At 41.7% G+C, this 288,358-nt stretch overlaps 3 protein-coding genes and 2 long non-coding RNA genes across 34 annotated transcripts; 2 read left to right on the top strand and 3 right to left on the bottom strand.

Annotated features, from left to right (window-relative positions):
* Positions 1–45,411: 45,411 nt before the first annotated feature.
* On the bottom strand, positions 45,412–61,529 carry CLRN3 (clarin 3). Its single transcript, XM_079977161.1, has 3 exons — positions 61,165–61,529; positions 56,717–56,896; positions 45,412–50,742 (listed from the first exon to the last, which is right to left on the bottom strand). The coding sequence occupies exons 1-3, from the start codon at positions 61,391–61,393 to the stop codon at positions 50,474–50,476; spliced, it is 678 nt and encodes a 225-aa protein (XP_079833287.1). The 5' UTR covers positions 61,394–61,529; the 3' UTR covers positions 45,412–50,473.
* An 11,208-nt stretch (positions 61,530–72,737) lies between these two features.
* Positions 72,738–192,842, top strand: PTPRE (protein tyrosine phosphatase receptor type E). 9 transcript variants are annotated; one of them, XM_079977147.1, is made up of 23 exons: positions 83,598–83,642; positions 84,408–84,445; positions 95,753–95,808; positions 97,071–97,093; positions 143,729–143,835; positions 155,304–155,406; positions 155,722–155,795; positions 160,340–160,473; positions 163,572–163,662; positions 166,219–166,295; positions 166,424–166,460; positions 167,643–167,740; positions 169,446–169,565; positions 170,251–170,414; positions 173,127–173,262; positions 176,635–176,784; positions 178,254–178,347; positions 178,581–178,657; positions 180,326–180,460; positions 187,334–187,459; positions 187,733–187,884; positions 189,319–189,454; positions 190,322–192,842. In XM_079977147.1, the coding sequence occupies exons 5-23, from the start codon at positions 143,733–143,735 to the stop codon at positions 190,394–190,396; spliced, it is 2,082 nt and encodes a 693-aa protein (XP_079833273.1). In that variant the 5' UTR covers positions 83,598–83,642; positions 84,408–84,445; positions 95,753–95,808; positions 97,071–97,093; positions 143,729–143,732; the 3' UTR covers positions 190,397–192,842. The 9 variants fall into 9 exon arrangements, with proteins under 9 accessions (XP_079833272.1, XP_079833273.1, XP_079833271.1 ...); XM_079977146.1 differs by lacking the exons at positions 83,598–83,642; positions 84,408–84,445; positions 95,753–95,808 and adding an exon at positions 72,738–72,949; XM_079977145.1 differs by lacking the exons at positions 83,598–83,642; positions 84,408–84,445; positions 95,753–95,808; positions 97,071–97,093 and adding an exon at positions 99,330–99,444 and having other exon boundaries at positions 160,343–160,473; positions 170,254–170,414.
* On the bottom strand, positions 180,484–205,455 carry LOC307216682. Of its 3 annotated transcripts, none has more exons than XR_013839262.1 (4): positions 205,377–205,455; positions 200,614–200,674; positions 187,485–187,532; positions 180,484–180,558 (listed from the first exon to the last, which is right to left on the bottom strand). It is a non-coding gene; the product is annotated as an uncharacterized lncRNA (long non-coding RNA). The 3 variants fall into 3 exon arrangements; XR_013839263.1 differs by lacking the exon at positions 205,377–205,455 and adding an exon at positions 204,936–205,099; XR_013839264.1 differs by lacking the exon at positions 205,377–205,455 and adding an exon at positions 203,910–204,011.
* Positions 195,512–199,050, bottom strand: LOC307216689. Its single transcript, XR_013839273.1, has 2 exons — positions 197,942–199,050; positions 195,512–197,202 (listed from the first exon to the last, which is right to left on the bottom strand). It is a non-coding gene; the product is annotated as an uncharacterized lncRNA (long non-coding RNA).
* Positions 205,444–240,816, top strand: MKI67 (marker of proliferation Ki-67). 20 transcript variants are annotated; one of them, XM_079977109.1, is made up of 19 exons: positions 205,444–205,562; positions 210,179–210,291; positions 211,908–211,989; positions 212,082–212,197; positions 213,853–213,922; positions 214,490–214,568; positions 215,408–216,850; positions 218,592–218,821; positions 221,288–221,355; positions 221,386–221,415; positions 221,566–221,595; positions 221,626–222,053; positions 222,808–222,935; positions 225,287–225,479; positions 228,747–228,857; positions 231,214–232,076; positions 232,938–233,001; positions 234,656–238,132; positions 240,613–240,816. In XM_079977109.1, the coding sequence occupies exons 2-19, from the start codon at positions 210,200–210,202 to the stop codon at positions 240,747–240,749; spliced, it is 7,641 nt and encodes a 2,546-aa protein (XP_079833235.1). In that variant the 5' UTR covers positions 205,444–205,562; positions 210,179–210,199; the 3' UTR covers positions 240,750–240,816. The 20 variants fall into 20 exon arrangements, with proteins under 20 accessions (XP_079833235.1, XP_079833231.1, XP_079833239.1 ...); XM_079977105.1 differs by adding an exon at positions 221,476–221,505 and having other exon boundaries at positions 221,566–222,053; XM_079977113.1 differs by lacking the exon at positions 221,386–221,415.
* Positions 240,817–288,358: the final 47,542 nt, after the last annotated feature.

The raw sequence follows: 288,358 nt of genomic DNA, 5'->3' as shown, positions 1-288,358 counted from the left end.
GCATCCCCGCTGAGGAGCCCTTTAATTGCTCGCTTCCTGAATGCTAACCTCTTTTGTGGGAGAGAAATGTAGAGAACAAGCCCTTGGCCGTCCAAGTGGCGAAACCGCATCGGAGGTGGGGCCCTTCAAAGTCGGTCTCACGCAAAGAAGCGCTCTGTCGCGAAAGGAGGACGAGGAGAATTGGCAGCGAGGGGGCAGGGAGGTGTCCCCTGCCTGCCTTGCGCCCCCTTCCTTGGGCGATCCGCGGAAAGCCAATGTTTCCAAGTAAATGGATGTGTTGATCCATCCTGACCCTGTCTGCTCAGAAGTACACCCCGAGGAGGTCCATGGGACGTAATTCACCGTGTAGAATAAGACAGCAGCCTTATTCAGCCCCACTGAGTGCTATTTAGCTACAACCCTTACAAGCCAACAAGAGCAGCCATGGCTTCTCTGTCCCAGAATCCTCAGAATCCTTTGTGGCATTTTGGTTGGCTGTAATAAAGTTATTGCTCAACTGGGTTGTTGCCATTTTCCCCCGTATAGGCCAACATGGCTGCCTTTGCGCCTTAGTCAGTGCGCATCGTAGGAAAGAAGGCTGCCTTTCTTTCACTGAGTACTTACTCCCCGCATTTATTCCTGTGGCATTTCTACCGGGCAAAGCAGACCGAGCATTGGAGCAACACCGGCCTATTGAACCAAAAGTAAATTCAAGCTTTTAAAATGGGACTTGCTGCGTCCCGTTGGTTTGAAGCGGACTTTTGGAAATGCGCTCACTTCAGGTCTTGTTTTTTAAAGCCGCAAAGGCGGCATGAATGATCCCTTTCAAGTGGAGGGTTGGCTAGGGTGGAATTCCCGTCGATTTAAAGGCAGCTACCTCGGCTTAATAGACGGCGATTGGTATTAGAAGGAAGCCGTCTGGACTCTGGAGCGAAGCAAGGAGTTAAGGCGCGTTCAGCCGGCACCGAGGTGATTCTAGATTCTTTTTTGATAACTTACGGAGAGGTGCCTAAGCTTCCTTGTTTACTCGGAAACAAGTTCTGCCGAGTTCAAATCCAATCCTAAGTCATGTCTACTCAAGTCAGAAGTACGTTCTACTGAGTTGAAAGGGACTTATTTCCTCCGTAGAGTCTGAATTAGACACTTAGCTTTTTAATTGCAAGTCACCCTGGTAATGCGTTTTGAGATAGAAAAATATTATTAATGTGTCTGAGATGGAAAAATATAAACAAATGAAATTCTGTTTTGTTTGTGGTGTGTTAGGAATTGGGCGGTTTAGGTTCTGGAATTTAGACTGCAAATGCTATCACGCTTTCCCCCAAAAGCAGTCCCGTTGATCTCGATTATATTTGCGATCAGACATTTATACGACTGCACTGCCTACCACGGTCGCTGTTTCCAAACTTACATGTTCGGGTGCGAAGAAATCCGCCTACCCTCCTATTTTCCGCTTTCAAGACTGGGCCTTCTCTCCCCTCGGTCGCCTGTCACTTCCATAACCGTGGCTCGCAACAATGGCCCTAATTAAGGCAGGGCTGGGGAGAGAGAGAAAAGGGGTGGGGGGGGGGGGACAAGAGTTCAGGTTAAGGCTGTTCTTTTGATGATGGCGCCTGGCCAGGAAGGCGGCTGACTTGGCGAGCGAAGGAGCCGGGCGCTCTCTTGGCATCGCGCAATGCTAAACCCGTTTACTCGGAAGTAAGGCCCGCGGATGTCTGTGCGACCGACTTCCCTGACAGCGTAAATATAGAACTGCAGTCTAGGTAGTTGTGCCACATGTTGGCGCGTCGCTTGAAGTGGAATTTTTAAAGGACGGGTTTGTTTGCTTTTTTTTTAAGATTTCTTGCATAATCTGTTCAAGTGACCTGGACGCGTCGAGTTTCTAAAAATATCTTCTGTTTTGTAACACCTTCGTTGAAAGGGGGGGCTTCAATACACAAGCCTTTTCTGTGCCACTGATTTCCACCTGGGATGTTATGCGTTAGGATGCCAAGAGGAAAATGCCTGAACTCCAGTTTTTCACATTGCTGGAGTACATCAAGCTCTAGCAATATAAAGGCCGGACACCAGTATAGTAGTAGTAGTAAACAAGCCTCATTTAATTCAGCGGTGCTTAGTTCTGAGTAGAGATCTGCAGTACACTGCAATGTACATTTACCTAGACTCCCATTTAAATCTATGGGATATATACAGCAATTTCCTGGATGCCTTCATGGAAGCAAGTTCCATTGGGGCTCTCAGGATTTAGGATTACAGCTTTCTTTTGGAGTAGACGTGTATACATTTGGAGTGTGCCGAAGTTGCGCACGTTTGTTGCCTTGGGCTCGCTGTTTGCATTCTTTAATGTTCTAAGTGTGTAATGTATATAGGAGGCTTTTCAGTTACCGTGTGTGTTCCTGTTGCTACGATTGTACATGGGGAGAAAGGCTTTGCAATAAAACTTAAGGCATGCTTTTGCAAAGGCTTCTATGAATACAGGCTTGGCGGGCCGCGTCGTGCGGCAGCCGGGCTATAGGCAGGATTTCTTCCTTTCTTTTTGTTTTAGAAGAGGGAGACAAAACATTTATCCTGAAATCAAAGGAAGTCAATAAAGCGAAACACCTCCTAATTGATTCCCACTGGCCCGCGTTGTCCTCGTCAGCAGGCCGGGGGAAAGCGAAATGGACAAGGAGGCCGCAAACAAGTCCGCCGCTGCCTGCGCAGAGACAATGGGCCCTGCCGGAGAGAGAGGACTCCTCCTGTGACAGGAGCGGGACCCACTGACCCCGGACCCAGAGCCGCATTCTCGCCCTCGCGGAGGTGCCTCTGAGCCAAAGGCAAGCTCGAAGGTGGGGGCGGGAAGTCCCGAGGGACAGACAAGGACAGCGAGAGGGATTATTTCCTGATCAAGGCATGATTGAAACGACACACATGCATCCCTTGAGTTGTAGGAGCTGGCATTATTATTATTATTATTATTATTATTATTATTACACCCTATACCCGGTTCACAAAATAAAATCAAGATATAAAAAACACAAAATACATAATAAAAATAAAAACAACCCAATAGCCCCCCCCCAGCACATTTTGAAAGGGCATAGGGTGCTTCCACATAGCTGTTCATTTTTTGGGGGGGGGGAATCGCGGATCTTTATGTGTGATGATTTTTCACAGCATCGCCATGACGTTTTGGGGGGCCATGCGCCCCCATTTTAACCTGGATTCACCATCTCTGGAAAAAGCCGGTTACTTTTTGTTGCATCGACCCATTTGTAATATATGAATTTCCTGCGTGCAGCATTAAGCCGCCTGCCCCCCCATAACTTTTAAAACACCTTCCTTTGCCACCCCACAGGAACTATAAAGTTCCCTCCTCACAGTTACAATTCCCTGCAACCTTGGCAAACCACAGCTCCCTCGAAATGTGGTGTGTGTGCTTGAAATATGCTTTAACTTGATGGTGGGTAAAGGTAAAGGGTACACAACCTTAAAATACAAAAGATGGCAGGCGTGGCTTAGTGGCTAGATGTGGGAGAGTCCTGACATCAGTTCTTCACTCTGCCATGAAGCTTGCTGAGGAACCCCAAGAGGCTCACACCTCTTATCAGCCTAACCTACCTCACCATGGGGGAGGGGGAGGGGAGATGTACGCTGCCTTTCAGTTCCTTGGAGAAAAGGTAAAATAGAAATGTGATAAAGAATAATGAAATCAAACACTGTGAAGCCTTTCCTAAATTAATAGTAGTTCTCTGGACTGGTTCACTAAGTGGATCTCCTCTCTGCCTGTCATATTCAGCTGAAGTTCCTTCTGTGTCTCTTATGGGGTGGTGGCAAGAACAAATGTTGAGTGTAGCAGTCCTCCGGGAAATACATTGTGTGTGTGTGTTATATAATTTTCATTGATGAACTATTGGGCATGGAGTGTGTTGAGAGAGTGTGCTCCATTGCTTTGAGGGACAAGGTCAAATTCTTTGCAGGGTTGCCAAATTACAAGAATACTGCTATGAATCTTGCTGGCGTGCTTGCTGCCAAACCCCATAGTGCTGACGTCAAGAGGCTCATAAGTGCCAATGTTGTGCTCAGAAGTAAAAGCTGGGCCCAACTATCTGAGAAACAGAAAACGTCTGTCATTACAGCCATTAAAAATTTGCCACCATTCATTGAGTGGGACCCAGAAGAAGAAAATGACGATGACGCATAGGGTGGAGCTTGGACCTGAGGCACAAAAGCAGAAGTACTTTAAGGGTATTTACAAGGATGTGACAAAGTATTACCTGCTCAAAGACGAAGGAGAAGTAGAGGAAGTTCTGGACATAAAAAGCAAGGTGTTTTAATATAGTTTGGGCAATTTAAGTATAGAAACTGAGTGCATTCTACCCATATATATAATTTGTGTTCCTGACATTACCTGTTAAGTGCTTTTTTAAAACACATGTTTTTAATGTGTGTAGTTTTCCATCTATTTTTCCAAGTGTTCATTATCAGCTTTTCATATGCACAATCGGCCAGCCGCCTGCCCTGCACCTGCACACTAAAAAGAAGACTGAATTCAGTTCTGGTACTGAAAACCAGACCTCTTAGGGATGATCACTGATTCCTTTTAATATGTTGCTGCCTCTTTTAATTTTTGTGTTTGTTTATTTTATTTTATTTATTTACAATTTTATTTTTATTTAAATTGTCTTTTAAGTAAACCCCAGGCATGTTGTTGTTTTAAAAATAAGTTTGTGTGATATGTAGGTTGGTCCTCATTCAATTCAATTTCAGTAGTTGAGAGATACAGCCTGACCTGCCAGAGCTATTATGTACCAGTGATGGTGTTGGGTCACAGTGCTATAACCTTTTGCCAAGGACACCATACCAGTCTGCCTGCAGTGGCTCATAGGACTTGATTACAAATCAAATCGGCACTATGCAGGCATTACAATTGGTGGTGGGGAGTAGGAATGTGCATGCTGGTTCTGCTCCATGCTGCAATAGTTGCATTCATTTTCCAGGGTTCTGAAATGTCTCTATATAGACCCACTTGGGACGAGTCACCTTCCATTCAAAGTGCATCCATACCACAGTTTGCACATTATATTTGAGATTTCTCATGACATAAAAGCCACTCCTGGAAAATTAATGGAATGCAATTGAATATAGCTCAGGTTTAGCACTCATTTCCATGTTATTTGATTACGGGGGGGGGGGGGGGGAATCTGTTTGTTAACTTGGAAAATTATGGGGTTTTTGCATGGCACTTTCCCTGCCCTTTTCAAAGGTTCACATCACAGCTGCTCATATGATGAATCACAAGGCAGCATACCAGGATGCACTGCTCTCCTTCGCCCATTTCAAGGTTCCCACTTTTTAAAAAAGTTGGCCTGACTAGAAAGTCTGCTGTTATTTTGGCATAGAAAGCCATGGAGAAAGGTAAAGTCCAGAAAATTGGCCAAATGTAGAGGGTAAGCATGGAGGAGAGATGAATCATGCGGGGACCACAGTGCGCTTGTGCATACAGGGTGTGCAGAACCAACATCTCTGTTGGCATCTGTTCACATTCATGGATAGTTGTTGTTTGAATGACATTTACTGCAACATGGCGCTATAGCGGTTGAGATGTGACGGGGCAGGAGCTAAACTAACACATTAAACCCCACATATGAATGCAGCCAAAGTTAAAGATACGTCGACCATGGGAGAAAGGGCTAAGCAGTGCATCACCACTGCCTCCCACGTGTTTAAACTGCCTTAATTGTCACACCTGCATAAGGCTATTGGGGCGATAAATTCAGGGATGTTTCATTAACTTAGGTAGCAAATCAGTTTGCACTAATGTAGAATAGCAGTTAGGAATTCTGGAGGAGAAGAAAATGGGTTGCTTATTGTGGATGAGAAAACTGAGATAAGACACGTTTGCAAAGAATGATTCTGGGCCACCTCATGTAATTAAATAAATGTTCCCTAAACTAAATCTGGGAAGGAGACGTTCTTCTGTGGAGCTGGTGGTGACACACAATCACAGTTGTTGTTCTTGTGGTAAGCTTTGCCTTGCATTAGGTTTCACTTATGGTAATTTATCACCTTTACTCTGACTTTTCACTCTTGAATGCTCCAGTGCTCTTCACCTGCCTAAGGCGTGCATTAACGCGAGCATCTGAGCCCAAGTATCTCTGGCTGTTTGACTGACTTAACCTTGGGGTGTTGGTGGGAAATGTCTTTGCTGTGATAAGCCTTGGGGCAGAGTTATTTGGATTGCAGTGAAGACAGAAACAACCCTAAGAGGGAGTATATTTAATACTTTAATTGAAGGTTTCAGATTCACAGCAGCAATTTGAAATTAAATTACATAGGCTGGAAGTGTTTCCTTTGCAATCTGCACCTGCTGGAACCAAATCAATATAAGATTGTCTTAATAATAGCAGGTAGGTTAGTTAAGCAGTTTCTGGAATTCCTGGGTAGTAGCACCAACCAGGAAGTAGAAACATCACAGGCAATAGTCCCTCCTTGTAAATATTTGTGGAGGGGATTTCGTCTTTGGGAAGTGAATTTGTAGAGAGTGGTTGGCAGATGGATCACTTCAGAGGCTCCTTGAAACCAAATGCTTTCTTGGAGAAACTGACTGACAGACTAATCCTCAACGAATACAAAGAGTACGAACATAAGAACCCGGCAGGGTGGGAAGAAAGATCTATCTAGCCCTAGCTTTCCTAGTTCAGCCTTTCCCGGCCTTGGGCCCACCAGATGTTGGGGACTACAACACACTGCAGCCCCTGCCAGCACAGCTGTTTCTAAACATGGCCATACAGATGCTTCTGGGTAGCTTCCAAGAGGGGCATAAAGTCCCTTGTTATTTCTCTCAGCTTCTACTACTTGCAGATATTTTGGCTCAGACTTCATTTATTTATTTTATTTTATTGTTACATTTATATCCTGCTTTTCCTCCAAAGAGCTCTGGGCGGCCTACTCTCCTCCCCATTTAATCCTCATTGCAACCCAGCAAAGTAAATTAGGCTTGACAGATTGTGATTAACCCACAGTCGCCCAGCGAGCTTCACGGTTGATCTGGGATTTATTTATTTCATAAAATTTATACACCGCTTGATGTTTTAAAACACCCAACCCTCAAAGTGGTTTACAAAAAGACCAAGAAGAAGAAAAAAATACAATCCTACTTTAAAACATACAAAAGTTAAAATGTGATTACCCTAAGGGTCATTGATAGGGGTTGGCTTCAAATTACAGTGGCCGAAGTGCCCTGAGAAAACAATTTACTGTGATTAAAACCTAGATCTCTTGGTTAAAACATGTCTGCTCCTGCCCCTTGCCACCCACAGTTGAGCTCATAGTGCTTCCTTAGCTTGGTGTTGCATTTTTTTAAATGCATTGGTTGCTTTAAAAATGAAGCATTTGGGGGACTTGTTCAAAAGGGTTGTTTTAGCTGCGACATTTCGGGATGTGCATCTCTGTTGACATGAGATCCTGGCAGCATACTGAAGGTGTGAGCTTCTAGATGGCTGGTGCTGGGAATTTGATAGGCTGCTTTTCTTCCCATCAACCATGAAGGGAAGGGAGCAGAGTTGAGCTGAATAGATGTGCATACTCAGGCATGAATCTTCCTGGCCACTTCACTCCTCTGCGAGGCCTTTTAAAATGCCCAGGGGATTCCCTGTGGAACCTGGCACCTGTGTGGGGGCGCCTGGTTGCCCCCCCGCTCAGAATTTTGCACCCAGGGCCACACCCTACTCCCCCCCCCCAAGCCCACCACTGCGTGATGCATCTAAGATGTGTTGTTTAGAAGCTGAAAGAAGCTTTTTCAATAAATAGCTGGCAACTGTGCAAGCCTGGTACGAACTGTCAGGCACTGGCCATGGGTCTCAGTGGCTTGAAAGGGCCACAGCCCCATTCATCTCCATCCCCTCCTGGATGCTTTTCAGCAGTGGGCAGTCTTGTGGCTTTTCAATGGGGGCTAAGCTCAAGTCCCACCTCTGGTGACAGCCAGTCTTTTTAAGCTTTGCAAAATGTAGTGCCCTGTTCTGTAGATGTATGATATTTATTGGTGTAGTCCAGAGAGAACTTCATGATGAGGGTAACTTAGATGAGGAACAGCTTGGCTTCCATTCAAAAGTTCTGTTGTCTGTTCACCGCAGAAGCATCTTTGCATACACCACAAGTGTCCTGGACATTCAATTTTTTATTGCTAAAGAACAGCGGCCACTTTGGTTGGCATGATCTCACATGATTCCTCTCCCTGGCACTTTTTTTTTGGGGGTGCCATGCTACAGCACAAAATTGTGTGAGATCATGGGAACCAAAAGGGCCACCGCGCTCTCACGATAAAAATGCAGGAAGATGGCATCTGGGAAAATGGCATCCTTGATTTTGGCTTCAAAAAAAGTCTGGCCCTGCAACTATTGCCACCATTTCCTTCAAAGACAAGGTGGGATTTGGAAAGCTAGGTTTTAACTGCTTACCAGCTGCTTAAGCAAAGATGAATCATCATACCTGTGCTGCCTTCAGGTCTTTTCTGCCATTTCAAAAGTTTGTGTTGACGTGTGCAGTTCAAAATAGGCCTTTTGGTTTTTGTGCTGGATTCAGCTGCTGCAGCCATCGATTGCTCACATCTAGTCAAATGCTTGTGTTCTTTCAGGGAGAGAAATTCTACCTGTTGCATCGGCTCGCTCTCATCCTTGCCAGCATGCATCATTCTCAGCCCTGCTGTGACAAGAAGAAACAGCTGCTATAAGCAGAACTTCCATATTTAGTGTTAAATGGGCCGTATCCAGCAGACATACTCACATTGCCTTAATGTTACACTCTCGTCTAGCTTTGTAATCCAAGAGTGCTGCAATGTTTTGACAGCTTGCTCTGAGATTAACACTTAGAGTTCCTATGCAGGCATAACATTATAGCTACTGTACTTGGATGCAGGAAGAATGTCTACACTTAGCCCTATTGTGAAGGGAAGAGTTATGACTATAATATGAGACATTTAATGGTCAAAATGGCATTTCCTCTGCCCTTTATGAGTTCTGTTTAAGTGGGTGCATGTGTCTTGCATCCTGTAAATTAGGTATGCTGGAGTGGTCTGCTACAGATAGGTACAATGGCTATGATTTGTATATTGTATTTGTGCAATCTTAAGAAGAAACAAATCTGCTTCCATTTTCCCAGATGGTGATTTTCAACTGAGAGAGACAATTGTGCTGCTTAGACCAGGGTCAAGTTTTTTGAGGTTGTGGGTATCCATCAGAAATAGAGGGAATGATTGTTAGGAAGATATGAAGTGAATGGGAAGCAGGGTTCCCTCCACCCTTTCGGCTTTCCCTTTATCCATAGGAACATCAGCTTCAACAAATCAGTGCTGTTGTCTATAGTTGTTCAGGCAGCTTAAGTACCGGGTAGTTGATTAGGAGCACATGTACTTCCCCATTGGTGAGATGCACGAGGTTTGCTTCAGACATTTTGAACATGTGCAAATACAAAAAGCCCACACATCCGGTTTTCACGCCTCCCACTATTGTCCAAGGCCATTAACTACATAATCCTTGAGTCACTGTCCCAAATAACTGCAGCCTGGCAATGTGGCAAAGTTCCTTGCAATGCTCATATGACCCACATTTGTTCTCAGTGACTACTTAAAGAAGTGCAAAAACATCAAACAGATTAGGTGGCTTTCTCTGCAATGGAAAAATTCAGGAATATATATGTGTGTGTGTGTGTGTGTGTGTGTGTGTGTGTGTGTGTGAATGAACTGTGATTTATCACAATAAGGGAGCCAATTTAATGTCTTTTTAAAAAATATAGCAAAAAAATACTATACTACAAACAGAACTTGGGTCATTTTGCAATTGCGTGAACTTCTGCTTGGTTTTGCAGTCCTGGTGAATGTGGGCCTGTTTCTAATCTCTACGGGCAGTTAATTATTGGATTTTCTTGAATGATGACAGGTAGGGCAAAGCCTTGCTGTTCTATGAAGAATGGGGACTTCATTTCACACCAGTAGTAAAAGAGGTGATATGTACATTTGATAGCTGAGCCTAATGCAGCTCAACAACCGTAAATTGTATCAGTTACATAATTTTGCAAACTGTACCCATAAAAAGCTACTATCTCTGAGAATGTCTGTTTGATGAGAGAATCCTGCTGCCACCCTCTGGGAAATGGTTGATAGTGAATCATCACATATTTCAGGTTGAAAAAAGGGGGGCGGGTAATGTCTACGGTGAACGTAAACTCCATTTTCCTATGTCTCTCATTTATCACCACTGTTTATAACAGTAGGGCATTGTCTTTCAACTTGATTTTCATTGTCTTGAATATTTTTATTTTTAAAATAATGCAATTTAATATGTTAATCAGAGCTAGTAACTTGCCTAGCTATTACACATAGTACAACTCACATAAAATGTAAGTATTTTACATTTCTGATTGGTTATGCAGAAATAACTCTTTCCAAAGGGCTGGCTTGACCATTAGGCAACATGAGCGACTACCTCAGGCAGTAGATTTTATAGGGGCGTGGCAGCATTGACAGCCCTCTGGCTATTCCTTCTAAGACCTCTGGCCATTCCCATCTGCAAAGCCTGCGCTGGCCACCCTGTGCTCCTGTCTTAGGAGTGGTGGGAGGAGTAAGATTCAACTGCCATTCTAGCTGACTTCTTTGCCTAGAATGGGGAACGGCATTATTTTGTCCATCACCTCAGAGTATCTTGGGCCAGCCTTGTTGAAATACAACTTTGGTATGGATCCTTAGGTACTCACTTTTTAATTCAAGGGAGGAGATTTCCCAATGGGCCCCCATCTCCCAGGAGTAGATTTTCTGTGAGGAATGCAGAGGTAAGGGAGACAGAAGCAAAACCTCATTCAGTGAACACCAACTCTGTTCCTTCACAGACAGAAAGTTAGGGTTCAAGCCTTTTTTTCAGACAAGCGTTTTCCACTAGCCCCACCTGGGAGAGGGGCCTGGGAGAGGGACCTTCTACCACAGATCTGTTGAGCTCAGGTCCTGCTTGTGTGCATTGCATAGGCATCTGGTTGACTGCTGTGAGATCTGAATGCTGGACTAGATATATCACAGACCTGATCCAGCAGTGCTGTGCTGATGTTATTCTTTTAGAACACCTGAATGATGTTATTCTTTTAGAACACCTGATTAAGGCTATTCTTTGCATGCAAAGTATTATTTCCATCACTGAGCCATGACCTTTTACTTCAGTGCTAGCCATATTGTTCAAGCTGCAACAGAAGAGCACCAATAAATTACAGTACAGTACCTAAGGATTTTCACATGTGTTTTTCCGCCAGATGTTTCTAGAATTCCTCTGTCACCATCCTAGCATCTGTTGTGTGATTGTTAAAGTATCCTGGTCAGAGTCTCTTCATCCTCCTTACACTGTGTAGAAATATAAATGCTAAACTAGAGGCAGGATCAACTGTGTTAGGTCCTTCCTTTCTAATATTTACAGTTGAAAACAGGTAGCAGAAGTGATGAGAACGGCAAGTATAATACCATATAATGCAAAGGGACCCAGTCGATCCTTTTACTGGGGCTCATCAATTTTCAGGATATGTTCTGACAGCTTTTCCTCCTGCTGGCTGTAAAATAGCCGAGCAAGAGAGTTTGCTAAGGGGTGATATTTCATGCCTCTAAAATTTTCTCACAGTCGAGAAATTCTGAAAGAGCATGTGTTCTGTATTTCTTCTTAAAAGGGGACAGTGGGTTAATTTGTCTCACTGTTATTTATTGGTTTACTTATTTGACTAACAGCTTTGCTGCTTTTGATTGGGAACATTATTATTTTTTGGTAAAAAAAAGAAAAGGGGGGTGGGGAACGAATTTCTGAATTGCAAAAGTTCATAGCCAAAGGAGGATTTGAACCCTGGCCTCACTATAGCACGCATGGTGGTGCTGTGGAGATCAATAACTTTGTGCACAGTTCATCCATTCCCATTGGTGGATAAAGGTATGGTAATTTTTTACTCCTGACTTAAAGTAATAATTTAGGTTTTAAACTTGCTACAAAATATAGGAAGCCCTGCTTTTACCCAAACATCTGATACAGCAAGAAAGTGTGTATGTCTCATGTGATGTTCATTAAATGCACGCACACAAACATGTTTCTATTACTTTGCTTATATAGCATGCTCTTTTGATGATATCACAACCTTATACTTGCCTTCTCAGATGTAAAACACACTGAGTTTAAGGGGACTTGCTCTCAGGTGAATGGGTAGAGGATTGCCATCTTAAGTGCTTATTTCATTGGCCAGAACACACAAATACAGTAAACTCTGTGAATCTGGAGAGGAAGAATCAATAAATCATGTTCTTATGCATTGCTCTTTTCATTGCGATGTACATAAGATTTTAAAAAACCCTTTTTACAGAAATTCCCAGAACAATCAGATGGATTGGCTGTTGCATGTAAAACTTGCCAGGGACTTTTGTAAACTTATAATTTTATTGTTTTATGCCAGAGTGGCTGGGACAACCCAGTTTGATAGACTGGGTACAAGTAGTAGTAGTAATATGGTACAGTTATTAGTAATTTTATTGCCGTGGTTTCCTATTTTGTTTTGTTTGGTACTATTTTATATATTTGAATTAACTTCTTTTTTGAACACTGACCATTGACCATGATAAAGAGATGGATTGACTGAGTAGGCTCCTTACATTAATATATACCTTTATTGTTAAATTGTTTTTTAAATACCTGCTAGTGTGGCGCTGTGGGTTAAAGCCTCAGCGCCTAGGGCTTGCCGATCGAAAAGTCGGCGGTTCGAATCCCTGCGGCGGGGTGCGCTCCCGCTGCTCGGTCCCAGAGCCTGCCAACCTAGCAGTTCGAAAGCACCTCCGGGTGCAAATAGATAAATAGGGACCGCTTACCAGCGGGAAGGTAAACGGCGTTTCCGTGTGCGGCTCTGGCTCGCCAGAGCAGCAATGTCACGCTGGCCACGTGACCCGGAAGTGTCTCCGGACAGCGCTGGCCCCTGGCCTCTTAAGTGAGATGGGCGCACAACCCCAGAGTCTGTCAAGACTGGCCCGTACGGGCAGGGGTACCTTTACCTTTACCTTTACCTGTCCCTGATTAATAGGCAGAAGGCAAATGCTAGCTTAAATATATGCATGTATATTATTCAGTTTTGTGTTAGCCCCAAGCCATGTTTTGATGGATAGCAGGGTGATTATTTCGACATACAGAGCAGGGCTGGACTCCTGGCTGGCCTTTGTTTTAACTTTCTGTTGTCAATTTATTTCTGCCCTTCCCAAACCTAATGTTATCTCATCATAAAGAGCTGGCAGCAGAATGGCTGGAAGCCTGAACTTTAAGCATAGCACTTGTGATGTATTGAGCACTAAGTGCTTAATGTGATCGGGTCTGTTGATCATGGTCTTTCCTACAAAAACTAGATGGATAACAGTTTAATGTAATATGCCTTCACAGGTATTGTTCTAGAGTATTCTTCCATGCGGGGGGGGGGGGGGATGTCCTGGAATTGGCTCGTGCACTTAGTTTGGCTGCAGTCGTCAATGTGCTTAAGTAGAATAAATACCATATCTAACTGCAATTAATGGGGCTTCTAAGTGAGCATGCTAACAAACTTCTGCACTTAAATTAATTACTCAGAATCTTATCACGCCCACAATATATGAAAACTTCTTAAGGTCTTGAAGTTCAGCAAGCAGAAGTTTAATCAAAATTATTTCTCATACTGTATTCTCCTAGGTTATTTGTTTAAAGCAGAGATGAGGAACCTGTGGCTATCCAGATGTTGGTCATGCTGGCTGGAGCTGCTGGAAGTCCAGCAACATCTGGAGGGTTTCAGGTTCCCCATCCCTGATTTAAGACACCAAAACTATACTGTCCTATCCAAGAGTAAGCCCAAGTGACTTGGAGAGCTGGTATGGTGTAGTGGTTAGAGTGTCAGACTGAGCTACCAGGGTTCAAATCCCCACTTAGCCATAAAGCTGACTGGGTGACCTTAGGCCAGTCATAGCCTCTCTGCCTAACCTCCTTCACAGGGTTGTGTGAGGATGAAATGGGGAGGGAGAGAACCATGTCCACAACCTTGAGTTCCTTGGAGAAAGGGTGGGATATAACTGTAAATAAATGAAACTTAATTCTGAGTGGGCCTGATTCCCATAATTTATCCACTTCTTTTTCAAGGTACCGTAACCATGGAAATTGGGCCTACAGACCCGTGTGCATAATACAGACCTGATATAAAAGGCATGAGTAGATAATAATCATAAGCAATAATAACTGAATCAGAACAATGATACTCTTATATAAGGTTTGGACAATATATCTCATTGCTATAATATTTTATCAGGTAGTTCAGAAGTGGTGAGAAGTAGCGTTTTGTCAAAAAAAATTCCTTCAGCCATTCCCAATCAATTCATGAGAAAAGAAATTGCATTCAAGAATTATTAAAGGGAATAGAAAACTTCTGTGAAATTCTTTTGGGTGGGGACAGGGTTTTTGTCACACTCCCCTCACTTTTGAGATGGCCAAAGCGTCTGAGGGTCCCTTCTTTCATTCTACAAGGCATCTCAGCATTCTTCAGCCTCCCCAGTTGTATATACTGAGGTAATTCCTTCCATGGGGAATTTTCAGATCAGGAAGTGCAGGCAGCCAGGGAAGCTGCAGTTTGCTGAAGAAAAGTTTACAAGGAAGAAAAACATCCATACCACTCATGGACAGTGATAAGGTAGACTAAAAAACCTACACCCCATTCTAAATTCAAGGAAATTCTAAAGTGTCCCGAGAATAAAGCAGAAAAAATGGAAACCTCCTTCTCAATATACAGAAATTTGAAGGACAGGTTTTGGCACTAGTAAGAATTGACAAAATCTTGTGATGTGCATTAACATGGACAGACTTTTATTATTATAATGCCCTAAGGTGAAGCCTAATGACAATCTTGTTTTGTTTTTTGTCTTTGAGAATACTTCAGAAAGTAATTAAAAAATCCATTACAGGAAAGACGGACTGGAAATGTAAACAGGGCTTGTCTTTGCACCGGATGGTGTCATGTGTACTGGTCTGTGGCACAAACAATATCTTAGAAATAATTGTACCAGTATTTCCTAAGTACCGTATTTCCTTTAAACCAGCCAGAAACTTTTATTAGGCTCTTCATTTTATCCTTAGAGCTGCAGTTTCTCAGATTGTTCCCTGTTTCACTGGTGCCCTCAATCCTTTGACACCTGTAAATAAATATGTTGCCAGTGCCATTGGGCCAATGCTAGAGTGCAGCTTCCCCTCACACAGATTTGAATGGGTCTTGAGCACTGAAGCACATCCTGCCTCCCACCACTGTTGCATAGCCCAGAGGCTGCAAACAACTAAAGAAAAAGGCAATTAAACGTATCACTTCAGAAAAGCCCGAACAACTTCACCATATTAAAAATAATTACAGAAGGAAAACAAGTGGAGCTTTGACAAGAGTAAGCAACAACCTGAACAAATTAAAGGAGATTTGTAAGAATTATTTATAGCAACAAAAGTTGGTGATTTTTTTTTAATTCTTCAGGAGTGGGGTGATCTGCCAAATTGTTATGCAACAATCACCAAGACCGATGAATGAATCTCAGCTCTGCAGAAGAGTATATTTAATTACTTTAACTTCAGCCCATTTCTACTTACTAGACAAATGAGACAGAGACACCACCCACAAAGTCTTCTAAAATGTCACTGCATCAAGCAGAAGGCAGTTGCAAGAATATTACTGAAATGAATCTGAGGCTTCTCCATAAAGATAATATCCATTGAATAAAGGGGATGTGAACATAGCCAAAGCTGTACCTACAAAGTCTCTTGGATTTTGTCAGAGATACTTAACAGCATACATTTGTTGCAGCTTTCAGGCTGCCAAATTACATTTTAAAGTTTCCATGGAGGAGATGCCAGAACTGACATCTAGGGCTGGGAGGAAAGTGCCAAGGAACTAAAACCTAGGACTCTAGCAAAGGGACCAAACGGCCTTATTCTCTGTGACAGAGAATTCTCATAGTTTCCCAGAAAAGGAAAGTCCTTGCCTCTAATCTCTACTGTGCACCAGGGCCACTTCTATAGATAGCCAAAAAGTATTTTGTAGCTCCTTGTCCTACGGGGGGCATTTGTTGATATTAAAGGCCAATTGGGTCCTTTTGGGTCCATTTTTTAAAAAATACAATTGTCGTTATGAAGTAAGCAAGCTGTCTTACTATTTATTTAGCATTTCTTGCCAAAACAGACTTCTCACTAACCAGTTTCCAAAATAAAAAATCAATCACATCATTAATAAAACAACAACACAGAAATTAAAAATGCAGAATAATTAAAATTCACAACAAAGCAATCATATTGAAACAAAAATGTAAACATCTAGAATTAAGAAATCAAATGGTTTCATTAAAGCAACACAGCCACTCAAACAGGCAACTCAAGTCAAGAAGCAAAAGGAATGTCTGTGCAAACAGGTGCATCTTCAAAATATGGTGGAATGGCAATACTGATAGCACCTCTCATATTTCAGGGGGGAGTGCATTCCACAACATTAGCGCCACCAGTCAAGAAACCACAAGCTCCGTGTCACCATAAGCACTTACCGGTATGTGGTGGTTTTCACCAGAAGGGTAGGAGATCAACAGTTTAATAAAATTAATATAAGGATGCTCACTTTGGCCAGGCCCTTTGGTTTGCAAAAACTGAGCTGTCTGCATGCTGGCTCCATTATCCATTTTATTTATTTCAAAAATATTTCTAGGCTGCTTTTCCAGGCAGTGCCCACCCAGCTCACCATACAAAAAAGGCTACCAAATAGCAACAGTGCAAAACCTAAAACCTCCCGGCATATATAAAAGCCAATTAAAAACATACCCAGCCAACCACTTAAGAATGTTTTCCACAGCAACATCAAGCCACAGCTCAGACAGTGCAGCTAATCTCAAAGCAAAATCAGCACCCCTGAATCTCTTTGTCTTTAAAAAAAGTATTGTTGTCTTTAATGCAACCCTAAACGTACTTACCTGGGAGTGAGACCCATTGAACTCAATCAGACATGTGTCTGAGCAGACATGGATTACACTGTTTGTCTGCCATGTCAGTGTAACATTTACATTAGCAAGATAATGAATTTTCTGCTTTATTCTATCCTCCCTTTAACAACAGCGGGGAGAACACTGGGCCTGGACCCTTCCCTCATACGCGGGTGGGTGTCGCCTTCGACACTGCGCCCAGTCTCCTGGCCCACAGGATGCTTCCAGTGACATCTCAGAGCAAGAAGCCAAACAGAAAGAATCAGAAACGGGGAATAACATTCTGGCTCAACTTTTGGATCAGGCAGCTCGTGCCAGATTAAGTAATTTAGCGCTTGTGAAACCAGAAAAGGCAAAAGCAGTGGAGAATTACCTTATACAGATGGGCAGTTAGGTAGGAAGGTAACTGAACAAGGGTTGATAGAAATACTTGAAAAAGTGAGTCAGCAAACTGACAAGAAAACAGCGGTAAAGTTCAACAGAAGGAAAGTTTTGGATCCTGATGAGGAAGATTAATTGGTGAAATGCAAATCATCTAGATGAAAAGTTTCAAATGATTATATGATTACACACACACATATATGAAAATAGCCGTGAATTGCTCATTCATGCCACAGCAGAGCAGAGCATGAGTCACTGTAACACAGTCGGTATTTGTGTCTTCAATAGTTTGCATTTGTTATTATTTGTTTGCATTGCCAACACTATTGGACTGTAGCATCCCAAACACTTAAGGTAATGTTACATTTCATCACTCGCAAGATGCTGTCAGTATCACCTAAGAAGAAGTATACATGTATCTATTTCACTACTGAGATATATGTTCAAAACATGCCCCTCCTGCATCTCCTGCAAATAAAACCCAGGAAGCATTCATTTTTATATTAAAATAGATGCCATATATGCTTTTCTTAAGCAGCATCAACATGAGCACAACATACCATTGTAAGCAATCCTTAAGGTCAGGCAATAAAAATGTTTTTTTATTATTTAATGTGAGAATGTTTTCGGCAAGGCACAGTGACTTGCTTTTGAAATATTGATTTGCCACTAGCTCATAACATTTTATCTGTTTTTGTGTTTTATGATTCTTATGCTTCAGTTAGTCAGGTGCCCAGAATGCTGTGGTTCATGAACATTATAAAAAATTAATGTATTGTGTTTTTGTTATGAAAACTATTTCCAGACATTCTATAATAGTAGCCAAAAGAGAATAGAATATGTTTCAGCTCATTTGGAGGGGAGACTGCACATGAAACATCCATTACCTTGTCATTGTTGAGAGATTGTCTTCAGTATGCATGACTTACCTGTTGTTTTACAATCAAACAATTCTTTGGCAAGTAATTTCAAAACATCTGTAAATAAGTAGGGCTTCTATTTACCTTAGAGCCAAGCTAGATGAGACACCATGCACAACCTTAGCAATTGTATGAATGATTTTTTTAAAAAGCAAACAGCAGGTGCAGAGGGCCTGAACTGGATTAGCACCCTGGATGGGGATAAAGGGCTTTATTTCATTAGCACCCAATTGGGCGGTCCTAAGCCCAATTGGGGGCCCTGCACTTTCACTGAAGAAAAAGCTCCCATTTGCACCAATGAAAGTTTTTCTTCCAATGCAAGTAGAAGGCAGAGGGCCCCTGTTCTTGACCAGGACCCCAATCTGGATTGGCCCTTCATACCTGCTGTTTACCTTTTTTTTAAGGCATTCATATGATAGCTCACTGACTGAATGGTATCTCCTCTAGTTTGGCTCTGGGTCTATACATTCAGAGAATTAGAAAGCAATGTTTGGAATATTTCCACATAGGAATTTGTCTAATCCTCTTTTAAAACTGTCCAACTTGGTGGTCATCACTATTTATTGGGGGAGAAAATTCCATAATCTAACAATATGCTGTGTGAAATACCCCATGAGCATATACAGTGGTACCTCGGGTTAAGTACTTAATTCGTTCCGGAGGTCCGTACTTAACCTGAAACTGTTTTTAACCTGAAGCACCACTTTAGCTAACGGGGCCTCCTGCTGCTGCTGCGCCGCCGGAGCACGATTTCTGTTCTCATCCTGAAGCAAAGTTCTTAACCTGAAGCACTATTTCTGGGTTAGCGGAGTCTGTAACCTGAAGCGTGTGTAACCTGAAGCATATGTAACCCGAGGTACCACTGTATGTGAAATTAGTACCATGTATCACTTGTTTATGTTGGATTGCATTTGCCATCTTACAGCCTATGCCGTCAGTCTGGAAAGTTCCTTTTGGAACTCTTTGCAATTCCTTTTTTTGTTTTAACCACCCATGAACAGTTTTGTATGATCAGCAAATTCGGCTACCTCACTTTTCTCCCTTAACTCTATAGTAGTTCATTTATGATTTAGTTAAACAAAAAACCAAATGCTAACATAGTTCCATGGTGGACTCCACTTTCTATGTCCCTCCATTGGGAGAACTGTCCATTTATTCCTACTGTGTCCTTCCTGTTACTTAAGCAGTACCTGATCCACCCAGAGGACCTCTCATCTTGTTCCCGGACTGCTCCAAGATTCAGGACTCTTTGGTGAGGTACTTTGTTAAAAGCTTTTTGAAAATCCAAGAACATTATGTCAACTGGGAAAAAGCAGGCACCTGTTTCAAAACTTGTTTGGAAAAAACTACATAGATCTGCCTGCTACCTGCTCAGTATTGCCATAACAAATATATTGAAAAGCCGCTATTGTGTTTGGATCTGGGAGGGTATCCAAGAAAGTCTTGGTAAATAATTTCAGCAACTCTTATATCATGTCTTATACCTTGCCTGAGGTGAATAGCAGTTGTTCCCAGACAGGTTCCAGTCACAGGATGGGCTCTGCTACCCCCTTTCTTTGGGGTTTATGTTCAAATATGATCAGAGAACCATTCCCCTTTCTCATCTTTTGACATAGTGAGGGCACGTGCAGCAAGGCTTGACCTCTTCTTCAGTAGGCTTTCCTGGGCCCAAGGAAGGGAATTACAGTGACTAATTAAACTTGTATCTATCATCCTGTTGTGATAAGAGGATTGGCAGAGGGATCAACTGCTAAACGCTTGCTTTACCTTCTAGGCTTCAAGGGAAGTGCCAGACCAGAGGGGATGTCTGCCAAGAGAGCAGCTGCTTTCGAGCACAATCCCATTCATACCCACTCAGAAGTGAGTCTTGTTGAGTTCAAAGAGTAAGTGTACTTAGGAGTCCTCAAATGCCACGCCCCTCAAATATACAACAACAACACTTTATTACAGTCATAGACCAGCATAAGAAGGGAAGGATACAATCTTTTAAAATCATTTAAAATCTAAAAGCACACACTAAAAGGAGTTAAAACAGAATATCTATCTATTATCTATCTACATCATCTATCTATATCTATCTATCTATCTATCATCTATCTATCATCATCTATCTATCTATCATCTATCTATCTATCATCTATCTATATCTATCTATATCTCTATCATCTATCTATATCTATCTATCTATCTATCTATCTATCTATCTATCTCTATCTATCTATCTATCTATCTATCTATCTATCTATCATCTATCTATCTATCTATCTATCTATCTATCTATCTATCTATCTATCTATCTAATCTATCATCTATATCTATCTATCATCTATCTATCTATCTATCTATCTATCTATCTATCTATCTATCATCTATCTCTATCATCTATATCATCTATCTATCATCTATCTATCTATCATCTATCTATCTATCATCTATCTATCTATCTATCATCTATCTATCTATCTATCTATCTATCTATCATCTATCTATAAATCTATCTATATCTATCTATCTATCTATCTATCTATCTATCTATCATCTATCTATCTATCTAAATCTATATCTATCTATCTATCTATCTATCTATCTATCTATCTAAAGAATCCAAAAGAAGCTAAGAAAGTCTAAAAGAAGGGTTAGGAACCTCAGACAAGAGTGAAAGAGCACAAAAGGCTAGTATAAGACCACAGATATCAGTCTACAGAGCACTCCAATACAAGTGCCATTATATCTAGTTTGTGGCACAGGTCATCATCATCCATCAAATCTTGAGCACTGCTGTGCAGAATCTGGCAACATCGTATGTTATAGCATGATTGGCATCTGAAAGCAGCAGGGAGGTATAGAATTGTCCTGTGCACCCTGGGTACCTATGCAGTGATGGTAAGATGAGACTAGTACGAATGTCTCTATAATAAAGACACTGGAGAAGCTCATGCCCTGTTGTTTCTATTTGTCCAGAGTCACAGGGTTACTGCCTCTCCAGATAAGCAATCTTCCTGTATCAGTCTTCAAGGACAGCTGAGGGGAGGGCATGACATCAAGCCAAGGTCAAGGCCCTCCAGTGTTTAGGCACTTCTAGTTTAGCTAGATATGCCATAGGGGACACACAGTACTGGAGGAATCATTGGCAATAAAAGTTGGGGTCCTGGGTAGATCCAGTTGGCACTCAGTGTCTGCAACATGTTGTTTTATGAGAGCTTTGGCTTGATTGTATCTCATGCTGAGTAGAAAACCTGGAGAGAAGCCCAGGGTTGAGATTTTAGTTACTACAGCCTGTTTCCATGTGGATTGAAAATCATCGTTCATAGTTAGTGGGGCAAGGCCAAGGGGAAATAAAGATATTCTGAGCCAGTAGTTGAGTATGGTCACCCACACTCTAGCCTCCACTTTTATGAAACCTGTCTCTAGTCTCATGGTGGCATTAGAGACACATTTTGGGACATGAAGGGCTGATCTTAGAAATTTGGATTGCACTGGTTCTAGAGGTGCAAAATTAGAGAAGGGGCCCAGCTGGAAGAGAGGTTGTGCTATTTGGCTTCAAATAGTTTGAGTGCTGCAGGTATATAGTGGCCACCTCTTATTTTAATAAATTTAAGGCTATAGTTCAGTGCCAACGGTGTGTGCTTATTCTGGTTCTCCATATCTTCTAAGAACTACCCAGTTATTTACTTACCCATTAACTGGAGCTAGAACAAGGCCAAGCGAGGACACATCTTCCTAAGAAATGAGGGAAGATAAGTGGTGGGCAAAGGTGACAGAGGGACATGAGAGCATAGATTGATCCCAGGGAAACGGAGCAGGAAGCAGGCAGGACCAGCTCTACCAGTAAGGTGAGGTGTAAGAACAGGGATGGGGAACTTGTAGCCTTCTGGATGTTGTTGGACTCCTGGGCTCAGCCAGCATGGCCAGTGATCAGGATTAAGGGAGTTGCCATGCAGCAACTTCAGCAGTGGCAGCTGGTGCCCACTGGGACTTGTGGGTTGCCCAACAGTAGGAAGAGCCCCAGTCAGTCACAGGCAGAGCCAACTAATTCTGGTTTTGTCCCCAGCTTCCTCCTCCTAGCCAGCGTGGTGTAGTGGTTAAAGAGCGGTAGACTCGTAATCTGGTGAACCGGGTTTGCGTCTCCGCTCCTCCACATGCAGCTGCTGGGTGACCTTGGGCTAGTCACACTTCTTTGAAGTCTCTCACCTCACAGAGTGTTTGTTGTGGGGGAGGAAGGGAAAGGAGAATGTTAGCCGCTTTGAGACTCCTTCGGGTAGTGATAAAGCGGGATATCAAATCCAAACTCCTCCTCTTCTCCCTGGTGAGTTCTACAAAGACAACAGCCAGCCAGGTTCTAAGTAAGAAGGCAGACGGGTGGAGGCTGGCGAAGGGCAGCCTGAGGTTGGTGGGGCATCAGCCTCCACTGATGTGGTGGGTCACAGGTTCTCTATTCCCATACTAGGCTATAGAACTGCCCTTTATTTGCTAAGTGCCAATGTTAATGAAATATTCGGTTGCTAGCCTGGACAGCTTCTGCAAATGCAAGAACTATCTTATCCAGCAGCAAATTGTATTGAGCTAGCTTTGGAAGGGGACGGCCTCCTGTCCTACTGATTTCCATAATGCAGGTGGGAGGAGAAGAGAAAATGAGTAGCAGTTGAAATCTCAAGGAACACATGAATGCTGAAATTTTCAGGATTCTAGGTAGAACCACAAAACACACACAAGTGCTCAGGAACATAGGAAGCTGCCTTACACTGAGGCAGACTATTGGTCCATCTTCCTCAGTATTGTTTTACACTGTTTGGCAGCAGCTCTCCAGGGTTTCTGATAGAAATATTTCCCTGCCCTATGTAGGGATAGAACCTGGGACGTATTGTATTTAAAGCAGTTTCTCTATCACAGAGTTATGGCTTTCCCCTAGATATTAGGTCTTCATAGATATTCCATAATTTGGTTTCCAACTGCAAGGAGAGGTTATAGCCAGGGGGCAGAAAACCTATATCCCACATGGTTCCAGCACTCCATGTGAGGACAGCAGGACTGAGACCTCTGCTGGAGACTCTAAGAGGGAAGCAGCCAGCTTGATATAACATTGGGCTGAGTAAGGATGAGCTTATTTTTCACATGTGCACTTAATTCTTAAAAATGTAGAAAGGATTGATTTACTGCTTCATCATCTTAGTGATATAATAGAAGCAAGGAATTCTTACACATTGTCACTCTTCCAGCCACCCTTTCCATGTGTGTTGAGGATATTCTGATTTACAGTAAATAATAAGACACACAAATGAGATCAGTAGGGTTCCCACCCCTCTTTCTTTCTTTTGTATCACAGCAGTAAGATTCTGGTGGAGACACCTGTCTTCCTTGTCTACTTAGCAGGTGAAACAGCTCTAGAGCGCATTTACTGTCAACAATGTTCAAAGCAAGTATAAAATGATGTGAAGCCAAACAAGGTCACCTTTGATGACTTAGAGAACCGTTGTGATTGGAAAGAATGCTGCCACATTGGAAAGAAGCTCATCGGATAGGCTTTGTGTATATATGTATTTTGTCTGTGTTTATAGTTTTATTTGCCCATTCATGCCTTTTAAAGGAGAGATCTTTATATTAGAATGCGGCATTCTAATTTCTCTGTATTTCACTTGCCTTAGTGCATGCAGCCTCCTTATATTGAATCAGTAATGGAAATTCCTAAAGAGGCATCATTTGGGGAGGGTCAGGAAGCAATGTTCCTCTCCCCGTGTCTCAGATCACTTGTGATTATTCCCCTGGGGCAGCTATAGCACTGGTTATGATGAGGTATGAAAAGTAATCACAACAAGCTGAAACGTGCTGTTTGGGAACAATTTGCTCTTGTATATCTATGGCCTTTGAACCTTGCTGCGGATTTTGTCTCTGAAATCTCTCTCCAGCCCACAAAATATGAAAGTTGTCCCTGTGCTAAACACTCATTATATTATCTCTTAGTGTCAGTGCTCCCGGCCACAACTTTTCGATTCCTCAATAATGGGCCACATCAGCTCCTCCAGTTTATTTTGTTTCTGTCGCATCGCTTCATAAAATATTAAGGTACCTCTTTACCATTTAGGAAGGGAACTCATTCCTGAACTGAGCTCAACTTGACCTAAATTGCAGATCAGCCATGCAACATTGTCCTTAAAGGCGGGTGATGATATCATCATGAGGGATGTGCCAGATTTTCTGCCTGTGGAAAAAACTGGGGCAGAAAGGAGGCTTGGGGTGGCGGCAGCACAAAAGACTCCCTGGGGGGAAGGGGGGGGGAAAGATCCAAACATACGTTTTTGAACTTTTTAATGTGTGGCATTCTCCCTCTCCTCTGATCCCCCTGCACAGTTTCCTTATCACACACTGCACCCTGTCAGTCAGATGAAACCATGTGATGTAGCCTGATTTGACTCTTTAATGTCATCATCACTGAAGGCGAAATAGTATTGCTTTTTGTGGTAGGTGCACACCTGCACTATCAAGGCAACACAACCCCCCCCCCTTGCAGCATAGTGGGGGGAAGACATGCAGTGATGCCAGGTTATCTCAGCACCATGGACTCCTTTCCACCCTGCCCTATCCCCTTGAAATATAGTCCAATGGGGGGGGGCTTTGTGCAAGTAGGGAAAGATTTTGCCCTAAGGGATTCATTCATTGCCACATATCATAATTCATTGCCACATATCAGCTTTAGATATGAACTGTTGGATAAATGAAGCTATATTGTAAAAAAAAAGTGGGAGATTATATTGAATCTGTTGTGGTTGATGAGCAGCTTTGAATTATGTATGGATTTGGTATACATGTGTGCCCTGACAATTCAGCCTATTTCTAAGGGGTTGGACTCCCAGGGATTTATGAATGCAATGTGAATATGAGCACAGAAGATTTACGGATACTCCAAGCAATTTTGTAATTTATCTCCAAACTGCTTGTTGGCCGAACCTATCGGATGCTTGAGTGGCCAAATAGTATTGACATGGTTTTTGTGCCCATGCTAGTTATTGTGTATTCCTTATCTGGGAGAAAGATTGTATTACGCGCTGCTGAGTTTCTTGTGAGGATTTAGTATAAGCGTTGGCAGCAACCTCCCTTACGTGTTCCTAGTAGTCAGACAATTCAGAGTTTGCTTTTTTGTGTCACACAGTGGGACCATCAGAGTAGCAGTGAAGGTCCCCTTCCTACATACGGACCCTCACTGAACAAGAAGGAGCAGCGGAGGCTGGTCCCATAGCTGTCAACTTACAGATTTGAAAATAAGGGACCAGCAGCCTCAAAAATAAGGGATCAACAGCCAAAATAAGGGTTCAACAATTACTTTGATGAAATACATATTTTGTTGCGTGATGGGCTCTGGCACCACCTACTGATGGTCTCCTCGCCTCCCACCCTGCCAATCTCTGAGCACCAGCTCCCAAGTGGTAAGTAGAGAACATGGGGTTTGTTTATGTAAAGGTTATGCTGTCCCTACATTTGCTCTTGCCCAGCATGCACATTGCAGAGAATTGTGACAGACCTAATGCTACCCCTTGCATTTCATGGCTTTTTGGACCCACTGTTTATAAACTTTCTTCGCTTTCTCGGTGTCCCATGGAGTGGGTGGGTGTGTTAATGCATGGATGTATGCTGACCAATATGTTTGGCAACGGAAGACATTAACATCACATGTATTGAAGTGACAGGTTAGCTGTAAGTGTGCAGTTTTGTAGTACAAAATGGGTGTGCAGTGGGAGGTGCTGAGTCAACTTGCTACCCAGTTCATCCTCCAGGAATATTTCCCCCCAGCTGGGCTGCAATATCGAAAAAGCATCCTATGATGAGCACAGGTGAGCACGATCTGCATCAGGTCACACCGTTGATTCTTGTCCCCCCTCCCCCAATCCATCATGACATTATTTTGTCAACACAATTGGTAAACAGAAGTGGTGAAAGAGTCACCAGAGTGCCCCCCCCCAGCCCAGTTGCCTGAATGTGTATGTAGCTGCAAATGTTTCAAAGATCACCTGCTAAAGCAGGAAATGGGCTTGCGGGTGAAGTGCCGACCTCTTCTCCTTTCTGTGGTTAACAATGTTAATTTGTTGGGGTAGAGTTGCATTATTTATGCTGACAGCAAGCGGGGAAGTGATATGTGCCTTGGCAAGGGGGACAAAGGGTGGGACTCATAAATAAGGACATTTCAAAATCACTCCGCAGTTACCCTACCTAGTTACCCCCTAGCTGAGAACATGTCACAAGGGATAATTTTTATTTTTAAAGAACCAGTTGATATTCTAAGGAAGCCATGTGCTTCGTGAAATGTACATATATATTCACTCAAGGCAGAAACAGTGAGGAGTGCTTGACGTGTTGGCCATCCAACAGGTTTTGGCTAACTTTTACCTACTTACAATGCTGATTTAGGAGCTGAGCTTCTGTCCTTCCATAGCCCATTCCCTGAGGTCAGCTTTCCCCTTAGCTGGAACAGATACTGGAAGGCAGCCTGACCAGAAGATGAGACAGTAGGGCTGCAAAGGCAAAAGTGGCTCTCCCCACACCCATTCCACTTCATGCATTCATGGATTCATAGCCTTGTAGGGTTGGAAGGTACCCCCAAGGGCCATCTAGTCCAACCTCCTGCAATGCATTGATACAGCAGAGTCACATTTCAAGATAGAGACCTGCTCCTGTGACATGCAGTTTGGCTGAAAGTATTTCAGTTGCCAGTGGTGCTTGTAGTAAGAGATGGATTTCCATTCTGAAGTCAATAAATTGTGAGTAGGCACTAAATGCCCTGAGAATGCTGACTTGTTCTTGGTCTTTTGTGGTGTTTAAAGTGCTCTGAAACGTCTGAAAGAGGTCATTTTGAAGATTAAGGACAAATTTCCTGAGGCAAAGCAAATAAGTATCTTAAAATGTTTTCTCTTTAGGCACTGCTCTTCCTTGTGGACAACATGATTTTTGTATCCAAGAGTGAATAAAAAAATACAGCAGATGAAGTAGAAAGATTAGTACTATTATTTATTAAATTTATATTTAATAATACTACTAATACAAAAGAAAAACGAGACATCAAATCGTCTTAGTTCTAGAATACTGCAAGAATTTAAAACTTAGTCTTGTAAATTTTTGTTCTATTTTTTTCAGCAGTTGCATCTTATATCACCTTTCTTCCCTTCCTCCCCCATCTAATTCTTCCTTGGTTTTCACTTTCGGTGTGACTTGCTGTTCATGCAAAACACTTTTAATAACCTAACTATATAATGCAAGCAAAACCAATACCCTTTTGTCAGTCAAGGTTAAAGTGGCTTGATTAGCTCATGTGCGGACACATATGAAAGAGGTAGTCCAGTGTGTTCTTAAAAGCCAGTGTGGTGGTACTTAGAGTGTTGGACTGGGAGATCAAGGTTTAAATCCTGTTCAGCCATGTAGCGTGTTGGGTGATCTTCGGTGAGTTGCTAACTCTCTGCCTAACCTGCTTTACTGGGTTACTGCAAGGATAAGACCATATACACAACCCTTAACTCCTTGGCGGGTGAAATGATAACTAAATCAAATCTAATTCTAGTCATGCCTAGATCACCATTAAACAATAACCCATGATTCTTTGAAATGGCAAATACTGCAGGTCTGAATGCAGGTAGTATCACTGAACTCCTTTTGAGTCTCTGCTTCACCATCTTGCTGATTCTCCACTACACCCCAGAGTTCAAACCCATAATTAACCTACTGAACTCAACAACAAGAGACTGAGGAACAAGAACAAAGTAGATTTCAGAGAAGCAACAGGCATTTGTCCAGATAATGACATTCAGAACACTTCGGTCACCAGGATAAAAGTTTGATATAAACTGAGTCTGAATCAAGACTGAGGGGATGCTTTTGAGAAATGTGGTGTGGGAGAAGTGACATTTAACTTTCACATATTAGACTAAGCTGATCAGTGTGCTTCTGGTGCCTAACCCAGGCTGCTGCCTCCACCAGCCTGTTCTTTATATGGTGGAGGCCTGTAGTAGATCCTGTGGTTTCAAAAGAGCCAAGTTAGAACTGGCACAGGATTATGTGTATCATTTGAAGTTGATTCAGTTGGCTTTCCAACCATCTGAATGGAGCTGGTGTGTCAAATAGAGATGCTGTAGCAAAAAGTACACACACGCCTGCCATCTTTCTGCCCTGGATAACACAAATGAGAAGGACTTCAACTCCCATCAGCCCCAGTGGCCCATGGCCAAGGCTAATGGGACTTGTAGTCCAACAATATCTGGTCCAAATCAAATGTATTTCACGATTCACTAGATAATAAGGTTTAATAACCTTATTAATGGATAGGTCAGTTGGTTAGAGCATGGTGCTGATAATGTCAAGGTTGCAGGTTTGATCCCTGTATGGGACAGCCCCATATTTTTGCACTGCAGGGGGTTGGACTAGATGATCCTCAGGGTCCCTTCCAACTCTACAGTTCTGTGATTCTAATATTAACTGCTTCTGAAATAGCCATAAACACTGAAGCTTGTTAGGCACCAGTTTTTGCCCGAAACCCACCTTGGAAACATCCTGACTTCCAATATTCTTAAAAAAACAAAACCTGCAAGGGATCTAGAAGGCTTATCATTTGTAGAGAAGAGCACCCTAGTAGTGCCCTGACAATGACAAATTGAGTATTTAGGTGTGCTGGATTTGCAAAGTAAGACATGCCCGCCAGGTCTGCAAAAGAATGTGTGTGAGTTAAAGCTTTCACCAGAAAGAAATTTTGAAGAAAGCAAGGTTGCTTTAGGCAAATTCTCCAGCACCGCTTAGGAAAAAAAAAATCTGACTATGGGAATCAGGAAAGACAGCCTCAGGGACTGAAAGAAAGCTGTGGTGTCAGGCTAAAATGGATCACTTCACTCAATTAGATACATTTCAAGAGATATATATATTATTATTTTTTTGAGATCTTTGCAAGATGGCTGATCTTCTGTGCCACCTAATTTTCTGTATGTCTTCTAATGCTTTCATTTCCATAAATTTGATTGTAGAATGCTATCTCATCATGAGTTATGTCTGCCACATAGATACAGTGGGGTAGTACAAACTGACAAGAAAACTAATATGACACAGTGGTATGGTGAAAGAAGTTACAGTGGTACCTTAGGTTACATACGCTTCAGGTTACAGACTCTGCTAACCCAGAAATAGTGCTTCAGGTTAAGAACTTTGCTTCAGGATGAGAACAGAAATCGGGCTCCAGCGGCACAGCAGCAGCAGCAGGAGGAGGCCCCATTAGCTAAAGTGGTGCTTCAGGTTAAGAACAGTTTCAGGTTAAGAACGGACCTCCGGAACGAATTAAGTACTTAACCTGAGGTACCACTGTATTTTCCATAGTGAGCAGCTAGGAAATAATCATTTGCCCTGTGAAGCACCTTCATACCATGTGGGCCTTAGAAAAGCTAAAAATGGTCTTGGGATTGTTTCCTTTGGTAGATTGAAACAATCCCATGACAGGTACCTGATGAGAATTTCAGCTGTTTGTGGTTTGCATAAACTTCCTTCCTTCCTTCCTTCCTTCCTTCCTTCCTTCCTTCCTTCCGTGTGTTTCATATTCAGATCACAAAAAAGGCTTTAAAAAAAACTCCATCTTCTGCAAAACATTTTAGATGGTAGTGCTTTTTTTTTAAAAAAAAAAATCTATCTTATTTTCACGGCATACTCCTGGAGTGATAAAATTGCTAGATGGAGAGCATACATTTTCTTCCCTTAAAGATTGTTTCATAAATAATGAAACATAAATGCCTGAAGTTTCAAGGCTCCAAATTGCCGGGGGAGGAATCAGAATTCAAGGAAATAAGATAAGACCAAAAGATGCTATCACTTATTCATCCTTAGCATGGTGAAAGGGAATCCCCTAATTATTGCTCCCACCCCTTACATTTGTGAAAGACAAATTAAGATGGATAGTGGTGGGTTGTCAAGTTCTTTCAAGTCAAATTGACTTACGGTATGACTACAAGTCTCATAAGTTGCCACCTTGGTTAAACCAGATTTAAAATAAAAATAGATCTCTGATCACAGTGTATTTTTAATATTTCCTTGCAGCTGATATAAATGAACAGAAAAAAGAGCTGTCTTTACAATCAACTCAATTCAAAGGTGAGCATGTAACAGGTATGTTTGTTTCTCTCCCCTGCCTTTTCCTTTCACTACCTTTTCGGGCTCCAGCCCTGTACTTTATGCAGCCCTGACTGTACTTTATGTTAGCAGATTTTTTGTGTGGTGTATTTGGACAGGATTATACTGTTTTATTCTTAAATATTTAATGTGGGTTTTTTGTATATATTTTTCTGCTTCTATGTGTGGAAAGAGACCTTGAAAGATGTGTCAGCTCTAAAAGAAAAAGCGATTCTGGCTGTGAAGCACTCAGAGGCTGTTTGGTTGATTAATCTTCTGCCTTTTAACAAATTAGGCAACAAGTTTAACAAAGTTAGTTCATTTGCATGTTACTAGAACTTCAATACAGATAATTTTTGAGAAACGCCTTATAATTCAATATAGGTAAAGGTAAAGGGACCCCTGACCATTAGGTTCAGTCATGGCAGACTCTGGGGTTGCAGCGCTCATCTCGCTTTATTGGCCGAGGGAACCGGTGTACAGCTTCTGGGTCATGTGACCAGCATGACTAAGCCGCTTCTGGGGAACCAGAGCAGCACACGGAAATGCCGTTTACCTTCCCGCCGGAGCAGTACCTATTTATCTACTTGCACTTTGACATGCTTTCGAACTGCTAGGTTGGCAGGAGCTGGGACTGAGCAACGGGAGCTCACCCCGTCACGGGTATTCGAACCACCGACCTTCTGATCGGCAAGTCCTAGGCTCTGTGGTTTAACCCACAGCGCCACCTGCATCCCTATAATTCAATATAGGCTGTAGTTAATTACCTGCCCTTCACCACAGGGTCCCGGGGCAGGTCACAAAAATGTAAAATGCAACATTAGAAGCATTTAAAAACAAATTACAATCACAACTGCAGTGGATCCTAAAAATATGTATCTCAAAAGTCAAAGGAAAGAGGCGTGTCTTCAGATGAAAGCTGTAAAATGACGATGCCAGATGCACCTCTGTGGAGGGAAATCCACAACTTAGGGCTGCCACAGAGAATGTGCTCTCCTGGGCCACCCACACCCTGAGCTTCTGTGGGTGGTGAAACTATCAAGAGGTTCCCCTCTGCTGAACTTGAGAGGGTCTGCAGGGAAGGAGGCAGTTTTTCAGATATACAGTGGTACCTCGGGTTAAGTACTTAATTCGTTCCAGAGGTCCGTTCTTAACCTGAAACTGTTCTTAACCTGAAGCACCACTTTAGCTAATGGGGCCTCCTGCTGCCGCTGCACCACCAGAGCACGATTTCTGTTCTCATCCTGAAGCAAAGTTCTTAACCCGAGGTACTATTTCTGGGTTAGTGGACTCTGTAACCTGAAGCGTATGTAACTCGAGGTACCACTGTATAGCAATACTGTTTGCATAAGGAAGAGTCATCTTAAATAGTTTCTTTTTAAATTCCCTGTAATTTATTATGCCAAATTAAAAATAGCTTCACATTTACCCTTAATTCGTATGCTATCAATTAAGATTCCCCCTCAATGATTCAAACTGGGCTCCATAGATTAATCAACCAAATGTTAGCTCATTAATCAACTGATTTAATCTTGCAGTACTAAAAAAGATCATTTCCCATGATACAAATTCCACAGCTTGTTAGCCCCAAGTTGAACTGCTTGTTGGGGAGACCATGGCATTTACCAAGCAAGGTGAACATAGGTAGGAAAAGTCCAATAAAGACATCACTTGTAATACAGTCATGGGTCATGGCTATTGTGCGTGTTAATGGTGCCATGTCTCCAGCAGACGAAGGACCAATGAAATCAGGAGGAGGTCCAGTAGCACAGCCCACAGAGGTCTAGAGGCCACCACTGAGCTTGATACCGCAACCAGGAACCTTGTGAACCTGATGCCATCAAACCAAGATTCCCATTGACTGCAGCTCCCATGTCAGATCCCACTAAGGGGCTGCATCCTTGCTGCAAAGGGCCTCATGTGCCACTGAGGCAGCAGGCAGCAGGCCCAACGACAACAGAGAAGTGATAGAGTGGCATCTTGATGCCAGGGGCCTGTCCCTTTAAGAATCTCCAGTAAGAGGGTGCATTGCAGCCTGGGAGAAATAGTCAGTCCAGGGGCAAAGTAAGAGCTCAGTCAACCACCAGCTCTAGGCAAGGCAAGTTGCCTCTTCTCTGGGATTTGTCTAGAGTTCTGAAAAGCCTTGTTTTCTCAGTCTAGGTCAGGCATAGGCAAACTCCAGCCCTCCAGATGTTTGGGACTACAATTCCCATCATCCCTGACCACTTGTCCTGTTAGCTAGGGATGAAGAAGAAGAAGAAGAGTTTGGATTTGATATCCCGCTTTATCACTACCCGAAGGAGTCTCAAAGCGGCTAACATTCTCCTTTCCCTTCCTCCCCCACAACAAACACTCTGTGAGGTGAGTGGGGCTGAGAGACTTCAGAGAAGTGTGACTAGCCCAAGGTCACCCAGCAGCTGCATGTGGAGGAGCGGGGAAGCAAACCCGGTTCACCAGATCACGAGTCCACCACTCTTAACCACTACACCACACTGGCTCTCTACACCACACTGGCACTACACCACACTGGATGATGGGAATTGTAGTCCCAGACACCTGGAGGGCCGGAGTTTGCCTATGCCTGGTCTAGGTCTTGGCCAGCTAATTTGTTACGCTTCCTCTACCAGTTAATCCCTTTCACTTGCTACCTGTTAGGGAAACTAAGGGGAAATGTGAGTGCCTGCAGCAAAGTTGGAAATGAGCCCATTACGTGAAACAGTAAGATGGGTTTACTGCTCGCATGGCGTGCAAGTTAAGGCCTGGTTCCGTAACATGCAATTTCCAAACCTTTGTGTCCATGTGTCAATCATCTGTCGATCTTCACTTAGATCAGGATGGGAATCCTCAGGCTTGGGGTCTGAATGTGGCCCTCCAGGCTGCACTACATGGCCCTCAGGACATGCCCCCCCCTCACCAGGATGCTTCTCTCACCAGCCCTGCTCTGCACCCTCTTCAAGTGCTTTTGCCTGGCTGGAATGTGTCCTGATAAAGGCCTCTTGCTTGTCTGGATGGAGAATGTGTTTGTGGTGTTTTGCAAGCGGAAACCTCCAGCTTTTGTTTGGCTGCAAAAGATAGGCCACATCTGTTGCTCTACCACTCTTGACTTGGGCACAGGCCACCACTAGCATCTGATCCCTGGAAGCTCCCCCACAAAGTAATATGGGTCTTGGGCTGGAAAACATTCCCCACCCCATCTTAAACCAAAGGGTTTTTTTCTTTCTCAAAAAACAACATAGAATAGCTGTCATCAGCCAATACATCATTACTATTTGACATGCCTGCACACAGTCACTTGACGTGTCGTTGCTATTTTGCATGACGATAACGCAGACTTCTATTCCACAAGCAGCTCGACCCTTCAAGTAAAAACTGATAGCATGTGTGACAGGGATGTCATCTGAAGTATTTATTGAGCTCCAAAAATAAGCAGGTAAAATATGTAAACAAGCAGTGACTAGTTGCTTCACTGGAAATGGTACAAGTTGCCCATGATCACTGATTAATCTGCTGCTCTCTCTGTCACGGTTTGTCTGACATTGTCACAGATAACCAAGGTCACGTATCGTTAGCCTGGAAAGGACCAACTTTCTGCTCTTCAGCATCTCTGTTGGGTTCCTTGCTTGTTTCAAGGGGCTGTCTTTACCTGTAGCCTAAAGGAGACGTCATAAAATCGTACTAGCACCTTTCCTTGTAGTGCTCTTAAGGGAAATTGATTTGATTGGGTGAAAGGGCATGGGGGGGAGAGAAGGCTTAATTCCCTTCCCCTACTATGATCCATTGCTTGGAAGTAAAGAAAAAAGCATTGGGAGACCCAGTCAAAGATGTTCTGTGTCACGTATAGTTTGACTCAAATATTTTTCTTCTTTATCTTTATTTAATTAAAATATATTTAAACTGCATTCAGAGAATTCCTGAAACTGAATATAAAATATAATATAGTTCATAAAGCTGTGTTAAAACTTTTTTTAAAAAATGATTGAAAGGGACACAAACAATGTCATGGAATTTCTAGTATAATGCATCGTGAAGGATTGCAGAGTCAAGGCATGAACATTTTCTAACTTAGGAAACAAAAAAATCCATAAAGATTAAAAAAAAAAAACAAATTCATGCTCAGGTTTATTATAGGCCCTTTATGACACTCTTTGACGTCGCTGCAATTAGGATATCGTGCAATTCAGTGAACCTTCTCCAGTGGTTTCTTTAGCACTGGAAATTGCCTTATAGCTAAACACACAGCAGGCATCTGTGCTTTGCTTGAACTTCCATCACAGGCATTGATTGCCTCTTGGTTTCTTTCAAGGAAAATTGGATGGACTGATTTATAAAATTTTGTGGTAGCAGATACCTCACACCTGGCTATGCTCAGCTCGGGTAGGTCTTTGAATGCAGTTGACATTCTGGCAAGATATTTCAGCAGTTTGCAGCTCAGAACTACAGAATATGATCACTGTAATTCAACCACCATGGGAATAAGCCCATTTAATTCAATGAGAGTTATTTCCCAAGTACACATTAATGGTTTGGACCACTGGTTGAAGAACTGTAGGATTCATGGGAATCTACCATACATGGAGTCCATTAGTCCATCTTCCTCAGTATTATCTCCAATGACTGACAGAGGCTCTCCAGGGTTTCAGATATTGGAAATTTCCAGTTCTACCTGGGGATTTCAGAGACTGAACACGGTACCTTTTCCATGTGCAACAGATGCACTGCCACTGAGCTACGACCTTTAAAACTGCTATGTGAGTTCATTCTACGTCCTTAAATTTATGTGTTTGGTTCCTAACCCCTCTGATAACACAATGCTCTCACCATACATTTGGCAGCTGTGGCAGATGACATGGTGGAGCAGGCCTGTCCATCTGACCTAGTTGGCCATGCCACTGCTGTTTATTACTAAAAGGAGCAAGGCAACAATGAGATTGGAATAAGGGGTTGGAAGAGATGATCTCCAAGGTCTCTTCCAACTCAATGATTCTATCAGTTCTGACGGTCAGAACAGAGATAATCACACTGTAACAAGTGTACCAATTATAATTTTTATTTATTATTATTAAAAAAGTGTTATGAAGCAAATGCATGGGCGTACTGTAAAAATTTTCCTAGGGTATTCTTAGTGAAATACCCATTTTGTGCATAATGCTTATAGAAAAAATATTCTGCCCATGCAATTCTATGCATTCTTACTCAGAAATAAGTCCTGTTGAGTTCAGTGGTGCTAAGTAGAAGAAGAAGAAGAAGAAGAAGAAGAAGAAGAAGAAGAAGAAGAAGAAGAAGAAGAGTAGTTTGGATTTGATATCCCGCTTTATCGCTACCCTAAGGAGTCTCAAAGCGGCTAACAATCTCCTTTTCCCTTCCTCCCCCACAACAAACACTCTGTGAGGTTTCTCACAGAAATTCCTCAGTAGGTAGGAGTTTTGCAGCTTAGATGAAGACTGAGCAGAAGAACAGGACGTTTGGTTTTGTAAAGGTTCCTTAAGACAATAATTACTTGAACAAACACAAAGAATGCAACAAATTATAAAGCTCTTCATTCTTTTGCCTGGGATAGTATATTACAGTGTGGCAAGAGTGTGTTCTTCTGTAAACCAAAAGGATTGTGCTGCCCTCTTGTGTTCCTTTGCTTAAATAGCTTTTTTAAAATGTTGAATATTGCAACTCGGTTTGTATAAAGATGGCGAAACCTTGATCACAGTGCAAAAAAGGAAATAAAGAAGTACAAGTGGTTTTGATTAAGCCAGATAAGGTATGTCCCACACCCGAGCCTCTTTCAATGCTATTAAATACCGGCCATGTCACCAGGCACTAAATCCTAATGGTAGAGCTCCTGGCAATAAGCTTGCTAGCTTTATTTCCTGGCACTACTAAACAACAGTTCAGCAAGGAAGCTTTCCCCACCACTAATCTTCATATCAGAAAAAGCTTCACCTGTTAATTTTCTCCATGTGAGGAGATGTGCTCAAAATGGCACAAGAACCCACAAAGAAGGTGACAACCCAAGTTCTGAAGAGTAGACAAAATTATAGGCTCTGCCCTTCCATTCTGCCCCTGACATTGGCACAGGGTGGTGAGGGGCAAAGGAGAAACAGAGTTCCTGCACTTTGAATAGTTGGGGCAGAATTTCAGCAGAACATCAGCGTGGATGGCTTTAAAAGAAGATTAGACTAATTCATATAGAATAAGACTATCAACTGCTACTAGCCACAGTGGCTATGCTTCTGAATGCCAGTTATTGGGAACCTCAGGCGGGCAGAGTGCACTTATTTCCTGTTTACGGGCATCCCACAAGCATCTGGTTGGCCATTTAAGGATGCTGTGGTCCTGTTATAATGTGTGGGTAGTATGCTTGCCAGCAGGACACTTAGAAAGCCAGGCAATAGTTATCTGTCTCAGGTTGATAGTGGCTCACAAGCCAGAGCAGGATGGGGCAATGATGTCCATCTAGCCTCGCAATGCAGAGGTTGCTGCTGGTAACTGAGAAGGGGAGGTAGCAGGGATGTCCGCAACCAGTGGAGCCAATCTGATGTTCCCAGCACTGCACATGCACCATGCCAGCCTCTCTGCTGTCTCACCCCTCTCCTCAATTTCAGAAGCTAGGTGAGCAATGTCACCCCACTCTGCCCTTCCTGGCACAATTGTCTAAGGCGTATCAACAACTTTTGCACTTTACTTGGTCCCTACACTCCACCAGAAACTTCTGGGCATGGTTTCTGTTTATTCATGCATTCAAGATAATAAGAATCTTTTATTTAGCATTGGCAATTCTGTTAACATCTCATCTGTGTTTGAAGCAAACTTGCATCTGAGCTCACATTCTGAACGATAGTAAAATAGCTGGATCTAGCTGGCTGGAAATGCCGACTTATGCAGGTGAAAATAATGAACGTGAATGTCAAGGAGGCTGGTTTCTTACCAACTTCCTCAGGTAATACAGATGCGTGTCTCATGCTCAAGTAAGCAACAACCAATATAAATATCTGTGTGTAAAATTGATCCCATCTTATTTTTTTGTTAAGCACTGTGCTGTAGCATCTGTTGTTTTTTTGTGGGCACCCAGTGAAATAGTTTTACATGCTTCTCTCTTAAGTTATTTAGATTCCAGTTGGTGATGCGAGATATTATTGTAAGACGAAGGTCACTAGAAAATCTCTAGCTAGGAGTGTTCTTTAGCAAATTCAGAAAGGGCACGCAGTGATGCCTGATAAATACAGGCAAATGGTTGCCAAGCAACCACCAGTGTATGCGCTACTCAGAAACAGGATGAAGGGCCTACGTGAGAAGGCACCTCCATTATGATGTCAGACATCAGGCTGAAACCTTGTTGCCACACCCCTTGTCCCCCAATTTCTGCCAATTTCAGCATCAGCGCTGATGGCTGGGCCTTTTTCAATCCTGGCAAGAGCTTCTGCCCAGATACTAGGGCTGCTAACTATTCAGCTGGACTCTGCAGTTGCAACATGCATCAAGACGGCATTAGCAGCTGATAACGTTTGTCTCTCTGCCATGATATACACACAATGATTAGGTACGTGACAACCAATGAATTGCCTGCACACTGGTGTACACATGGTGCAGGAGCAACAATCTGCAGCCTGATCTGTCATCAGTTCCTGAAGCCCTTATCATGGTTGCCTTGTCACCTGGTGGGACAAGAAAGAGACCATTTTTGCCTATAGCTCCTAAATTATTTCTCCCCCCCCCCCCAAGGAAGGGCTCACCTGGCTCCTCCCTTGCCTCTTTCAAATGGGCTCTTCAGAACTTTTTTAGATTCATTCTAGGCTGGTCAATTAGGGGAGATGGGGCAGTGTCCCTCCAACCTCGGTCTGCCCTTAGTTAGCTCCTCACATGATTGCCTTCTTCGTTATAAGCAGGCCAGGAGTTGGCACTATCTGCCAGCTTCCTGCTTCGTAGTCTCACTGTTGGCCTTTGCAGAACTCAGCAGTGAGGAGGATTGTGACAAAGCCAGAATGAAGTGATTCTGCCTGTCTGGTTCTGGCATCACTGGCCATTGGTCTCCTTGCATTCCACCCTACCACTCCCTACAACATGAGACATTGGTGATAGAGGTCTGTCCATATAGTTTTTATTACAGAGATGTAAGAGTTGAGTGTTATCAGTATAGTTATAGAATACAAACCTTCTTTTTGCATTGTATTTCTTGTGTACCATTCAGAGACTATTGTGTTTGCATTAGTATATAAATTGCTTAGATTAAATGCAATGAATGAATGAATGAATGGCAACATTGCACCCCAAATCCCTGGATGTCAGGGCTGGAGTCAGGAATAGGTTAGCAATAAAACAATAAATCACCCGAGGCCAGTGAAGTTAACTCTTTATTCTTGTTTCCTTTATTGTGATCACTCACAATGGTTCCATATAGATGTGAAATGCATGGAGAACATGATGGATGACTGTGGGACAGTCTCTCCAAAGCTATTCTCTGGACTTGGCCCTGGAAGTTTATTTATTTATTATTATTATTTATTAAATTTGTATACTGCCCTATACCTGCAGGTTTCAGGGTGGTTACAGCATAAAAACACAATATAAAAACACAAAATTATATGATAAAAACAAAAACAACCCAATAAAAGGCTACCAGGAGCGACTCCCTTCCCCTCCACACCCCAAACACACACAGTCTTTGCCATCTTCTGGATCCTGTTTCATCCAGCTTGCTAACCTGGATCTGGGTCTTCCAGCTTCTCCTTAAGGTGGGAGAATGCAGGGCACAGGGACTCGGGGCATTTCAAGAACACTTTGTACATGATTAACACTGCCCTCTTCCTGATGTAAAGCTTTGCCTGAGACATCGGGGTCATGATGTCATTGGCCAAGTCTCTGGACAGATCGGGAGTCACAAGGCAGGACAAACCAGTCGGTGCAATGCTGGTGCCATACTGGTTGAGGCTAGCTCAGGTCCTTTCAGATCTGGTTCGGTCCCTTCATGAAGCACTGTGAGGCTGCCAGGTACCCAATCCTTTTGAAGGCGAACTTTGAGGCGCTCATGACTTCGATGATGTTGAAGGCTGCCCAGCTGATGCCGTAGCCCAGCATTTGCAAGTAGGTGGGCTTGCAGACGGCATTCGTTTTCATGGCAATGTTATCCTGCTTCAGATCCTGCTTGATCTCGCCGACGCGCTGAGAGATGTACCTTGCCTCACCCTCCTTGTGGTTGCGGATGCCGTGCACCAGGTCCTGGAGGTTCTTGTTGAACATGCGGTCCATACTGCCTTTCACCATCTTCAGCACCATGGTGGTGGTGGAGGCTGGGAAGAAGAGGTTGCTGCGGTGAGGGGGGAAGCGAGGAGCAGCCAGGAGGGCGGTGCTCCTCTCGGAGGAGAGCAGAGCAGAGGCAGGCCCAGGTGGCGGTGAAGGTGCCTCACATGCTTCCTTCCCACCCCTCATGCTCAGTATCTGCTCAGTAGGATACACTGTAAGAATGCGGCTCCAGCTTCAAACCCACAGAGCCGACCCAAGAAGATACTGTACAATGCACAACTGAAAGCTGCTGAGAGAAGTACTCTAGGCAGCCAGTGTGGTGTAGTGGTTACAACGTCAGTCTAGGGCCTGGGAGATCACGGTTCAAATCCCCATTCAGCCATGAAGCTCACTGGGTGACCTTGGGCCAGTCACAGCCTCTTAATCAGGGGTCAGCAAACTTTTTCAGCAGGGGGCCGGTCCACTGTCCCTCAGACCTTGTGGGGGACTGGACTATATTTTGAAGAAGAAGAAGAAAGAACAAATTCCTATGCCCCACAAATAACCCAGAGATGCATTTTAAATAAAAGCACACATTCTACTCATGTAAAAACACCAGGCAGGCCCCACAAATAACCCAGAGATTCCTAGACCGTCTGCGGGCCAGATTTAGAAGGCGATTGGGCCAGATCAGGCCCCCGGGCCTTAGTTTGCCTACCCATGAATTAAGGACTTGGTTACATTAGTCAAGAAACTGCATTTTGAATGTGTTATAAAAATGCAACACCAGATGGCGCCAGAGAGCAAAAAGAAAATTCTAAGCAATTTTCCATAGTGATTTCCCCCGTTTCTTATAACAATTTAATTTCTGTGTGTAGAGAATTAACAGCACTGCACACCTCCTCTCCCAATAAAAATCATTAACCACGGCAACCAGAACCTTTTCAGTGCCTAAACCAGGTCAGAAGTGAGATTCAAATGGGTCTAGACAATCAGTTTCTTTTACGTATGCCTGGTGCTGGCCAGCTAATATAATCTGACCAAGCACCTTTGCAACTAGGCAAAATCTGTCACACACTTCTGGATTCGGAAACGGCTTCTTGAGGAGGGGGTGCTCCTCTACCTCCTTCACGAACAGTGGGACTCATGCTCCTGACGTCTCCCAGATACTCAGTCAGTGGAGTCTTAACCTCAAAGTTGTGGGTTCAAGCCCCACATAGGGCAAAATATTGCTGTATTGCAGGGCGTAGATGACCCTCGTGGTCCCTTCCAACTCTACAGATCTAAGTGTGCAATGATAGCATCCTTGTGCACACACTGTGGACCCTGGGCCTATCTATGATGCCTTCCACTGTTCATCCCCCTCATGGGAGATGCATGTGTTTCCCCTTCCTCAAGCATTCCTTCAGAAGTGACTTGCTGTTTTCACTTCCTCCTTGTAAAGTGCAAATTGACCTCCTATTATCATATTTGTTAGGTATGATTAATAGTTATTTTGCTTCATTTGGATACTAAACGCTTTAAGAGAAGTGAGTGCATCACCATCCCTATTTATGTAACACCTACTTCAGTCTTGCCTGGGGCCCTGAGAATCTGTGGCAATAAATAGCTCATCCTATTATTGTCAAGCTTCCTGTCTTGCTAGTACATCTTACATTCACTTTAACAGAGGCCATGGCTGATCCTGCATCTGACTTTCTGAGAAGGCTTTTCTCACTTCACACAGCTATCCAGTACCGTACCAACCTGGTGAGGGTATAGAATATACTTCTATTATACAAACATCACACAATATTATCCAGTAAAATAAAGAACCATATTCCTGTATTTTTAAAGTTCTTAGTCTAGTACAAGGTTTCTCAAACTTGGGTCTCCAGCTGTTTTTGGACTACAACTCCCATCATTTCTAGCTAGCAGAACCAGTGGTCGAGGATGATGGGAATTGTAGTCCAACAACAGCTGGAGACCCAAGTTTGGGAAATCCTGGTGTCCTCCAAATATTTTGGATTAAAACTGTCATCAGCCTCGGTTTTTATTTTGCCCTTAAAGGTAAAGGTAAAGGGACCCCTGACCATGGGGTCCAGTCATGACTGATTCTGGGGTTGCAGCACTCATCTCACTTTATTGGCCGAGGGAGCCGGTGAACCAGAGCAGCGCACGGAAATGCCATTTACATTCCCGCTGGAGCGGTACCTATTTATCTACTTGCACTTTGACGTGCTTTCGAACTGCTAGGTGGGCAGGAGCAGGGACCGAGCAACGGGAGCTCACCCTATCATGGGGATTCAAACTGCCGACCTTCTGATCGGCAAGCCCTAGGCTCTGTGGTTTAACCCATAGTGCCACTCTTGGGCCTGCTAAATTCTGTTTCAGCTTTTAACCCTGCTTTGCTGGTTTTTATTCTCTGCTCTCTGTTTCCTTGGTCTGTTCCTCCAGATCTTTCCTGATGTTGTTTTAATGCTGCATTTTATCTCATTGTCATGTATTATAGAATTGTTATTCTGTTATGCTGTTAGCCCCGCAAAGGACTCTGAGTTGTCATGGGGTGGTCTATAAACGTGCCTATCCATTAACCACTATCTTTTTATTTCCTCCAATTCTTTCTGCATCATATTGAAGACCCCTGTCTGACTTAAGCAGCAGGTCAGATCAGCTCTGTTTAAAGCATAACTTTTGTGGATGGTAAAAGCAGGCTCCTCCTAATCTATTTCTAGCATGTCATAGATTAGAACCTGATGCAAAAAGCTTCAGAAATAAAATCAGTTCTTATTTCTAGAATGTAGGTCAGCTTACAGCAAGATGCAAATGACCATCTTCAGAGTGCAATGCTTCCTGATCCTTGGTCTGCAAAATCATCTCATTTTGGTCACAGGATGTGCAGCCCAAGAAAACAACATCATGGGCTTTCCAGACTGGCTCTCATTCCTGACCAGAGCAGACTACTCCTATAATCACGTAGACGGAGCTGTGCTCAAAACTGACAAGCATGCCTCTTCCTTTTACTAAATTACTCCCTCTGCTCTTCAGATAACATAAGCACTTGATTTTATTTCTGCACTGTATCAAGCTGACACTGCAAGCTTTATATATATTTATATATATATTCTATTTCACCTAAGGGAAAACTGTCAGTGCTCATTTTCGCTAAAAGGATGAAACTGCCGTATGCAACTCCATTCATTTTTGGAGCAGGCTGGTTTCCAGGGGCCAGACCAATTTCTTTGTGTGATACCAGGCTTGAAGACATTTGGAGGCTTGTCTTGCTGCTTCCGCTTCTCTGGAAAGAGAATAAGCAAACTTTCTTTGGATAAAGACAGGATGGCGGTATAGTAGTAGCCCAAGAAACTCTCCTAGTTCTGGTCTCTGTTTCGCATAACTATCATAGTGAACTCTGAAAGTACACTGAAATGTTTTTTGTAAATGTCAAGGGCACTTCCTGGCCAAAGGAATGCACACGGCAGAGTGTTAACTCTGTATTGTCAAAGAACACGGTCACTTCTTCAGCTCTGGAGATCTACACACACCAGTCTAGCATCCAGGCAGCTATTCCCAAGTCTGTGCTCTATGTAGCAGTCACAGCAACCGGGGACCACTCCACCAGTTTTATGTCCCTGCACCAAACAGGCGGCATGCATGCATCTGGAGACTACACCGAAATGGAAGTTGCTTCTACTCGTCCCGCTTCAGTTCTCACCTGGTTCTGGGAAACAGTGGGGAAGCACCCAGCCCTTCACTTGCCTGGCCTGCCTCTTCCTCCAGCTCTGAAGCTCCCCCTGTCTCTGATTCTCGCCTCCTGGCTGGTAAGGTAAAGGTAAAGGGACCCCTGACCATTAGGTCCAGTCGCGGATGACTCTGGGGTTGCGGCGCTCATCTCGCTTTATTGGCCGAGGGAGCCGGCGTACAGCTTCCGGGTCATGTGGCCAGCAGGACTAAGCCACTTCTGGTGAACCAGAGCAGCGCACAGAAATGCCGTTTACCTTCCCGCCAGAGCGGTACCTATTTATCTACTTGCACTTTGACGTGCTTTCGAACTGCTAGGTTGGCAGGAGCAGGGTCTGAGCAACGGGAGCTCACTCCGTCGCGGGGATTCGAACCACCGACCTTCTGGTCAGCAAGTCCTAGGCTCTGTGGTTTAACCCACAGCGCCACCTGCTTCTCCTGGCTGGTACAGGTCCCCCAAGACTACTTTTCACCTCTCTGGAGTCAGACTCCAGGCTGGCTTCCCCCGGTGCAGATGAAGCTTTGATAGAGGAGGAAGAAAAATGTTGACTTGTCCACCTGCTCCTTTCTCCAGCCATTCCTGAATTGTGAGTCTCTAGACTGAAAGTTGTTCTGGAAGCTGTACATAGATCTCCCCACATTCCTGAAAGACAGGCGGTGTTGGCAGTTCTGATTGCCAACAATGGTTGATTTTGAACAATATACCGTATTTTTCACTCTATAACACGCACCCAACCATAACACGCACGTAGTTTTTAGAGGAGGAAAATCCGTAGGCATGCCACCCGTAGGCATTTCCTCCATAACACGCACAGACATTTCCCCTTACTTTCTAGGAGGAAAAAAGTGAGTGTTATGGTGCAAAAAATACGGTAAATTCTTTTGTTTCCAAAATCAGTCTCCTGCTGGATTCTCTCCCACTTATGCACTTCCTCATCATTCTTGCATGTTATTTAAAGTGGTGCAGAAGAAAACAGAAAAGATGTCCTTGATTCACCTGTCTCTCCTTTGGAAAGATTTGGAAATGCCTTATTAGGCTTTAAACATCTCATGAATAAGTGAGAATGAAAAAACTTAGATGTACCATAGAGATGGCTATGATGCCCTTTTAGAATGAATGTGAGTTGCGGATAACAGTAGCCCTGCCTAGGAATCTTCTGACCCGGATTAATGCAAACTGAAACCCTTGCTACTTATGTGACAATGAATGCCAGATGGAGAAGAATTCTGATTGTCAAAATCCACAGAAAAATCCTGTGACCAAAAGGTTTATTGGGATGTCATTGTTTGAGCAAAAAGCACTTGCCCCTTTAAACAAAATAGTGTTTGGATTTTCCATACAGTGGTGCTGTGACCATTTGCAAAACAACCAGCATCCTCCACTCATCCAAATTCATTGCATCAATTCAGCAGACTCTGATGGATGTATTTTAGGGAGAATGTCCAAAAAGTGAACTGTCCCTAATGGACCGTGAGGTTCCTGGTTTCATTTTTGCAACATCTCAGTCTTTGGTTCCTATTATATCTACAAGCTGGCTTGTGTACTGTTGAAGCCACAGATTGATTTCACCTTTTAAATTAACTTGACCTTTGCCTGTTCACAGAGGCAGAACATGTGCCATCCTGTGCGATTATGAGTAATGTCCTGCAGTAGCAAATACATGTTTATAAAGTGCTGTGGTTGGCATTCTCTGATATGTATCTTCTCTTTTCGACCCTTGGGAGGCCTTTTGCAATGCGCTCGCAGCAACATTTGGCTCTCTTTACCGTACAATTGCTAAGTGCCTGATGTTTCCTGGTCCCATAAGGTGGTACATATATCATGTAATCTCAGAGAGGGTATACTCAATAATATGGGGATGCTTTGACAAGTGCTTGGTCTCCCAGAAGAATTTTTGTGGTAGGGAAGGAAGGAGGAAGATGTACTTGCAGGTTACGTCAACCAAGGCACTTTAGTGAAAAATATTTACTGTACTTCACAAAATGAAGCTGTAAACATTTGCTATAAACGCTGAATTATGTGTGTGGTGTGTGTGCCTGTACCTCTAAGAGAAATTGCTTTTTAAAAAAGATTCACAATTTTTATTTAACTTATAAGTATCATTGGCACATCATAGTTTTATCAAAGATGATAATCAGTTGTAAATATCACAAGCTTAAACATAGCACACCAAACTGATAAATAGAAGGAAAAAGCATTGCTTTGCTGAAGGAAAATAAAAGTGTTGTTTTGTAATAGAATCAGAGCTGGTTATATTGATTCTTAATACTGTATAAACTGATGTTATGTTGGGCCACAACCATTATTTTGGGGGCTACTCAATAACGCTATATTATCTTGTCATAAAGCTATCGTAACTTTGTCTTTGTTCTCTGAATCTGAGGTAATGACATGGGTGGTCCTGTGGTCTAAACCACTGAGCCTCTTGGGTTTGCTGATCAGAAGGTCAGTGGTTTGAATCCCTGCGACGGGGTGAGCTCCCATTGCTCTGTCCCAGCTTCTGCCAACCTAGCAGTTCGAAAGCACTCCAGTGCAAGTAGATAAATAGGTACCACTGCAGTGGGAAGGTAAACGACGTTTCTGTGCACTCTGGCTTCTGTCACAGAGTCCCGTTGCGCCGGAAGCGGTTTAGTCATGCAGGCCACATGATCTGGAAAGCTGTCTGTGGACAAACGCCCCTCGGCCTGAAAGCAAGATGAACCCTCTACCCCATAGTCACCTTTGACTGGGCTTAACTGTCCAGGGGTTGTTTACCTTTACCTTTTTACCTAATGAATCAATTTAGGCATAGCAGTTTCTCCAGCCATTTCTTAAAAGATGGTGTGTTTGCTGATCTCCATGTTCTGGGCAAAAGGAGTACTCTTGCTGTAGCTAAAGTGTAGGAAGCTAATTCTTTATGTTATGACACTGTCAGAACATAATTTAATAGGAAAACTTTCCACATAATTTAATAGGAAAAATTGGAGGGTGATTTCATACCTTAAGATCTTTTTCATTTGGTTTTTATATTTCCTTCTCCTAACTCGTTCCCACCACATATGGGAAAAGCCCCTCCTCTTTCTTTTTAACACTTCCAACCTGTGGTAATATCTTTTTTATTGATTTCTTTTGTATCTGGTCTGAGTAGATATACCATCTACTCATAATCTAAAAACAGCTTTCCCTTATGCCCATATTTAAGGAGAGCTTATGTGACTTTCATCTCCAAGAGAAATTGTAAGTGCCCAATTGTTGCCCTCATTTAAATCTCTCCTTGCTTCCCTACTCAGTGATCTGTGTTGTAATGCAAGCTGCCTCCAGACTCTCAGTTGTATACATAGTAAAAAAAAAAGGTAAATGAAATATACTCGGAGTCCTGTAGTGATTTCATGCTCTTTATTGCTGCTTGTAAAACAGTGATTTAATTGTCCCCCAAACCTCAGACTTTTATATACATTATTTACACAATGAGTCCCGTCTGATTGGCTGATTCTGCTTTCCTTCTGGAGCCTGATTGGTCTTCTCCTGCAAGCCAATCAGTTGTTGCAATCTAGGATCCTACTTGCCTATTGTTCTAGGGCCCAAGCTTAGTACATAACAGTAAAGGACCCTGGACAGTTAAGTCCAGTCACGAACGACTGGTGTTGTGGCGCTAATCTCGCTTTACTGGCCAAGGGAGACGACGTTTCTCCAAAGACAGTTTTTCTGGGTCATGTGGCCAGCATGACTAAGTCGCTTCTGGCTAGACCAGAGCAGTGCACGGAAACGCTGTTTACCTTCCCGCTGGAGCGGTACCTATTTATCTACTTGCACTTTGACGTGCTTTCGAACTGCTAGGTTGGCAGGAGCTGGGACTGAGCAACGGGAGCTCACCCCATTCAGGGATTCGAACTGCTGACCTTCTGATCGGCAAGCCCTAGGCTCAGTGGTTTAGACCACAATAGCTTTAAGCAAATCATTCTGCCAGTGCAACGTAATGATCTCCCCCTTTCTCCATGCCCCCTAAATCTATTCTGGGGTTTTCCCCAACCCTCTAGAGCAGATTTGAGGATGGGAGGAACGGGGAGAGTGAAAACCTGTGCTTTGCTAGCCCTAATCCTTGCACTAGCACAACAATTTAGTTGAATACCCCTGTCACTATTTTGCAGGAGGAATTCAGGTGCATACCAGGAAATTTAGGTTTGCACAATTAAAGTAGAATAAAATGTCACCCTAGTGCACCAACCTCCCTTTAAAAAAGAAACAGACTCTTTGTAGTTAGAAAAGTAAGAGGGAAATGCACAGAAAAATGTGAGATGAACAAATGTTTAATGGGGAGACTTCTAAATATCCAGCTGGATGAATGCTCATTGTTGTGTAACATCCCTGCAAACTAATCAAAACAAAGACCAGATAGAATTTAACCTCTGCATAAGCTTTGTGCAAGTAAGAAATGATGGATGCTCAGTTGGATGTGGTCTGGAGACAGTCTTACCTAGGCTTATTCCAAACAATAAAGCTAGCTTTCTTTTAGCAGTCCTTATAAGCCTTTCTGGTACCTGGCTTTGAGAACAGCCTTCATGGATGCTAGACTGCCTCCTGAACCCACAAGTAAGTGATTAAGCATCCTACTGTAGCAAGCAGCTTGAGAAAACAGCCACAAACTGTTTTCCTTTCCTCCATTTTTACCCTAGACAAACAACATGGAAACTGATCTTTTTAAATGTACGGTACCCCTCCTAACTGTGCTAATGATTAATAAGCTTTACTGTAGACTTAGGTCTGCGGGAGCAGAATTAATAGAAAATTGCAAAAGATCAATTCTGTAGTCTGTACAGCATAGCAATTCTTCTTCAGCCCTAAATGAAAGCATTCAAATATCTACTCCCATGCACATTCAGGATAGGATCAGGGCCTCCCTGTCAAAGAGCAGACCTATTTGTTTCAAGATGACCATTTGTTTTAAAAATAAAAGCAGTCATGGGTGGAAAATAGGATCTGGGCTGTGATGCAGATGGAAGGGAAGAGAATTAACCCCCTTTCCCTTTGTGTTATTTCCCCAGTCTAAAGATTTTCCCAAGCGGTTGTTTTCCCCAGGGAGGCGGGGTGGCTGAGACAGAAAGGTAACATCTGTATTACTTGCAAATGAGATAAGATTCCAAACAAGAATATCCTAGGGAATTTAGAATCAGTTATGGCTTCTTTTCTGTGGCAGCTATCAAGTGGATGGCACTTCACTCCAACAGCTGACGTCTTTCTAGATCTGGCTTTTGGCACAGATTCACTAATCCAGGCCGACTGAAAACCACGAAGGACAAGAACTGAAGCAGACATGCAAATTGGTTCTTGGCGGGAAATAAAACCACTCTTAGATTAGCGAGCTGGTTGAACTTATCCTAAATGCTCCTTGGAGGGGGTTCCCAAGAATGCAAGCAAAATAGGGGGGCAGGATGGAGTGCTAGATATTTGAAGGGGGAGGGGATTTCTACCACATGCTGAAAAGGCAAACCACTTTTAAATTTATATTGCAAGTTCTGAATTGAAAAGTGGCTTGCCACTTCAGCAGCGCGACTAGTTGCTGTGGAAACATTCAAGAAGCCCTTCTGTGTAGCTAATTCTCCTCCTCCTCCATGTATGCATATAGCTTCATTGCAGCAAGGTCACAGAGGTCAAATGCAGCAGCTGAGTTTGCATTCAGAAGCTTTGGAAGCTTTTTTTTTTTTGCTGCGGTGACTGTAAAGTAAGAAAATGTGGTGCTTTGCGAAGATCAACTGAACTGGAACAGTGGTCATCAAACAATGAAGTTTAAGGGCCACAAGACTGGCTTGTACCCAAACAAGGTAAGTTCCACATGTTCATGCTGAATCAATCCTTTGAGAGATAACTGAAGATTTTATACAGCGTAAAAACTACTTTCTGCCACTGCAGATGTTTAGGCTAAAATAATCAGACATTTGCCCCCACAAGCGAAACTGGCACACAGCCAAGCATTTGCCAGTTCTGCTTGAGCTGCAAAAATTTTCACAGTGAGCTTCAGCGAGCAATTGTCACTGTTTTGCTGAGCCAACATCCATCATGCAATGTGATTAAATCTACAATCAGACCTTATGACAGAAGCAGAGCATTTGTATTATCAGAGAATCCATGTCTTGGTTTTTGAAAATAAGTGGCTCAGCATGGCTCCAGCAATTGTACAGCAGCACGAGACTGTTATCAGTGGTGGACAAGCCTCAGGAGATTTCCCAATTTCATATAATAATCACCACCAGCAGGAAATGCAGATCTCAATCTCCTTTCAGAAAATTATCAGCTTGGGGGTCTCAGGCGCACGAATGTGCTTCATGCCATTGATGTAGAACCTTTACTCTAAAGCAGGTATCTTCAACCTTTTCAGATCCAGGACCTAGTTTTAACCCATGCATGCATTTGGGGACCCATTTCTTAAATTTTTACCATACATTTGCCTGGTGGTAGTGCTCCTGTTGTGACCCACTTTGGATCAGGCCACGACTGGGTACCAAACCACCTGTTGAAGACCAGTGATCTAAAGGACATACAAGAAAGCATGAGAATTTTGAAAGAGTAGTATTGCCAGGAAAGTTGCTCTGTGGTCTTAAGTCCCATAGTCTCCAGCGTTCCTTTGAGTAAGCCACAAATTACTAGGTAACTCAATGGAGCATTGGTCAGCATCCAATTTACATGTAAATGGGACGCTGGGACTAATGGATGTTGTAGTCAAAAATATCTGGGAGTGACCAGGTTGATGAAGGGTCACATACACAAGCTTGGGTTCACAACTATGCCTTTTCATTAAGTAACATATATTATGTAAAAGGAGGAGGTACACTAGAACAGTAGGTCCAACGTAACCTCATAGTAAGTGAAATGTAATTGCAGATTCAATTAGACAGAATAAAATATATAGCAGGTTTGGAGTTACAAGTTGTACAGACCTGTAGAAAGACCTTACTTAGTGAACAGAATCTGAAATAAATTATAGCGTAATTCTGGAAAACACAGAATATCACTTTTCCATTTATCAACCCCAATTGTCCACACTGTTGTTCTATTTTATTCATATAGGTAGCAACCCTGCACTGAATTATCCACCCTACATAAGTCAATGGGCCTGACATACATGTAAATGATGGTGGTTTAGACTGCACACTTGTCCTTGAAATTGAGCAGCAGATTCCATCAAAATAAAATGCCATCTTTGGGTGCAATTTCCATGGGTCTCTCTCGCTCTTTCCTTTTCGAATACCTTGCACGTTGGTAGAAAACAATGATAATGATAGCTGCAGCATTTGAAAGGACTATAAGGAGCATGATCCAGTATGAATATCCATAAGTGTTAGAGAGTGTGGCTTCTTTTGAAGGACCGCAAGGTGCAGCCAGCTCAACGGACAGTTCGTTCACTTCCACATTTGCAGGAAACAGAAACAAGCCCAGGAGGGAACAGATGCCTTAAAAATAAAAAGGAAAGCAAATATTTCTGATATTAGTTTGGGAAAGTGATAGTAGGCAGATGAATATTTTTTTCAAAGTTCTTTTCTGTTGTCAACAAAATTTGCAGAATAAGGCTGTCAGAGGCTTAGGTGGGGTTGGAAGAAAGGGCAAGGCTGGTGGAGCAGTGCTTAAATTATAGGGAAATTCTCTTTTTGCAATTCACAAGTCTTGACCTCTCTCCCCACCCCATTTTATCTAAATCATTGGTAGGGAATGCAATCTAGCCTAGCTCACTCTCTCTTTTTTTTAATCATTGGACATCAGATTATCACAATTCAAAGGAAAAACATGTCCTTTCCAGTCTGAGCTCCAATGCCTGACACTTAACTTTAGTTTTGGAAAGCAGCAGAAAGTTGTGCTCCCACTGAAGCCTGGCATTTGCAGGCTTACCTGTGTAAAAGCTCCACTGAATGCAGTGGGACTTGATGCCAAGTAAATACGCTCAGAATCAGACTGTAATTGGGACTATCCTGAAATACAAGTGATGAATAAACCCTATTTAGGTATTATATAAATCTGGAAATTTCCAAGGCTCTAAAGTCTGGAAAAAGCCTAAAATGGCATAAACTCGGTGCAGGGGTGCTAAATTTAGGACCAACAAATTTAGGACGCAGGTGGCGCTGTGGGTTAAAGCCTCAGCACTTAGGACTTGCCGATCGAAAGGTCGGCGGTTCGAATCCCTGCGGCGGGGTGCGCTCCCGCTGCTCGGTCCCAGCGCCTGCCAACCTAGCAGTTCGAAAGCACCTCCGGGTGCAAGTAGATAAATAGGGACCGCTTACCAGCGAGAAGGTAAACGGCGTTTCTGTGTGCGGCTCTGGCTCGCCAGAGCAGCGATGTCACGCTGGCCACGTGACCTGGAAGTGTCTCCGGACAGCGCTGGCCCCTGGCCTCTTAAGTGAGATGGGCGCACAACCCCAGAGTCTGTCAAGACTGGCCCGTACGGGCAGGGGTACCTTTACCTTTACCTTTATCCTGATTTTCATCTGCTGACACTGGAACCTGACATTTTTACAGTGCTTCAGAAATCTTCCTCTACTGGCATCAAATCACTTTCAATAGGAAGTGTTAAGTTGGAAAGCAGAAAAGTAAAGTACTCTAGTAGTAAGAACCACCTTTCAACAAAAAAGATATTATATGGGAACGATCTAATGCTGGTATGTATATTTTGTAACAGGCTCCCCCATTCCCTGTGAATAAATTCTTTTAGTCCAAGCTTGCCGTTAGAAAAAGCAAGAGCCTCTTGAGACATATTTAGTGTAAGAACTGGAGTTATTTCAGTAGCAAGATCACAAGGATAGCAAAGTACATCAAAAGAAACCAGATGTAAGCCAAATAGGGGAATGAAGGGTTATACCCCCAGGGAAATATTTGATGGAGTTCATCTTACATTCTAACATATCTCAACTTTCTGAAACATCTAGAAATCTGCTCTCTCTGTCTCTCCCCTCCTCTACAGAACCTGATGTATTGCTGATTTTTCTCTCAGCAAAGTTTTGCCCTATTTTTGCAACTCCAGTTCTCATGCCGCCCTCTTCAAGGCTTTACTAACCTCACAACTTTTATTAAAATTCAAAATGTAGCAACGGTCTTGTGGTGATATTTCTTTAGCAGGCTTGTTATGTTTTGGGTGGAAAATGTCTGGGAGGTTTTATGTAGGAGAGTGGAAACTCAGCCTGAGGCAAAGTGCAGATGGGATTTGTGTGGGAGACAGCTAGTACAGAACAGGACCATCATAAAGTAAATGCTAAAACTACCCTCTGATTGTAAAATAAATGACACAATGTTATAGTGAAGAAATCTGATATCTGTATTTACTAGAGCAGTGTGACCCATCAAGTGACAGTTGCGTGTATCATAACTGCCACAGATCAGACATCATAGGTACCTTTGATGGTCAATTAGGAAAAAGACATGCAGAAGTTATAGCAGCATAACACCTTTATTAGGACCAATATCACAAAGGAGCGGTGACAAATCAGCCATCACAGCAGCGTTGGGCAAGCAATTAAGCTTCTCTGTGCCATTTCCATGCTCTAGATTGCCTCCTGGCGGGACACCTGCTTCATGCCTGCATCTTTCTCAGGGGGCTAATAGCTTTGGGATGTGTGGATGATTTAGATTGGGGAAAATTGTGCGGGGAGAAATGACTAATCCCTACTTTTTCTCTGCTCTGATCAAAATAAAGAGTTCCCAACTGCTGCTTCAAAGTCTGAAAACAACGTCAAGAGAGCCACTCACAGATCTTGTGCGGCACTTGAGTTTGGGCCCTTAGATTACCAGATGAAAGCTGCATGAATCATTCACCAGTGCCAAGGCATCATGTTAGTTGCAGTTCCCATACACTTGTTTGAGGGAGTAACACCCACTGCATCTAGGCAGGAGAAATACCTTTCCTCCAGAGGGCATCCTGGGATGTCACATTCTCCCAGAGCTATTTTGGACATTGCTATGTCATCATCGCGGCTGGCCCAATACATTTTGCTGCCTGAGGCAATGGATAAGATGGTACCATCCCATTTCATCCAGGCTTGTATCCAACAGTGTATGTGGAGAGTTCCACTCATGCAACAAGCCTTCCACTTCCCTCCCCAAATGCCCTCAAAATATGCTCCAGAAAGTTCTCCGACCCTCTGAACCAGATTTTCGGAGTACACATGAGGCTACAGGGGAGAGGAGAAGAAAGCTCCATTGCACAACTAGAAATCTGTTACTCTAGTGGAACAGCAGCTTCCATAGAATCCAACTGAACTTGTAGTTGTATCTTATTTAACACTGTTCAAATGACAGCTTTCCTTTCTCCATCAAACCTGAAAACAACAGGCTATCTTTGGGGGTGCAGAGCAAGCTGGCTTACAAGACTCTGGATAATGGTGGGGAGATATTGCACTGCCATTGAACATCTGCCATGAGGCAGCTGCCTCACTCTGCCCAATGGTAGAGCTGGCCCTGATGATCATTTTCTTGTTACGTGTTTATTTGAATAATACCTGCTGACTACTATTATCATATGGTTAGTTAATTTATATCACATATTCCAATTTTGCTGCCATGTAGTGGAAGCAAATGCTCATGATTAATAGTTTTGTTCCAGAAGCCTAATCAAAGAGACTTCTCATTCAAGTGTTGCTAGTTTATATGCAACCTCCACCGTTCATTAAACCCACAAATAAAATGTATAATATTTAAATTTAAGTAGGGAGATGATAAAGCTGATGTATCTTTGTACAAATGGATCCTGCTTATACTTGTATTATGAGTAGAATACTGAGTTTGTTTAAGAAATATTGGCTGCAATCCAAAGGAGCTGTTGAAATTTAAGCACTTCTTACTTCTGCAGCTGTTGGGGCTGCTATTGTAATTTAAAAACTAAAACAAAAGAAAAAAACCCTGACTGCATTCAGTTTCCATGTGCCTAGCCATACACAGCTCATTGAGATTGCAGCTATTGACCGCAATACTCCAACTATTAGTCTTTCTCTGCAGAGAAATTTCAAGGAGATCAAGTACAGATCAAATAATTAGAAGATAGCAATCTACAGTCACAATTCTATTCAATTCTGTTCTGTTTCGAATATGAACTCGGAGGCATCTGAAGAAGCTCTACAGGGGTACCTCTATGAAAAGTTTGAACAACCTTCCTTGAAAGATGGCTTGTCCATCATTACTCAGCTTGTTCTGCAGTGCACAGCTGCAGAAGAAATAGGTGTTATAGATGAATTTTGGAGGCACTCTCAATTTGCAGATATTGGCATACTCTGCAATGCACACACAAAATGGTCTGCTGTTATAAGCCACCAATTTCTATAGTTTATGAGCATGGTCCCTGTTGATCTGATAACTGGAAATTTGATATACATTATCTACCTGATGCGGTTAGTGCTGTGCCAAAATTTTCTCCCAGTTTTTAAACCATTGTGCAATCCCTGGTCCTGTATTTCTGCAGGAAGCATCTGAACCTTACTGTATTGCTAGAATAATCTTCCTGTGACTTAATCCATACCTGTTTTTGTTTCTTGCAAAAGGGGCCTTCTTATGCTGTCTTTCCATGGAGGGTTGTTGTTTTTTTAGTGTGTGACACTACAATGAGACTAAGTGACAAGAGAGTTCAGGTGTCTTAGTCTGGATTTGGAACTTCTTTTTCTGCGATGGCTGCCCACTTGTGGACAGGAGGCTCATTTGGTGCCATTATTACATATCTTTAGGCACCAGGCAAAAACTTTATAACCAGGCCTTTGACCTTTAATTATCAGTGGGCTTTTACTATCTGTGCCTTTAAAAAGAGAGTAGGATGTTACTCATGCATAGGCAAACTAAGGCCTGGGGGCCAGATGCAGCCCAATCGCTTTCTAAATCCGGCCTGCGGATGGTCCAGGAATCATCATGTTTTTACATGAGTAGAAGGTGTCTTTTTATTTAAAATGCATCTCTGGGCTCTTTGTGGGGCATAGGAATTCGTTCATTTCCCCCCAAAAAATATAGCCTGGCCCCCTCACAAAGTCTGAGGGACAATGGACTGGCCCCCTGCTGAAAAAGTTTGCTGACCCCTGATGTTACTAATGTAGTTATTTCCCTCCTTTGCTTTTAATGCATCTATGGAGGTGTTTTGTTTGTTTGTTTGTTTGTTTGTTTGTTTAGTTGGTTGGTTGGTTGGTTGGTTGGTTGGTTGGTTGGTTGTAAGCCTCTTTGGGTTGCCCCGGACAAGATAAAGCAACTAACAAATTTAGTAAATAATAAAAATAACATGATAAAGAAGAGAGAGAAAATATTCATCCACTGTTATGTTGAGATTTGCACTACTGCACCACTTTTTTTTTTTTTTGCTTCAAACTACACTCTCAAAACAGCACTACACAACAGAAAAGATATGTGGGCTAAAGTTTGTGAGCTCACTTGTTTAACATAATAGTCTACATAAGTCTCTTTGAGTGCCTTTTAGAAAGAAAGAAGCATTGGCCCAGAAATATGCTGATATATAAATAATTAAGCAAGCAGTTTCTTCTCAAAATCAGTTCATTCACTACAGCCACACTGCCAAGGCAAAACACTTCTTGTTACCTTTTAAACATCTACGAAATAGGTGAATTGTTTTCTAAACTTGTGCTGGAAAAAAATTTCATTAATGGCATCATCATCAATCACAGGGATGCTAGCAAAAACTGCAAGTCATTAGCAGGAGTACCATTCTGACCCCTACTGCATCAGAGGAAGCCCTCATCTCCCACTGTGTAACTCTTCCTGCCAGCTACGGATGTAAGCAACAAATAAGTACGACCATCTCAGAGGAGGGTTTCTCGGGCCATACAGCAAAATTGACCAGGACAATGTAAGTCATCTTTCCTGGTCCCAGGTATTTCATTCTCCCTATCTGGATTTTGAACTTGAGAGACCAAAGAAAAGTGGGTGTGTGGTCTCACTGGCCTTAAACTGGCAATATATTTTTAAAACCGTATGTCCACACTGGCTTGGTCATGTCCACAGAATGGAAGATGGCAAGATCCCCAGGGACATACTCTGTGAGAAGCTGGTTTAAGGCATCAGGCCCATTGGCAGACCAAATGTTACAAAGATATCTGCAAATGTAGCGTGAAGGTTGGCAACACTGACCCCTCCGTGTGGGAATCCATTGCAGACGACCACAGTGCCTGGAGACAGTCGGGTCACGTATCCACAAGCAGTGACCAGAAGAAATGACAGCTGGGAGGAACACAGAGAGAAGGAAAACCCATAGTGTACCCATAGTAGCAAAACCAGACGCCTTCACCTGCCCCACCTACAATAGAACATGTCTCTCCCATATTGGTCTCTACAGCCACAGCAGGTGCTGTAACTCTCCAATGGTTTGACTTCACCCCAAAGGTGCACCCCTTCATTGTCTCCTGAGACAGAAGGATGCTGCCAACAACAACAACAACAACAATGTATATTACTTACCAGATATAGAATTCCAGGTATAGACCCCAATAGGGCCCAAAAAGGTTTGGTAGGGGTTGCTAACGGCATTGTAGCATGTAAATCCAGAACTGAGGAAGGAGCTGATCAAACTAAGAACTAGCAGAATAATAATCACAGTGTTGAAACCCTTCGTTTTAGTATTTTCCAGCAAATCTACAACTGAAAAATAATACATCATAGTTAATATCAGTAGATACAGTGATTAATACTTCAGATGAAAATCACCTTGTGTCAGCTGGTTTCTATGGATGGAATTTTTTAAAAGCTAACTATATAGTATTGCTAAGAAACAGGAGGGGCTATCAAATATGATCAGACATGTCTGATTCTAGAGAAATTGCCCTTCTACATTGGGATTCGGACAAGTTGACTTATTCTTGTATGTTTAGCTCATTCAGTTTCTCCTCAGTCTTTCAGTATTATTTTTTAATTACTGTTTTTGTAATCTATCCCTGAAGTTCAAACATTTAGACATGAAGGAATACCCTTTTGAAAAACAGCCTAACTGAGCATGTACCATTGTACCTAGTAGAGTATGACAAACTTCTAAGTAGATGGGCAGCTGCAAGTTTACAACTCTTGATGTTGCATAGAAAAAGATTATGGTCATCGCAAAACTGTCTAGGAACTAAATTTCATAGTTATATAGAGGATACCAGAAGCAGTGATTCAGTTGATAAATGAGCCTTCCACACACACCCCTCTCTCTCATGTGGGAATGTCCCCTTCATGGCATTCATATAATTTTATCTGAAACCATGCACCTATTCACATAGAACTGTGCACATTTCCCTGTTCATGGAAGGATTATGTGCATATATTCCAGGTGGCCTGGTGAATGTGCATAATGACCGGTTATTGCAGATATTAACCACTCAATTTATATTCCCCTTAAGATAAAATATCTCATTTGATAATTCCTTGCCCATCCATTTCCCACATTGTAGGAAGCACTTATTGAGAACTAAGGTACATGTGTATGTCTCAAAGAGAGATTATAATTTCCTCACAAAAAACCTTATTCACAAGTATTTATGCAAAAGTAGAAGTGTCCATGTTTCAACAAGATATTTCAAATTAAATCTAATCAAGCCAAGATTGTCAGTGCTGCCTTTTCTGTACCAGCAGAATGAAAACTCAATTCATAGTATGTCAGATAAATATTTCAGAATAAAGCCAGTTCATTCTGCCTATATTTGGAAGAGTCTGAGAAGCCACGTTTGTTTATTGCATCATACAAATCATTAATGGCAGGCTATTAAGAGCCCAGTACTTTGATAGAGCTTTGTATGCCTTGCACTGTTAACTTCCAAGACATAAAAGAGAAGATCAAGTTTACTGTTCAGTGGAGTAGCAGTCACAATAAATTTAGGGGATAATATCAGAGGTCTTTGTTAGTTTGCAGTGAGGCTACTAATTAACTGACCTTATAATATACAAGCAAATTGCTCTTGCCAGCAAATTCCTTGCAGCCCAAGAACTGTGGTATAAAGGCATCGATCTAATTCACACTACAGAATTTTACAGCATGTCTTACATTCAGCTCTCAGGCTCAACCTCCACCATTATCAGCACTGTGCTCTGTATCAACAGAAGTTTTATACAAGAGATCAGTGCCCAATGCAATAGAGAAGTATGTGGCATCAGGGGATGAGGTTTTGCAACTTCCATGGTATGTAAACAAATATATAAATTCATGGGATGTAAGAACTGCCATAGTGGATCAGAACAAGCTCTATCTAGTTTGGTGTATTGTTTCCAACAGTGCCAACCAGATGCTTCTGCACATTCACAAGCAGGAAACAAATAAAAAAAATTCTCCCTGTTGCTTATATTTAATACCATATAATTAAACATATACTCTTGAGAGTCCCATGGACTGCAAAAAGATCAAACCTATCCATTCTTAAGGAAATCAGCCCTGAGTTTTCACTGGAAGGACAGATCCTGAAGCTGAGGCTCCAATACTTTGGCCACTTCATGAGAAGAGAAGACTCCCTGGAAAAGACCCTGATGTTGGGAAAGATTGAGGGCACAAGGAGAAGGGGACGACAGAGGACGAGATGGTTGGACAGTGTTCTCGAAGCTACCAGCATGAGTTTGACCAAACTGCGGGAGGCAGTGGAAGACAGGAATGCCTGGCGTGCTCTGGTCCATGGGGTCACGAAGAGTCGGACACAACTAAATGACTAAACAACAACAATTAAAGGTATAGTGCCATTGAACTTGGAGGCTTTATTTCAACACCCATTGACAGACCTATGCTATTTTGGCACAGGATTTCTACAATTTCTTAAAGCTTACTAGTTTATGGCATTATTACAGAACAACTATGTTGTTCTAGTCTACCTGACACTATAGTTTCACTTACAAACTCTAAAAGACTTGGTACTTAGAAAATAAATCCTTGAATGAAGGAACTCAAAGTTTAGTAAACCAAATTTCTGTGAAAAGCAAACATTTGGGCTTTAAAATGGACTTTCATGGGAAACTGAAACCTACTGAGTGATTTCAAAGGAAAATATCAGATCTCCAAAATTTTGTGGTCTTCATTTTTACAATGTTCAGTAATTTGATGAAACTCTACATCAGGGGTCAGCAAACCTTTTCAGCAGGGGGCTGGTCCACTGTACCTTAGACCTTGTGGGAGGCCAGACTATATTTTGAAGAAGAAAAAAATGAACGAATTCCTATGCCCCACAAATAACCCAGAGATGCATTTTAAATAAAAGGACACATTCTACTCATGTAAAAATACACTGATTCCTGGACCGTCTACAGGCGATTGGGCCGGCTCTGGCCCCCGGGCCTTAGTTTGCCTACCCATGCTCTACATGATATAAAAGGGTGCTCACTGAGAAGTACCTATTAAGATCAAGACATCTGTGGAATATATGCTTGCAGTGGGACTTGTCCTTCTATCCACAAGGCTCCATGATGAAGTAAGTGGATAAGGCAGTTTTTGCCAATCTCTCCTCTCCCCATTGCATTCCCTAGCCCACCTGCCATGCTTTCCTGGAGGGTCCACCAACTCTCCCTTGAGCAGCATTTCATGGGGCACAGAGGAAATTGACCAAAATCCTCCCTTCCCCCTTTTCAAGTGGAAGTATCCCTTTAGCAGAATTCCGCTCATAGCAGATCTGGATTCATCCCTTTATGAATCGTGGCACTACTTGGTGAAAAGCCTAGTGACAAGAGGATGTGAATGGTGGTTTCTCCCAGCCATTTCAGCCTTTGCTTTTCCTTTCTCTCTTTTTATCAATTATTCACTCGGATGCATTTGGTATGCATCCATCTAGCATTTTAGAAACTTTGCCCTTCAGAACTATGAACAATAACTAAATGAACAATTCATAGAATACCAAGGGCACTAGCTAGCATTCAGGAAACAAAGGAGAAAGCTTGCTTGGACTTTGCTGTGGTGTATGAAGTCTAAATATGTAAGGAAGAAGATACAACATTGTTATCAAATGATAAGCGTGAACCAGATCTAATTGTATTCCAATTGGCTCACTTGTGCTTATTACTGATCACACAGGGAAACAGTAGACATGAAACTTTCTTTCTGTGAACTTCCTTAAATTAAATTAAATTAACTTAGGACCCAAGCCAGTGCGTATGAGATGTTTGGCCTATTTAAAAAAAGTCATACTAATATTATGTTTCGTAATTGTCAGTGAATTATATTTAGCCAATGCTTCATTTTATATACAAACTTCTTTTAGTTCTGCTTCTGTGAGCAAGGTTTACCGTGAAAACTGGCATACAAATAAACTGAAGGTGAAAACATGCATTCTAGCAAGACCACTATAGGACCTAATAATGTCTGACATCAAGCATTTGTTCACCTGCTAATCTTCTGATGCAATAATTCTATGATATGCTAGCAATGGCCTTCTGCATTCTACACAGGACAAAATGGCCAGTCCCTGTGCAACAGAATAAATGGACACAAAATTTAACATCCAAAATGGTAATATCTAGTAATCACTAGGACACGTCAGCCTCCCAGGACACCCTGCTGCTGGTGTGAAAGTGGCCATTATTGGGAAGGAAAATTGGTGAATTAACACACGACATGAAATTCTTTCACCTATAGCTTGAATTAAGATAATACAAATACAAACAGAGCTATCTTTCTGGAAACACTTTCTCTGTAACTATCTTTCAGCTTCAGCTAATTCTTATCATTTTCATGCCGTAAGTCATGTACTATTTTGTCAATTTTCTTTTAGAGAGTTTGCTTGTAACAATATTTGCCATTCTTATTTTACAGCTCTTTGCTTCCTGGTGTTACTCTTCTCTTCCATAAAAGTATCCACATGAAGAAATTAAAGCCATGGTTCACAATACCCAAGTAAACAGACAGCATTAAACCAAACAGCTCCCAACAATAACTCTTTATATTTACTTGAGTAGATAGTTACCTTGGAAAGGGGTATCCTCAACACTAAGTCCATTTTGCACGTTCTTTGAACAAGATCCTTCAAAGAGTCCATATGTAATGAATATTGTCTCAGTGGAATTTACATCACCAAATTTAATCTCACTTGAAACCCAATTTTTGGTTGCAAGAACAAGGCAAACTATCACCAAGGAGATAACACTGGTGAAAAAAGCAGAAGCAAACATCAGGGATTTTCTCTTGGATGGCATTTTATCAGAAAAGTGTTTTTCTGAGGTGCAGTAAGATTTCCTTCCTCGATTCTCAGTTCTCTAAATGAGAAATCCAGTGGATAGAAGCTTCCCTTCTGCTGCTGAATAATGGGGACCCTGTTACTGGTATCTGTGTTGGCAGAAAGTCATGCCCATAAACTTTGAACTAACAGCAGTGGTAATAAAGTTGTAAAATCATTGAACTTTGGTCTGCAGTAAAGTGTTGCCATAGTGACAGGAAAATCACTCCAACCATGAACAGTAAAGATCTGAAAGGGCTGTGGCTCAGGGGGAGAACACCTGCTTTGCATGCCAAATATCTCAGGTTAAATCACTGGTGTCTCCATGTAGGTAGACAACACTGAGCTAAATGGACCAATGGCCTGACTCAATATAAAGCAGCTTCCTGTGTTCCTGTGAAAGCTTTGCATAATCAAATAATTCCTTAGAAAGCTCAAATTTTGTAGAATGAGTGTTGTTGTTGTTTTCATTTTGCCCATATAGAATTTTTGGGCAATGTACATTTTGGGGGTGAAACTCAGCTTCTTGTTTGTGTTTGCTTTCTGAAAACATGAAGAAGGAATAGCAAAGGGTTAGCATATACACACATAGGGCCAATTCATGCTGTTGTTATAAATGTGTAAAAGACACAATGGTGACTTGCCTTTGGTCAGAGCTTTCTTCATTTGCTTCCCAAACGGTGGGGGAGATACCTGGTTTGCTCAGCATGGTAAACTATGGCTGAGCCAGATCATGCTGATATGTGGGCTTCCGGAGAAGACCTTGTAGCTGCTTTGTTCCTTCCTGGTCCTTTTCACTGCCATACGTGACTGAGCTAAGCCAAAGTTTGGCTCACTAGTGGGGTAGGAAAGCTGAAAATAATGCCAATATGTTTCACATCTGGCAACCAATGTGCTCCTCTGGTTTCAGATAGTACATGGGTAAAGGTGAAGGTAAAGGGACCCCTGACCATTAGATCCAGTCGTGGCTGACTCTGGGGTTGCGGCGCTCATCTGGCTTTATTGGCCAAGGGAGCCGGCGTACAGCTTCTGGGTCATGTGGCCAGCATGATTAAGCCGCTTCTGGTGAACCAGAGCAGCGCACGGAAATGCTGTTTACCTTCCCACTGGAGCGGTACCTATTTATCTACTTGCTCTTTGACTTGCTTTCAAACTGCTAGGTTGGCAGGAGCAGGGACTGAGCAACGGGAGCTCACCCAGTCACGGGGATTCGAACCGCTGACCTTCTGATTGGCAAGTCCTAGGCTCTGTGGTTTAACATGGGTAAAGGTAAAGGTACCCCTGCCCGTACGGGCCAGTCGTGTCTGACTCTAGGGTTGTGCGCCCATCTCACTTAAGAGGCCGGGGGCCAGCGCTGTCCGAAGACACTTCCGGGTCACGTGGCCAGCGTGACGAAGCTGCTCTGGCGAGCCAGCACCAGCACAGCACACGGAAATGCCGTTTACCTTCCCGCTATAAAGCGGTACCTATTTATCTACTTGCACTTAGGGGTGCTTTCGAACTGCTAGGTGGGCAGGAGCTGGGACCGAAAGACGGGAGCTCACCCCGCCGCAGGGATTCGAACTGCCCACCATGCAATCGGCAAGCCCTAGGCACTGAGGTTTTACCCACAGCGCCAGCCGCGTCCCTTTAACATGGGTAGCTGAGCCTAAAAAGCCCAGGACACAACTTTCCATGGCTCTCTAGCGACTATGGTGGCTCATTTATCAGAAGTAATGTATTTAGCATTAACTTTGGAAGTGTATTCTCTATTCTGACCAAAATAAGCCTTCTTTTGCTCTAGGACAGTGATGGCCAAACTCCGCCCTCCAGCTGTTTTGGGACATCCCTGACCACTGGCCCTGTTAGCTAGGGATGATGGGAGTTGTAGTCCAAAAAACAGCTGGAGGGCCAAGTTTGGCCATCACTGGTCTAGGAGGCTTAGTTTGGTTATGGCCCCAGCAAGTCATTCCCATATTCTGAAAGATACAAATACAGTGGTACCTCGGCTTATATATGCTTCAGGTTACATACGCTTCAGGTTACAGACTCTGCTAACCCAGAAATATTACCTCGGGTTAAGAACTTTGCTTCAGGATGAGAACAGAAATCGTGCAGCGGCGGCACAGTGGCAGCAGGAAGCCCCATTAGCTAAAGTGGTGCTCCAGGTTAAGAACAGTTTCAGGTTAAGAACGGACCTTAAGTACTTAACCCGAGGTACCACTGTAGTATAACACAGTGGCTAAAGGGTGATTGAGACAAATCTCTTCACTTGGCTTTATGACTTGTAAAGTGACTAACAGGAGGTGAAAACAATGACAGATGGAGCCACTGAGACTAAAGAAGAGGAAGTCATCAGGCAGCAACACCCCACAGACTGGCTCTAAGAAAGCAGGAAGGCAGGTGGAGCTCTACTTGTGTCCATTGCTATGTCCATTGGGCATTCTCTAGTGGTTACTTGAATGTGGGGTTGAAAGGGTGGAGCATTAAGAAGGAGTGCTTTCATATTGCAAGGAATTGTGGGAGCTATGGGACATATGTGTTAATGAGAAAATTAATTTTAAAATAAATGTATTTCTTAGCATATAATAAAATTGTAAGGACGTCATTATGCTGCATTTCACATAACCATGGGTTGGTGTTTGGCGAGGTGTAAAGGGAGAAGGTTTGGCAGTGGAGTAGGGAGTTTGGCAGGGGGCGGCTAGGTGGAATTGGCAAGCAATGTGAGCAGCAGCACAACCCCTAGTCTACACATCATGTCAGATAACCTCATGTAGAGCTCTGCATGCATTTTCACACTCACCTCTTTGCCTAAAGGCTATTTTTCACATTATGTGAAAATGACAAAGAGAGTTATTTTTCACTCTCTTTTCACCTTACACTTTTCATAACACTTGTAATTATTATATATGTTTTGAGCCATGCACCTTTCTCTTGTCTGTTCCATTTGCTTCAGGGACTCCTCAGAATTAAGCTTTTCCGTTCTTTGTCTTTCCACACTCATCTAAGTTTGCATCCTAGGGCTTGTGCAAACTGCCAGTTTATGTCAAGTCAGTATTGAACTGGAGTTGATTTAGTGTATCGTTTACCTGCTGTCGCTACTCTGAAAGCATCTCAGTGCTGGTGGCTGTGACGTAGGTTGCATCTCTTGGGAAAGAGAGGGGCCCCACTGTGCAAGTATCTGGGTGTACAACTTGGGCTGCAATCCTATACAGAGTTTCCTGGAGGCTAACCCCATTGAACTCAATGGGGCTTACATTTTTTATGAGACACGAATAAGACTGTGCTATCGGTATTCAGAGAGATTCTCTTTTACTTTTTTAGCTTTTATGCCTTTTTTTTTTTAAGCTAAGCACGGTTCCCAGTGGTAAGAGGATGGTATCATAGCCTATCTCCCTTGAAACCCATTCTGTGTTTCAATACAGTGGTACCTCGGGATGCGAATGGGATCTGTTCCGGAGCCGCGTTCGCATCCCGAACAGAACGCAAGATGCGACGGCATGTCTGCACGTGCGTGGGTCGTGTTTTGCTGCTTTTGCGCATGCGCGTGACGTCATTTTGAGCGTCTGCACATGCGTGAGCTGCGAAACCCGGAAGTAATGCACTCTGTTACTTCCGGGTTGCTGCGGAGTGCAACTCGAACGCGCTCAACCCAAAGTGTATTCAACTCGAGGTATGACTGTATACTTGTCCATCTATTGTGTCCCTCCTAATTTTGGAAATCCAACAAATATTAAAATAGAGGTACATGAATATTTGTATAACTCCAGTTACAAAAAAGAGAAGGTGTTTTAATGGAAAATTTGGATTATATTGATGCAGGTTTTGATGTGTTTGTGTCCAATGTACATATCTGGATCAAGAAATGAAATCTGGTAGATCATAGCATCAAACTATTTCCTTTATACTGTAGTTGTTGTTGTTTTTTAATCTGCTTTTCATGAAGAACAAAATACATGCTTCTTGGAGCAATAGTATTTCATATAGGCTTTGAAAAGTACAGTTCAGTCTCTTTGTTTCATTATTACTTTAGTGGATTTATCCTATTGCCATCCACTATAATTACTGCAAATAACTACTTACAGGTGAAAAGCAGAATAAAGCTTTTTTTTTTTTTTTGCTGTTGGCATGCCTGCTTTTCTGTTCTGAATTCATTCACAATGTAACTCAGCTGCAAGTTAGAAATTTTCACACATGGGGGTGGAATTGACCTATCATTTTAATGTCTTGGTTATTCAAAGGAATAAAAGCGAACTGTTATGCTAAATGAGAAAACTGATATATGTTTAGCCCGACCATCAGATGACACAGCAGGAATCAATGAAATTAATGAACTGACCAAGAATTTATTAGGATCCTGATGAGAAGGGGGCGGGGGAGAGATTAGCCCCTCAGTTTATGTCTGAAAATCACCAGAATTGTGCAGCAGCTGAAACTAACTCTCCAGCATGACAATCCCAAACTTTTCCTCCTTTGTAAGCATTTTTGTGGTATTTCAAGTTTCAGAACAATAGTAAATAAGTCATGTAATTTCACATGCTGATTCAAACCAATTTGGATTTCTTCTTCTTTTTTTTAAAAAAAGCCTTTCTTCATATTCTGTAAGTCAAATTGCACAATACTAATTGACCGCAGCATTAGACAAGTTTTAAAACCTACTGAAATCAACCATGAAAATTAGGTCAGTTATTAACTAGTTGTGATGTCAATTGTGTGATAGCAATTAATATGACTAGTTTTAAAAGTTGAACCAGCATCCACAGGGGAGCCCAGTCAGGACTGGGACTGCAGAGCTGCGACAACTCCTGCCATCCTTTAACTCGTTTGCTTACAAACTTGTCCTGGGAGAAAAGTATCCATTGGTGAAAATAGCAGCCTCCTTCCAGCAACAAATAGCTGGCAGTTGATTTTAATTCTGATTACACATACCCCAGAGCTGCTATTTAAAATGTAAAAACTGTAGGGTAACCAGCTTCATATAACCAACATGCTTGAGGCTAATTAATATATGAAGGGGTTAAAGCAATAGAGTAAGCTGTCCTGCCAGGCTTAATCTATATCACTTTCCCTCACCTTGGGAGGAAATGGGCAACCAAACCTTTTGCAGTACTCAGTGTACATGCAAATTTGATGCATGAGGAACCCTGAGCTGATCCCTCCAGCTGCTTTTGTTTCAGACAGAAATGGAGTCTGAAGGTTGTGTTTTTCTATACCAGTAGTTGAGGATCTTTTGTTATGTTACCAAGCAACTTTTTGCTGTCTGTGCTGTGCAACTTTTTCAGGCTGCTGTATGGAAAAGTACATGAATCTGATATAAGGTGAGTTTGTAAGTACAGTGGTACCTCAGGTTAAGAACTTAATTTGTTCTGCAGGTCCATTCTTAACCTGAAACTGTTCTTAACCTGAGGTACCACTTTAGCTAATGGGGCCTCCCGCTGCCGCTGTGCGATTTCTGCTCTCATCCTGAAGCAAAGTTCTTAACCCGAGATACTATTTTTACATTAGCGGAGTCTGTAACCTGAAGCGTCTGTAACCTGAAGCGTCTGTAACCCGAGGTACCACTGTAGAACAATTATAACTTACTAAATGTGTGGCCTATCTTTGTGCTAGGGAAGTGAGGTACCTTGGAGTTCACGGGAAATGGAATATTTTTAAGGTTTTGTAGCCTATGTTTCAATGATTTTCTTTGCTGCTTGTTTTGCTGTGTTAAATCTATACTGGAGTACTTGCATCAAACTTGAGTCTTTGCTTCTAAGATTTCAAACAAAACACAGGCATGTTCACTTCAATCGCACAAGCCTTCAGGTATTCAGAAGAAGACATGAAGGCTCAAGCTGTAAACTGTGGCCTGGGTTGCGTGCACCACCCCTGCTCTCCACATCTTCATGCATGTCACCAGTGCTGTCCTCTTCCCCTCTGAACCTTCATGTGATGAGCATGAAGGTCTGCAAGCAAATTCTAACTGTGATCAGTTGAATGCAAGTAGATTCCTCCCTTTGACTGGTTAAAAGACCCATTCAGATGTTACCACTAAACGATTAAAGGCCAAGTAATGAGGCAGTGCACATGGGGATACTGGGAACAGAGTTTTTATTAGCTCCATATTCCAGATAGGGGTTGAGGCTGAGACACTGTGGCTTGCCTAAGGCCATCTAGTGACTCCATGGCTAAGGCAAGATTTGAACCACAGACTTACTGGATTGCAGCTCATAGTCTTAGACAGTGCAGAGAACAAACAAACAGCTTATCTGATAGTAACCAAATATTCTGGAATATTTATTGCAAAGTATAATAGTAAGTACTATAACACTGCTGCATTTCAATGATGCAGTCAAGAATTTCATACATGCATAATAAATACAGCTACTCACAGGATATGTGTGGGTGTTGATATTATACATATGGATAGGAAGGAATACCTTGCATAGATTTTATTGGCACGGCAAAATTTTACTGGCATGGCAACAAATGGTTTATTCAGTTCCTCCCACAACCATCATAATAAAAAGTCATTAAAGCTCCAACCCATATTCTGTCCATGACTCATTGCACATGAAAAACTGTTTTCAGAGTGTCTTGAAAAATACTGCTGGTGATGAATTGGACACTTTCCAGTTTGTGTCACAGAAAGATGTAGGTCTCAATGTCTGTTGTTGCCAGACATGCTGTCAGGTGTTAACCATAACACACACAGAGGTCCCAAGATTTTCAAGCCTACAGTAGAATTGAGGATTTTGTGGGAGAAGTGTGATAACTCCTTGTGTTCCTGCTAGTTCTATGTAGTGCTGCAAGCTTGCTCAGCTCTAGCATCGGCCCCCACCCTTCACCCCTTTTTTGTTTTTCTGCTCCAAATTGTCCATGCACCAGGATCTCAGACTGCATTTCAGGATTTGGATGTGTGTATACAGCAAGTTGTAACCCTGACCATTGTAACTGCACCCTACCAGGTATAAGATGAGACACCTGTAGTGGTAATGGCATGCATGAGGTCTTCCTCTGGGGCCCACAAAACCTCAGACAGCCTCACCACCTCATGAGGCAGGAGTGTTCAATCTTTTTCTTCCTTGAAAAGTATTTAGAGCCAAAGGAGGAAGTTGGAAGAGTGGCATACTTTCTCGCTTCCTGTTTTAGCTCTATCTGCTGTTAAAGGCTCATATTAATTTTACTACCATAATCCACAGATGCCAACAACAACAGTAATCCTTGGAAAAGTGAAGTGTGTACACACTAGGATTGCCATATTTCAAGAAGTAAAATCTGGACCCCCCCCCCAAAAAAAACCTGTTCATCTGCAGGGGCAGGGCAATGATCTATTAAGCCAGGGGTCAGCAAGATTTTACCTGCCTGGGCTGGTCAAGTCCTGCGGAGATCTCTCTGTGGGCCGGATTGCACGCATGTGATTTCTGGCGTCTGGGCATGCACAGACGCGATTTCCAGCACTGTGGAAGCGAGTCCCCTTGCTGCGCCAGTTTAGCACAGCGCATGGGGATTTGCCAAGTGGGCGGCTTGGTTCGGGGGCAGTTTGTGGGCCAGTTAAACTGCCCCCATGGGCCGCAGGTTGCTGACCCCTGTATTAAGCTCTATTTATGTTCTTACCATATGCATGGAAGGGGGAAGAATCCAGTGTGCTAAATGCATGTGCAAAGTCTTCCTTGAAGAACAGCAGCATCCTTTAAGTCTGAGGTGAATGCAAGGTTCAGCAATGTTATTCAAATGTTATTCAAACCTAAAGGGGACAAGTCTGTGCATAGAAAAGGCTTGATAAATTGATTGCAGGACAGATGGTACTACGCTGGAGGCTGCACAACTGCAGCATGTAGGTTGGAAAATTGCATCTTTAAATGCCCTCTGCTTCTCCACTCCGTAAACTTTAAACATGGAGAACTAGCAAAATGGGACTTAGAAACTTCTGCATCAGGGTATATATCCTGAGGTCACATGAGGCAACCAAGCTAAACAAGTCACGGTCTAGTGCAGAGTTTGGATGAGAGGCTGCTTGGGGAACTCCATTCATCTTGCTGTGGTGAAAAAAACAGAGTACATATATATCTGTATAAGATAAATGAAATAAAATACAACATTTGGGAACCTGCAAACACTGTGGGGAAGGCCACTAACTGCTGATATGCTAAGAAAGCACAGGAGTGGTCTGAGATGCTTGGTAAGTACTGGGGCTTTACCTGTGGTCAATTTTAATTACAAATTAGGCCTCAGAAGTAGGATATAGCAATCATTCAATATCCTATATCTAAATAGGATAGCCGATCAATTGTTCTCAGTACTTCCCTACCTCTTTAGCAATGTTTGAGCAGGAAAGAATCTACATTTTGCAGAAGCAACCAGATTTCCAGACACCATTTTCTTGGATGCTATAAATATGATGTTTATTTTTAAACCAGCGGATAATAGCCTGTGCATTTAATACACTAATGGATAAAATGTGCTGATTTTTCTTGAACATATTCAGCAGTGTCATTTTAAAATTGCTTAAATAAGAAAAATGCTTTAAATTAAGTAACAATTATTTGCAAATGATTATACCTGTAAGGAATAGGCAGACTCTTGTGTCTAGTCCACAAATGTATGCATTAATTAAAAGCCTTTCCAATACTGTATTCCTTTTACCCACTTGCTGGGGAGTAAATCCTATTGACATCAATGGAACTTGCTTCTGAGTAGACATGTATAGGCTTGCGCTGTTACTGACACACTGTGAATATGGAAGAAAAGTTTTTATTTCATTTTTTATTTGGGTCACAAAGGCAACTCCTGGTTTCTCAACTATTCCTCCTTGTCCAGTAGTAATTGAAGGGTGGAAGTTTGGTTCATGACATACTGCGGGTTGTATCCAACTAAATTATACCCATTAAAATTAATGAGCCTAAGTTAATCATGTCCATTAATTTCAATGGGTCTACTCTGAGTAGGATTAGCATTGGATACAGCACCAAATGCACTATTTTACTTATACTTCATAGTTCAGATTGAGCTTCCTTTTCCAATGTGCCTAAAAAGCACATCCCTTTCCCCCGATATCCTTCTCTATGCAAATGCTTCATACATTTAGTAAAGTTCTGCTGAAGTTTGAGGTGGAGATATATGAGGAAGCAGGACTTTACACAGGATTGCTTTAAACCTTATTTATGGGGTGTACTTCAGGACGAGCCAGATTTGAAAGGGATCATAAATGATTATACAGGATTAAGGCACAAACCTAGAATATATTAAAATAGGCTTCTGAAAGGTTGACTTATACCAAACACTTTTTAAATGGCTGTCCACACACCCAAAGTTCTGGTGTATCACGAGCACAGGGTTATTAGCATCCTTAAACAATTTGAAATGGTAATAGTTGATACTGCACTGGCAGGCTTGAGAGGTGGAGGAGTCAATTCATCTGAACATAAGAGGAATCCTGTTGGATCACGCCAAGGTTCCATCTGGTTCAGCAATCTGTTTCCTCTACTGGCCAACTAGAAGAGTCTGGGAAAGACCACAAGTAGGGTGTCAAGTCAACAGTTCTACCCTATTGCTGTCCTCCAGCACCTAGCATTCAGTGGCGTTTAGCCAGCTGCTAAATTCCATACACCATTTTCACTGGTGAAAGACAGTAGGAATAAGTTGGTAAGGGTGGGGATACCTTGGTGTGGGTGTGTCAATGTGGTCCTCTAGCCCTCTAGAGTGTGTCCTTGAACTATGATAATGCTTCCTGCTTGTCTGAATTAGGCATGTGTGTAGAAACTATCAAAGGTCCATATAGTCAAAGCTATGGTTTTCCCAGTAGTGATGTATGGAAGTGAGAGTGATGTATGGAAGTGAAGGCTGATCGCCAAAGAATTGATGCTTTTGAATTATGGTGCTGGAGGAGATTTTTGAGAGTCCCACGGACTGCAAGAAGATCAAACCTATTCATTCTGAAGGAAATCAGCCCTGAGTGCTCACTGGAAGGACAGATCGTGAAGCTGAGGCTCCAATACTTTGGCCACCTCATGAGAAGAGAAGACTCCCTGGAAAAGACCCTGATGTTGGGAAAGATGGAGGGCACAAGGAGAAGGGGACGACAGAGGATGAGATGGTTGGACAGTGTTCTTGAAGCTACCAGCATGAGTATGACCAAACTGCGGGAGACAGTGGAAGACAGGAGTGCCTGGCGTGCTCTGATCCATGGGGTCACGAAGAGTCGGACACGACTAAACGACTAAACAACAACAACGTAGAAACTAGCCTATTGCGCAAAGGCAATTTTTCATTCATTGATCTACCAACTTTTGCCTCTGGCACAGCCCACTACTGGCATGTGGCCCTTCAAAAGTTGCTTGGAAGGGAATGTGGCTCTTGGGCTGAAAAAGTTCCCCCAGCCCTGGTATAGAGTATGTACAAAACATGGCAAAATATTTGCCCGCAAAATTTATAAGCTTAAACTGTATTACTAGAAGTAGGGCACTTCTGAGCTGTTTACGATCTAGGGACAACCGTACCCTCACATTTTTTGGTTGATCAGCACAGAGTGGGAAATTCACAGCAGAAATTCCACATCTACACTTGTCACATACTATATATTGGCTCCTTATGAATTCCTGCGTGGAGAATTTGGAGCTGTGCAAAGCAAAGCCCAGTGTTACAGGAGATGCAGCAAAACACATAGTTTTAATTGTGGACCTTTGTCCTTAAGCTCCCCATCTTTCTTTACGGTTTCTGCCCCACCCCACTCCTCTCTGGCATTCCTTAGCTGCTAATTCATGCCCTCCATCTTTAGCATGTGGGTTCGCAGTTACAAGTGCATCACTTCCTGCTTTAAGGCAAGTCACACACTGCCAATCCCATTCCAGTCCCAACTTTTTAAAGTGAGGACATCACATGTGAACTCAAAGTCTGCGTACACCATACATTGAATGCACATGATATCTCCCTAATAATCCTGGGAAATGCAGTTTGTTAAGCTTGCTGGGAATTGTAGCTGGGGGGGGGGGGGGGTAAGCGCCAGCTCCCAGAATTCCTGAAGGAAAGTAATGTGCTTTATGGCGGGTACACATGAAGTGGTGACCACAAGCCAAGTGGGACAGAATTCCTTCACTTCATTTCAGCATCTATCCTGCCCAAACTCTTCTTTCCGCGCCACCAATGAAAGTATAGGGGCCGTGTCCTCTTTTGCGCGGGATAAACCACAGCAGCCGCCACTACCCCTTGGTTTTTATTCGAGGTGTGTGTTGGGGGGGGGGATTCCCGCCTCGTGTCTCCAGCGTGACGAAAAGGCCCCCGTTTCCCGCTCCCCTCAGTATCTGCAGCTGCAGTTTTCCTTGTCGGGCAGCAGGCGGCTCCCGCGCTCGGCTGGCGCCGCCTCAGATGCGCGCAGAGCGGCTGGCAGGCAGGCGGGCGGGCGAGGAGAGGGAACGCAGGAAATTTCCTGCTTGGCCGACAGCGGGGTCCCTCCAGCCGAGGCAGGGCGAATGCCAGGGCGTCCCCCGCTCGCCTCCGCCTCAGTCCGCCAGCGACGCTGCGAGGAGGGCATGAGGAGCCGGCGCGCCTGCAGGAGCCGAGCTGGCCGAGTCCCCCGGAGGTAAGACAGCAGGGCACGAGGCCAGCGGCCGGCGGAGCTGCCTTGCTGCTGCTGCTGCTGCTCATTCTCTAGGCATGCCAGTCCCGGCGGCGGGTGTGCTTGCTCGCTTGCTTGCGTGCGTGCGTGCGCGTGGTTTGCCTCAGAGCCACCGGGGCTTTGCACGCAGCAGAGCAGGCGGGCTGCTTCCTCGGTTCCTCCACGCCCAGTCCCGAGCTGCGCCAGGGCATGGAGCGGGCGGGCGGGCAGGCGCCTCCTCTCCGCCGCAGAGGGGCACCGGCTGCCCCCGAGGCTCTCCTGGGCGACAGAGGAGGAGAAGGAGCCGGCTCTTCCCTGGTTGCTGGGGGTGTGAGATGGGGGGGGGGAGAAAAGGAGATGTCTCCTGCCCCACAGTCGCTTTGGCTAGCTGCCGCGGGAGGGGGGGTGTCAGAGGCGGAAACGGCATTTCCCTTTGCATGGAGAGCGCCATGGAGGAGGAGGAGAAGGGGAGGGAGCCCCAGCCGCTCTCGCGCAGGTGGCGGAAAAGTCGTCAGCTGGGCTTGGAACGAAACGCAGGAGAGCCGGTTTCGCGGTGGGGGGGGGGGGGAGGCGAAGAGATTTGGCGAATCAGAACTCCGAGCTCCCCCCCTCCTCGTGCGCCAGGTGTGGCGGGTGGCCGGGAAGGTGTTTGTTTGCCTGGTGTGCTCACTGCAGCCTCCCTCCAAACGTTAAGAAACGTCTCTAACGCGGTCGCACCACATCGCTACACTTCAGTGGCTGTTCTTGCCTGTCGCCGCCGCTGTGGCTGTGAAAAGGGAGAGAGCCCAGTAAATCTGTGTTATATACCCTCTTAAAAGCAGCCCTTGGTGCCAAATGTAGCCGGGACATTGAATAGCACCGAGCATTTTATATAACACCTTGGGGAGTAGTTTTGGGAGAATTTGACGTATGTTTAGTAAAGTCAACTGCACCACAGTCCTGCAAGGTAGACCACTGTTGCTGGTTTGGAATGATGCTGATGTTGAAATGGTGACCGGCCTAAAGCCATTTACAGTACAGCTCATGGCAAGCTTTACCTAGATGCATGCACCACTCTGTTCAGTGGTGTGTGCTTGCTAATAAGTATGTTTGGTATTGCAGTCTTGGTAAGATTTGAATTGGGGGCTTCCTGGCTTAGCCACGGCACTACAGCAGGTTCAAGATGTGGAAAATTTGCAATGGATACCGAGTCTCATGCAATAGGTTTTTGTGATTCTGCATAATATGTATGTATACATTGCTTTGCTTTCAGGGCTACAAACCTAACCAGGAAAAGGCAATTTCTCACCTATCCTATCAGATTTTGGTCATGATGGCATCTGTTGCACTTGGACCACATAGGAAAAAAAGCAATCAAAAATAGTAATCAAATATCTGTAGTAAGGCTTTTGGTGCAACCTTTCCAGCAGTTGGATTTTTTGATTGAAACTAATTAACATAGTTATGCATCTTTTACATAGTAAGAAGCTGTCTTATGCAAATGATGTGGAGCTTAGCTCATGGCAATGGTGGAGTCTGCTATGATGAGCGCCTTTGTGCTTGATATTCTTTGGTTATATTCCCCCCCCCCCCCCGATGGCATTGAGTCAGAAGGTGTTAAAATTGTGTGCAATTTGTTTTCTCGGGCCAGTAACGGTTTGGTTTTTGCCTGAATTTGAGAAACTTGAGGTGTAACCGAGTGCTCGCTGGACCAGAAATTTAGTGCTGCTCGTTCTTCTGTCATCCAGAGAGAGAATTACCGTATTTAGAATGTTTATAGGTTTGCTTTGTTGCAGTTTTCTAGGAATAACATCTGTCCTGCCAACCTTTGTAATAAAGAGACAATTGTGCCGAAGACATTATGGAGATGTTATTACTTTATTTTTTGTTGTGAAATGTTACTGGGTGGATGGATAAATTGCAGTTCACTGAACTTGCAGTGCATCCACATTTACTCTGAAACCACTGTGACTTATTAATGTAAACTTGCTTCCAAATAAGTGTGTTTCTGTTTAACATTCTAGCATACAACACACTTTACGGCAGGAGAAGGAAGACCTTAGGCTTGTAGGAACTAGAACCCCAATATCCATCAACTAGAACGAGGTGCAAAAAGTCATGTAATTCTGAGCCCCAGGAATTTCTGACTCCCATCTCTCAAAGTAGACCTTGCTCTACCTTCTCCCAAGTGCTACTAATTCAGTTTGGAGGCAATCCTCTAAGGATTCAATTGTTTATAATTATTTCCATTTTGCAGATGAGGAACTGACTCTTAAAGCAAGTGTTCTAAAGCCTTGGGTCATATGGTGAGCTAGAAGGAGTATGTGAAACCTATTTCCAGAACCCACACTTCGTTCTCCCTCTATACCATGTAGTAAACTTGCCCCGTGTCCTGACATTACCACCTTGTGGATTTTCCCACCCCTGCTATTGTCAGCTTGTTATGTGGAGCAGGAACAGGAAACACACAATGTGATGTCAGGACAACGGGCAAGTTTACTACATGTCACAGAGTGGGACAGCTTGACTAGGGATAGTTTTCAGAACCATCCATGTGCTTCTCATAATGTGAAGTCCTGCACTGGGGAATTAGTTAGCTCTGACTTCTTCTTTTTGTAAATGACTTCCCAAGTGTTTCCAGGGTCATGACTGTGTGAAGAAAGTGGCATCTGACCAAATCAATCTACAAATATAGCCACAACTTCCCAGTAGTGATCTGTGTGATTGCTTTGACGTGCCTGTTAGCCACAGTGCTCGTATGAATTGCTTCTGCAAATCTGTGGCTGTGTCAGGTCAGACATTACTCCCCCCACCCCGCCTTGTATCCCTAGGGCCACTTAAATATCTCTGTCTACAATCTGAACCACCTCTAGTCTTCAGTAATGTGTGATGGTGGCAGCTGCAGTTGAAGTTAACAAGATTTTCTCCTGATTTATGAGAATTGTGTGTTTGTAATCTCAGCCCAGATAGGACAGTCCAGTCCAAAGTAGAACCTTAGTAGCTGGTTTTGATAGACACCTTGTCATGCATGGTATGAATTTCAATTTGAGAGTGGGATAGGTAAAGAATGTATAATTTTATACCAGCATATTACCTTTTCATCTCTAAAATGTGGTGCCTAATCAATGAATTGTTTATAGAACTATATTTGTTTTTTAAACTTGAGATATGGAGCAGAGTTAAGATTATTGTGATGGCTACTGAAGACAGAAATGGTTTGGTTTTTTTACATTTCATTATTTTCTGGTGTTTAAATTGCCTTAACTCTGCACTGATTCCCCTCCCTCTCTATTGACACGTAGAGATGTCAACGTGACAAATTAATTTAATTAAGGCTAATGTTACCCTTGCTGAGTAAATCTAGTTCATGTATATTTGTTTTTGTGGACAGTGATATTGTCTAGTTACTTTTTCTCTATGGGTCTGTTGTAGAAGGGCAAAATCGAGTGCACCAGATAGCATGTTTGCACAGATTTGCCCAGGATTTTATTTTCATGGGAGCTAATATGTAGCAGCACAATGGCTCTTCTAACTTAAATAAGAGTTCTAAACTAAAAGGGGGATAGAAATAGCACTGAAGGCCAGAGCTGCAAAGTTTACTTCTCTTAGTTCTCTTAGCTAAAGTGCTACTGAAACTGTGTGTGGACCCAGGATCAGGTGTTGAACTCGAGAGTCTATGCCCTAGGTGATTTCAGATCTTTATTTGTGAAACAGGGTCACAGGCATAGACCAAGCCTTAGGTTTAAAGTCCAGTGGTGAGTTTAAAGATGCTCCTGGGGTTTAGTAGAGAGGCGAGAGTAGAGAGGATCTTGTCAGGGGTGCTGAGGGAGGATGGAACAATGGTATTGCCTAGTTTACTCCTGACAAGTGTGTATAGGAATGGCAACATCAATATTGCTATTTGGAGGCAAGGTATATTGACTTGAATTAAGAACCATTTAAATACTGCATGTCCAGGTTACAGATGTGAAATTTGTGTGCTAGTGTTGAAGTCAGGAGAACTAAGCTGCTAGAAATAAGCAGTGATTGTGAAGAAAGTTTTTTGCAGATACAGTAGATACATTCATAGCACATACCCCGCCCCCACAAAGAAGCCCAAGAACTATAGTTTTATATGGGTATTGGGAATTATAGCGCTGTGAGGGGTAAACTACGGATCCCAGGATTCTCTTAAGGTTTAGGAAATGCACTTCTGATGTGCTTTAAAGGTATGAAATGCACACAACCTATCTTTGGCATCATTATACATCTCAGAGACTGCAATTAGGTGATCCTTACATCATGCAGGGCTTATTGCAGATAAGAGATCAAAAATCCCCGTGTCATTTTATGTGGCTCTTAGTGATACTGCTATAATGGCTAGGCCCCATTTTCAATTCTCAGGACTTAGAACATCTGTTCATTTTGAATGAATGAAGCACATCAAATGAAAGAGGAAGCTCATGTTGTATTAGGACAAAACTGAATGTTTGCCTTGACCTTTATGTATTCCATACAATGGCTTTTGTTGTTAAAAAATAGTGGGAAGAATTCAACATTATGATGTTTCTGTTTGCCTAATGGAATTATCTCCTGTCTCCTCCCACATGTTGTTCTGGGTCCCTCCCCCAGCCCTCCAGAGTTAATAATTGGGATGTGTGGCGTTGAAGGAGAGGGGAAAGCCCTGTTGCAATAGCAATTGTCCTTGGATGGGGTTCCATGAGTAGTGAGACCAGTTAGCTGAATTTGTGCCAGTTGCTTGGTTCCTAATAGTCTTCTGCGAAAGGAATGGAATTCATGTTAATATGCAGGGCTTTCCCTGTTCTGCAGACCCTTCATCCTTTGAAAATCTCTTGGGGAATGGAGGGACTTTTGGAAGTGGTGATGGATATAGTCCAATGGGTTACATGATTATGAGCAGCTGTAGTCCTGTCTTCTAAAAACGTATTTATCTTAATTGACTAAAACAGCAGTATTAATTGAATTAATTGATTCATCATTTCTGAAACCTGTTTCTTTTTGGAGCAGGCATTTGAGTATACGTACACATTGATCAAGTGAGGAAGGGCATATTTTTGTTTTGCCAGCAAAGAACCCAAGAGTTATACATAGAATCATAGAATTGTAGAGTTGGAAGTGATCCTTAGGACCATCTGGTCCAACCCCCTGCAATGCAAGAATCTCAGCTAAAGCATCCCTGACAGATGGTCATCCATTCTTTGCTTAAAAACCTCCAGGAGAGTCTGCACCTTCCAAGGGAGTCCATTCCACTACCTGTTCAGTTCATTAAAGCCCTTTACAGGTGTTCAAACAGGGTACAATGGGTATGTGGAGAGAAACATTATAGTGGCAGGGTATACTCTTGACCAATGTGTGTTTTAAACAAATAACTGAAGGGAGTCTTCATGTGCGTACTAGTTAATGTATAGAGATGTCTCCATGTAATTGCTAGCCAATTGGTTAGAATCCTCAGATAGCAGCAGCAGAGGAAAGGATTAATTTTCCTCCACCTATCTTCTGTGATCCAAATGGTATTTGTTCTTTAAAAACATAAATGCAAAGACAAATTTAATGTCCCATCTACTTGAGTGCAAATAGGTGTTGCTCAAAGGAATATACTTGGGGGGGGGGGGGAATTGCTACCCATTGTGCATAAGTATTTTATGTAGGTCTCTTCAATTACTTGCCCACGCGGGTTACATATTGACATAAGATGGTTTGCTTACTTACAGATTCTTGTACTGAGTGTAAAATATGGCCTGTGGGGAATATGGCGATTGCATCCGCTTGTTTCTTGTTGTTCTAGCATACAAAGGACCTTTTGAGTAGAAATTGTAGCTAAATGTGAAAGATTTCATTTTGTGGTGAGCGTGGCATTGTTCTTTGGTCACAATTCTGTTATTGATTTTTAAAAATATATTTATTTATTTTGCAGCCTAGGCTGAAATTGGTTGTCCTTTTAGTCTAAAGCCTCAGAAAAGAATATGCTATTCAAAGCATTTCATTTTACATTCCGTTTGCAATAGGAGTATTATTGCTAAGCTACTTTTAGTGTGGTAATTGCTGTTTTGTCTGAATAACACGTATTATTTAAACTGATATTTCTCTGGGTCAGGCTTCATATACTAACTAGACCCTGGAGTGATGAGTTTGATTGCTACTTATTCACTATGTAAATTATCTGATTTTAAAATAAATATTATTTGCTGTAACATCTTATCACTTCTATAATGTGTTCTGCACAGGAAACAACATGAAACAGATTTAAATGTTATGGTGATTTTATTCCTAGAATTTAACGTTATAGGCTGAACATTAAGATAAGCTTTTGAATGGTAAGAGCAGTTCAGTAGTAGAGTCAATTACCCAGGGGAGGAAATCAATCTCTTGCTGAAGGTCTTCATGCAGATGCTAGGCAGTCTGATATTGGGATGATTTAGCTCAGGATTTCCTGTGTTTGATTGATCTACAAGTCCCCTTCCAACTCTATTATATGAATGACAGGGTTTGGGGGTCAAAAACCCTACGACGTTTGCAGTTTACTGATAAAGTTTGCCAGTAAACAACAGTATCAGCAAAATTTTAACACTGCCAACTTATTCATACTAAAAATAAATAAATAAATCCTGTTAGCATCTACTGCTGTGCTAAAATGCAAATTAAAGGAAGACAAGCAATCAGTATTTTTTAATATTTAAAGAGTGTATTTCTAAAAACCCCAATTCCTTTCCCTGTTGAATCTTTCTGTCTTTCCTTGTTTGACTCAGCAATATTAGGCTGTGTTGTAGATGCACTAAAGGGTTGCTGTCTGTTAAGGCTTTAGTACACCTGGTTGATTCTTGACTCTGAAGATAGACTTTTCTGCAGCTAGTATTCTTTAAAAAGGCCTTCTTTGTGGTACCACCTCATTTATGGAACCCCCTTCCCTACAACAGGCCCTGATTATTAGTTACAGTCCTTATTTTCTGATACTTGTTTGTAGTAAAATATTTCCCCTGTTTTTGCATTTGGGGGATGTGGTAAAACGTTGCTAGTGTGATTTGCTAGCATTATCACGCTTCAGGTTCAGATAATTCCCCAGTGTCTTATCTAGAAGTTAAAAGATCTAAGGTTGTGGTTGGATGCATGAACATCACAACGGCAATTCTATATATGAACTTACCTGGGAATAAACCCCATCGAACTAAATACCACTTACTTCTGAGTAAACATGCATAAGATTATGCAAAAGGGCACTCTGTAGTTCATAGCCTACCATTTTGCACACTGTAGCAGATATGTTGTTTTGAACTCTTCACAACATATTGTTATGACTATTTTGTTTTTCTACATGCATGTGTAGGTTTTTGTTCATTTGGAAAATCACTTTATTGGTGTTTGGTGGAGGGCAGGGCTAATGCAATACAGACAGCAGACAAGAGCCTGAAATAGTGTGTAATAGTGGAGGAGTTCGGATTCACAGGCATGGCAACCTTCACTATTCTTGGGGCTTCTCCATACTCACTATACTGTTGTCTCTGATAAGTCAAGATTGGGTATATTTCTTTTGGACCCAACTGTGCGCAATATTTCTAGGTGGCGATTGTGGCCAGATGAAATTAACATTAAGATTGTATTTATTTAAAAATACCAAATGTCACCACATACTAGTAATTATCAGAATGTTACAAGTTTTCTTTTCACTTCTAAGGAAAACAGAAATTGGGTTATTGCGTCTGATGTTTTATTTAACTCTCTGTGCAGCGTTTCTATGTTCATCCACCTTAGGAGGAATCCTCATGTGACTGTACCGTCCTTCTCACACTCTGTGATGCCATAAAAATATTACATTGACCTGACACAGATACTGAACATCCGTACGTCCTACAGAAAGCAGGAAGAGGACAGCATCTCTGAAAAATTAGACCATGTATCCTGAGAATTCAACATCTAGATGAAATACAGTCTTTATTGATTTTCTTAACAAATGATGTTTCTCTTATGTTCTAAGAGGAATGCATTTCAGACTTTAAAGAGAGTGGAAACATTAACTTTCCTTTGTAACTATGAATGGTATTGTTTATTGCACTATAAAAAGCTGTATTTTTACGAAGTTCAGATATGCTGATGTATGGGTTCCTTTTTAAGGAGGTAATTCTTTTAAGTTAGAATTATCTAGGAATTAATCATGTTTTCTGACACTATTATGCTGTTCAAGTAGATATAGCTCATGTTTTTCAATTTTTCAATTATTGGAAGTTAGCACTGACCAACATAAAATAAATGATTACTTATATTTTACCTTTACTGTTAATTATACAGTATTATTATGCTCTGATAAAATCAATGATTTAGTACAGGATAGATATAGAAAGGTCATTGAACCAAAAAAAAAAAATATCACTGGAGCAAGTATATTGATATATCTCCCAGGACCAGTATGAGGGGCAGACCATGATGGTGTTTTCACTTGGTGATATATCGCTAGTGAAACCGCCACTGCTCAGTGAGGGATAAACAAGCTGCAGCTGGCTGCTGTAGGCAGAGGGGCTCAGAGCCGTGGCAGTTTCACCAGTGATATATGTCACAGGGGTTCCTCCATCTTGGGGAGTGGAGGGCTAGCTTAGCTGGGGGGCGTTGAGCAGCAGATGGGGGCTAGCTGCATTGTCCCTGACCTGCAAGGCGCTGGGGTGAAAGCACCTCAGCTCCCCCATGGTGAGAGCTGAAGCAGTTTCACCTGAGGCCTCGCAGGCTGGGGCCAATGCCTCTCTTTTCAATATCACATTATATTGCCAAACCACAAAGTTTTGCTGGTGATATACCACGGTGTTGAAAACCTAATATTGCCCAGCCCTAAGCAAGAATAGCCATCGATCAAAACTGAAGGGAGGGGAAAAGGAACTCTATTTAATTTTTTAAAATTTTAATATGTATGCATGTTGTCATGCTAAACTTTTTAAGGACTTGTAATTGCAGAACAGGTTAATAGGAAATTGAGTGCTTTCATAATGTAAATACAGTGGTACCTCGGGTTAAGAACTACTGGTGTGGAGGCTGGCTGACATGCTCTAGCAGTAATAACAAACTGTATTTGGGGCGTGAATAAAGTAAATAAGGTGAGAAATTTTTCCACCCTAAAGGCAAACAGAGGTAGTTCATGCTTCCTGTGTGCACTCTATTGATTTAAAAAAAAAACAAACCCAGCCATATTTGATAAAAATGGTCAAGCATGAAGATGCATGAAAAGATATTAACAGATGTTTCATAAATAACAAACCTTGGTTTGATTTTAAGCAGGTAGCATTGCAAAAGTAATTAGCAATGCCTCCTATTTAAATATTATTTGCCAGATGTTTCCCACATAATATTGCTCAAGTTTATCCAGAAAATTTTAGGTTTGCATAAAATTGTATAAACAAGTGCTGGGATATTCAGAGCATTTTCTGTACTTGGAATCCTGAATACTTTTTTTTTTAATAAGATATTTATTGAAGTTTTCAAAAATAGTACATTATAAAACAAAAATAAAAAAATAAAAAAATAAAAAATAAAAAAATAAAAACAACTAAAAACACATAGAGTTTCCATTTACTTATTTTCTTTTAACTTATTTTCCAGACCTCCTCGTACCTCCCTTTCTTTTATTCCAATTCAAATTGTTTGTTCAACAAATCCTCACCATTAATTTTTTTTTACTTATTTCAAAACCTTATTTTCCATATCTCTTAAGCATTACAGCTGGAAACCACTTAATTTCTGTCCAACATCATTCTAACATTCATTCCTGAATACTTTTTCCTGGGGAAAAAAAACTTGCTTATGTTTGTTTCTATGGACTTGAGGATTCATTGAGTCCCCAGCTTTTATATTAATCTTCAGTTGTATATCGAGTTTTATGCTCGTCCTGCTCATTATCTACAGCATAATCCTATTCCCTGTTGTGTAGGGTTTTGCAGTGGTTTAATGGTATGGTGTAATCCTATCTGTGTCGTGTCTACTCAGAATAAGTGGTGTCTTTTATGACATTTCTGGGGCACTTCCGGGTTCAGCGCTGTGCATATGTGTGCAATTATATAACTATCGGTCACACCTAAAAAGGGTTGCTGGTACAATGAAACCAGAGCTCTTGTCTTCCACTGTTACATTGTTATTGGGGTGGTTGTACTTATTTATTTGGTTCTGTTGCAAATTCCTGAAACAATGGCTCTTAAGTGTGCTAGGCAATAACTTCTCCTTTTTGAGGTGGCAGAGGGAGTGACAAGAAATCTAGTGTTTCTGTGTGTCAATACTTTGAGTAAACAAGCTTGTCCGTGAAGCAAAATTGTATAAAGAAACACCTGAAGAATGTTCTAGTTGCAGCAGCAGATGTGGATAACAACCTGGGGTTCAACAAGACAGTGATGGTGTGGCTCCGTAGGAAAGTTAATCCGGGTTTATGAGCACCCTACTCGGGATGAAGTTGCAGTCCACTAGTAGAATCAGAAACTGCCTCCTCAGAATGGTTCAGTTGCGCCCCCTTATTATTTTGCATGACATGTCACACACACACACACACACACACACACACACACACACACAATGTTTTGTCAGGCTTTTGGTTGTTTTCCCCCTGAACATTCTGTTTTTGTTTTAATGAGCTGGATCCTTTGTTTAATATTGCTATGTTTTTGCTCTCTGCTCTCAGACTTAACTGCATTTTAATCATAAGCCACCTTAGGGAGCCCTTGCCTGGGCTAAAAAGGTGAGTGTAAATTATTTTAGAAAAAACATTTTAAAAATCTTGTTGAATGGCCCACTTCGCCTCCACTATAGCTAAGGCTCTTAGTCCGTTGTGTTCTAGCTAGCTGTGTTGCTCTACAGCAACCTTCGCGAACATAGGGCCTTCCAAATGCTTTGAGCTACAACTCCCATCCTCCCCTACCAGCACATCTGGAGGGCACCGTGTTGGCACAGGCAGCACTACAGCTTATGTATCCTAGTGCTAGGCTCTAGCACAATCGACAGTCCCACCCTAATGACAGAACATAGAGTCACCATTTCATGCTATTGCATAAATGTGTCCTAGAAAGCAAAGCCTGACATAGCTCTGGAAAACCTCACTAAGCACAGATCTCATTCCAGTTTTGCATTAAATATATGGGATGATGGAATAGGGTAATGCCAGCTGCATGTGCTAGTGGACTCCCGCCCCCACCCCCAGCTCATAAAGTTGACTTCAGTATTAAATGAGAAAGCAAAACAGCATCAGCACTATCCAGTTGAATGCATGCTGTAAAGAAAATGAAATGGCTTAAGTTGGAATGAGTTGTCATGGAAATATTGGAGGCAGAACTTCAGTCAGACAGCGAAATATGATATATTGCTTGCAAATGAGTAAAATCATTGCAGTTATTATCCATGCAGTGAAGAGTTGGTTTTATAACTACTGAGCAATATTATATATACATAAAAATTATCCCTTCCATTTCTTTTCTTTAATAAAGACTCATTTTGTCATACTTGACAGATGGCCATCCAACCTCTGCTTGAAAATCTCCAAGGAAGGCGAGTCCACCATCTCTAGTTGGAGTCTGTTCCACTGTTAAACAGCTCTTACTGTCAGAAAGTTAACCCTGATGTTTATTTGGAATCTACTTTATGAAGCCATTGGTTTGGGCCCTAGTCTCCAGAGCAGGATCCATCTTCCACATGACAGCCCTTTAGATATTTGAAAATGGCTATCATATCTCTTCTCAGTCTCCCCTTTTCCAGGCTAAACATACCCAATTACCTCAACCATTCCCCATAAGCCTTGGTTTCCAGACCCTTTATCATCTTGGTCACCCACCTTTTCACACTTCCCAGCTTATCAACATCCTCCTTAAATTGTGATGTCCAGAACTGGATACAGTACTCCAGATGTGGTCTGACCAAGGCAGAATAGAGCCTTTCCTTGATCAGAACACAGTACTTCTGTTAATGCAGCCTAGAATAGCATTAGCAATTTTTGTTTGCTGCTGCATCACACTTGTTGACTTGGAGCAATTGCAGGAAGAAACTTAGTATTTCAGTTAAGCAAGCAACCCAAACTGAGGGCTAGAAGAAAAGAGGCATTAATTTATTTGAAAATATATCAGGTTGAGTTGTAAATCCTAGGTAAAAGTGGTTGTAATTTAAATTCTGATGAAATTAAGCTTCCTTAGCATGAATGACATCTCTATTATGACGTAACATCTTCCTAAGGTTTATGTTTCTAATGACCCTGCAATTATCTATAGATGCATAATTAGTTCAAGTATTAGATAATTAATTTTCAGAAGGTATCTTAACTAATTTCACACATTGATACCAAGGGCATTTGGAAGACAGTCCTTCGGTTTAAAATTCCCCTGATGATTTGCCACCTGTCACTTCAATCCTTTCAGTTTACCACTCCTTTCCATCTCTCACTATTTTAAATCTTGTTAAACCTGCAAGTCTGATGTATGAAATCATTCTATAACATTCCATTAGTTGAACTGTAAATACAAAGACCCAAGACTGAAAGATGATTTTAGCCATGAGTGTTGATATTAACGTCTTAACCCTTAAATGTCGTAAGAGTTGCTAACTTTTAAGAATGAAGCGTTCTTGCAACAGAGAGGTGTAAGATGCAAGTCCCATAAGTATTACTCAGCGTTGAAACCAAGCAATATTGCAAAGCCTTTTAAGATACTAATTTAGTTGTGGTAGAAGCACAGCTTTTGCATTTTTATAGCACAGTTGTACCTGCAGTAGAATAAAGGCCACAATGAGACCTAAGGTTAGCTGGTGTAATTGCAAGGTCACATTCCTCCAAATCTTTTTTTTATTTATGGCCACTTTAAACTGGTTGTCATAGTGGTGTATGCAAGTTTGAGGGGCTTTTCCGTATTGTAGAATAAATAGCAGTTTTAGAGGCCTTGGCATGAGTGGAATTGTTAACTCTCCTCTCATGTGCACACTCATGTTAACAGCAGGGGTACCAACTTGAATAAAATATTGTGGGAGCCCAGGCAAGCCCTGCCCTGCATAATCGATCACATGACACAGTGCGCGCACACACCATTTGAATGGGAATGCCCATAACCCCTTCAAATATTTTATTGTGGGGGCTCATAGGAATTGGCTCCTATGGTTAACAGTCTTCAGTGAAGCAGGATGCTGAGCTCATTCTGGGCCAACACAGCTCCTACATGCCACTATAGCCACTACTTGGTCTTGCTTTCTGGTGGCTCCTTTCCTCATTCTGTTGAAAAGGCATGCTCAGATGGCTTGAAAGAAAAGACTCTTAGGCTGAATGATATCCAAGAGATGAACGTGGCCCAGAAACGTGGCTTGATTTCCTAATGCTCCAGGCCAAAGCCTGAGTTCCAGTAACTGTGTGGCAGGCTTTTCCCTCTCAATAGTTCTGAGACATTGACTGAAATAAGACATTAAGGAGAGTGGTATACTTGCACCTACTGCCTATATTCCATATGCACATTTCACCTCTGTGTAGGAAGCGAGCTTATGCTAAACTAATTCCAAACAGGACTATACACAGATAACTACCACAAGGGGACCTAAAAGCCACCTCTTTACAAGAGATAAAAAGTATCGCTGATTACATTTTCATTGACTTGGGATTCTTATGCTTGTTTGATAATCTGGTTGAAGTTTACCTTGGCTGTTTAGCGGGTTCCCACTTTGGGGCCTAGGCTAAGTCAGGGTCCTGTCATCTTGCTGCCATGGGCATTGTTAATTTGCAGTGAGAGTTAAAAAACCATGGAAAGGTTTAGAATATCACATATGTGTTAGAGAATAATTCAGTAAGTGTTTGACCTTTATGGATACCCTAAACGGCATGCCTTCCATTTTTAACATTTACCCCTTTGTTTGACTGATAACACGCCAGAATAGAGAGCAGCATATTTTCCTACAGTGCTGTTTTTGTTTTATAAATGAATACAGCTGTGTTATTTTGTGTGGAGGAAGTATTCATGTTGAGTTCACAGAACTTTCTCAGAAGACAGTCGGGGGGGGGGAGAGAATAGATGGTTATATTTCAGCTGTTGACATGGAAGTAGTCTTATTTGGGCTTTGAAACTTGTCCTGATTTTCAAAGGCACTTGTATATTGAGAGAGGTCCATATGTCCATATCATTGAATGATTGAAGTATACTATTGTACAACATTATATATTTTTAATGGGCACTCTGTAGACATACTTTTTAAAATAAAAAAGTGAAACAAAAGGTACATGTAAATGCAACAAAGTGGATCTTTACAAGAGAGAAAAAGTATCGCTGATTACATTTTCATTGACTTGGGATTCTTATGCTTGTTTGATAATCTGGTTGAAGTTTACCTTTACAAGATCTCTCTTGTAAAGAGGTGGCTTTTAGGTCCCCTTGTGGTAGTTATCTGTGTATAGTCCTGTTTGGAATTAGTTTAGCATAAGCTTGCTTCCTACACAGAGGTGAAATGTGCATAAGGAATATAGGTTATTATATTATTGCATATTAAAATAATTTTTAGTGGGGACATAGGTTTCCGGGCAGGAGTTGATCACGATGAGGGTGTGCCAAGGATGCCTCCCCTTTCAGCACGTTTCTCCTTTTTGTTCTGCGTTCGAGTGTCTTCAAGGCCCATGACACCTTTGGTAAAGGCTGTTCTCCAATTGGAGCACTTGCAGGCCAGTGCTTCCCAGTTGTCGGTGTTTATACTACATTTTTAAAGATTTGCCTTGAGAGAGTCTTTAAACCTCTTTTGTTGACCACCAGCATTACACTTTCCATTTTTAAGTTCGGAATAGAGTAGTTGCTTTGGAAGACGATAATTAGGTGTCCGCACAACATGACCAGTCCAACAAAATTGATGTTGAAGAATCATTGCTTCGAGACTGGTGATCTTTGCTTCTTCCAGTACACTGGCATTAGTTCGCCTGCCTTCCCAAGTGATGTATAATTTTTTTTGGAATCACTGTTGATGGAATCTTTTGCGAAGTTGGAGATGGCGTTTATAAGTTGTCCATGTTTTATAAGTATATAGTAAGGTTGGTAGTATAATAGCTTTTTAAACAAGCATTTTGGTTTCCCTGTGAATGTCCCAGTCCTCAAACACTATGCACTTCAATCAGGAGAAAGCTGCACTCACAGAACTCAGGCGATGCTGGATTTCGGCATCAATGTTGGCCCTTGTGGAAAGATAACTGCCCAGGTAGGAAAAGTGATCGACACTTTCCAACATTATACCATTGAGTTGCATTTGTAGTGCTACCGAGGGGTTGTTTTGTGCTTGTTGGTGCAGCACTTTGGTTTTTTGGGTGTTGAGCAACAGGCCAAGCTTTTTGTAAGCTTCTGCGAAGATATTTAGGATGATTTGGAGGTAATCTTCTGAGTGTGCACATACTACATTGTCATCAGCATACTGAAGCTCTATGACAGAAGTTACGGAAACCTTACTCTTTGCTTTCAGCCTGCCCAAAGAACTTTCCCTCTGTTCAATATATGATTTCTACTCCAGTGGTGAGTTTCCCTTCGACAAAGTGTAGAAGGGAATAGATTCAATAGATGTAAAGGGGGTACTGTTTCAATCTCCCTTCTTCTCTAGATCTACTCCAGAGCCATAGGGTATAATGTCCCATGACTCTGTTACCATGGATGCTTGGTTGCTCAAAGCCATCAGAACAGACTGAACCGATGATACAGTGGTGCCTCGCAAGACGAAAAGAATCCGTTCCGTGAGTCTCTTCGTCTAGCGGTTTTTTCATCTTGCGAAGCAAGCCCATTGACGGCTTAGCGGATTAGCGCTATTAGCGGTTTAGCGGCTTTTAGCGGCTTATCAGCTTAGCGGATAAGCGGATAAGCGGCTTAGAAAAAGGGGGGGAAAGGAACAAAAACCCGCAGGAACTCGCAAGACATTTTCGTCTTGCGAAGCAAGCCCATAGGAAATTCGTTTTGCGAAGCACCTCCAAAACGGAAAACCCTTTTGTCTAGCGGGTTTTTCGTCTTGCGAGGCATTCGTCTTGCGGAGCACCACTGTATCTGTGTATTAGTTGATTATTGCTGCCATGACTGAAGTGCCACTGTGCTTCTGCTTGCTTTGCGGTTCTTGCTCTAGCAGAACACAATGCACTTTTTGGGTTGCCTTCAGTTGGTACAGGCTAGGCTGTTGTTGCTTTGAGCCGGGCAGGATGTAGTAATGTTTCTTAGTTCTTCCCTTTCTCCAGTTCCAGAGCATCTAGTCTTTATAAAAGGCTTTGCAAGATGCCCAGGGATCTACCTTCCTGATCATGTTTTCTCTTTGATTTATCAGAGGGGATATATCAGAGGGGCTTGAAACAGCTTCTGCATGTGTGGCCTGGTTCCTGCTTGCCCACCATGCTCTGATTCATAGAATCGGAAGGGACCCTGAGAATTATCTAATCCAACTCCTTGCAGTGTTGTAATATTAAGCTGTCCCATGCAGAATTCGAACCTACAACCTTGGCATTATCAGCACCATACTGTAACCAACTCAGCTAACCTGTATAGTTTCACTGCCTCTCAATAATTCCCCAGAAAAGCAGTATTCCTAAAGTTTGTCCCATTCACCTTGGGGCCAGGTTCACTGTGAGAGAAACTGCAGGCTGGATTACAACCCCAGATACTGAAATTCTGGTTCAAGCACTGGAATCCCTGACACCATTTCTACTCCTGACAGAAATGTTGTGAGGTTTTTTTTCCAGTACTTTGGGCTCAGCTGCTTAATTGGCTAGGCTGGCAGCAGTAGGGAACCCAAAGTAATCAAAACCCAAAAGATCTGCTACGAAGTTGAGTCAAAACAGACTACAGGCGATTGTAGATTGCAAGCATCTGGGATATGTTCCTTCCAAACTTGCCAGTACGCTAAGAAAACCTTTTAAACTGTACTTAAATAGTAGACACCACTCTCTTCTCTTTGCCATTCATTGCCTGTTTCATACTTCCAAATGTCAAATTAAAACATCTGCTTCCTTCCTGGTCCTGCCTCTCTTCTCTGTTGTTTTTGTTGTTGTTGTTTATACCCCACCCATCTGGCTGGGTTTCCCCAGCCACTCTGGGCAGCTCCCAACAGAATATTAAACAGAATAAAACATCAAACAGTAAAAACTTCCCTAAACAGGGCTGCCTTCAGATGTCTTCTAAAAGTCAGATAGTTGTTTATTTCCTGGACATCTGATGGGAGGGAGTTCCACAGGCTGGGTGCAGCCACCGAGAAGGCCCTCTGCCTGGTTCCCTTTAACCTCACTTCTCGCAGTGAGGGAGCTGCCAGAAGCACCCTTGGTGCTGGACCTCAGTGTCCGGGCTGAACGATGGGGGTGGAGATGCTCCTTCAGGCAGTTGCAACTATTTCCCTTTGAAGGCATGGTTCTAAGCCTCTGAATCTCTTGCTTAATGCAATGCATTTACAATTATTTTCCACAACAAAATGTGTTTGGCCCATGGAGATAAATATATTGCGATATTGCAACACTTATGTTGTACACCTTAATGGTAAATTGCTCAGCTCTGCATTTAATTATTTAATTAAACATTATACATGGTTGATATCCTGAATAAAAGGCTTAGTTTACATTTTTTTTCTTTTTTTAAACTCAGCTACCTTCAAGTCCTATGAAAGGGCTTGAAACAAACTTAAGTACCACTTATCTCAATGGGCCTGTGCTAAGCAAGTTTGGATCCAACCCTTAATTCTCAGAAGTGGGAGTAAAACTTTCATGAAACAGACATGAAATATTCATTTAAAATCATTCTTTTGGTTGAGAAATAAACTAGAAATTTCCTTGATTCACTTATTTGTTTGGAATCCTAGGAAGATGTGTCATTCTTCTAGCCTGTTTATCTGCAAATGAGAACCACACTATCTTTCTGTTTTGAAAGGCTCTGCATCTGCGTGGTTTTCAGCGTGTACCATTACAGCACAGATGCCAAAAAAAATGACAGCATCTACTTTGGTCACAAGCTATGCCAGATGTGTTTATCCTTACAGTTCAGATTGCTGCTGCTGCTTTGTGCTCTTTCCAAAGCAAACTTCAACTGCAATCCAATCTGCACCTACTTGGAAGTAAGCCCTGTTTGAACTCAGTGGAACTTGCTTATATACAAACACACATAGATCAACTGTTTAAGTCTTTAACAGACATCATGAACAATATAAAACATATAAATATATAGTGTGTGTGTATATTTATATAATATTATATAAAAATCAATGCATGTGAACACTTTTTAGAAAACAATTTAATTGAAAATGTTTCAGTATTGAACTATGTCCTAAGCTGATTTTCCTAAACCAAAACATAATATGTCAGATACTTACTTAATTCATTGTGGCTGGAATAATTGAGTCTTCCAAGAATGACATATACTTTTAGATTAAATTTTCACAGAAGAAAGTGATGATAAATGTGTTTTTCATTTTTAAAATTGATATTACAATATTCCTGAGAATCACAGCAACATGACTGATGGGCATTTTATTATTGTTTTAGTAGTAGTGTGGAATAATTCATGGGTATCATGTTTTCAAGCTACACTTTGGGTTACGCTATCCTGTGTTTTTCTTGCTTTGCTATGCTATATTATTATATATCATCTTCTTTTTTGCCAGAACACTTAGAAAGTGTGCAGTTAGCAGTGTTATGCTTACTTAGTTTATAGCTGTCATCCTTCACAGCAGATAATTGCTAGTTTGTTCCTGATTCATTTCCCCTTTCACCTCTCCAGCATATAATGCATTAATGTTGGTAAGCAGTCTTTTCCCAAAACCTGAAAGGCTATTAAATGTGCTTATTCAGTCAAAAGTAGGTATGTTGGGTTTTGGTGCAGTGGTAGAGATGTGAAGGCCTGGAAGGAAACTGGGAAAATGTGGTGCTGGGGTGTTCCCATTTTTCCAGAAACAAATAGGGAGTGCTTTTTGTTTGCTTGCAGGCAGCCCTTCCAAATTTTAATCAAAGTGCAGCAAAAGTTTGCATAGAAGTTAATTTATAAGAAAAAGAACAAGTTTTTGTTTTATCAGAAAAGCCCATGCTTTGATGTTCTATCTCTCTCTGGAAACTATATATAATTCCTTGGGCTTGTTGGGCTGTATTGACTTTAACTGACAGATGGCACCAACTTTATTCTAGAGCCAAACCACCCACAAGGAGTAAGAGTAGCTATCACAGACTCCTATCTCGATAATAGTGTTTCTCTGCATCCATGTTTTATATACAATTGACCCCTTATTTCCATAATAACAATTGATCAATGGAATTCACTGATCATCACATGGCTTTTGAAAGCATGACTCTTTATTGTGTGTGGCCCTCCAGCTGTTATAGTGTCTTAACTTTAAGCTGGAAAGACTTCTGTTTCTGATCCCTCCTCATCCTGGTTTCCCCCCTCTTCTCCCTCTGCTCATTGTTGTACCACCACCACACCCCAGGCTCTTCCCTTGCTGGCTCCCCTGTGCCCAACTAGTCCGTGACAGGTATTAACTGAATGCACCTATAGAAACTGTCAATTCTGCTAATTTTGATACTGTTTTGCCAGTAAAACTTCCTATCTTACAATAAATTACTGTATGCTGTTTTTCTTTACTCAAAGACTAATTACCACATCTCTTGCTGAAATAAAAGTATGTTTTCACATTTCTAACAAGAACATGGGCTGATTTCAGTGCTGTGCTTGCCCCTACAAATGCTGCTCAAAAGGGAAACCCAGCCAGATGGGTGGGGTATAAACAAACAAATAATAATAATAATAAATTATTTATTTCTGGCAGCATTGCAAGTGGCAGGTACTGTGTTTAAAAACACTTAATTTTTGTGTGCCAACCAAAATTTGCACTGCCTTTCTGTGCCATCAGCTGCTTAGTGTGTGTGGTGCTGGCATGGAGATATTACACATTTTCCCTGTCACGAGGCAACAGCTATTCAAGTGATTTATCTATCAAATGGAACATTGCTTTAGTTAAGCACATTTGGCGGTCTCAGGGAGGCGGGGGGCTATCATTTCTTAGAAAATGGTTATGTTTATAATTATGAAAGTTCTGCACCCTGCTTAAAAGTGAGGGGTACTGTGTAGGATGATGATATTATTTAACACTTAAGTTTTTCAACAAAAGTGTGGGACATTGTGTGTACAGTACATTGCAGAGGCACTTGACCACTAGGTTAAATGTCATCACTTTGTCTGTATAGCTACTTACCATGTCATAATGACTCGGTCCACATCCTCTTTCCAGGAAACATCTGTTAGGAACCAGGAAATTCAGTAATAGCTTCCTCCATTTCTTTATGACTAGTGTGTATGTGAGAGAGAGCACACAAACATGCTTCTAGATTTTAGAATATGAGACTGCAGAAGATAATGTACAAAACATTGTATGATGATCATCTGTGAAGAAAAGCACTTTAGAAATGGCAGTTCAAAATAAAGCATATCCTTTTCACTTTAAATATTTAACTATAAATTTTATGGAAAATTCAAAGTATCTTCATCTTGCATTTCAATCAGCTGCAGTTGTGTGATTGCACCTAAATGCTTTGGGCCTACATAATTGTCTGCAAAATTGCCTCTGTAATTGTTTATGTTGGCAGTTTGCACCTCCAAATTGAAGGTCAGTGACTGAGGGATTTGGAAAAGGGAGGAGGGAGTGTTGGGAGTTAGCAAAATACACTCTAACACAGCTGTCCTCATTACCTACTGTAAGGGAAAAACTAATTAGTTTTATTGAATTCAGTTTTCTAGTGGAACTATTTGCAGCTTGTTAATCTTCATAATGCAGAATGACTGTTAAATGAATTTTAGTTCTATGGCTTTTGATGTGCGGTATAATAAACTGAAAGGATTGATTCAGATGCTATGCAGTACAACATCTTCCTCAAAGATGGATGAATTCTCTGTAGAATTCAGGACAGAATAAGTAGATTGCACAGATTATGAAACAACTATGTTAGTATCTCTGCAGTGCATTGTGACCTAATTTCTCATTCTATTTTCTGCATAGGCTGGCTGAAAAGAAGAATTAACACTATTTGGTGTTTTTTTTTAAAAAAAGAATTAAAACAACAATTGCATCTTCATCATATTCTGGTTGGGAGGAAGCATAATTCCATAAGAGGTGGTGGAGAACTGATTCCACCCACCAGGTTAGGGTTTCTCAGATTGAAACTGATTTGAAAATAATATAATTAATTAAAATCAAAACCAAAGTAAGATGGTGAGCGTAAAATAATAATTCGTTTCATATGCTGCAAAAGGCTGGTGTTTCAACTGGCACAGTGAGCACATGGATGAGGGTCTGTGAAAAGTAAAAGGTAAAGGTAAAGGTACCCCTGCCCATACGGGCCAGTCTTGACAGACTCTGGGGTTGTGTGCCCATCTCACTCAAGAGGCCAGGGGCCAGCGCTGTCCAGAGACACTTCCGGGTCACGTGGCCAGCGTGACATCGCTGCTCTGGCGAGCCAGAGCCGCACACGGAAACGCCGTTTACCTTCCCGCTGGTAAGCGGTCCCTATTTATCTACTTGCACCCGGAGGTGCTTTCGAACTGCTAGGTTGGCAGGCGCTGGGACCGAGCAGCGGGAGCGCACCCCGCCGCAGGGATTCGAACCACCGACCTTTCGATCGGCAAGTCCTAGGCGCTGAGGCTTTAACCCACAGCGCCACCTGCGTCTCTCTGTGAAAAGTAGAAGTAGGGAAATAAATCCCCAGGACCTCATCACCACAGACTTCTGTTGGGGGAAACATGCAAGCACTGCTTCATTGCAGTGAGCAAGTGAGTGCATGCGTATCTGCAGGGTTGGCCATGGGAGTGCTTTTTCCCCCATGGATACGCAAGACACAAATTAAGACTTTGATAAAAAGAAGTTATGGACCATTTTGGCCAAGGCTCCAGTGATTGCTTAAAGCAGGGTTCAGCAAACTTTTTCTGCAGGGGGCCGATCCACTGTCCCTCAGACCTTGTGGGGGGGGGGCGGACTATATTTTGAAAATAAAAATCCTCCCCATGAGTCTCCCCTCCCTTCTCCACAGCACCGGATGACACCCGGTGGCTGCTTACCTGTGCCTTGCGAGCGGCAGAGGCTGGCAGCGGTGGAGGGACGATGAGTGGCGTGAAAGGGCTGGCACCGTGAACGGCTGCTTAAAATGGCTCTCAGCCAACCACAGCGCAACAAAGCCCATCCTCCTTCCTCCTCTAGGCAGGGCGGGGAGAAGCTAGGAGGAGAGAGGGAGGAGGCGGTGCCGCGATGTGTGTGAGGGAGGGGGCGGGAAATGGCGCAGCCCGAACGACCAGAATCCCCACACCAATCCATGCGGCGATTCCTGGACCATCCGTGGGCCGGATCCAGTAGGCAATTGGGCCGGATTTGGCCCCCGGGCCTTAGTTTGCCGACCCCCGGCTTAAAGAGTTATCTACTTTGTGTTATATTTTCCTTTATGTTGTGGACAAACAAGCATCATCATCAACAACAAAAAAGCCTGACTGGTTTCAGACCAAATGTCGGACATTCACTGTAGCAAGGTGGGGTCTGTGTAAGAGGTGTGAATTTCAGCATTAGGAGTCTTTAGTTTAGAGTCCTACAGTATTGTTGTTCAGTGGACAAACTGAAAACAAATATAATGAATCAAAATAGTCAACAACCTGTAGTTCCAAGTCATAGACCATGCTCCACCCCATAAATTATTTTTGTGGACACGTGTGTGTTTGTGTGTGTGTGTGAGTGAGAGAGAGAGAGAGAGAGAGAGAGAGAGAGAGAGATTCAGCAAGTATAATCTCACAGAGAAGCAACCAGTGGCATGTTATTTTTTAAACATGTCATAAATTACTGTGAACACATGCTGAGCATTTTATGTGTTTATAGGGCTACTTTTATATGGAGACACCCTGAGGCTGAAATCCTATGTGCACTTACAAGAAGTAAGTCCCAGTGACCACAATAGGGCTTCCTTCTAAGTAACCATGCAAAGGGTTGTGCTATCAAACTTCCTGTGCTAAACTGTGTGCTCATGATATACATCTCAGTTTCAAAGCAGGTTTGTCATGAGTGGCATCAACTGGAAAAAATTGCTTAGGAGCTTAAGTCATTCTGTCCATTAACCTGGAATTAAACTTGGATGTGGTTTAGGTGTTATTTGCACAGGAACATACCAGTGATCTATTTCCAGAATACAAATTGTATTTCTGCGGTCCACATACCTAGGTTCCTGAACAAATGATATTTTGAATGTGTGGCAGATTGGTTCTAAAACATCCAGGCGTCCACATAGGTAGAGCAGACTCCCCACTACAGATGGTTGCCCTTCAACTTATGGACGGCTACCAGGAATGCAGTTTAGGGGGATGTGCAGTGGTGTGCGGTCAGTGGACTAGGCTAGTCCCCTAAATGTTCCCCTGGTGCCTCCTTCCCAAAGCCTGGAAAGCTTTTGCCTGGCAGAGGGAGGGAGGTGCAATACTCCGATGGGTCCAAGAGCCCTTCCGCCACCTTCCCAAAGCCTGCCCAGCTTTGGGAAGGAGGCAAGAGGGCTCCTGAGTCCTGTCAGAGGGCTGGCACCTGCTTCCCAAAGCCCAGGAAGCTTCTGCCAAGCTTAGGGAAGGAGGCACGACGCTCACATGTGTGACATGGGAAATGTCAGGCCCCCTCCATTGCCCTTGCAAGCTGACGCCTTTGGCCCTAACGGTTCCCCCACGAAAAAATTCACCGCATGCCACTGGGGACACATGATTGCTCTGCTCCCTCTTTCCCTTTCCACGTGATTATCATCCTTGAGTTATTTTGAACCGATCTCTAACTTTAGGGGTAGAGGAAGCAGGCTTATTTGTTTAAAGTAGTTTAAAATTAACATTGCATGAAACTCTTCCATAGGGCTTACATGACCCAAATTTCCTTCCTCCAGCCATGTGTTCATTCCTTCCTGAGCAAGGCTTTTGCCAGTTTGAGTTGCAGGTCTTTCAATATATGCAAGTTCTGTTTTTCAGTACTTGCCTTGTGGTTCAAATTCCACAATGAGGTGTCTTGCTACACAAACAACAAAAGAATATTGGATATATATTCTAAGTGATTGCACTGGAGACAAAAGCTTGCATATAAATATAGAAATGTGTCATCAGTTTAGAGCAACAATATGTATATATATTTATATAAACATTTTTAATTCTCTCTTTCTCTTTTTCCTTTGCAGCCTATAGCATCTTCTTCTAGTAGGTGAGTACACTGCATAATCTAACTATTAACAATTATCCACCAGTATATTCAAGTATACTATTCTTTTTAAGAAATTTCACAACATTATGAAGTTAACAGCTTGAAGCTATATAGCAGCCAAACTATATTTAAATTTTATAGGTCAGCATATTTTATAGGGGGTAGCCTTTGCAGTCTCACTTTTTCTTCTCATATTAGTTGTTAGGATATAATTTAGCATGCATTAGTTTGCAGCCTTGAAAATAAAGTGCTTCTTATCACTGACGTACATTTGAAGCCCATTGTCAGATAATGGTGCTGATAATAGTTGCTTGTGACACAGATCTGCTGTTGGGAAAATAGCTGAAAAAGAACTATTCTAGAACCATGTCGGCAGAATTGGGCTGCTTTCATTGTAAGAGCCATTCATTGCTTCAGTTCTGAATGCTAGGTTTAAAAAGTAGGACGATTCAAAATAGAAAGATAGAAATGGGTAAAGGGGGCATTTTGAAGGCACATCTGCCTAGGCAAATAATACCTGATTATTTTTTTTAAGTTTGTTTTAAAAGGATGTGCGTGAAGGATAATGTGGTAGGAAACTTGTGCAGGTTTCTTAGCAATGAACATTTAACTGAGGAAATAATGTTGCTTAGGGTTGCATGTGAAAGCTATAAATTGCCTTGAGTTATTTTGAACTGCTTTGTTCCAACTTCAGCGATATTCAAGCTTCTGGCAGAAGTCATTATACTGTATGTTGAAAATACGTTGCTGCTTTGTTATAGGGGTATCACCTAAGACCATGATTAAGCTGTTATGGAGAGGCACCTTAAAGGTGGCTATTAGGAATTAGGAGGTATATACTCATTCTCACAGCCCAGTGAAGGAATTTGAGGCACAGGCTGGCTGCAGGGCACCATGGTCACTGTCATGGCCAAAAGAGCTAATAATAATAGAATCATAGAGTTGGAAGAGACCACAAGAGTCGTTTAGTCCAACCTGCTACAATGCAGGAATATTTTGCCCAACATGGGGCGCGAACCCACAACCTTGAGATTAAGAGTCTCATGCTCTACCGACTGAGCTGGGTCTCCCCAGGATCTCATGGGGTTTCTTCATCTTACATGGCTGGAAGAGATCTTAGAGAAGGGAGGGACAACAGGCCCTTTAAAAAGGCCAGTCCCACCCAGACTTGGCTTCTCTTTCCTTTCATCACCTTTACTCTTAATTGGCTTTGTAATATCATGTAATGTTGCGATACCATTGTTTATAGAGCGATCCTAACCATGTCTACTTAGTGGTAAGGCCTACTGAATTCAATGAGGCTAACTCCCAGGTAAGTAGGATTAGGGTTGCTGCCTTAGCGTGCGATTCCCGTTTGTCAGTCTGGTAAGAAGGAAACTGCTGGAAGCAGAAGTGACACAAGAACCAACAGCTGCTTAAATAGGCAAGTGAAAACAGTACGTGAAGCATTTCACATGCTCTGAAACCACCTTGCTGTTTCACACACATCCCCAAATAGCTCCCCAAAAAAAACTTCATAGGTGAAGCCAGGCATCATTCTGGAGTTTGCTAGAACAGTATTGCTTTTCAATGAAAACTTGTCGTCTTTGTCTGTGCATCAGATACTGGACACGTGGACAACTGCAGCCGCGTAAGCTAAATCCACAGTGGATTTGTAGTGCTGTGGTCATTTATGGTGTCAGCAAGCAGGCTATACTAGGGGCTTGAATTACCACCTTTGTTGGAAGGTAGGACTGATATGAATTTTTAATCTCAACAAGGAATGCTACAAAGCAGCCACTTCATAATAGGGACTACGGTGGACCTGGGTCTTACCCTTGCATATTAAAGTTTGTGAGTTTTATTTAAGGCGTGCTCTTTCGTCTTACTCTCTTCAAGTCTTCTACTTACTGTATGTCTTTTTGTAGGAAGCAAAGGAGATTTGCAGCTGCGTGGGGGAGGGGAATGTTCCTACTCTTACGAATGAGTTTGAAAGCCAGCAATTTCTTAATCATTTACCAGAATGGATGTTTCCTATTCCAGCAGGAGGAGGAAATGTTTACATTATGAGACGCAGCAGCCTTTTCCAGACAATCCTATGACTCTGGCTTTTTGACTATTTATCACATGCAACAGCTACTATAATTATGCCCAGCAGTCAAGGTTTCCATTTAGAAAAGCATGAGTAGCTGGTGGAGGGATGGGCTGGGACACCAATATATTTTCTATTTAAAAGGAACTTAGTTGCACTTGAACCGGGATTTCCTGAAACAAAGATTTGCTGATAAAGGCTTACTTTACAGTTGATAGGCAAAATGGATCCCAGGGTATTATGTTGGTTGTCCGTTAGATCTGTTCTGGATGAAAAAGAGGTAAATGAGTATATTGGATTGTTTTATTTAATGAAGTATGTTTTTAATGAAGTGTGTTTATTGAAGTGTGCAGTGTAAGAGAGAATATATTGTAAACAATATAGTTTATTAGTTAAATATATTACAGTGCTTTTTCTAAGATCATATTTCAAAGATGTGGAAAGGTGCCAGAAAAGGAATAAAACCACAGGAGTATATAACAAAATTAAGATTCTGAACTTGGAAAGTGATATGTTCTGTTTAATATGGCAAATAGCATGATCCTGTAATGTTTACTTGGAATTAAGATTCACTGAGAGGAATGGGGCTCTCAAGTAAGTGTGCATTCGATATTGACCATAATGGAATAGAAAACAATTGTCAATACCAAGCAATTGTTCGTTTTTAGAAAAGTGAAATATGCACATGGATCATTGTGTCGAAATCATTGCATTAAAGATAAATTTTACTTACAATTTTAGAAATAATATATAAGACCTCCTGTATTAAGAACACAAGTAGTGTTTTGATAGCTTTATTTCAATAATAATTGGAAATTAAATTATTTTATATTCTGTTGGGTGTAGACTTACTAATTTGTATATAATTTCTTACAGTGAAGTTGCTGTGGAGTCAGCTGTTGGTCTAAAAATAACAGAGTTAAAAATCATTTTTCATATGTGGAGGAGCTAGAAATATTATTCTGTGTAATTCAGTAATATTTAAATCTGGATAAGAGATCGGAAAGGAACATTAGGAGATTTTGGCCCTTGCACATAATACCTTTCAGTTCTAAGTAAATTGCAAATATCTACGGGCTATGCTCCTGCTGTTGAGTGTGAAAAGTCTTCCACTGTGCTAAACAGATTTTCAGCATTGGTGGAAGAGGAAGGAGAATAGTTTTGTGAATTTCTATCTAATTGTCTATTCTATCACATTCAACAACACTCATTTTGGTGGGGAAAGAAAGCATGCAGTGAATGATCACATGCTGGACGCAGGTTGTCCAGAAAGGAATGTGAGCCTTTGGTTGAAAAGGGTTTCCCACTCCTGTGTGAAGCTATCTCCTTCCTGGTTTGTTTATCCACTTGTTCAAAGGGGGGAACAAAGCGGGAACAGTCGGGCTTTGTGCAGCAGCCCAGTTTCCACAAAGTATGGTTTACTGAAGCTAATTGTTACATGTGAACTTAGCCATTATCAGATGTGGAGTGTATTTCTACCCTTCTAATTGGCTGGAAATTGCAGTAAATGCATTTCCTGACACTTTGCTTTTTGAATGATTTTATTATGCCCTGTAATTATATTTCATTTGTATTATGTGAAACACTCTTGGAGGCATGGCAAAGAGCATTTTCTTTGGTTTTTTTTAAAATAATAATAATAAATAATAAATTTTATTTGTACCCCGCCCTCCCCAGCCGAAGCCAGACTCAGAGCGGCTAACATCATACAAATAACACAGGATACATAAATTACAATACATAATATTGATGAATATGATAGAAATTCCAGAAATAAAGTCCCAAACTTTCATTTTGAAATACTTATGCATTTAAACCAGGAGACAAAATGAATCTGCAGTGTGTATAAAGGTCATAGCAAAATAGGCCTTTGGGGTGAGTAGGGGGAACTAAGTCTACATGAAAGAAAATGTTTGCTTTTCACTGTCCTTTGCCAGACTCTGCGACTGGTAAGCAAGGATAGTTTACATTTGGTTAGGTACAGGTGTCATGCCATAGAATAATAGAAGCATAGAAGAGTTGGAAGAGACCCCAAGAGTCATCTAGTCCAACCCGGTTTCATTGTCTGCATGTAGTTGCTCTGCAAAGCAAATAATACATGAAGACCACCTGCAGATATAACTGTGTGCAAGATTTAACAAAGCTGGCCTATTTTAAGGACTGATGCCCTTTATATGCTTCATGAATGCTTAATAGTTAGTGCATGTGAATTTTTTTTTATCGTGGAGTAAATCCCATTTTTAAAACACTGCAGTAGAAAATAACATATGCTCTCTTAGTGAAGTCCTTGCTTGTTAGCATTAATATAATGCACACAGTTCTTTAAAGGCAGTAACATGGTCCCAAACCAGAAGGCGTTTAGACTGACATGATTATTTGTGAAAGAAGAAAATGACATTTCAGTAAACAAAGTGTTCATGCAGGCACCAATGTATGCTTTATCCAGCTGTCTCCCCTGTTCATATATATATAATCAGAGATGGAGGGGAAGGGCTGTTGCTTTATTAATCTGTGAAAATGAGCCACCTTCAATACACTGGTTTTGGTAATATTTCCCAATGTGAATCACTTCCGGTATCTGAGCTGTCCTGGTGTCAATGCTTCCATGTTACTCAACACAGGGGCAGGGGTGAGCTGAGTAGCCCTGGCTTCTCTCTGAACAGCTCAACTGTCTGTGGCTATAACATCTTCCTGTGTGAAGCTGTACTGTACTTATGAAGGGTTCGACACAAACTGGAACTCTGCACAATTTGAATTCTGGGTCACGTGGAGCCCTTTGCATCTACAGTGTTACTACAGATAGCTGCACTGTTCAAGTGGACATTGGAGTATGGGCTACTCAGTGTGTTCCCATGTTTGTCACGAGGAACATAGTACAGTGGTACCTTGGGTTGCCACTGTACCTGAAGTAAAGGTAAAGGTAAAGGTACCCCTGCCCGTACGGGCCAGTCTTGACAGACTCTGGGGTTGTGCGCCCATCTCACTTAAGAGGCCAGGGGCCAGCGCTGTCCGGAGACACTTCCGGGTCACGTGGCCAGCGTGACATCGCTGCTCTGGTGAGCCAGAGCCGCACACGGAAACGCCGTTTACCTTCCCGCTGGTAAGCGGTCCCTATTTATCTACTTGCACCCGGAGGTGCTTTCGAACTGCTAGGTTGGCAGGCGCTGGGACGAGCCGCGGGAGCGCACTCCGCCGCAGGGATTCGAACCGCCGACCTTTCAATCGGCAAGCCCTAGGCGCTGAGGCTTTAACCCACAGCGCCACCTGCAACCCGTACCTGAGGTACCACTGTATTAATTACTGAGGAGGGCTGCAACTTAACTCTGTATGTTTTCACTTCACGTCTGTTTTCTTTATGTCATACTCAACTTTCTAAGCTAATATTAGAAGATCATTTTTTCAGTTCCTTAACTTGAAATTAGCATTTACCACACATGTGTATTGCATGTTATTTTTAATTTTTGTTGTAACTGCAGAGAGGTCAGGCAGGAGAGAGTCCTGTAGCTAGAAGGAAGTGAAATGTAACAGGAAGAAATGACATCACCCCTGTCTTCTCCTACTCTGTTTCCTAAGCCTGATACATAATAGTGCAGATTGGATCTTTTATGTTAAAAGGAAACAAAAACATTAACAACACTTGGCACAATAGGGTTTTTGGAAACTGGAGCAGCTGAAAGAAACATAAGATCCTTTGACATGTTTTATGCAGGTTGAATGGCTATGTTTGCACGGTTGCAGCGCCTAGGTAAAACTACATTTGCAATGATCTAAAGAGTTCTATGGATTGCTACAGTGCACGGTAACGTTGTTTATCTTCCTCCCTCAGTGGTACCTATTTGTCTACTTGCACTGGCATGCTTTCAAACTGCTAGGTTGGCAATAGCTGAGATAGAGCAATAGGCGCTCACCCCGTTGCAGGGATTTGAACTGCCGACCTTCCGATTGGCAAGCCCAAGAGTCTCAGTTGTTTAGACCACACCACCACCTGCATCCCAGTACACCAGTCTGTAAGTAACTGTAAGCAAGGAAAGTACCCTAAAATTAAATACCTTCATTTAACCAGCTTAGTATCTGTCCACCTTTGGACTCAACAGGTAGGCACACTTTCCTTCTATAGTCTTCAAGCATGAAGGGAGATTTAGAGATGCTTGAATCAATAGAGTTACTGGACACATTTGAATGCTTAGATCCCAGTAATTTAAATAGGATTTACACTTAACTTTCTCTGTTCTGAATTCTTAATAAGGTCAGATAGACAAGAACATTCTATCTGTCAGTTATATTCATAAATAAGTCACCTTTCAGTAGATCAGGTGTTATGTTATTGACCTTCAGTAAATTATTGCTAAACCTTGAGTGTTACAACTTCCAACCTATTAAATTCTCCCAATTTATCAGAAAACCTTTATTGTTCCTATCAATCATTGTGCAGTGAATGTATACCACATTATCTCTTTTGCAAATCACACTGTTTTTAAATCATTCAGGATGCTATTCACAGTGTTAAGGCACCATCTTGTGAAGCTGTTGCAAGCTTAAACAGCAAGATAAGATAACCACCATATGTCTACCCGATTATGCTTATTTAATATTCTCTACACCCTGACACTACTGGACTGAAGCCTGTGCATTTCCAGTACTTTTGACATAAGCTTGTTTTGAACTCTTTCTCTCTCTTTTTAGGGCATGTTAGGAAAATGTGACACCATTTTCTTCAGGTATTTTGAGGTTATTTGTCATATATTTTCTTAACTCTCTATATAAGCACCTTTATTAATAGACCATTTTGTTGTTGCCTGGCATAAATGAGTTACCAGCATATAGCTGCAAGGAAAATATCACTTAGAAAACTTTTGAGCTACCTTTGCTCAGGTGCTGTATGTAATAGAAGCATAGAATCATAGAACTGTAGCGTTGGAAGGGCACCACAAGGGCCATCTAGTCTATGCAAGGCAGGAACCTTTTGCTCAATGTAGGGCTCAAATCCATCATTATCATTCCTCATCCCTGTGGCAATCTTGCTATCCATAAGGCCTAGAAGCAATCAGATCTGGCATTGCTTGTCTTCTTTCTCCTGGAAATGTGGGTAATTATTGCATTGGCCAATTTGCTGCCAATAATCCACTGAATGAATGAATGAATGAATGAATTGAACTGCTGAGATAGTATAAGAGAGGTTTTGTGAAACATTTCTTTATGGATACAGTTCCGTACAGAATATAACAGGCGCACAGCTGTTAAAAATTCTTCTCTTATTAGTCTTAGCCAAAAAAAAAAAAAAAAAGGAACAGCAATTCCTTACAGATAGAACAGTTGAACTTGAGAACAATTGAAGTTGAGAGTGAGAAGCTTACCTGCAGTGTTTTTCTTCTAGTTGAGTAGCACCAGAAAAAAAGCACTGCTTACCTGAGTTCATCTTGAGTCAATGATTAAGCTGGGTCTATGAAATACAATGAGGATTTTAATTTGGTATTTGAAATGGTACTAATCCACTTTTAAATGTGTTATGGGAGGGGAGATTATTGGTTTGTTTTTGTTCTTCTATTTATTATGTATTTTGTGTTTTTTATATTGTGATCTTTTGTTGTGAACCACCTTGAGATCTATAGTTGAAGTGCAGTATACAAATTTAATAATAACAATAGTAATAATAGACATTCTGAATTGTTTGTAAACATCTATGCTGGCTGTTATGTTTAAATGAACCTGAGAAGCTAGATAAGGTAAAAAATGAGAAGATTTATATGGTGGACTTCATGGGTACCCTAGAGTATTGGTTTTCAACCAGAAATTGCAAACATCATGCATCAGTGTGGCATTTTGATAATTTTGTGGGGAGCAAAATAAAGCAAAAATGTGGAAACTTTATTTTGTCACTTCTTTGCCTCGTGACACCATGCAACATTTGTAATGCATTTTTTAAAAAATAATCTACCACTTAGCTACACAGTAGCATTCTTTTCTTCATGGAATATTTTATTGCAGTTAAATAATAACTGGAGAGTTGATTGGCATGGCACTCTTAAGTTAAAAAAAGGTAAAGGTAAAGTACCCCTGACAGTTAAGTCCAGTCGCAGACGACTCTGGGGTTGCGGCGCTCATCTCGCTTTAAAGGCTGAGGGAGCCAACGTTTGTCCACAGAAAGTTTTTCCGGGTCATGTGGCCAGCATGACTAAGCCGCTTCTGGCTCAACAGAACACCAAAACAAGAGCAGCGCATGGAAACGCTGTTTACCTTCCTGCCGGAGCGGTACCTATTTATCTACTTGCACTTGACATGATTTGAACTGCTAGGTGGGCAGGAACTGGGACTGAGCAATGGGAGCTCACCCTGTCGCGGGGATTCGAACTGCCAGCCTTCTGATCAGCAAGCCCAAGAGGCTCAGTGGTTTAGACCATAGCACCACCCGCGCCCCTACTCTTAAGTTAGACATAATTTTATTTGGCTTGTGGCCATTTATTAGAGGTTTAGAAGCCAGTGCTGAGTTCTACAATTTTAGGGATATGGTTTCTTAGTGGATATTGTGGTTGGTGCCTATTGAATCCTCACACAATACATCTCAGAACCCTTGATTGGCTTGAGTATGAAACAAAATGGTATGATATTTTTGTTGTTCCCTTCCCAGAGTCTACATTCTTTATACAACAAAACAATGACCGCTCCCCGCCTAAAACGGGGGGCGCCCTTTGCGTGGACGCGTGCAGCCCCTAGATCTGGAGTGGCTCCAACAGCATAGGCTTGGCTTTGCCTTCCCTCAGGTGGGATACCTGGAGGTCTCCGCCTACCTCAGTCAGTTGTCCAATCCCACCTGGGGGAAGCGTTGCCAAGGAGACCAGGCCAGGTAGGGGCGGGATTACCTGCCCAGACAATAGAGGGAGGATCTTACCTGGGAATCCTCACTTGGCTCCAGAGCTTCTCCCACCCTACCCACCCTCAGTTAATGTCTTATTTTGCAGGTTAACTTTTCTTCACAGGTTTTGCAGGTTAACTTTTCTTCACAGGTATGCGGGCGCTGCTACGTTAAGGTCGCTGTTAAAGGGCCGGAAAGGAATTTCCCTGCATTGGCAGGTTTCACCTTTCCCGTAGCAAAACGTCACAACTTTGGCGGTATCAGGCCTTGGGCGGAATCCTTTAGTCCATCTTCCTCTTTGAGGCGGCGATACCAGGGTTCCCAGTTAAAGGGGTTTCTCAAGGGAGGCTTTGACCATACGCCGAAAGGTTGTCATTGCTCTCCCCTGTGGCGGCGGCGTAATGGGGGCGGCTATCTCTGCTTGAACATATGTTCTCCAGAGCCGGCCCATCCCCCCCCCCACACACTGGATAACCCTGATGCTCCCTAGGTCCCCGGCTGGGGACTGGGGAGGGAGAACACCCAATGCCTGAGCCAAGGTCTACCCACATTTGAAATTTAATAAAGTTGTGGCCAATTTAATCCCATAGCACGTTGTCTTGAGTCGTTATTCCACATGACGGGGGGGACCGCGCGGGATCTGGGGACTCCGCCTGTCCACGCAAAAATCAATTGCTAGCTCTTACTTGCTCATGTGTTAGCATTTCATTTATGATGAGTTGGGTATTTTTCTCCCAAAAGGGGAGTTTTATTGGGAAAAAGTTTCACATGGTGGTAATTGGCTTGAAACTGAACTATAAGAGAATCTAGTTAAATTCCACCCTTAAACTGACATGTTATTTCAAGCATCTTTAGCAATATTTTATCATGCACATCACTACAACTGAGTTGCTAATTAACTGTGGCTATTAGGTGAGAGAGGTGGTTAAACTACCTTGTATTTAGAATTATAGCTTCTGACATTTAGGATGTATAATTTAAGACTTGACACAATGCATTAATTAGTGCAGACTTCATAATTTTATGTTGCATTGCTGATAAGACTGAAAGTATGCTGTTTCTTAATTAGGCTTTATATTAAAATTATGTATCTGATTTGCTCTGTGTAAGCTTTACCAAGTAAAACAAATGATTTGACTTATATTTTCAGTATTTATTAATGAGAAATGGGAGCTGAGCATTATTGCTGTGACAGCCTCTGAAGATAAGTGGTATTGTTTAAAAATACCATGGAACTCAAATTGTGATCAAACAATGTAATATGGTTACTTATAATTATGGCACAAGAAGATTATTAATTCAAGAATTCCCATGAATAAAGACAATTTACTTATTATTATTAACACCCATAGTTCCTCGGTGCATATATCCACATATAGATGAAACATATGTGCAATGACACATCTGTGCAGATTTGTTTCTGCAAAAATTGGTGCTGGAGATCTTCTGTACACATGCAACTGGTCAGTGAGAAAAATAGCTCCTCCTTTTCCAACATCTTTAATTGTGATGTCTGGATTGTTTCCGAGGCTGTAGATAGCATCACACTTTGTGCAGTTGGGGTTATACGATACAAAAAAATACTCTTCGCTGAGCACCTCAGCCTTGGGTGTAGTAGATTTCTATACTATCTGAAGGGGTCCACGCAAAATTCCTCTTCCCTTATTCCTGAGGAGTGTGCTGTGCATTGCTGCACTGTCCAGGGGTACATTGAGAAGATGGTAGTTGTATGCTGATGCACAGATTAGTGTTGTGATTGATGTATTTCCTGAGTTGTAGATGATGGGGGTGGGGAACACAGAATTGAATCGTATGTGGATTCTTCTACATGCCTCAGTGTGGGGATGGGTAGAGTAACAATGTGGCTGCGGAAATTTTAGGGTATTCCTGTTGTGGCCCAAAAAGATGTGGAGCAGATTAGATAGTTCAGTATCTTGTCTCTTTCTTTGAAGAAGCAGAGGGCTGTATCCAGAGCCAGTCCTACTCAGAGTAAACAGATTGAAACTAATTGACATGACTAACTTGTGTACACAGTACTACTTGCCTCTGGATTAGTTGCGTTGTTTTGGAGTATTTCTGCCAGGTACACGACTGGAAAGTTGATCCTTTACACAAGGTTACAGTTATAGTTTACTATCATTGTTGCCTCTTTATGGTTCTAATTTCAAACTGCAAGCTTATTGCATTTAGCTCTGTGAAATCACTAATACTGTGACAGCGCTATATGAATAATAAAAATAAATGGTGATAACATTAACTATAATTACACCAAGTTAATGAGGTATTTTGTCTTTATTATTATTTTGCCTTTAAATCTAAAAGTCCCCATAGAGAAAGTAGTTCTGGTTTTGCTGAACACAAACCATACTGAGATAGATATCTTCCACTTATTAAGAATATAGCTAAGAGAATAGTTGTTTAGAGAAGCATGGTTTAAAAACAAGCAAGCAAACAAACTTGCAGGCGGTGTTTCTTCTGCAATTAGGACAGGGCTGCCAAAAGACTTGTTTCAAAAGAATATAAATAAAGTTTAGATCATTCAAAATAATAGCGTTAACCAAAAATAATAATAATTACAATTGCAAAATAGAAACTAATTCCCTGCTTATTCAATTATTCATTTCTAGATGGCTATATATAAGGAAATCTGGATTTTCCCTAGTGTTTCATGAGCAGCTGAAAAGCATAAAACTATAGAGCTAATTAATGCAAGTATAGCTGTGATACTTGAACAGTGATTACCAACATATTACAAACTTCACGCATACATCAGTACTGTAGGTATTAAAAATATATCTTGGAACTTAGTCCTTCTAAATTCTACTCTTAACTTTATGGAAGCTGCTTTTTCAGACTCCTAAGTTTGGAAATGGTTGCCTTGTACTTGAAATAATGTAAATGGAATTTGAGATTAAAGTTCTGTAATGAATCTGAAAAGATAATGTTCAATAAGGAATTTTAGACTTATCGAAATATTTCAGTTCTCAAATTAAATTCAGAGTAAAATGTAATGATTATCACGACTTTTTAACAATGAACTTTGCAGGTTTCTCATTCAAACTATCATTATGCAAGATACGATACATTACTTAGTTTATGGGATATGTATTGTTATTTGGGACGTGGGTGGCGCTGTGGGTTAAACTACAGAGCCTAGGACTTGCCGATCAGAAGGTCGGCGGTTCGAATCCCCACAATGGGGTGAGCTTCCGTTGTTCGGTCCCTTCTCCTGCCAACCTAGCAGTTTGAAAGCACGTCAGTATGCAAGTAGATAAATAGGTACCGCTCCGGTCGGAAGGTAAATGGCGTTTCTGTGCGCTGCTCTGGTTCGCCAGAAGCGGCTTAGTCATGCTGGCCACATGACCTGGAAAAACTGCGGACAAACATTAGCTCCCTCGGCCAATAAAGCAAGATGAGCGCCGCAACCCCAGAGTCGGTCACAACTGGACCTAATGGTCAGGGGTCCCCTTTACCCTTTTTTATTGTTATTTGATCATAGCCAAAATAATAGAGTTACCTGGTGATATAGAATTGACAGGTCCCACAAAATGAAGTGGGCATCTTAACATTTTATTTGTTGTTGTTGTTTAGTCGTTTAGTCGTGTCCGACTCTTCGTGACCCCATGGACCAGAGAACGCCAGGCACTCCTGTCCTCCACTGCCCCCCCGCAGCTTGGTCAGACTCATGCTGGTAACCTCGAAAACACTATCCAACCATCTCGTCCTCTGTCGCCCCCTTCTCCTTGTGCCCTCCATCTTTCCCAACATCAGGGTCTTCTCCAGGGAGTCTTCTCTTCTCATGAGGTGGCCAAAGTACTGGAGCCTCAGTTTCACAATCTGTCCTTCCAGTGAGCACTCAGGGCTGATTTCCTTCAGAATGGAGAGGTTTGATCTTCTTGCAGTCCATGGGACTCTCAAGAGTCTCCTCCAGCACCATAATTCAAAAGCATCAATTCTTCGGCGATCAGCCTTCTTTATGGTCCAGCTCTCACTTCCATACATCACTACTGGGAAAACCATAGCTTTAACTATACGGACCTTTGTTGGCAAGGTGATGTCTCTACTTCTCAAGATGCTGTCTAGGCCTGTCATTGCCCTTCTCCCAAGAAGCAGGCGTCTTTTAATTTCGTGGCTGCTGTCACCATCTGCAGTGATCATGGAGCCCAAGAAAGTAAAATCTCTCACTGCCTCCATTTCTTCCCCTTCTATTTGCCAGGAGGTGATGGGACCAGTAGCCATGATCTTCGTTTTTTTGATGTTGAGCTTCAGACCATATTTTGCACTCTCCTCTTTCACCCTCAATAAAAGGTTCTTTAATTCCTCCTCACTTTCTGCCATCAAGGTTGTGTCATCTGCATATCTGAGGTTGTTGATATTTCTTCCGGCAATCTTAATTCCGGCTAGGGATTCATCCAGCCCAGCCTTTCGCATGATGAATTCTGCATATAAGTTAAATAAGCAGGGAGACAAAATGCAGCCTTGTCATACTCCTTTCCCAATTTTGAACCAGTCAGTTGTTCCATATCCAGTTCTAACTTTAGCTTCTTGTCCCACATAGAGATTTCTCAGGAGACAGATGAGGTGACCAGGCACTCCCATTTCTTTAAGAACTTGCCATAGTTTGCCATGGTCGACACAGTCAAAGGCTTTTGCATAGTCAATGAAGCAGAAGTAAATGTCTTTCTGGAACTCTCTAGCTTTCTCCATAATCCAGCGCATGTTTGCAATTTGGTCTCTGGTTCCTCTGCCTCTTCTAAATCCAGCTTGCACTTCTGGGAGTTCTCGGTCCACATACTGCTTGAGCCTTCCTTGTAGAATTTTAAGCATAACCTTGCTAGCGTGAGAAATTAGTGCAATTGTGCGATAGTTGGAGCATTCTTTGGCACTGCCCTTCTTTGGGATTGGGATGTAGACTGATCTTCTCCAATCTTCTGGCCACTGCTGAGTTTTCCAAACTTGCTGGCATATTGAGTGTAGCACCTTAACAGCATCATCTTTTAAAATTTTAAATAGTTCAGCTGGAATACCATCACTTCCACTGGCCTTGTTATTTGCAGTGCTTTCTAAGGCCCATTTGACTTCACTCTCCAGGATGTCTGGCTCAAGGTCAGCAACCACAATACGTGTGGTATATGAGACATCCGTTTCTTTCTGGTATAATTCCTCTGTGTATTCTTGCCACCTCTTCTTGATGTCTTCTGCTTCTGTTAGGTCCTTTCCACTTTTGTCCTTTATTATGGAAATCTTTGTACGAAATGTTCCTTTCATATCTCCAATTTTCTTGAACAGATCTCTGGTTCTTCCCATTCTATTGCTTTCCTCTATTTCTTTGCATTGCTTGTTTAAGAAGGTCTTCTTGTCTCTCCTTGCTATTCTTTGGAAATCTGCATTCAATTTCCTGTATGTTTCACGATCTCCCTTGCATTTTGCTTGCCTTCTCTCCCCCGCTATTTGTAAGGCCTCATTGGACAGCCACTTTGCTTTCTTGCATTTCCTTTTCATTGGGATGGTTTTCGTTGCTGCCTCCTGTATAATGTTACAAGCCTCCATCTTCTTCAGGCACTCTGTCCACCAAATCTAAATCCTTAAACCTGTTCCTCACTTCCACTGTGTATTCATAAGGGATTTGACTTAGATTGTATCTTACCGGCCCAGTGGTTTTTCCTACTTTCTTCAGTTTAAGCTTGAATTTTGCTATAAGAAGCTGATGATCTGAGCCACAGTCAGCTCCAGGTCTTGTTTTTGCTGACTGTATAGAGCTTCTCCATCTTTGGCTGCAGAGAATATAATCAATCTGATTTCGATGCTGCCCATCTGGTGATGTCCATGTGTAGAGTCGTCTCTTGTGTTGTTGGAAAAGCGTGTTTGTGATGACCAGCTTGTTCTCTTGACAGAACTCTATTAGCCTTTGCCCTGCTTCATTTTGATCTCCAAGGCCTAACTTGCCAGTTGTTCCTTTTATCTCTTGACTCCCTACTTTAGCATTCCAATCCCCTATAATGAGAAGAACATCCTTCTTTGGTGTCACTTCTATAAGGTGTTGTAAGTCTTCATAGAATTGGTCAATTTCAGTTTCTTCAGCACCAGTAGTTGGTGCATAAACTTGGATTACTGTGATGTTAAAAGGTCTGCCTTGGATTCGTATCGAGATCATTCTATCATTTTTGAGATTGCATCCCAGTACAGCTTTTGCCACTCTTTTGTTGACTATGAGGGCCACTCCATTTCTTTTACGGGTTTCTTGCCCACAGTAGTAGATATGATGGTCATCCGAACTGAATTCACCCATTCCCGTCCATTTTAGTTCACTGATGCCCAGGATGTCAATATTTATTCTTGCCATCTCATTTTTGACCACCTCCAACTTACCCATGTTCATGGTTCTTACATTCCAGGTTCCTATGCAATATTTTTCTTTACAGCATTGGACTTTCCTTTCGCTTCCAGGCATATCCGCAACTGAGCGTCCTTTCGGCTTTGGCCCAGCCGCTTCATCAGCTCTGGATCTACTTGTACTTGCCCTCCGCTCTTCCCCAGTAGCATGTTGGACGCCTTCCGACCTGAGGGGCTCATCTTCCAGCGTCATAACTTTTATATGCCTGTTGTCTTTGTCCATGGAGTTTTCTTGGCAGGGATACTGGAGTGGCTTGCCGGTTCCTCCTCCAGGTGGATCACGTTTGGTCAAAACTCTCCACTATGACCTGTTCATCTTGGGTGCCCTGCTCGGCATAGTTCATAGCTTCTCTGAGTTCTTCAAGCCCCTTCGCCACGGCAAGGCAGTGATCCATGAAGGGGACATTTTATATTTGCTCTTAATTCTCCATTTCATGCTAATGTATCTGTAACGATATGCTTTCTGATATATTTCTGAAATGTGAGTTTAGAATTTGGGAGCGCTAGGTAGACTGAAGTTAATGTGTATTTGTTTATTAAGCCTTCCTATTTGTATTGCAGTTCATGTTAATACACAGTGCATGTTACAGAATAAAAACTGAAGTCTAGGGCTGTATATGGAAGATGTGTAATTAGGCTTCCTTCTGCATTTCGAATATCCCATTCTCAGTGATGTTGATAACAGTTAATTCATGTTGAAGAATTCAAACATGTCTAGGGTGTTGGGTTTTTTTTGGAGTTGACAATGAATTTGATAGACCTTTCATTTAGGAATCCTTCACCAAAAAAACTTCTCATGACCTAACCTGTCATATCATCATCACCTAATATGGGATTTTTGTAGAGCTGGACCAATAAAATAAGTGAAATGTGCTCATGCTTTTAAAAGCTCTTGATGCACCGTTCAGAGACTAATGTTCACCTTCATCTATCCTGCTCTCATGGTGTTGTCTGAAGCAGATTGCTTTTCATCTTGTTGCACCCTGCTGCAGGCCAGCCCTAGAAATATTGGCCCCAATGCTTGTGCCAGAAGATGAAGTGCAGTTAAACCTCATGTCGTTCATAAGATTTATTCAAGGTTCATTTTATAAAGTTAAGTCTCTCACTTAAAATAAGTAGATAATCTTCTACCTTGTAGTTCAAGACTTAAACATTACTTCAAATTATGCTTTTTCCTCTGAATGCCTGCAGGGAATTCTGCTTCTTATCTTTCTAAGGCAGCAGAATTTAATAAAAATGAAGTCTTTTGTCCGGTTCCATTAAAAGAATGTCAGGACAGTCTACCAATTATTTCTAGGTCATAATTTGGAATTCATTTAGAAGCACACAGCCCCTTGGGTGATTAAATAAGATATATTTTTTTGGCTATATGCTTTTTTCAGTATACTATTGGCTATCAATGTAACAAAGACAACATTTATTTTAGCCAGACCTTAATTTTCAGCTCATTTTTTTAGTGGGGTTGGTTGAGTTGGATCTACAGTTTCATGCATATTTTTGGTGAGCATGTAAGGTTTTTTACTCACTTGCTTTTAATGTATGGTTCTGAGTTTATCTGAGTTCACCTTTGTGAAATAAACATCTAAGCAAACATAGTTAATACTAATACTAATAATGTCAGGAGCATGGGATTTCTCCCTGAACAGACCTCTGAAATGTCTCTAATAGCTATATCATGGATAAGGGTTGTTGGCATCTGTCTGTCTCGGGAGTCAGTGGAGAAGTGCGCCTTTTGGGGTGAAGTCAAACAGTTGGAAGGTTGCAGCGCCTGCTGTGGCCACAGAGATCAATACGGGAGAGACATGTTTTATTGCAGGTGGGGCAGATGAAGGCATCCCATCTTGCTGCTACAGGTGCACCATGGCGTTTTTTCTCCCTGCACTCCTCCCAGCAGTCATTCCTCATCAGGTTACTGCTGTGAACACATGACCTATCTGTCTCCAGGCATTGCAAAGAATTCCCACATAGCAGGGTTGATGTGGCAATCCCTCATGTCTTGTTTGCAGACATCTTTGTAACACAGAGCTAGTCTGCCAATAAGCCTGGTGCCTGAAGCCAACTCCCTATAGAGCATGCCCTTGGGGGTAAGGGTAAGCTAGCACATTTTAGAGACTCTGATTATCTTTGTTCACATGATAAAAGAAAGGCTTAAACTTCAAGATCCAAGGCAATAGGCTCCATGATATCAAAACATCTATCAAAGTTTACATTTCCGAGCACAATTCAAAGTGTTGATGCTGACCTTTAAAGCCCTAAACAGCCTTGATCCTGTATACCTGAAGGAGCATCTCCACCTCCATTATTCAACCCAGATACTGAGGTCCAGCACCAAGGGCCTTCTGGCAGTTCCCTCACTGCGAGAAGCCAAGTTAGAGGGAACCAGGCAGAGGGCCTTCTCGGCAGTGGCGCCCGCCCTGTGGAACGCCCTTCCACCAGATGTCAAAGAAATAAACAGCCATCTGATGTTTAGAAGACATCTGAAGGCAGCCCTGTTTAGGGAAGTTTTTAATGACTGATGTTTTAATGTATTTTTTATCTTTTGTTGGAAGCTGCCCGGAGTGGCTGGGGAAAGACAGCCAGGGTATAAATAATAAATTATTATTATTATTATTATTATTAGTCTCATGCACACATTCTAGGGATACTTTGATGAACCTGAATCTTTATTTGCCCCCTTTGTCATTGGTTCTCAATATTCTAGTACACACTGGTAGGTATCAGAGTGACTTGGCATTGAGATCTGGATTTCTCAAGGGAAAGCTCTGACACACGTTCTGTCTTCAAGCTTTTACTCTGCTTTCTAGGTGAGAATGTCAGAGTCACTAAAAATCTATCTTTATGACGGCACACCCCAGATTTGAATGATTTTAGTATCTGAAGTGTTCAGATATATAAAAACCATGAACCTTAGATTACTGCAGTGTGTGTACGTCCCTCATCCAATTTGCAAAGTTTATATACAAACTATAACATTTTCAGCCCGGTTTCTTACTACAATTGGAATATTTATTTGTGTAGTTTTAAACTTTGTCTTCCTTTATGAGGCAGTATTTTGCTTAAATTGAAGTGATGAGTAATATTAATGTTTAATTCTCTTTCAGAGAGTGTCTGCATAACTTGATATAGTCCCTAGAGAGCACAGCTGAAGGTCTGGCCTGTGCGCTTGATTAAATGATTTTTCCTAGCATCAGCACTAAATATATTTCACTCTCCCGACAGCAGAAAGTGTGAGATAGCTTTTCATGCTTTTATTGGGTTTTCTGTTCTTTCATCAGCCTGTTTGTAATGTATTTAATTGCATAAAGATAGGAAACCTTATGTTCTCCCCAAGAAGCACATTCTAACTTACTTATGTTTCCTGACTGAGCTTTGTTTCACAGTGTGGCCTTTTTGCAGGGAGTCAGAAAATACAAGTGTGTATCTCATACCAAAGTACCCTGGGAGGGGAGGGAAGATTCTAAGGAGACAAGGGGTCATGTTTTCATACAATTTGTGTCCTATGGGAGGAGAGAGCAGGAAAAAGGCTGAGTTTCCTAGCACGCACTGTGCCCTTGCTGAATGTCAGTCTCCATTTTACCTTTAGCAGAGCTCAGCAACTGTTAGTGAGTGACAGTGTTCAAAACTACAGGAGACCATGAGCATTTCATTGACCTGTGCATAAATAGCTTTTACCAGGTATTCGTGGCTTCACAAGTTGACAGGAAACGGAAAGGCATCACTGTATTAAAGAGCTTTGATTATCCCAGATTAACGTTTATTGAAAGATGTGGAGTTAAAACTATATATGCTGTTAAAACTTAGGTGGGTTTGATTTTTAAGTTGCTGAAATAGTACACGTTCTCCTTGGAAAGACTCCTGTAGCAGGAGAAGGCAGACCAGGAAGCATAACTATACATGCTGTTACTATAGTTAAAGAACTAACAAGCTAAATGATCATATAAATAAATAAAAAGGGTTACTGTTTGGAACAATAAATGCTATTTCCAGATGTTTATTGTGTGTCCCAATGAAACGGAGCTCTTATGTACATTCTTCTTTACTAAGGCCTTGGGCAAAACTGTACACATTAGCAGCCTAGACTGCAGTGTGGTTCTCCCTCCTTCCTCGGATTTTCAAGTCACATTTGCATGCCAGAGAGGGAGTGGGGATGTCTTCACTTGATGCATATTACCTGTTTGGTTTCCCCCATGCAGCAATCCCCCACCCCCAATACATGCACCAAATTCCTGTACTTGAAGCTTTTCATCCATACGTGTGCTGTTATCTACACATGTGCAAGGGCGTTCTCAAATGTACTCACCTCAGCTTAATGAGCATGGCTTACGTTTTCAAATCGGATGGAAGCTGGTTTGGTGGGAAACACATCAAACAGCAGTATTGCTCAAGAAACTAGAGGATAGATATGGACTGTGGCTTGCATAATGCGCGCACAGCTTCAAGCATCAAGTTGTGGAGCCTCATTGATGCCAGTGTAAACAGTAATACAGTATGTATGCAGCCTTAGTCATATAATAGGTACCTGTTAGGCAACTCTCTGTTACAGGAAACAAACACTTCTGAGGTCAGTTTTTGGCATAGGCATGCAATGTTGAGCGTACTATGTAATTGTATCTTCTGCATAAAAGTGCTGCTGCAGGTGCTTCTACAAATACAGCACATCTACACAGTTCCTTTCATACCTTAACAATGGAAAGGGCAGGACCCAACTTTTGTTACAAAGTCTTAAAACATTTCTCTCTGTGTGATAGATTGTGTGTATGCTGCTGTAGCTCTGAGGCTTCTTCTTCCTGTTGGATAGCCAGGAATAGCCTCAATAACAACAAAACAGCCACAAAGGACTACCTCATAGAGATAGAGATAGAGAGATAGAGATAAAGATAGATAATCAGCTCTTCCCCTTTTATTGTCAAAAGCACAGTAATTTCCCATTGGAAGCTATCTAGACTTTTCTGTGTCACTGGCATTCTTCTAGGTGATTATGTGACCTCATTCTCTCTTAGACAGAACACGGATTAACGATATAGTACGGTGTGTGTATCCACAGGTATCCACCCAGGGTTCATTTCTCTGCAGTTACTTCAAACCCGGCTTTAGCTAATGTTTGGGTATATGCAGAGTAGCAAGCAGGCAACTGAAATAAGCAACAGGTTTTTAATTGTATAAGGTTGGGGTTTTTAGTGGTCCTGTGGCAAGAAGCATTGTTCTAGCAATTGGTTCCCATGAGACAAATCACCTGAGCATCCTGGGCAACCTCTTGCCCAAATTCATCCCTATCTTACATTAATATTATTGGAGTATTGTGTGGTTTATTGGGGCGTCACATGCTAAGCCTTTGCATTTTTGTTGCCAGCAGCTACATGCCATCTTTTACTTGCATATGTCTAAATTTTAGGCAGATGAATGCTAAAGGGACCTCTGGTTATCCCCTTGTTCCTTGTAGCTTACAAGTGTTTGAAAACAGATTCCCAGGGTATTCCCTGCATTCCCTGCATTCCCAGGGTATCCTGATGTGTTGCTTGCTACATATTAGAGGTTTCCAGTTTCTCATGTTACTGTGTTTCTGTACAGAATTATATAAGAGCTATATTTTGACTAATATAGCTAGGCCTTGGTCCTGTATCCTGAAGGAGCGTCTCCACCCCCATCGTTCAGCCCGGACACTGAGGTCCAGCTCTGAGGGCCTTCTGGCGGTTCCCTCATCGCGAGAAGTGAGGTTACAGGGAAGCAGACAGAGGGCCTTCTCAGTAGTGGCGCCCACCCTGTGGAACGCCCTCCCATCAGATGTCGAGGAAATAAGCAGCTATCCTATTTTTAAAAGACATCTGAAGGCAGCCCTGTTTAGGGAAGTTTTTAATATTTAATGCTGTATTGTTTTTAACACTCGATTGGGAGCCGCCCAGAGTGGTTGGGGAAACTCAGCCAGCTGGGCGGGGTATTAATAATAATAATAATAATAATAATAATAACAATAATAATAATAATAATATCTTAAATTCCATATCAAAATAAAGCATAAAAGGAGATTTACTAAGATTAACAAGTCTTTACTAAGCCTGGGTGATCACTTATGGTTAGGCCATGCAAACATTTTTGCATGTGAGTATCTTTAGTAATCTGGGTATTTCAAATGAAATGAAATTACTAAGGTTTTCCCATGGCAAAATTTCAGACCTTTGAGTCTGTCATATTGAAAAGGTGCATCAAACTTATGGATCTTAAATCTATTATATGATGCTAATGGTCCTCCTGTGCATCTGTTCAAAAGCTAGAGCTTTTGGGCCCCAGTATGTTAGGAATCATGGGACGCAGGTGGCGCTGTGGGTTAAAGCCTCAGCGCCTAGGACTTGCCGATCGAAAGGTCGGCGGTTCGAATCCCTGCGGCGGGGTGCGCTCCCGCTGCTCGGTCCCAGCGCCTGCCAACCTAGCAGTTCGAAAGCACCTCCGGGTGCAAGTAGATAAATAGGGACTGCTTAACAGCGGGAAGGTAAACGGCGTTTCTGTGTGCGGCTCTGGCTCGCCAGAGCAGCGATGTCACGCTGGCCACGTGACCCGGAAGTGTCTCCGGACAGCGCTGGCCCCTGGCCTCTTAAGTGAGATGGGCGCACAACCCCAGAGTCTGTCAAGACTGGCCCGTACGGGCAGGGGTACCTTTACCTTTACCTTTATGTTAGGAATCATGGGACGCAGGTGGCGCTGTGGGTTAAAGCCTCAGCGCCTAGGACTTGCCGATCGAAAGGTCGGCGGTTCGAATCCCTGCGGCGGGGTGCGCTCCCGCTGCTCGGTCCCAGCACCTGCCAACCTAGCAGTTCGAAAGCACCTCCGGGTGCAAGTAGATAAATAGGGACCGCTTACCAACGGGAAGGTAAACGGCGTTTCCGTGTGCGGCTCTGGCTCGCCAGAGCAGCGATGTCACGCTGGCCACGTGACCCGGAAGTGTCTCCAGACAGCGCTGGCCCCTGGCCTCTTAAGTGAGATGGGCGCACAACCCCAGAGTCTGTCAAGACTGGCCCGTACGGGCAGGGGTACCTTTACCTTTACCTTACCTATGTTAGGAATCACAAATCACCTTCACAGGACACTAAGACATAAATATGCTTGTAAAATGGGTCACAGGAGTAGTGGAATAAGGACATAGGTCATCATGTTGTTGTCTGAAAGGCATCGTGTAGTTACTAGAAATAACATTTCCATTTTATACACTCTTGTGTACACCATTTCTGAAGGCAAATCCACAATAATTGACTACATTCATGTGCTTAATGGCACTATACCTGGACTAAATAAGTAAAAAAATACTTTTAGCAGATGTTGTTTCTGGACGTTGGGATTTTATATATCTAATAGTAGAAAAACTTAATTATTTATATATCCTATGAGAAACCGATTATGTAAGTATAGGACAAATTCATTATAAAGCCAAAAGTTTTAAAGTGAAGATTATATAAAAATATAAAATACTCTTCTATAACATAAAATGATGTTTAAAAGATATCTAAACCATGCTATTAGATCAGGGGTATGCAACCTAAGGCCCGGGGGCCGGATGTGACCCAATTGTTTTCTCAATCCGGCCCGCGGACGGTCCGGAAATCAGCGTGTTTTTACATGAGTAGAATGTGTCCTTTTATTTAAAATGCATCTCTGGGTTATTTGTGGGGCATAGGAATTCGTTCACCCCCCCCCCCCAAAATATATATATATAGTCCGGCCCACCACATGGTCTGAGAGGGACAGTGGACCAGCCCACAGCTGAAAAAGGTTGCTGACCCCTGTATTAGATGTTCTCTATGCTGTCCCATATAGTTGTCTTGCTAAAAACACAGCTCATTAAAACGCTTAATGATCTGAGTAATTCCTCAAACTTCATTATCAAAACTGCATTGTGCAAGCAACAGCATTGTAATGTTTTGTTTAAATTGTATTGATTGAATATTTGTATAAGACTGCAGTCCTATACCTATTTACATGGGAGTCAGCCCATTGAATTCAGTGGAACTAGCTTCTGATCTGATTATAGGATGTGCTTGACAAGACAGCTGTGATGAGAGAAGTTCACTTTGAATGGAGAAAAGAGTGAGCAGTGCAGGGGAAGAGTACCAAGCCTTGACTGCTCATGTACAGCCACTTACAGGGAACGCTGTGAAAATGCTGCTCTGTGGTTTATCCAACAACCAAATTACATTTTTGTTTTTATAAGCAGAGCATGAGAGTTCATCCAGCTTTTCTCTATCATATAAAAATCTGAAAACATTCCCAGGCTAGCTTGTCTTTGACCCTTTTGAGGTCATTGTTTATTTCAGCTAGGCTTGAACTTAAGTAAGCCTGCTCTCCTATTTGTTTCCTTTCTGTGCATTCAGATCTCATGTAAACACTGTCTCCACTTTATGAGAGTCATTACTGTATTTAAATGGTCAGAATGGATAGTGGCAATCACCAGAACGCTTTAATAAAAATGATAAAAGTATACTGCACCACTAGCACATTTGGCCAAAGACAAGCTCATTATTTCCTTTGCACTTTCTCTGTTGTATCCCACCACACCCAGAATTGTACACAGCTCCTCTTCTTCTGTGGCCCTATACTTCTTTCTCACCAAACGTGAAGCATTGGCCACCTGGCAGGAGACTGTTGGAACCCAACAATGTCCGAGGGTCACATGTACCCTAATTCCTGATGTAGGCAGAGCAGGCAGCTGTAAACTGGGATACTGGGAAATGAACCTTTAGGCAGTGTCTGGGAAGGGGACATCGAGGGTAGATGCATCTACACCAAGGCCAATAGGCCTCATAAACAAGATCAGTTGCCCAAGCATTTTATAACTGGGTCAGAAGGAGCCAATGGGTTCTTCATCCTGGTGTCCCACAATGCCTGGTCCTTCATCCTGGTGTCCCACAATGCACAGAATGGGTTGTTACAAAGAGCACCGAAGCATAGGTCAGGAGTTTCCTGTTTGACTCTTTGATGAACCTGAACTTCACATGGGTTGTTCCCAAGTGATGGGCATGGACATTAAATTAAACTGCCTCCAAGACTATTGATATTACTAGACATATTGCCATATCCACAACAGCGTGTAGACTTGAATCTCGAGAGAGGTACATTAAATGAATATGTTCCAGGAGCCATTATTCCAAATTTAACCAACTGCTGTCTTTAGAAACCTTTTTTATTGTCTAATAATGCAGCAATTGCTAAGCACCGGAAAAAAAGAATTACAGCATGCTGTTAGATGGTAGATTTATCCTTATGAATTTAACAAGTTTATTTAACGTGTTGAATCGTAATGATTAAGCATCATTTATTTTGTTTAGTTAATTATTTATTTATCCCTTCTGGTTTTAATTGTACTTCAGTGATCTCTTGCTCTGAATTTTAAAAAAGATGATCCATACCTACATAGATTAAAAAAGAAACAGTCATGGAGGATTAAATGGGAAGGCAATTTATTAAATCTAGATAACACCAGGAGAAAGGCAACTAAACCACGGTACTATCTAATTCCATTCTATTGAAATGGAGGTCTCAGGATAAATTCTTTCTTTAAAAAATGAACTGATACATTAACTTTTAATATATTTTAGTATATTTTTACAATGCCCCTGTAAATGAAATATACAGTGGTACCTCGGTTTATGAACTTAATCCTTCCAGAAGTCTGTTCTTAAACCAAAGCCGTTCTTAAACTGAGGTTCACTTTTTCTAATGAGGCCTACCACCACCGGTGCCCTTCCACTGTTTGGCTTCCATTTGTAGACCGAGGTAAAGTTTGCTAACCGGAACACTACTTCCGGTTTTGCAGAGTTCGTATACTGAATAGTTCGTAAACAGGGCTGTTCTTAAACCGAGGTACCACTGTATGCATGTTGGTTTCACACACACACACACACACACACACACACACACACACACACCACCCTCTTGGGATATTTAGGAGTTGAACCTGGAGATGTTTCCGTTCTATTTATTGCTGCTGCTCGGTGCAAGTTCCGTGATTTATTATTTCATCATGATGAAATTCCCAAACTTGCTGAAGATCATGGGTAGGCAAACCAAGGCCCGGGGGCCAGATCCAGCCCAAGCACCTTCTAAATCCGGCCTGCGGACAGTCTGGGAATCAGAGTGTTTTTACATGAGTAGAGTGTGTCCTTTTATTTAAAATGCATCTCTGGGTTATTTGTGGGGCCTGCCTGGTGTTTTTACATGAGTAGAATGTGTGCTTTTATTTAAAATGCATCTCTGGGTTATTTGTGGGGCATAGGAATTCATTCATTTTTTCTCTCCATAACATAGTCCGGCCCCCCACAAGGTTTGAGGGACAGTGGACCGGCCCCCTGCTGAAAAGGTTTTCTGACCCCTGCGTGAAGATCATCAAATAAATCTTGTAACTGGGAACTGAGATGGGGCAATGGTCATTGTCTATGAAGACACTTGGGATGTTATCTATAAATGTTATCTAGTGTGTGCTTGTCTCATGCAGTTTTTGTGTTTGTGTAAGAGAGGCTTCCGGCTCAGAGGGTGTTGATTCACCTATGAAACTGAAATTAGCCCATGAAATTAGCAGTAGCCAATTAGCCACAAGTGATAAGCAATTCTATTCAGGCAAGTGAGTGAGTTGGTGAAGGAAGCGTGTGATACTCTGTTCCTCTTCTGTGCCCAACTTAGAAACTAAGCAGCCTGCCAGAGGAAGGAATCACCCTATTTCATGCCCTGCACAGAAATGCAGCAGGTGGTTGCTGGAAGGATGGCACTCTCTTCTTTACCATCTCCCAACAGGCTGGTGATATTTTTTTACTGGGCCACATTTTGCTTGGCGAGGCTCTGGGCAAGAAGGCAAGTGGAGGCTGCCCCTTGGCCATGCTGCGGTTTATACGGCAAGTGACCACGCCCCCTGGCTAACCTGATTGGTCAGCTGGGGGGGGGGCGTGATGCAGCCAGGAGCCCTGATGACATGGGCAGCATTCCTCCTTCCACTCCTGGGTCCCTGTGAGGTCCAGGATTCCCACCAGCAATGCTGCGCCCCCTGAGAAGAGGAGTCATCTTCTCGTAATGTTGTGTAACTTATTTATGAGGTTAAGCTATTCTAATGGATGTTGCAGCATTCCTCTTAAACATAATTGTTTTAAGTAGGCTGAAACAGGTGATCTGCCCACCCAAGTGTGTAGAAACTATTCTGTGTACCTTCAGAAAGGCAATTTATCTTATCTTCCTTTTTCAGCCCTGTGGTAACAAACCATTTCCATTGGCAGGCCACCACAGAGTAATGAAGCCAACCATTTGCTGTAGTAACTGACAGCAGTTGGTGAATAGGTTGAACTGTAGAAAAATTGGCCAGTCAAAGCAACCAGGAGCCCTCTACCATTACTTTGATGCAACTGGTCTTCCTGATGAAGTTCAGTGAAGTGGAGATGGGTATAAACTTTCTTAGAAGGATATGGCTGGGGCAATTGAAAAGAATCTACTGAATACCTTAAAAACCATTACCTTTCTTTCAGAAGTGTGTGCTTTAAAACTTTGCTGCTCTGAGTGCAGTGTCATTTTGTTTTAAGGTTTGATTTTTGCCATCAGTATTCTACTCCTAGTGTATCCGTAACTGACCTTCAAATGTTGGATAGATAACAAATGAAACTCTCAGCTTTTTTTTCGTGTGTTGGTACACTTGTTTAAACAAAATATGGCTGAGGAGCATTTTTGCTAGGGCCTCAGTTTGTTACTCTCAGAGAATAAATCACTTCAGCGCTAGTCACTTGAACCATGCCAATTTAAAAATCAATCAGCAGTGGGCCTGACATCTATGTAATGAGTTCGGTTATAAAACAAGGCTCCTGGAAAGAGGAATTAAAGTCATCTTGAGTGGCTCATAGTAGGCCTTCATATACTTGCTATTTTATCTGGAAATAAGAAACCAACAATGAATTGCTCTTTAAACTTGTATCAAGAGATATATTTGGGAACACTTAATTTTCAAGACCAATAACACCACACTGGTGAACATACGGAAGGCGGATTCCTGCACTCTTCTTTTACCATTTCAAAGTATAGCTGGTTAGAAAGGAAACGTGTTCAAGTAGTAGCATGTGCCTTTTGCCTCTTCAAGAACTCTAAACTTTCTCAGAAGCCATCTTTGTGGACTGTGGAGTTTGTGTTGATTCTTGTCAATCATGTAGACCAGCAGGTGAGTTAAGTGGCCCGCCCTTGTACTATAGCAATCTTCCACAACATGGTGTTCTCCAGATGTCTAGGACTACAAGTCCCATAAGCACAGCTGTGCTGGCTGGTGCTGATGGAAGTTGTAGTCCAAAACATCTAGAAGGCATCAGTTTGGGGAAGGATGTACTATAGGAATCACAGTGGACTTCTTAAAACTCAATACCAAATTACCATCCCAATGGGCTCTGTTTTAGAGGAAGTACCGGTAGGTGCAGGAATGAAAAAGTGGAATTCCTGAGTAGAAGAGAGAATTCTGCAGAATGCACAGGGTTGTCATGTTTCAAAAGATAGAGTATCAAATATTAAATCAATATTTAGCCAGTATGCAGTTTCTGAAGCAGCACAAATCCATTCCTTCTCTACAGATTGCTTCTGTTAGTGTGTTGGATTCTTCTGTCTGTGTATTGGATTTGCCTACACTACAAAAGCCCTCTCCGTGTATTCAGAAGACCACATAGGGGCATAAAGTATGCAGGTTGTGTGTGTATCTGCATGTGTCAATCCTGCCTCCCACGTTGATGGGCATTTCTGCTTCACTTTCAGAGTAGGAGTGGCATTTTAAGAGCTTTTGGATTAATGAACTGAGAAGCCTGTTTTTATCGAGAAGTCTGCTTATCTTATTCGGTAGGTGGCATTCCAGCCGGCCTCCATGGTAACCCGGCCGAGGGTCAGAGACAGACGCCTTCCCCGCGAAGACGGTGTTGGGTGGTGCCCTACTCAAGGGGCGGGCCTCACTGTCCAATCAGCACTGGTGGAGTTGTGTCTGCGGGGAATTTAAACTCCAGTGCTACAGGGAGGCTGTCCTCTCGCACCCTTTGCCACATCTCCCACTCTCCTCACCCTCTTTTTCTGCTTTGATGCATTGCAACCTTGCCATGGACTTATGTCAATCGCCATATTGTTGGGACTGCGCAGGAATTTTTCCACTTAGCAAATTGACTTCCCCATTTGGTTTTCGCCTACCTCGTAGCAATCGTGACAACTTTGTGAGGTTAGGCATTGGGTAAGCCTTTGTTTGGATGGAGGGGAGGTTGTAGCCTCCGCCTGCCCCTCCCCATTAAGGGTATCCTGTTTAAAGTGGATATCCTGTTAAAGTGGGGGTGTGGATTCTGTCCAATGCCTTGACATGGGCTAGGGCCATACCACTACTCCAATGGGGACTCCAATACGGAGAAAATATTGCTTTTAAGACAGCAATTGACCTGAACCTCCCTGGGATTGACTAGTCCTGTTGGACATCCCTGATGTAAATCATAGGGCTCCCCCTATTGATGGTTTACCCTTATCTGGACTCCCAGAAGAAGATGGGCAGGAGTCGGGATATAGTCCGGCCTCACCCAGTACCTAACCCAGACTGTTCACATCTGTAACCAAAAAAGTTGTGGCCTATTTGAACCCATTAACTAAAATCTGCTTGTTTGTGTGCTTTATATAGCTAAACGTTCGTGATTTGCATGTGTGCTGTTGACAGAACACTGGTTACTTCTCACAGAGAAGTTTTGCAGTGTGGAAACTAAATGCTGGACGACCTTTGATCTGATGCAGTTTGGCTCTTACATTCTTAGCACTTCTAGAAACATAGCCTGCGTTATTAAAAGCTGCACCAGTTTCCACATATTTTCTGCAGCAAATTCAGGGTCCCAGTAAAGCTCAGGACCGTATGAGAACTGGCAGAAACAGCCTCTAGAAATCCCTAATTGTAAAGTAGCATTTCTGAATGTAATCAGAACAGTAACAGGATGTAACCTTTCCCCATAATGTTACAGAGCTCACTCCCTGGGGATATGCACACTTGCACATCTTTTCCCAAGAAAACCCTATGAAGTATATTTGTTTAATCTGGCCTTCGAGGATTAGGGAGAGAACATATTGCGGTTTACTGCTCTTCATTTAGTTCTTGTAGGTTTTGGGATTCAGGTGTCTCTTAAAAGAGCTAGTTTAAAAAATAAATAATTTTTAGTTGTGTTTATATTGTTTAAAAGTTTATTACCCAGTTTTTTATTTTGAGCTACAACAAGATGGGGGGGGGGCATTTATTAAAACAAAGAGAAATTTGCATTCTCTTTGACAGCTTTGTGCACAGAGAGAAAATATTTATGTGTACCATTGTCTGTTAAAGCAATTTTTTCCACACTAATTTTTATATTAAAATTAAGATGTAAGTGTGGATGAGCATTGACAATAATTGTTTTCATATAGCCTGAGAAAGTGAGACATTATATAATCAATAGTAACATTGTTTTGTCATGGTGAATAAAGCATTGGATGCTATCGAAGAATTCAATTTAATTAGGCATACAATTAAATCTCTCTCTAATCCAATCTCAGAAAGCCAAATGTCAGCAGCATTTTTCAGAACCACAGGGATCTGCTAGAGGCTGCCTAGCATCTTCAGATAAAACCTAATTTGAAAGGCTTGATAGGAGAGTATCACTGCAAGTACACAGCTTGTGAAAGGCTGGTATGCAGTTAGTTTTCTATCAGAAAGAAAGAAAGAAAGAAAGAAAGAAAGAAAGAAAGAAAGAAAGAAAGAAAGAAGCACTGTGTTCTGAATGTTAAGAACATCTTCAGGTTGAAGTTTGCCTGTTAAAATAAAAGGGGGAGAAAATCCTTAGGTGCTTTCCCCTGTTGTCATTGGATGCATTTTCTTTGCAGATTATTATTTGACAAACTCCATTTTTATAAAACAGCAAAGCTCCATTTTGGCAGGCTGTAATGCAAACTGGGGGGAGGGGGGGAGGGCAAGATTGCTCAGTCCCTCAGGAAGTTGCTGACTAGAAATCCTTCCTGAAGTTCCCAAAGGAAACGCTAATTCTTAAGTTACTCAGCCTTTATTAGCCTGAGGAATAGAAACCCTCTCTAGTTCAGTGGTGGGAAACTTTTTCTCTCTCTGCTGAGAACCACATTCCATCAAGTGTAATCTGTCGTGAGTGGGTGGGGGCAGAAACAAACCCAAAGGCTCTTTCTCTCACCACCCTTCCAAATCCTAATTCATTTGTGTGTACATATGTACACCTCTGCGTGTACACACACATGCACATGCTACTTCATCCTCTGCCCCTCCTAGCTCAGGACCCCCCACTCTTCCACACATACTACCCGGTCATTCATTCATTCATCATTCATTCATTCTCTCTCTCTCTCTCTCTCTCTCTCTGAACAAAACGTTTCTTTCCTGCCATTTCTTCATCCCACACTTTTCTCTTTCTGCACTTGTATGGCTTTCTCCCTCCAACATATACCAGATTGTTGTTGTTGTTTAGTCATGTCCGACTCTTCGTGACCCCATGGACCAGAGCACGCCAGGCACTTCTGTCTTCCACTGCCTCCCACAGTTTGGTCAAACTCATGCTGGTAGCTTTGAGAACACTATGAGAAGCTATGAACTATGCTGAGCAGGGCACCCAAGATGAAGAGGTCATAGTGGAGAGTTTTGACCAAATGTGATCCGCCTGGAGGAGGAACCGGCAAGCCACTCCAGTATCCCTGTCAAGAAAACTCCATGGACAAAGTTAGCAGGCATATATACCAGATAGGGCCCAATAATATTCTCCTGTATGCTCTTTCCCTCACCCTGAGATATGGGGTTCCTGCAACTTTTACCCTCATGGGGGGGGGGTAAGGGGAAGAATTAAGAGGTCTCCCTCACAAGCCCTGTAGATAAATTCACCTGCATGAGACTTAATCTCAGAGTCATATGTTTGAGCCCCATGTTGGGCATAAGATTCCTGCATTGCAGGGGTTGAACTAGATGGTCTTTGTGGTTGTTCCCCAACGCTACAATTCTATGATTCTATAAGCCACTCCCAGTTGCTTCCTTATTCTGGAACTGGTTCATGTCGTTTTGCAGAGAATGTATTTTCTTCTTCTTTGGGTGCCAAGTGGTTCTGATTAATAAGCTTACATTTGCCTACTATACTACTCTGCCCCTGGCAACCTTCTGCTCCTGCTTAAAATACTTGCTTGTGCTACAGCTTGAACTGTAGTATCAATTTATCAGTAGTGAGTTATCCCTCAAGCGCCTAGAAGGCTAAAGGGAAAACCTATTTAGGGCAGTGATGAGGAATAACATTGGTTTTATGAGTATGCATAATTTTTAATTTTAATTGTGAACCATCTGATAGTACAGATAGAGAAGGTTGGTAATTAATGCGCTGCCTGACCCTAGAGTCTCTCATCAATATTTGCTTGAACTTTCCATAAACTGGATGGCCTTAAGTCTTCATACATTGTACAGAGAGATAACACTTACATGTCTGGAATTTCTTGGACATATCCGGAATACTGCAGTCGGAAGCAGTGTCCAGGCAGAAATTGCTTTAAAAATGTCCAGGAAAATCCAGGTGTATGGCAACCCATGTCGGCGATTTTCCTTTAAAATAGCTCAAAAACTAAAGAACTTTTTAAAAAAACAAATAAATGCAAATTTGCAAAAAAACGCTCAACAACTCTTCACTGTTTGAAATATGGTAACCCTACTTACATGTAGGAAACAGAGGTGCACAGAGTCTAGAGTTATGTGCATGAAAAAAATAGGTTGCAATTCAGAAACCTCAAAACTTCTCAACTGGTTTAAATTATTGTCAGAGGTGATGCAGTATCTTTGTATGGTTACATATGAAGTGCTACATTACAGCTAAAAGACTGACTGATGATTCTACTACTCTGATTAACATATGCATTCTTCTTCATCTTACTATTTCATGAGCCTGCAATTATGAAAGGAACTCAATTCATGGGATTGCATTATATCGCAGCCAATCCCCATTCCTTAACATAAGCGTGTACATTTCAGTAGGGGTTCACTACGATACTTAAGAAATCAGTATACCATTTACATTTATCCCGGTTTTCCATCTTTTTTATTGTCCTGTTGATAAGCTAGTTGTAATTATATCAGATTATGGTTAATTACTGCAGCTGCATCTTTTTACTGTCATTAGAAGGAATTTACTGCAGCCGTTCTTTGACTTCATGACTTGAAACGTCAGTCCTTTCTTTCATGTAGGCTCAGGGCAGGGGTTTTCAAGACCCCCACAATCATAGAACCAGTGGCATCATGATTTCCCACCCCCTGGAACAGCAGGCACACACCTTCCCATCTTATATAAAAAACTGTCTACTCATAGAATTGTAGAGTTGTGAGGTACCCCAAGAGTAATCGAATCCAACCTCCTACAATGCAGGAATCACAACAAAAGCATCCCTGGCAGATGACCATCCAACCTCTGCTTAAAAACCTCCAATGGAGGAGAGTGACCCACCATTTTAAGACACTGATTTTCATGAGAGCATATACTGTATTTTCCCATGTATAAGACTATATTCCCCCCAAAAAAATTTTTTTAAGGTTAAAATTGGGGGTTGTCTTATACACAGAAAAATATGGTAACTAGATACAGTAAGGCTGAAGGCACAATGTAAACTGGACTTTGAAAACATATTTTTGGACTTCCGGAGGCGGCGCGAACGGCAATGGCTGCCCTTTCCTAGTCGGGAAAGGGAAGCTCCGCCGAAAAAGGGTCTCCCGCTGCGGCGAAGCGGGGACCCATTCAGGAAAACCACAGGCAGCAGAAGCCTGTGGTCTTGGGGTCCGGCGGGCGCCAGGAGCAGCCCCCAAAACGTTGAAGGAGCCCCGTAAGGGGCTCCGGATCGCGGAGGGGGTTGCGGCGCTGAGGATCGTTCCGCAATCGGCGGAGTGAAGCCGCGTTGCTGCTGTCGGTGAGCGCTGTCCTTTCTTCCTAAACTACAGATTCGGAAAACAACAACCCGTGAATAAACGGACTTTAAAAGTTTCGGGACTTTAAGTACTTAATTTGGCTGAAAGCGGAGTGACGAAAAATAGGAAGTCCGTCTTCCGCTGTCATTGAAGCATTAAGCAAAGAGCCGGAGGAGTGGAGGCAAAGAGTGAACTTTTAATCTAACAGATCTGGGCATTCATGGAAATTATTTTTAAGCTGAATAAGGACTCTAAGTAATTGATTATATGACTTTTATGTGGACTTTGATACCTTTCTTCTATTTGGATTACAATTAAAGTAAGAAACCCAGGTGCTGGAACTGCCTGAGTAATTGAGTAGCCAGCTTGCAGGGCTGGATACTTTTGAACTTAAACTTTGAAACAATCTGAGGGAGTTTGAATTGGTTACTTTGAAGCATCTTTTGGAATACCAGCAAGCACTGTCTGAAACACTGAAACACTGTGACTTTTTAAACACCAACTCTGCTAAAAATTACCTTATTGAAGGCTCTCGGACATTAAATGGGATTACAATATTTTTATGGAAATTGTCTTCTTTTCTAAAGACATTTTAAGTTCCCCCTAGAGGATTTGGGATTAATAGCAGTGACATTGTTTTACTTTCCCTTTCCCGGCCTCCTGTTTGACTATTACCATCTGGGCCGCTGTTTCTCTCATGGGAACAACTCAGCTTGACCTTGAATTTTAGATAACTCTGGAATGAGTGGCGCAAGAAGAAAGGGACCGAGAACCAGACAAACAACTCTAACCGCAGTCTCCCAGGCACGTAGATCATCTGTGCCTACTGTGCTTACTTTGCCTACTCTGACTTCTGAGAAAGAAGCTGCTTTTCTGCCAAGGGCAGAAACTGAGGAATTTCAATTGGAAGAGATGGCCTCAGGAGGAATCAGCTCTACTTTAGAGAAAATTCTTGAAAAACTGGAATCTTTGGAAAAAAAAGTGGAATCCTTGGATAAAAAAGCTGATCAACAAACAGCTAAAATTGAACAAAATACTGAATGTTTAAATAGACTAACTGGACAAGTCGCACAAAATGTGCAAGCAATTGGAGAACTGAAGGAGACTGCAGGTGAAAATCGGAAATTGGCTGAAGATACCAGCCAAAGATTGGGAAATTTAGAGAAAGAGGTAAGACCACTCAGCAAACAAGTAGGTGAACATCAGACCTATCTTTCTATGATAGAACTACAGAATAGACAGACTAATTTAAGGATAAGGTCGATACCAGAGGTGGAAGAAGGCAACTTAGCTGAGTTCCTGACTAAAGAATTTTCCAAGTTTTGGAACCTAGAGGAAAAGGACTTCAAAATTACATCAGCCTTCAGACTTGGAAGACTTATAAAGAGAGAGAAGCCCAGAGACTGTTTAATAATATTGAGATCAAAGGAGGAAAGGGACAAGATTTTGGGTTTACATTACGGAAAGTCACTGGACATTCTGGATAAAAGAATCGAAATTTTTAAGGATATTCCTAAACAACTGTTGGATCTTAGAGCTGACTATTTGGAACTAACAAGACTGTTAAGGAGCAACACAATTATCTTCAGGTGGGACTTCCCTCAAGGATTATCTTTTACTTTTAGAGGGAAGAAGATTAAAATTAGATCACTGGAAGATAGAGACAAATTTCTGATTGCATACGGAGAGGACCTTCAAAAAGGACTGGAATTACCCTCGGGGCCTGAAGTACCAGAGGTGCCTGCACCCTCGGATTCTGAAGACCCAGCGAACAAGGTACTACCCCTAGAAAAATAACCAGACTTATTCAGGATGTCTCTGCAACTTTTGAGCTGGAATATAAATGGCTGTAACATTCCGGAAAAAAGAAGGAAAATTTTTCATATATTGAAAAAGGAACAATTGGACATTATTTGCTTACAAGAAACACATGTGACTAGGCTCCATCGGAAAGTACTAATAAACAAAAGACTTGGTCAGGAATTTATATCTTCAGACAAAGTAAAGAAGAGAGGCGTGGTGATATATGCAAAAGAGAGCCTGTCACCCAAATTCTTATTTAAAGATGAATATGGAAGAATTTTGGCAATCGAAATACAACATCAAGGAGAAAAGATTCTGATATTAGGAATTTATGCACCAAATGAAGGGAAGTCGGAATTTTTCAAGAAGTTGCATGAGACTATGCTGGAACATCTGGATTATGACAACATCATCATGATGGGAGATATGAACGGGGTTGTATCAACAAATATGGATAAGTCACAAAGCCAGAATGTCACTAAAGATGGCAGACTACCAAAGACCTTTTTTGAAATGACTGACAATATGGACTGGATAGATATTTGGAGAACGAAGAATCCCTTGGGAAAAGAAGGAACATTCTTCTCTGAAGCTCAGCTGACTTGGACAAGAATCGACCAAATATGGATAACTAGAGGTCTGGCACCGAAGGTCAGAAAGGTGGAAATCTGCCCAAAAACCTGCTCCGACCATAATGCACTGAAAATGGATATGATACTATTACCAACTGGCTCCTTTAGATGGAAGATGAATGACAATTTGTTTAGAGATCAGGAGATTACTAAGAAGGCCCAGAAAGCATTGAAGGATTACTTTGAGATAAATATGAACACTGCGGTGGAAAAAAGAATTATTTGGGATGCAAGTAAAGCTGTGATGAGGGGGTTCTTGATACAACAGAACGTGGCAAGGAAGAGGAAACAAAATGACAGAAAAGATAAGATTCTGGAGAAAATAAAAGAATTGGAGAAGAAGTTAAGATCAAACCCGAAGTCCCTGCCGATCTTGAGAGAAATCAAACTCTATCAAGCACAGTATTCTAAACTGATAAATCAGGAAATAGAGTGGAAGATTAAATTAATGAAACAAAAAACTTTTGAATCGGCAAACAAATGTGGGAAACTGCTAGCTTGGCAGTTGAAGAAGAGACAAAAATTGAATACAGTTACAAATTTGGAAATTGAAGGAAGAAACATTCAGAACCCCACGGAGATTAGAAAGTGTTTCCAGAAATACTTCAAAAAATTATATACTCAAGGGCCGCAGAATGAGGATGAGATAAAGCAATTTTTGGAGAAAAATGGACTTAAAAGGCTGTCACAAGAAAATAGATCTCTCCTGAACAGTAAAATAACATGTCAAGAAATTGAACAAGCCATTCAAAACATGAAACCGGGCAAATCTCCAGGGCCAGACGGGCTAACCTCCAAGTATTATAAGATATTAAAAGACCATTTGATTCAACCACTGATGGAGGTTAGCAATGAAATTATGGAGGGGAGGAGGGCGCCGGAATCGTGGAAGGAAGCTTTCATCACATTGATACCAAAATCGGAAGCTGAAAAGACACAACTTAAGAACTACCGTCCCATCTCCCTTTTAAATGTGGATTACAAAATCTTTGCAGATGTTTTGGCAAGTAGATTTAAAAAAGTTCTAAATGAAGTAATTCATAAAGACCAGGCAGGCTTTCTCCCAGGTAGACACATGTTTGCTAATACAAGGAACATTATTGACATTTTGGAACTTTTGCAAACTGATATAAATACAAAAGCAGTCTTAATCTTTATAGATGCGGAGAAGGCCTTTGATAATATCTCTTGGAAATTTATGAAGGGAAATTTAAAAGAAATGGGAGTGGGTCGGGGTTTTGAGAATGGGATTGATGCAATATATTCAGAACAAAAGGCTAAATTGATAGTAAACAATGTGGTTACTGAAGAGTTTAAAATTGAAAAAGGAACACGACAAGGCTGCCCGATTTCCCCTTTGTTATTTATATCAGTTCTGGAGGTGCTCTTGAATATGATTAGAGGGGACCGGTTGGTGGAAGGGATTCAGGTCGGAGCGAAACAATATAAACTTAAAGCTTTTGCAGATGACCTAGTTTTGACCCTGCAGGAGCCAGAATCTAGTACAAAAAGAGTATTACAACTGATTCAAGATTTTGGTCAGGTGGCAGGATTTAAACTAAATAAACAGAAAACTAAGGTGTTGGGGAAAAATCTGACAGATGTAGAGTCGGAACAGTTTCAGAGAGAAACGGAACTAACTGTGGTTAAAAAAGTAAAGTACCTAGGGGTAAACATAACAGCAAAAAATCTGAGCCTATTTAAGGATAATTACGAAAAATGTTGGTCTGAAATTAAGAGAGATTTGGATAGTTGGACAAAATTGAAGCTTTCTCTGTTAGGCCGAATCGCTGCTGTCAAGATGAATGTATTGCCAAAGATGTTGTTTTTGTTTCAAACATTGCAGATTGTGGACAAGACAGAGTGTTTCCGGAAGTGGCAGAGAGATATATCTAGATTTGTCTGGCAGGGCAAAAAGCCCAGAATTAAGTTCAAGATACTAACTGATGCGAAAGAAAGAGGGGGCTTTGCCCTGCCAGACCTAAAGTTGTATTATGAAGCCGCAGCCTTTTGCTGGCTAAAAGACTGGCTACTTCTTGAGGACACTGACGTATTGGACTTGGAAGGGTTTAATAATGCCTTTGGTTGGCATGCATATCTATGGTACGATAAGGTTAAGATTAATAAGGTCTTTAAGAACCATATTGTCAGGAAAGCAGTTTTTAAAGTCTGGACAAAATACAAAGACTTATTGGAAAATAAAACTCCGAGGTGGCTTTCACCTCTGGAAGCTAAGGCCCGAAAAAGACTCAATATGGAGGCCAACTGGCCAAAATATTGGGAAATATTAGAAAAAGATGGAGACAATTGGAAATTGCAGAGTTTGGAGAAAATGAAGGATAAAGTGCGAGACTGGTTACATTACGCTCAGATTAAAGAAGTTTTTAAAAATGACAAAAAGCTAGGGTTCCAGGTGGAGAAATCGAAGTTGGAAACAGAATTGTTAGAGCCAAAAACTAAGGTTTTATCAAGAATGTATAACTTGCTGCTGAAATGGAATACACAAGACGAAATGGTTAAATCGGTTATGATAAAGTGGGCTCAGGATATTGGGCATAATATTATGTTTGAGGACTGGGAAAGGTTGTGGACCACTGGGCTGAACTTCACTGCATGTAATGCTTTGAAGGAAAATGTAATGAAAATGATATATAGATGGTACATGACCCCAGTTAAACTTGCCAAAATATACCATTTGTCTGATAATAAATGTTGGAAATGTAAAGAACATGAAGGAACATTCTTTCACCTCTGGTGGACTTGCCCTAGAGTGAAGACCTTCTGGGAAATGATTTATAATGAGTTGAAAAAGGTATTTAAGTATACCTTTACTAAGAAACCAGAGGCCTTCCTTCTGGGCATTGTCGGCCAGAAGGTGTTAAAGAAGGACCGAACATTTTTTATGTATGCAACAACGGCAGCAAGGATACTCATTGCCAAGAGCTGGAAAACTCAAGATCTACCCACACTGGAAGAATGGCAGATGCAGCTGATGGACTATATGCAACTGGCCGAGATGACTGGCAGAATCCGAGACCTGGGAGAAGAGAGGGTTGAAGAAGACTGGAAGAAATTCAAGATTTATCTACAAAAGTATTGTAACTTGGTTGAATGCTAAGAAGGATGCTAGATCATAAATAATTGCCTACCACTGAATTAGATTGAACTTGACGATAAGTGAGATTGAGGGAAACATAAAATTTGTGGAGAATAGATTAAATTAACTGAACAAAATTTAAGAATATAAACAAGATGATAAATTGCTGGAAAAAATTTATAACGATGTAAGTGGGAGTGGGAGACGTGAGGGAGTCCAAAGAAGTTCTGAAAAATGTGTTATGATCCATGTTATATTGTTTATTATTTTTGCATTTTGTATTTTAAAAAAATCTCAATAAATATTTATAAAAAAAAAAAGAAAACATATTTTTGAATTATGCATTATCTATAACTAGACAACAATGTAATAATCATCAAGAAGTTTAATGTGTTAATTAACTTTCCAATGCCAGGGTATCCATTTGTGTTTCTTGTGAATGGGTCCCTGCTTCACTTCAGATGTTAATACAAGAATCACAGCAATTATCACCAATCTGCTAATGTAAAAGGTTCAAATTATACCTATTGAACATATATTTAAGCTCTAATTGTCACCAACTGGGATTATTATTATTATTATTTTGCATCTCACTGCCATTCAAATCTCACCATACAATTGTTTCATGTCATGCAATCTGACAAAGTGAACAGAGTCCATGAAAGCTCATGCTTATAAATGAAATAATCTTTAAGGGACCATAGAATTATTTTTGCTGCAAGCTACTCATCTGGAAGCTCTCTCCCAGTAACAATTACAGTATAACTATTCAGTCTTTCAGATCTAGAGTGTCCTTGTTCTTTTTGGACAGCAATCAGCACTATTGGAGCTCTGCATATTTTTTGTCTCGGGAGATTTGTGAAGAAATAATGAGCAGCACGCAACTAACTCATTCCATCAGCACAACGATTGACACTCAGTTTACGGAACTTCTCCCTAACCTCATGTTTGGAGGTTCCTACAATCTTCAGAGCAGGTTTGGGGGGGGGGTGTAGAAGGGGAGGAGAGACAGAGAGAAATTTTGTTGTGCAAACATAACTGTTTACACTGATGGAAAGCATTGGCTGGATTGTGTCCTGTGTGAAATGTTATGTGCCTTCTGGGGAAAAAAAGAGCTATTTCATCTTCTAACATCTTAAATGATTTCTGTTGACACTTTGTGCAGGTCATTTTGGCTCATTATTTTTCATACAGTAAAACACCAGAACATCCCTGCTGGATCAGGTGATGGCCCATCTAGTCCAGCATCCTATTCTCATGGTGGCCAACAGATGCCCATGAGATGTGTGAAAGAAGGACTGGAACTTAACAGCATCCTCCCCTCCTGTGGTTTCCTAGAACTAGTATTCAGAAGCGTATTGCCTCTAGTAGCCATTGACAGCGTTTGTCCTGCATGAATTTTTCTAATCCTATTTTAAAAGTATCAAAGCTGGTGGCCATCCTGCAGGAGCAAATTCCACTGTTTAGCTATATTCTATGTGGAGAAGTACATATGTAAAGGTAAAGGGACCCTTGACCGTTAGGTCCAGTCTCAGATGACTCTGGGGTTGTGGCACTCATCTCGCTTTATTGGCCGAGGGAGCTGGCGTACAGCTTCCGGTAAGAAAGCTTTAAAGATGCTTCCATTATCATAACAATGAAACTTAGATTATAGAGTCCTAGAAACAAACACTAAAACAGCAACCTAAGTGGTTTCTAAAGATACAAAACAATTTCGTGCTATAAATGCAACAGCAGCTGCACTAAACTTGGAACAGTAAATTCCTCGTAGGTTGGGGTGAACAAGTGTTCTGTAACCTGATGTGGAAGCCCAATAGCATAGGAGCAATTTGCATCTCTAGAAGAAGGGAATTTGGAGTCAGGTGCTACTACAAAGAACACTGTCTTCCATGTCTCCCCACAACAAGCCAAACCTTGCTCCATCAACTTGGATCCAAAGTTGCTTAGGTCTTTATGTATCAGCATATGCCAGTGCTATATATCCTACAGAACTAATGTTATATGTCTGCACAGGTATACATGGTAGCCATGCTCAGCACCAACTGATGTTTCTGGACCATCTTGAAATGTAACCCTATCTAGAGTTTATTGCAGTAGTCTGGACATGAGGTGAGGGCATGGATCACAGCAGCAATGTTATCACTGTCCAGGAACAGACATAACCGATGAATCAGCCACAGCAGAGATAGGCAACCCTTGCTACTGATGTCAGGACTCACGTTGACAATGCTGGGTCTAGGAGTACCCTAAGAGTCAAGGACAGCATCTAGAGCAGACTATTGAACCACCTCCCAGGCATGAGAACCACCAACCAACAGTATTTCTATGTTCTCAGCACCAGTTCAGCACGGCTTCATCTAGTTCACATGGTATGGAGAAATAGGGCTGGGTATCACCTGCATTAAACTAACCATAGTTGGTACTAACCACAGCACAGCACAGTTAGCAAAAGCTTCTGAACTCCTACAGGTACTCACCTCAAATGATGAGGGAAAGGGAGTTTGGGGCATGTGAGCCCAGGGAGAGATGTGATGTGTTTATGTAACACTAATCCATGTTTCAGCATTATGCTATAATGAAGGCATTATTTGTTTATCATTTGCCTTTCCATTTAGAAAACTTCTGTACTTCCATTTGGAGCAAGGTGGTTCAGAACATTAAAAACTAAAACCTTAGGATTGTCCCACTTGCATTAACCCCCCATCCAAGCTTTGTGATCAGTTTCACACTAGCTTTGTTTCAGTGACTTTGCATTCTCAGGTGGCCCCAGGCCATTCTCTGGGTCAACAATTTTAAGACATAAACAGCTTCAGTAAAAGCACCACTAATAATTGTAGACTAAAAACACAGAAAATCAGCAGAAGCATTAAGAGTGATAGAATAATACAGTGGTACCTCGCTTCAGGTTACAGACTAATCTGGAAGTAGTACCTCGGGTTAAGAACTTTACTTCAGGATGAGAACAGAAATTGTGGGGTGGCGGCAGTGGGAGGCCTCATTATCTAAAGTGGTACCTCAGGTTAAGAACAGTTTCAGGTTAAGAATGGACCTCCTGAACGAATTAATTTCTTAACCCGAGGTACTACAGTGGTACCTCGGGTTACATATGCTTCAGGTTACAGACACTTCAGGTTACAGACTCCTCTAACCCAGAAATAGTACCTCGGGTTTAGAACTTTGCTTCAGGATGAGAACAGAAATCGGGCTCCGGCGGCAGCAGGAGGCCCCATTAGCTAAAGTGGTGCTTCAGGTTAAGAACAGTTTCAGGTTAAGTACGGACCTCTGGAATGAATTAAGTACTTAACCCGAGGTACCACTGTACTGTAAAGGCTTGGTCTGGTACCTAAAATATTTGGTGTCAGTGTAGCTCCCATTGCAGTGCAGAAGTAGCATCTGGAGCGGAGCCTTGTCCCAAGATCTTAATCAGAGATAAATCTCAGTGGTGTACCTTCACATGAAGGGATTGCAGGAGTTTTAATCCTTTCAAGTATTCATTTCAATCAACCACTTTGCACTGAACTCGTTTTTTGCAAAATTATTAAATGGGTAGGGAGCCTCAGGCTCCCTGGTCTCTCCGTCTGTCCCTTGGGACTCTCCTCAGGCTACACTTCTCACTTGACCTGTTTCACTTTGTCCTTCATTATTTTTTGCCTGGCAGTGATGTGTCCTTGAGCTCAGATGATGACTCTTGCTTGCTGAGATGAAGATTGAGAAAGGTGTGTGTGTGTGTGTGTGTGTGTGTGTGTGTAGAAGCTAGCCTACTGTCCAAAGGAGAAACTTGCATTCATTGCTCCATCCACTTCTGGCCCTTCTCACCACTGGAATGTGGCCCTTGGAATGTGGGTCTCAGGCTGTAAAAGGATCCCCACTGCTGCTGTAAAAGGTCATGGTAGTTCTCTATAACAAAGGAAGTGCTCATATGCATATTCCATCTAGGCATGCTGTATGTATTTAACTATTGTCACACTTGTCTGTGTTAGAAATATTCAGTTTGTTTCTTTACCTTTTTCACATAATGCTACATTTATTTTTTAAAAAAAGTTTTGGGGATGTGTTATGGATAGAGTTTCTTATGTTTCAGAAAGTGCAGGAAAAGCAGAAAACTGGCATTTGACGTGGCTCAGGTCTCTTGCTATACAGCCCCATCTGCTGTACAAAAATATAGTGGCACCTGAGAAATGCTATCCAAGCCCATTTTTACCATTAAATAATTTTACCATTAAAAGATTTTTACATCCTTCTTTAAGCTCATGCTGTTCCTTTCATTATTATTATTTTTCAGAAATACTGTATAGTGTTTTTGCAACTAAGCAATGAAAATTCTACAAATAAACCTACAAAAAATTTGCCAAACCTCTAGTTTCAAGCTGGCTATATTTTTTTCCTGATGGATATAATTGTCCGCCACATGGTTTCAAAAGCTGTGATTTATCTGTGTGTCATTGGAATAGTCAGCTTGGGTATTGGATGATGTAGAGCCAACAGGAGGAAGCAGCTTTTGATACATGTGATTTTTAAAAAATGCAGTCTGGCTACTAATTTACTTATTCATTGATTCATTTGATGCATTTGTTTCCTGGCCCATCTGAACAGGTCATACTGGCCTAATTTGAATTTCCTGCAGAAGCCTTGGCTCCCCCTACCCTACAGGATTATAAGGAGTAGCTGGGAAACTTTCATTTGAATTTTAAATTACTTACACCATGTCACAATATTCAAATCTGGACAAAACATGGTTAGTCTTAGCTTGCTTCAACAAATCATTATTATTATTTTAGACCACAGTTAATGAACTTGGAATTTTTTTTAGCAAACCATAGTTAAGATTAACAAGAGCTAATGGTCCAGGTGACATGTTAGTATGTGAATAATCTAAAATATGTTTTCTTTTAGTAAGACAAAGGTTTGGGCAGTTCTCCAGTGGAAAAGGATTTCATAGCTGAGAGGCAGACATTGCACACACCACTGTATGCTCTTGAAGTGTTGACTTTGTGCATCGTTGGTAAGCTGAATAATCAATAGTAAGCTTAAGATGCTGCCTATACTAGGGATTGTAATGGGAGACAGAGAGGAGGGCAGTTTAGCAATGGTGCAGTGCTCAAGCCATTTACAGCTTTGGGAATCGTTTTTAGCTGTGCTGTGTACTGCCTTGTTTATTGCTTGTGTCTTCGAAAGATTAAAAAATAAGCAGAAATCATAAAACTACTTGCTTGCTTTAGAATTTTAATATATACTTTCCCTCCCATAGCATCTAATCATATATTTAGAATAGTTGACAGAAGTATCCACTGTGAATTTAGAGTTGAATTCGAGCTTTTCCTGTTTTTTATTTGTGAATCGAAAGTGGCCTACATATTCTCTTGAAGCATCTTCTGAACACATTTTAGAGATAAGTAAGGCTGAGTTATAATGAGGTTAGGGTGGCTATCATAATTGGTAAATTGTTGTCAACTTTCTGGGACTTTGTGATGTCGTTTTTAAAATGTATGTATTGACGAAATCCAAGGTATGCCTACTCAGAAGCCATAGCTCTATTGCTAAAGAAGAATATCGCGGACGGGTGTAAGAATCACCTCTTTGCTTCTCTCCAATCCCCATTAGGATGTTATGCCTGTCACTATTTTGAATTTCCTGGTAGTAATCATTCTCACTACTACTGAACTGATGCAAAAGTTCTCTATTATTCATTCCTGTGAACTATAACTTCGCTACTTGGTGAACAGTGATACCATCTGGAAGATCTGTCTGTGTCAATAGAACTGTATTTGGTGTGCTGAATTTAGGTGTTCAGTTCTTCGTTTGTAATAATGTGTCTTTAAAAAGACCAGCTAGGAATTCAGTCAATTCTTGGATTGTAGTTCATCCTTCAGTTACTGATATTGCCAGTGACTACTGAAATGAATATAGGCTGCCTAAGGCTAAAAAAATATCTTTTGTATAGTGCTTTAGGAAAGTCTGGTGATACAATTTAGTATTACAATGGTACCTCAGGTTACATATGCTTCAGGTTACATAAGCTTCAGGTTACAGACTCCGCTAACCCAGAAATAGTGCTTCAGGTTAAGAACTTTGCTTCAGGATGAGAACAGAAATCGTGCTCCAGCGGCGCGGTGGCAGCGGGAGGCGCCATTAGCTAAAGTGGTGCTTCAGGTTAAGAACAGTTTCAGGTTAAGAACGGACCTCAGGAACGAATTAAGTACTTAACCTGAGGTACCACTGTACTGAATTGCGGTCCTTGACCCTTCGCTATCCACTCATGCCATTCAAAAAGTTTTTTCCTGACTTTGTTATCTCATATTAGAACCAGTAATTTGTGATAAATTATATTTTAAAGCCCTGTGTACTTTTAAAGGTTCTCTCCTGCACAAGTTCTGTTATGCCGCTGTCAGGATTTCTCTGCATGCTGGTATTGTATATTTACATGGTATAATGAGGGAGGGGCAGATGACAACTAGTTTTGTCTAGTTCATAATGTAATCCTATGTACCTTTACTGAGAAGCAAAATAATTTTTTAAAATGTAGTGGGTTCGGTCCAGTGTGTATGTTGGGGCACTCTGTGAACTCATTACAGAGAAAGAGAAGCAGCCAGAGTATTCTTATTTTAGTTTGTTGTTCAGGCCTTTGGTACACGAACCTTGTGCAGCAATTTATAGGTATATATGTTTTGGCCAAGGTGTGACATCCCACTGTCTCGCACTGCCTCCCACCATCACCAGTCTAGCTGCTGCATCAGTTGGTGTTCCGGGACAATGCCCAAGGCAGTTCTGCATAGCACGTCTCCCAAATTACTGTCGAGCCCTTCTTATAGGTCAGCCTTACATTATTTGATTGAGCAGGAAGAAGAGGGACAGATGAGGATATGGGAGGAATGTGGAGAGCTCCCATGATGTGTCTGTGAGTATGGAAGAAGGAAGGGAAGGCAAAAGGGATCCAGTGGGATCTCCCCCCCATAGACTGAATTGAGCCTGCTGCATGTGGGTTTTTAAAAGGCAACCCAGACCTGCAGTCTGTATTATAATATCTAGTCATGTCCTTTGCAAGGGTATGATTACGAGTTATACAAATTATTTTATGTATTAGTGGAGTTGGTGTTGTAGAAGCTTCAAGCGTACCAGTTCCGACTGCATGTTTTCAGTGCTCACTTGTGGAAGAACAACAACAATCCAGCGACTCATCATATAAGAAACTAAGTTGTCAGCAAGAAAAGTAGACTGGAACAGCAGCAGATTGTTACAAAATGATCATCACGCAACCTAGGAATTTGTTCCATTTTCTGCATATGTTGTTTAGTTTTATACTCGCTAAATTCGTGTCAGATTTCTTCTTCAACAGCTTGTAATCTCTGCCAGCTTTTGGATGTGCAAACAAGCAGCAACAGAGGAAATGTGGGTGACTCGCATTTCCTCTTTTTGTACTTCCATGTAATATGCAACATGAGAACTTGTGCACCTTTCCCTTGGTGAGATAATGAAGGCCAAATGTTGAGGAAGAGGCAGAAACCCCCAGTTTGCATATCCCAGAAGAAAAGAGGAAGGGGGAGTGGGGCATGTCCTCTGCAGCAGTTTCTGTGTAATGCCTGGAGCTTTTTTTTTTTTTTGGAGTAGCAAGTTTTTATTCTTGGTGTTTTTCAAATCCCTTAATTTTCCAACCTTGAAAGATTTGTGGTATAGAATAAGACTTTGGGCACTAGGGTGGTAGTTTCACAAATACTTGTAAGACTTTGGACACAACAGATAAACAATATTCCCTTACAAAAGTCATTCTTTCAAAAAAATAAAATTCAAACCTCCTTCGTGATAATATGAACATGACTTGCGTATGTTAGTATGGGTTTTATATTTTTCTCTGTGTTTGCTTAACAGGTCCATGATGGAATACTCCTGTTCAGTCTTGCTAATTTCCATTAGTTTTCTGCACGGCGAAGCGTTGCGTGGCAATGGGACTGCATCACTTAATGATACAACAACAAGTAAGAAACACTGAATTTTGGGGGTCGGTCTGCGTCAGTACTTTGTTCATATAAATCTTCATTCCTTTGGTTTCAGATGGTGTTTCATGCTTCCTGCTTTAACATTTATAGCACCACATATCTTATGAAATCAATGTGGGATCAGGCTTGTGTTCTTCTCAACTCATACATGCTGAACATTATCTGTAATATGTATGAGTAATTGACTGACTATTTCCCATTGACAAATATTTTGTTATGATGCTCTACTTTGGAAGCTTCTCTGAGGCTTTTCTACAATTCTAGATAAGAAGCTACAAACCCCCAGTACTTGTCATCAAGGGCTGCCAGTAGTTCTTTGGTAACTCTAAAGCACAGGGATCGACCTGCTTTTTACTGCTGCCACAAAAGCCTTGATGGTTTTAAAGCTTTCCAGTTAACTTCATTAATACATAAAGCAGTAGCAGTTGACTTGAAACTGACTGCTCTTCCTCTTACTGAGTTCTCTTGCATTTGAATAATCTTACTCCAAATGCAAGTTTATTTCTTGGTTCAGGAACCTCTGCTTATCTAAATCAGCAGTCATGCATATTTTCATGTCTGCAACATGGGACCTCTTTTTATTGTCTGTATCCATTTCTCTCTATATATATATTTGCTTTTTGCTTTTTCCCAGTGGTCTGGCTTGTATAAAGAAGCTACCCCCTAGACCTGTGGTTCCCAATGTGGGGCACACGCCCCAGAGGATGCAATTCGATTTTTAAGGGGGACAATCCAAGAATGAGTTATTAACAGTGAATGGCCTTTCAGGCTTCCTCAACGTGAATAGGAGTTGATGGAAGTGAGTCAGCAACACTACAGAATCTTCTCCTTTGGAACAAGTGGCCTGCTAATAGAAAGTTGATGTGGAGTTCTTACCTTGGGATATATTGTTTTTCAACATACCAGTGCTGAGTGGGGCTCTGGGGAAAGGGAAGCGAATTGTGCTTGACTGGTGAGGGTCCCCCCCCCCCGAAAAATCAAGGAGCAACTTGGCCTGCTTAGCCCCCAGTCATATTACATATTCTCTCTCTGTCTCTCTCTCCCCCCTTCCTCCTGTGTGTGTGTGTGTGTGTGTGTGTGTGTGTTCCCAGACAGTTATCTTAGCAGGTAAAGCCTCTTGGGCTTGCTGATAGAAAGGTTGGCAGTTCGAATCCCTGCGACGGGGTGAGCTCCTGTTGCTCTGTCTCAGCTTCTGCCAGCTTAGCAGTTTGAAAGCATACCAGTGCGAGCAGATAAATAGGTACCGCTGCAGTGGGAAGGTAAATGGTGTTTCCGTGCGTTCTGGCTCTCATAACAAACCTCTGTGTGCCAGTAGTGGTTTAGTCATGCTGGCCACATGACCCTAGAAAGCTGTCTGTGGACCAACACTGGCTCCCTTGGCCTGAAAAGCGAGATGAGCACTGCAACCCAAAGTCACCTTTGACTGGACTTAACCATCCTGGGATCCTTTACCTTTACCTACCTCTCTTCTCAGCAGCAATAATGTGGCACATTTCCTTCTCCTGTTTCTTCTCTCCCTAAGTTCCTTTACCTCCATGTCCCCTTTGGGATCCTTGCATGCTGAGTATTGTTGAATGCAATTCTTACTGAGTTACTTGAAGCATTTTCTTGCTCAGCAAGTATGCCGATTGCTCTAGGGACTTTGGACAAAAGCCACATAAATACCAGGGGAAGCAGGTATGTCACCTGTTCTACAGCAGCTTAAATAAACAGTGTAGCAGTTGTTCTAACAGAGGATGCTCATACACCATACATTTAAATCACATAACTTCCCTCACAGAATCCAGGGAATTGTAGTTTGCTAAAGGTGCTTTAGCGAAAGGAAAGTCCAATGCTGTAAAGAAAAATATTGCATAGGAACCTGGAATGTAAGAACCATGAACATGGGTAAGTTGGAGGTGGTCAAAAATGAGATGGCAAGAATAAATATTGACATCCTGGGCATCAGTGAACTAAAATGGACGGGAATGGGTGAATTCAGTTCGGATGACCATCATATCTACTACTGTGGGCAAGAAACCCGTAAAAGAAATGGAGTGGCCCTCATAGTCAACAAAAGAGTGGCAAAAGCTGTACTGGGATGCAATCTCAAAAATGATAGAATGATCTCGATACGAATCCAAGGCAGACCTTTTAACATCACAGTAATCCAAGTTTATGCACCAACTACTGGTGCTGAAGAAACTGAAATTGACCAATTCTATGAAGACTTACAACACCTTATATAATTGACACCAAAGAAGGATGTTCTTCTCATTATAGGGGATTGGAATGCTAAAGTAGGGAGTCAAGAGATAAAAGGAACAACTGGCAAGTTTGGCCTTGGAGATCAAAACGAAGCAGGGCAAAGGCTAATAGAGTTCTGTCAAGAGAACAAGCTGGTCATCACAAACACGCTTTTCCAACAACACAAGAGACGACTCTACACATGGACATCACCAGATGGGCAGCATCGAAATCAGATTGATTATATTCTCTGCAGCCAAAGATGGAGAAGCTCTATACAGTCAGCAAAAACAAGACCTGGAGCTGACTGTGGCTCAGATCATCAGCTTCTTATAGCAAAATTCAAGCTTAAACTGAAGAAAGTAGGAAAAACCACTGGGCCGGTAAGATACAATCTAAGTCAAATCCCTTATGAATACACAGTGGAAGTGAGGAACAGGTTTAAGGATTTAGATTTGGTGGACAGAGTGCCTAAAGAACTATGGATGGAGGCTCGTAACATTATACAGGAGGCAGCAACGAAAACCATCCCAATGAAAAGGAAATGCAAGAAAGCAAAGTGGCTGTCCAATGAGGCCTTACAAATAGCGGGGGGGAGAAGGCAAGCAAAATGCAAGGGAGATTGTGAAACATACAGGAAATTGAATGCAGATTTCCAAAGAATAGCAAGGAGAGACAAGAAGACCTTCTTAAACAAGCAATGCAAAGAAATAGAGGAAAGCAATAGAATGGGAAGAACCAGAGATCTGTTCAAGAAAATTGGAGATATGAAAGGAACATTTCGTACAAAGATTTCCATAATAAAGGACAAAAGTGGAAAGGACCTAACAGAAGCAGAAGACATCAAGAAGAGGTGGCAAGAATACACAGAGGAATTATACCAGAAAGAAACGGATGTCTCATATACCCCAGGTAGTGTGGTTGCTGACCTTGAGCCAGACATCCTGGAGAGTGAAGTCAAATGGGCCTTAGAAAGCACTGCAAATAACAAGGCCAGTGGAAGTGATGGTATTCCAGCTGAACTATTTAAAATTTTAAAAGATGATGCTGTTAAGGTGCTACACTCAATATGCCAGCAAGTTTGGAAAACTCAGCAGTGGCCAGAAGATTGGAGAAGATCAGTCTACATCCCAATCCCAAAGAAGGGCAGTGCCAAAGAATGCTCCAACTATCGCACAATTGCACTAATTTCTCACGCTAGCAAGGTTATGCTTAAAATTCTACAAGGAAGGCTCAAGCAGTATGTGGACCGAGAACTCCCAGAAGTGCAAGCTGGATTTAGAAGAGGCAGAGGAACCAGACCAAATTGCAAACATGCGCTGGATTATGGAGAAAGCTAGAGAGTTCCAGAAAGACATTTACTTCTGCTTCATTGACTATGCAAAAGCCTTTGACTGTGTCGACCATGGCAAACTATGGCAAGTTCTTAAAGAAATGGGAGTGCCTGATCACCTCATCTGTCTCCTGAGAAATCTCTATGTGGGACAAGAAGCTACAGTTAGAACTGGATATGGAACAACTGACTGGTTCAAAATTGGGAAAGGAGTACGACAAGGCTGCATTTTGTCTCCCTGCTTATTTAACTTATATGCAGAATTCATCATGCGAAAGGCTGGGCTGGATGAATCCCTAGCCGGAATTAAGATTGCCGGAAGAAATATCAACAACCTCAGATATGCAGATGACACAACCTTGATGGCAGAAAGTGAGGAGGAATTAAAGAACCTTTTATTGAGCGTGAAAGAGGAGAGTGCAAAATATGGTCTGAAGCTCAACATCAAAAAAACGAAGATCATGGCTACTGGTCCCATCACCTCCTGGCAAATAGAAGGGGAAGAAATGGAGGCAGTGAGAGATTTTACTTTCTTGGGCTCCATGATCACTGCAGATGGTGACAGCAGCCACGAAATTAAAAGACGCCTGCTTCTTGGGAGAAGGGCAATGACAGGCCTAGACAGCATCTTGAGAAGTAGAGACATCACCTTGCCAACAAAGGTCCGTATAGTTAAAGCTATGGTTTTCCCAGTAGTGATGTATGGAAGTGAGAGCTGGACCATAAAGAAGGCTGATCACCGAAGAATTGATGCTTTTGAATTATGGTGCTGGAGGAGACTCTTGAGAGTCCCATGGACTGCAAGAAGATCAAACCTCTCCATTCTGAAGGAAATCAGCCCTGAGTCCTCACTGGAAGGACAGATTGTGAAGCTGAGGCTCCAGTACTTTGGCCACCTCATGAGAAGAGAAGACTCCCTGGAGAAGACCCTGATGTTGGGAAAGATGGAGGGCACAAGGAGAAGGGGGCGACAGAGGACGAGATGGTTGGATAGTGTTTTCAAGGTTACCAGCATGAGTCTGACCAAGCTGCGGGGGGCAGTGGAGGACAGGAGTGCCTGGCGTTCTCTGGTCCATGGGGTCATGAAGAGTCGGACACGACTAAACGACTAAACAACAACAAAGGTGCTGGGGAGGGGACACAGGTGGCGCTGTGGGTTAAAGCCTCAGCGCCTAGGGCTTGCCGATCGAAAGGTCGGCGGTTCGAATCCCTGCGGCGGGGTGCGCTCCCGCTGCTCGGTCCCAGCGCCTGCCAACCTAGCAGTTCGAAAGCACCTCCGGGTGCAAGTAGATAAATAGGGACTGCTTACCAGCGGGAAGGTAAACGGCGTTTCCGTGTGCGGCTCTGGCTCTGGCTCTGGCCAGAGCAGCGATGTCACGCTGGCCACGTGACCCGGAAGTGTCTCCGGACAGCGCTGGCCCCAGGCCTCTTAAGTGAGATGGGCGCACTACCCCAGAGTCTGTCAAGACTGGCCCGTACGGGCAGGGGTACCTTTACCTTTACCTTTACCTAAAGGTGCTGGGAACTGTAGCTCTGTGAATGGTGAACTACAGTTTCCCAAGATTCCTTGGGGGGGAGTCATGTCTAAATGTGCTTCAAATGCTTGTTGTGTATGCAGCCAAGGTGAGGCATGTGTAAGTTGTTTTTGGCAATACATCGGTTGTGTGTGGGGTGGCGGGGTGTTAAACAAAAATACCTTACCTTATTTGCAAAAACAGCAGACAGTACAAAATGTTAGTATTAAGAGACACACAGGCCACAAACGTTTATAATGGTGTCATAGAGGAAAATAAAGATTGCTGGGGGTGGGGAGATACAATAGAGGTTTCTAAAAATAAGAGCATCAATATAGAACTTCCCCCTTTCCTCATAATACCATAAATGGGTGGCTTCGCCTTCATGCCTTGTTTGTCAGCTTCCAGAGGCATATGACTGTCTGTTGTTGAAACAGGAACTAGAAAGAAGAGCTTAGCCTAATCCACCCAGGCAGTTATCAGCTTTGATGAATGCTACCTTATTGCCACAAAGCCTGCTCAGAAGTGGGGAAATGTATTTGCTTTAATGTACTAGATTTTGAACATATTCCTTCTTGCAAAATTTCACAACCTGGGTTAGAGAGTACCTACTGGAATTTACCCCCTGGTTGGAGCAATAAGAATCAAGCACCTAAGATCATCTTGTGCAGAACCTGGAAAACAGCAAAGTCATGCTTGGAAACTGCCATGCTTTCTGCCAGTTCCCCCCCACCCCCACCCTCCTCATTTGACAACCCTCAGGATTTTTGCTGTAGGGCCTGAAAGCAGAAATCCTATGGCACAGCAATGCTAAGCTGGCTATCAACACAATCCCAGTGACAGCTGCTTCAGGGTCTGTGGAAACATTTTGAAAGCTCATTCTTTCAAAACCAGAACAGTACATTCAGTAACGTCATAGCTTGTATCACTATGAAATTAAGCATTTAGCTGCCTGTCTAGCAGAGGTGGTGTATGCATGCACATTGAGTCTTGCCCAGGTCAGGTGGAGGAGAGCCCATGTGCTAACAGACCTTTCTCTGTTACATCAAGCAACAATAGGTATGAAGCGTTATAGAACGTGGACTTTCTTTGTCCCCTTTTATTATTGTTGTTGGCTAGGCATGCAGAAAGGTCTGCAGTGATGGTTGAGATTGGTGTCATGGTTGCAGATGCATCCTTCAACAAGCAAAGCAATATTCCATAATCTAGGGGTTAGAGGGCAAGGATGCTTAGAAGAGACATTCCTAGGCTTACTGATTCCTTGGCCACAGGATCTTTTCCTTTACTCTCAGCTCTTTGACAGTGGCCTGGTTTGCATATTACACCGAGTCCAAACTATGGTTAAGTATGAATGTGCAGGCTCTCAGGGAGAGGGTAATGGATGCCATGCTCCTTCCTGGTCATTCATCTTCTTCTGAAGCTTTTCCTGTTTATAAAATTTTATACAGGGAGAAGATCTTTTTTAAAACGGGGGGACGGACCTCTGTTTTATTTAATGCATTTCAAGTAGGAACAGGGTGGGTGCCATCTAATAAGAGGTGATATTGGTATATTGAAAAGGGAAGTTATTTACAAAGATTGGCTGGCTATAGACTATAACTAAAGCTTCTCATAACGTGGAGCCTAAATTACTGTTGCTACAGCTCTCCAAACCTTTCAAACCACATAGCCCACCGTGTGTCACATGTTTAACAAATTGCCATACTCTATTTTAGGCCTGTACTGCTGCGGTTGACTATTTGTTGCAATGAAAAGGACTGCAGCAGATAGATCTGTAGTTTGTTGCTTGTGTTTGCTATTAGTACAACTGCTGAGTATATTTATTATAAGAATTGTTAAATCAGGATTATTCAGGTTGCATTTATATGCTTCTGTGCATTTAAAGTGCAAAGACAATTCACTTTCATAAGAGTATTACAAGTTTGTATGCATATGGAAATCAGAAAATCATTAAGTTGCTTTCCCCAGTGTGGATTTTTGAAAATTGTGCTCTTGTGCATATTATTTCCAGTGGTGTGTTTAAGAGACTAGGTTGCAAATCATGAAGTTCCTGGTTTGAATCCTTTCTCTGCCATGAACTTATAAGGTGGCTTTAGGCAAGCTGCTCTCAGCCTCAGTCCTTCTATCCGTTGTATATGGATAATACTGACTAACCTTTTCAGGGATGTTACAAGACTGCAACTAGATAATAACTGGAAGGTCCTGCCCAAATGTTTTTATTCAATGCCATTTATAAGTTCATAAGGACAAAAAGTTACGTGTTCCAAATACTTTATGAAAAATGTTCTTCTCTTTACCCCACCAACACCAAAAAGGGATCCATTAAATATCGTTTTCAGGGTTTGCAGAAGTACACACTAACCCTGTTAAAAAAGACAAACCAGCCCAGGGTGAACTGTGCATTCTTAGTAGCTGCAGAATGTTGAAAGATGGGAAACAGAAAACTGGTTGTGTAGAGTAGAATGCCCTCCATGATCCTCTGACAATTTACAGAGTTGTATGCTGGAGAAGGGTGTGGTGGATGGATGGATGGATGCATGCATGGATCCCTAAGCAGGAACATTCCTTCCATGTGACGGGACATTTTTTCCTTGTAGAATTATGAAGCCCAAAACAGGAAAGCAAATATTGTGAACTTCAAAGATTTGGTAACAACTTCAAGAGAAAAAGACAACATCGCCTGAAAAATAAGATGTGCATGTTCTGTTACACACATTACATGCTGCAAAGAACAGCCATAACAAAGTGAAAGTTGTTGTGATAACACAGGATGATGATGATGAAGTATCACTGTTTGGATTCAGTACAGAGCTAGGAGTCACCTTCAGTATCTACCTATTATATGTTGAAGTCACACTGCCAGTGTTGGTAAGGTGGTCCCTGTTGCCCTTCTTGCTTGGCTTCACTGGATGGCTATTTGAACATAGGAAAATAAACTTCATGGAAAATGTGGGTGACCTTACGAGGCATTGATTCTGCTGTCCATCATTCCAAAAACACATATTTTCAAAGTAAAAAATCATAGTAGTTCATAGTAGTGAAAATTCACTCACTTAAGAGATGTGTTTTATTGTGTGTGTGTGCTTTTATGTTCACACACACACACACACACACACACACACACTACACCTGAGCTGTAAGGGTATATCTCCTGGAGTTTTGCAAACTTTTATATGCATACAATAGTTTTCACCTGCAGTGTGCAGCTTGTAGCACCCGTGGCCGATAAGTGCATAAGTAGTTCAGTGCCATTTGTAAGTAGAACCATGTGGAATGGGTGCAACGGCCTAGTTTCTTCCATGCCAGCAGTATGTTGTCTCAGTGGCATGGAAAGTAACCACATAATTGCACTCTTCTCATGAGGCATTACTACCACAATAATTATTAGTTTTATTATTGTTATTTACATACAGTGATGGTTCCAGGAGCACGCCCAAACTGCAAACTGCCTCTTTAAGGGGTGTGTAACCCCATCCAGAGCACACAACTTAGTCATCTGCACTTTTGCTAAAGAGTAGCACGAATGATCTCAAGCTTCTGATAAGCTTCTCCAAGTTCTGATATTAAGGACCGCCTCTCCCCATATGAACCAACACAGACCCTACAAACACCATCTGAGGCCTTTCTCATGTGCCTCCTCCCCGAGAGATCCAGAGGGTGATGGTACAAGAGCAGGCCTTTTCAGCGACGGATCCCTGTTTCTGGAATGCTTTTCCCAGGGACGTTCGTCTGATGTCTTCATTACATATATTTAGGCACCAGGCAAAAATGTTTCCCTTTAACCAGGCATTTGACTGGTTAACTTGCTATGTCTTTTTAAACATATTTGTGGGAGAGGGTTTATTGGTTTGTTCTTTTTTTTATTATGTATTCTGTGTTTTTATGTTGTGAACCACTGTCGTGCTTTGCAAGAGAGTTCAGCAAAAGTCTGCTGCACATGCACAATCTTGTGTGTTGCATGTAAGGAGATCTGCTGCTCTATTTAAAGTTCAGAAGTTGTGAGAAGGAAACAGTAGGTGGGGAAAGGGGTGGGGGTGGGAACCTTGCCAATTAAAGTACAATAATTGGTTTGGATTCCTCTAGGTTACGAGGCAGAATGAAGTATGCTTAGTCCTATGGGTACTTATTAGTTTTGTTGCAATGGATGGCATTGGATAGAAAAAGTATTTCATTATAAATAGAAGTCTGTAACTAAACTAAAGCTTCTGTAACTAAATATTTAGGGTGGTTCTGTGTCTGAAAATCCCTAAGGATTCAGCAGACAATAATACTTTTGTTTCTGCATAAGGAATGCCTGTCGTCTCAGTATTATTGTAAAAACAAAAATGTTATGACTATACACTTTTTTATCTCTCATATCTCATCGGCCATCTTTTCTTTCTTCCTCCCTCTGAAATATGATGTTGGTATTTTCTAAGATTATTACTCTGAGTATTTTTATATGCCTAATGTCAACACCCATTTTCTCACTTTATATTATCCCTTCTTCATTTGCATTTGGTTTTAAACAGCAGAGGTTTGAATAAAACACAGTGGAGGAAAACAATTTTTCATGTTAGCTTCTGAGTTGTACCCATCTCTGCTATTTTCCTTGTTAAAACTGACTTGTCTGGGTTTTCTTAATTTAAAAAAGCTCAGCTTCGCTCCATACCTGCTTTGCTTAAACCTGTGGCATTGTTTAAATCCAGTTTTCATCTCAGTGTGGCTCCACCCCCATTTTACTTAAACTCCTGTCACTATACAATGAGAAGGCAGGAACACTGAAAGGGGGAAAGCGACTGTTTTAAACTTCTCCCTCTTCCATTTCTCACCTGCCTCTTGTCAAAAGAGATAACAGATGCAAAGCCCTGACATATTCCATGGTACATTCCCACAAATATGTATTTAATTCCTGGTACCACAAAGTTCCATATTCAGACCATGTTGTGGGCCAGACTATATATTTTTTTGGGGGGGGGGGGGGATGAATGAATTCCTATGCCCACAAATAACCCAGAGATGCATTTTAAATAAAAGCACACATTCTCCTCATGCAAAAACACCAGGCAGGCCCCACAAACAACCCAGAGATGCATTTTAAATAAAAGCACACATTCTACTCATGTAAAAACACGCTGATTCCTGGACCTTCCGCGGGCTGGATTTAGAAGGCGATTGGGCCGGATCCGGGCCCCGGGCCTTAGTTTGCCTATCCATGGTGTGGTACCTTAGCAGAGATTGTTGATGAGGAAGTAAGAACTGGTGGTGGTTTGTGAGTGGGGAAAACTTACTGCCCTTTTAAAATCAGTTGGCATCCACCTGTTCCTGGTGGTCAAATAGTCCACATTTTTCCACCTTCGCCGCATCAAGCAGTTGGTCCTTTACCTTTCCCGCCCCGACCTGGCCACAGTGATCCATGCGATGGTCACCTCCAGGCTTGACTACTGTAATTCGCTCTATGCGGGGCTGCCCTTGAATCTGTCCCAGAAACTCCAGCGGGTGTAGAATGCTGCAGCGAGGCTCCTCACAGGGTCTCTGCCATGGGAGTATATTCACCCAGTGCTTTTCCAGCTGCACTGGCTCCCGGTGGAGTACAGGGTCAGATTTAAGGTGCTTGTTTTGACTATTAAAGCCCTTCACGGCCTAGGTCCCTCGTACCTACGGGACCGCCTCTCCTGGTATGCCCCACGGAGGACCTTAAGGTGCATATATAGCAACACCCTAGAGGTCCCAGGCCCTAAGGAAGTTAGATTAGACTCAACCAGAGCCAGGGCCTTCTCAACACTGGCTCCGGCCTGGTGGAATGCTCTGTCTCTTGAAACCAGGGCACTGCGGGATCTGATCTCTTTCTGCAGGGCCTGTAAGACAGAGTTGTTCCACCTGGCCTTTGGCTCAGAATCAGGTTGATTCCCTCCCCCTTTTTCTTTTCCCTTTCTCCTCCTATGATGAGATTGCCCCCTAATTGTTTTAATGTTGTATCTTAATCTTTTAAATTGTATTTTCATCAACTTGTTTTTATTACTGGTTGTTAGCCGCCCTGAGCCCGGTCTTGGCTGGGGAGGGCAGGGTATAAATAAAAATTTATTATTATTATTATTATTAAAGCTCAGAAGGGTACATGAAGGGCATTTATGGTTTGATGGTGTCTGACAGCAAAGAAGCAAATAGCTGTATGGGAAAACTATTCTGAAAGTGCAAGTGACAAGGGAATTGTTGCTGTCAGGATTCTCATTTCTAGCCAAGAACTTCAAAAGAGATTATAACTTGCTCAAAATGCTATGTGGCTAATTCGTGTTAAGTAATTTGTTTAGGAACTGTGTGTATGCGATTTTATCTGTTAGAGATTAAGAAATTCGTTCTTTCCCCACTCCTTACTTCTCTTTTTAAACTCCTAGGCCCTCCAAAAGAAAACAGTCCACCGCCACATCTGTTGACTTCAATGCTGATCCTGATTCTGGTGTTTATAATTTTGATCCTTTTAGCTGGCTATTTCTTCAGGTAAGCAGACATCAGAGGCTTAGCTTGGAACTAGTTCTGTCTTGTTTCCATGTGATCTAATGAGGAAATGAAAGTGTGTTGCGTGCAGCTGTGCCGGCTGCACTCACCCACATTATCGAGGGCAGCGAAGGATGTTACACACACTGTTTCTCTCCACCATCTGAAGCTTTTACAAACGGAAGATGATTAGAAAGAGTTTTTCCAGAATTACATGGTTTGTGAGACAAGCTGCAGTATTATACGTAAACAGGTAACTTATTTATTCACAACAGATCTGCACTATCCCCCTAAATTTATCTTATTATAATTATTAAGGTTCAGGAAACACAGAAAAGCAGTGGTGACTTCAAGTGATAAAAAAATACCGAATGGAATCTTAGAAGAGCAAGGTAAAATATAAATTTGATTTACTTAATATTGAAAATCTTAGGTTTTTTAAAGTGGTAAATATAATGCTGAATGTAAATGTTTGGTTACTGAAATGTTTGTTACTCTTAGTTGTTTTTAATTTAAAAACTTTATTTACTTTTTTAAGCAACTTTCGCTTTTGTAGTAATATGCTGCTTACAAGTTTCTATCTATAACAGGATGTAGGATCCAACACAAAGACTGGAAATTGAATATATTTATATTTAAAGTCTAGTTAGACTTGGGCCACTTTTTACATATTATAAATGTTAGGTATAGAACCGGGAGATCTTAAGCATACCTTGTCCTAAAATCAGGTTTGAAGAAGGGTATATAAATATTTTAAAGAAATAATTACACAAGAATATTTTGTAAATGTGAGAAGCAGTAGTTTGAAAACATGTGTATCATACCTATTCATTTGTGAAGGAGACAGAAATCACTGTAGAACCCAGCTGAGTGAACTGGATGTTTTTATTTCATGTATTAAAAAAAGCCTTGAAACAGAGCCATGAATTGGACTTGCAGAAAGTTGCAGCTATTGAATAATACTTTGGTTTAAAAGTAGTGGTTCTTAAGCATCTTTATCTCTGTCCTAGATCATAACCAGTGTAATGTTGCTAATACCTATCAATTAGATATTGCATTCCAAGTGTTCAGGGCACTTTAGACTGCAGTCCTGTGCACACTTACCTGGAGTAAGGTCACATCCTTTAAATCACTTGGCTTTCCCCAAAGAATCCTGTGAACTTTAGTGTATCCCCTCAGAGACCTTAACAAACTGCAGTTCCCAAGATTATTTGGGGGAAGTCATGTGTTTTCAATGTATGGCGTGAATGTGACCAAGGTCCTACTAAACTTAACAGGACTTGCTTCTGTGTTGCTGTGCATAGGATTGTGCTATGAGAAACATTCTCTTGGTGTCAAACTACAGTTTGTAACTGGAATTATAGCGTGTTGGTTAGGCGAGTATTTTGCTTTCCAGATATAACACCCCAACCCCCATAGTGTGCCCCTTGCTCACAAAATTTCAAGGCTTAGTTTTTTAAAAAATAAAATAAAATATGCTATTATAGTCCATTGTAGCTGAGGAAGGATGGAACAAGCCTTACTCCCGGTATGCTATGTCCCCAATAATACCCCTTCCCCTGTGAATGAAAAGCAAGAGGCAGCCACATGTGACATTTGTGTAGTTTAACTCTCAGTGGCTTGGATCCAGAAACTCGGTGAGCAGAACTAGAGCACTCCTGTGAGTGGAAGGAGGAAGTTACTATTTTGTCCTTTTCCCTGGAACTGCCTGTTCCCACTGAGAATCTGTTCTCAAAGGTTTGAGGCTCTTTGAAACACATGAGATTGCTTGGGGGACTGTAGGAAGAAGGTGAAGCTGGCAAAAAACTCTGCTTTCCCCTCCCCCCCTCCCCGTTCTTCCAGTGGGAGTTTATACTAGGTTACAGTCTCTCTTGTGAATAATAATAATAATAATAATAATAATAATAATAATAATAAATTATTATTTATACCCCACCCATCTGGCTGAGTTTTCCCAGCCACTCCGGGCAATTTCCAATCGAGTGTTAAAAACAATTCAGCATTAAATATTAAAGCTTCCCTAAACAGGGCTGCCTTCAGATGTCTTTTAAAAATAAGATAGCTGCTTATTTCCTTCACATCTGAAGGGAGGGCGTTCCACAGGGCAGGCGCCACCACCAAGAAGGCCCTCTGTCGTAAGGTCGTAAGAAGAGCCTTTCAGAATCTGGCCAAATGTCCATCTAGTTCAGCATCTTGGGCTCACGGGGGTCAAGCAGAAGCCTATAGGAAGTTCACAAGCTGGATGTAACAACATATCCCCCATTTTTGATTCCCAGCAGCCTTGCATTCAGAGGCATACTGAGGGCAACTCGGGTTTCTACCAGTCATCCTTTCAATAATCCTGTATTGTAAATTTCCATTTCATGGGCAAGGGGTAATAGCTTGCCCAGGAGCAGCTGGTTCATAGCTGAGTTTAATCCTTAAACTGGTTGGCTGGACTCGCAATTTACACTACTGGCCACTGAGCTGCACCTGATTTTTATGTATAAATAAATACAAATACATTAATACAAATACAGTGGTACCTCGGCTTATGAACGTAATCCGTTCTGGAAGTCATTCTTAAATCAAAAGCGTTCTTAAACCAAGGTGTGCTTTCCCTAATGAGGCCTCCCGCCACTGGTGCCCTTTCACCGTTCGAATTCCATTCTTAGACTGAGGTAAAGTTCTCAAACCAAGACACTACTTCTGGTTTTGCGGAGTTTGTAAACCAAATCGTTCTTAAACCGGACTGTTCTTAAACCGAGGTACCACTGTATAGGCATAGTGTTACACAAGAATACACCATCCAGCTGTTAGAGCAGAAACAGATAATAAGGAAACAAAAAGAGGGGGAATCATAGAATTGTTGGAAGGGACCCCAAGGGTCATATAGTCCAAACCCCTGTCATGCAAGAATCACAGCTAAATTGTTTCATGCCTTTTCTTCATTACAGCTTGTATTAATGCTCATTTTTCAAATGCTGTGTGTATTTTTACAAAACCAATATATACGGCAGTTGTCTGGAGAATTAAATGTATTTTATTGTGTACTGTATTTATTTAACACATAGTCCCGCTTTCCTCCAGTGAGCCCAATGTGATATACCGTATTTTTCGCCCTATAGGACGCACTTTTTCCCCTCCAAAAATGAAGGGGAAATGTGTGTGCATCCTATGGGGTGAATGCAGGCTTTCGCTGAAGCCTGGAGAGCAAGAGGGGTCGGTGCGCACCAACCCCTCTCGGTCTACAGGCTTCAGGAAGCTCTGCACAACCCTTGGGAGACTGGCGTGAAGTCGTGCCGGTCTCCCAAGGGTTGCGCAGAGCTGCCTGCATTCCAAAGCCTGGGGCGCGCTGAAGAGCATGCCCGGGCTTCGCGCAGCTCTCCCCAAGCCTAGGGAGACCGGTGCGACTTCCCGGATAGCAGGCTGTTCTGGGGGCTGGGGTCAGGGGAAGCTCGGGCTTCCCCCGCGCCAGCCCCGCGCCTTGGGGGGAAATAATTTTTTTTCTTTATTTCCCCCCCCAAAAAAAAAACTAGGTGCACCCTATGGGGCGGTGTGCCCTATGGGGCGAAAAATACGGTATGTTGTTCTCCCCCTCCCAATTTATCCTTCCCCAAACCCTGTGATGTAGGTTAGGCTGAGAGAGATGCTGGCTGGCTCCGAGGTTACATAGTGAGCTTCATGGCTGAGTGGGGATTTGCCCCCTGGTCTTCCAGCTTCTACTCCAATGCTCTAACCACTACAACATATTGAAAGGGTTAAAAATGAATGCCACAATAGTCAGCTTGTCAGATTCAGCAGAATAAATATTGGTGGATGTTTCTAGATGTGGGGCTTCCCTTCAGGAGAGCTCATTGCGAAATTGAACTCATTCAGCTATGAGTTCAGAATTACTAAACTGAAGCATCTAAACTGTTCAGATGTGTGTTTCCCTTCCCTTCCCTTCAGTCCCTCCCATCCCAGAAAGGAACTTTCCCCTCCCTTTTGCTTTGGCACTAAAATTCCTGCTATGGGATATTTTTTTCCTTTCTTTCTGTTTAGAACTTATACCCCACCGTGCACCAAATGATCCGAGGTCAGGTTACACAACATAGTTAAAACAAGTACAATTTACCATATTTCTGTGTATAAGACTAGGGTTTTCCCCTTAAAAATGTCAAAAATTAGGGGGTGTCTTATACACGGATACATCTCCCCCCATTTTCTTAAATCTGAGTCCTCCAAAATAGGGGGCGTCTTATACATGGGGGCGTCTTACAGACGTAAGTATACGGTACATTACAATTATAAAATAAAACCACGAAGTAACAAACCAGCAGCTTCCACTGACAAACTTCTCTTCAACAGTGTCCCATCCTTTTTCCTGCTGTTATTGTGAGGCTTTTGTTTTCATCAGCTCTCCTTTGTATGTTTTTGTTCATTGTGTTTACTGTTTGTGTTGTGTAAAGTATGCTAAGTGTTTCCATTTTGGAATTGTAAAGGTGGGCTATGTATTTTAAGAGAATTAAATGTACATCCCTCCTCTCAGCTAAGTACTCCATTGATATTCACTGTTAATTATTAGTATGCTGGCTAAAAACGTAGTGAGATTCCCCCCCCCCCCCCCGCTGTGTTTCAAGTCAAATTTGCACAGTATTGTACACATTACTAGAGTTTGATGTGTTTCCATTCCGCCCATAGTCTGTTCCCAGTCTCCCCACCCACCCCAGCTCCTATTGGTGAAGCTTTCATCCACCCCAACCCCCTCCCAAATCATCATCTTAGGAACACACCTCAGAGTTGAAGATTAAATTCTTCCTTAGCATTACTAGCCTCTTTTTACACATTATCTTTTTAAAAGCCAGCACCCATCTTCTTCTTTTGGTGAGCAGGGGATTCTAAATGAACATTTGAACTGCAGTGTCATTATTCATACCATATGTAATAATATATATTATGTTGGCATCCTATCCAGCAGAACAACAGATGCTTCTCAGAAGGTTTCCTTCTGGCCCAAAAAAGTATTTTCCTATTCCAGTGGAACATCTGGAACATGAAATACGGATAAGAGCAGCTGATGATGGAAAGTTATTTCGGGAGGAGTTTAATGTAAGTCTTCATATTTTGTATTTAATGTTGTGTTTTCTTCAAAGACACAGCAAATACAGGCAACAAATTGTGTGTAATACTCTTATTTTATTTTATATACCCTGCTAATCTGCTTGGGTTCCCCCAGCTACTCTTCCTCTAAAAGAAGAAAAGGTGTAGGTCTGCATGTTTAATATTTACATGTGTGCATCAGTTGGCATTTGTTTCAGGCTAAGGTATGGGCCTGTACTATGTAAACCTTACCATCTTTCCTTTTTGATGTCGTTCCATTTAGAAACATTAAAAATCTTGCTGAGGCATGACCAGGTTTGCCAGTGAAGCCATGCGGGGGGCTGGCCTTGTATTCTATTTACAATCCGTGCTGTGCCTGAACTCAAAATGGCTCTTCATTCTCAGCTCCTGTGTGCTTAACTATGTTTCCTTTTATCAACTTATCTCATGCAAAATAATCCTGAAGAGGAATACAGTGCTAATAAAAAAACACAATAAAGTTATACAGTCCAGCTGTCAATGAACAACAAAGCAGAAAAGAACACATAGGTAGTTAAAACACCTGTTTGCAAAGTGCAGCATTCAACCAAAAGGCTAGGTGAATAAGTAGGTCTTCAGTTCACACTGATAGTTTATAAGGCTCCTTGCCAGCTATATTGGGGGATGGGAGGAGTTCTGCAGGGTGCCTCTATTGAGCAAACACCATCATAGTTCTACTCCACCTGGCTGGTTCAGGTTCAGGGCAGCTTTGCTTCCAGTCTGCCCATCCCGACTGGTCATTCAGCCACCCCTCCAGGTTATCATGTGCCAAGTTCCTGTACAACATTTCCAGCACACACACAGAGCCACTGTGCTACAGGATAAACAATTAAGGGCCTTGGCGATTCTCTCCTGTAGAAATACTGAAGAAGGGGGAAAGGCAGAAAAAGCAATATCATTTCTTAGTGGTGTTCATATTCTCCAAACCTAGGGAGTTTCTCCCAATACTTACATATCTGAGCGACATTCTGTCCCATGTGCTACAACTTTCCGAAATCCTACCTCCTATCAAACATTCTGACCTTAGCCTTAAAAGCTTTGGAGTTTCTCACTCCACAGTGCCTTGTTGCAAGAAATGGGGATTGGATCATCATTAGCAACTGGTTATTATGGAGAAAAGAGATAAATAATCACAAAGCTATCCCACGTCTCAGAATAGTGTGCAGGCATATGGGTGGGTGCCGAAAATCCATGAATCTTGCTGAGGCCTGAATTGTGGTAGCAACTGTGCATCATTGTGCTGTTATTCGCTGCTTGGCTAATGGGATGTGGAGAGAACTGAAGCTTCTCAGATACCTAGGAAAGTCTACAGCTTTCCCCTTCGAATCAGTGACCTGTGATATCCTGACCTTCCTACCGATTAAAAAATATATGACAATTTTGAGGAAGCAGAGGCATGTTGTTAATCTGAGCGCAACCCCTAGAGGAGTGTATGTTGTTGTTGTTCCCCCAGGTTCTGGCTCCCTATTAGCAGTAGTCCCTCAATATCTGCTTTTAATGGTGCTGAAGGTTTCCTGTAAATACGATCCTCACCTCGTTCAGCAAAGCAGATTTGCTCTTTCGCTTCCTGCTACATTGTGGTTGCATACAGAAGGGGTTTCTTTTTCCTGGCTGCTCGCTCACTAGCAGAAAGGAACATACCATGTTGGGTTTGCTCTCTGACCTCATATGAACAGTTATATGAAGCTGAACTTACTCCTTACATCAGCTCTCATAGATGAAGCCATGGCAATGAAGGAACAGCATTAGTTTAGATTTGAGTTCATCTAAGTAAAAAAGCAAATGCCAATTAAACTGTCTCTGTTATGCAGCAGTGCCCTTTAAGGCTATAATATAGGGGGAGGCTATAATTGTCAGGATTGCATGTCAGCAGTTTTTATTATGATTATATGCTTAAAATGTGCCTTTTTAAAAGTAATACTGCATCTCTGTCAATTAAATGTTTTATCTTTGCATGTCTATAAATAAATCATAAATAATAATAATTAAATACATGCTGATGCCTTGGCACAGTGTGGATCTCCTAAATATATTAGGTGATTTCATAGTAAAAAAAACTTCTCCTTCACTAATTATGTTTATTACTTTCTAATGGTAATTTACCCTGCCTCCAAAATGGAATAATGTACCAATGTACCTATTTTAAACGTAGTAATGCAAACTACATGAAACCCTATTTTAAAACACGGAAGTCCTGGTCCACATAGAGTAATGTATAACAAGGTGTTGCATGTTACTACTGGCTTGAGAGAGAGTGTGTTCCTACCGGGATTGAATGATTTGACTCCAAGGACATATTGTGGTACAGGTGTGCACACTTTCCAGTGCAGCTGGAAATCTGTTCATAGAAGCATGCCTCCAGGTGCATTTCTCCCCTAACTGATTGGGACATGAACCTAGTGAATATCAATGCTGCCTTCTGGCGTTGATGGTCAAATGGTATGTTATGTATTTGATGGGCATGTCTAAGGCACAAACTACATGTGTCACTTAAATTGTAAGTGAGTGCAAGTTTTCTTCCACAAATTACAGGCACAAGGCCCTGGAGTGGATTTGGAACCTTGATTTCTATGCAGACATATCTTCTTTAAAATCTTTAAACGTTTATAGTCATTATAGTTTCTAATGAGTATTTATATGTGGATTGAAATAGATTTCTAAAAACATAGGACGTTAAGCTAATCACATCACACACACACTTTGATTGTCCTTGCATATTTTGAACTTCTTATTTTGGATTCACATGACTGGGATTTTGAGTCCTTCATCCATACTTGATAATCCTGTTCATTTTCAATGTTTATGCTTCAGTTCTTAATAGCATGGTCACTACATGAGTCATTTTGAGATTGTTATTTCAAGTTGCCAGTGCAAACAACAAACACTTATCTTTCTTTGAAACTGGAACTTATTCCTGGGGTTGATGGATTCAAAGAATTTTGTTAACCTTTTCATGCGGGCATTATTGAGCTCCATGGGATACAACTGTTTTACGTAAACCATCTCCTCTATGTAACTACTCACTATAGTATGCTGTTTTGAACCAACACTACATATTTTTTCTGTAGTCATTACCTCCTGGATATATGCAAGGAACACTTGAGATGGCAAATAAAGAGGAAAACAGAGAAAAGAACAGATATCCCAACATACTACCTTGTAAGTATTAATGATTTGCTGATTTATTATAAATAATAAGGTTTACATTAGGAAGGACCAAATTCTTATTAAAGTAATAGTGTTTTCCATGCAAGTACCCATGGTAATCTGTTGCAGAAAGAAACAACAGTAATTGTGGCATCTAAAGGCTACAAGCTTTAGCCCTAGCTTTTATCGACTAGTGTCTCCTTCAACAGATGCATGCATTGGTACTATTCTCAGTTGGCAGATACAAATGTGCATGGATAAAGAGAAAAATAGTAAACATTTCGTCCAAATGACCAAGATGTACAGTGACTGTTGTGTGTTAAGCTTAAACGTATTTATAGGGGTGACCTGTCCCATTTTACTACCTGAGGCAAAACAGGAATTGCCTCCTCCTCCCCCCTCCACTTCCGCCATCACCACTCCCACCTCTCACCAAACTTGGTGGAAGCCAGGGCACTCCTCAAAGCGTTGCCACTCGCTTGGCAACGTCACATGCCCGAACACCTCCCTATTGGCGGCAGAAGCAGGTACTTCTGCCACCTGAGGTGGGCTCTTCACCCCACATCATGGGTGGGCTCTGCATATTTAAGATAATCACATTGACAATTCACAACACTGGTAACATGGTTTTTCTAACCTTTGCTAAACAGATATAACTGGGGAGATAACCATTATGGTTTGATTACAGTCTAAGTAAATAGACTCAAACTTCCTGAGTTATACTTCAGCTTTGTCCTTGTTGGTAGGTGATACCAGGATGACAATCGCTGCTTTGATTTCTTTCTTGCCCTTCATCATAAGGCCTCATGACCTGCAGCAATTTAAAAGTACAATATTAAAATCAATTTAAAATAAATTACAGTCAAGAGAATAGGGTGACTGCACATGAATGAATTCCTCTTGGTGTTTATCTGATGCCATTAGGTCCTGTAACAGTTTTGCCTGAGTGCATTTGGGGACAGAGCTGGTATCAGGGTTTGTAGCAGTGCCTTGTCCCAGGGCTTCTGTCTCTCTGTTAGGCTGGGTCACCTTTTTACATGAGGGGCTGAATGTAAACAAGGGAAGGCCTGTCACCCCAGGCCTGTGAGAGAGAAAAATAATTGTTTAGGATGGCCGTACATCACTGATGATACATTGGCATGGTTTTAGCTGGTTGCTGCTGGAGGCAACAGTAATAGCATCAGCCATATTAAGGCTGTTCATATGCTGATCCCTGACAAGTATCACTTCTAACCTGCCCTTCTTCTGTCTGCGTAAGACAAACAGGTCAGTCTCTACATGAAAATTATAAATGGACAAATATTTGACAATAGAAATGGCTGCATTCAGAAACAGTGAGATGATATTTTAGTCTTAGATGAAAACTTAATGTTAATATTCTTTGAGAAAGGAACTTTAAAAGTGGACCGCGGAGTGAAACTGCTGAAGTAGAATTCATCAGTAAATTTGATTTTGTTTCATGGTCTCTCTAATGGTTTTTGTTTTATCATGTATTTATTATGCATTCTCATTTTGCATTTTTGTGTTGTGAACTGTCCTGGCATATTCGGATGAAGGGTGGTGTCAGAGCTGCCTCTAGGTCCCAGCTCACAGAGGACCAACGCTAGGCTGTAGTAATGTACAAAAGTCTTTATTGAAGTTCAGTTTCCATTTCAAAGCCACAGCGTGCAGCCCTACGTCTTAAACCCTAGATCGGCGAAGTCCCGTCTGAGTCTCCTCCCCTATGACACCAGTTTAAGATCCTAGCCCTGCTCCACCTTTTACGCTGCTCTCTCCTCCTCTGGGTCCTCCTGCCCGCTGGGGCATTGCCCTTTTTGGACTCTTCCGACGCTGAGTCGCTTAGCTCCTCCCCCTGCCTCCTGCGGGCTTTAGGACCCGGTTCCCAATCCTCATTCTCTGCTGTCCCGCGCTCCTGTACATTTGAACTTGCCTCTCGCGCCAACCCAGTGACCTTTCTCCTAACCGTTACACTACTTCGGTCACTGCTTCCCTCTTCCGGGACACTGGCCGGATCTGACCTCTCCTCCGTTGTCCGACTTTCTGATGGAGGCGTGGTCAGCCCTGCCTTATCTTCTCTCCCTGGTGGGGAATGCACTGGCCCCGATCCTTGGGACTCTTCCCCCCCCCACTCTGCTCTGGTGGGGAAGCTGGTCCTGATTTCCAGCTACTGCTCTGGGAGTCCCTGCTGCCCCCTTGCTCCTGGGGCGTTCCCCTTGGGAACCCCCTACCCCTGGCCACTGGTGCCCCCTTCTGTGAATCTTCCGATTCGCTGGAGAGGCTCATGGAATCCCTCGGTCCACTGTCCTCTTCTCCTACGCTCCCCTCAGATTCTTCCCCTTCGCTCTCCATCTCCTCTCTTCCCTGTGCCTCTGCTCCTGAGCCCCTGACAGGTGGTATACAAATTTAATAAATCAAATGGTGTTGCTATTGGCTTAAGGTATTCATCAGGCAGAATGATGTTTTTAGAGTTTGTTTTGTTGCTGAGAAGAAAACAATGTGTTTCAGAAGGTTGTCAGCACTGTATCTATATTTGCCAAGGGAGCTTCTAATTGTGTATGTTCTTTACAGACGACCATTCCAGGGTAGTTTTAACGCAAATAGGTGGACTTCAGTGTTCAGACTACATCAATGCTTCATATATAGATGTAAGTGAATAGATTTCTTTTTAAATTTCTTTTTAATTTTTTAAAGCAAGCAACACATTGACAGTTTTGAACTTCATATTGTAAGAGCATAAGTTTAAAAGACAACTCTGTACATTTTTTCCCTCCAGGGTTACAAGGAAAAGAATAAATTTATAGCAGCTCAAGGTATCTCCATTATTTCATCCATTTCTCTTTTTAAATGTTTTGCTTTAAACATCTGCATGTACAAAGCAATTTCAGCAAATGTGTTCTTCAGAATTTACCCTTATGCTTAGGCAGTCAGATTTTAAAGAGCTCTTTGAATACAGCTTTGGCTTTATACCCACCTCTGCATGTTCACACATTCCTTAGAGAAAAGGGAGGGTAGATGAGTAGTCCTGCTCCAGGCATTTAGCCTTGGACTGTTTCTAAGCCACCCATTGCAGCTGGCGTGCTAACTCTGAACAGAACCCAGACGTGAAGGATGGGCTGCTCAAGACATGGACTCAGCACTTAGCGCAATTTCATCCATTTCTCCAAATTACATCAACAGGCAGCCAAGACCTAAGGCCGAGCCCTATAGGAAAAGGTGTGAGCAGCCAGGCAACAGTAGTGAGAAATCAACCACCACCTTGCCAACCCTCCACATGAGGAAATACGTCTTCTACAAAGTCCCTGCCTTGTCCCGTCCCGTCCCATATCCTGCTGGCGCTCCAGTTGTGTGAGAAGTTGCCATCTAGAAACACCCCAAGCCAAAATGAAAGGAAAGGGAGATTTTGCACAAGGAAAGATAGCATGGTCACAATGACATCATTCCTCTTATGAACTAGAATCAGATATCTCTATTTTGTGAGAAATGCTATTTTTTAATAAGCTGCATTAAGATGCATAGCTCTGCTTTAAACATACAGTAAATATGGGAAGCACATGGGTTTGTTATCAGACCATTTCCATCTAATGAAAGTGCAGCCCTGTCCTCTATGAAGTTACCCATTACATCATATTTGGAGGCCCTGCGCTGAGTGCCCTATCTTCTGAGGTTAGACAGGACCTTTTCTGCCTCTTTGGATAGCCTGTCTACATTTGTTTGCATGACACATATGCTAGCACTATTTAGGTGCTAGATGAAGACCATTTTATTTCCCTGGGCTTTTGTTTGACAATTTTGCTTCTGGGCAGCATTGCTACTGCTTTAGTATTTATTGTGGAATTATTTGGTTGGTTTTAAATATTGTGAACTGCTTTGAACGTTATTATCGATAGAGATTTTTTAAATAAATGAAATATTTTTTCCCCTTCTCCTTTTTAACAGTAGTATTGTTTGTGTTCATCATAGTTTTTGATTAAATAGCTGTGTTGTATGTGTAGGCCCTAAACAAGACACTGTAAATGATTTCTGGAGGATGATATGGGAACAAAAGTCTGCAACTATTGTCATGTTAACAAATGTGAAAGAGAGAAAAGAGGTAGGACACATTTTTAAAATATTTCTCCTCATACTGTTTGGAGTTTTCCCATAACTCACAAGACTCTTACTAATGTTACCACTTCCTGTTCCGAGTTCTTTAATAAGTCTGGGGTTTCTGACACAATCGCAGCAGCATGCTGGCTTAACTAAACTTTCTTTACTTCTGAGCAAATAATTGGTGACTAACTGAGAAACTTAATGGTGTCTGTGTGTCATTTCTGAATCATGTTTTCAGTCAAATGTGAATGTTCGGGCTTTAGCCCTGGTTTATGGCAGTTGTGAATTACCTTTAGAGATACAGTCATACCTTGGTTTACAGATGCTTCAGGTTGTGTTTTTTCGGGTTGCAGACCGCCGAAACCCGGAAGTACCGGAACAGGTTACTTCTGGGTTTCGGTGGTCGTGCATGTGCAGAAGTGCTAATTCACGCTTTGCGCATACGCAGAAGCTCCGAATTGCAACTCACATGCGCAGATGCGTCGCTGCGGGTTGCGAACGTGCACCCCGCACAGATCACATTCGCAACCCGAGCACCCACTGTACATAGTTTTTCATTGGTAGGAAAATATGTATTATTTATTCTGCATCTGTTTCCCACCTGAGAATATACACTTGCATAGGGTTATGAAAACGTCTTTTAAGATAGTAATTTGTGTAAGAAGTTAAGAAGAACCCTGCTGGATCAGGCCAATGGCCCATCTAGTCCAGCATCCTGTTCCCACAGTGGCCAGTCAGATGCCATGTAGGAAACCTTCAAGCAGGACTTTACAGCAACTGATATTCAGAAACATTACTGCCTCCAATGTTGGGGGCACAGCATAGTTATTATGACTAGTAGCCATGTGTTGTGGGGGGCGGGAACGGCTGAGAATTGTTTGACTGCTTTTTTCTCTTCCCTAATCCACTGCCAAATATCGTTAGCTTTCCTGGAATGCTAGATGGACTTTCAGGCTCCAGCTTACCTTCCAGCCCAATTACTAGTTTCTAGAATAAAACTGATTTCATAAAATACAATATGAAATTTCCCAGCACGTCTGCAACAGGGTAGAAGGTGATGGCTGGAGCGTATTCGTGTGCATATTCATTTCCTGTTACGCTTTTTAGGTAGCTAATTAAAAGTGAATAAGGTGTGTTTGGAAAGCAGAAAATAATAATAGTAATAATATTTAAATTTATATCCCACTCTTCCTCCCAAAGAGCCCAAGGTGGCAAACACAAGCAGTAAGACAAGAAAAACATCTAAAGGCAATTCCAATACAGATGCTAACAAAATAAATATATCTCGGTCACTGAGAAGCATGCAACTTTTATTGCTCAAGGATGACCTCTCCTGGCATTCATAGAGAAAGGTTGACAGAGTTCTCAACAATTCTCTCATTGTATGCAGTATAGATTTTTAAAAGAATGTCATGTAACCATTGGCTACAAATGGCTCTGGATTGAAATTATTGTATCCTGCAACCTGGAGAAACGGGCTTTTAGAAATCAGAGGGATGAAGACATACCTTAATGAATTTTTGGTCCTGTGGTATTTCATAAGTCACTGTTAATAAAGTTAAGTGGTGTCAGTTTCAGTTTTAGAATTTTAAAAAGCATACTTTAAATAGACTCAAAATAATTGTACAGCTTTATAGTAGCTCAATTATTTGAGGGGCATATATTGCAGCTTGAAGTGACTGTGTGTGTTCTTTACATTTGCACAGGACAAGTGTTTCCAGTACTGGCCTGATCAGGGATGCTGGACTTATGGAAACATCCGAGTTTCTGTGGAGGACTGTATAGTTCTTGTGGATTATACAATTCGGAAGTTTTGTATTCAGTCAGTAAGTTATAGACCCCATTTGATATTTCTCATAATTGGAAAACATTCCTGATCTATTTTTAACCTCTAAAATACGTACCTGGAATTGTTTATTTTTGTTGAGTGAAAACTGTTTTTGTCACATGAAAACTTAGCTCTACTCAATACTTATATTTTATTAAACTGTGCCCGAAGTGAGATTTCATTTGGCATTCTGCACGTAGTTTTTGTTTTCATGTTGCCATTAAACACTGAATGCTCCAGTAGCTCTCTGTTCTCTGAAGCTTCTTTTGGGAGGGAAGTATCTCTAGTTCTAATTGGGGTAAATTGTTCCCCATCCACTTGCCAGTCTCAGGCCAGGGGTTCTTACAGGTTAAGGTGTTCCTACAAGAATTCTTGCTGAAAGAAGGGGAAATGTGGGTGCATGAAGACTAAGTTCTAAGTGAGCACAACATGCAAGGTCATGGAATGTGCTTATGTGAGGCCATTAAGGCACATGCTTTAATTTGCAGTTTCTATGCTTTTTGCTGGCAGCTGAGTAAATCTGTAATTCTCTTTATATACTGAACATTTTAAATGAATTCTTAGACTAGGCTGCTACTGCTGATGTCTGAAGAGGGAGGGATCGGTCACGCTAACTGGATTGTTTGCTGATTTTAGCCAAAGAAATAAATGGTCATACTCATATTTTGTTTCTGGCTCTCTAGCAGGTTTCTGATGGCTGCAAAGCTCCTAGGCTTGTGACACAGCTTCATTTCACCAGCTGGCCTGATTTTGGAGTGCCTTTCACACCTATTGGAATGCTCAAATTCCTAAAGAAAGTAAAATCTTTGAATCCTGCACATGCTGGACCAATTGTGGTTCACTGCAGGTATGTGTATGTATAAATATGCAGATACACACACATACCCATGAAAAATTACCTTGGGGTGGCCTAACAGGAAGTGGGCAAAATCAAATTTTTGCATGCTTAAGCAACAAGTGCCTCCTTAATGTGGGCTTTTCCTACTAGGGTCTCTGAGAAAGTGGAGAACAAGCCAACATCAAAACTAGTGTCAGGAAACTGGCTTCTTCTTGATGATGATTATTATCCGTATTGTATCACCTGTGAAAAAAAGCAAAGGTTTCTCCATAGTTCTTCATCAGCAGGGATTAATTTGTCCCCTTTTCCATTTGTTGTGACTTATGCCAAGATAAGCCTGTGCAAATCTCCCTTCAGGAATCTTTTTTACAATTTTAAAAATAGCCCATCGTACAAAACTTTACTATCAGCATAAATATATTCATAAAGCACCAGCAGTTTTCTAGGTTAAGAAAACAATACAGTCTCTGCTGCAAGCTTAGATATGGCACAGAAGTGAAAAAGGATAGAGATGGAACAGGAAAAGGAACAAGCTCTTCGTAGTAATGTAGTTGTATTCTTAGCAGTCTGTGTAGCCTTATATGTAGCTACCAGTACCATGAAGGAGGTAGGGGAAGGCAATATGAGTCTGATGGAGGAGGAAGCATGGGTGATTCATGCATTCTTAAACCACACTTGAAAGTAATCAACGCCCAATCAAAATGTAAAAATGCTCTTTGTACAACTTGTACCAGGATGCTTAGAAGAAGTGGTATCGCTGATAAACATTTTTGTGTGTGTATATATAATAAATGGGAAAGGGTCTAAGGAAATAAGTTATGATTTAGAAAGCTGGAATATGACATCACAAGAACAACAGACTGAAATAAAATAATAGGATACCAGAGGAACATTTATGCCTAGCACAGGATGCCAGGCCCTTTTCCTCTGAAAGGAAGGCTGAAAATCATTTGAGTTATCATTAATCAGAAGCAACCATGCTCCCTCTAGTGGTTGTGCTATTAAACACTAGGACAGTATTTTAGCATTTCACAGTAAATCAATACTGTACATTTTTATATCTAATGTTCATATTGGTGTCAAAATGGTATTTTAGAATTCAATTCAGTATACAGTGTTACCTCAGAAGTCGAATGGAATTGTTCTGGAAGTCCGTTTGACTTCCAAAACGTTTGGAAACCAAGGCACGGCTTCCAGTTGGCTGCAGGAAGTGCCTGCAGCCAATCGGAAGCCGCGTCAGATGTTCGGGTTCCAAAGACCGTTCACAAACCGGAACACTCACTTCCGGGTTTGCGGCTTTTGGGAGCCAAAACATTCGACTCGCAAGGTAAGACTGTATTTAGCTCTTTATAAGGCCAGCACAGCTGCTAGTTAAAAATAAAAGGTGAGTCTCAAGTTCAAGATCCTAAAGTAGTTAACTTGAGGATGTGCAAAGTGTGTCTTAAAGTGAAAAGAGTGGGTGGAGGAGGGAGCCCTTGTCTTACCTCCTGATTTCCCCTCCTTAGCCCATCCCATGGGATAATTTTCCACACAGATACCGAAGTGAGTCCAGCTGCTAGCAGAACAGCAGCTGGAGGATGGCTCTAGGTGGAAGAGCAGAAAGCAGCAGGGAGGTTTCAGCCCCTGCCTATGCAGCCGTTTTGTCACTGTAAATTGTACTACAATATGTGTGATCGCAGCACACTTGCAATTAAAGGCACAGTGAACCCCACATTATGTAATTTGGCCATAAGCAGCAGGAAGTAGATTCAATATTACTTATGGGTATGGTCCAATGGATACTTGAATCCGAGTTACTTTGGGTTTCTATCCCAACTTAGATTTATTTATGTTCATTCAGACTTCTTGCTGTGAGTCAATGCGAAGTAGCCCTGGACAAAGAATGAAACCCTGTTGCCTTGGGACCTTTGCAAAAAGACTGTCTCACAACTGGGCAGGATTCCCAGTACGTTTCCGAGCACAATTCAAAGTGTTGGTGCTGACCTTTAAAGCCCTAAACGGCCTCGGCCCAGTATATCTGAAGGAGCGTCTCCACCCCCATCGTTCTACCCGGATACTGAGGTCCACCACTGAGGGCCTTCTGGCGGTTCCCTCACTGTGAGAAGCCAAGTTACAGGGAACCAGGCAGAGGGCCTTCTCGGTAGTGGCGCCCTCCCTGTGGAATACCCTCCCACCAGATGTCAAAGAGAACAACAACTACCAGACTTTTAGAAGACATCTGAAGGCAGCCCTGTTTAGGGAAGCTTTTAATGTTTGATGTATTACAGTATTTTAATATTTTTTGGAAGCCGCCCAGCCAGATGGGTGGGGTATAAATAAATTACTATTATTATTATTATTATTATTATTTCAGGTTTCGAGAAAGCCTTTGAGCATGCAGCCATATTTGCAAAGGACCCACACATGTTTTTTACATAAACACGGAGGGTGGGATTGCTTGGCGATCCCTACTCCTGTGTTGTTAAGACGGAAGCATTGCCTAAATAGGGGGTCCTGTCTCACAATAAACTAAATGCAGGAGGTGTTGATACTGCCACTAAACGTAGTGGAGAGAGTCTGCTCTGACCTGTCATAGTGCTTGCAATATAAGTAAGGAGGACAAAGAAAATCAGAAATATTGGGAGTAAGACTTCAGAAGAAGGATTGCCAAGTCCAAAAAAGTTACTGCAATATGTTTCATATTTTCCTCCTAATTCCTGTTGTGTTTCCTTTCTTCTTAAGTGCTGGTGTGGGTCGTACAGGCACATTCATAGTAATCGATGCTATGATTGACATGATGCATGTCGAGCAAAAAGTTGACGTTTTTGAGTTTGTGGCAAGAATCCGCAATCAACGCCAACAAATGGTTCAGACCGATGTAAGTAAATAAAATACACCTTATGTCAAATTTATCAATCTTTTCAGCTTAAAAGATGACAGAATGGCTCAGCCAATTGGAGGGAGGTGTTGGCCAACATTTTCTGCCCTCACCCATGAAAAACATTCCACCTTTTGTCACTTGTGGGTGGGAGCAGGAAAGTGTTTGCACCCTGGGAATGCACCTGTGCTCCCTTACCAAAAAAGCAGTACTTCTTTGCAGCCTACTGTTCCTTTAATACTAAATCAGCTTTGCTTGTCCTCAGTGACATTGTCACTTGGCTAATCACGGTTGGCTATGTGATGACATCCAATCCAATCCAAATCTTTACTATGGTCATAGACCAGCACCTATGTCATCCATGTGATGACATCATTATTCCAAAGCAGACAAGACCTATTTTTTAAAAAGTGTGCCAAAGCAACAGCCAATTAGAGCAGCAAATTGTGGGGCCAGGGATAGTGGAAATTAAGGCAGATAGTGGAAATTATCCACCGAGAACTCAGTCACACAGCCAATCCAGCAGGGGTGAACTTGCCATCTAGGGATCAGCCGCACAATGAAGTTTCCCACAAAGAGCTCAGTGCATGGCCCAATCCATTAGAGTTAATCAGGCAGCCCATCTGCTGGGCGGTAAGTCCAGCCCTGCTTTCTGCAGGGACAGGCTGCATGACTGAGTTCACCACGCGGCAGTCAGTCATGCAGCCACGTATTTACCTGCCCTCACCTGACCATGTTTGACATCGACTATGAGGCAGGTGCAGCACGGTTTGAGGAACAGCCTTGTGGGCTTAAATTCAGCCCACAGCAGGAGGTTTCCCTCCCTGGCCTATATGATACACGGGTAGTGGGGTGTTACTAGTCAGTGTAGACCAGGGATAGCCAATGCCCTCCGGATGTTGTTGGGACTGCAGCCCTGGTCATTTGCCATGCTGGCTAAGGCTGATGGGTACTGTAGTTCAGGGACATCTGGAGGGCACTATGTTGACTACCCCTGATGTAAACAATACTGAGCTAGTCTGACATAGTACAAGAGAACTTTCTAAGTTCCAGAGATACAAAACATCTGTATTACAGTGGTGCCTCGCAAGATGAAATTAATTCGTTCCGCGAGTCGCTTTGTCTTGCGATTTTTTCGTCTTGCGGAGCGCGGATTCCCCAGGTATTAACGGTTTTACGAAAGAGGAAGCAAACCCACAAGACGTTTTCATCTTGCAAAGCAAGCCCATAGGGAAATTCGTCTTGCGAAGCACCTCGAAAAACGGAAAACCCTTTCGTCTAGCAAGTTTTTCGTCTTGCGAGGCATTCGTCTTGCGGGGCACCACTGTAATTCTCTTGCCCTGAAAAGCTCCAATTCTTGCACCTTAGGACAGTCTTATTTTTCGCTATATTTAGTCTCTGTTTTCTTTTCTTTTTTTAAAAAAAGGTTGATTCATCCTTGGTGTTCTAAATGGCTCTTTGTTATTCTAGAATGCTTTTATGGAGTGTGAGCTGTTAATTTATTCTGAATGATGAAGCTTCTCTGTAGTTTAATGTTGTTTTACCTCTCCAGACAAATCACTAGCTGCAACCAAGATTCTTCCTTTGCTTTACCGTTTGCGGTTTGTCACCAAAATTCCTAAATGTCATAAGGATGAATTATTACATATGGATAAGATACGTTTTATCATTATGGGAATAAACTTAGGTCAAGCTCATGCTTTTTCTAGCCTTTTGTGTGGCCAGAAAAAGGGGATAGTAAGGTTTCACTTCAACTTTTGTTGAACTGCCTTAGGATGATTAATCGAAATTCAAACGAACTGTGATTAATCTCCAAGCCTTCTTTTTTGAATCTGGATTGTTTCAATAAACCATATACAGTGGTGCCCCGCAAGACGAATGCCTCACAAGACGAAAAACCCGCTAGACGAAAGGGTTTTCCGTTTTTGAGGCGCTTCGCAAGACAAATTTCCCTATGGGCTTGCTTCGCAAGATGAAAACGTCTTGCGAGTCTTGCGATTTTTTTGATTTTTTTCTCCCTTTTTCTCAGCCGCTAAGCCGCTAATAGCCGCTTAGCCGCTAAGCTGCTAATAGCCGCTAAGCCGGTAATAGCCGCTAAGCCGCTAATAGCGCTAATCCGCTAAACCGCTAATAGGGTTGTGTCAGGGGCTCAGGAGCAGAGGCACAGGGAAGAGAGGAGATGGAGAGCGAAGGGGAAGAATCCGAGGGGAGCGTAGGAGAAGAGGACAGTGGACCGAGGGATTCCATGAGCCTCTCCAGCGAATCGGAAGATTCACAGAAGGGGGCGCCAGTGGCCAGGGGTAGGGGGTTCCCAAGAGGAACGCCCCAGGAGCAAGGGGGCAGCAGGGACTCCCAAAGCAGTAGCTGGAAATCAGGACCAGCTTCACCAGAGCAGAGTGGGGGGGAAGAGTCCCAAGGATCGGGGCCAGTGCATTCCCCACCAGGGAGAGAAGATGAGGCAGGGCTGACCACGCCTCCATCAGAAAGTCAGACAACGGAGGAGAGGTCAGATCCGGCCAGTATCCCGGAAGAGGGAAGCAGTGACCGAAGTAGTGTAACGGTTAGGAGAAAGGTCACTGGGTTGGCGCGAGAGGCAAGTTCAAATGTACAGGAGCGCGGGACAGCAGAGAATGAGGATTGGGAACCTGGTCCTAAAGCCCGCCGGAGGGAGGGGGAGGAGCTAAGCGACTCAGCGTCGGAAGAGTCCAGAAAGGGCAATGCCCCAGCGGGCAGGAGGACCCAGAAGAGGAGAGAGCAGCGGAAAAGGTGGAGCAGGGCTAGGATCTTAAACTGGTGTCAGAGGGGAGGAGACTCAGACGGGACTTCGCCGATCTAGGGTTTAAGATGTAGGGCTGCGCGCTGCGGCTTTGAAATGGAAATTGAACTTCAATAAAGACTTTTGTACATTACGACAGCCTAGCGTTGGTCCTCTGTGAGCTGGGACCTAGAGGCAGCTCTGACAGGTTGCTTCGCAAGACAAAAAAAAAGCAAGACGAAGAAACTCGTGGAACGGATTCTTTTCGTCTTGCGAGGCACCACTGTATTAGCCACATTTTAGGATTTTGATGTAATGCTGAACTTGGGTTAATTGAAAATGGAAGTGAAAACTTCCAGTCTCCTTGTGGTCACTCCGGTGGATGAGAGGGGGATAAGCCTAGACTTGTTCCTTAACAGTAAACTGTATTTTATTGGCTTATTCAATCATAACGTACGTGTAAGTTTTTTACCTACCACTCGTAAAGGCAACAGTTACATTTCTGACTACTGTATAAAAGTGTATGAGATAGCTTGAGGTTATTCATATCATATATTATATGCGATTAGTAATATTTAAAGTGTCCTGGCTTATAAAATGGCTTACATTCTTTACAGATGCAGTATTCCTTCATTTATCAAGCCTTACTTGAATACTACCTCTATGGTGACACAGAACTAGATGTGTCCTCCTTAGAAAAGCACCTGCAGCCATCGCACAATGCAGCACCAAATCTTGTCAAACTAGGGCTAGAAGAAGAGTTTAAAGTAAGTATTAAATAAAATTTTACAAAGATTTCAGGCTCACACTTAAAAGAAATAGTTTCTTACTCTGATTTTTAAAAGGTTAATCCTCTTAGAGTATTGGGTTGGGGTTGGGTATTTTTTAGATAAAGAAGCTTCACCTGAATTAGAATTTGCTGATAATAGTCATATTATGCATAGCATATAAAATGTCTGGAGTTATGAATATAGTGAAGTTATGTTTTAAGGCTAACACCAGTTATACTTTCTTGACTTAACTGTAGTTCAACCCATTCTTTTGCATTTTGAGATCTGCTGAATTTGCAAATATGAACAAAAGTAATTGTCCCTTCTACTTTTGGAAGTTTTTTTTAATGTTACATTCATACATACATTTGTGGTAAATTATAACATCAGTGTTCAGCTTTCCTGTATTGCAGGAGGTTGAACTAGATGACCCAAAGGTTCCAACTTTACAATTCTATGATTCTGTGTGTAATGCTTATGGTTTAATATGTACATACTACCTTTATTTTTTAACTTACTTTACTTTAATTTAATATACCATGCTTTATCCAAAGATCCCAGGGCAGTGTACAATATTAAAAACATAACTTACATAGCATTGTAAAAAAAAACAATAAAAAACCACAGAAAAATCGTCATGACAGTCTCTCCACATTTAAAAAGCCATAGAATATTTAATGGCCAAAGGCTTGGGTAAAGAGGAATGTTTTTGCCTGGTACCTAAAGACATGTAACGATGGCAACAAGCAAGCCTCTCTGGGGAGAGCATTTCACAAATGGGGAGCCACCACGAAAAAGGCCTGTTCTCATGTTGTCAGCCTCTGAACCTTTTGGGGAGGGGAGGGACAAAGAAAAGGCCCTCCAAACGCAGGGTCTGTGTAGGTCCATATAGGGAGAGGCGGTCCTTAAGGTATTGAGGTCCTGAGCCGCTTAAGGCTTCATAGGTCAGCACCAACACTTTAAAATGGGCCCAGAAACTAATTGGCAGAAAATGCTGTTGGGCAGGGATTAGCGCTATATGCTCAGCTTGTCTTGCCCCAGTGAAAACTTGGCAGCTGAATTTCACAGCAGCTGAAGTTTCCGAACTGTCTTCAGAGGCAGCCCCACGTATAACACATTGCAGTAATCTAACCTAGAAACAAGTAATATACACAAGCTACTAGAAATTGAAATGTACATATCCAGCCCCTATAAAACACTCTTTCTAGCTACCTACCTTGCCTGCAGAAAACAAAAGCAGTGTGTCTTAGTTTCCAGGTTTTAAAAAATTGCTTTCCATATAGGTGTAACATAAAAGAACACAGGTGAAGGTTTATGTGGTTTGGAATCAGGTGAATCAACTAGCAATCTCTCAAAGGAACAGAATATCATGAAATTTTGATGTGTATCCGTTAGGCATTTTTGGTATTCTGTGTTTTTATACAGTAATCTACAAAGTCCTAGCCCAATCTCTCTTTTTGCTGTAGAAATTAACAAATGTTCGAATAATGAAAGAAAACATGAGAACTGGTAATCTGCCCGCAAATATGAAGAAAGCCAGAGTTATCCAAATCATCCCATGTAAGATATTAATTTTCCTCTTTGTAAAAACCGAAATACTTTTATTAATCCAAATTAGTAGTGTACGGTTATGTTACACATTCAACAGCAGGTGGCACTGCTAGGCTGAAGTACAAAGATATATCGTAAACTTGATTCTACGAAAGCCTGAAGCTTCATAGCTTTATTGTATTATTGACTATAAAATGCTAAGTATTCTAAGAAACCTAATATGTGGTGTTTTTGTATTTTAGATGACTTTAACAGAGTGATTCTTTCAATGAAAAGAGGTCAGGAGTATACGGATTATATCAATGCTTCCTTCATAGACGTAAGTGTTTCTGTGTATGTGGAATATGTGTAGTACCGATTTTTACAAGTCTTTTCAGGAATCAACTTTGTTTTCGACTAGCAGGCAACATGGTTGCACGTGTGCTTTTATCATTACCACATGAGCTATATTGAAGAGTAACTTGAGAATTTTCAAAAAGAATCGAATTATCAACATCATAAAAAGTATGGCTTTGCACTTAAAATGTCAACAGAGAGAGACAAACCTCCCTGCTCTCCTTGTTCCTTAAGAGAAAACAGATATTGAGGTCCCCACCTGCAGTGAAGCATTTTCTAGCTTTCAAATAAGAATTTTCCTCTTCTCCACTTCTTCCAAATACAGTTCTGCTGCCTGAACAGTATTTACTCCTTCATGGTCTCAGTCATAATAGGGTTCATCTCTCTATACACACAGCCAACTTTTTTCTCTTGACCCTTAGATTTTTATTTTATTTTCTAATACTTTAATACAGTCCTCGAGGGAAGCTTAATGTCAGTTAAAGAACCCAGCTAAATTCCCAGTCTTTCCAGTGCCACCTAATTACATTTTCAGACACTTGCTGGATTGTCCATTGGCTTTATAAATCATATATATTATTTCTCTCTTGTGGTGCGTGTGTGTGTGCGTGCGCCTACAGGGCTTGCATGAAGGTCTGTCTCGCAGGAGGTGGGTGGTGAGAGGCACTTGGCTCCCACTCTCACTCTGAAGGACCCCATTTGCCCTTTCTCAGAAGCTTCACAGAAGTCTCACATGGGTGGCAGCAGTAAACCCAACCATGCAAGGCTTCTTCAGGGCTGACTTGGCAGCCAGGAGGCCAGGTGGAGTGTCAGTTCATCACGCCCACATGAGGCAGCCACCTGAGATTATTGCCTGAATTCAGATCATGAATGGCAGCTGGTGTGGTGTAGGGATTAGAGCAGGGGTAGGCAACCTAAGGCCCGTGGGCCGGATGTGGCACAATTGCCTTCTCAATCTGGCCCGGGGACGGTCCAGGAATCAGCATGTTTTTACATGAGTGGAATGTGTTCTTTTATTTAAAATGCATCTCTGGGTTATTTGTGGGGCATAGGAATTCGTTCATTATTTTTTTCCAAAATATAGTCCAGCCCCCCACAAGGTCTGAGGGACAGTAGACCACCCCCCTGCTGAAAAAGGTTGCTGACCCTTGGGTTAGAAAGTTAGACTAGGGCCTGGGCGATAAGGGTCTAAATCTTCACTCAGCCATGAAACTCACTGGGCAACCTGGGCAACCACTGCTTCTCTGCCTATCCTATTCTACCTCACAGGGATGCTTTAAGGATAAAATGGAGAGGGGGAGAACCATGTGTACCACTTTGAGCTCCTTGGAGGAAAGGCAGGATATAAATGCTGTACTAGTAGTATACAATACAATACAATACAATACAATACAATACAATACAATACAATACAATACAAATCTTAAGTGTTTTTCTATTCCTGAACTGGTTTCCCTATCCTTCCATTGTATGTAAGGGACTAGCTACAGTTTTCTGGATTTGTGGCTCATTCTGGAGCTTTCTGAAAAGAATTGTTTGTTCTGATATTTCTTGTTAGTCTAGAATCACTTTTAGATTGCCTGGAGTTAAAAATTTGAAATCACTGAGGCATCAGGTAATCGTTGCATGTATGTCTTTTTTTACTGTGAAGGGCTATCGCCAAAAGGATTACTTCATTGCAACACAAGGACCTCTTCCTCACACTGTGGAAGACTTCTGGCGAATGGTGTGGGAATGGAAATGCCACACAATTGTAATGCTCACCGAAGTTCTCGAAAGGGAGCAGGTATACCACTTTGCCCAATTAAAAAAAAACATGTTTTGTTATGAGTAGCGTAAAGTGTGATGAGGAAATGAAGTTTTTCTTCAGGACATTCCAACCCACTAAAAAAAAAAAAAGATAGGTTTTTTTGGGGGGGGAATAAAGAAAAAAAATTATTTCCCCCCCAGGCACAGGGCTGGCGTGGGGGAAGCCCGAGCTTCCCCCGACCCCAGCCCCCAGAAGAGCCTGCTATCCGCAAGCCTAGGGAGCCTAATTAGGTTCCTAATGCAGGCAGCTCTGCGCGACCCTCCGGAGGCCGGCGCGGCTTGGTGCGGGGCTCCGGGGGGTTGCGCAGAGATGCGCGGACCCCGGGAGGGCAGGCAGCTCTGTGTGACCCTCCGGAGCCCGGCTTCGCCCCGGGCTCCGGAGGGTTGCGCAGAGCTTCCTGAAGCCTGGAGAGCGAGAGCCTCTCGCTCTCCAGGCTTCAGCGAAAGCCTGTATTCGCCCCATAGGACGCACCCACATTTCCCCTTCATTTTTGGAGGGGAAAAAGTGCGCCCTATAAGGCGAAAAATACGGTAGCCTATAATTAGCCACAAATATGCTTGTAAGAGCCAGTGTGGTGTAGTGGTTAAGAGTGGTGGACTCGTAATCTGGTGAATCAGGTTCGCATCTCTGCTCCTCCACACGCAGCTGCTGAGTGACCTTGGGATAGTCACAGTTCTCTGAAGTCTCTCAGCCCCACTCACCTCACAGAGTGTTGTTGTGGGGGAGGACCGGAAAGGAGAATGCTAGCCGCTTTGAGACTCCTTCGGGTAGTGATTGTTGAATTTGCAGTGTCCCGTGCACAGCGGAATGATGAGGAGTACGTGCCACATACTCTATATTACTTTATTTACACTTCAAAGCTGGTAGGTTACAGAAAAACATCTTGCCTCTGCCGGAGCAGAGAAAGCATCCTCTCTCCTCTAAAGCACGGAGAGAACAGCGAAAAACAGGAAACCAGTGTACATCACATCCAGTCTCCTTTCCCGTGAGAAACTCCAACAGCAATTGACTGTGGAATGTAAACACCTGTCTCGTGACAAGCACTTTCGCTGCACAGTGAAGGAAGCAGAAACCAACATCCTCCCCCTTTCTGTGAACATCACTGGGCAACGTGTTCGTACAATATCAGTACAAACCCAACTTCTGCACATAGGTACAGTGTTGATCCCTTGATATAATCTTGGACAATACATCAGCAGGAATTTCATTACCTGGCATATAGGACACCGTTACGAGTCCCTTCTGAATACGTTCCCTAGCATGTTGCAACTTCAATTGCAAGTGCTTCGTGCTTTGCTTACAACCTTCAGAATTCAGCAAAGCCAAACATGCTTTGTTGTCCTGGTAAACTTGGATTGGATATTTGACAGGAATTTTCATGTCTTTGCACAATTGTAACAACCATTCACAATCCTTAAGTGAATAAGACAGTGTATTCAGTTCAGCTTCACAAGTACTTAAGCTAACTGTTGTTTGCTTCTTGCATGACCAATCAAATAGACCCTGGTTGTACATATAGCAAACTCCAGACGTACTTTTCCTGTCTGTAGTGTCACTTCCAAAACTTGCATCTGCAAATATCTCAAGACCACAAGACTTCTGATTGTTAAATCTCAGTCTGTAATGCATAGTGCCTTTCAAATACCGCGCTATGCGTTTCAGAGCTTTCCAATCCTTAACAGTAGGATTGTTGACTTGTCTGCTTAGCAAATTACAGCTAACAGCAATGTCTGGTCTTGAACATCTGGCAATGAAGTTTAGCTTGCCAAGCACACTTCTGTTCAGTGTAGTGTCAGAAAATGCTTCTTCAGTGTCATCTACCTGATAACCTGTTGTCATCGGTGTGTCTACAGGGTTAGCATCCATCAGGTTTAGTTTGCTTAACACATCAGCAATTTTCCGTGACTGGTGTACTAGAATGTTACCATCTTGATCTCTCTCTATTTCCAGAGATAGGTAGTTGTTTACCTCACCAAGATCTTTCATATCAAAGTGCTTTTTCAGTTGAGCTAGGGCGTTATTGTACATTGTGACATCATCCCAAAAGAATAAAAGATCATCAACATAAAACAAGTAATACAATTTCTTTTGCCCCTCCTCTTTGATAAATACACATGGATCAGCTTTCCCTTGCTTAAAACCTAGAGAAAACAATATCTCAGTGAGTTTTGTGTGCCAACACTGTGCACTTTGTTTGAGACCATAAAGGGACTTCTTCAGAGCACAAACAAATCCCTGTTTTACCTGTACGCCATCGGTGGAAGCATATAAAGTGATTCATCTAGAGATCCGTACAGAAAAGCTGTATTCACATCATGGTGACTAATGTGTAGATTTTCCTCTGCAGCTAGCTTGAGCATAAGCCTAATGCTCTCATAGCTCACTGTGGGTGAGTAGGTCTCATGATAGTCTTCACCTGATCTTGTGCAAAACCTCTGGCTACCAGTCTGGCTTTGTGTCTTTGTACCTTGCCATTTTGATCTGTCTTCGCTTTGAAGACCCATTTGCTTCCAAGCAGTTTCATTCCTGGAACTACTGGAACAAGTTCCCATGTTTTGTTCCTTTCTAAGGAATCAAGCTCAGCCTTCATGGCATTTAACCATGGTTCAGCTTCCTTTGAATCCAAATCCTGGATTTCTTGGAAACTTGAAGGTTCAAATACCTTCTTGGAGCTTTTAACAGCTGTTACTGCTATCTTAGCAAACTCATCAGCAAATCTCTTTGGAGGTCTGCCTTTTGTGGCTCTTTGTGACCTGCGAATTAGCCTTAGGTCTTCAACACTCTCCTCTCCCTCCTTAGGAGAAAAGTGACCTATTGTAAACAATGGTTCCTCCAATTCTTGATCAGAGCTTTCAGAGGGTCGCATAGAGGCTTTCGCACTCTTGAAATCCTCTGAATCACCCGATTCAGTTTCAGACTCAGAATCAGAACCTTCATCAGTGGGTGTGGGTTGTTGCGGCTGCTTTTGTTCATCCTCAGTCTCATCACTGTCATCAGGATAACATTGGAAAATTCCCACATTCTCCCCCCACTTGGCATTGTACTCAACACTTCTTGTGAGCTTAATTGTCTTAGAGTCAGTCATCATTATTCTGTAAGAACCTTTCTGATAACCCAGAAAGATACCATGCAATCCACGCTTGTCTAACTTGGAGCTTTGTGGTGAGTGAACCCACATGTCAGAACCAAAAATTCTCATGTGTTTGATGTATGGCTTCTTGCCAAACATCTTCTCATGGGGGGTACAACCAATCGCTGAAGATAACCTGTGATTATAACTGTAAGTAAAACACGAGAGAGCTTCGGCCCAATAACTCTCTGGAAGATTTGCATCATGCAGCAAGGTTTTTAACCCTTGAAGCAATGTCTGATTTGCCCTCTCGCAAAGTCCATTCTGCCATGGCGAGCGAGGACTAGACAAATCGTGTTGAATTCCTTTCTTAGTCAGAAAAGCTTCAAACTGCTGAGAAGTGAATTCCCCCCCGCGATCAGTGAAAAGAATTTTTATCTTCTTACCATGCACATTTTCCAACCAAGCACAGAATTCCTTGAACCTAGGAAAAGCCTCTGATTTCTGCTTGAGATTGTACACATAAATATATCTGGAAAATGCATCAATGAGAACCGTGAAGTACCTATTTCCACCCAAAGAGGGCGCTAGTGGTCCAACCAAATCAGCATGAACAATTTGGTATGGTTCTGTAGCTTGCCTACTAGACACCTTACCTTTCGCAGCCATTTTCACCTTGTTTGCTGCGCATGCCTTGCACTTCATGTGGTACCTGCAGGGTTTAATAGTCATACCTTCAACCAAGGCAGGCATTTTAGATACTGCCTCAAAATGCAAATGACCAAATTTCCGGTGAAAATCGTGAATACATTCTGCATGCAAACTTTTGTTAGAACCTGCAGTGCAACAAGTTTCATCCTGCACAACATCATCATAATACAAAACATACAAACGATCAACATATTCAGCATGCAATACATAATCATTTTTCTTTGTGATGATGCACCTTTTGTTCTTAAAGGAAACGTCAATTTTCCACTCATTCAGCTGTCCAACGCTGAGCAGATTATGTTTGGCATCCGGTACATAAAGCACATCTTTTATCGATAAGTCCAAACTGTGAAGAACAACAGTTCCGTAGCCTTTACTGGGGATTGTGTGGTCATCCGCCTGGTGAATCGCACCTTCCTGCGGTGTAAAAGACACGAACAGTCGCTTATCGTTGCACATGTGATGGGTCGCCGCTGAATCAACAACGAAGAAAGATCTAGACGTCTTCTGGACCTTTGCAACCTTTGGAGCGAAGCGTGAGATCATTGCCTTGTGCTGCGTTGTCCTGGACACCGGACCTTTGCCTTTGCCTCGGCCTTTTCCACGCGATGAGCTTTCGCTGCGCTGCTCTGTCTTGGCCCTGGGATATTTGCATTCCCTCTTCATATGGCCTAGACGTCCACACGAGTAGCATTTCACTTCCTTCAAAGCTTTGGCGCCATCTGGTGGTTCCACTGCACTCTGGGATGACGTCTGTGAAGACTCCCCCTTGCCCATGCAGCTAGCCCCCCAGCGGTCTGCTTCATTCAGAATCACGGCAGTAACATAGTCCACTGTCAGCTGAGCAGTTGGCTGTACAGCAATCTGAGTGGCAACAGACTCCCAACCTGAACCCAAAGATTGTAGTATCATGAAGGAATACACAGCCTCTGGAAAGTTGAGTCCTCTCTGTTGCAGCTCATGTCTCAGATTCTGCATCTCCATCAGATGTGTACGCACATCTCCACCTTCAGCAAGAGCCATATTATGCAGCTTGGTAAAGTAAAACATAGTGGATCCAGCTTCTGTCCTCAAGTGAGCCTCTCTCAAAGCGTCCCAAATTTGTCTGGCTGAGGTCTTACCACGCAATAGACAGAGCTCTTCTGGGGATACCATCAATGTAAGAGTTCCCCTTGCTTTGGAATCTTTAGCTTCCCATGCATCTGTAACTGGAGCTGGGGGGGGTGTCTGTAATTACTTCAAACAGACCCTCTTTCCGCAGAATAGCCTCTGCATAGAGAACCCAGTCCGCATAGTTTTTCTTATTGAGCTTAGGAATCCCACAAGCATCCTGAAGGGCCATCATGACTCTGGCATTAGCCTTCTGCGTCATCTCTGCTGCTTTAAATCATGCTGCGTCACTGCTGCAGCTGCTTTATTCCAAAAGCACTTTTAAAAGTTACTTTCGGTTTCCCCAGCATAGGAGCTTGTTCCTTTGAGCCCTTGCCTGTGCCCGGCAAAATGGCCATAAAAGTTCAGAGTCCAGCCATAAAGCCATTAATTAGAAGCTGGCAGGCTGCCCGGAGCATGAGCACATACCTCATCAATCATCTTGACGCGCAGAGCAGATACCGTCCGATCCGTCCCTCTGCATTCCGATCCTTTCGCCGGCATTTAGATGACTGCGTCTTTCTGGGCCCGATAACCAAAATGTTGAATTTGCAGTGTCCCGTGCACAGCAGAATGATGAGGAGTACGTGCCACATACTCTATATTACTTTATTTACACTTCAAAGCTGGTAGGTTACAGAAAAACATATTGCCTCTGCCGGAGCAGAGAAAGCATCCTCTCTCCTCTAAAGCACGGAGAGAACAGCGAAAAACAGGAAACCAGTGTACGTCACATCCAGTCTCCTTTCCCGTGAGAAACTCCAACAGCAATTGACTGTGGAATGTAAACACCTGTCTCGTGACAAGCACTTTCGCTGCACAGTGAAGGAAGCAGAAACCAACAGTGATAAAGCGGGATTTCAAATCCAAACTCTTCTTCTTTTTCATACCACCAAATCTTAGCAAAGCCCAGCAGTGTTTAGCAGCAGAGTGCTGTGCAGCCTGGGGACTATGTGGTGTCACTGTAGTGTTTTGTTGTTCTTCTTCCTCACCCAACTTTTTTTAAAAAAATGCTTTGCTCTTGACAAAGATTTTCAGGCTAGGAATGAGACATGTAATAGCATGGTTCCTGATGCACACAGCTTCATGCAAATTGTATCTAACCTGGCTTGATGATCGTCAGTAGTGAAAATTCAGACAAAAATTGTGACAATTCTAGGGAAAGTTAGACATAATCAAGTCAATTGGGAAATCAATGGTAATTAAGCGTGCTCAACTGAGTGCTAAGATGTCAGTGGAGTTTGATAGTGCTTACTTAATTTCCTCTGGACCGCACTGAGTGTCAGCAATTGCATGGCGTAGCTGTCAAATTTTCCCTTTTCTTGTGAGGAATCCTATTCGGAATAAGGGAATTTTCCTTTAAAAAAGGGAAACGTTGACAGCTATGCTGCATGGTGGCAAGAAGTCTGCATGTTTGGTGTAGCATCAAACGACATTTCTTAACTTAAGGTGAGATATAATGGGTTTTACAGTGATATCCGTTTCAAGCGTTGCTGAAATCATTGTTAAGTCATTACAAAAGCAACTTGTGTTGTCATATGATTCATGAAAGTTTTTAATGTGTCTTTCTAACTTTTTCCCTTTTTAAAAACTTTTTATTTGTCTCCCAAAGTACAGAAGTATTGCATGTCAAGCATATGCTTGTATAATATCAATTGCCTATAGAAAATAGGCATCAACTAAAACATGGAGAATGCAGAACTTCCTGTATTTTTCTTCTTCTGTTCAGTACTCAGATACAGGGGCATTAAATAGTTATTCTGTATCATATGTAATGTGCGATTGGAGGAAGGGGAAGGAGACAGGAACTAGTTCTTACTAATGTTTTTGAGGAACCAGTGCTGTATCTGCATGAAGATACTTCAACCAAGAAGTTATGGAGGCAGCATTCATTCCTTTTTCTTCTCTCAATGTTACAGGAAAAATGTTTTCAGTACTGGCCATCAGAGGGATCTGTTACTTATGGAGAGATTACCATCGAGATAAAGAGTGACTCACTGGCTGATGCCATAAGCGTCAGGGACTTCCTGATTATGCACAATCAGGTATTAATGATAACATTTTAAATACGTTTGTGTCCGCTGTGGTTTTCTGACCTTCAGGGTTGCTTAAAGCCAACTGAAATGTAAATTTAGCTCAATTTAGATTACTCATTAAAATCCTCTTACCTTATATAAATCACATGATTAATTTACATTGACCATATATGAAAAGGTTCCTATAGATAGCCATCCTATAGTCTGTGGATGGCTTCCAGTGTTCCGTTCCACTCTTGAAGCTGCATTGAATTTGTGGTTTTCTTGCCTTTGAATGACCAGGAGAAGCTGGGCAGACTTGTCCGACAGTTTCATTTCCATGGATGGCCTGAAATTGGAATTCCTGCTGAAGGGAAGGGAATGATTGACCTCATTGCAGCTGTCCAAAAGCAGCAACAGCAGACAGGAAACCACCCCATTACAGTGCACTGCAGGTAAATAGTTTTGTATTTTATTTTGCTCTATACTCCTTGGTGGCGCTGTGGGTTAAAGCCTCAGCGCCTAGGACTTGCCGATCGAAAGGTCGGCGGTTCGAATCCCTGCGGCGGGGTGCGCTCCCGCTGCTCGGTCCCAGCGCCTGCCAACCTAGCAGTTCGAAAGCACCTCCGGGTGCAAGTAGATAAATAGGGACCGCTTACCAGCGGGAAGGTAAACGGCGTTTCCGTGTGCGGCTCTGGCTCGCCAGAGCAGCGATGTCACGCTGGCCACGTGACCCGGAAGTGTCTCCGGACAGCGCTGGCCCCTGGCCTCTTAAGTGAGATGGGCGCACAACCCCAGAGTCTGTCAAGACTGGCCCGTACGGGCAGGGGTACCTTTACCTTTAAGTTTGCAATATTTCTATTCTGCCCATCAATATTTCCATGACAAATATTTACAAAAACGTAAAATATATATTTACATTTTTTTTAAAAAAAGACAATAATTTTCTATAAAAAACATACACATTTAAAATACACAGACCCCAGAAATTGACCAGGTGTCATTGCAGTTATCAAAGTGCCTGCACGACCTGATTGTAATGCCCAGTCCCTGTTACCAATCTAGTAGCCTTGAAACGATTTTCTGTACTCTGGGAGTTTAAGAGGGAATGGACAACTGTGACAAGATACTCAGTTATCAGAAATGGGGCATTTGTCAGCAAGGCTTCAATATCACTTTCCTGGAGTGATAAAGTGATATTAAATAAAGTGATATTACATAAAGTGATCAGCAATGGGGAACCTCTTGGCCATGGGCCTAATTAGGTCTGCCTGGCTTCTGAATTTGGGCTGCAAGACCATTTTGGGCAAACTACACTCACCTACCAGTCACCTACTGTCATAAGATGTCAGCTACGGAGATCTGCTTTTGTTGGATAAACTGTGTTCATGATTTTGAAGCCCAATTTCTTATTAGCTAGAACTATAATTCATACATTACATTAGCTTCAATGTGTAATGCACAACAGTCAGTCACATAGTGATAGTCAGGCTCTGGCTGGTGAGACAAGGATGTTTTGAAGAGTTTCCAGAAGTGCTAGGAACTATATTTATATATTGTTACTTTAGAAATCGCATGATGTAAACATTTATGCACATAAAGTGATTGCAAGATTAAGCTTGGCTGGTTGAAAAATTTAGATGTCAGTTTATATTTCAAGAAAGTTTTCCCTGGCTAGTAGAACTAAATTCCGTTATCTGCATGAAAATGTTTATATTAAGCAAATTGGCATAATTTATTCTGCTTCTGCCAGTCCTTGGAAAGAACAGTGAGGCAATGCAGGAATTCTTCTCAGTAGCAGGGAATCAATTCAGGGTGTATTTTCATTGTATTGAATATGGATTTGATAATATAACTTGTTAAAGGGAAAAAATGTATATGTATTATAGTGCTGGAGCTGGAAGAACAGGTACATTCATTGCACTCAGCAATATTCTGGAGCGAGTCAAAGCTGAGGGGCTCTTAGATGTATTTCAAGCTGTGAAGAGTTTACGACTGCAAAGACCACATATGGTGCAAACACTGGTATGTTGTTTTAACCACAAAAATATTTGTCAAAAGGATAATAGGATGTTGGTATTTGAGCAAAGTGCCACAACACAGGACTTGGGTGTTCACAAATACATGTAGTGCCAATGCTTAGTCGTGTTCTCTCAGTACTAGGAGCTAACCCTTCCTGCAAAGCCATACCACAACAACTTTTGAAACTGCTGAACAGCCTCTGCACAGTGCTACAGGGTATCTTGGATTTGGGGCGGGGGGGGCGGGGGAGAGGGGTGTACAGCTGGTCCTCTGAACTGCTAATAGCAGTGGCAAGATCCAAATATTGTTGCATACTTTTGCAATCAAGGAATTACGGCAAGGGTGGCCTCCCTGTATATAAGGGGCAGATTAATTAGAGCTGGTTATTTGTGCTCTGCTTGCCTCTCACAGTTGTTTTAAAAACAATAGCAATAGTCAGGCTTACATATGTGTCCTGGTATCAGAATATAGCCATTTTAGCTGTCTTTTGATGGCTCCCCCACCCTGAGAGGCAGGCTATAACTAATTAAAATGAACAAGTAAATGGGAAACTTCTTGATTTGTCAGTGACTCCTGATAGGATTTATGGTTATTTTAAATGGTCCCATTGGGCTCACTGTCCACCTCTCATTCAAAGTCTGCTTTCTCAGTGAACCAACTGCTGTTGTTGTTTTAGTTATATTTTAAAATTAATTATGCTACAACCTGCAAAAAAGAAAGTGTTTTAGCAGGATAAGAAATTTAAAATGTTGTCTGTGAGATAGGCTACATACGATTATGCTCCAGTTTAGAGTTAAACATGCTTCACTGGAATTGTTGTGATTCAGAGAAATTTTCATCAGAGTAAATGTATTCTTCTTCTCTTTTCAGGAACAGTATGAATTCTGCTACAAAGTGGTACAAGATTTCATTGACATATTTTCTGATTATGCCAATTTCAAGTGAAAACTCCTGCCTTATTATTATTAATTTAATCATCTGTACAGAGATTTGTAAATCATGTTAATTTATTTCCATTGACTTTTTAAAAACTCTAAATGTACATACTACCATGTTTGGCTTGCTCGGAATGCCTCCTTAGATGTATAAATTATTCAAGACTTTTACTCTCTGATCCAAAGGAGCATGCGCAGAACCGTTTCAAAAAACCCCTGAAGAACCTGTTTGATTCCAGAGTCCCACGTTCCCTCCCAAACAGCAGGACTGCTATTGTTTTGAAATGCTCAACATGTGCAGCTTCAGCACATAAAATAGGGGAGCTGCACATCTCGCATACTTTTGCATGTGGGACACCCCATTCTGCTGGGGATATATGTGCAAAGGCTGTGTCTGTGTATCTAGTTCCCCAAGCTGGATCAAGGTGATCTTTAAAGTTTTGCATAACAGATGGCCGTGTACAATATATCACAGTATAAACTATTATGAATATAGGGCACAATCCAGCCTATGTTAGGCATATTCAATACCCACTGATTTCAGTGGGTGTATTAAGCTTATGCTTAAATTTTTCCCATTGAAGTTAATGGGATTTGGAGTCCAGTTAATGGCCTGGGAGCACTTGATGCTGCAGCACTGCTGAAGCTAAGTGTCATGGATCTGATCTGCCCCTTGGATGGGAGTCCATCGAAGAATAGGAAATAAAAATTTTTAAAATTCATTAATGGGACTTCAAAAATGCTTGGTTTTGGCTGGATCATACCCATATTTTCCCCTGAACATCTATGAAATTCTGCCTTTTACTTTTTACTTTTTAAGATGACTTATAAAATAACCCGTGTTTATAAAGCAGAGAAATAAGAGTAAACAGGCTGGATCCAAATCCATGCACATAACAATTATTTATCTTAGAGCAAGTTCCACACAATGGCCACATGCTACTAGGAAACACTGTGTACACCCCACTGAAATGAGTGTGGCCACCCAAGACCATATGCATTTGCTTGTTGCATTCATCTCAGTATTTGCAGAGTATTCTTTTTTTGGTTGTGGCGGTGTTTTGATGCTTTTATGTTCATCAGCACCTTGCTCCACTTGTAAACCTATTGATGCTAATGTGAACTGCTGACTGTGGAAGACACTATTTGAGGTGCTCTAGAAAGTTGGTTAATATTTTTCAACTATTAATCTTAACGTTCAATAGCCAGGTTATATCTGTTTGCTTTTTTTGGTATTTTTTAAGCATTCTTCCTGTTAAGCACAACTCATTCAGTGGATTATATATAATGGTACATGAATCCTCCACAAGCAACTGTCTAAGATTCTGAACCTTAGCAAAAAACATAAAACGTATAATTATTTTTGAATACAAGATTCTCTAGATACTTCTGTTATAATTGCAAGCTGTAACTTAGCACCATAATGCAAATACTGAGTTCGTTGAATTCAGTTAAATAATCTTAAAAGATCACCTTAAGTTATTTAACCTGATAGAATTTTTTAAAAAAGAAATATTAGCATAAAGTAACATATTTAATGTAAGTTAATTAATCAATATTTTGAAACTATTTTGTATTTTGAAAAGAAAGAGGTTCTGTTCTTGCTATCACAAAAAGGTATATTGCCAGATAGAAAGCAAATATATAAAGGAAAACATATACTTTCAATTTAAAACAATCTAGCTTAAGATAGTTATGGCTAAGCACGACTGAAAGCAACACAACTTCAGTAATTACATAGTGGCAAACTTGCTTCACTGGTGTCAAGGGAGTATAGTCATGACAAATCTTTAGTTGAATCAGGGAATAGCATCTACTGAAGTCAAGACATTTACTTCCAAGTCCTTAGAATACTCGTGTTAGTGTTCAATTAAGGACACAGATAAAAACACTTGTGCTCCTTTAGTGTCGGTGGTACTTAATGGGAATGAACAGTGTCCTGAATTGTGTCCCTACAAATGGTGTGGTACTCCTCAATGCCAGTATGCTTTCAGACCTCCTATATGACCTATGATTTCACAATTTTCTCCCTTATTGTAAGTATACAGAACTATCCCAGTAGTGTAGCCAATGAAGTATGGACATGTAGGAGTGCCCACAAAATTTGGGTTTGGGCTGTTGGTGCACAACAAACCATTTACTGTTAGGGCACAAAACCCATATGTTTTGAACTGACTTGTATGATGGGTTGCTTCCTAGGGTTTTTACTTTAATGGCTGTGACAATATATAAAGCCCCATGTGGCAATGTCATTGTCTGGACAAAACTAGCTTTGGAGAAAAATGACAAAACACACAGTACATTTTATATCTATTGCTCCCATCTTTTTAGAAGGCATAAATTAAAGAGCACAAGTACAAAAGAATAATTTGTATATAAATGTCTAATATGCAATAGTCTGGGCTTGTTGATTGGTGTTTTTTTTAATACAACAAGGAAAGCCTTATTGACAACTATGTAGACTTTAACCTGGTCATTACATTTCAGCTCCTGCATTATTTTAATCGATGTTCATTTTAATACATGACTGGAAGAAAGGTGGATACTTTTAGCAATTCAGAGGATTGCAAGGTGTCCACATGAGTCTTTTACTTACTGACTTTTAATTGAAAACAGTTCAGGTTAGTCTATAAGCACACTGTTTTTAAAGCACTGCCATTTTATTGCTTGTGTCTTCCCAGTAATGCACTTCTGTAAATTTATATGTATATGTACAGTTGTTATGCACTTAATGAATAGAATTTATTGTAAGAGTTGATTGATGTTAAGCTCTCTAAGCCCCAAAGCAAACACCATTATTTGGTTAAGAGTTGAATGTAAAATAAGCTTTCTATCATAATAAGTTTGGAAATCCAAACTCCAAAATGTGAGGAATGAACAGTCCAATACACTATGGACCCAAATCTGTGAGCACATTAATAGATGAAGATAGGTTTTTTTAAAACCACTGTTTCTACCCACCACTTTAGAAGCTGCTTCCAACAGACTTAAGAGTGTCAGACATTTTCTAATGCAGTATAAATTGTGTGGAAACTGCTGTTTTCAAAATACTGGGGTTTTTATTTAGGTATGACAAAACCATAATCATATTCTTCCTAATATCTCTATTTTTGTTACAATAGAGACATGTGCTAGTCCTGGTATTGAGTTTTTGACTACTGGATATTAGTAACACCTTTAGGCATTTTTGGTGTCCTGGTGAATATGTCCCCTCGGTTTTCTTGGCTCCTTGATGAATGGCCTCTCTGCACTTAGCCAAAGTATCTTATTTAGCTTGATAACACAAAAATAGTCTTTACAGTTACCAATTTAGTCTCTGTCTTCTAATTTCCCACTTCCTAGCTTTCAGTAAACCTAGAATAGCATAGGTAACTGCTGTTCCTTCATCCATGACTCTGGAATTCCTTGCTTCTCTTAGTATCTGGTCCAGTACCCCTTCCTTGACCTCTGACCAGCAACCATAGCTGTAACTGTGAAATCTGCTTAAGGGAAAGCATTGCAGTTGTTCCTTTTTAAATTATCCAAACAAAGTCATTTCCAGATGTAGAGAAAAATCCTGCCTTGGTGGAAGGAAGTAATTATTAGATAATATTTATAATAGCATCCAGAGCTCTCTTAATTTGTTGCTTGTTCTGTAAAGCAATATTTAAAAACGTAAGATGTGGGCCAGAAATGCACATAGCGGAATCCATTAATGAAGTAGGGATGTTTTAACTTTTCTTATATTTACCCAAGTGAAGCCAGAATACTTGGGGTGAGGCTCATTTCGGTAATACTAATATGAGTGCACTTAAAATGGAGCCAAATGAGCAGCTTTCCTCCCCCAATGTGGAATAATTTCTATACTCAACAGTTTCAGATAATTCCGTGGGATTAAATTCTCTGAAGTAATCTGAAGCACAAAACCTTCTCTGTGGCTTTGTTGGATCCCCTTCAGACAATCTAGTTCTACTAGGTTCTCCCATTTGGTGACGACAAGACATGCCACAGTTGAGGAAATACTGTGCTAAACCCAGCCAAATCACTTTTAATCACAACTAATCTGTTTTATGAGGTTGGTGAATTGCAACTTTAGAAAGCTTGTTTTTCACTTCAAGGTGTTTAGTCAAATAAGACTGTGATACTTCGTACAATGGTATAACAAACATACTTATGGGTTTCCACACTTAAATTTTTTTACATTGCATGAGATTGCATTAATAAATGCCAAACAGTGATTAGAAATTTTTATGTTCTGATCTGCATATCTAGTCACTATGTGACTCAACTTATTGTCTTGTGTGACAGTGGACATTGATTGCCAAAGCTCTTAAGTACATGCTTAACTCAGAAACAGTGCACAAATAGTAATATTGTTAAAGCAGTTTATTTCGAAGTATGTTTCTAGAAACCCAGGGTTCCTTATCAATTTATCAGGGAATCAACAATAGCCCTATTTGTGTGTTAAAACCCTCATGCGATTATACTTGTGTGAGGAGAGGGCATGAGCGTGTTAACTCCCCAGCTTCACCCTCCATGAAGCTGGATGTCTGCTATATGCATGCAGATCCAGTGTGATTTAGAACCTTGCACAATCAGTGTCCTGAATCACATGGAGAGCTAACACTAATGCAGCAGCGTCCTGGCTACAGATCTTTGCCCTCCAATGCATGGAGGGAGCAGGCCAGCACTCCCTTTATTGCATCTGCTTTTTTAATGCCTTGCAAGGACTAACAACAAGATAAAGAACTGTAACTTAGCTAACCAAAAGGCATCTTATCACTTGTTACTGATATTTTCCTGCAGAATACAGCAGCGGAGGAGACATGTCCTTTGTAGGCCTGGCACCAGGGACTAGCAAAATCTGGCAGGGCCCCCTTTAATAGTTTATATACATAAAAATGCTTTAAAAACAAACAAGAGCAGTGTGCACACAGGCATGCAAATAGTTAATGTGTGTGGGAAAATGTAGCTGTGTGGGGAAAGGAAGGCTCTGGTCTTGACCTTCTGTTGCCTGTATGACAGCCAAGGTGTTTCCATTCTATACCGTACTTGGATTCCTTGCTCCCCTGATTGTCACAGGATTTGCAGAGCCCACAATTAGCCACAAGGTTCAGGATTAACTCTGCACTGTTGCAGAAGTTGGGAGAGCCTAAGCTCACAGTTTGCCTGGTCCACTTGAGGTCTCCCATGTTACCAGTAGTGGATGCTATATCAGGCAGCGCAGGCTCTGTGCCCCCGACTCATCTGCTGTTAGAGCCAGCCCATCCGCACGCCCCATTTAGTCAGCCAGCTAGCCCTCTGCATGGAGCTTAGGAGCAAAAGAAGATATTGGAGGAAGCCCTGCTCATGCATTCAAAAGAACACCTGAGCTTGAAACAGTCCAGGAGTGTGTGCACCAGCCCCTCCTCCAGTATCCTCATGTGTGCCATCTCCACTCTCCTCCTAAGGTTGGAGCAGAAATATCTGCAGCAATATTCTAGCTGCATTCAGAAATTCCCTGCAGACCTTTGTGGGAGTAGGAAGCATGCAGAGGGTTACTGGGGGCAGGGGCAGCATTGCGTCCCTGTGACCCTACACAATTTGAACTCTCATGTACTCTTCTGAATGCATGAAGTGTGCACTCTCTTGTATTTGATGTGGATGTGTATCTCTGTGTGTGCACGTTTCTGCATCTCTCCTCTGCGTCTTCAGGCCTCCTGCTATCTCTTGCATGGGGTCCAAAGAATCCTGGAAACAGCCCTGGTGCTGTGGGACATACGTGCTCTGTATAGGGGCCAGCTAGTCTCACTACGCAAATTTAAGAATGTGACACAATGCACTCCAGAATTCCCTGCAACACACAACATAGTTCTTGGCAGACAACTCAGTGTGGAAAGCATTTCTTGATGCAAGCAAGTTTTGAAATCTTGTACTAAGTAGATACTTAATGGCTTGGGTTAATCAGGCCCAACAGAAGAATGCCTGCTGTATTGATTAGTGTTTTGAAAATGACTTTTATGAATTGGTTTTTAAAGGAATTTGAACATCTTTGTTTCCAGCATTTGAAAATGTTTTCATTACGCAGTATCATTTTTAGTATGTTGCTACTGAACCTTATTCTGTATATGCAAAACTATATTTAATTTATGTCAAGATCTTTATAATATATGTATGTATTATACAGTGATATTTTCTTTTATTACATTTATAATTTGATCTTGCTGTATTTATAATGCCAGTGAATGTTGCTGAATTATTTGTATATGCAAATCGCAAGATCTAATAATTCTGATGCAAGAACAAGGTTTCATTTTTATTTTCAGGCTGCATTTCTTTCTTTAAATCTCTTAATTTCATTCCTCTACTATTTGCTCATTTAAACTAAATACAGCAATAGTGCAAAGGACATAAAATCCCTTACTTAAATTACTTCCCATAACTTTAAAAACTCTAGCTATTTGACTCAGAGCACTGTTCTGACAAAAAAAAGAGAGAGTTAAAAATGAAGCATTATACATATAACATTAATTTGCAACAGCAATTTATCTTCTCAACCAGAACACGCTTATTTATTCTAAGTAATCTGAATAAAAGTAATCATTATTCTCAGTTGTTCCAATGGATTATACAAAAGTAAATGTAATCTTCCTGGGCAGTACATTTTGGTCTACTTGAAACAAATATAGCCATGGCAGGCATTTTAGACCTTGTCTACACATGCATCAAAACGGATATGAGAGGGTTAGACTGGACTGCAGGAGCAGAAACATGGTGGTGAAGGGGAATGGCATAAAAAGGACATGGTGCACTTTTGTGTGTGCCAAGAGAGATGGTTCTGTTGCATATATTAGATTTCTGAAAGAGAATGATACGTTCGTTTTAAAACATCTTTCCTTTGAAGGAAGTACAAAAGGAATCCAGCAATGTCTGGACAGTATGTCCTCTCCCTTACTCCTCTCTGTGCTGCCTGTGTTACATGCAGTGTTCCACTTCAGACTGCAAATAGGTGGTCACATTTATAATGCTCCCCTATGTTCAAAACTCCTTCATGAGTAGAAAACAACTGGGAACAAGCTGTGCTAGAACCATTCTTCCTGGTAATGCTGCTTTTACTTGCAGGGTGTTTTAATATGCTGGAGCATTCAAATCTGGGGTGTCCATGGATAGTTTAACATGGTTGCATCCTGGCTCCTTCTTCCTCAACATTCTATCTACCCTCATGTTGCTTTATGTGTAGACCATGTCCTAGTTTGCTTCAGTCGTCACTCTGGATTTAGTAGGGTACTATTTTCTATAATGCAAAGGCACACACCACTGATATCTCAGCTATGTGGAGAATATTGTATCCTGATTAGATATAATCTAATTAGATTAGATTTCATTGGAGCATTAAAACTGGACAGAACCATTTATTTGGGCTAACAATTTTTTTTTATTCATATCAAAACCATTCTATGGTATTTTTATTTACCAAATGTTCCTAAATGTCCTGCCTTGAGGCCATCCACAGTTGTCCAATGTTACTTTCACTAATAGGATCCTGCTGTAAGATCTCCACCCAATAAGTTCCAGAAATTCTTACAGTGCAGATTACCTTCATCATGCTTTAAGTTGGTAGAACCCTGTTTGCTGGGGGGGTTTTCTGATGGGAGGTAGATAGCTACTCATTGCCATTGTAAAAGAGTGTCTGAATTCTATGAAAACACACACACACACGTCACAAAGTTACAATTTTCAATTACATCCCTGTTGTGAGGTTAACATATAGCAGCTATCAATCAGAGCCCATTGCTTGTAGTTCTTGAAGAATCAACTATTTTGGAAGATTTTTTTAAAAAAAATATATAAATCCTCTCAGTCGCCAAGCAGTAGATAACTGTGTCTCACATAACTGAAATCCAGATCTGCCATCACCATGAGAAAACTACTTGTGAATTTCCATGAGCAAGTTCTTCATTTCTGACAGTTCCTTGTTTAATTCTTGGTAACCTAATGCCACAGACTATGGAAAAAAGCTTATAAAATTGACTACATGGGATGTCAGTGCTTAGAACTTGGAAGAATTTAAAATGTTTCCAATCTATTTTGGCCCTGTTGAGATCTTGTTTTTAGAACTCTGATTCTGAATATTGAAAACCTGTAAGTTGACAGCTTTTTTAATTATCCAGTCTAGCATACGTCTATTCACTTTGCCAGAACTCACGTGTAAACAAAGACCACTGTAGCTGGATTATAAGTGACTTTCTCGGGATCATTCCCAAGATTTCTTACTACCCAGGCTATATAGTTTTATTTGAAACTGCAGTGGCAGACCTCATTATGAGATTTGTAGTCTGTTTTCTGAACATCCTCTGTGGCTTTGATAATAGTGTATTTAAAAAGAATACATTAGTAAAAGTAATATTCTATATTATATTTGATCTAATAAAACACAGAACTCTTGTGGGAGAAGGGCAGTTGAAAGAAAAAAATCTCGACAATTTGTTACCATTTTTTATATCAAATAAAATCTCTTGATGTTTTGGAGTTCTGTTTCCCCAGGTAATTTGCTACACTTTGCACTTTTATCATCTAAAAGATAGATAGATTAATTATTTGAAAGGACTTTAAATCTTAATTTAATATGAGCTTCTTATAAAGCATATTCATAAATGCATGCAAGAATCATGTCTCTGAGCTTTTGATTTGTGTCTTACAAATAGAAATAAATAGTTACTGATAAACCATACCTTCCTCAAATACTGGCATTCAGATTACACTATCTAGATATCTAGAATGAAAAAATAAATGGCTATAGCTTATGCCAGTAACTGTCCTTAGCTAGAAAATGTGCAGACCCATCTTTCTCAAAAGTGAAAACACACAGAGTTCTTAATAAAATAAGATTAGACCAACTCCATTCTAGTCCAGCATCCTGTACTCATAGGGGGCAACCAGCTATGGTTTCATGTGGGAAGTCTTTGAGAAGGACAGGAGCACAACAGCAACTAATATGCAGAAGCATACTGCTTTTGACAGTGCAAGTAATACAGTCATGATAGCTCTTACTCCATACATTTGTCCAGTGTCCTTTTCAAACTATCCAAGTTGATGGCCAACACTACATCTTGCAATCATGAATTCCATAGTCTAATCATGTGCTGTGTGACATAGTTCCTTTTGTCCGTCCTAAATCTTTCAGCATTCTAGTTTGGTGGATGGCCCAGGTTCTAGTACATGTGAGAAGGATAGATACTTCTCTCTAACCCAGGGGTAGTCAACCTTTTTATACCTACTGCCCACTAATGCATCTTTCTTGATGGTAAAATTTCCTTACCACCCACCAGTGCTCGATGGAAGGAGGATTCAGCTTGTTCCATAGAACCCCTACCGCCCACCTAGAATCCAGAAATGCCCACTATTGGGGGAAGGGGACCAGGTTGAAAGCCCCTGCTCTTACCAGTTTCTGCACATCATGCATAATTTTATACAACTCTATCATGCTCCACAATACCTTTTTCTAAACTAAAAAGTTCCAAATGTTGTAATCTTGTTCCAGCTCTCTGATCATTTTGGTTACATCCTCCTCCCTTTTCCAGCTCAACAATATCCTTTTCCAGCTCAACACAGTATTCCAGTGCAGTCACCATAGATTATTGGAGCTGTATCTTCCTGGCAGCAGACGACAGAACCACAAGACAGGTGTAAAATACTCAAGCAAGAGTTTTTATTTACAACCTTACAAACACAAAGCATATGGGTGTTCTCTTTTGCAGGCAAATGCAAACTGCAACTTCTCCTTTTGTACTCATCACCAGCTGTACCTAATCAGTCTAGAAAACCACACCACGAACTCACAGAAACAGTTCTTAAAGTTACAACAATCTTTTGTTTCTTTGCAGAATGACTCCTACCATAGATTTGTGTAACAGCATTATGATATTGACAGTTTTATTTTCAAACCCTGTCACACACTGGCTCAACATTTTCATTAAGCTAAGATCTCATTCCTCATAAGTCACTGCCATTTCAGACCCCATAAATGCATATATGAAAAGTTAGGACTCCCCCAGCAATGTACATCACTTTAGAATTGTTTGCATTTATTGCACAGGCCATTTTAATTCCCACTAACCCAGTCTGGATAGATCCTCTTGTAGCTAATTGGCAAATCCATTTTTCTTCTTACAAACCTGAACAATTTGGTGGCCACAGCAAATCTGGTGACCTCACTGCTCACCCCTAACCCCAGGTTATTTATGAACAAGTTCAAAAGTGGAGTCTTACCAAGAATCTTGGGGGACTTGGCTTTCTACATCACTCCATTGGGAGAACTGTCCATTTATTCCTGTGAAGGGAAGGTGACCTTCATTACTTCATGAAAAGCAGCGAAACTTCAAACACTCAGGGGACTCTTCTGAGAAGCTTTTCTTGGTTACTTCTCCCTGTTCTTTAACCAGTTACTGATCCATAAGAGGACTGCCTACGTAGCTGGTCTCCATTTTATTTTACCTCTTTTTATTGTTGGTTTTAATGTTTTTGGAATTTGCTCCTCAAATTCTTTTTTAAATCCCTTATTGTTTGCACCCCCCCCCTGCAAGGGCTGTGCTCCCTTTGCCAAATGAGAACAAAAAAGTAGCAAATAAAAATAAAAAGGAAGTATTTTTCTGAATGAAGCCTTCTCCAATCGCTTACCTTGACTCTCCTCATTAACCACACTGGCATTAGTGGTATCTCTCCTTATAAACTTGGTTCACTTATCTGTAAGTCTTAACATGCTGGTAAAAAATCCTGAATGTGTGCTAAAGGCTTGGTATCTTTCTTTTTTTATTACAGTAAAACTATAGTGAAGTTACTTTGCAGCATTATTTCTGCAGAAAATCCTTTCTTTTGAGTGCACTCCTATGCAGCAAGTATCTCGAGATACTGAAAATATAATTCAGATAATTACAATGGTATGGTCAGAATGATTTCTTCCTACATGCTGGAGTGGTTGGATTAGGATCTGGGAGCCCAGGGCTCGTATCCCCACTCAGCCATGAAGCTCACAAAGTGACCTTGGGCCAGTCACTGCCTCTCAGTAAAACCTACTACATAGGGTTGTTGTGGGTATTAAATGAGGAGGAGAACGATGTATGTCACCTTGAGCTCCTTGGAGAAAAAGATGGAATAGAAATGCAATAAATAAAATAAAATATCCTACTGTGATGTCCCTTATAACTGGCTCAAAGGTGCAACTTCCAAAAGCATGTTAAAGAGCAAGTCTATCAAGATAAAATGATGTACATTGTCAGCTATTTACTCAATTATACCCTTGCACATGACATAGTAGTAACTTCAGAATGGTGTATCTGTATAACTGGGACTGAAATGTTATACTATTTTGAAAATAACCAGGTTTTACTAAGTTGACTACTCAAACTTTACATATTGCAATCTAATGGCAAATTTACACTGCAATCTAACCATGTTTAGTCAGAGGTTAGTCCAATGGGAACTGGATTCAGTGGGGCTTAGCTTACTCCCAAGTAAATGGGGTCAGGATGGCCTAAGCTGGATCGTGCCAGTAGCTTTGCCACTTCAGAGTAATTTAATTCCAAAGCGAAGCTAACATTAACAAAGCTGTTTACACTGAACTACAACACATTTGAAGTGACTAAACATCATAGCCACATGAAAACAGCAAATGAGGCAAACTATAAAAATTACAAAAGCAAAGCACAAATGTCAAGAGATTTTGCTTTTTGAAAGATCTAAATATTAAAATATTATGCCCTGCAGCAGAAAAGAATGTATGACCTTGCCGAGGCTTTGCTTCCTTTGTGTATATATTCTGCTCGCAAAAACTTTATTAACTTGATACTAGACCATATATTCTACCAAGGCAAACTACTGGAAGTAAGTTAATATGCAGCATATAAATTGCAATGTATATGCTATTAATTTTCAGTATCAACTACTTTTACACAAAAATATATATAATTTAGACATATATCACCTCCTTACTAAATCACCAATATACAAACACCCAGAGGTGTGCATAGGGTCCCTTGTGCCCTTGGCAAGCAGCTGTATCAACGCCCTCCCCTGAAAAAAATAGCCTTATTGCAATACCGCATTAGAAATTACTAGATTTCACATGACTGAAGTACTCAAAATGTCTGGAGTGAGGGTGAGGCGAGGCAAGGAAGTTCCTTATAAGTCCTATTGAGTTTAGTGTGTAAAAAAGTTTTCTGTGTAAAAAGTGTACAATATTATACATTATTGCCCATGGATGGAGTATCCTGTTTTCTCTCCTCAACACTCAAAGACATTTAGGTCTACACATACACTGCACATACTCATTTTGTTTCATTTGTGTGTATAGAGTTTAGAATCTATAACTATCTCAGTCACCTTTTAAAGCAGTTTTCCTCATCTGCTTTTGATATTCACTTTTCCACTTTTTCGAATCTGATGACATAATGGAAAGTGGAAGTGGAAGCAGCTCAGGCAAGACTAATGTAAGACGATACAGATATGAAATCAAAATGACTGCAGGTTTTATTCAGATTGAGGGGTTGGGGAGAAACCCTGCTCCAGGAAGCCTAATTGGGAGGGAGGATTGGTTTCTCTGTATATAATATAAATGTAAGAATGTTATCAAACAGCCCTCACTGGAGGCTTGCACTGCCACATCACAAACCTGGATTTGAATGAAGTCAGGGCAGGATAGAGGCAAGCTGAAGGCAAGCTGCACAACAGCAGCATGGGAGTGAGGAAGGGAGGCACACTGAGAGGCAGAAAGCAGTGGTTTAAAGTGGTGGAAGTTTGAGTAAAGCAGAGATGGAGGAAACCGGGAAGAAAATGGTAACTTTAAACACCAGCAGAAATTTTAGTAAATTAGGGGTGGAAGGTTTAAAGCAGCCACTCCCCCCACCCCTTTCAGTGTTTTCTCCCTTCTTGTTATCCTGAAACTTATCCCTTTTGCATTCCTCAACTGCCTCATTTGAGAGAGTGAAAGGATGTGGAGTCCTCAAATATTCCATAGTACTTTTTTGCAATGTATTTCACTCCTGGTTCTGCATGAAGTTCCAGATTTGATGTAGCAACTTAGAACAGATATTTTATTAGCAAGCACCCAAAATATACACAACATCCATCAACTGAGAAATGTGATGAAATTAGAACAGCCAGCCTAAAGGTTCAAGAGGCCCTACTCCTTGGACCAGAAACTAAGAAACAAAAATCTTTGCATTAAGACTCTTTTGAGATGGACATTTCTTCTATTTTGGTGGAAAGCTTACGAGTATGCTATTTATAAAATACTTTTTCTTTCAGCACCACTTTCACTTACTGCATCAGGAGCTTCCCAATCCAAATAAATATTGAAATTAAGTAACAAAGGAGTCAACTTCCCATTCACTTCCCATTCATATATTGTCCAGGGAAACAAGAGGCTACTTTGTAAAAGAAAAAGAAAAGAAAATAGAAAAGAAAAAGTCAAACCAGCACACAAAGGCACAGGAAAATACTGTAATTATATTAAGCAGCAGGAAGGATTATGTTAAATGCCAAAGATAATGCTCGAGAGTAACTCCTACCTTTAGAAATTCAGAAGACTCTCATGCATCCCCTGTTGCATAAATGTAGAAAGCATTTCTTTATAAATGTAGAATGTATTTATACGTACTCTTCTTTCTCAGCTAAAATTTCAAATATGTTTTTGAAATAAACCAGGTATGTTTTAGACGTATCTCTTTGTAAGTAAAAGTAACTAATTGTTCCTTACGTGTCATTTACCTATAACTGAAAAGCTGCAGAAGGAGTTCACCACTGCAGCGATCTTGCAGAAAAAATTGGGGGGAGGCACGGACATGGGGGTGAAGATGAGAGCAGGTGTACAGTGGGACTGCATAGGATAAAGCGTTTTTTAGAGATGGGAGTTGGGATGGGGAAAAGCAAGCTCTAGCAGTTGCATGGGCTTGGGATGGGCTGCCTACAAAAGAGATGCTAAACTGGAGAACTCGAGTTACTTATGTGGAACTGCAATTGCCAGATCCTGTATCATAGGATCCAAGTCCTAGGGACCGAGGGGTCCTTCTCCCCGCGTAAAACATTTGAGCCCCACCCCCCAGTTGATGAGCATGTGCGTGCCCGCGTCATGTGCTGAGCGAGGCTTGCTTGGGCCCCCCAATATTTCATTCAAGTTTCCACACCCCTGTCCTGTGTAGTCACGAGGGTGCCCCCCCATCCTCCATTAATTTAGGGGGCGTGTCTGCACCTGGCAAGTCTTTCCATTTTCAGAAAAAGAAAATAGTGTAGGGGGGAGAATAATAATAATAATAATAATAATAATAATAATAATAATAATAATTTATTACTTATATTCCGCCCATCCGGCTGGGTTTCCCCAGCCACTCTGGGCGGCTTCCAACAAAACACTAAAATTTCTTTTTCTTAAAATTCAATCATTGTACTTGGAAGTTCTTCAGCTACTTCATAAGCACTCAAAAGTTGTCATTATATCCACCCTGTTGTGCTATTTTTAAGCAGCACTTCAGAACAGAGGAGGGACGGGACCCTCATAAGCACGCCCATTGAGAAGACTTGAGTTCAGAGGCGCTTACTCGCAGGTAAGCGGCATTACGGCTGTCCCCTAAGCGGGAGCCCTTTTCCCGCCTCCGTCGCTTGGCGCGAGAAGCAAAGGAACCTAAACGCGCTCGGCGCTTCTCCTTACTGTCTGTTAAAAATTGAACGGCCTTCTGGGTTCCCCATTGGATCGTTTTTCCTGCCTGCGTCATCTCACGTTCTCCAATCAGAATCCACCGCGCGTCGTTTTAAAAAGTAAATCTGATAAAACATTGCGCCATATTTATGCTTCCGCGGAAACCATTCAGAAGTAGTCCCCACACAGCCCGCTCCCCCCCCCGCCTCCCAAAAAGCTCAGTTCAGTGTGGGAGTGGTTGTGGGGTAAAGAACATTATTATATTTTACCGTTCTTCCAGCGCAGGGGACAACTAAGTTAAAAGAAAAGGCGGCAAAGTTTTGCGTGGCGGAGAGATACAGACCTGGAGTGAGGAGAGTTTTACGCCGGCACTACGGAAGTGACGACGTCAGAGCGGGGATTTGAATTAAGTGAGGAGTTAGGCGCTCGCGCGCGTGTGAGTTTGTTACTCGGTTAGGTCTGTTAGGGGGGAGCGAAGGGGAGCGTGAGAGGGTCCTGCGTATCCTCGTGGCGGAGGACGCGCGCGCAGGTAAGGGACGTTCAGCCCTTGTGGGGACCTGGGGGGGGGGGAGCGCACGCGACCCAGACGCTTATTGCGGGCGCGGGGGGGAGAAAGAGAAGTTGGCAATGGGGGAAAGACCACCCGACGGCCGGCGGTGCTAAGGCTTGCTTGGGGGCCGTTCTCTTGGGGGCGAGCGGTTGCGCCAGCAAAGCCAGTGAGTTGGTCCAACGGCCTCTTTTTTAAAAAACAACACGTCCGCCTCTGTGTTGTGCGTAGGAGAGAGAGAAACGTTGGGGGAAATGAGGGTGTCATTGAGGGGAATTTGGCAGGTATTCGTTTCCCCTTAGACTGAGCCTTCACAGCCAGGGCCGGATTTAGGTTTGATGAGGCCTTAAGCTACTGACAATAATGGGGCCCTTTATATGTCCAGCTGTCCTTTGTCAACAACAAATTGCCGCTGTTTTTTTTTGTGTTGGAATATATGCTACATGGTAATTTATGGACCTAATAGGTATCTAAAGCCGTTTGCCACTGTTGCTGTATATAGGTTGTATTTTATTTGTTTTTTTTATCTTATATTCTGGAAATGTACATCCAGGTTTTTTCCCTTTAATTTTTTTTTGGGGGGGGGCCCAAGAGAGTGGGACCCTAAACCATAGCTTGTTTAGCTTATACGTCAATCCGGCACTGTTCACAGCACAGGCCTGGCTAACTTAGTGGCGAGAGCTGCGAATAGGTGGTTTCCCCTCGTATTAGACCACTGTTTTGTGAGGAACGGGGGCATCTCCACAAGACTGGTCGCGAGGTGTGTTTGAAATGCGCGCCTTTCTCGCCTTTCCGGAGCGCGCTGCATCCACAGAGTATCTCGCTTATGGAAAATCGGGTTCCAGCAAAATGCTGCAGGGTGGCTTTGTACAGAATAAATATTCGTAGCCGGACTACAACTCCCATCAGCCTCAGCCAGCATAGTCTGACATGATGGGAGTTGTAGTACAGTAGAACAGTTTGGGGAGGGGGCACTTCGTTGGCGACATCTGATTTACCTTGTTTGGTTGTATCTTTTGGGAACAATTGCATAACTGAGTTGGCAATCCCAACCTGACTTTTCAATGTCTTTCTTTGTTGCTTATTCTGCTGAAACTTTTTTGCTTCATGTAATTCTGTCGAGACCATTTTAAATTAAATGAGCTTTCTACAGAACATGGTATTTCTACTTTTAAAAAGGTGCCACCTGCCTCTTTGCTGTGGTATTGTATAAAAATATTGTAACTATGTCAGTATCCATACCACACATTAATGTATCTACAGTTACCATCCTAAAGTTTCTGGGTTGTTGTTTTTTTAAACGAAAATGTTTCTGAAGGAAATGTACTTGTTAGTAAACCAATCACATAAGGTGGAAACATGGAACAAAATAGTTGCAAAGTCAGACTATTCTTCCAGTTGTGTATGCAGATGAAGCTGTTTCACAAAAAGCAGCAGCAACTGCAATATTCAAATATGTATACATAATGCCTGTAGGCTTGTTCACATATAACCATGAACACAATAACAGGCTGTAAGTACAACTGTTTGTGTGAAAGTGTAGTTGCTGATTTGTACAGCTCCTCTACTGTGTATACAGATTGTAAACGTTATTGCTTTGTCAGTACTGTATGGGGTAGACAGTAAAATAGATGCATTTATATATCTGTATAGTACAGTACCTGGAAATCAGTTAGTGATTCACATGAGGAGGAGACATGTGGTTTCAGTGTCCTATGGATTCAAGTTAAACTGCTCATGTACATGACAGACTTTCTCTGACAAATTATTGGAATTGATTAAGAGGACTAGAACAACTTTCTATGTAGAATGATTAAGAGCATTGTTAGTGGATTATTGCATACATACTACAAATAGGCCAGTTGCTATGCAAAAAAATAATTTTAGTCTCATCAGAAATTACAATATTAAAAACTGTTGGGGGGCAATTCCAGTCTCCCAGGACATTGTAAATGATAATAAACTGGCTATCCTGTAATAAGGACACTTTATTCAGACTTGCAATGTGAAACTATATATCAAGAGTTTCTTTTTTTCACTTGTGGGCTAAAGTAAGGCAAATATTTTTATTTATTTATTAATTTAAATGAAGTTCCTAAGATGGTATACAATCAGTGTTAGAAACTCAGATATCGTTTTTTGGCAAGACAGCTCAAAGTCTTATTTTTCAAACAATGGGCTGTGATTATCAGTTAAACATCTGGATAGTTCAGATGACAACCTTGAGCTTTGAGAACTTGAAGAAGAAAAGTCCACATGTATATTGGCATATTCCAACCTCTTTTTCTTTTCTTTTTTTTTAAAAATAATTTTTATTAACTGGCCAATCACATCAAATTAAATCACATCATATAAATTCCGAATTACAAAGCCAAATTTTTAAATTTTGTTGGGGGAACCCATACTTCAAGATCCAAAGGGGAATTCAGATCATCTTCTTATTACTGTGTTAATGTCCAAATCAGTCCCAATCAGTCCAAACAAAGTTCATAATTCTATCCAGTCTTATCTTGGTGTTGCCACATCATATCTTGTTCGTATAATTTCTTTTTTTCCTTTACGATCTCTTCTGTTAGTCTCCTTAAGCCGATAGCAAGTGTAATAATCCTGTGTGGATTTCCCGTTCCTCCACTAAGTCCAGATGGTTTCCATATATCTCCTTCGTAGATAACATCACTTTTTCCATCGTTAAGTCACATAAAAAGGTAGAGGCAGGTTTTTTCCCCCCTCCCCCCTCAGTCATTACCGTATCTTGACGTTCTTCTCGTATTTTATTGTTGTCTTGTTATCAGAGATCTCTTCTGTCAGCAGTATTTACTCCCCTTTTTCCTTGATGTATGTGCAATTAATCATGTCCAAATTATTTCTTTTAAAGATCATTGCAACCAGCGGCGCAAATCGGGGACGGTGTCGAGGAGTGCCGAAAATCCCACAGGAGGGCTTTGTGCCTAGTGCCCCTACCCCCACAAATTCGGGGGTGGTATAGGGCACAGCAGGCAAGGGCCGTCCCCCCCATAATCCTGGGGGGGGTTAAGGAGGCTAATTACCCCCATCATAGCCTCCAAATTACCTCATGTGGGTCGGAGAGATGTTATTGTCAGCCATCTTCCGATGCGCCACCTAGTGGCCCCCTCCAACCTCTTTTTCTTAATGGTAACTGCTCCTGCTCAGGCTGCAGTCTGACAAGCATTTAGTTTCCAGAAATTCATTCCCGATTGTTTAGATAAAATATAACCAATGGAATTCTACAGGATGGAGTGTTAATGTATGAAAATAGTCTAGATCCAATGATCCCCAGACATGCACCTCCAGATGGTGGAGATGCCTAGTGCCTGGTTAATTTTTAGCACTGTATACAATTCATAATAAAAACAGTAGAACATCCATCATTAAACTAGCAATGACACATCTTATAACTCAGCAACAGTAGGAGCAGTTGACCTCCAAAGGCCAAGCAGAGTAAATGACATAAAGACACCAGCAAAGAGGACCAACGTATTTCTAGTGGTAGGCAATTCTGTAATCGGGGAACCATAACATGAGTCCCTTCCAGAAGCAGGATGCTGGAAACCACAGAATGGGATGGTTCTGTTGTTCTCAGGTCCCGTTTGTGGGTTTCCCACAGGCATCTGGGTAGCCACTGTGAGAACAGGATGCTAGATTAGGTTGTCAATAGGCCTAAAGGCCTGATCCAGCAGGCTCTTCTTAAGGTCTTGTTGTTTGAGTCTTGGTTTTAAATACAGCTATAAGAAGGACCTTTCTATCAGATCTCAAAGCACAGGCTGGAATATAATGGGGAAAGGTGCTCTTTTATAAGTATCCAGGCCATGCTGGCAAACAAGTAACCAGCAAAACTGTTTCAAGAGTGCTGTCACAATATTGTATCTTTTTTGCTACTGAATAGCGAGGTGGGAGCATTTTTGCACCAATTGGAACTTCTGAACTGGCTTCAAGGGCAGCTCTATGTAAACATATTGTAGTACTAAATGAAATGTTAACAAAACATTCAAGTTAATTGGTATACAAATGTCAGGATGTCTATTATTAACAACTGATTCTGTGAACTATCATTGTTATTTATGTAATTTTCACTGTCTCTATTTTCCCTGCATTCTCTCTGGCCTTTCTGGTTACATTATACCCATCCACCCCAACAGCACCCATGTGTGCAATATTTTGACAGTTGAGGATCTCACTCTGTGCATCTGATGAAGTGCACTGTATTCCATGAAAGCTAATGCCATAATTCATTAATTTTAAAGATGTCTTGTTCAAATTACTTGTACACCTATGACTTCGATCATGTTACTGAGAAATTAGTTGAAAATTTTTTAGGAGCTAGTGTTAATGAGCAGCAAAACAGTATACGTGTACAAATAGTACACTTGTATGTGTCTCCTGTATTATGTAATTTGCATTATATGTTGTAGCTATAGATCTGATAAAGGGCTTTTACATACAGTTTCATGATAATCTGGGTTTAAGGAAAGTGTAAGAAAATTGTAATTCTCTTGGTTTATTGTCTGACTAGAAAGGTGCTCATCATATATTGTAATTAGGTAAAGTTTTATTGAGTTCTCAATATTCAATCCTTACAGGTAGGAATTACAGATGAAAAAATGCCACTTTTTGGGAAAATTGTTGTCATTAAAAAGAATGGGAGTGATGGAACTCATTTTCCGCTGACTAGAAACTCTTGTTTGTTTGGAAGGTAAGACTTATTTATTGGAAGGTATTTTGAAATACAGCTTTTGAATGTTTAATTGTCTGAACTGTTCTTTTCACAAAGTGAAACAGTAAAATCTTCGCTACAGGAAACTCCCATTTACACGGAGGTTACGTTCCAAGGCACCACATATTTAAGTGAAATGTATATTGGGGCACCATTGAAAAAGCCTGTAAACACCCATTAAACCTCTAGAAACGCCTGAAAAAAAACCAAAAATCTACCCAATTCCACAGTCATTCTCCCAATCTACTTTCTTAAACTCTCAACTCTCCATAGGCATAAAAGGCTCCTGGTACTGCACTTGCAAAGGCTAGACACCATTTTTGCTGTTTTCGCTCTTTTAGGGCCGTATTTGCCCCTTTTTGTGCCCCTTCTGGGGATGTGTGTGTGCCTGCTTGCACTTTAAAATGGCAAAACTTAAGATGTCAATTAAATTGTCAACATGCCTAAGCCCTGCATCAATGTGCACATTTTAGGTTTGCACACTGATGTAAATTGGACCTTTTTGAGAGCTAGTAGATAGGAAATTGTCTTTACTTTTGGGTTTAAATTTAATTTTTTTTCACAGTTTTGAAACTTAAGTGAAGCTATAATATTTTTGTGGGCAAAAGTTGTTAATAGCATGCTTTCAGTGGATCAAATGAGAGGAGCAACATTCACTTGCTTTTGGAGATATAAGCATCTATGATGTTCTCGAATTAATGTTTTGCTTGTCTGCTTCAAGTTCACTGTACATAAAAGTCAATAGAGAGAGGTCTTTTTCAACTCTAGAGAAATTTTTGAAGTGTACAACCTGCTCTGAAACGTTGAACTTTATTAACTCCAATAGTTATTCAGCCTTTCTATTTTACATAAGCAAGCAATATCGGCAACATTATGTTTATCATTTCATATCTTTGGAGGGTGGGTGCAGGTGTTGCTCTGGTTTAGAGTATCTTTTCTCCAAGTATCTACGTGAATAGATATCAGTGGCCTGTGCATATTTAATGAAGGCAGGGGAAAGTTTATGGCAGAGGTAGCCAACCCATAGCCTGTGAGCCATATATAGTTCCCCAGAAAGTTTTTTGTGCCCCGCCCTTGTAACCTTCCAATTTGTCCATTTAAAAAATACTATTTCTTCATCGACCAGTTCTACAGGTCCCATGTTCTGATCCATAAAATGTATTCTTTCTTATGTATATATTTATATTTTACAGAATTTAATAAATAATAACAGCTTATCAAAAAAGGATTTTAAATAGTGTTGATAGAATATAAAAGATTTTTGAAGGCAGCTTGCGAACTGCAATTCTAGCCATGGACACATTTACACTTTGGGCATGCTTGCTTTGGCATGTAGATATCATGGTTCACTCTGGACCAGTGTGGCTCTAGACCCTGAATTGATTAGCCATCTCTGGTTTATGGCGTGCCAACAGTAAACATTAGTGGTTTTTTCAGTTAAAACAAGTTCAGTTTTCATAATACTACATAGTTTGTCTTTATAATTTTTCTAATATTTGAATAGTAGCATTATGGCATTTTTTATATTAAAAAAACCCTTTATCTCTGCGTAATATACAAATGTTAATCTGAAAACTGCATGATTATATTTAAAGGAAAAGAGAGTGTGACATCAGAATTCAGCTGCCTCAGGTTTCCAAAGAACATTGTAAAATCGAAGTCAATGAAAATAAGGAGGTATGCATTCTTATTTTTTTGTATTGATTTGTTGAGTGTCTCTTGGACCTTTCTTAATTGACTGAGCTGAATATTTTTAAATCTATTTTTAGGCAACTTTGTTTAACTTAAGTCCTGCAAACCCAACAGAACTCAATGGAAATATTTTTCAGCAGCCTACGTACTTAAAGCATGGAGATGTATTCACTATTATTGATCGTTCTTTCAGGTAGGTAACAATGCTATACACAGCTATGGATCTACTTAAATAAAATTACTCTTGTCACGTTGCCTAGGTTGGGTCAAGTCATTGGAATTTTTAATGAGTTTATTTTATGTTCAGGCAACTCCTTTGTGCAGGGGTTGCATTTTGAGTCATATTGTGTGTAAGCCCATTCCATCCCCTTCTGGGTCAGAAAATGGCATGCATGGAAGGCCACACATCAATTGGACGCATGCAAAATAGTCACCACCTGTATTTCACAACTTTTATATACTGCTTGATTGTAGTAAAGCCTCTAAGCGGTTATAAAAAAGAGTATGTTAAAATTATCAGTACAAGACAGTTAAAAACAGGTATTTAAAAGCATTAAAAAGATAATTAAAATCATCAGTAAACAAAGGGAGATTAAAATGCATTGCATCATTCAACTTGTCTGCGTAGGCTAGCCTAAACATGTTTTAAGCAGGCATTGAAAATACTACAGTCAAGACTCCTATCTGATATTAGTAGGTAGAGAGTTACAAAGTGTAGGTGCTGCAACACCAAAAAATTGTGGTTTTGTAACTGCGGAATGAGTATTACGTACGTTGTGCTGTGTCAGTTCTGCCGATAGAAGTGGCTGATGGGGAGTATATGGGGTAAAGTGGTCCAAAACTGTTATGGGTTTGTATACTAATAGTGACACCATGAACTTAGCCTGGTAACAAACTGGCAGCCAGTGTAGATATCTGAGCAGAGGTGTTATATGTTGATAGGATCCCAATCATTTCAGCAACTGTATTGCAGCATTCTGCATTAACTGCGGTTTCTGGGTCAGTAAAAGTGAAACTTACTTACAGTGCATTGCAGTAATCCAGCTTTGAAATCATTAATGCATGAACTACTGAGGTTACCTGGGCTTCCATTGACAAAGCTGGATCCAAAAGCACCCCCAAATTGCATACCAGCTAATTCAGGTGAAGTGTAACCCCATCCATGGCACATAATTGATCAGTTTATTGCACATGGGATCCAGACACCTATAGTGCCTCCACCTTGGCAGGATTCAACCTCAGCTTATTTTCCCTCATCTGTCCCACCACTGTGTCCGGGCACAGGTCCAGGCTCCATGTGGCTTCTGGTGGCTTTGTATAGATTTTAAATAGCACTGGGGGATACAATTGTACCCAGGGGTACTCCATAACAGAACTGTCAGAGATTCATAAAGCACTCTTCCGGTGCTGTTCTCAGGACTGCAGGAATGGAAGCCCAGTAACACAGTGATACCAGTGTCCATTCCACTGAGTCAGTTCAGGAGGATAAATGGTAAAATGGTATTGAAAACTGCGGGAAATGGTATTGAAAGCTGCACAAGAGTCAAGAAGCAAGAGCAACGTCACAGTCCCCTTGTCCTGCTCTTTGTAAAGGTCAGGTCTCAGCCAAAACTGACTGTCTCATAGCCAAGCCTGATCCCAGAACTCATCTCCTTTATTCACCTCCCTGACTGCTTCTCAATTTGTTGCTACTTACACTTCTTGTTTGGCTCTATGACTGTTAAGGCTGGTTCTCTCTTTGCATTATCCAGCCCAAAGAGTTTTCAACAACTGGTTTGCAGCCAGGGTATTTAGCTCATCAGTGGGATAAACAAATCAATATTAAGCCTACCTAATACCTTTAAACAGGTTTGAATATCCACCTTCATTACTTCCACGGAAGAGGAGTTCCAGGTTTCAAGAGAATGAAACATTACAGGTAACTTCATGAATACAATGAAATGCACCTTTGCATTTTGCTGGACTGAATGAAATATGTAGCTATAGGTTTCCATATTCCCGATCTCCTTAAGTGGGTTTCTTACCTGCAGATGTAGGGTCTCCCTTTTTTATGTGTGGATGGCAACTGTATTCACAGAAACGTTTTAATGCCAGCACTCTTCTCTCCAAAGTAATATATTACTGAGAATGTATACTTTTAATAGATGTTTTGGAAGCATTCTTTTAACAGCACATTTTCATATCATATTTTTTTAATGATTATGCAAGAACAACTGTATTCAAAGATGATAGATTATTTTCAAGATAGCTGTTACTCCTAGTTTAGGGGGGGAAGATAAATAAACAGCTGAAGCTTTTTCTTAATAAATGGAACTAGGATAGAGGTGGTGGGTTCTAGTGAAATCTACTCAGTTAAATTATTCGATACCATGTAAATATTTACTTCAAAAATAAACCAATTAATACTTTCCATAGGCACAATTTTGTGAACTTCTAAAACAAATAAAACATTCATTGATCTGATACATTGTGTACAAATTTACAGGTTCTTCATATTCTGCAGGAAGAACAGGAGGAGTTGTTGCACTGTCGGAATTCAGAATCTAAAAGTCCTCAGATTTCTGGTTGGTAGTTATTTTAGCTTATTTACCACTGTTAGGCCTTGAATGGCAAGAAAATGTAAAGCTACATAAACAGATACATAGTAGTTGAAATCAAAGCATTTACTGGGATTCTGCTGTAGGAGGGAACAGATGAAGCAAGATTTGGTGAATTAGTTTCTCCTGTAGGGATGAATGTGATCCTTGATAGGGGTTGTCTCCACCCATCTCTCCAGTAGCAGGAAGCAAAATATTTTAGAGAATACACCTTGTAGGCTGAAAAAACCCCTTCCAGTTCTATTTCCTGCCAGTTCCACTGCAGGTTGTATTGCCAGCTGCTCCAGGCATGGCAAAAGAGAAGAAGCGGGAACTGATATTCAGACAACCACTTTTTTTGTTTGCTCTGGATTATGATTAGAGTTCACAAGTAGATAAATCTTAAATTTATATTACAGATTATGCTGATGTTTGTCAATGTACTTTTTTACACACACACACACACAGAGAGAGAGAGAGAGAGTCTATTGCATACACGGATAAGTTTTAAGAGTCCATTCACTATGGGCATGCTATTCTCAGTATCGGTTGCAAAGTAGCTTCATATGAGTGCATTTGTGAATGTCTGAGCTGTATGTTCAGGACTTTTATGTTAAATTTAATTTTCTATGTAGAAGCAGGTGTTGTTGATTTTACTTAATTCCTCAAAAATATATTTGCCCTATGATCAGAACCTTAACTGACTGTAGAATTTGGTAACACTGTTTCATCTAAAATAGAAATACTTTTATTTCTATTCAAAAAATAGAAATACTTTTAAAGAACACATTGTTTAAAAATGTATTCTTTTAAAAATCTCTTCTTAGAAAAGAAACTTGACTGGGAAAATCGGAATACTAATGAAAGTGACAAGACAAAAATTCAAGAATTTATTACTGGACAGTATGGCACACCCCAGTCTACATACAAAACCTTCAGTTCAGAAAGGAAAAACGAAATGTCTCCTTTTAGCGAACTTTATGAATTAGTGAAGCACGAACCTGATACAAAAATAGCAGAGAAAGATGTTAGCAATGAAACATTTCTGCAGTCAAAAGAAGAACACTTAGCCAAAAAAGATGGTAATGATACCTTGGAAGAAGCTGCATCTCAGATACCACACAGGATATCTGAAACTGGTCAAACTAAGAAGACTGAAGGTGTAATTTGGAATGAATTTGAACATTCTCGTTATATTAAAAGTCAAGAAATAAACAGTGTGATATCAAATCTAAGATCTGTTGAAAGGAACAGATCCAAAAGATCATCTTTGGGTCTTCAAGGTTATGCTGCAGAACGGAAGCAAGAAAGTGAAGGCACCAATCAGTTAAATTTCCAGAAAGCAGAAGAGAATGAACTAGATGGAACTGAAGGGATTAAAAATGCAAGTAATGATACAAATCTAACAGCAAGTAGACAAAGTGCAAAGTATTTCCATGAATCATGTTCCATAGTATCATTGGAACCTGCAGATAGAGCAGGGCACCCTGAAAAGTCAGAAGAAGAGCCAACAAAGACAGCTGATGTGGAAATCAAAGCTAACTTAACAGATACTTGCAGATCGGTTGAAAGCATTTTGTCCATACCAAAGTCTAATAAAGAGAGTTTTCAAACTTATTCTAGTCCACGTTCTAGAAAATCTAGACGTTCTTCAAAATCTAGAATGCAACAGGTAGATTCATTGATTGAACTGAAGAATTCCACAGAAACCTCTTCTGAAATTGAAGAGTGCTCAATGAATGTTAGTGCAACGGAGCCTGATTTTGTTGCCTCGACAGAAAAGTTTTTTAAAATAAAAGGCAAGAATGAAGTTCTGGCCATAGAACCGATGCAAACTCTGAAAGCAACAAATGAGATTTCTATGAACAACACACAAAAAGATAGAAACTCTGGAATGATTGCCTATTCATTTCGATGTCGTAACAGTAAAAGCCCCCGAAGGAGCATTAAGCAAAATGAAGACTTTTTAAATGGGCATTTTTCTACAGAGCAGATGCATATCAATTCAGAGGAGTCATTAGAAGTTCCTGTAGATACTTCTGGAACAGGTTTCATGTGCACACCTTACCAGCCACCTGAAAAAGAGGGAAACTGGCTCCAGGAGGAGGAGGATGATAAAATAAAAGAACAAACGATGAAGGCCCACAACCAGAGTTTTGATAATAAACACTATATACCAGGTCATGAAAATAATGTACCAGTGCCAGCAGAGGGTGAGACTGCTTCAGAACTGAATGCGGCAAACGCATTTACTATAAAAAGAAAGTCAGGTAAGTACTTGCAGTACAAGCCTAAGACTATCATTTTGAGATTGTTTCAGAAATTTGTCTTGACTTTTTCTTGAACTTGTAATTTTGCTCTCTTTATGTAATTTTATTCGAACTCTGTTGGTTATTCAATTTATAAAACTTGTATGAATACCAAAGGAATTTGGTTACTACGATTAAGAGAAGTACAGTGCACTAAAAATAACCCCAACAGATTTTTCTCAATTTATATAACTTTTATTTTGCTTTAAACAGGTACATATAAACAGGTACATATAAATATAGACAACCAACATGACAAAGGAAAATTCCTTAATAGTAATGAAGGGGAAAAAAATACGAAAACTCAATTTTTATCTCTTACTAGTTCTGTTTTTAAAATCTTACTTTAACAGAAAGTATCCTTACTATTTTGATACTGAAGTGTCATCATACACTCATTTTCTGACTCTATCAGTCTTGTATTTAGGTCCAAGAGACCTCTTTAAGGGCATACTTAAGGGCCCCACAAATAACCCAGAGATGTATTTTAAATAAAAGGACACATTCTACTCGTGTAAAAACATGCTGGTTCCCGGACTATCCACGGGCTGGATTGAGAAGGCAATTGGGCCGGATCTGTCCCCTGGGTCTTAGTTTGCCTACCCATGCCCTAGACTAAAAGACCTGCAATATTTTGTGACAGGTTTTTGTATGCACAGAAAAAAATCTCCAGTGCTCTTGAATTGGTGCAAATACATAAAAGATGAAATTTTAGTTATCACTCCAGAAAACAATGAATTAACAATAAATAATATTCAAATTATACTGACACTCAGTATGTAGTAACCAATTCACAGAAAAAGAAAATCTTTTTCATCACTTAACTGTATCTTCTTGGTCATTATATCAGTTTCTGTGATGTTCCTTATTTTAGCCAACTACAAGTTTGAATAGGATACCTCATTCTCCATTTGGTTCCAATAATAATATTTGTTTATTATTATTGTTTATTAGCAAGTTCCATGTTAGTTTAAAGTATTTCACACTTTAAAAGTATTTCATATAACCTAAAGCATCGTAATTGCAGGTAAATGTACAAAATACCTCAATATCAAGGCAATTTGAAAACTTACCTTTTTACATGTTTTTGGACAAATCCAATAGATTTCATTAATTAGTCTATCTCTGCTATCAAGTAATCCTGCTTATTTAACATAGTAAACAAAAATCAACAACAGCCTACCTTTACATTCTGAAACCACCAAACCTCTTGCCGATCATGAGGTCAGCAGTTTGAATCAGTGCTATGGGGTGAGCTCCCATTGCTCTATCTCAGCTCCTGCCAACCTAGCAGTTCAAAAGCATACAAGCACGAGTAGTTAAATAGGTACCACTGCAGTGGGAAGGTAAATGGCATTTCCATGCTCTCTGGCTTCCGTCATGGTGTACCATTGCACCAGAAGTGTTTAGTCATGCTGGCCACATGACCTGGAAAAGTTGTCTGCAGACAAATGCTGGCCCCCTCGGCATGAAAGCGGAGGTGAGCGCCGTACCCCATAGTTGAAGTCAACTGGACTTAACTGTCCAGGGGTCCTTTACTTTTACCTTTTACTCCCTTTGTGATTGGAGCTAAATATTTATGTTGGAATTCAGAATAACTTTCTTCTGTCTTTCTTTTAGATAAATTACCTAAAATGAATCAACCTTCTGATTAGCTTTGTAAGTTGGTATATTGAATTTGGTATGTTTTGCTCTTTTGTAGAAGTTAAGAAATCACCTAAAAAGCGGAAGGACGAAGAACCTGACATATTAATTCAGCCTCTTGGAAAGAGAAAGAGGGTGTCCTTTGGTGGGCACTTGAGTCCTGAACTGTTTGATAAACGCTTACCTCCAAACTCACCACTTAAAAGAGGTGCAACTCCAGCACGACTGAGCTTGCCATTTGGAAACTCGCCTCGAGCGGTTTTGAAATTTAGACAATCTCGAATCAAGGTAAATAATTTTCTGTACTGAAATGCCTCAAAAGCACCCAGATCAAGTCTTCTGCTTCTCATTCTTTGTGTGTGTGTGTGTGTGTGTGCGTGTGTGTGTGTTTCTAACAATCCTGTACATGCATACTTAGATATAAGTCCCATTGGGTGAAATCCAACATTGTGTAAGAAAAGTCCTTCCCCTGTTGCCCTGTATGCCCCCCCGCACCAAATCTCCAGAGGGTCCAAACACTTTGAAGCAGGATTGGTGGACACATGAGAGCTCGGGTGCAGGGAAGAAGGCCCCCTTGAGAGTAAATTTGTTCTAATGCCACAATATAATTGGATATTATCCATTCCTTCCAATGGGGCTTACAAGTAAGTAGGTATAGGATCCCTGCCTAAAATTTCTTAATTCAGAAGTTGTCAGGGTAAATGAAGTGTCCTTGAGACAGGTTTATGATCTTGAATGCAGGGAAATATTATTTCCAGTGTGGGTTGAGCAAGTTCCAGTTGCTTGACCATTTGCTTCAGAGGTCTTGCTCCCTGACAAATGCTAGCAAGGGAAGACTTGTTTCCACCATGGGATGAGTGAGGTCTAGCCCCACTTCCTTGTTTTCACCTGCTGTACAATAACTCTCTTGAGAACTGGCATTTTTATTAAAAGTTGGATTATGAGTAAAAATAAATAAAATTGCAGCAAGGGACAACATGACTCCATCGTGGGTTGGAGCAAGTAGTTTGATGTTACTGTTCTGTATTGTGGTTTTTCTATTTAGTAGTTGTAGTGATTGTATTTCGTTTTATCATGTTGTGTGCTGTCCTGTGCTTTGTTTGAGGAAGGCCTCTCAAAGATAGGTGTTTTATCTTATTTAAAAGAAATGAGCAGAAAAGATGTCTACTTGAATGAATGCAGTCCATTCTCACTGAATAAAAGTTCTTAATTTTGGCTTCACAGTGCCCTTTAAAAAAGGAGGAGGAAAGCTCTCAGTTAAGGAGAAGGGCTAGGACAGGTTTGAGGAACCTCTGGCTTGCAGGCCAATCTTGGCTTGACAGGCTTCCCCATTGGCCCACAAGTGAGGGAGGCAGTTGGCCAAACCAGCTTGAGTCGCTTCCGAATCAGCTGGTTGTTGGGAGCCTTTGAAGCAGTGCACAAAGCAGGAACCCAGTGGCTGATGCAAAGCGAAGATGTTCCTACTTGGTTCAGGTGTCATGTCCCTCCTTTCATGATGTGGGAAAACACGTTGCTTTTAACAGTGCCTTGCTGCCTGCTAGTGCTTTGAAGTCTTAAATTTGGGGTTTCAGAGCACCCAAATCCCTTGACATCATTTGTGATTTCAGCAGGAGGATGGCCCCACACACTTGTAAAATTTGGCCTGCTAGACTGGCCTGTGGATCCAAAAAGGTTCCTTTTCTCTGGGCTAGGACATGGTGTGTGTCTGTGTGGTTTCTTCCTAGGCCTCTTCATGTGTCTGACCTTCCAGATTTTGGTGGATTATAGGTCTCATCATCATTAACCATTGGCTCTACTCACTGGAGCTGATAAGAGTTAGGCCAGAAGTCGCCAAACTTTGAACCAGTGAGCACATCTTAAATTTGGAGAAAGTGCTGTTCTTACTAATCACAAAATGGCTGCCGCGGGTTGGCTTTTTATTATAAAATAAAAAGTCTGCTAAGTCTAAAAGTATGGAAAAAGACATAATTATAGAATGCTGCAGACATGCCACCCCATTAGTGAAGAAAAGAGCACATGCACCAACCACTACTGCATTCTCTCCCAGGAAGAAGCTCTTTATACTTTAATCCTGGCATCCAGTGACATGTGGACATGTTTATAGGTGTAGCTGGCTAAGTGCAAACAAACTGAGCAAGAAGAGCAAGCTATTTCTTACATATTGTGGATTTTTGATGAGATAGTTACTGAGGTATTTCATGGGTGCCAAAGGGGGGGGGGGTTGGGTTGGTAAACCACTGCTACCTGCAGGACACCAAAAGGTTTCTCATCCCTATTTACCCAAGAAAGAAAGGTTAATTGAAAAGGAGCACGTAACAGTTTGTGTGTCAAACTATGTAGCTCTAACTTCGCATGCTTTTCTGTAGATAATAGGGGCACGGTTGCCAATGTAGATGTCCAAAATAATTTGTCTTAACAAACCAGCTTGTACAAATGTTATAGTAAGGAGATGCACTTGAATGAAGTACCAGCTACAACTACTTAGTTCCTGGGCAACTACTGAAATCTGTAAGTGGATATTTATACTTCAAATTGCTATCCTCTACTTCCTCTAAGGATCTCAGGACAACATTGAGAACATTTTATCCATTCAACCACTGCAGTATGATATGGTTGTAAACCTAAGTGGTACACTAGATTCCCAAATTCAGGTCTCCCCAGTTTAAGTTCTGCTTATGTGCTATGCCACATTTGATATCTCATTAGAAGTTCTTTGTATTAACTTTTTTAAAAATCCCTCTTCTTTCTCTACAGAGTTTCCCTGAAGGGGTTCAGCATGAGAATAGTTCATCTAAGAATGGTGCCTCACCCTCAGCACGCAGGTCTCCGGTTGCCTCGCCAGCAGCACGCAGGTCTCCAGTTGCCTCACCCGCAGCACGCAAGTCTCCGGTTGCCTCGCCCACAGCAAGCAAGTCTCCGGTTGCCTCGCCCACAGCACGCAGGTCTCTGGTTGCCTCACCCGCAGCACGCAAGTCTTTGGTTGCCTCGCCCGCAGCACGCAGGTCTCCGGTTGCCTCGCCCGTAGCACGCAGGTCTCCGGTTGCCTCGCCCGCAGCACGCAGGTCTCCGGTTGTCTCGCCTGCAGCACGCAGGTCTCCGGTTGCCTCGCCCGCAGCACGCAGGTCTCCGGTTGCCTCGCCTGCAGCACGCAGGTCTCCGGTTGCCTCGCCTCCAGCACTCAGGTCTCCGGTTGCCTCGCCTCCAGCACGCAGGTCTCCGGTTGCTTCGCCCCCAGCCACTTTTTCTTTTGATGCACCCCAAAGAAGAGGTCGCTTTTCAGTTTCTCATGTTACCAGCCCACCTTCAGAAGAACAGGATGCTCTTTCCAGTCAGATGAACGGAGATGAAGAGTTCACTGAAGTAAAGACATCTGAACCTACTGTTCAAGAATGCAAAGCTGCTCGTTCAACAAAGAGGAGCAAAAATGCTACTCCAAGAAGTTATTTGTGTAGGAGAAGTGGAGTAATGGGTGTAATTCACTCTAAAAGGCAAAGTGGTGCTTCCAAAGCCAACTTGATAGGTTTGTCATTATTGCTTTGTTAGTGTCTTTTGATGTTCCACAAAACAATCAGATACAGCATATAGTATTATAAAAGACTGCAGGGTTTACCAGCCTTTTTGGATCAGTGGGCACAGTTTGAATTTTGATAGAGTGAGGGTGCCCATCACAAAATAGCTACTATGAGATATGTGTGGCGTAACACAAAATGGCTACAATGAGGAGCATGATCTAACACAGAATTAGAGAGAGAGCCACCCTCAAATCTTATGCTAACCATGGGAAGTCATTTAGGTCCTACTAATCCTGATTGTGGAGATCACACCAATGCTGTAATGGGACATTACTCAGTACCAGGAAAAATAAACAAGGTGGTCACACCACACTCAATTTCATTTCACAGAAATTGCTCAAACTTGGGCCCCCAGCTGTTGTTGGCCTACAACTCACATAATCCCTAGCTAGCAAGACCAGTGGTCAGGGATGATGGGACCAAGTTTGAGAAACACTGGTTTAGAAGATACATGCTCATTCCCCACCCCCCCTATTTGTGGGAGGGCTAGAGAGTTGTGGGTTTTTTAATTAAAAAAATAAAGCTTGGAATTGGCACATGTCCAGAGGTACCAATGAAAGCCTTCATGGGCATCAGGCTGACAACCCTGGCTTAAAAATGCATTAGAACAAATGAATCTACAAATCTAGAAAATGTTGGTTTTATTAAAAATGTGTTTTAAGCATAGAAATAACTAGCAATCTTGAACAATTATCATTCCAGTTGCAAAGTCTTGGGCAGATATAGTGAAACAGGGTGTTCCAAAATCTCAAGTAAGCAGTACTGCAAAATGTGGTCTTAAAAGATCAGCCAAGAAGAGGTCAGCCAAGAACTCAACAAAACCATCAAAGGTAATTCTCTAGCAGTGATCAAAACTAATACCCTGCATTTAGTAAATATATTGAAGCATTCCATTTTCCAGTCATTAAATGCCAGAGTCTGGAATTCTTTGAAACCAGGGATGGGAAGGGTCTTTAGCTTTTTGATAGATGGTCTGTATTCATGAGGTACCAGTTTCAGTCCCTGGCACTTCTAGACAACTTGAGATCTATTCCACCAAGTCAGAATAGACATCACTGGGATGGATGGACCAATAGTTCTGCTTTGTATAAGGCAGCTTCAAATGTCCTCCACCTTGCCCCCCCCCCCCAATAATTGCATGGAATTCCAGAGCAAATGTGCAGATCAGGTTCTTTCGCACTACTCTGAGTTTAGAGATGTGTTCTCTTGGTGTGCATGCCTTTTGGATAATGAAACCAGCCTGAATTACCACATTGGAGTATATATGAGTAATATAAAGGACAGCAGTTTGTAAAGTAGGTTAAAACTGGGCTTGGGAAAATTATGGATAAGTTGATGTTGCTAATGTTAATGAGTATGCATCATATTTTCTTTTGAGAGAGGAGGTGGCGCTGTGGGTTAAAGCCTCAGCGCCTAGGGCTTGCCGATCAAAAGGTCGGCGGTTCGAATCCCTGCGGCGGGGTGCGCTCCCGCTGCTCGGTCCCAGCGCCTGCCAACCTAGCAGTTCGAAAGCACCTCCGGGTGCAAGTAGATAAATAGGGACCGCTTACCAGCGGGAAGGTAAACGGCGTTTCCGTGTGCGGCTCTGGCTCGCCAGAGCAGCGATGTCACGCTGGCCACGTGACCCGGAAGTGTCTCCGGACAGCGCTGGCCCCTGGCCTCTTAAGTGAGATGGGCGCACAACCCCAGAGTCTGTCAAGACTGGCCCGTATGGGCAGGGGTACCTTTACCTTTACCTTTTATGGTAAAATGAATGGAGATGAATTCTAGGTGCATGATGAGAGCAAATAGAAAGGACACAACCAAAGTGGCTTGCCCACACACTGGCCCACAAGCAAAAAGAAATAATGTTTTAAGAGCCATATTTGCTACTTAAAAGCTTGTAGGTTAAGTAAAGCAGGCTGAATGATCTGTAAGAACAATGACTTCTAGCCAACATTGTCTGCGCACATGCAAAGCAGATCTCCGCATGAGAAACAGGACTACATGTTACTGTTTGTTGTCAAACAATTACCAAGTACCCAGTATCCTGAAAGTAGCTGGGTAGACACTTCTAAAGCATTTCCAACGTAATATTAGCTTTTTGCAATGAGAGAAAGAGCCAGAAGATACATATGTGGAGAGGAAATGTAGCCACAAGTGAAAAGTTTTCAAGTGCCTTTCACACAGCTTTCCTCTTGTATTATAATATTTCAAACTATGAATTACTATTTGATTACTTTAGGAATAAAGTGAGTTTTCTATATTCAAACTACTACAATTACAATTAAGTCCTTTATAGTTCATGCTGCTTAATGTAATGTAGTTAACAGCATGTAATGAACCAGGAAGGTTCAGTTCAAACTTTAGTTCAGCCAGGAAATCATTGGATCAGCCATACTCTGTCAAGCATCTAATCTGTAATATGGGTGTAATACTCTTGTAGCCTTACAGGATGTTAAGCAGTTTGAATGCCATTCTGTACTATTACAGTGGTGCCCCACAAGACGAAAAACTCGCTAGACGAAAGGGTTTTCCGTTTTTCGAGGTGCTTCGCAAGACGAATTTCCCTATGGGCTTGCTTCACAAGACAAAAACGTTTTGCAAGTTTGCTTCCTTTTTCTTAAAGCCGTTAATACCCGGGGAATCCGTGCTCCACAAGACGAAAAATTCGCTAGACGAAAAAACTCGCGGAACGAATTAATTTTGTCTTGTGAGGCACCACTGTTATACTCTTATTCTCAAATACCTCTATATTAAATACATACATAAATGGACTTTATCAAATAAGATATGTAAAATTAGATTTCCTATGCTATTTTTGCAGTCTTTTCTCAGTACTACTTAAGTAAAAGGATGGAAATGACTTAGAATTGGCAAAAGCCACCCTAAGCAACAGTGCAACAATGCACTGAGAATTTTTAGTATGTTGTTGGGGAGGCAAGATGTGACTGGCCAGATGTGAGCTCTATGTTTGTAGTTTCTGCTGCTGCCAAGCAGCAAAATGTTTCAAGAAGGAAAAATGGATGAAAGCTCTGTCTGCTTTTTTTTTGCTTGGATTTATTGTGCATACTGGACTTGACATTCAGAACTGTATCCAACTTTGAAGTAAATGGTAATTGAGCTGCGAGCACCAGGACTTACATGTACTCTGAGCCTCAGTGATCAGACTCAAAGGTTTAATTGTATATTTTGTTTTCAGAACAACGTTTCCATGCTAAAAACGCCAATAAGAAAAGTCAAGGGTCACTTTACTACAGGCCATGCAAATTCCCCTGCTCCAATTGTGATTGGAAAAGCTCATACCAGTATTGTGAATGCTGCTGTACAAGTCCCTAAAGTGATGATCAACTATCCTTTGAAGAAACATGATGACTTAAATGAAAGTTTTACAGGTAAATTGTTAGTGTTTTGGTGAAATGATTTTTTTTTCTTGTACAGTACCAAATATTTTGCAAGCCTATAAGGAGTTCACTTGCATCCCATGGAAAATGGTTGGATTGGTCATATAAAGAACTTGGTTGGTTTTACTGTCTGAAACAAACACATGCTGTTCTAACAAAATCAAACCTAGTTTGTACAAAGTAGCATTCCGTTTAAGTCAGTGACGGGCCAGAAAGACCTATGTTTAAATCTCTGCTCATCCATGAATCTTGCTTGGTGCCCTTCAACTAGTCAATATATCTCAACATATCTATGTTTTTGCAAGGATAAAGCTGTAGTAATGTAGAAAGTGCATGTATGTCACAAAGTTCCAAGTATATTTCTTAAAAAACCATTGGCTGCTAGTGTCATCTTAAGATATATTTATCCTATCACATGAGGAAGTTCACATCCTAAGATGGCACTTGCTATAAGACTTTCTTATGGCTTTGATCCACAGAACTGTGAATGGAAGGATAAAATAGATTGGTGCTGTTTTTTAACTTTTTAAGAAGACCTGCTGGAGCTAACCCAAAGGCTTTCTGGGCCAGCATACTATTTCCCGGAGTAGCCAACCGGATCACTATGGGAAGCCCACAAGCAGGGCATGATGGCAATAGCCTTCTTGTTTCACTGCAGCATGTTACTCTGATATGCTCCCAGTCCTCTAGAAGTGTACGGTTAGGACTGGACTAAACCTAGGTGATACTGAACCCAGCAAGACGCTCAGAGCTGTAGGAATGCACAACCTGCAAGGAGCAGGGGGGGCGGTCTGAGAGAATAATCTTGCAAAGCCCTTTTGGGCCTTTGCTAAGATCAAAGCTCCCAATTGAGTATCCTTAGGCACATCCAGATTATCCTAGTTCTAGCTCTGGTTCATTCTGCTCCCAGGCATGAGGAAGTGACAACAGATTAGGAGTTAGTTGCTTTTCCTCACACAGCACATCTGTTAGTCAGAAACAGTCATCCCATGATCAAAATAAGCTTTCAGCTTGCATTTAACTATTTTTATATGCAAATCTGGGCAGATTTAATAGCTAGCATTTTTTAAATTGTATGTAAAACCTATAGTGTGTGTGTGTCTAGTACAGCATTAGGTGTACAGTAAAACTTTAAGAAATAAAAGCTGCTCAGTCTTATCAATCCCTAATTGCCAGAAAATTGTATTGCGAACATGCATACAGGAAAGTAATGAATATAAGGCACTAAGTGGTTTTTAACATTGTCAACTTGACCATTTTTGACTATAGTAAGATTTTTATCCATGCCAATTTACCAACTCTCAGCTTTGCCAACAGATGGCACTGTGATATTATTTTAAAGGTAGGTCAATATCTAAACCAAGTGTAATACAGTAGTGATACCATCATATAATGGTCCAAAAATACACAGTCATTTCATCATATTAATACTGGTTTTAAATGCCCCAAATGAAAGTTGCTCTTTTGCTAAAATCCTGATTTACCTGTTTAATCTGGAAGCATGTGAATTTAGTAATTTCCCAAACTCATATTAGTCTTAATTATGAACTAGTCTTTTAATTCCGCCCTCTCCCACCCCACAATGATGGTTTTTTTTAAAAAAAAATCATTAATTAATTTAGATTAGATTTCCTTAATTCTGTTTTACTATTCTCAGCAACGGGGAAATGGGTATGCTGGGTACTGAAGGTCCATTTCTAGTTGTTAGAAATCATTCGAACTAGCTAGTGAGATCTTATCAGGCTAAGACTTTAAAGTATCGTCATCTTCACTAGCTAAAAATTTAGAAAGGAAACTGTTCTTAACTGAACTCAGTGCTTGTAGTGTAGCAGCATATATGCAGAGCCCTAATAATGCCCTTTCCCCAAGTGTTTCAAAATGTATAATACTGGGGGTTTGAATTGAGCACGGGTGTCCCGCTGCCCTACTCTTCATGCTGAGCCAGCCAGAGAACCCCCTCCCAGCAGAAAGCCACAAATAGGGTGTTCCAAGGGGTGGGGCTGAGATAGCCCAGAACTGATGGATCCCAAGCCAGTCTTGCAGCTTTCATTGGCTAGCACTGGGCCCAATCAAGACTTGATGCAGGGATCAGGTCCGAACCTTCCCTCTTCATTATATTTTTAAATTTTCTATACTGCAATATAGAGAAGAAAAGAGGTGTAGTTCCTCTGTTCCTGCCTGATTTTTGTTGACAGTTGCTGCGTTTTTTTACGGAAGCACAGCTTGCCACAATGAAAGAATATTACTTCTTGGAGACTGGGAAGGAAATCAGGATTTTACATGGAAGCATAGGTGCTCGCTTCCCTATTGCAAGAATGTATGTGGGTTTATTGAACCATGCAATATAGATTTATAGAATACTAGTATAATTGAAAATTGAAAATGTCTTCATGGCATCCTTCTTTCTTTGCCTACTAATCGGTAAAGGTAAAGCGAGCCCCGACCATTAGTATCTGTTCATTTCTGCTTCCCTGCAGAAAATGAGCCCTTATTGAAAGGGTTAATGCTCTGCTTCCAAGGCATGTGCTCCAGCAACATTGGTAGGGCTTCTTGTGTTCCTGCTGCCATCTTTCAGCATGGGTACCTTCTCTTGCATTAGGTAAAGGTAAAGGGGCCCCTGACCATTAGGTCCAGTCGTGACCGACTCTGGGGTTGCGGCGCTCATCTCGCTTTATTGGCCGAGGGAGCCGGCGTACAGCTTCCGGGTCATGTGGCCAGCATGACTAAGCTGCTTCTGGCGAACCAGAGCAGCGCACGGAAACGCCGTTTACCTTCCCGCCACAGCAGTACCTATTTATCTACTTGCACTTTGACGTGCTTTCGAACTGCTAGGTTGGCAGGAGCAGGGACCGAGCAATGGGAGCTCACCCCATCGCAGGGATTCGAACCACCAACCTTCTGATCGGCAAGTCCTAGGCTCTGTGGTTTAACCCACAGCGCCGCCCACGTCCCCATCTGTAAAGGTAGCATGTAATAAATCATTAGCAGGAAGAGGAATTGATACATCATCAACAGCTATCACAGTTTGTTCAGACTAATGGGTGATAAACTACCATGTGGCTGTAAACTGCCATGAACATTAATGTTTGAAAATCTTGTGTGATGTTGTAGTCTGGGATTGCACTGTATATAAGACTGTTCTTCTGGGGAGCAGTCAAGCAAAGAGAATGAATTCTTAATAGTTATGTTTTCCCTTGCTCCCAATTGCAAACAAACTAAATGATTATTTCTTTACTGAACTTTAAATACTGTTTGCAGGGTTGGCTGAGATATTCAACACTCCACTGACAGGTTTACCCTCTTCTGCTCAAAAGACTACTATTCCAACACCAGAAGTCGTCTCAGAAATGCACACTCCAGAGGAGTCTGGTATGCATGTTTTGTATATATCCCTAGTGCTAACTATTACATGGCGACTTGATTCCCCCCCCCCTCTGAAATCACCTCATGTGAAAATTATGTAAGTTGTAGGAAATAGTGGGTGATATCCATCTAAGTAATACACAGAGCAGACCCAGTGAAATCAGTGGACTTGTGTATAAGCAGATTTCAGTGGATCTACCCTGTGAATTACTTAGTTGGAGATCACCAGTAGTTTTAAAGCTTTTCTCCAGTCTGGTAACTTAGTGATTTTTTGCATTTGGAAGAGGAAAAAGATTCCCTGACTGTGTGTAGGGGTCCAAGCAAACGTATCTGCACATGAAGTTTGGCAAATTCTCAGTTAGGTTTTTATGCTGTAATTCTCTCGGAGTTATAATTCATCTTAGAAAAAAATATTGTGGGGGGAAAGTAAAGGACCCCTGGGGTTAAATCCAGTCAAAGACAACTATGGAGTGTAGCTCATCTCGCTTCAGGCCAAGGGAGCCACTGTTTGTCCACAGACAGCTTTCTGGGTCATGTGGCCAGCATGACCAAACCGCTTCTGGTGCAACGGAACACTGTGACAGAAGCCGTACCTGTTTACTTGCACTCGTATGCTTTTGAACTGCTAGGTTGGCAGGAGCTGGGACAGAGCAATGGGAGTTCACCCCGTCGTGGGGATCTTTGGAAAGAAATTTCACTGCTGGCTTTAAAGAAGCATTAGTTTATTCTTGCCTTAAGATCAAAATTCTGCTTTTTTGAAGCAGAGCAAAAAATAGAGAACTACAGTTACAATAAATGAAATTAATGCAATGTGTGAATACGGAAAAAGTCATTAAAATGCAACTACTAAAATGTAAACTAACACTAGAAAGAGCCAAGATTAAAGCTAAAAATTCCCATGTATCTGGAAAGAAGTTTCTGAAAAGGAAGTATTTCTCAGCTGGTGGCAGAAAACTGGAAAACTTGGGGATGACCAAGCATGCTGTTGTGGCAGGAATGTACACATTCTGAGCACCACAGCAGAGGTTTTTTTCTATGTCATCAGTGTAACACAAGGATATAAAGGGGCTCATAGGAGGGTCTTGTTCTGGCTTTCCCAGATGTTAGAAATATTTGTGCTATTTTCTGTCCCCCATCAGAGGCAAAGTGCATGCAATTTCAAAGTTTCCCTTAGACAAATGAAAAATGGAGCAAAAGAGTACACCCAAGAGTTGTTACTTATAGGACATGTGCTCACACTGATAGTAGTAACAGTTCAATAGTTGTGGCACGGCAGATTTCTTCTTGCAGCAGGAGGTGTTGGCCAGTTCAGGACTGTTCGTAGTAGGCATAAGTGTGTCGCGCAGCATAAATTAATAACACAGTCTTCTTCAGTAAAAGAATAAAAGCTTTACTGAGTTAAAATAAACTTGTTTGCAAATAAAAGCATAGTGAACAGAAGATTAAACTAGCTTCGGAGCATACACAGTTTCCATTGAGCACAGGCTTCACAGAGCACAGGCTCCACCACACAGACAGAGACACACTCAGACAGACACAGACTGAGTCTGCCTGCCTACTTATACAGTGGTACAGTGGTGCCTCGCAAGACGAAAAGAATCCGTTCCGCGAGTCTCTTCGTCTTGCGGTTTTTTCGTCTTGCAAAGCAACCCTATTAGTGGATTAGCGGCTCTTAGCGGCTTAGAAAAAGGGGGGGAAAGCGGAAAAAATTGCAAGACGTTTTCGTCTTGCGAAGCAAGCCCATAGGGAAATTCGTCTTGCGAGGCATTCGTCTTGTGGGGCACCACTGTACCTTGGGTTACATACACTTCAGGTTACATACGCTTCAGGTCACAGACTCCGCTAACCCAGAAATAGTACCTCAGGTTAAGAACTTTGCTTCAGGATGAGAACAGAAATTGGGCTACGGCAGCAGGAGGCCCCATTAGCTAAAGTGGTGCTTCAAGTTAAGAACAGTTTCAGGTTAAGAACGGACCACCGGAACGAATTAAGTACTTAACCCGAGGTACCACTGTACAGAGAATGAGTCATCCTTATGATGAGTCACAGTGATTTGGTATGCTAAATGATTCTGTGGCTTTTCAGCATTTCACAACATTTCTAGACTTCTTTACTGCCTCTGCTCTCAAATACCTTGGTCACATGACAAAGTGTACCTCTTATTCCTAGTCCTGCTAACTATCTGTCTTTGGGATATTATACATGCACCATCCCCTTACCTGCAGAACATCATTTATTCAAGAATTCTGCCTTATCAGGTGGCACAGAGTTGACACGTGTCCCTTGTTTCCACTAGGAAGAACAGTAATTTCTTATGTAATCAAAAACTCCTTTTACAGTTCATTTTTATATCTTTTAATAGGAGAGATGTCTGTATCACCTTTCAGCACAGCAAGCCAACAAAAACTTTACAACCAAGATGTCATATCCTCCTTCTTGAAGGAAGTGTCACAGATCTCTGGTCTTGAGCAAGATGACCTAACTACAACTCCAAAAGTAACGAATTCTTCATTAGAAAAAGATGTAGGGGAAAATATGTCACTGGTCACAGCAGCAAATGAAGCTACTATACAGGGAGTGATGGAAGATAAAAGAAAAGGTCCAGAACAAAAATTAGAGCCTGTTGAAGCATTTTCAGGGGTCAAGAGGCTCTTGAGGACACCGAAGCAAAAACCAGAGCCAGTTGATGCTCTTTCAGGCGTGAAGAGGGTCTTGAGAACACCCAAACAAAAACCAGAGCCAGTTGATGCACTTTCAGGAGTTAAGAGGGTCTTGAGAACACCCAAACAAAAACCAGAGCCAGTTGATGCGCTTTCAGGAGTTAAGAGGGTCTTGAGAACGCCGAAGCAAAAACCAGAGCCAGTTGATGCACTTTCAGGAGTCAAGAGACTCTTGAGGACGCCCAAAGAAAGCCTGCAGTCTGTTTCAGATGACACTGTCTGCTCCAAATTCATTATTAATCATGTTATCAAGGCACCTGAGGAAAAAGTGGAAGATATGGGAGGGATTCATAGGCTATTGAGAACACCTAAACCAGGATTTGAACCCATGGATGATATGGTTGGCATTAGTCGATTACTGAAGACACCAAAGCAGAAGTTTTTGCCAGTTGATGACTACTTGGGACTGCAGAAGTTTATGACCGAACCTAAACAAAGCTTTCCAAGTCCTGAAGTTGATTATACAGGTGTTAAGGAAATGTTGGAAGCTGCAGATGGACAGAAGGTAGGTCTTCTATATTAAATATCTGAGAAAAGTCTTATATACTTAAATTGCACTAATTATTTCAATAAAAGAAATCATTAAAATGACCCAATTTTTTCTTGCACAGCAAGATTCTGTGACATGTTTATATGACATGCAGTTCTGCCATTGCTCTAAATGCAGATTGGGTTGAAATGTGGAATCAAGCATTTTGAGCAGAGAATGACTAACTTGTTCCAGCAAGCCCTGATCTCCTGGAAAAGCAAAGTGTATGCACTCGTGCTTACTTTGTGTTTTTTACCAGGAGGAAATGTGTGACCTTACTCCCAACTTTGAGGCTAATCTTGCCTGAGTACTAATTAGAATCTTTTTGGATTTTTTGGCACAGATCTTGCCATTTAAAATCACTGGTTTTGAATATATATGAAATAGTTTTTTTTGTAGGGAGAAAAGGTGGGACATAATATCATTTATCATTACTGCTTTTACTTCAAAGTGTTTCATCTTTGGATCACTTGTACATTGTGTTTAATGACATTGGTACACTTGTGATGCAAAGTGGATGCACTCATGATTTTATTATAGCAGCATTGCTACTTATTTTTCATCTCTTTCATTATATCTTTTTGTATTTCGATATTTAGTATGTTCAGTAAGTATTATGAAGCCTCTTGTGAAATGGTCAGGACTGCCATACATATTTTACAAAGCACTAAATCAGCCATATTGCGAAGAGTACCTGCATCTTCAATGAACTTAACACACAGTTCCACACACACACATGTCAGTTCAGCTTGGACTTTTATAAATAATGTATAACACTGGTTATAGGCCCAGCATCTTTTCATGTCAGCTATTGTAATAATTATGTATGTTTTCTAGGCTGAATTGCCAGAGTTTGTGAATCTAATGAAAGAAGATAATGGATCTTGTATGAGTTCCAGAGGTGAGCTTGGTGTGTGTAAATATTATTTCAACAAAACCTTTTATTTTCAAAAAAGGAAGTAGCAGCTTTACATTTATCTGCTTTAAAATATGGTTTTATTTCAGAACAACTAGAATGAAGTTAAGTCAGAAGGTTTCAACCTTTTTGGGTCCATGGCTCCCTTGACCAATTACGTTCGGCAGCACCTGTGTGGGGCTCAAGAGCCCAGTTATGGCACCCCTTGCCTGCAGAACTGGCAGCCCCTCACCCTTTTTCAAACATCCTCCCTGTGCAACCTTTGAGAGGCAGAAATGCAAGGGCATCAGAGGAGGGAGGCAAGGAAAGAGGGGCAGAGGCCAATGTTGCCCACAGCACCCCTGACCATCATTCAAGACTCCCCCAGGGTGCCACAGCACACTGGTTGAAAATGACTGAATTAAGTAATTACAGTAAAGTTGCAAGGCTTTTGGGGTGCTCTTTCAAATACACAATCGGCTAACAGTTGTGCATGTTGTCTTCCTTGATTTTCTGTTTGCATAGCAGTTATAGAGATTAATTTTTTTAATGTGTGGGCATTGAAATCTGTTGTCATTGTACCGCTTTATGTGCACCTTATGTCCTAAAGCACACAATGGCAATAGGAAAGTGACTGATTGAAAATGGGATCCTTATTTTACTGGTGTTCCTATTTGATGCATGCAGTATATCTGAATGGGACACAGGTGGTGCTGTGGTCTAAACAACATTGGGCTTGCCAATCAAAAGGTCAGCGGTTTGAATCCCTGTGACGGGGGTGAGCTCCTGTTGCTCCATCCCAGCTCCTGCCAACCTAGCAGTTCGAAAGCACGTCAAAGTGCAAGTAGATAAACAGGTACTGCTCTGGCGGGAAGGTAAACGGCGTTTCTGTGCGCTGCTCTGGTTTCGCCAGAAGCGGCTTAGTCATGCTGGCTACATGACCCAGAAAAACTGTCTGCGGACAAACGTCAGCTCCCTCTGCCAGTAAAGCAAGATGAGCGCCGCAACCCCAGAGTCGTTTGCGACTAGACTTAACTGTCGGGGGTCCTTCACCTTCACCTTTTTTAGTATATCTGAAAGGGTAATGGATGCAGCTGGCTTGCATGATTTTTACACATTGATTCTTGAGTGTATAGATAATGCACATGAGGTTGTAAGTGTGGGAGCTCTGTGCAAAAGGTTCTTTTGAACAAACAAGCCAGGGCTTATCTAACGGCACACATTGGATTTGAATTCCAGCATACGACTACAAGAACCCATCACTAAGTAATGTTTAGGTCAAATCGTGAGCCCGTTCTAAATGTAACTTAGTATTTCTAAGGCTATATGCGGCTAAGAAGTGCTTAACTTGGTTGCATTTTATTCATCTTGAAGCATTCTTTATAATTACAACAAAACTTGAATAATTTTATTTTGGAGATTCTGGAATATGAAGGTTTGGGAAAGCACCGTAAAGTGGCATCTGCAAATAGTGGCATATTGTTAAAGTTAAGAATGATTAATAGCACAAGATATAAATATCACATGGCAAAATATAAAAGCGAATTTATGAAGCAATGTAGTACTTCCTCTGGGACTTTTTGGCTAGTAAGTGTGTTTACTACTCTTCACAATCACCATATCCTGAGAAATAACATCGAATGTGCTTTTCTTTTTTAAGAGTCCATGAGAAAAGACTATGAAAATAAAGAAGCAAAACTGGAATCATCACCTAAAAGAATATCTCCTTTGCCAAAACCAAAGGACAACAGTAAAAATATTTCAGAATTAGAAAATAACTTGGGACACGTTGCATGTAACACATTTAGTGAATTAAAATCAGAAGCAGTGATAGAACCTGTTGAAATAATGTGTGTTTCAGAAAGCCATCAGCTAAAGGAAATGGATTCTGAAAACGGACACAAAATTGATTTTGTGAAAGAACCAGTTGCAAATTCTGGGGCAGTAGATATAGAAATTGTTGGACCATTGGCTTCAGCTAGAAGAACTAGAAGAGCTGATAAATCCAGATCTGTAAAAGAACATGATGCAAAAAATACACAGAGGCATACAAGCAGCACCCAGAGAGCAGAACCAGTCAATTGTGTGCAAGCTAATGAAAACTTTGACCAGAACATCACTGAAATAAATCTAAAGCAAGAATCTGAAAGCAACACATCAGCAGTTGAAAGTGAGGGGGAAACGGCAGCTCGACAAACTGAAGCAAGTTTAGATTTAGAAGAAAATGCAGAAATACAAGACAAAATAAAAAACCAAGATTTTGAAACATCAGGAGTGGAAAGCGCTGGAAATGTCATGCTGAAAAGAAATAGAAGAGGAAAGGCTGCTTCAATACAAGCAGAATTGTTTACAACAAACACAGATGTTAATGAGGCTAAAAAGGAAAGTCTAAGACACACAACACCTAAAACACACGTTTTGGAAAAGACTGCAACAGAAGTTAAAGAAAATAATGTTAGAAGGAAAGGGAGGAAAGTTCATCTTCTATGCGATAATTCTGTACCACTTGAGGAAAAACGTATGCTTGGAGATAAGGATGGTGCTTATGAAGAACAAAAGAGTGCTTCCATTGCATCACAGCAAGAAATTCAAAATGAAGAGAATCCTGGTGAAGCGCAGAAGGTGCCATTGGAAAGTGTGCAAACTCCTGAGAAGCATAGTCCACCAAGAAGGCAGACAGTAGCACCCAGGAGAGGAAGAAGCAAGCAAGCCATTTCTCAGGAAACAACTATAGAATGTGACAGTAAACAGGCAGCTGATACAGAAGACCAAAATATGCCTGTCACTGTAAAAGAGAATCGACCAAAAAGGGGCAGGGGGAGACGAGCTGTTCCTGAATGCCAGATTCCACCTCTTTTGGAAAATGTTGCTCTTACAAAAGAGAGTCCAACAGTGGACAGCTTTGGTTCTACCCAAGAAAAATGTTCTTTGCAAGAAACTCAGACTAAAGAGAATCTTGATGAAATGCCTAAGATGCCCTTAGAAAGTGAGCAACCTCTTTTAGAACACAGCCCACCAAAAAGACAGAAGATAGCAAAAGGAAACCCACCCAGGAGAGGTAGAAGCAAACAAACCATTTCTCCTGAAACACTCACTGAATGTGACAGTAAACAGGCACCTGATACAGAAGACCAAAATATGCCTGTCATTGTAAAAGAGAATCAGCCAAGAAGGGGCAGGGGGAGAAGAGCTGCTCCTGTATGTTCAGTGACATTGCCTCTGGAAGACATTCCACTTTCATCTGAGGGCCCAACAGCGAACAGCATTAGTTCTGCCCCAGGAAAGTGTTCTTTAGATGAAATTCAAAATGAAGAGAAACCTAATGAAACTGAGGAGGTGCCTTTGGAAGGTTTGCAAACTCCTGCAAAGTATTGTCCAGCAAGGAAGCAAAAAGTAGCAAGCAGGATGCTGCCCAAGAGAGGGAAAAGCAAGCAAGCCATTTCTCAGGAAACATCCATGGAATGTGAAAGTAAACAGACGGCTGATAGAAAAGACCAAGCCATGGTTGTCACCATAAAAGATAATCAGCTGAAAAGGGGCAGAAGAAGAGTTGTTCCTGTATCTCATATGACATCACCTCTAGGAAACATTACTCCTGCATATGAGGGTGCAACAGTGGACAGCTTTAGTTCTGCCCAAGGAAAACGTTCTTTGCAAGAAATTCATACTGAAGAGAATCTTGATGAAATGCGTAAGATGCCATTGGAAAGTGAGCAACCTCTTTTAGAACACAGCCCACCAAAAAGACAGAAGATAGCAAAAGGAAACCCACCCAGGAAAGGTAGAAGCAAACAAACAATTTCTCCTAAAATACCCACAGAATGTGACAGTGAACAGACAGCTGATACAGAAGACCAAAATATGCTTGTCACTGTAAAAGAGAATCAGCCAAAAAGGGGCAGGGGGAGACGAGCTGTTCCTGAATGCCAAATACCACCTCCTTTGGAAAATGTTGCTCTTAAAAAGGAGAGCCCAACAGTGGGCAGCCTTAGTTCTACTCAAGGAAAATGTTCTTTGCAAGATATTCAAAATGAAAAGAATCTTGATGAAATGCCTAAGATGCCCTTGGAAAGTGTGCAACCTCTATTAGAGCACAGTCCACCAAAAGGACAGAACCTAGCAAAAGGAAACCCACTCAGGAGAGGTAGAAACAAACAAACCATTTCTCCTGAAATACTCCCCGAATGTGACAGTAAACAGGCAGGTGATACAGAAGACCAAAATATGCTTGTCACTGTAAAAGAGAATCAGCTAAAAAGGGGTAGAGGAAGAAAGACTGCCCCTGTAACAGTTCTTTCTCCCCTCAAAAGTAACATTTTACTATTGCCATCCTCAACCAAAAGCAAAGGTGCTGTGGAACAGCCAAGTGAGGCTTTGGAAATTGCAACTGTTGAAAGTGAGAATCTGCCACGTAGAGGCAGAAGAAGAAAAGCAGAAGAGGTAATTGCAGCAAGCTCCGTTTCTGCAAGTAAAAAACCCATATTGCTTGATACTGGGAATCAAGAAGACGTGCCAGAAGTTTTAAAAGGTTTGACAATAGATAATGTTTCCAAAAGAGGTCGAAGAAAGCAATTGGTTCCTTCTGAAATCTCAACAGAAGGCAATGGCCAACCAGGAAGTGACAACAGAAAGGTCTCTTTTGTAAAAGATAACAAGATGCTTTTGGAAAGTAGTTCAGTTTTCCAAAACCAATCAAAAGGGAAGAGAGTAAAAAGAACTACTCCATCACCGGTACACCCTTCTCTCAAAGTAAGCATCACTCTAACATCACCACCTCCAGACAAAGGTGAAACTGCCAGTAAAAATCAAAACACCCTTCTTGAAAATGATGCAATTGGAAAAGGGAAACTAGAAAAATGTGGCAGAAGAAACAAAAATAAAATAGTGACACCTTCCATGTCTGTCAGAAGAAAGCACAACCTTCCAGAAAAGGAAGATTTTCAGGAAAAACAAAATGTAGATTTTGGAAAGCTAGCTATAGCCAATGAGAAAATAAGCAGAAGAGGTAGAAGAGTTGATGCACTTGAAGCACCTATTTCTGCTTCTCTCAGAACCAGGCGTAGATTGAATGCAGGGGGTGATAATGCTCCTAAAGATCAACAGATGATTCTGAAGAACAAATCAAAATCTAAAGCAGGTATGTGCATGGTTTTTCCCTCCTTGTTTCAGAGTTCTTAATGTTTAAGATTCTAAGCTTTTGATTCAAAATTAATGGAAAACCTTAAAGCTTTGGTGAGAAGTTACAGTAGCACACCTGAAATTTAGATACCATCAATTTCATTTCAAAATTTCTTTGCTGAAGATGCCATTGGTAATGTAAATCAGAGTGGTGGGCAGACTTTACTAAAACTCTGAGGTCTAACAATGAGAACCAGATGCAAATGAAATACAGATGAATTAAAGGAAAGTATGCCTCTGAACACATCCAGAGCTTTGGGATTAGTTTTCTGTACCAGAATTGAAGTGAGCAGACAGGCCTTTCATACCCCAAAATCCACTCCTAGTTATATACCTTCATCTCAGCAGCCTAATTTAGGTGGAAAGGGCTAGGAAGGGTGTTGCTATCACTAAACAGGTGGGATTAAAACTTGGTTGTTAGTTTGCTGCAAATCACCTAGAGATAAAACTCAAAAAACTATCCCATTATTGAAGTATATAGTAGGAGTGTGACTGATCTTCAGAAAGCTTCCAGTTTATAGTATATATTGAGATGGCCACAGGATTCACATATTTCTTATGGAGAATTGAACTTCTGGATTCATAAGTGGGATATCTGGAAAAACTAGTGTTCTCCCCCTCTCCATAACTTGCTTAGCTGTTATTTAAAAATAGACTTTTAAGTTTATTGGTTTTTCCTGTTTATGAAACCTAGTTTTTATTGTCTGTGATCCTACTATCAATAATAAATAACTACTATTATTAGTAAGAGTTCCCTAATGTCCTGAATGTTGTCGTTTATTTTGTATGGGTGGGGGAAAGAACTGTAGCCCACAGAAATCAAATAAACAGGAGACCTCTAATGCAGATATGTTTACAGAGTAACTTATATGAAGTCATTAATATTTAACAAACATTAACCATGTTAGGTGAGATCCAAAGGACTACACACAAAACTTGCATGCAGGTCTTAGTACTTCAGAAGTCCTCTTATGAGAAGCTACTCCTGGAAGTGGGATGAAGAACCTACAGTCAGGAGCGGTTTCAGAAATTTTCGTGCACAAGCCATCGGGCATCTTTGAATCTACCATCATTAGTATGATTATTATTAAAATGTATGTACTGCCCTATACCCAGAGGTCTCAGGGCAGTTCACAGAACAAAATAAGCATATTAAACCACAAAATATATTACCAAAATAAAAACTAACTCACCCCCACAAAAAACCACCACATTTTAAGAGGACATAGGATGTCATTCTTCATAGTTCTATAAACCATTTGTCCACTGAGGAGACTGAATAATTTTCTGCCTGCAGTAGCTGCCTGTTTGGCTTCCCTTTCTAACCACATTACCAAGGTGGATTGTTTTGAATCAGCAATTCAAAAAGCAGATTAAAAGCAAATTTCCCATTTATCATGTATTTCAGGTGCGTGGGAAATTTTCTAAACTCCCATCAGCCCCAGCAAGCCAATGGCCGGGGATGATGCAGAATTCAGTTCAGCAGCATCTGGAAGGCTAAATGTTCTCCACACCTGATATATTTCCTAAGCAATGATGCCAAATGTATTGCTCTTTCCTTTGAACCACATCAGTGAAGCAGGACCACACTTGTCCAAGCTTGTTTCCTGAGGAGGTCACTTCAGTGCTGCTAATGCAACAATTTGACTTCACCCTTGGAAGGTGCCCTTCATTGTCTCTTGAGACAGATGGACGCCAACAATAACAGCAGCATATACTTTCCCATTTCCCATTAAAGGGAATACCTTTAAAATCTTTCTAATTAGATAATACTGCTGTCTTGTGATCAGCAGCTACAAACAAAACTGAAATGTCCATAACTGATAGGTTGAAGCAAAGTCTGCTTGTTACTGCACAATATAGAACATTTAATTTTTATGAGTTGAAATAAAATGCCTTCTTTGGCAGCTTGAATGTCAATATCTCTGAGGAATCATCTTGCTGTACTTTTCTAAGTCTCCTTTGATTCAAAGGTATCTAGTAGAACACATTGATTTGGTTTAGAGATGAACTGTGGGGCTAACATGCTTACAGATTTTTAAAATAAGTAATGCTTAGAATTTACTATTTACTATTTTTTAAAGTTATCTGATATGGTCTGAAATAGCTTTCAGTGGGACAATATTAAATTTCCTCCATGTGAACTTTTGGGAAGCAGTGATCCTGAGGTGGGTTTGAGGGATCCTGCACCTTGCAGCCAATTTCCTTAATTGTGGCCTTATGTGAGAGATAGGACTCCAAACATCTACCACAGGATTTCCCTTAGTTATGGTGTCAGGTCAGTTTGGAAAGAGTGAATAACTGCCTGGAATGAACTGCTCTGAACAGAAGAAAGATATCTTGATAATTAGAATGTTATATTTTTATCTAATCTTGCTACTAAAGAGAGAATATCAAAAAGTTTGGCCTCAAATCATCTTTTTTTTTTTTAACAACTAGAAAGCATTGAAAAGACACCATTAAAAAAAGAAAAAAAGAAAACAGTGAAAGAAGAACATTCCAAATCTACAGTTAAGCCTGCTGGAGAAACTGAAGGCAAGACAAGAGGGAGGAAAACAAAAAAAAATGTTTTGTAATTTTTGGTACTGGGTTTGTGTATTTTTTTTCCTTCAGAATAAATGGACATATATTGGTTGTAAAGTATGCTTTGCATTTAGAACCTTACTTCGTTTCTGTAACTTCAGTTCATCCTTCAACATTGACGCTTTCCCATCTGTATATACATTTTTCATATATTTTACAGGGCTTTTTGTTTAACACTGTATTGTGTTAAGATAGTTTTAATTCAGGTGTTAATTGTTATCTGATTTTTACATTAAACCATACCTTGGCTTAAAATAATATCCTTTTTTATTGTTCCAATCCCTGGTGAATATGACTGCTAAAAAAGCATGTTAGACTGTTGTCTGTACGCTGTCAACATTCAGTTAATGCTTTAGAAAGGATAAGGCAAGGATAGCTGCATTGTTATCTTGTTATCCATAGCTTAGTAAATGTACAATCCCTCTACCCAACTACCAGCTATGGCACTTTAACAACTCTAGGAGAACAACAATCCATATATAGTAGTGTTAAACAGAACTGATTATACTTGGCCCCTTTCTTTCTACATAACAGTCAATGGGGGGTTGCCAGGATGGGAAACAGACCCTTCTCTTTCCCAGGCCACATACCTTTGAATCATTGCTGTCACTTTCTCTTCAGTTCCAGTCCTTCCCATGGTTGATGGTATCAGTTCAAAACTTAAATATTTAAGGTTAAGTGCCTGGTACCTATAGTTACAATATCCTAATTGGCAGGGCTAGGAAAGTTCTGCTTGAGCTGTTAACAGGATAACTTGAACAGTGCAGCTGGCATTAAATTGAACCAAACATTATAGTACTGTAGAGGTCTTGTCCTTTTTCTTATTGCAGCATTCTGAGGACAGCTTTCCTAAGCTCCCACCTCAGTTCAGTTGTCAGTACTGTATATGATTTCAGTTTTGTATAGATCTCATAGTAGCTGCTTTTCTCTCCTCCCCACCCAACATGATTCTAAGCTGCCTGTGAACTGCCAAGCCAGCAAAATTGAAGGATAATAAAGTTTACAGAAACATATGTATATACTAGCCTTTTGAAATAGATTCAGTTTTAAGGAATAGCACTATTTACTGCTAATGCCTAAAATTCTTCATGTTTGATGAAAAATGACTTATTTTGAAGGCTCCAGTGAGAGAGAGATTCTCCTGGTTGAGTGACATATCCTGCCCTCAACATCCCTCCATGAATACTACCCTTCTTGCTATCTTCAGCCCTTCTAGTTCCCTCTTGTTTTATTTCACTACTGCTGAACAGAACTTCAACTCTCACTGGATGGCACAGAATTTGAGGGTGGACTTTCTTGGTTGGTTGTAGGCGTGCTTGGTGATGGACCTTTGAAGATGCCAAGTCACAGGCCTAAGGTGTATTCACCTGACACTCATACATGATGCTGCCCACCTTGTTAATTCTTTTTAAAAATAATTTTATTTTATTTTCAAAAATAAGGGAGGAAAAAAAGAAAACAAAGTTACATCAAAATGTCATACACATTCACATAATTGAGATTCCTCTGAATCTCCTGACTTCCCATCCCATCCCATCCATGTATCCTCTTAATTCTGTTTTCATCTGCATATCAATACTTCTCCAAAAAATTTATCTTCCTAAATTATCTGTAGATTCTATTACATTACAAGTGTATTTAAAAACCTGCTAATGTTTTAACCTGTTTGCAATAGTTTTGTATACACATTATAAACATTTCCCATTCTTTTAAAAATTTCTTTTCTTCTTGGTTCCTGAGCTTCCCAGTTAATTTTGCCATTTTGGTATACTACATCAACTTGATCTTGTAGCATACATGAACAGTTTCTTCTGATCTATCATTTCCCAAATTACATTACAGTTCCAACACATCATAAATGGTACCCTCTTTTTCTTTACATTTCCAGCATATATTGGTACTTGTTTTATACATTTTTGCTAGTTTTACTGGGGTTAAGTACCACCGATACATCATTTTCATATAGTTTTCTTTCAGTGAAGAACAATTTCAGATCAGTTTTCCATAGCCTCTCCCAATCCGTCATTTGTATATTGTGTCCCACATCTTTCTCCCATTTTATCATCACTGATTTCACCTGTTCATCTTTAGTATCCCATTCCCACCTTGCTAATTCTTCAGTGCAGCGTCTCAACTGAAATTTGATCACTCCTTGAGGCTCTGGCATTAATATGGGGCCTGTTTATGGCATGGGAAGCAGGGTTGTTATGCAAGAGCTCAGAATCAACTAATAGCAAAATGTGAATTTGCTGGTTTGTAATGGACCGTAAAGGAAACGAAGTTGATCTGTACCAGACTGCAAATGTGCGGGCCTTCTGCCTCAGCTGGCTGGTAGTTAGAAAGAAAAAAGGCAGAGCTGAGAGTTGAATGATACGATCTAGAAGCTAGAAAAAAAGATGAGGCTGGGAAGCCAGTGCGAATTTGATGCTTGGTTTCTGTTTAATTCAAGGCTATGGCTATGGAAGAAGCATGACCCCTTGGAGTGTTAATGCTGTGAATCAGTCTCTCACAGGCTCATGATGTATATATGTGTACATAAGCCGTATATCCTAAAGTCTTCGTTGTGCCTCATTCCAAGGAAACCAAACCCTGGGGAAGCACCTGGAAGCCCTAGAATCTTGCACTGCTCAGAGATTGGGGTGGCATGCAACAGTGCCTTAATGCTACTAAAGAAAGCAATGAGCAATGGGAAATTCCTAGGGACTTGGTTGGAAAGGGTAAGCACAAGATTCTGACTACAGTTTGGTAAAGATGCACAATCAAGCAAAACTCTGCCGTAGTTTTTTCTTTAAAAGCTTGCATCCGGATAGCTGTGCCTGCTGATTGAACAGTGCCCTAGCGCCTGCTGCTGCCTTTGCCTGCTAAGATTGGCATTCTATTTCTAATCTTTTCAAAACTTGGCAGGGTTAATTCCTTGAGGGAGTATTAAAAACCCTGAAATCTTCATGTCCTTTGGACCAAGGACTCCTAAGTTACACAACCATGTCAGTTCAAAGGACAGATCATCAAACGATGAAAGGCAGACTCATTAACCCACCGAACTTTTAACCCAGGATTTCAAGTTCAGAGAAATTGAAAAGCCCCCACCCACCGCCCCATGCCATTGCCTGTCCAGTTTCCAGTATAAATCGTCTTAGTGCTTTGTGTAGAATTGTGAAGTTGCAGGGTATCCCAACCTTTTATTTCCATGTATAACAGGGCCAGGTCTACCAGAAATAGAAAATCTGTTTACAAGCAAGAAGTTACAGCTTCTGGATGTAAAAAGGATAACTAATTAACTTGCTTTCATGCTACACATGGATAGACTAACCTAAATCTGATGTCAGTGGATCTGGTCTGAGTATGTGGTAGGATTTAGTAGTATGAAATTAGAAAGGTGGGACTTATTGCTGCACTTCAATGGAATCTGAAAATTCTGGTAGCATATGTTATTGTGTTAATAGATTTCATATCTTTTATCCCTTTTTGTATAGATAGATTTGTGCAAAGAAACGTCAGTGCAAAAGGAGAATTTGTTTTTTCTTGTTTATTTCTATACAGTGCTTCATCAAAAGACCCCAGAGCAGGCGACAACAATGAAATAAATAAAAATATAACAGTACAACGCAATTAAATAAACACCACTCAATTGTCTACATATTACTGTACAGGCATTCAAAGAGAGGGGTTTTTATCTGGCACCTAAAAGAACTATGTTGTTGTGTTGGCATCAGCTGGACTTCAAGTGGGCATGTATTCAATAACTCAGCTGCTATTTGCAAGATAGTGAGTCACAAAGTCCCACATTTCACTGAGCGATGGAACTAACAATAGGGTTTCTCCAGCAAATCTCAAGTTGCACGCAGTATGATATAGGAGGAGCCACACCTTCAAGTAATCTTTTTTATATTGTGACTTTATATTGGAGCAGATTGTTACTATTAATGTTTGATATTATTATTAATAATAATTATGTGTGTTGGAAGCCGCTCAAAGTGGCTGGGGTAACCCAGACAGATAGGCGGGGTATAAATAAAAAATATTACTAATTGGGCCCTATCTAAGATGCTAAGGGCTTTAAACATTGCTTTTGGGATTACTTTTAAACCCCACCCTTTCTTCAGTGAGTTTAAGGCGGGAGTCAGCAAACTTTTTCAGCACGGGGCCGGTCTACTGTCCCTCAGACCTTGTGGTGGGCTGGACTATATTTTGAAAAATAATAATGAATGAATTCCTATGCCCCACAAATAACCCAGAGATGCATTTTAAATAAAAGCACACGTTCTACTCATGTAAAAACACGCTGATTCCCGGACTGTCCTCTGGCTGGCTTTAGAAGGCGACTGGGCCGGATACGGCCCCCGGGCCTTAGTCTGCCTACCCATGGTTTAAGGTGTGATACATTGTTCTTCCCCCTCCCTGTTTTATCCTTACAACAACCCTGTGAGGTAATTTGGCTGAGAGGGTAATCCAGTGAGATTCATGGCTGAGTGGTGACTGAACTTTGGACTCCCAGGTCCTAGGCCCTGATGTCGCTGAACTACTGGAGTCCAACAGCATCTGGAGGGTCACAGGTTCCCACCCCCTGGTTGACCTAGCTTCTTCCAAATGCACCAGAAGCTGCATGGCCACCACACCTGTGGGGACCTTAAAAACTTGAAGAGGCCGACTAGTACAGTATCATACTCTCACAGTGTGCAACCAGATACCTATGGAAAGCCCACAAGCAGGACGTAAGTGCAAGAGCACTTGTGCCAGCCGCAACTGCTGTTTCCAGATGTACTACCTCCGATGCAGGAAGTAATACACCCCAAATTGGCCAATGGTATCACAACCCACTGCCTGGCCACACTTTTCTTCTTGAAGCTGGATTTTGTGCTGTGGAACTTCACATTCATATTTGGATTTCTGTAGTCAGCACCCAACAGTCTTGCTCTGGTGTTATTCTGCTTATGTCTTATAGAGTCAGATAAAAACTGGCCCTCCTGCCCAGCAGCAGCCTCTTTGCAGAACTCCCACCCCAAAGAAACCTACCAATCCTGTTCAGTTTTACTTGTTCTGTTGGGTCTGTTAGGTGATGCCAGCGGAAAGGTCTGGTAGACTAGGAGCTGGCATAGATTTTTATGCTTGGTGCTGGCTTGGTGTTGATTTGATGCTTCCATGCATAATTTAAATGGGTGTTGTTTATACTGATGTTATTGTTAGATGTCCCAAGGGAAACAAGTGTGCCAATGTTTGGAGGGGCACATAGGTAAAGGTAAAGGTACCCCTGCCCGTATGGGCCAGTCTTGACAGACTCTGGGGTTGTGCGCCCATCTCACTTAAGAGGCCAGGGGCCAGCGCTGTCCGGAGACACTTCCGGGTCACATGGCCAGCGTGACATCGCTGCTCTGGCGAGCCAGAGCCGCACACGGAAACGCCGTTTACCTTCCCGCTGGTAAGCGGTCCCTATTTATCTACTTGCACCCGGAGGTGCTTTCGAACTGCTAGGTTGGCAGGCGCTGGGACCGAGCAGCAGGAGCGCACCCCGCCGCAGGGATTCGAACCGCCGACCTTTCAATCGGCAAGCCCTAGGCGCTGAGGCTTTAACCCACAGCGCCACCTGCGTCCCACAGAGGGGCACATATACCAAATGAATAAACCCATGCATTGTGGCCTCCCAATATGTCTGTCTCTGTGCCTGTGCCCTTTAAGAGTGCCCTGTGGTTGCCTGCTGCTGCCCATGGAGAACCTATGGCTGCGATCTTGTTTTGCACTGTCAGTTATCCCAAGGTGAAAGCAGAGGCATGCTGAAAAAAGGCTCTGAGTGTCCAGCTTAGGAATTTACCTCTTGATTGGGTAAACAAGTAGAGAATGAAATGAGTTAGGCATCTTTGTTTTACTATAAGATAACAGACTGTGTAAATAAGCTCCAGGCTTATGCATTATGCCCTCTGCATAATATATGACGTGTTTTTATTTCCATCTCTTTGTTGAAAATGCTTAGCAGTGTGGGTTCAAGGCAAGGTTTAAGCCTTTCAAACATTTTACTAAACGGGTAGTGTCAAGAAAGTGAGTGTGTGCTTCTTATGTTAACAGGATGCAAACTTCTATTTACATTTTCAATCTAGCAGAGTCAGTGACTGCGCTCATTGGAAATGTAAATAGAAGTTTCTCTCTCTCACACACACAAACAAACACAGCAAGAGGAAAGTAGTCTGTAAGTATCTGACTAGTAGCGGTGGAAGACACAATATTGATCATATTGGTAAGTAGGTTTAATATCTTTTAATATTAAAAACTGCTTTGCTGTTTGAGTAATGAATTTTGTCTGTGCTTTACGCTGAAGACTACAGCTAAATTTTTATTGTCAGTGGGGTAGCAACTGACAAAGCTGCTAGAGCACATTCCCAGCCCAGGTGTGTTGCTAGCTGAACTAAAACTATTAACTTTAATACAATTTTTAAACAATTATTAAGCTAATCAGATGCAAATTAAACAAAATGAACCTATAAATATATGTGTTTTTCAAATTAGTAATTGGATTTTTTGATGATCTTTGGCTTGACATTGATAAGCTGCTTCTCATAACAGTCTAATTAGGCAATATGTAAACTTTGGCATTCGGTTCTGTCCTAGTGGCTTTTTCAAATGATGTTTGTAAAATTTGCAATTTCATATTACAGATTAAAAATTAAAAACTGCAGGAGGCTAACATTAAAATGAGAATTCATTTCAGGGAAAGCCCTGTAGACAAAATTCACCCTAATAGAATTGTGCATAAGGGGCTGCAAATCATGATCTATTGTTACACAGGGGAAGGCTTGTCAAAACCAGTATTGTTGGCCTGTAGTTCTATTCACTGTATTAAACCCATCCGTGAAGTCACTTTGGGGAAAATGTGAGCATTATCAAAGAACAGTAAATTAGCAAGAAATTAAAGCATATACCCTTGCATTTCCAAAACAAAAGATCCCTTCATTAAAAACCTTTCATCAGTGGTTTAATATTCATAGCAGTAATTTGCATAACTAAATCAGTTTTCACTGATGAGAGACGACCAAAGTTTTTTCACTAATTTCTTTTTTGAATGAGCTCGCTAGGTTTTTTATTATTAAAATTTTAAACCAGCCATTGAACAAACCTGAATACATGGAGTTGTGTGTGGGTCTTTGGCCCCCTAGCCATATTTGCAAGTTATCATTTGCTGGGAAGGTGGGTGGGAGGGATACCAGATGAAATGTTGCAACTGTGAAGAAAATGGTATTCAGTGGCATTAATCAAATAGCTTTGTTTACTTTAACTCTGTGCGCGCGCGCACACACACACACACACACACACAACATATATTTCCTTATGTGAAATTCGTTTCGTAACAAAGATACATTGCAGACTAAGGGTGCTAGCAGTAGTTAACACGCCATTTTTTTCACTCTCCTTTTACCTGCATGAAGAGGAACAACTGTGTTCCTGACAAAACAGTAGTTAAGGCAACTCTTCAGTCTGCATATGGTAAGAACTTTCCAATCTCGCTGAAAGAGGCATCCTTTCCCATGTTAACCGTTCCGTTTTGAAAAGGTTGGTTCCCTTGTGGAGGGAAAAAAAGAGGGGGAGGAAATTGAAAATGTATTCAACCTTCAGAATACAGTTCCTTAAAAAAAAAAAAAAGATTTCTTTACAGCCAATCCTCTACCTGCCAACTCAGAAAGAAGTGACACTGAATTTGGTGATGTTTACTACCAGGAAAGTGGGTATAGGACTGCAACCTTAATATTTTAAAAACTTGTATTCTATTGGGTGAGGAAATCACAACAGTAGTTACTGTAATGAGTGCTTGGAAGACATCTTTAGATAGAGTTTGAACTGGTTACCCATAATTAACATTTTCAGTGTATATGTTGGCATCTTCGATTTTTTTTAAAAAAGGCACACTTTAAAATCAGATATGGAGCAAATGAAATATATATGAAAAGAAAAAGAAGAAAAATATTGGTATTTCACCAATATTATTTCAGGTGAATATTTTTGTGCCCGCTAAATGCCAATGCCAGGTGATTGATCTTTTTTTCAGGGGAGAGGGAACTTTGACAAACTGTGTATATTATATTTAAAATATATGAAGGTACTATAAGGCAGCAGGAGGAAAGCTGTGATCTTCCAGAAGATGGACCCTAACTCTCATCAGCTCCAGCTAGCAAAGCCAATGGTTAGGGATGATAAGAGCTATAATCTGAAGGGCCACAGATTCTCCATCCCTGGCACATGGGATGGTCATAAAGGGAAGCATGAACCTAGGAACATCGGAAGAGCCTGCTGGATGAGGCCAAAGCAACCTGTTTTCACAGTGGTCTACCAGATACCTATGGAAAACCTGTGATCAAGATTCAAGAAGAAGAAGAAGAAGAGTTTGGATTTGATATCCCGCTTTATCACTACCCGAAGGAGTCTCAAAGTGGCTAACATTCTCCTTTCTCTTCCTCCCCCACAACAAACACTCTGTGAGGTGAGTGGGGCTGAGAGACTTCAAAGAAGTGTGACTGACCCAAGGTCACCCAGCAGCTGCATGTGGAGGAGCGGAGACGCGAACCTGGTTCCCCAGATTACAGGTCTATTGCTCTTAACCACTACACCACACTGGCTCTCAACGGAAGAGTACTCTCCCTTCCTGTGGTTTGCAGCAACTGGTTTTCAGAAGCATGGCTGCCTCCAATTGTGGAGGCAGAACATAGCTATCAAGGCTATGCCATCGCTAGCCCTCTCTTCCCTCAATTTATCTAATCCTCTTTTAAAACTGGGTTGGTGGCTATCACCCCCTGCTGTGGGAGTGAGTTCCATAGCTTTATGCGCTGTGTGAAGTACTTTTATTTTATCTGTCCTGAATCTTCCACCTTCCACTTCATTGAAGCTGTAGTTATGAGAGAGCGAGAAATACTTTTCTCTGTGCACTTTCTCCTTGCCATGCATAATTTTTTATAAACTTCTAGCATATCTCCTCTTACTTGTCTTTTCTCTAAACTAAAAATACTCAGGCACTGCAAACTCCCACAGAGGAGCTGCTTCACCCCCTCGATCGCTTTGGTTGCCCTTTTCTAAAGCTTTTCCAACTGTACAATATTGTTTTGGGGGCAAGGTGAACAGATCTGGACTTAAAACGTGTTTGCACCATAGATTAGTATAATGTTACAGTGCAACCTTGGTTCTTGTACTTAATCCGTTCCGGAAGTCAGTTTGATTCCCCAAACCATTCGAAAACCAAGGTGTGGCTCCCGATTGGCTGCAGGAACACTTACTTCCAGGTTTGTGGCATTTGGGAGCCACGGACTAAGAAAACATCATTTTGTGTTTAGGACTGCAACCACAACACCATGAGCTAACTGACTAATGCCACCAAGAATGGAGGACGTGTTCAGCCATGCAAGTCTGCTGACAAGAAAAGTGTGGAAAAGAAGAACACTTTTATAATAACTTAAACAGTTTGTCATTAGTTGGAAACAAATTATTTTATTTTGTCCTTGATCATTTTATTAGTTGATGGAACATGAAAAGGAGATCCCATACGCAGAACGAGTGCTGTATGTTATAAGTGAATACAATACCATTTTGTTGTCTTCTAGTTTTTGAAACCATAGCATGCTAATGTACAATATGAAATGTTTTGTTTTCAGGCACAATAAAGTAATTGTGGGTTGTCCCCTTAGATGCAGCCTAGCCTCCCATCTCCCCCTTCCTTCTCATCTTTAGACAAGGACTAAGATCCTATAGTATCAAACTCATTCTCTGAGAGTCAGTCCTTATGTAATCAAAATGCTACCATCCATACAACGGAGGAAGATATTGGCAGGCTTAAGGGAACCTCAATATTTGTAGAAGTTAAAATATGGGGAAACCCAACCAACTTATCCATGAAGAATGGTCATGCCCAGTGGCCCTAGAATGCTGAATAGGAAGAAAATAAAAAAATAAAGAAAGGAATGGGGCAGAATGGAATTGTGTATGAGAAAGAATGCATATTTGGAATTGAGCAGGAACACTCCATACTGCCATATATCCCTGCAGGTAACTCTGAATAAATAAGAGATGAACAAAGTAGCTTTCCCATTCATAGGTAGATGCAAATTAGTGATTACATGGAACAACAACATTCATCACAAGATTAGGAGCTGTTTACTTATTGTGGCCACAGTGGTGGCAAAACACACACACACAGAGAGAAAATCTGCTGTTACTCCTGCTACAACAAGTAAGCAGCCCTGGACCATTAGGTGAATTGTACTCTGCCCTCCACAAAATCCCTCCATTTCACTCTGCCATCTGAGTTTCAAGTCAAAAGTTCTTGCTAAATAATGTTTAGTTTGGCAGTGAAGTAAACGATTTAAAATGTGGGCCTTGAATTCTACAGAAGCTCCAACAGTCAACACATACAACAGTCAACAAGATTCATGTCTAGTTCTTTTTCCTCTGGAAAAAAAAAACATTGACACAGGGATGCTGTGTCAACTTGTAGATAATAACAATATTCATTTACTTATATGCCACTGCTTAAATGCCAAAATGGCATATAATGCACATTCAGTCCCCAAGCCTCCCAGGTTAAGCTCCAATGAATTCAGTGGGTCTTCTGGCATCCGATTGTGCTGTCAGAATAACGAAAATTTCCCACCATTTTTTTTTTCCAGATTTCTGGTCCTGCATTTTGAATTAAGAGAAGACATGGAAAACAACTCAGTGGTACCACTGGGTTTCTCAGAATCCTGCTATTTATGATCTGCACTCTTGAATAATATTTAAGATCTACTCCAAAAGCAGCAGTAGTAAATACCTTTATTGGGAAGATACAGACTAGTAAGCAAGCTTTTGAGTGCACAAGGACACTTACCGCACTCTCACTGGATGTTAAGTAAAGAAGAATAGGTCTTGCTTGGCATGGGGGCAGTTGTGTTATATTTCCTTTTGGAATTTTCCATTGTCCTAACAAAGTTACTAGCGGTATTATATTTGTTTGTTTTTTAAAAGTATTCGAGAATGTAGCTACCCAGGAAGAGAGTACTAGCACTGGAGGACAATGATTTTCTGCCACTCAATGGAGATTTGCTTATGGGAAGGAACATACCCTCTCACTATTTTTATTTATTTATTGAATTTATATACCGCCCTATATGAGCAGGTCTCAGGGCGGTTCACAGAACAAAATCAAAATACAAAACCACAAAATACATAATCAAAATAAAAACAGCAACTCAATAACACCCCCTGAGGATTGAGCCCTGAGGAACCCCACATTGAACGTTCCATGGGGTTGAAAAGCATTCCCCAAGCAACACCCTCAAGGAACAACCATCCAAGCAGGACTGGAACTGCCGCAAAGCGGTGCCACACACCCCTAGTTTGGACAGTTGTTCCGGAAGGATACCATGGTCAATGGTATTAACAGCTGAGATGTTTCCCATGTCTCTCTCTCAACAGAGGTCATCATACCAAAGCAGTTTCTGTGCCTAAAACCTGATGAAATGGATCTAGAATATGAGTTTCTTCCAAAAGTGCCTGGAGTAGCACTACTAGGTGCTACTACCAAATTTGGATTCCATGGAGAGTGGTTTGGATCCAGGCTAATTTACTTTAACTTAGGCCCCTTTGAAATCACGCATGCAAACTTAGCCTGGAATATATATATATATATATATATATATATATATATATATATATATATAGATTGATTGTACTAATTAGTGTACTACTGTATTACTTAACATTAATTGCCAGCCTTGTTAATATGAGGACAACAATGCCATCTTGACTTTTGATTTCTGTTTTACAATAGATCAATTTTAGTACAATTACTGTAGATCCAGCTTTTATATTGCTGATGAGAACCAGCTGGTTTCAGCTTGCTTAAGCAGAGCTTAAGAAAAGCAGCAGTCAGATGCTGGTAACATGTAGTTCCTGGCCCTACCTTGCTGCTTCCTGCTTGTCTTGACCCTTGACCCCATGATCATTGGATTCCCTCACCCCCGAACCACCTGACCCGAGGACTGGACCTGACTTTGGGTGCCGCCTCTGCTGCTCCAGGCAAGTACATCTCAGAGACTCTTCTGGCTGGCTGTCCTCCCACGCCACTGAGCCCTGCGTGTTCTTGCTTAGCACTGAGACTACAACAGTTTGTTACCAGCCCCTTCAAGCCCTGTTTGCCTGGAACCCAAGCAGCCAGCTGGTTCTCATCAGTGCCTTCTGCTCTGTTTCCTTGAAGGCTAATCAGTTGCAGGTGGAGTCATGGCTCTTCAGCAGGGCAAGTAGACTCCGGGTCCATAACAAACAACTAATTACAGGGCAATTAAGGAGTAATGCTGAACACACTGAAGGAGCAAATTAGAGGCAGAAGACACAAGAAAGAAGCTTATAATTTAAGGTGTAGGAGACCATTCCTGAAATGAATTTACTTCAGAGGGAACTGCAGCTCTACACAGGTTTGCAGGCCCATGACTGCATCTCTCATCAATCGAAGCCTGCTATAGAAGGATAATGTCAATGGGCAGAGACACTGCCATATAATATAGGGTAAGTGCTCTGTGGAGCAACCATTTTCGTTCTTCTTCCAGCTCTTTGTGGAAAAGCAATGCCTCATCCTTGCTGAGGGCCCTTGAGTAGAAGCAGCTCTAACGAGCAGTTCATCCTGCACCTGTATACTCAGAAGTAAATCCCGTTAAGTTCAATAACTGACTGCCAGTTAAGTGTGTATAGGACTGCAGACTCCATTTCATTTTAAGACTACCAGAAACAACCAATTTGAGCTTTTTATCATAGACGCTGACATATTTTTCTCTTTCCTGCTGCTTTTCTTATTCTTTGCATTCAGCCGAAAAAAGAGTTTAAGTCAACATTTGGAAAATAATACAATAATACAACAGTTATTATACAGTAAGAATGGGGGCAAAATTCAGTTCAGTTTCATTTAAAGGCAAACCTGCCTAATTTATACTTTCTAAAACAATATGAGAATTGAAACCGATATCCTTAGAAATATACATTTCTCTGAATTTTGCACTGCATTATGCTAGGAGTGATTGCTAAAATGTTTATATTGGGCAAAATTGCACACATGTACATTAGTAGTAATTCACACTTAAATGCTGATGAATTTTGATGAGGACTTTTTTTAAAAACAACAACACCACCACATAGTGATGCAGAAATATGAACAATCAAACTTAAATTTTGAGAAAATAAGAAACTGAGAGAAACTGAAATTGACAGATCCACTCATCCTTATTATATGGTCAAAGTCATGAATCATGAAGGCTTGCTCACTACTCTTTGTGACTTTCTAACTGGGCCTGATAAGAGTATTATCTCCCTGCTACTTTTGGATTTTTACCCCTTAATGCACCAACACAGGTCCCTGCAACTATTTAAACTTCAGATTTTAATACAGGAAGCAGAACATTACACTGATATGTACTATGCATATATTGATGATTTGTTTTTTGATGTGGTATGCTTGCTGCTGGTTTGAATATTGCTCCAACGTAGGCAGTGTAGATTTGACCTCGTTTGTCTGTGTGCCCTTGTCTTGATAGCTGAAATCCTGCAGCTGTAGCCTCAACCCAACTGTACATCAAGTGCGGTGCCCCTATGGCCCTGTCCTACTTATGGAAATTCCTAACGACTCCAGTTCAAACTGTGGCTCAGATCAAAACTGAAAATGAGTTTCAGGTCTCATTCGACTCTCCATTTGTTCACTTCCAAAACCACAACCCAATTTTGCAAGATTCTTGAGCAGTTATTGCCAGAGGGCAGAAATGGGGGGGGGGGGGGACTTCAGGAAGATGAAGAAAATTGGGCAATGACGTCTTCACTAGAGTACTATAATTAGATCAGCTAGTCAGTTCATGAATTCAGTAATTAAAAAGAGAGAGAAAAGACAACAAATATTTTCTTTGAGGTCCTGTTTGAATTGAGGATTATAGAACTCGTTGATATACTATAGAGAGTGGCATTTTATCTATGAGCAGGTCATACAGACAGTCTGTAAAGTTCAGCAATGTTGGTAACTGCTCCTAGATTATCTCTCTGGGGTAGTTATCAGCCCAAAGCTGCTCTTTCATGGCTGCCAATGCCCAGACCATGCAAGTAACATCAGAACGTTTGTTTCATGCAGATAGGCCTGGATTGCCATAGTAAGGTTGGAGCTGCTGATGTTGGCGTGGGAAGTACCCATGTGATTTGACCTACTCTCCAGATACAGAAAGCCTGCCTTACCCCCAGTGCAGCATAGAAGCCAGTCATTGGCAATTGGCTTTGTGGCATAAGCTGCATCACACAGACTCATGTTCATTACTTTAATAATCATGTGTCTTCAGATGCTATTCCTTGTAGCCTTTGTGCTACCTTAAGTCTGTCCTGCCCCTCCCCCAAATGGCTGTATCCAGCCATGTTGTTATGAATGCCTAGTTCAATTTGTTATTTCTGTAGTCACATTTTAGGAGCTTTAGCTTTGGGTGAAATCATGCAACCAATTGCTGGTGGTAGCATGGGAAGTAAACCCCCCCCCAAGTGATGAGAGATTCCTGGGGTTCCAAGTGCTTTTCTAGGGTTCTGTTTCCTTAGAATAAAGGTCAACGGAAACTGTGCTGTCTTTAGCATACATGGTTTTAATTGCACACATACACAACATGAGCATAGGATGAGAGTTTTCACAGATCTCATGGACCAAACAGATCTTGTTTTTCCATTCGATTTCTAGCTTTCCATCTATTTCCCACTCAGCTCTCACACAATTCTGTCACTGTTCTCCTACACAGCAGCTAGGTGACTGTGCTGGGGAGAAGGCCCACCCATTTGTTCTAAGGCATGGAGCAACTTTTTTGGTTGTGCTAAATATGGTACTTAACCAGACAGCCAAAGCCTTGGTTTGGAATGTTTCTACCCTCCCAGATACAGGTTCCCAAGTTTGGAAGGGGAACCAGAGTTTCATCCAAACTCATTCATAACACACTTTCCCATCATATTTAGCTTTCTACCTCCATTTTCAGTGGTGCAAAAGCATAAACAAATCAAGGCACTTTCTTTGAAGGTTTTCATTTACAATGACCTTAGTTGGGCTGTTTTAAGTTTGGAAGGTCAAGAAGAGATGAGTGGTACTTGTCATTTGTTATGGCCAGTATTAAGATGTAGTTGATTTGAGATTCACAGCAATACTCACTGACATAAACCTTGACTGAATCTATGCTGCAATCAATTATGGTGATATAAGAGCATAATATATTAGCAGAAGAAACTAGTTCTTGGTGGATAACAGTTGTCAAAGGTCGCATTTCATAATCTGCTTAGGAACATAAATATATATGCATCCCATTGTTTTCAAAGGAAGAAGTATGGGATTTGTTTTCTTATGTCAAAGACTTTTCAGGGGCTCTTGAAATGCAAAAAAATAAAAATTAAAATCATTTGTACAGTGGAATGATGCAGACAGTACTGGCCTATGATGCAGCTAATGTCCTTGGTGTATTCCTAAAAATAATTTTGAACATTCAAATCACAACTCTGTGGTTGAAGTGCAGAGGGAGTTATATTATCAAAAATGTAATGAGTTTAATGTGCATAGTTATACATCACAAGAGTGTCTCCACAGATTAAAGCAACTCCAAAATACGCGCTAACATAATGGAGTGGATCTGGTCTTGCTGCTTTATTCAGTACTCTATGAACTGTTTCCAAGCACATATGTGTAGAAATCGCTTGCTTTTGGTATTTATTCCAAAACAGGGCCATTTAAAGAGAGAGAGAGGGAGAGGGAGGGAGGGAGAAAGAGTTGGGGGGGGGGAGGGAACAGTACCCTGTACCGCCAGCTTCAACAGCATTCTCAAGTGGGTTTGGGGTGCTTAGCGTGCTAAATTTCTTGAAATATCAACAGTACTTGTGTCCACAGAGGATTATATTGATGAAAAACATCAAGTCGAAAACGCATGCTTTAGCTAGCTTGAGCTGCTCCAAAAATGATTTTCATTATGCATATTTGATATATGAATATTTGAAAATCAGGCCAAACGACGTTGCTAAAAGTTTCTTCATCAATTAGGTTGAAACTCAGAATGAGATGCTTTGGTCCAAATTGACACTGATAGAGAGAAATCCAAGGCCTGCGAACAAAAGTTTCCCGTTAACGCTACCTTGCATGCTATGGAGAGCAGCAGCTGCAAACATTGGAGGGAAGGTGAATGTGGAGTTTTTAAAAAGATGCAACAATATTAAATCTGAATGTTCCAAGCGCCAGGCTGCCAGCTCTTACAATTATATTGTTTGATTGTGCCATTTAATTTGTTTTCCTAAAGTATTTAGCAGCCTGATCCTCTGGAAGCACACAATTGGCTGCTAGGCTCCCAGCATGTGTGTGAAGGGGCACAATGTTTGATTGATGGAAGCAACAGCAGTTTGATCTTCTGAGCCAGGATAGCAGCAACTGGTTGAGCAAACTCTGGGGTGGCCATGTGTCCTACTTTACAGATGACAGTCCTCTTTTGAAGGGCTCTCCTAAGTCCAGATTAAAGATGAAGAACCTTAAGGACAGACAGCAGGGGCCTTGAAGTTGCCTGTCAACAGCTAGCAACTGGATAGCAGACTTAGAAGGCACACAGGTCATCTGTTTGCAAGCTTCCTCCAGTATGGTAATATATGCTGCATTTATATTTAAGCTACTGGAATAATTTCCAATGTTGCATTAAAGGTAAAGGTAAAGGACCCTTGACAGTTAAGTCCAGTCACGAACGACTCTGGGGTTGCAGCACTCATCTCGCTTTACTGGTCGAGGGAGCCGACGTTTGTCCGCAGACAGTTTTTTCGGGCCATGTGGCCAACATGGCTAAGCTGCTTCTGGTGAAACCAGAGCAGCGCACCGAAACACTGTTTACCTTCCTGCCAGAGAGGTGCCTATTTATCTACTTGCACTTTGACGTGCTTTCGAACTGCTAGGTTGGCAGGAGCAGGGACTGAACAACGGGAGCTCACCCCGTCACGGGGATTCAAACTGCCGACCTTTTGATCGGCAAGCCCTAGGCTCAGTGGTTTAGACCACAGAGCCACCAACGTCCCTTAATGTTGCATTAGATACATATAAATTAGTGTATGCAAATCTGCCCAATTTTTGGTGACGCTTTCCTTCTTTTTTGCAATATCTACATGGAAAAGTTCCTTGTACTGGAAACCTGTGGCCCTCCAGATGTTATTGGACTCCAAATCCCATTTGCTCAAGACAGCATGGCTAATGGTCGGAGATGATTCCACAGCATTAGGGAAGCAGACTGAAGCTTAAAAGTCCCATGCCAACATGCAAATCAGTTTGGTACTGAGGAATTACAAATGTGCATGGGATGACCCAGTCGTCTAGTCACAGACCTGGGATGGGAAACCAATAACCCTCTGCATGTTGCTGGCCTCCAGCTCCCAACAGCATGATCCACATGGTCACAGCTCACACTGTTGCTTATCTTGTTGGTCACTCATTGAAGAGGGCAGTGGTAGTGGCAGATCTACATTTGGGGGGCCCTAAAGCTTGAACTTTTATGGGGTTCCCTTTGCAAGCAGCAACTGAGGCCTGGGTAACTACTGTTGCCTTCGCCATGCGAAGTAAAGTCACTTCTGGGGCTCCTCTGGGATTAGGGTCCCTGAAACTTAAGCTTCATTAGTTTCGTAGTAGATCTGGGCAGTGGAAAGCAAGAAGGAAGAACAAGAGGTTCCAGGGGTTGATGGTAGGCTCCCTATTGTGCGTGGCTGATCCTTGACATCAACCCTGTACAGGTAGCGTTCTCCCTTTGGAGCTTGGAACAGGAATTTTCATTCTTAGGCTAACCAGCCACTATAGTTATGGTAGGAAATAAATACAGTGGTACCTCTGGTTAAGTACTTAATTCGTTCTGGAGGTCTGTTCTTAACCTGACACTGTTCTTAACCTGAAGCACCACCTTAGCTAATGGGGCCTTCTGCTGCTGCTGTGCCGCCGGAGCACAATTTCTGTTCTCATCCTGAAGCAAAGTTCTAAACCCAAGGTACTATTTCTGGGTTAGCGGAGTCTGTAACATGAAGCGTATGTAACCTGAAGCATATGTAACCCGAGGTACCACTGTAGTTCTGAACCCAGATTGGGTGATTCCTCCCACCTCTCTGCTTGGTGAAAGTAACTTGCAAACACACCCATTCTTCTATGGGGAAAAAACCAACCATGTTTGCTGAAGCAGCCTGTGATGGACCAGAGTGTGAACCTCAGATCTCATTAGCCCAAAATAAACACTCTTCATTGCCAGTTGATCATTTAAACATCTGAATTTGATCTGTTTGCTTCTGATAATTAAATCCAGCTAAAGGGAAACCATTCAGTTGTGAATTTAATCACGGCAGGAGAGAATGTTGGAAAATGGGGGGCTAACTTCTTCTTTCCCGCCTAATGGTTGCTTTTTGCTCGCCTCCCCACCCCCACAAACTTGCATTCGATGCCCTTTCCCCATTTGCCTGTGTGTGTGTGTGTGTGTGTGTGTGTGTATGTGTGTGTGTGTTGTGTCGTGTCCAAATCAATGTGCTCATAAAGCACATCATCATGGCTTAATGTAGCTGCAGCAGCTTGGTGTCCTATAGCAAAGCAGTCTGTGTATTAATCAAACTGCTCATTATATAGTTGCTTTATTATTGCAAGGAGAGCAACAGCATAGGTTGCTGGCAGCATCCTGTTTCTGCAGTGTAATTATAGAATTGCTGTGAATTTGCATAGTGCCAGGATGCTGCCAGTAAATATTAATGGATTACTTTTTATTCATTTAGCTAATGTTTTTGAAAGATGCTTTGAAAAACAAAAAGATCATATCTGTATGTTGTTTTTTAATTTATTTTCACCTTTTTGTCTCCTTTGGAGCCCCCCAGTGTATCATCACTTTGTTTACCACAAATTAAACCTTCGCTGATTGTTTACCAGGCTGGAGACCCATGTGCATTGCTGCAGCACTCTCCCCCCCTCTTTTTTTTTAATAATCACAACCTGGGATTCGTTTGCAAGAGGCCTTAATCTGCATGAGAATTATACAATTAACTTTTGATTAACCACCTAGTTCTTTCGGAAAACCACAGTGTATAGGATACTCTGCATTTAAATAATTTTCCTTAAATTGGGAGCAGGCCTTTCATTAAGCCTGTGAGTTTGACTAAACAACAACATTTGGAGATAATCAGGGTCAAAACAATAGGCAAGGCTGCAAGGCTAGAATGTCATCTTTAAATATAACAGCTGAGATAAAGGCACCCAGATTGTGCCTTATCAAAACACAAAAAAATCAAAGCTGTCTCTTGTCTGTGGCAAAATACCAGGCCCTGGTGTTCAGGGCTACTATTGTTTGGGCCTATAAGTGTTGCTGGATTTGCATTCAGAGAGCCAGTTCTGACACACATTACATCACGTAGGGTACTTATCTAGGAGTCTGACAATAATTATCAGGAAGAATATACTCAGAATGACTTTTTTGTGATTTTTATGCATCCCCAACACAAGGAAGGGGAGATAACAGCATTATGAAAAAGGGGAGAGTCTCAAAAGACTCTCCCTGGAGCTGCGTTCTTCGATTAAATTTGCTATGCCACTCTGGTGTGCTGAACAAGTGGAAAGAAAGACTATGAGGCTTTTATATAGGGCAATAATAGTCCTGAACACAGCCCTTACCGAAAGATAAGATCCATTGTCGAAACAAACAAAAGGAACGGTATTAAACACCACTTCAAGAATATATATGAGGAAAGTTTTAAAGCCTTTTTCTTTCCTTTTTTTTTTTTTTTTTTTGTTAAACCTTGAACCTGATTCTCTCAAGCAGTCACATTGTTAGTTTACTAGGCATTCCTGGAAGTGGCTCATTTGAAAGTGTAGCTTATTTTGAAAGCATCTCTCCTTCTCATCATGATATCCTGATAAGGGGTAGTTAACATTAAAAGGAAGAAAGAACAGAAAGATCATATGACAACCATTAGAATGGCAGAGAAAAGAAAGTAGAAGAAAGTCAAATTTAATTCACATTCCTAAGCAATTGCGCCATCTCTGGTATATTTTTCCTCTAAAAACATTAGGGCTGGATTCAACGGGCCCCTTCCTCTAATGGAAGAAGTTTCCATCTGGGGAACGGAACCACTGGAACCAGCCCAGTGACCAGGATCTGAAGAGCCAAAAGGTTTTATGCAGGTTGAGTGGCATTTCTGCTTCCCTTTCACCTTTGAATTGCAGATCCTCATGTCCTATGGGTTTTTTTTTGTTTGAAAATCAGTTTGCCATGAAACTGGATTGGGGTGATGATAAGCAAATGATAGGATGATACCTTATTCCTTTGCAATCTTTTTTTAATATAAAAAAGTGTGAGCATCTATGTACACATATATCTAAATTTTATCAGCATGGATTAGTACTCCATAAATCCTCAATACTTTTCAAGTACCTGTACTTATAAGCTAACTTGTAAGACCTACACACCACCAGGTTGAGATATATTTAGGCACATTTAAAGTATCCACACACAGTAAAATACAGCACTATAAGAAAGCCCAGAACAAGCCTAGGGGAACCTTTGGCCTTTCAAATGTTGTTAGAGTCCACCACTGCCAGCATGGTCAATGGTGATGGATGATGAGAGTTGGAAGAGAGGAATGTTAAGGCTTGTTTGAAGGCCTGCGTTGTAAAATAAGGTTACCAGACAGCCCCGTTTCCCGGGGACAGTCCCCGGATTTACAAATGAGTCCCCATACAAAATCCGTTGAAGTTGAAAAGTGTCCCCCAGTTCATTGAAAACAATCTGGTAACCATACTAAGAGCTATGTGGCAGGGACACTAAAGAAAAGGCCCTAACACTTTTGCCTGCCACTGATCTTACAGGTAAGCCCAAGAAGCGGCTCCCCATTGCAATTCTTAACCAAGAGGCAGGATTGTGTTGGAATGGCAGTCCTTTAGGTGTAAGGCCAGCCAGCTGGATGGAACAGAATGTAAGAAATGGAATAATCTCACTAATGGAACAGACAATTGGTGTTGGGTTGGAGGTAGCAATCAGTTGAGCAAGTTTAAAAGACAGCTTACAGCCTTGCAAATGTTCTGATCTGCAACAGGAAGCACTGTTCTACAAACTGGTGCTCTGGACACAGTATGTCTCTGAACACCAGTAGCTGGGAATCACAACAAGTGGGGAAAGTGCTATTGCACTCAGGTCCTCTGTACAGGCTTCCCATTGGCATCTAGTTGGCCACTCTGAGAAGAAGATATTAGACTAGATGGTTGGATCCAGCAGGGTTCACCTTATATTCATTTGAATGTAGGGGATTCCTACAATGGAGTATGCCAGCAAATATATTTAAAGCTCATAAATTTGAGTATTTCCCCAGCCACCCACTTTCTTCTTATTGTTTTCAGAAGTTCAAAATCAGTTTGTGCTGGCATGAGCTAGTGCTGGCATGAGCTGGCATGAACACACTTCTAAAGGGATGTGATTTTAATCAATGGAAATTAAGATGTTTGAAACACAAGTGCACACACACCTACCTGAATTTGTGGTACAATTTTATGGGCATGTGCAGTAAGTCAGCACAGATACTTTTAAGGTTATCTAGGAGTGTAGAAGCCCATCCTTCTCACAACACAAAATGGAGGTAGTACCTGAAGTTGACTGAAACACCTTTGTGGGTCCCAAACCATCTGCTAAAGATCAGTGCACTAGAAGACAGAACTGCACAGTCTCAGCTCAGAGTATGCATGGCTATCTTAGTCTGTACTGTGGTGTTTTATTATGGTAGCCTTTCACAGCTTAGTGCTTTGTAATTGATGGGTCATTCGGCTGCCCTTTGCTTGAAAAGATAGCTTGGTGTGTAAAGTCCAGAACATAAGGACCTCCATCATTGGATTTTCCCATTTTAAAAAAATATTATGTAGCTGATGCAACTCTGATTTGGCTGTGATAAGTGGTGCTCGGACTTGCTGGCAAACTGCTAAACAATGAATAAAATGTTGTTGTTTGGGTTTCTTTGCTGCTTTCAGACAGCTCTTGATGTCACTATGCACCTAGTACTTCCTGGGTATTTGATTGTTTGATCTATAGCTTTGTAAATCAAAAGGCCCTTATAAAAATGCTGCAAATCTCCTGTGTGCGATCTTCCTCAATTTAAAACTGACCCTCTAAAGCCCCGATGGAGAACTTCTGGCCTTCCAGGTGTTGCTGAATGACAAACTCTCATCATTCTTGAGCATTGCCTGGGACTGGAACTGTTGGGACTCAAACAGGGTCCCTATTCCCTGCTCTAAATCTGCTTTGGATTTACCACTGCTCAGAGAAAGGATAATGCAACTATGATAGCCATATATAGGGAACTCAAGGCACCTGATGATGGAGCCAAGTGTGTTCTGATAAGCCAAGTTAAATTCAGAGTATTTATAATATTAATTGTCCAAAATTTCAGCTGCTTCTGAGCAATTTGGCTCAACAGTGATTTCTTGCTGAGTCGCTTTTGTTGATAGGAATTTCTGTGTCCAAGTATGTCCCAGTTCTGCTGTTTGGTTCATGTTCAGCTAAGTCCCTCTCCCTCAAGTCTGTGGATGTAGTACAGAGTAATAGTTTGCACAGAGCACATTTGTTTTCACTCTAATTTCCCTAAAGAAGCTCTTCTTTCTGCCTGCCCTCTGCAGGCCTTCTCCTAGTTTTCCTCTGCACTTATTTCTTTCTTTTGCCCTGCATCAGAAACTCAACAGCCAGCCAGCATCCAGGAATGGCTCTTCCATCTCTCTCTCTCTTTCTGAATCACTGTTGTCAACACCATACTTGACTGCTGTCCTTAATAACACACAAGTGGCTCCTTTTGGAAGCGATGAGAGCAAAACTCCATGGATCAGCTAGTGGGGATGCTGAGACAGCAACATTGGCAGCAGCCTTGCTGGAAGACTGAATGAATCACCTATGAGACACGCTAAGTAAGTGCCCACTGGCCTGCAGCCCGTGGATTCCACATCTACTCTCAAATTCCTCTTTATCTGTAAATGCAGTACACTGCCAAATCTCAATTAGATTGCCAGTGACACAGTTGGCTCTGGAGAGCATATTGGAAAACCATACCAAAGGACACTCTTAAACAAGAGTTCAACTAATATGTTCGGGGAACCAAGGATGTTTTATTGCACGATGGTAGCTAATAACAAGACAAAAATAGCCCTCAGAAAACCCTGCCAAGTGCCTGTACAAGGAACAGTCTCTAATATGCCAGGAAAAATGGAAAAAAATGTTTTAGGGAATCAAGAAGGGATATATAGATATAGATGTATATGCATTTGAAGGTATGCTTCTTGAGGGTAGGATTGGCATTTAATGCACACAGAACAAAATCTGCTAGTGCTGTAGCAATGTTGGTCCAATAATGAATGGGGCTGGCACATGCATTGCAGATGGTGGGTTTCAACGCTAATTGCCTTTTATATTTGGATTAAGGAACACTAGGACCGTCCCTCTTTACAGATAATCAGTGTAACATACACTACAATACATTTGAAAATGAGGTATGTTTTTAATCAGCAGAATATCAAAAGCCCATTGATGTCAGATTCTGCACATAACAAGACCATGTACATGATCGTTTAACCAGAGCTGCCTAAAAACCATGGGCTGGATCCAGTAGTACTTAACTGTACAACTATCTCTAACCCATGACTGTTGAGGTCTAAGAGTATCATATGGATGAGATCTCACTTTAAATCCCAGAGCCCACCATAGGGTTCAGGTTGCATGCCAGAGAGAATTTCTAGAAGAGAGAATTCTAGACCAGCCAACAGTTCTCTTCATATAAACCGCATAGATTTATTTAAATGCTCAAAATAACCAAAAAGCCATCTCCCCCACTTCTCCCTATTGTTTCCTACTTGATTGGGAAGGTTTTGTGTTTATTTTTGTATTTTCCCTTTGCTTAATCCAAGGCAGCAGCATGCTGATTACCTTTAAAAAACTGAATTAAGCACTGGGGAGAATGCAAGTGAATAGATTTCCCAGATGTTTCATGTCAGTTTGCAATACTAGCAAAATTGATCTATGTGAAGGCTGAAAAGAGGTTCTTCTGGGCCATGAACAGCTGGGTCCTTGTGGGGTTATGGAGTTGGAAACCACTAATCCTCTTCTGCCTGAACAGACTGATCCTGGATCACCCACAAAATTCCAGAAAATCATCTGATGCCCATTTCCACTCTTTACATGGTAACTTATGAGAGATGATTTACAGTTACACACAAGTATTTTTGGTACAATGGCAGGGAAATACCACCCAGTAGTGATTTAAAATGTGGTCAGTGTTTACTCCAGTACATGCTGTCAAGATCTTCTGCTGAGGCCCTTCTCCAGATGCCTCCTTTATCAGAGATATGGTATGCAAAAATTAATACCATAATACAAAAATAAATAAATTATACTTAAATTAATACCCTAATGCAAAATATAATAATAATAATGGCATTTATATCCCATATTTTCTTCAAGGAGCACAAGGTTGTGTAAATGGTTCTTCCTCTCATTTAATCCCCACAACAACCCTATGAGGCAGGTTAAATTGGGAGGCAGCGACTTGCCCAAGGTCACCCAGTGAATTTCATGGGCGAGTGGAGATTTAAACCCTGGTCTCCCAGGTCCTAGTCAGCCAGTCCCCACTGGCTGATAAAAACCACCACCACCACTAAGGCAGTAGTTCTATACACACTTACCTGGAAGTTTTACTGCATTCAGTGAGGTTTATGCACTGCTTTCTCCCCCTAAAAAATGTACTCTTATTTTGACTACATTTTATAGTTCAAATCATGAAAAATAAATACAGTTATGGACAAAAGACAAAGATTCACAAAATGTCTAGTCAGACATAAACCCTACATGACAGTCAGATGCAACCCAGTGATGATGGTGTTGGATCTAGACTTAGGCTGTGTGCAAATTACAGTTTACAGTGTTTGAAGCTGAGTACGCACGACAGCCATAATCCATATATAATTTTTTTGTTTTTGTTTTGAGAAATTCTGATGTTTTACGTGTTTCCCCTCAAACCAGCTTCTGTCTGTTTTGAAACCATAATCCATGGTTAAGCTGAGGTGTATACATTTGAGACATCCATTGCACATGTGCAGACAGCAGATTAACTAATCAGGTAGTCATCCCAGTCCCCTCTCTGGTGTGTACAGCAATGGAAAAATGTGGCTTGAAATGTAGCTGTGGGGCGGGGAGCAACCTCAGTGCATTCGAAACCACTAAATGCATACATAGCCTCAGTAATGGTAGACTCACTTGAATCAATTCCATCCTATTGATTTAAATGAGTTTGCTAAGTCTAGGGCCACCACAATCATATTTGTGGTGAATAACAATGGATAAAGTCCTTAAAGGATGGGGTAATTAACAGTCACATGATTTGTTTTCTTTATCCAAAGATGTTCATGACCTGACTCTAGGTCCTGATGTACCTAGTCTCTTTCTTTTTAGCGATCACTCATAGCCGAGTAAGATAGTCTTCCATGAACATGGAAGTGAGACTCTAAGTGACTGTGGAGGCCAATTCTGGATCCACAAGTCCTTCCACAGTGAGGATATAGGTTCTCGTGTGGGAGTTGATAGCACCTTTCTCCTTTTTGTCCTGAGTTTGAGCGTCTTCAAAGCCCGTGACACCTTTGGTGTGATGGGATAATGAGCTGCTTGTGCGTAAAAGCTTGATCCCTCAGAGATTACTCAGAGTAGTAAAGCTCTGCTTTGAGCGGAGCCCTTTGGCATGGCTCCGTCAGTCGCTGGTAGAATCTGACAGTGGGCGTCTGCGGAAACGTTTCCAGCATAAAAGCTGTTTAACGGAAACGCGTCACCTGGATTCTCTGCGTGACAGTTTCCGGTGAGGGATGGGGGTCCCTAAAGGGGGTCCTGATACCTCCTCACTGTTCTCACTGGAAGTATCCCAGAGCCTCCCCTCCGACTCCCTTTCCCTTGGAGCTCCTGCTCCCCCCCTACTGGTTCCCTCTTCTGCTGTAGTGTCTCTGCTATTCTCCTGGAGCCTTTCCACCACCTGTTCTTCCGATGGCAGTTCCCTGACATCCACCTCCCCCCCCAGGGCCCCCTTCACCCCCTCCTGCCTCTTCTCCTACTGGCGGTTAGGATGGAAAGCCCCGGAAGGAACTCTCCTCATCCTCAGAGGATTCAAACACTTCTAGCCACGGCTTTCCGTCTCTTTCCCCGTCTTCCTCTCCTTCGTCGGAATCTGTTTCCTCCTCCACCCCTGACTCTGGGAACCCTTCAAACTCCCCTTCCTCATCTGTGGTCCCGAAGTGTTCCCTCCTAAATCGTGCCACGGGTTGTGGTTTTCTTGGGAAACGCCGATGAAACGTTTCTATTAAAATCTCGTCATTGACTTCCTCTGCCGGTACCCATGTGTTTTCTGACTCTTCCTCCCCCTCCCATTCTACCAAGTATTCCACCTGATTTCCCTTCCACCTGGAATCAATGATTCCTGCCACATCCATGTTGCGTTCTCTCTCTTCTATGACGGGTGTCTGGGTGACCTCCCTCTCATGTTCCCCCCACTCACGTCCCTCTCTGTACGGCGACAGTAATGACCTGTGAAATACTGGGTGCAATTTCATGTGACTGGGCAATCGGAGTTTGAATGCTACTGGGTTGACCTGTTGTATGACCTCAAAGGGTCCCAACCATTTGGGTCTCAATTTTTTACACCCTCCCTTGAACAGCAGTCCTTGGGTGGATAGCCACACCCGGTTACCCACCCTTATGGTTTCACCTTCCCTCCTATTTCTGACTGCTTGCTTCTTATATTCTTCTTTGGCTTTCTCTTCTTTGGCTCCAACTCGAGCTGACGGTGGATCGCTTCCATCTCTTCAACAAAATGTTCCGCCGCCGGTACACTCCACCTCTCCCCTCCTTCTCCTGGAAATGCCCGAGGATGACACCCATAATTTGCCAGAAAGGGACTCATCCTTGTGGACACGTTCTCCGCGTTGTTGTAGGCAAATTCTGCCAGAGGTAACTTGTCTACCCAATCATTTTCTCTGTCCTTTACATAACACCTCAGGTATTGTTGCAAAACCCCGTTTGCCCTTTCTGCCTGCCCATTTGTTTCTGGGTGTCTGGCGGTGGAAAAACTTACCTCCACGTGCAGCAAGCTCATTAGCTTCCTCCAGAACCTGGAAGTAAATTGTTTCCCTCTGTCACTGACCACCCTCAAGGGGGTGCCATGCAACCTGAAAATATGCTTTACAAACAACTTTGCGGTTTCTTCCACTGTGACTGCATGTGAACAGGCTATAAAATGGCACATCTTAGTTAATAGATCCACCACCACCATGACCGCTGTTTTTCCTCTGGATTTTGGCAGATCTGTCATAAAATCTATGGATACCATCTCCCATGGTCTTTCTGGTGTGGGTAAGGGTTCTAATAGCCCCGCTGGTGCCAGCCTCTCTCCTTTTGCTTTCTGGCACCTGTCGCATCCCCAGACATACTCCCGTACATCTTCCCTCACCTTGGGCCACCAAAACTCCCTGGTAACCAACCACATGGTTTTGTGCTGCCCGAAGTGCCCCGCCGTGGGGCTGTCGTGTAACTGTCTGAGCACTCGGCCTCTTAGTTCCCCATCTGGTATGTAGAGTGCCCCTTTGTAATACAATTTTCCGTTCTTTTCCTCAAAACCCCCTGTGTTCTCCCCTGTTCCCCTGAGTTCCCTGAGCTTTTCTTGGGCGTATTCATCGTTCTCGGTACCCTCCACCAGTTCTCTTTGCCCCACCAATGCCGCCCCACAAACCTCCTCGGTCCTCGGGGATGATATGTCTTTCCTCCGCCACTCCATCCCCCTCCAAGTACTCAGGTTTTCTGGAGAGAGCGTCCGCCCTGACGTTCTCTGGCCCTGGCACGTAGCGAATTTCAAAATTGAACTTGGAGAACTCTTGCGCCCATCTTACTTGTCTCTGGTTCAGTACTCGGGCCGTTCTCCAGTATTCTAGATTTTTGTGGTCTGTCCGCACTTGAACCTTGTGCTGCGCCCCAATCAACAGGTGTCGCCATTTCCGAAACGCTTCATGGATGGCGAGTAATTCTCTGTCGTACACTGTATAGTTCCTCTCGGATTTGTTCAACTTCCGCGAGAAGAAGGCACACGGTCTCCATTCTGACGTATCTTTTTCCGGCTGTAGGAGCACGGCGCCCACCGCTCTGTCCGACGCGTCGGTCTCCACTCTCATTGGCTGCTGCAGATCCACGTGTAAGAGTTGTTCTTCTGAAGCGAACACCCTCTTTAACCTTTCAAACGCTTGCTGCGCTTCTTCCGTCCAGACAAATTTCTTCTTACTGCTGAGACAATCCGTGATGGGCGTCGTTAAGTGGGCAAAGTTCTTGATGAACTTCCGATAGAAGTTTCCGAAACCCAAGAACCTTTGCACGTCTTTCTTAGTTTTCGATGGTTTCCATTCCAGTACCGCTTGAACCTTGCTAGGATCCATGGCCAGCCCCTTGTCTAACAACCTGTACCCCAGGAATTCCACCTCTCTGGCGTGAAACTGACACTTCTCCAGTTTCACCCACAGCTGGTTTTCTTGCAGTTTGCTCAGTACCTCTCGTACATCTCGCACATGCTGCTCCTCATTCTCTGAGTACACTAGTACGTCATCTAAGAACGCTGCGCAGTTCTTGTAAAGCAATGGTCCTAGGACGTGATTCATGAATGATTGGAAAACGGCCGACCCCCCCGGAGGCCGAAGGGCATAACGAGGTATTCAAAGGCCTCCAAAGGGGTGAACATAGTGGTTTTCCACTCGTCTCCCTTTCTCATACGTATCAGGTTGTATGCCCCCCTTAGGTCCAGCTTGGTAAAAATCTTCCCTTTCCTCACCCTGGTCAGAATGTCATCGATCCTGGGCATGGGGAAAGCCACTGGTTCGGACACAGCATTTAGGGCCCTGAAGTCTACGACCAATCTCGGTTTATCTGTATTTCTTTTGTCCACAAAAAACACTGGGCTACCCCCCACCGCTCGTGACTCTCTGATGAACCCTCGCTTGAGGTTCTTGTCTATAAACTCCCTTAACTCCTGCATCTCCCTGTCTGACATTGCATACAGCTTGCCCACTGGCAATTGTGCTCCTGGGAGTAAGTTGATTTGACAGTCAAAGGGTCTGTGCGGGGTTAGTTTATCTGCTTCTCTTTCGCTGAAGACGTTAGCCAAGTCGGCGTATTGTCGTGGTACCCTCCCTGGGTCTGTTACTTCCATCCTTGCTAGCGTGGCTTGGGTGCCTACTTGGCTCTCCCTCTCCGTGCAATATGCCAGGCAATGCGCTGACCCAAAGGAAACCACCCTCTGGTGCCATCCCACTAGCGGATCATGCAGCGCTAGCCAGCTCATTCCCAAAATAATGGGTGCTCCTCCCAAGGTGGCTATATTAAACGCTATCAGTTCTGTGTGCCTTGCCACCCTCATTATCATGGGGACTGTCTGCTGGTTAACAGCTCCTCCCAACAACGCCCTCCCATCAATCGTGGTCACCTGCAGAGGGTTATTTAAGGGGATAGTCTGTATCTGGTGTTCGGCTGCAAACTCCTTACTCATAAAGTTGCAGGAGCTGCCTGAGTCCAATAGCGCCTTCACGTTTAGTGGGTGTCCGTTTGCCAGCTCTAGCAACACCTCTATTACAAGAGCGGGTCTTGGGGGTTCTGGCGTGGGCACATTCACTGTTCCTTGGCCTGGCTGCTGTGCCCCGATGGTGGCAGCCAGGCGTTGGCTTTTACTTGCTCCTTAGCTCCCTCTGCCTCCTCCCCAACAGCTCCCGCCATCCCTTGCCATTCCTTTCTTTGCGGACAAACTCTGGCAAAGTGACCTGGCTGTTGGCAGAGAAAACATTTCTTGGCGCCTTTTCCCTCCTTCTTCCGCCCTTCACTGGGGTTTGAAACTGCGCGCGCGCACGCTGTTCCAATTTCCATCGGCTCTGCTGGCAGGGAAGGCTGCTCTGGAATCTCTGGAATGCGGAAATCCCTCCAACGCTCCCCTTTCCTTTCCCGCTTCTCCAGGGCTCTGGCCTCCTGGAGTGCTCCTATGGCCAGCACGGATTTAGTCAGATGGTCCATAGACTCCGCCCTGTGCGCCCGGGAAAGTTCGTCTTTCACTGCCGAAGATAGTCCTTCTTCGAACAGCATTTGTATCGGTTCCGCTGACAAATCCCAACTTAATTTATGGATCAACATGGTGAACTCAGTCCAGTACTCACGGACAGATCGGTTCCCTTGTTTACACGCCATTAACTGTCTGCGCGCCACTCCCTGCTCAATCTCGTTGGAGAACATCAGATCCATGGTGCGAAAAAACTTCCTTGTGTCCTTTAGGACCTCATTATTGGCTGCCATTAGGGGTCTCACCCAGTGTTTCGCCCCCCCTTCGAGATGGCCAATCACAAACGCTACCCTCGATTCCTCATCAGGAAAATCACCAAACTGCAGATTGAGGGCATATTGCATCTCTGTCCTAAAGGCTTGATAGTTCCTGGGATCACCCCCAAACTTCTGCACCAGTCCTGGCACCTTCCTTGAGAGTTGGGTGGCTTTTCCCTTTTCTGCATCATGAACCCTCCTCTCCTCAAGCCTAGCCGTTTGCAGAGCTAACTGTACCTCCAACATCCTGTACCTTTCTTCCAGGCTTGGACCGGCTGCAGCTGCTCCCCCATCTCCGGCTCCGGCTGGGTTGCTCATGATACCTCTCCTTGCACAAGCTGCTTTCAGTGACTGTCAGATTGCTGTGATGGGATAATGAGCTGCTTGTGCGTAAAAGCTTGATCCCTCAGAGATTACTCAGTGTAGTAAAGCTCTGCCTTGAGCGGAGCCCTTTGGCATGGCTCCGTCAGTCGCTGGTAGAATCTGACAGTGGGCGTCTGCGGAAACGTTTCCAGCATAAAAGCTGTTTAACGGAAACGCGTCTCCTGGATTCTCTGCGTGACAGTTTCCGACGAGGGATGGGGTCCCTAAAGGGGGTCCTGATACCTCCTCACTGTTCTCACTGGAAGTATCCCAGAGCCTCCCCTCCGACTCCCTTTCCCTTGGAGCTCCTGCTCCCCCCCCCTACTGGTTCCCTCTTCTGCTGTAGTGTCTCTGCTATTTTCCTGGAGCCTTTCCACCACCTGTTCTTCCGATGGCAGTTCCCTGACATTTGGTAAAGCCTGTTCTCTAATTGGAGCGCTCACAGGCCAATGTTTCCCAATTGTTGGCGTTTATAGTACTTTTTTAAAAAATAGATTTGCCTTGAGCGAGTCTTTAAACCTCTTTTGTGGTGAATAACAATGGCATCAGCATTAGGCTTTCTATTTTTAAGTTCAGAATAGAGTAGTTGCTTTGGAAGACAATAATCAGGCATCCTCACAACATGACCTGCTTCGGGTACATGTCTGTTATTATATCTGTATAGCCTTCACAAGGGACATTATACCAGCCTTCCCTATCTTGGTGTCATCCAGAAGTTTTGGACCACAACTCTGATCAGACCCAACCAGCATGGCTCATGGTCAGGGATGATGGGAACAGTTCAAAACATTCTTGCTTCTATACACGATGGTCATCCAAAACATCTGTCTTATACGTTTGTTGCAGAGATGTTATACTGTATAGAATGTTACTTTGATCTGATGCCTCAAATGCCTAGCATTTTTTCAGACACTTAAAAAAAATATCTTGGGGGGGGGGGAATGCCATCTTGTACAGAAGCAGGATACTCACATATTTTCTAACAAAATGGGGAAAGCCTTTTGGGGATCTTGAAAGCATCTACTGCCAGAAGGCATGTGTGAGTTACAGCAAAAGCACAATAACTTGTAGCTTCTTCACCTGACAGACCCTGGCAATGTAAGTCAATAATTATCCTGTTTAAAAAACTGTCACAGAAAAGTGTGGCCCACACTGACCGCCAGAAATGAAAGAGAAGTGTATGTGAAAAATGCCTGTGAAAAATGCTGGCTAGGACTTGCTAACTGAGCTCAGAGAAGTGACTAACGGATTGTCCTTTTAAAAGTGTTAAGATCACCAGGACTGGAGGAATTAATTTCCAAACTCTAGTTTGTCTTCCGCCCAGCTCCCTTTGAAAGAAATCCATCTCTTGTTCTCATTGATTTCTCTCGGAGACACTGAAATGCTTCTCTCTCGAGTTTGCTGCCACTTTCTTTAGGAAGTTCCGCTTCTGACAGGCATACAGGACATGCATCTATAAACAAATATAGACCACTGGGATGCTAAGTAAAGTGAATGAATATTTTGTTTTATGAGGTGTGTTCAAGGCTTTTCAGCTCCTCTTTCCTGGCAGTGAGGGTTCCTTTCCATAACTTGTGATTTGCAGCCATACTCAGTGGGGCTGCAATTCTGCCACCTGAGCCCAATAAACCAGTTGGTGATATACGGGATACTTGATCAAATCTATCTATCTTATCTGACTATTTATGCCTTGGTGATCATCATTGTGTAGGAAAACCTTGGTCATATGCTGGGGTGAGGTGTGGGGGGGGTCCAGTCTTGAATGCTGTTAAAATACGATCTTGAGAGGGAAAGAAAAAATACAGATGTTTCGTGTCAAGAAATTTAAGACATGGCTGTGGGCTGTGAGTAACTGATTCTTGCTACAATTGATGTGTTCTGTTAGAAGCTGAGCTTTGGTGCTTCTAATTTTATGGATTAAGACACCGCTTTTTGAATATGGATGCTTTCAGGTGTGGAATGCACACTTTATTTTACTGGATCCAAGTTTGTTTGACTCACTGTATTTCAGATTCTTCTCCAGTTCCTTGACTGGACAGGTAGAGATCTTCTTGATAATGGCTGCTTACCTGGCTCAGGGGTAGGCAACAGTTGTGGCTCATCATGGGCAGAAGCTTCTCCTCCTCCTCTCCCACTCTCCAGGGTGGCAGGGGAAACAGGGTCATTCCAGGATCAAATTAGAAGCTGGGTTGGCTTTTGTAAATCCGGGAATGTCCCTGCAAAATCGGGACACTTGGAGGGTATGAAAATATGCTTTTTGCTCAATGAAGAAATTGTGTGCATTTTAGATCCATGACGTCATGATTCTAATTATATTTCCCGTGGAACAGGTATGGCCAAATTAAATTAACACATGAGGGATTTATTTCATTTCACTCCTCTGATAATGACTTTTATTCATCGAAGGCCCTTTGCCTCTGCTGTTTGTTCCTTCCTTTTTTTCCACAGGCCTCTTTAGCTGAAAAGGTTTAGCATGTCTTCATGGAAGTAGTTGTCATGCTGTGGAAAAAAATCACAAGCAACAAAAAGTCAGAATTGTCAGTTCAGAAGACACCGCTTGTTCCACTGGGTAAAAACTGAGAAAGCAATGCTGGCAAATGATCTTTAGAAAGGTGGTGGAGGAGGAGGGAGGGAGGGTGGTAAAGGAGGGAAGCAGCAACAGAATGAAGATAAAAAGGCTTGCAGGCTTTATTCTCATTGACGGTTGGCAACAGGAAATCTGTTGGCGGAGAAGAAGAATATCTGATAGGTCATCTGTTGTGTAATGAAGAATAGAAGACAGGAGACAAGCTGGGAGAAGCAAGGTGATTCCAAACCTCTGAGGGGCATGAGATCTTACGAGGGAAAACATGAAAGCAACACCTTTATAAGCTGACCAAAATTAATTTCATATCAGTGAAGCTGACAAAACCCATTTTTTACATTATGGGTGAAACTGTGGAAGTTGTGTGTATGTGAAAGAACCCATTCATTTTCTTGGAGTAATAGTGTTTAATTACATAAAATATTCTTGAGTTGATTTTTTAAATAACAATATATAGTATTAATATACCAAGGATACAACCCTAATATCTTAGTTTTGTTTGCAATCTGAAGGACAGACACTACCAGATATATTTACTGATTTTAGTTACAACCTTATTTATTTTAGGTATTTTTACACTGCCCGCAATCATATTCCTAGGGTGTGCTCTCAGTTTATTACTGCTGCCTTTTTGGACAATGTAGTTGCAGCTATTTCAGTTATGTGATGGTTTAAGTTTTTATTAATTTAACAGTGCAAGCCTTTGCATATTCACTCAGAAGCAATGCCTACTGTTTTCAATGGGGCTTACTCCCAAGTAAGTGTACATAGAAGTTTAATCTAAATTGTTAAAAATGAACCCTTTAATGTAAGGGTTCTGATCTCTAGGTAGTAAACAACAGGAAGCTGATTTTGTGAAAAGGAGATGTGGTTACTTGGTGTTGTAATGTCAAAGCTGGATCTCAAAGCCTCCAACACGTGAGAAGTTTTGGATGATAGTAATGACACACTTAATTCACATTATCCACTTTTGTTTTATTGCTGGACAGTATGTCCTGTATTGTTTGGAGGTAGAAGCTCAGGGGGCACAAGCTATTTCTTAAAAAGACTGTGTTTATGTATTCTCAGAAATAACTCACTCAGTTCATTGTGTGTATAGGATTGCAACTTAAGGCTTACATGGGCCACAGTCACTTACGGACTCATTGTTAAAACTGTGTTTATAGAAGACAATCGTATTTGGCTATGAGTGATAGCCAAAGAAGAAGAAGAAGAAGAAGAAGAAGAAGAAGAAGAAGAAGATGCATTGAACTCAAGGGAACTGATTTTTGAGTAGACACGTATGGAATTGTGTACAGAAGCTGTTTCTCCAGCTTCCAACATCAGCTCAAAACTCTCACACAAGTCTCCTATACACAATCACCATTGGCCTATTGCTCTCCATCCTAGGATAGTATGAGAATAGAGCAACCTCTTTGGAAATGTTGAATCACAGCATGGTCAGTGGCCGGTCAGAGTCTTTATCTTAACAAAGGAACTGGTATGGCTTGTTCAGCAGCCATATTCGATTTTAAGCAGGCCTTGGATAGGCCCACAATATTATTCAGTCTGAGCCCACAAGCTCATAATAGAAGGTGCTGAGCTGTCTTGGGATTCACTGGATTCTGAGCCAGCCCCACTGTGGTCATCTGATGGCATCATCCGTGATCATTGCACCAGCTTCAGTCAGGTACAGTGATTTGCCTGCTTTCTACTTTGCACCCCAACCGGCCCTTGTGTCAGGGCAAAGAACCTGCTGGTGATCCTGCCATTCCATTAAACCCCACTGGGCAGCAGCTGGGATTAGAATTGCAGCCTAACTCAGTAAATTAATAGGAGTCTGTCCAACAGATCTTAATGGAGATATCAGCATTAATTTTTCCTGGCCTCACATATTTTAAGGAACACCCCCTCAGATGAAGTGTAAAATTAGTAGTTGTGCCAGACCTTGGTGGAATATAGGATTTTCTCTTGGAATGTGAGGAAGAACGTTGGTTGAATGCATACATTTTACCTAATATTCCTTAGTCATCTGCACTTAAGTAAGATGATTATTGGGTTACTTCCCACCTCCATGCAAAGTTGCTTTGCTAATTTGGAAAGCAGCAAAATAGCCATCTTCTTTCATCACACTGAGCAAGCTAAAATGCTAGATGAATAAACAATCTAAAAGCGCTGAAGAGGCAGATACAAATGTTCTACCCAAACAAGGACGAGAACTTTTAGCCAACTGCTGTCATTAGTGATTGCTGTGACAGGAAGCAAAACGCACAGTTCTCATCTCCATAATGACTGTGGGTTATGCATCGAGTCTGGATCATGCTGATTATTTCCCAGGCACTTGTCTAAGAGCTGGAGAGGTTCACCTGTGGGGTAGCACTCATCAGCCTTAGCCTCACATATTATTCCTTGAAAAGCTCATGAGCAAGTTCTCCACCCCCACAAAAAATTCCACTGGGCAATGAATTAAAAATGACGGCTCAATAGATGGTGAAAACAGGAAAATAGAATATACAAAACATTCCTAATGACCAGGTCTTGAAAAATTTACTAGATAGATCGCTAGTTCTCAGGGAGCTAAACTCATTAAGAGACAATCTTATGAACGGTGGGGTCTTTGTGGGTCTTCCAGTGCAGGCCCCAAAATTAGCATTGCGAAAAATTCCCAATACTGTATTACTTTCGTAGTAGTTGCTAACAAGCTCCTTTTCCGAAAGGCTGTTGCAGAGAATCTGATCACAGCATCTCATTAACCAGCCATCTTGATGCTGAGGTGCTGAGGGAATGATCATCTCCTGGGGTTGGGGAGTTTGATGCGTTCCTAATGATGGGAATGTGCTCTCACCCAGTCCTCCATTGTAAGGTTGCCCTAAATGCTCCATCTTCTTACAGCTTCGTGACTCAGTGTGTGTCCTTTCTTTCCCAATGGAGTTGCTGAATTGTTACAATACTGGGAGTCGCTGTAAATTGATACAGGCCGTCATGACAGTGCCAAGCACCTTGTCATCACTCAATAAATTGTAATAATTAATAGTGTCTGGATGACCTCATTGGGTGACTGAAAACACAGGTTATACTGGATGACAGCGTCTTTCCAATCCGCTAAATTAAGCGAGCTGGGTATACACTAGGTATGGAGCATGAATAGTGACACCTTGTAGAATCAGAGAATTGTTTCACACTTCATTTGCAAACTAGGAGAAAGGAAATGAATTAAACTTCATGCAAACACTCAGGAGATTTGGAAAGAGTCCTATCTCTAAGTCGTCTGTATTATTCATCCGAAGGAATTCAGTATCAAAGTAATTATTAATGATAATTCCAAAGTAGTTGTGCCGCTTCAGGATTTTTATGATTAAGAATGAAATGAATTAATAATAAAAATCCTAATGCATAGTTATCCTTAAATATGATTTCCTATCTAGTTTTGAATCTCCTTGTGTTTTGATTATGAGTGATTAAAAAAATGTTTTGCCAATAGTATCACTTTTAAAGGGATATGATTTCTCTAAAGGTATCTACTAACTTTTCTCAACTATGGTGTGCCTTGTCATTAACTGATTAATATTGCTGCTGCCATATTTGTGAGATTACAATATTTTAAATATTGTTTTAAATAATAGATTAATATCTATTATTTAATAGATCAACTATCAGAATCAACACGAGGAACATAAGAATCCTAGAGTGATATGTTGAAGACAATGCAACAGATTGATAACATTAGTCCCTGGCATTTGCCATGTGTGGGTCAAGTGCAGCAGACAGGTGACTATAATATCTCGCATCATTATCCCACATTTTGCTGGAAGGAATTACTGGGGCAAGAGCAGGAGGGGTAGACTGTATGTGTGTGCGGGCATGAAATAACAGCAATAGGCAACTTGACCACACCATTACTTTGTTCATCAGTCATTTTAAATATGTTAAATGGGATATCAAAGTTTTGATACAATGCGAAATCAAATTTCCTGTAGCCTCCTTTAGTGGCATGGGATGCATGCACACGGGTGTCTTTGTGTCTTTTTAGGATGTCTGTCTTAGTTTTCATACTTGGATCTAATTTTCATAAGGGTTTTTTGTAATTTTTCTAAGTTATAATTATAATATTATATATATTACACAAATTATTATTATTATTTCCAGCAAGAGACAATTAGGATTAGTGCGCAAACCTCTTAATAGTGGTGTTGCTAGAGCTAGACTAGACAGCCCTAGGCCTTTCCAAATGACCCCAAAGTCTCTCCAACAGGTGGCACTGTGGGTTAAACCACAGAGCCTAGGACTTGCCAATCAGAAGGTCAGCGGTTCGAATCCCTGCAACGGGGTGAGCTCCCGTTGCTTGGTCCCTGCTCCTGCCAACCTAGCAGTTTGAAAGCACATCAAAGTGCAAGTAGATAAATAGGCACCGCTCCGGTGGGAAGGTAAACGGCGTTTCTGTGCGCTGCTCTGGTTCGCCAGAAGTGGCTTAGTTATGCGGGCCACATGACCTGGAAGCTGTACGCCGGCTCCCTCGGCCAATAAAGCGAGATGAGCGTCGCAACCCCAGAGTCGGCCATGACTGGACCTAATGGTCAGGGGTCCCTTTACCCTTTACCTTTTTACAGTGGAGGCAGCACATACACTGTTGATTACCACCCCATGCCTGACCTTACCTTTTCCTTCTATAAGATAGAAGTAGCACCTTAGAGACCAACTAAGTTTGTTATTGGTATGAGCTTTTGTGTGCATGCACACTTCTTCTATAGGATGTGAGACATGAGGAAGATGCCTGAGAACTCAAAAGAATCAACAGTTTAGCTGAGTACAGGAACTTCACCACTAATTCAGTTATCTACTCCTGTCACTTAGCATGCAGTCATCACTGATTCCTCCTCACCACCCCAAAGATGTATTAGTTTTACTGTACGACCTATACACTATACCTGTATGGCCTGTATCCTGGTACCTATTTTATATAGCACAGTGCTTGCTGTTTGCCCTATTTTAGAACCAAATGCAACAACAAAAAATGCAGTGATGCCTGCATCTCACTCTGAAAATGCAGCCATTTTAGAAATAAATAAGAGAAATGTCCTAATTAATGGTATGTGAAGCTATGCTTTCCCAACTGTAGGGAAATATTGTGATGTCAATATTTCAGTATTGTGAAATTGACATCGCAAAGATACTTGGGTGGAGCATACCACATGACATTGTGGAAGTGGTACTTGAGTTGCTTGCTTCTATACCACTATACTATAAATCCCTTGTCATTTAATGCAAACCAAGTGTATCTCTGCTTTCTTTTGCTGGAGGTATTGGGCCGTTTGCTCCTGATTGCCTCTCTTTATTGGCTTTCTTTTCACTTCCTAAGTGTTTCTCCATTTTTAAAAAACACTCCATCCTCGGCTCCTTGAATGGATCCCCTTTTATTTGCTGCTTCTGTATGTCATTAAGTCTGTGTGACACCATACATCTGTGCCTCAGCAGGCATTTTCTGCAGACCAGTGAGTCATTAGAAAAGATGTGATGAGTCCCAGATGTTAAAGAAACATGGTAGCACTCCATGGTCTACAACTGGGACAAATAAAAGCCAAAGGGTTTAAGTTTATTAGGCACCACAAAGTAAAATGAGTTCATTTTGCTATAAGAAAGTGGGTGACATTGATGACTTTACAGGTACGCCATATATCTATCTATCTATCTATCTATCTATCTATCTATCTATCTATCTATCTATCATCTATCTATCTATCTATCATCTATCTATCATCTATCTATCTATCTATCTATCTATCTATCATCTATCTATCATCTATCTATCTATCTATCTATCTATCTATCTATCTATCTATCTATCATCTATCTATCATCTATCTATCTATCTATCTATCTATCATCTATCTATCTATCATCTATCTATCTATCATCTATCTAATCTATCTAATCTATCATCTATCTATCATCTATCTATCATCTATCTATCTATCTATCATCTATCTATCTATCTATCTATCTATCTATCTATCTATCATCTATCATCTGAAGCTGGTGGTGGCGGAGGAAAAGAAGTCTACATGTAAACTCAGCCCAGATATGTTCCTTCATGCTGAAAGATTTCAACACGTTTACATATTTTGCTAGTATAGTTATTGTTTTCTCCCTTTGTATGTAAAAGATACATTGAGTCATTGGCTGTGGTTCTGCTTATTGTTGGTCTCCTTGCCTTCCAGTGCCAATCTCAGTGGACACCAGCCATGATAGCTCTTTCCTCCACCTGAAGGGTACAGAGGGTTGCTGCTGCTACCCCCACCCAGCATCTGCTACCTGAGGCAGTTGCCTCACCCTGCCTAACGAAAGGGCTGGCCCTTCTAAGGGATGTAATGCAGGTATAATGCTTCCATTTGCATAGAAATGCTGGCAGAATTTTCTAACACCAGGACTTCAGATGGTAAACCTGCTAGCAGTGTGTTCTATTGTACAATACTAAATCCAATCACAGTACCAAATAAATGCATATTGTTTGTCATCATCACCATCATTTGCTGCTATAATGTTGTCACCTAATGGCGTTGGGTGTTTTAGCACATGTTTAAAAAGTTATTTTAGCTGTAAAACAGACAAACTGTTGGTAAAAGTATCTATGTAATAATAGCCTCGTAGAGTAACACCAAGAGAGAAAATTAAGGAAACAATTATGAGAGTATTTTTCATAGTGTCTATTTAATGATTTAGTACTGCAATTTAAGCTACTGTCCTGCTAAGAGGTAGCATTTAGTGTTTACCCTTTAATGCTCATTTTGTCCAAAAAGTCTACTGTTTATTGAAGTTTTTTAATAAAGCCCCATACTTTCGTAATATTTAAGATACCAGAGTGGCTAAAGTAGAAAAATTAAATATTCTGTCTTCATAAATATACAGGTTCATGGAGAGCAAAATCTTCTTGTTGGAGTATCCTGGCTGATAAGAATGGAGGCTTAATTTCATGAGGCCCAAATCCAACATATGCTATAGAAGCCTGGCCAAAGTTCACAGGCACACATTTAACAGGAAAAAGCTTCTAAGCACATTTGGCTCAACACACTTTGATGTCTTCCCACTATTGGGAATCCTTCACTTTTGTCGTTCCTAATTGTGAGGAGGCTTCCAAGCATGTTCACCCAACACTTCACTTGCAGCTCCTTTCAGACCTTCCCTCTCAATGTAGGAAGTTTGGGGTAGGGTGGGCACGTTTGGGGGTGTTGACAAAAAGACTGGTGTGGGTATGCCCGATCACAATACACAATTTATGCCCACACAGTCCATTCCAGAAATACAATGTGGGTAATGAAGGTGCTTATAGATGGATGCTTAATATTGCAATCAGGTCATTCCGTTAATTTGCAGTAGGTTCCCCCCCTCCATGGAAAAGGTAAATCCGGATTAAGAGTGTGTGGAGGGGAATACAGACTGGCATTTTGATGACAACAGCACTCTGTGGGTGCTATCCCACAATAAAGATCTGTCCAGAGGCACCGCACTCATAAAACCCCATTGCTGCCCCACCATGCCTGTGGCGCCTTAATTTTGCAGACATCGCATTGTAGAAGCAGCTACACAGTTGGCAAGGTAGTTGAAACAGGTATGAAAGCAGAGGGAAGTCACTTTGGGTTTTCTTTGTACAGTTGAAGAAGTAACCTTGAAAGATACTAAAGAAAGCTTTTCAGTTTTATTTTTGGCATATTCTGATGCTGTTTTAACTGGTGTTTGATTTTGTCTTCCTGTGTTAGTTTCATATTTTATAACACACACACACACACACACTTTTTTATTATTAAATAAAGAAATAAGACCTGGAGCTTCAGTGCTAGATTTCCAGAATATTATAGCTCTATTCAGGCGTTTAAACACAAGCATTGATCATTGTGCGTAAGAGGAGCCTGGGGTTGTTGTCAGGTTTTTCTCTGTGATGGGGACAGTTTATGCCCATCCTGCAGGTGGCCTCCTTGCAGACATGCCCTCAGCATGGACAGTGTTGGGAACAGCTGATGAAGGACATGGCAGTAAGAAGGCACAGGGCAGATGTTGCTTTCCTTTCTGTCTGATGCTGGTCGTGTGCCAAAGTTCAAATTTGCTGAAATCTGGATTTTTGTGGAAGGAGATGGCAATCCAGTTTGTGACCCACTGGAATCTGTGTGGCACATGTCAAATCACTTAGAAGGGCACGGGCTAAAGAAGATCATTTCAATGGGATAAACATGAGCCTCTTCACATGTATACGTGCCCAGGGGGAGCTGTGAAGTTTGATGGTTTAGTCTTCCCCTGGTGCCATTGTTGTGCACAGCAACCAAATCCTCTAGTGAATGTTTGTCTGTTGTACACATGGAGAATTCCTACATGCAAGGAGTTCAGCAAGTGTAGCTTTCCATGCATGCATCAATTCATGCAGAAAACTCTATCCAGCAAACATCAATTGGGTATTTGCTGGGGGTGGGGCACGGTGGCAGTATGTAGTGATAGGAGTGGGTGAGGACCTAGTGTACATGGCCTGGTGATCCCTTCTGTGCATAGAATCACAGAATCATAGAATTGTAGAAGTGGAAGGGTCATCTAGCTCAAACCCGGCAATGCAGGAATCCCAACTAGATCATACATGACAGATGGCCATCCAACCTCTCCTTAAAAACCTCCAAGAAAGAAGAGTCCACCGCCTCTTATCGGAGTCTATTCCACTGTTGAACCACTCTTACTGCCAGAATGTTGTTCCTGATGTTTAGTCAGAATCTCCTTTCTTGTAATTTGAAGCCATTGGTTTAGGTCTTAGCCTCTGGAGCAGGAGAAAACAAGCTTGCTCCATCTTCCAATATGACAGCCCTTGAGATATCTGAAGATGGCTATTATCTCTCCCCTCAGTCTCCTCTTTATCATGTTAAATATACCCAATTCCCTTAACTGTTGCTCGCAAGGCTTGGTTTCCATCTTCTTGGTCATCCTCCTGTGCAGACATTCAAGCTTGTCAATAGCCTTCTTTAATTGTGATGCCCAGAACTGAACACAGTACTCCAGATGTGGAGTACTCCAAGGCACAACAGAGTGGGACTATTACTTCTCTTGATTGGGACACTATGCTTCAGTTGGTGCAGTCTAGAATACTTTTAGCTTGCTTTGCTGCTACATCACACTGTTGACTCATGTTAAGTTTGTGGTCTACTGTGTTCCCCCTATAATGATGTTAACCCTGGGAAAGCATTTTTGTTGCACTCTTTGTGCCTTCTTGTTAATTCATTTTGTCCTCTCCTCACTTTTCTGTCTATATTCCACAGCGTGTATTGCCCACTCTTGCCTTTCTGCATCATTAACACTTGCTGGATCCCTTTGTTTGGGTGCTTCCAGACTGCGTCACCATTTTTGACTGGGATTCATCTGCATGCTGGCAAGTTCAGGTTGCACAACTATAGATGACTGGGAGACCTTGTGCAGCAAATCAGCTTCCCCCAAACAGCAAACTGTTAGCGGTTAGGAAAGTGAGGAGGAAATGCATCAGAAAGTGTGGAAAAACACTTGCTTTGATGCAATGCTGTCTAATCTCTCCACAGATGAATGCCCATTAAATAGCCAACATAGTCTAATCTCCCTGCAAACAAATCAGGATGAATGCTCAATAAACAAGTCATCTGGAAGTATAATTTGCTAACCCACTTCTTCCTTTCCACTCCTTGGTGCACTCTCTCTCTCTCTCAGCACTCCCATAAATTCACCTGCCATTCTCTCAGTTACTCCACTGGAATCTCTTCTCTCCAAAGTTTTCCTGCATCCCCTTTCTCTGATTCCAGTTGTTCCCTTTCCCTACTCCACTTCTATCCCTTTATGCACCTCTTGTTTTTCCCACCCTACAAACTTCTATGCACCCCGTGCTATCTCATTTTTTCTCCACCCCATAATTCTCTCTCTCCTACCTACAGCAACATAGATCTTGGTGCCCCCCCCCCCAAACTTTGCTGCCCCTGTCTTTTCTATTTTCCCACCTTGTGTTGTGCAGGCCTACTCTAATCTAAAATCTAATCTAATCTACCATCATGATAATCTAGATGGTTTTCTTCCTAGTGTCAGCCTGTGATAATAAAGAAGTACAGTAGATATGCTCTAAATGTCACTTTCAAAGAAACTTTCCCCCTACTTCAGATGCCGTACACAGTGAAATGTTTCTATTAATTTCCCCCCTGAAAAAAAACTTTAAATCTCTGAGTGCTGCCCAGACAATTATTGCCACTTTGTGTGTCATAATAACACTAAAATGAAAGTTAGAGAAGCTGAAAGCAGACGCACGATCAGGAGACAATAACAAATGAGTGAAACAATTACCTTGAACTTTGCCATAGATGAATAAATTACTGTTTTGATACTCAGGAAAGGCTCAGTTAAATGGGTGAAGCACTGCTAAAATATTGATTACTTGGCAACATAAAACACCCCCACCCCAAAGGAGATTGTCCTTTTGTCTTGGAACAGTCCCTCAAAAATGTTGCACTGACAGGACTGCTTAATAGTATTACCATGAAAAAGAATTGATGTTTGCTGAAAATGAAGATACTCTTTCATTCCATTCTTAACTTTGGCCTCCAGAGAACTAATTTACCAAGACATACTTTTTTCCCTTGCATTTAAGGACACTGCAGTTCACACTTTATATTAGACACTCTGATGCGTATTAATGACGACTATGGTAAAATTTTCATACATGAATTTATTTTTCCTAGTGATCCACTTTTCAGTTCACATTAAGCATAGTCAATATGAATAACAGTTACGTGCCCCTTTCCCAGCACAGCACAGTAAATGTCATCTGCAGCAGAATTCCTTTAACAAGAGGATTGATATCCCTCCCCCCTTTTATGGTAATTAATCCTTAACCGCAACAAAAAATAAGGGACACATCAGTACACAGGATGGGCTGAATAAAATGTTAGGATGGGCTGAATAAAATGTTTTCCGTCCAAATGAATAAATTGTTTTGCTTTTCCTAAAATTATACTGTCATTGCCCCTGTTTCTGCTGTTCAGGCTCTTAGTCGCCATGGCTAGGTAGACAAAATGGGAAGAAGGATAAAGTGACTGCAGAAAGTGACAGTGATGGGGCAGTAGCCTTCTTCACACACCCCTCAAATGTCCTGGGACATCCCAATGTTGGGCTTATAAGAGAGCATGGTGCCCCAAAATGTGCATGACTCATCTGGGAGGGTGGCCAGGAAGATGCACATTCCAATTTTGGGCTGGGGTATGGCTTCAGGTGACATAATTGTATTGTGCTCTCTTGGTGGGATCGACACATTCCACGACAATCTTTGCCCCCTACAACCAGTAAGTATAAATCTCAAAGTCTCCAAGCATTAGAAAAGCTAGAGGGAGTATCTTCTCTGGTTTAATTTTGATCTTTTCCAGGCAGCATGAGAAAACAAAGATGGAAGTTTGGTGTTATCCAGTGCTTTTTTTAAAAAAAAGTTTAGGGGTACTCTCATTTTGACCCAAGAAAATCACCATTTTATAGTTTAAATCGGGAAAAATAAATACAGTAAATGGACAAAAGTACAAAGAGCATGCATTACTCATATTGAAATACTGCCCCTCAGTGAGGCCAAACTTTCATCAGTAAAACACCACACATCCACATTCCACACCGCTTCACACATTAAATGCTTGCTTCCATCTGAGTCTCGGGAAACATCGGGACAGGAAATGAGGTCGCTATTGGGGGTAGCAATGGAACTGACGATTCACCGTGCTAGAGAAGAAACTAAACATTTTTTAAAAAATTGTTTCATCTCCCGTTAGATTCACAAAATGTTAAGGGGTATGTGTACCCCTGTGTTCCCCCCCCCCCGAAAAAAGCAATAGGCGTTATCTACTGAAGGTAGTTGCTGAATTTTTTGTGAATATAGGGTTGTGCCATACGTCCAAATTTTTACTTCTTAAAATATGGCAACCCTGGAATAGAAATGACTTTCGCCATTTATCCCAATTATCAGTTAAAGTCACATTTGGATTGGTAGGGAAGAAGGCATGCGGGCAAACAGGAAGTGGCGCTAGGGCCAATAAGAGGCAGAGGCAGAGACCAGGAGAGGTGGAGACAGCCAATTCCAGTTTTGTCCCCGTCCTTCTGCTGAGTTCTACAAGTGACATGAAGGATGAGTGAGATGACAACCAAGGCCACTCCTCCACCCTGACTGGTTGTAAGTAAGAAGGCAAGTTGATGGGAGCTAGCTGAGGGCAGACTGAGGCTAATGGGGCAGCACCCCATTCAGCCTAATGGACCAGCCTTCATTGTATTACATGGGTAAACTCCTCAGTTGCAGCCTTGAACTGCTGTCAGGTCCTTTATCTTGATCTCCTGAGTTGCTTTGCCTACGTAGACACAGCTGTTATTCTATCATGGATTTGGTATTTATTCTAAAAAAGCTATATGCTAAATGATCACTTGAAGGTTCCTGTGTAAATACTTATTCAATTTGCCTGTGTTTGACTGATGAGGTCACTGCAAGATTGCTGCTCTTGGCCAGCTATATATATTAATTTTTTCCAGAGGTATTTGCTTAACAATTTTAATTCCTCACCCTGTTTAGTATGGAATTCATCTTGTGGCTTGCAAAGACCTGTTTCCCCAACCCCCCCGCCCGCCGCGCAGAGCAAATGGTAGTTTGCAGGTGTTTGGTTCCTCATGGGACCAGCCCATTTTCCTCATCGTCTCTTTGTCCATTTAGAAATCAATCATGACCCTACAAATATTTAAGCTGACATAATCTGTAAGTGTGGTGTAAAACACAAAACCTAGACTTGCTTTTCATTATTTGCAGATGCTACGGTCATCCCAAAGAAATGGCCCAGTGTCTTGACTCATCTTGAAAAATGTTCAACATCTGCCAAAGCATGCTAAAATGTGATAGATTTTGGATAACTAGAAACACATGTTATGCTTATTTATTGCCTTGTTTTATTTCATATATTGATTTAGATTTTCTTAGAGAGAAAACAACAGAAATGTTTGATAACTGGAAAGTATTTGATTGGCTGTGGCTCTGGGCTTTCTTAGCATCGTCCAGCCATGGGATCTCTGTGGCCATTTCACCTTTTCGTTCAGAGCAGTTGTTCTACTCACAAAATAGCTGCATTATCTGTGTGTTTGCCTGTTTTGCCATAATGAAGACAACTAGACTTGTAATAGTCCATTAAATGGTCTATTAAATAATGTAGTTGCTGGAGGGTCCCTGGTAATATTGTATAGAGTGGCAGGATAATAATTTTGTAATTCAGACGTTTCACGCATTTCCTTTCTATTACAGCTGTTTGAAACAGCTTTTGAAGAGTTTTCATAAATCTTTCTACTTCTCAGTTTGCCTCGGGCCAACATAGAGCCATTTTTTTTTTATTAGAACCCTAGATACACAGCAAATAAGGCGAGTTCTTTACTTTTAAATGTGTTTGACCATTATGGCGTAGCTATGCAGCAGCTTCACAAGATGGAAAATAGTTTCTGTCCAATTTAGGCACCCACATGAAGGATAACTATGGTTACAAAAGCTGCGTAAATGTAGAATAACCCCACAGGAGCAAACCAGAACATACCAGAATTTGCACTAGTGTGGATCGCAATTAAATTGGGCCTACTTCTTAAAATACGGGTAATTATTGGTATATTTATTTATTAAACTTATATAGTGGACTCGCATTGATATTCCATAGTTTTCTACTTAGAGGGATCGTACTGGAATTTGCTTCACATGACGAGCAGCCCATGTTGTCGTATAGAATGGCAAGAACCTATCAAGTGAATTTTGCATAAGCTACACAGGTATCTTTACATACGGAAAGGCCACAGGTTTAAACCTTCACATCTCTAGGTAGAATGAGGAAAGACCTGTCTGAAATCCTGGAGAACTGGTGTTGGTCAGTTTGGACATTAGTGAATTAAATGGACCAATGTTATGGCTGAATGTTCTTAATGACCTCCCTAAGGAGATTTGACAGTGTATCTGTTTGTGTCCCCACCTCCCATTGAGGATAAGGTTATCCATGGCTTCCAGCTATGCTAGTTATGCTAGTTCCGCTTTCAGAGATGGTATGCCTGTCAATACCAGTGTTTGGTTCCTCATAGGGCCGGCCCATTTTCCTCCTCATCTCTATGTCCATTTAGAAATCAAGGGGCTCATACAAACTCATTGCTTTTTAGGCTTATTCTTGCAGCACTAAACTATTTTGCCATTGTGTATGAACCAGCCTAGCAAGGATACGAAACCCTGGTTTGGTCATTTTAAACAAGCCAGCTTAAAAGCTAACCACAGTTC

The sequence above is a fragment of the Podarcis cretensis genome (assembly GCF_951804945.1).
Source record: "Podarcis cretensis genome assembly, chromosome: 5".
Lineage (NCBI taxonomy): Eukaryota > Metazoa > Chordata > Lepidosauria > Squamata > Lacertidae > Podarcis > Podarcis cretensis.
Note: the sequence above shows the minus strand (reverse complement) of the source record. Positions and strands in the feature narration are given on the sequence as shown.

Coding starts and splice junctions, on each gene's coding strand:
- PTPRE (XM_079977142.1), top strand. Junction 166,296..166,423: donor TCAATGCTTCATATATAGAT/GTAAGTGAATAG, acceptor TTTTCCCTCCAG/GGTTACAAGGAAAAGAATAA. Junction 180,461..187,333: donor AAGTTCTCGAAAGGGAGCAG/GTATACCACTTT, acceptor TCAATGTTACAG/GAAAAATGTTTTCAGTACTG.
- MKI67 (XM_079977101.1), top strand. CDS start 210,200: ATGCCACTTTTTGGGAAAATTGTTGTCATTAAAAAGAATGGGAGTGAT. Junction 213,923..214,489: donor AAGAGAATGAAACATTACAG/GTAACTTCATGA, acceptor ACAAATTTACAG/GTTCTTCATATTCTGCAGGA. Junction 225,480..228,746: donor CTTAAATGAAAGTTTTACAG/GTAAATTGTTAG, acceptor TACTGTTTGCAG/GGTTGGCTGAGATATTCAAC.
- CLRN3 (XM_079977161.1), bottom strand. CDS start 61,393: ATGCCATCCAAGAGAAAATCCCTGATGTTTGCTTCTGCTTTTTTCACC. Junction 56,897..61,164: donor TGAGGATACCCCTTTCCAAG/GTAACTATCTAC, acceptor ATTATTTTTCAG/TTGTAGATTTGCTGGAAAAT. Junction 50,743..56,716: donor TACCTGGAATTCTATATCTG/GTAAGTAATATA, acceptor TTTATTTTTAAG/GCATCTGTTCCCTCCTGGGC.